General features: G+C 38.1%; 9 protein-coding genes and 1 pseudogene across 18 annotated transcripts; 5 read left to right on the top strand and 5 right to left on the bottom strand.

The window, feature by feature from the left end:
• Positions 1-3,440: 3,440 nt before the first annotated feature.
• On the top strand, positions 3,441-40,160 carry PKD2L2 (polycystin 2 like 2, transient receptor potential cation channel; the record flags this gene model as incomplete). Of its 4 annotated transcripts, none has more annotated exons than XM_081284804.1 (14): positions 3,441-3,471; positions 4,148-4,249; positions 7,388-7,521; positions 10,554-10,810; positions 13,586-13,807; positions 17,442-17,670; positions 20,802-20,972; positions 21,421-21,602; positions 27,897-28,017; positions 29,557-29,658; positions 31,265-31,329; positions 32,624-32,678; positions 36,065-36,177; positions 40,109-40,160. In XM_081284804.1, 14 exons carry the CDS (start codon positions 3,441-3,443, stop codon positions 40,158-40,160), a joined length of 1,836 nt encoding a protein of 611 aa, XP_081140930.1. The 4 variants fall into 4 exon arrangements, with proteins under 4 accessions (XP_081140930.1, XP_081140931.1, XP_081140929.1 ...); XM_081284805.1 differs by lacking the exon at positions 40,109-40,160 and adding an exon at positions 36,566-36,743 and having other exon boundaries at positions 20,868-20,972; XM_081284803.1 differs by lacking the exon at positions 40,109-40,160 and adding an exon at positions 36,566-36,743.
• FAM13B (family with sequence similarity 13 member B) lies at positions 38,191-118,268 on the bottom strand. Its single transcript, XM_081284845.1, has 24 exons — positions 116,591-118,268; positions 105,513-105,679; positions 104,029-104,220; positions 103,381-103,593; positions 99,871-100,048; positions 99,436-99,577; positions 91,071-91,231; positions 79,396-79,437; positions 78,599-78,754; positions 76,165-76,297; positions 62,693-62,757; positions 60,527-60,575; positions 59,046-59,193; positions 55,775-55,840; positions 53,548-53,758; positions 52,802-52,931; positions 51,668-51,749; positions 48,875-49,104; positions 47,620-47,703; positions 45,948-46,043; positions 43,707-43,790; positions 43,453-43,616; positions 42,185-42,286; positions 38,191-40,367 (listed from the first exon to the last, which is right to left on the bottom strand). Exons 3-24 carry the CDS (start codon positions 104,183-104,185, stop codon positions 40,244-40,246), a joined length of 2,817 nt encoding a protein of 938 aa, XP_081140971.1. The 5' UTR covers positions 104,186-104,220; positions 105,513-105,679; positions 116,591-118,268; the 3' UTR covers positions 38,191-40,243.
• Positions 85,644-87,009, top strand: LOC308644103 (transmembrane protein 39A-like; annotated as a pseudogene). The gene has a single exon. The product of its transcript is annotated as a transmembrane protein 39A-like (transcript).
• A 48,300-nt stretch (positions 118,269-166,568) lies between the features above and the next one.
• Positions 166,569-171,639, top strand: WNT8A (Wnt family member 8A; the record flags this gene model as incomplete). Its single annotated transcript, XM_081293990.1, has 6 exons — positions 166,569-166,651; positions 166,745-166,778; positions 166,993-167,131; positions 168,618-168,743; positions 169,444-169,586; positions 171,094-171,639. Exons 1-6 carry the CDS (start codon positions 166,584-166,586, stop codon positions 171,637-171,639), a joined length of 1,056 nt encoding a protein of 351 aa, XP_081150116.1. The 5' UTR covers positions 166,569-166,583.
• Positions 171,640-190,084: 18,445 nt separating this feature from the next.
• Positions 190,085-212,255, bottom strand: NME5 (NME/NM23 family member 5; the record flags this gene model as incomplete). Its single annotated transcript, XM_081305133.1, has 5 exons — positions 190,085-190,192; positions 196,739-196,857; positions 198,770-198,870; positions 199,617-199,822; positions 212,127-212,255. The coding sequence occupies 5 exons, from the start codon at positions 212,253-212,255 to the stop codon at positions 190,085-190,087; spliced, it is 663 nt and encodes a 220-aa protein (XP_081161259.1).
• On the top strand, positions 209,218-209,515 carry LOC308650323 (non-histone chromosomal protein HMG-17-like; the record flags this gene model as incomplete). Its single annotated transcript, XM_081296392.1, has 1 exon — positions 209,218-209,515. Exon 1 carries the CDS (start codon positions 209,243-209,245, stop codon positions 209,513-209,515), a length of 273 nt encoding a protein of 90 aa, XP_081152518.1. The 5' UTR covers positions 209,218-209,242.
• A 1,201-nt stretch (positions 212,256-213,456) lies between the features above and the next one.
• LOC308653833 (bromodomain-containing protein 8-like) lies at positions 213,457-225,279 on the bottom strand. The gene is made up of 6 exons (XM_081302569.1): positions 224,660-225,279; positions 222,113-222,270; positions 218,406-218,495; positions 217,108-217,176; positions 214,416-214,593; positions 213,457-213,665 (listed from the first exon to the last, which is right to left on the bottom strand). The coding sequence occupies exons 1-6, from the start codon at positions 224,954-224,956 to the stop codon at positions 213,615-213,617; spliced, it is 843 nt and encodes a 280-aa protein (XP_081158695.1). The 5' UTR covers positions 224,957-225,279; the 3' UTR covers positions 213,457-213,614.
• Positions 225,280-228,272: 2,993 nt separating this feature from the next.
• BRD8 (bromodomain containing 8) lies at positions 228,273-257,223 on the bottom strand. Of its 6 annotated transcripts, none has more exons than XR_014024006.1 (23): positions 256,938-257,209; positions 255,378-255,474; positions 243,394-243,463; positions 242,665-242,714; positions 242,229-242,351; positions 241,608-241,688; positions 241,009-241,073; positions 239,077-239,213; positions 238,325-238,543; positions 237,844-237,988; positions 236,655-236,864; positions 235,994-236,274; positions 235,231-235,683; positions 234,836-234,929; positions 234,590-234,636; positions 233,526-233,740; positions 233,212-233,304; positions 232,982-233,050; positions 232,092-232,269; positions 230,804-230,908; positions 230,285-230,329; positions 229,016-229,189; positions 228,273-228,647 (listed from the first exon to the last, which is right to left on the bottom strand). XR_014024006.1 is itself a non-coding variant. In XM_081309418.1 (22 exons), exons 1-22 carry the CDS (start codon positions 256,954-256,956, stop codon positions 228,588-228,590), a joined length of 2,856 nt encoding a protein of 951 aa, XP_081165544.1. In that variant the 5' UTR covers positions 256,957-257,201; the 3' UTR covers positions 228,273-228,587. The 6 variants fall into 6 exon arrangements, 2 of the variants coding, with proteins under 2 accessions (XP_081165544.1, XP_081165545.1); XR_014024007.1 differs by lacking the exon at positions 256,938-257,209 and adding an exon at positions 256,869-256,887; XR_014024004.1 differs by lacking the exon at positions 236,655-236,864 and having other exon boundaries at positions 256,938-257,223.
• A 161-nt stretch (positions 257,224-257,384) lies between these two features.
• KIF20A (kinesin family member 20A) lies at positions 257,385-266,590 on the top strand. The gene is made up of 19 exons (XM_081291458.1): positions 257,385-257,535; positions 258,003-258,188; positions 259,893-259,982; positions 260,084-260,203; positions 260,581-260,719; positions 260,849-261,036; positions 261,123-261,252; positions 261,435-261,629; positions 261,715-261,826; positions 261,933-262,001; positions 262,385-262,528; positions 262,675-262,840; positions 262,953-263,117; positions 263,229-263,368; positions 263,593-263,695; positions 264,015-264,213; positions 264,465-264,556; positions 264,763-264,900; positions 266,140-266,590. Exons 2-19 carry the CDS (start codon positions 258,024-258,026, stop codon positions 266,458-266,460), a joined length of 2,676 nt encoding a protein of 891 aa, XP_081147584.1. The 5' UTR covers positions 257,385-257,535; positions 258,003-258,023; the 3' UTR covers positions 266,461-266,590.
• Positions 266,591-267,163: 573 nt separating this feature from the next.
• Positions 267,164-287,703, bottom strand: CDC23 (cell division cycle 23). Its single transcript, XM_081291468.1, has 16 exons — positions 287,519-287,703; positions 287,359-287,431; positions 282,558-282,695; positions 281,362-281,404; positions 280,796-280,901; positions 280,343-280,475; positions 278,682-278,859; positions 278,499-278,596; positions 278,266-278,347; positions 271,230-271,383; positions 270,996-271,115; positions 270,604-270,679; positions 270,218-270,279; positions 268,519-268,597; positions 268,323-268,442; positions 267,164-268,117 (listed from the first exon to the last, which is right to left on the bottom strand). Exons 1-16 carry the CDS (start codon positions 287,683-287,685, stop codon positions 267,947-267,949), a joined length of 1,800 nt encoding a protein of 599 aa, XP_081147594.1. The 5' UTR covers positions 287,686-287,703; the 3' UTR covers positions 267,164-267,946.
• Positions 287,704-288,358: the final 655 nt, after the last annotated feature.

Below are 288,358 nucleotides of genomic sequence, written 5' to 3'. Positions count from 1 at the left end.
TGTAAGAAGACCTATATACTTAGATTATTTGATATCAAGTTCACAGCTTTTATTTAATATTAATGCCATCAATTGAGCTAAATGCAAATATCCTAAATAAATCACTAAAGACTTAGATATAAATTGAAGTGGTGAATAAGCAGTTGTCTTGATAAAATAAAATAGAAACCAATATGGCTCAATTTCAGAATATCTTTAAAATAAATCATCTGAGTAGTGTTTTTAAAATAAATCATAAGTAAATCATTTTTCAATGTGTATTAATTCAGGAATATTTTTTAAAAGTCACTTTAGACTAAAGACCACCATAAGTTTATATAGTATGATTTAATTTGCCTTAGATTGCATCTATACTGACAGAGAAAAGTGAAGAATTAAACCATTCTTTTAGGAAGTTACTAGTAAAAACATACCAATAATTACCTGGTGTAGACAGTCCAGGATATGACCTTTCAACAGAGGACAACTGAACATGGGTAGATTTTTCAGAGTGCTTAATTTGAGACCAAGGAATAGTCAATGCTCTTTTTGTCAAGTATAAAGCAGATACTAGAATGTACTCCTCCACCCTTGAAGTTCTTTCTTATTAATATTGAACCTAATGGTTTAGATTTACTTGTAAAATATTTTACAATATTTTCAGAAGGCTAATAAGTCACGAGTGTTTAATTTTTATTCATTCATTTAATAGCTATTTACTGAGTAGCTACTATTTGCAAGGCTCTGGAGATGCACCAGGAATCAAGATAGATGAAATCCAAGCTTTACATATCTCACAGTAGATAATAACCATAGCAACATTTGATACATATCATTGAGAGTTTGAAAGGAAATTTAATATCTTAACCTAATGTTTATATTTTTCTTATCACTGAGAAAAACCTATTATCAATTTTATAAACTCAGTTTGACTCTATTTTTATTATCTGATATCATTTTGAACTCCATCAACTTTTTTCCCCCTTTTTCCCAATCCCTTAGTAGTTAGGACAGTAAAGTCTTCCTGGTTGAGTTGTCATTTTGCTATATTACATAATAAGTTCATAAATACTAACAGTGGACGGGCTGGGGATGTGGCTCAAGCGGTAGCGCGCTCACCTGGCATGCGTGCGGCCCGGGTTCGATCCTCAGCACCACATACAAACAAAGATGTTGTGTCCGCCGAGAACTAAAAAATAAATATTAAAAATTCTCTCTCTCTCTCTCTCTCTCTCTCTCTCTCTCTCTCTCTCTCTCTCTCTCTCCCCTCTCTCACTCTCTTTAAAAAAATAAAAATAAAAATAAATAAATAAATAAATAAATACTAACAGTGGAAAAAAACAGTGGAGAAAAAATCCACAGTTCATCTTTCATCTTACAGGACTTCCTTTGTAGTGTTACCTGTGAAATGATCAGACCCATAAGAAGTAGGAAAGAGAGCTTATCATTGCTCTTACCAAACATCTGATGATAATGGTGTCTTTTTATTGCATAGGGAAAAATTTAAAATTATACAAAAAGACACATTGTGTTTTATTTTAGTGCAAAGTATGTTAGTAGTGATTGTTTCTTATACCACAGACATAACATCTGTTAACATTAAGATTCTGGCATACCAGGGCTGGGGATATAGCTCAGTTGGTAGAGTGCTTGCCTCCCATGCACAAGGCCCCAGGTTCAATCCCCAGCACCACCAAAAAAACAAAACAAAACAAAAAAACAATTCTGGCATACCATCTCACATTAGTAATTTTGAGGAAAGGAAGCCATAGTAGTAGAGTACTGATCACCCCAAAATAACCCTAGAACCAAAGCAGGATGTCACAGGCCTATAATCCTAGCTACTCTGTTGAGACAGGAGGTTCAAGGGCTGGGGATGTGGCTCAAGCCCTAGCACTAGGGCTGAAAAGATACTACAGAAAACATGCAAACATACCCCATTTTACATAATACCAAAAGTTGGAAACAGCCTAAAAGCCAGTAAATAGACAATTGATTAAATGCTATAATATAGTTATGCAATAAGATCACATAGAATAACTTTATTTATTTATTTATCTTTATTTTATTTTTATGTGGTGCTGAGGATCGAACCCAGTGCTTCCCGCTTGCCAGGCAAGCGCGCTACTACCTGAACCATATCCTCAGCCCCACATAGAATAATTTTAAATGATCACATATGGACTGGCATGTAGTTCAGCGGTACTGCACTTGCCTGGCATGCAGAAAGCCCCGGGTTTGATCCCCAGTACAAAAAAATAAACAAACAAACAAAATCACATAAATAATACTAATTGGTAGAAAACAGTATCTATTATGTACATCTATTAATTTCTAAAGCAGCACATACATTTTGAAGATAATGCATATATATACAGAATAAAGTAAAAAATTTTAAATTTCCTTTACACATACCTCACCTCCCAACCTACCTTCCATTTCATTCCCTGCTATTAAAATTTTGGTTTGTAATCTACCAGATCATTTTCTGCACAAATAAAATCAGAAATCTGCACCTAGATAAGTATTTATATTTGTATCTGCTTACAAACATATAGGATATTTAAACAAAGCAAATCATCTATATACATGTATATTAATAACTTTCCTTTTCATCCTATAAAGGAAAATATCTATGACATATTAAGTTTTTAAAAGAAGGTTATAAAACATGTATAGAGTGAACCCACTTTTGTAAAATGTGAGAGTATAGGCAAAGAAAAAGTTTGGGCAAGTAGGTTCCTTGGTAAAGAAAGAGACAACAGATGGTTTTAACATTTTTCTATATTCGTTTTCCTATTGTTTAATCTTTTAAAAATAATGAATATGTATTACTTTTTCATATTTTTGTAACCAGAATAAAAATCTATTTTCATTACAAAAAGAAAAAACAATATTACTGGAAAACATGAAAGACAACTTTTGGCTGAGGTCTTACCTGCTCCTATGACCTCCTGACTCCTGCCAGCAAGTTAATATTAATAGTCTATGTCTTTGTACGTCAAAAATATGAGATACATAAACTCTATATATTTAAAGTTAATTGTGAGTACATTTAGAATATCTAGATGGGATGGTTTGTTTTTGTGGTTTTATTGATTTCATTTTCTAATAAATCCAGGAAGAACAAGACAAACTGAAGCTACCACAAGGGAAGAAATCAACCATAATCTTTTTTTGCCATTTTTGTTATTGTTTATGGGGGTAAGATTGATTTCCTTTCTGCGTCCAGAGAAGTGAGCTACAAAATAACCTTCTGCAGCAGAAGACAGAAATAATCCTCAACCCCAGTCGGGAGCTGCCTCAGGTCGTCGTTGCGCATGCGCACTTGCAATTTGTCCAGAAACTTGGTCCCTGGGGGCTCGCGCAGGCGCTTGAACTAGGTAGTGCACGCCGCCGAACTATAGCGCAGGCGCGACAAACCCGGGTCCGACGAACTGGCAATGTAAGCGGAGTCCGCCATGCCTGAGGCGTCCCGGTGGCACCAAGGAGGTGAGGGATGTGTCTAAGGCCTGTGTGGCAACTTTAAATGCCCGGAAAGGCCCTCTTTAGCTCCGATCTGAGATATGACCGCAGCACTTTTAGCCCTCACACCCTCCCTTAGAGAAGCGAAGAGTCACAGAACCATTTCACAGATGGAAAATGAATCCCTGAAAAGACCCGGCACTCGCCCCTTGCGAGGCTCTAACTGGGCCCTTCTGCTGCCGTACGATGACCGTCACTAGGCAGGTCTCGAAGTGCTGGGTTGCTCCAGGGATCCGTGGCCTTACAGAACTCCAGCCCGACGCCCCCTTCCCACTCCCTGCGGAAGCCTTCCTCTGCAAGAGTCAGTATTGATGGGTGGAGAAAGCGACTAGGGTCTGAACAGGGAGTTGTGTGTTTTGATTTGTTTTGTTTTACGGTTTTAAGATAGGACTATGATGAAACAACCGTGATATAAAACCTATAAAAATGACTACCTATAACCTATAAAATGACTACCCATTTACCCCAATAGGAAAATTCCATAATTATCCCTGCCCCATTAAAGTGAGAATTTAAAAATAACCTGAAACCATTGCAGCTTTGCTTCACACAGTGCAACAACTAAAAATAGTTGTGTTTTTCCATCGTTGTTACCTATATATTTTCTATAAATGGCATAATAAATTTGTTTTGTATCTCACAGGGACTTCGAAGCCTAAGCTACATTACAGAAAGGAAGTAGAAATTAGAACGACACTTCAGGAGTTGTTACTCTACTTTATTTTTTTAATAAATCTATGTATATGTAAGTACACAGATGCAGACAAAGATACTGATTGAACTAGAAGTTAAAATGTGGAGATAGGGGCTGGGGTTGTGGCTCAGTAGTAGAGCAGTCGTCTAGTATGTGTGAGGCCCTGGATTCGATCCTCAGCACCACCTAAAAATAAATAAGTTGGGCTGGGAATGTGGCCCAACTGGTAGCGCGCTCGCCTGTCGTGCGTGCGGCCCCGGTTTGATCCTCAGCACCACATACCAACAAAGATGTTGTGTCCGCCGAGAATTAAAAAATAAATATTAAAAATAAATAAATAAATAAGTAAAATAAAGGTATTGTGTCCAACTGCAACTAAAAAATAAATATTAAAAAAAGTGGAGATAAAAAATAAATGACTATAAAATCATAGGCTGTTGCAAAACTTCTCAAAAACAAGTGACCCATTTTAGACATTATTATCCTATTATTTTGTATTTCTAGTTTTTAAGGGGCAAAACTTTGTTACTTTTTTTTTAAGGTCACAAATATCATAATATGTTTCCATAGTCAATATTGGTTGAATATAATTATCCCCTTCATTTGGCAGATCTATTTTGAACATAATGCCTTGGGTTGGCAATTATAATTTGATTTCTTTTATAGCCATATAGGTGCATTAGTTCAGTTTCATGAAGTACAAATAAGACCAAACACAGAACTTTGTCTTGGTGTCTGCCATTAACTTTGTTCTTTTTAGTGACTTGTTGCATAATCAACAGTAAAATATGCTTGTGCTGAATCAATGCAAATCTTTGAGGAGGACTGGGAAGACTTCTCAATCTGCATCCCCCTATTTGTGAGTCAATGGCATTGACTTAATAAGAGCCTAGCATTTTGTCTTTAGGACACCAAACATTAGTAGCTGTAACCTCACAGGATTTATCTCATGTTGTTATGTGCCGCATACTGTGAGTAGTATACTAATTAATTGATTGGTGTTGCAGGGGAAAGTCTGGGTCAGAACTTAATTAAAGACAACTGTAATCAACTTTATAAATGAAGGTAGACAAGTTTATAAAAGCTTAGTCGCAGCCGGGTGCCGTGGCACAGGCCTGTAATCTCAGCAGCTGGGGAGGCTGAGACATGAGGATCCTGAGTTCAAAGCCAGCCTCAGCAAAAAGCGAGGCACTAGACAACTCAGTGAGACTCTGTCTCTAAATAAAAGTACAAAAAATAGGACTGGGAACGTGGCTTAGTGGTCAAGTGCCCCTGAATTCAACCCCTGGTACCCACCCCCCAAAAAAAGCTTAGTTGCAAAAAAAACAATACATGCTTATTACAGAACATTTAGAAAAATGGAAAAAATATAATTCCACTAAGATTTTATATACACACACGCACATATTCCCAGCCTTTTAAATTTTTATTTTGGGACAGGGTCTCACTAAGTTGCCCACGGTGGCCTCAAACTTGCGATCCTCCTGTCTCAGCTTCCTAAATCGGTGAGATTACAAGTGCAGGCAACCATACCTGGCCCACTGTTGTGTTCTTGGCAACATAAACATTTAAGGGTCACTCCAGGGGAACTGAAATAACTGGACCATGCGAAATAACCACACAAGAGACAGAAATACCTTTTTCTTTGGGGTTGTTGTGATGGCTCCTCTAACCTTAAGGGTCCGCAGAAAGAGAGAGAGAGAGAGAAAAAAAACGTGCAGACCCCTTTTATTGAGGAGAACCTATTCAAATGAGGCAATGGGTCAGGTTTAAGGGGGCTGAACCTAGCTTCATGATGTCTGCTGACAGCAGGTTGACTGACATCTAGATAGGCCATACCCAAGGGCAGAGTAAGGGAAGGAAACACACAAAGGGCACTTCCATGGAACATTATATCCCAAACAGGGTAAGGGGTAATATTACAAAGGAACAGGTGAGCATAGCTCCACCCATGGAGATGTGGGAAGACACGCCCATGCACGAAGACACAGTCGCTAGCACCTTAAAGATTGGGCTATTGTCTGGGTTCCCTAGGCAACCCAGAGTGACCTATAATGATGCCACACCAATCCGAAGGGGAGACAGACACGGTCTAGTTTGGCCTCCCACAACCCACTAAATGATATTTTTAGTATTTTTCTTATAATAAATAAAAATTGAAAACAAACTGAATCTCTTCCAACAAGTGGGTTTAACATTGTGAAATAAATGCAACTGTTAGGCTGTTTTAGGTTTATGTGTGCCATGAAATGATGTTGAAGATACATGATTTTTAAAAATTAAGGGTTTCAAAAAAAATAAATAAATAAAAAATAAAAATTAAAAATTAAAAAAAAATAATTAAGGGTTTCTGGGACTAGGAATGTGCTTGCCTGGCATACACAAGGTCCTGGACTCTACCTCTAGCACCACAAAACAAACACCCCAAACAAAATGAAGAGCTTCTGGCAAAAACAAAACAAAACAAACAAACAAACAAAAAAACCACAAAGACATATTTAGTCTATATTCTACTCTAAAACTCACCAACCCCCAAGATAGAAAGAATACTAGGTAATATATTTTAAAACTCATACTATGTGCCAAAGGATGGTTTTTTAAATGTTCTAGCACCATTTAATCTCTCACATCAAAACTAGGAAGTAGGAAATATTATATCTATGATAGGAACCAAATCCTTACCAGACTGGTTCAAAGTCCTTAGCCTTGACTGCTTACCATACTTCCTGCCTATTCTCAACATGGGGAAAAAGCCAACTTGCAGAATAGTGGATATGCTTTGACCTCATTTTTTTTTAAAGATGGAAACAATATTTTATTTAATTTTATGTGGTGCTGAGGATCAAACCCAGTGCCTCACATGTGCAAGGCAAGTGCTCTACCGCTGAGTTATAACCCCAGCCCCTGCTTTGATCTCATTTTTAGAGAGATAAACTTATTTCCTGTTCAAGTGTATATGCATGAAACCCAGTGAATCTAGGTCCAACTTAACTCTAGTAGTGGGATTATAAGAAACTTCTTTCTGCCTTGAATATTTCTATTTTAGATTTTTTTAAATTAATACTTTTATAATTAGACAAAAGTCAATTTTTCAAAAGAAAATTGGGAACAAATTGTTAACATTTTAAATTCTTACATTAAACTAAATTTTTAAGCATGAATTTTTAAATAAAAAATTCTTCTCTTTAGTGACTTTTGGGATGGTAAACCCACACATGTATTACTTAAACAAGGTTATGTCATCTCTATTTTTGGACACTTCTGTATCTGGAGATGAAAGAACCAACTTTAAGTCTATTCGCAGCACAACTGATTTTTGGAAGGTAAGGTGTCATGTGACTGTGGATTAAGTAGTTTTAGGTATTCCATAAATCCTTGGTACACATAGTAAACATTAGGGAAACATTCATTGAATGAATGAATAAAAATGATTACCATTATTATTAAAATCAAATTAATATTTAGTTTTTATTGTATTGAGAACTGATTATTTGCACTGACACTGTTCTCGTAACTTTAAAACTTTGATGTTTTTGCAGACAGTCCCATTTCTTTTTTTTTTAAAGTGATTCTTTTTTTTTTTTAGTTTAGCTGTCCTTTTTTTTTTTTTTTTTTAGAGAGAGTGAGAGAGGAGAGAGAGAGAGAGAGAGAGAATTTTTAATATTTATTTTTTAGTTCTCGGCGGACACAACATCTTTGTTGGTATGTGGTGCTGAGGATCAAACCCGGGCCGCACGCATGCCAGGCGAGCGCGCTACCGCTTGAGCCACATCCCCAGCCCAGACAGTCCCATTTCATTTGGAAAATATGAGACTTTTTTAAAATATTTTTTTAGTTGTAGATGGACACAATACCTTTATTTTATTTATTTATTTTATTTGGTGCTGAGGATCGAACCCATTGCCTCACATGTGGGAGACAAGCACTCTACCCCTGAGCCACAACCACAGCCCAAGATATTTTTTTTTGTAACGGAATTGAACCCAGGGTCACTTAACCACTGTGCCACATGCCTAACCCTTTTTATTTATTATTTTGAGACATTTTGAGACAGTGTCTTAAGTTATTGAGGTTTTGCTGAGGCTGGCCTCAAACTTGAGATCCTCTTGCTTTGGTCTCCAAAATTTCTGGGATTACAGTCGTGTACCACCACACCTAGTTGGAAGGTACAAGACAATTTTTTTATGTGAGGAATAGGATCTAAAGTTAATCTATAATTGTGTATATAATTCACATGAATGACAGTTGCTCTTCTTAAGAATTCTTAAATTGGGGCTGGAGTTGTGGCTCAGTAGTAGAACACTTGCCTAGCATGTGTGAGACACTGCATTCAATTCTCAGCACCACATATAAATAAATCAATAAATAAAATAAAGGTCCATCAACAATTTAAAAAATATTTTTAAAAAATTCTTAAATTGCCCAGAAAGTGCAATATACATGATTTTGATATGCAACTGGTGCATTCCCCTATTTGTGTATCCCCCCATATGTTACAGTAATGTCAATAAATAATTATGTAGATATTTAATTTATATTGTTTTTAATTACAAAAGAGAATCATTCCTTCAGCATTGGAATAGACTTATTTTTCCCACTAAACAAAGCAAGATGCTCATCTTACAAAGAAAAAACAATTAAGGGAACAGCAATTTCAGGTACCCCATGTCACAGACATTTATGCAGACCAAGCAGTTAGGAAAAACTTCCCAGAAGTGATAACAGTGCTATTGAGTTTTAAAGGTTAAATAAAGGGCTGGGTGTGGTGTTGCACACCTGTAATCCCAGCTACTCAGAAGGCTGAGACTGGGGATTGAAAGTCCAAGGCAAGGGCTGGGGATGTGGCTCAAGCGGTAGCGCGCTCGCCTGGCATGCGTGCGGCCCGGGTTCGATCCTCAGCAGCACCACATACCAACAAAGATGTTGTGTCTGCCGAGAACTAAAAAATAAATATTAAAAATTCTCTCTCTCTCTCCTCTCTCACTCTCTCTTTAAAAAAAAAAAAAAAAAAAAAAAGTCCAAGGCAAGCCTAGGTAATAGCAAGACCTTACTTAAAAAAAGTCTAGGGGTGTAGCTCAGAGGTTAAGTACTAGCCTAGTATGTGTGAGGAGACTCAGGTTCAATCTTTTGTATTGAATAAAAAGAAGAGCATTCTAGATGAATAAAAAGAAGAGCATTCTAGGAAAAAGGAACAAATATGTGCTACAAGTAATCCTCCCTGTGCAGCTGTTTGGCATTGTGGGCATATGGAAATGGAAAAACCAATTAAGAATTGGACAGAGTTCATATCATGAATGCCATACTATGAATTTGAAACTTATCAAAAAGCCAAGGTCATTTACTGAGAGTGAGAGTGTGAGATAAAGTCTAAATAATAGATCATTGGTTTTGACCAGATGAAATACGAAGAAAGAACAATAGGAGAATTAGTGGAGCTCATCCTGCCTTGTTTTTACTGTGCTATCTTGAAACCTGTATGTGGTCAATGGCAAAGAAGACAAAGGGAGGAAATTTAAAATGAACCGTGAGCCAGGTGGAGTGGCAGATGCCTATAATCCCAGTGGTTTGGGAGGCTGAGACAGAAGAATCCCAAGTTCAAGGCCAACCTCTGCGATTTAGTGAGGCCCTAAACAACTTAGACCTTGTCTCAAAATTTTTTAAAAGTGGGGGGATGGTGGTGAAGCACCCTTGGGTGCTTTACTCTGGGGCATGTTGTGCACAAGAAAAAAAGAAAAGAAAAAAAGTGAACTCTGGGCTTGGAATCCTTTAGAATGAGGAGACAGGGACAGAGCCAGATTAATCATCATGGCCAGAATTAGGGAGGAAAATGGTGGGAGAACACAGACAACTTTGGGGTAAAGTCATGATGTGTGACTATGACCAGCTCTGATACTCATGTATAGGAAGACAGTTTTTTTTTTTCTTTTAATGGCATTAGGGATTAAACCAAGGGGTGCTTTACTACTGAGCTACATCCTCAGACCTTTTTATTTTTTATTTTGAGACAGGATCTCACTAAATTGCTTAGGAACTTGCTAAATTGCTGAGGCTGGCCTTGAATCCTCCTCCCTCAACCTCCCAAACTGCTGGGATTACAGTTGTGCACCCCTGAGCCAAGCTGATGGGACAGTTTTTAATATGGAAGGAGAGAAGGGTGATGGGATTAAATTATAAGGTGCTTAGAGCAATGCCTAGTACATAGTGAGTACTCAATAAGTGTTAACCAACAGAAGCATCATTATCATTACTATTAATGTTGTTCAATAATTTTCATACTCTTAAGTATAATGTTATGAAGGTAGATTCTGTTGATGTGAAAATATTTTCCCCATGCCATTTATCTTCCTTTGTGAAGTATATGGAAGGACCCCTTTTGGAAGGTTTGTACTGGGACTCATGGTATACTAACCAGAAGCTGTATAATTTGAAGAACAGCAGTCGCATCTACTATGAGAACATAATTCTAGGAGTCCCCAGAGTGCGACAACTAAAAGTCCGCAATAACACATGCAAGGTCTATTCATCCTTTCAGTCTTTGATTACTGAATGTTATGATAAATACACTGCTGAAAATGAAGACCTGTCTGATTTTGGCCTCCAATCTAATACTGAGTAAGTATAAAATTATTTAGTAACTTTTTTTAGCAGATAACCATTGCATCTTTTAAAATTGTAAAAATATGTGTATTTTCCAAATAATATAGGCTGGGGTCTGGCAGGTAAGGTGATAACAATAGTTTCAAAAGTAGACTTTTGGATATAGCAGTGTTTAGAAAAAGGGGAGTGACCTATTTGGGTTTTGGGGTTTGTTGTTTGCTTACCTTAGGATGCAAAACATTTTCATTTTTTTCCTGGCTTTAGTATATGAAATGCTTAATTATAGTGCATGCAGGGTAAAACATCATTTTGTTGCTTTTCCAATAGTCAGTCAGTTTTTCTGGTTCTGACCAGATGCCCTCAAACTTACCCCCCAAACTTTGTGGGATCCTTAGGAAATATCTCTGACACTTTTCTCCTTCCTCACTCTTACTTCAGTGATATCTTTTGTGTCTGCCCACACACTAAAAAAAAGGTAGTTTTGCTCTGTAGATGCTACATCTGATGACACCTGACAAAGATCCTGTGGCCTTATTCTCCAAAGTAGCTGAGGCTAATGCTCCATCTACACTTTATGTTGAAAATGTGAAAGCCCAAAGCCACTGGCACCACCACCTCTCTTTGTCTGTCCTATGAAAATTGTAGAAATTTTTAAAATTACTGGTGATTGAACCCAAGGCCTCAAATATGCTAGGAAGCATTCTTCCTCTGACCTACATACCCAGCCCTACCTTTTTTGTATTTAGTATTTTTCAAAGTGATAACAAACATTTACAAAGGTCTACCCTCCAGAAACAGGTACTCTTTGCTCTTTTAGTTGTTTCTTGTATACGTGTTTCCAAATAGCATCCTTGTACTGCTATTATTTCATTTTACAGTTTATGGATCTGGAAGGCCATCTGGAAGGCAATTTTTCATGTAGCTCTCATATGCTACTCCTCTACACACACATTCTACTCATTTTAGTCTCTCAATATAGTTATACCATGACTATTTTTAGTCATTAGTCAATATTTATGTTATAAATTTTATTTCCTTTCCTGAACAACTTCCCCAGAACCCCTAGGATGAATAGTTGCTTTGTTCTGGGTGTTGTGGCTCACGGCTGTAATTCCAGCAGCTTGGAAGTCTGAGGCAGGAGGATTGCAAGTTCGAGGCCAGCCTCAGCAATTTAGCCAGGCCCTATGCAACTTAGTGAGATCCTGTTTCAAATAAAAAGGACTAAGGATGTAGTTCAGTGGTTAAGCGCCCTGGGTTTAATGATGGTTGAATGTGATGATCATTATTATCCAAAATACATGTATAAAGACATGAATTGGTGTGAATATACTATGTATACAACCAGAGATATGAAAAATTGTGCTCTATATATGTAATAAGAATTGTAATGCATTCCACTGCTATATATAAATAAAAAACAAAAAACTAATAGTAATAATAATAATAATGACAATTGCTTTGTAGTTTTTGTTGAATTATTTATTTCTTCCTTACATGAGTTTTGGACATTCTTAAGGGATTGTATAATTCTTATAAATTTAATAAATTCATGATATAATGATGCATTCTATTAAATATTGTATTATTCACCCCTTTTCAACTCAAAATTACAAATCAATTATTTAATTACACATATTAAATTGGAATCTTAAGACCAATCTTTTAGTTATAAATTATAATTTTTCAGATTTTCATAACTACAAATACTTTAAATACCAAGCATGTTTTGGATAATCCCTGTACTTAACTGAAATTGTGAGTTAATGCCTGTCATTCTTCCACAACCAAAGTAAGAAACAATTTGTGCTTGTTTGTCTATCTAAAGCGTAAAATTCATTAATTTAAAATATTACCTGTTAAAAATTGGATACCAGTAGAAAGTGGGTGTAGCAAAATTTTCTGTTTCAGTTTAACAGTCATGTGCAGAAAGTACTCAAAAAAAAAAAAAAAAAACCAACACAACTGTGAACCTTTTATAAAAGTATAAGCACATTTCCTAATGGTATCAGTGCCACCCTCCCCCACAAAAAAACAGTATTATTACTAGAAAAATATGTTTAAGCAATTTAAGCAATAATCTTTGGATAACCTTTGAAATATGTTTTGAGGGAATAAAATTTGGTTATACACATTGCAGTTTATTTTGTGTTCTTTTTTTTTTTTTTTTTTGGTGTGTATAGTATTGTAGAACCCACGGGGTTCAATTTCTTTCTCCACTACTTAGCTACATCACACCCCCAGTTCTTTTCTTTCTTTCTTAAAAAAAAAAAATTGAGACAAAGTCTTGCTAAATTGCCCAGACAGTCCTTGAACTTGCAATCCTTCCACCTCAGCCTTCTGAGGGGCTGGGACTACAGGTGTACCCCAACCACTGCACTGGGCATGATGTGTATACTTTAATTAAAATAAGGTTTTTACTTATTGGCATTTATAATGGTATATTACTTTAGTGAGACAAACTATGAAGCGCCTTTACCCACATTCTTGTCCCACTCAAAGACTAAACGACTCAAGACAACAGGTATAGCATGTTTAAAAAAAAAACATTCTCATTTGTAGATTTTTAAGTTCCAACAGGCAACAGATGATTTTTGAAATATTTTCTCATATCACCTAGTCCTTTGAACTTAATCCTTAACTCATTGTCTTACTTCAAAATTATTCTAATACTTAATGAATTTTCTACTAGAACTTTTAAAAAACTGCCACATGTGAGTCAAAGATTAGTTTAAATTCTTAGAAGACTTTTCAATTAGGCTTTCTCTTCATTAATTTTTTTATGTCTAACAGATGGACGTATTCTACTTCTAATACCAGTTCTCCTTGGCATTGGGGATTTGTTGGTGTTTACCGAAATGGGGGCTTTATTTTCACTTTATCAAAATCAAAATCTGAAACCAAAAACAAGTTCATTGACCTTCGACTGAACAGCTGGATCACAAGAGGGACCAGAGTTATTTTTATTGATTTTTCACTATACAATGCTAATGTAAATCTGTTTTGCATCATCAGGTGAGTGATTTGAAGTTCTATATTAGCATATTGAATTGAAAAAGCATCCAGAACCCTCACTTGGGTTTCCAGTTCGTACATACTTATGCTGATATTAAAATCAAGAGCTTTAAATATAATGTAGTTCTATGCCAAAAATGAAAAAGAAGCTGAAGCAACATTGCATTTGTTGTTTCATTATTTCAGAATATGTCTAGGAAGATGGAGAATTACATACAATATGTTAGTTTCATATTGCTTAAGAAAATATAGTCTAATTTCTTATAATTCTGTAGTTGCACAAATCTGACATGCAGTGTTGACAGTTTTCTTTTTTATCAGATTATTAAAATCTTTTGGCTTCCCTTCAGAATTAGCTTATTTATTAAATTATTCATCTTTGTCTCAAGAATGAACTATTTGGGCTAGGGTTGTGCCTCAGTGGTAGAGCACTCCCCCCCCCCCCGCCATGCATGGGGCACTGAGTTTGATCCTCAGCACCACATAAATAAATAAAATAAAGGTATATGTCCATCTACAACTAAAAACAATTTTAAAAAAGAATGAGCAATTTAAATTTCAAACTATATGTAATATAGTTGTCAGTATCCCAGCAATTACTAGAACCTGTGGCATATTGCAAAAAGGGCCTCAATTTTACATATATTTGTCTGCCACCCTGGGCAGCGGGCACTGCTCCAGCTCTTAATGCAGGGTTTAACCATGTGACTTGCATTGGCCAATGAAAGATTAGCATATATAAGTAGAAGCTTGAAATGAGTTTGTACATTAGAACTTGCTCTCTTGCACTTCTGTAGTATCCATGGAAGGATATGTTTAGGCTGACTTGTTGGATCCAGAAGGAGGATGAGAGACATATATAATGGAGCCAACTCAGATTATGAATGGGTCCAGGGGCAAATGGCAGATATAGTACCAAACTAGCTGAGATGGATCAAGTTCAGCTGGATCAACTGAACTTTGCAAATACTTATGAATATTTATTGTAAGCCACAACATTTTGCTAGATTGTTATCTAGTAAAAGCTAATTGACTTGGGTTTTAGCTCTTCACCACTAAGTCATTTAAGAGGCTTTTGGTTTTAACAGAAAACACCAACTTAATTTAGCTTAAACAATAACAAAATTTATTCCTGCCATATAGCAGCAATTTCACTGTCAGGAAAATACCTTTTGCAGTAAGTTCAAGGGTCTCGCTTCATTTCTTTGAGGTGGCTGCAATTTAAAAAAAAAAATCCTGTTTTACTTGTAGTTGGACATAATACCTTTATTTTTATGTGGTGCTGGGGATCAAACCCAGCGCCCTACATGTGCTAGGTGAGCACTCTACCACTGAGCCACAACCCCAGCCCCAAGGTGGCTGCAGTTTTGTGCTCTTTTGTATTAAGCTTCCCCAAGATGGTTGTGTACAGGCAGCAACAGTGGTTATATGTTGTTCATATCTTTAAAGGAAAATACCAACCAAAGAGAAAAAAATTCTCTCTGCTTGTCTGATTTGGTTACCTTAGGTCACCTCCCAACCTGGACCATGCTAATTGATGGAACTCATGAGACTCTAGCATGAAATACTGGCAAAAGAAATAGGATTATCATGATTAGATCTGTCTGGAGATTTAATCAGCTTCCCTTAAATCATCTGGGATGACTGAATACAATTAGGGTTCTGTTAGAAAGAAGGGGTGGGAAAATAACCACTAGAGAAGCAAAATTTTAGTGATCTACTTTTCTCTAATAGGTCTTACATTTTTGTTGTTGTTGTTTTGAATGGAATATGGAATTAGAGTTTTCTCAGACCAGGGAATTTTGCTCTTGTGCAACAGCAAAAACACCTCATAAAATACATCATCACTGTTAAAATTTGTATAAATGAATAAAACAAATGAACTCTCCACATAGTCCTTCATACTGTAGTTCTTGTTTTTTTCCTCAGAGAATCAGAAGTTTTTACCAGTATCAATCACCCTTCCAATAGTCTTGGTCAGGATAAAGTAAAGCATATAATCACATCTATGTTCCAAATGAGAGTGGAAGCATCATTAGGTTAACTGGCTTAAAGTTAAATGAAGTACTCTAAGTGTTATACTTATTCTGTTACCTTTATTAAAAATTATTTTTTATTTTTATTTTTTTTAAATTATTTTTTAGAAACTTCAGGAGATTTTGAAGCTGTTAACATGATAGTTAATATGATAGTTAATCAATTCTTAAAATTTGTTCTATGGAATTCTAGATCAAGATTGAGAGAAATGGCTTTATATTTAAGGAAGTTTGGGAAATTTTGCGCCAACAGTTTGGATATTTGCAGTGTGTATTTACTTTTGGCTCTAAGAAATACTGCAATAGGTTTGTTTGCTTTAATTAATTAATTAATTGTCCATGATCTTTCACTAAATTTTTGAGAAAATAAAGAAATGTTTGAGGTTGCCTTCTTTTTTCAAGTCACATGTAAACAGCTGTTAACTATAAAAGCATATTGTCTACACTAAGACAATATCTGTTTTTCCTTTTGTATCAAATGAAACAATTATTCATTATTATTCTGCACTTCAGATCATAATATTGAATTTCTTTGATTTCACTCACCAATCCAACATGAAACTACCATGTACAAGATGTTAACAGTTCTGTTTGTTACTGGGTTGTGTCTGGTTTTTGTTGTTTGTTTTAGAAGCATTTTATTCCATTACCAATAAATTTTGCTAGTATCTTTAGGTAGTAATAACTGCACTGTAACATTGAGATAGAAATGCTTGTTCTTTAAATTATTGCAAATTCCTAATTACTTAAGGTTTTGGACTACATTAGTAATACAGTGAACAACCTCAAAATATATTTAATATTGGAATTAATTTGACAGGGGAAGTCCTGGGAATTGAATATGGTAGGCAAGGGCCTCACACATGGTAGGCAAGCATCTACCACTGAGCCATGACCCCAGCCATAAATTAGTTTTTGTGCTTCTGTTTACATAAATCTTTATATTTCAACATCAAATGCCTAAAGTAAACAGAAAATATTTGTTTTAGTAGAATATATGACCTTGACATTTAGAAGATAGTTTTCTCTGATAAACTGAAGGGGGGAAAATTTATTTCCCTCTTTTGAAATATTCAAGTATTATGAAGAGAGTCCTACCTAACAATAACTACAGTACAGCATTTTCTTGAACAACATCTCATCCTCCTATGGAGATAAATTAGTATTTCCAGTTATGAACAAGCAATCTGAATAAAAAGTAGACTAAAAGTCTGGCTAAAATAAAATCTTTTTCTTTTAGATTACTTTTTATTGTTAGTACCAGGGATTGAATTCTGGGGCACTTAACCACTGAGCCACATCCCCAGCCCTTTTTTAGAGACTGGGTCTCACTGAATCGCTTAGGGCCTCACTAAATTGCTGAGGCTGGCTTTGAACTCAGTCCTCTTGCCTCAGCCTTCCAGGCTGCTGGGATTACAGGCATGTGCCATAATGTCCAGCTAGAAAAATTTTAAATTGAACTTACGACCCTACGGAAATGTATAAAATATATGATTATCATTAAAGAATGCATCAATATAGATTAGAAATTTCACATTGAGTTAAGTACTAAAATACAACTACTTGAAATGCATACTTTCACAAACCTGATTTTACAGATTGGTGGCAGAATTCCCTGCAACTGGAGGAATACTTACTTCATGGCAGTTTTACTCCGTGAAGCTCCTCAGATATGTTAGCTACTATGATTATTTTATTGCTTCCTGTGAAGTCACATTTTGCATTTTTCTTGTTGTTTTCACAACACAAGAAATCAAGAAAATAAAAGAATTTAAGTCTGCTTATTTAAAAAGTATTTGGAACTGGCTAGAATTACTACTTTTGGTGGTGAGTATATATTCATATGTATCATCTAAGGGGATCACATATGAACCTACCAATGAGGGAGATGTAAAAAACAGAATTTCTATTCACCTGGGACTTATTTTGAAAGCTAGAAGTATCAAACATAAAATGAATTGTCACAGCACTTACTAATGACATGCCCCTAAAAGGCAGAATTTTTTTTTTTAATTGGTATTTGGGAGGGCCAGCATAAACCTAGAACAGGTGCTAAGCACAGTGGTGCATGCCTCTAATCTTAAGGTTGCAGGAGGATCACAAATATAGAGGTCAGTCTCAGCAACTTAGTGAGACCCTATCTTTTTTTTTTTTTTTTTTTTTAGTTGTGGATGACCTTTATTTATTTATATGTGATGCTGAGAATCAAACCCAGTGCCTCACACATGCCAGGCAAGTGCTTTACCGCCGAACCACAGCCCCAGCCCCAAAACCCTATCTTAAAATGAAAAATAAAAAGGACTGGACGTAGCTCAGTAGTGATTGTTTTTTATACCGTGGACTTGACATCTGTTAACAATTAAGATTCTGGCATACCATCCCACACTAGTAATTTTGAGGAAAGGAAACCAGAACAACCCTGGGGCCAGGCATGATATCACAAGCATGTAATCCCAGTTACTTGGGAAGCTGAAGCAGGAGGGCCACAAATTCAAGGTCAGCCTGGGCAATTTAGCAAGACCTGGTCTCAAAACAAAACAAAACAAACAAATGGGCTGGGGATGTAGATCAGTGGAAGAGAGCACCTGGGTTCAATCCCGAGTCCAAAAAATAATAATAAAAAACATGAAAAGAGGGCTGGGTTTGTGGCTCAGTGGTAGAGCATTTTCCTCATATGTGTGAGGCACTGGGTTCAATTCTCAGCACCACATATAAATAAATAAATAAATAAAATGTCCAGCAACAACTTAAAAAATAAAAAAAAAAAAAAATGAAAAGAAGAAAACAAAACAAAGGTCCCTAGAACAGAGCTGGGATTGTGGCTCAGTGGTAGAGCACTTGCCTTGTATGTGTGAGGCACTGGGCTCAATTCTCAGCAGTGTGCTTAAATTTAGGAATAAAATAAAGATCCATTAACAACTAAAAAAAATTTTTTTTAAATCCCTAGAACAGGTGATTGAGTCCATAAATATGAATTAAAGCACATAGTGGGTTTCTCTACCCACACTCAAAAAAAAAAACAAAAACAAAAACAAAAACAAAAAACGTATTTTTGTTGACTTGATGGTAAGTGCCTAGAGGTCCCAGCTGCTTGAAAGCATGAAGTCAAGAGAGTCACTTGAGTCCAAGATGAAGCAGATGTGGGTAACAGAGTAAGACTTCTTTAAAAAAAAAAAAAAGAAAGAAAGAAAGAAAATTATCCCTTACAAGGCCTCATGTTTCATTTAACATGAATCTTTTTGAGCAATTTTTTATTCCAGGTTTCTTTAAAATGTACTCTTTGACATTGTCTAAATTTGCTTTTCTCCTCACACTAAATTGAGAAAGTAAGATGAAGACAAAACTAGGAAAAACTGAAGGTGAGGAGGGGGCTTGAGCAACCAGAGGATACCTTGTGGGCACAAACGCACCAGGACTGGGAAATAGTCCCTTAAGAACTGCCAAAGACTGGGCCGGGTTGTAGCTCAGTGGTAGAGCGCTTGTCTAGCATGTGTGAGGCACTGGTGTTTGATCCTCAGTACCACATAAAAATACATTAAGATAAAGGAATTATGTCCCTCTGCAACTAAAAATATTTTTTAAAAACCCACTAAAGACTGCCAGGTCTAGTGATGGGAATGTTCTAAAATAAACAGATTTAAGCAGGACAAAACAAAATGTTATGAGCTTGAAATTAGGAATAGTCAATGAACAAACATGTCTGGCTTTTACAATCTGATCTTTTCCCTTTTGGGCCTGTAGTTATAGCTAATCTAGTACCTAAGGCTTGTTTCCCAAAACCAGATTGAAAATTTCTCAGATAGTGTAACATCTATCTCTCCAGTATCCTCAGTAATATCTAACAAAGGGCACAGAATTAAATGTTTAATCATATGGGTATTTCTTTTTCTTTCTTTCTTTTTTTTTTTTAAAGAGAGAGTGAGAGAGGAGAGAGAGAGAGAGAGAGAGAGAGAATTTTTAATATTTATTCATTTTTTTTAGTTCTCGGGGGACACAACATCTTTGTTGGTATGTGGTGCTGAGGATCGAACCGGGCCGCACGCATGCCAGGCGAGCGCGCTACCGCTTGAGCCACATCCCCAGCCCCCATATGGGTATTTCAAACAAGAAAAGCAAATGAATTGTTTCATGGCAGTTATGAAGCTCTGTTGCCTAAAATAATCTGGACCTGAAACCTGCTTTTAAAATGGTTGTTAAGGCATTCTAGAAGGGTTTATTTTTTGTAATTGCAGTTTTTTTTCCCTTGTAATATTACATGGTAGAAAATATTCAACTTTTAGGTATTATATTAGATCAGAAACCCTTATGGCCTATGCAGAGTAACATCATTTTTATACACTTGTGATTTATGACTAAAAAAAGCAGGTAGGTAAATTAGGATGGTCCAGGGAATGAATGTCTTCATGTTTATGAGAATTATACTACTTTCAATTTCTGTACATTGAAGATTGTAAAAATGTATGTGCTCTGTCCCTCACTTTTTATTAAACTCTTTTCTTTTCTTTCTTTTTTTTTTTTTTCAGTACTGGAGATTGAATTCAGGGGCATTCTACCACTAAACTACATCTCCAGCCCTTTTTATTTTTAATTTTGAGACAGGGTCTAGGTTGCCTGGGCTGGCCTCAAATGCCCTTCTCCTGTTTCAGCCTCCCAAATTGCTCAAAATTTACTAACATTTTTTTGTTCTGGGAATTGAACCCGGGGGCCCTCTGCCACTGAGTTACATCCCCAGCCCTTTTTATTTTTTATTATTTTTTTAAAATTTTGAGACAGGGTCTTACTAAATTGCTGAGGATGGACTCAAGCTTGTGATCCTCCTGCCTCAGCCTCCAAAGTCATTGGGATTACAGGCATACACCACTGAGTCTGAACTTTTTCAAGAGTTTCTTCATAAGCTGGCAATATTTAGAAGTAGAAATAATTTCTAATTTAACCTTTCTTATTTTTCCATTTTTTAGTTGTGTTTTACAGCTGTTTCCTTCAACATATACTGTAATATACAACTTTTTCTCTTACTTGGACAGCTATTGGAAAATACTGAAAAATATTCAGATTTCTATTTTCTTGCATACTGGCACGTTTATTATAATAATATAATTGCTGTTACCATCTTCTTTGCATGGATAAAGGTATTTGTATTTTATTAGATTACGTAAGACAATACTATAGTAGTATAATAGCAACTTAAAGTGATAAAGGGAAAAAAAGTATTTTTTGAACAAGTGATTGTTTTTTTTTTTTTTTTTGAAAAAGTGATTTTAAAAGTAGTTTGGCCTGGGCTGAGATTGTGGCTTAGTGGTAGAGCGCTTGCCTACCATGTGTGAGACACTGGGTTTGATTCTCAGAACCACATACAAATAAATAAAATAAAAACTTTATCAACAATTAATAAAAAATATTTAAAAAAAAAAAACTATTAAAAAAAAGTAGTGTGGACTTCCATGTTGGCTGGAAATCCTCAAACACCTTTGATTATCATTAAGTTTCCCATTTAATTTGAAGCACAGTTCTCAAATTAATTTAAGTAATTAATAAATTTGATATTCTACAATTTCAATTAAATTTGTTCTTTTTCAGATATTCAAATTCATAAGCTTTAATAAGACAATGTCTCAGCTGTCATCAACTTTGTCTCGCTGTATCAAAGACATAGTAGGATTTGCCATCATGTTTTTTATAATATTCTTTGCTTACGCCCAGTTAGGATTTCTTGTTTTTGGATCACAGGTTGACGACTTTTCCACTTTTCAAAATTCCATGTAAGCTCTTAGTGTAATTATATTTTCTGTATATGTAACCCCAAATCATGGCAAGGCCCATGATTATTGGTAATATAAGACTTAATTATTAATTTAAACTTGGTTCAATAGTTTCATTGAAGACTAACTGCCATATTCAAAGTAAGGTTTGGGATTGAAGGATCCCATTGGATGGTGATATCCATTTTTAAGTATTATGAAGTCAAGTTAGAAAAAATAATTCTTAATTCTTCACTGGAAATGAAAATTTTACCTAAGATAATGGAAAATGGCTTCCAGGTCTCTAGTATTTATTCTTTGGGCAAAAGAAATCTTAAGTGGTTTTTCATTAAAGGGCTCCATCTTAATCTTTAAATTGATATTAACTTGAGGGGTTTGGGTTGTGGCTCAGCGGTAGAGCGCTCACCTAGCTTGTGCAGGGCACTGAGTTCGATCTCCAGCAGCACATTTAAAAAAAAAAAATGAAAGTATTGTGTCCAACTACAACTAAAAAACAAAAAATATTAAAAAAATTGATATTGACTTGATTGTCCTATGTTGATCTGCCAAATATGTATTTTAAAAATAGCTTTATGTGCATAAAGCAGTAAAAAATAGGCAACAAGTTTATAAAAGTGACTAGATACAATCTCTAGCAAAGCATTCAGCCTTTTCATTAAGAACAAAATATTTTCATAGGTTTACTTTGAGTAAACAAAGCAACTACAATCTGTATGAAAAAAAAATATGTTAATCAATTCTTAAAATTTGTTCTGTTGGAATTCTAGATCAAAATTGGGAGAAATGGCTTTATATTTAAGGAAGTTTGGGAAATTTTGCGTCAACAGTTTGGATATTTGCAGTGTATATTTACTTTTGGCTCTAAGAAATACTGCAATAAGTTTGTTTGCTTTAATTAATTAATTGTCCATGACCTTTCACTAAATTTTTGAGAAACTAAAGAAATGTCTGAGGTTGCCTTTTTTTTCAAGCCACATGTAAATAACTGAAGTAAAAATGTATAAATTTTATAACATTTTTCTGAATTAACCTTTTACCAAATTAGCAATGAAAATAATTTACTACAAACCAAGAGAATATAATTCTAGTTTCCAGTTCTGCCATTAGGTACTTATATTTTCTAGACTTCAATTTCCTTATCTGTAAAATGAAGGAACTGGAATAACTACTCCCCAAAGCCCTTTCAACTTTAAATGACCTATAATTTGAAAAGTTTAAATTATGTAGAAAACTGAAAAATGTAATTAAAAACTGTTGCTACAACTTTTTTTTTTTTTTTTTTTTTTTTTTTTGGTACCGGGGATTTAACTTAGGGGCACTCGGCCACTAGCCACATCCCCAGCCCTATTTTGTATTTTATTTAGAGACAGGGTCTCACTGAGTTGCTTAGTGCCTCATTTTTGCTGAGGCTGGCTTTGAACCCATGATCCTCCTGCCTCAGCCTCCCAAGCTGCTGGTATTACAGGGGTGTGCTACCGCTCCTGGCCAACAATAACTTTTATAATTACCCACGTATTTATCCTCTACTGAGATCTATACTCCTTCATATGCCTTTAAGTTACTGTTTAGTGTGCTTTCATTTCAACCTGTAGGACTCCCTTTCAGATTTGTAAGACAGGTCTAGTGGTAATGTGCTCCCTAAGCTTTTACTTATCTAGAAATTACCTAATTTCTTTCTCACTTTTGAAGGACAGTTTTGCCAGATTCAGGATTCTTGTTCAGTTTATTTTGTTTTTCCTTTTAGAACTTTGAACATACCAGTCCACTGTGTTTCTGATGAGAAATATGCTGATATTTTTACTGAGAATTCCCAGTATTTGATGTTGCTTTTGTCACTGCTATCCAGATTGTCTTTGCCTTTTGATAGTTTGACAGTATGTTTTGTTGTGGGTATCTTTTTTGAATTTATCTCTTTTTTTCCTTTTCTTCTTTTTTGAGCATTGGGGATTGAACTCAGGGGTGCTTTACTACTGAGCTATTTCTCTAGCCCTTTTTATTTTGCCTAGAGCCTAAGTTGCTGAGGCTGGCATTGAACCTGTGATCTTCCCACCTCAGCTTCCTGCTGTGATTACAGGTTTGTGCCACTGTGCTCAGCTCTTTGAGTTCCCTGAGATAAGAAGATATTCTTATCTTTCACCAAACTCTTCCATTATTTATTCAAATAATTTTTCTGTTCCTTTCTATTCTCCTTCTGGAATTCACACAATGTATATGACAAGCTTGCTTGATGATGTCCCATTGGTCCCCAAGGATCTGTTTTTCATCTTTCTCCAATCTTTTTCCTATTTCTCAGACTCAATAACCTCAATCATCCTACCTTCAAGTTCACTGATTCTTTGTTCTGCAGCACAAATCTGCCTTTGAATGCCTCTAGTGAAATTTTCATTTTAGTTTTTGTATTTTTCAGGTCTAGAATTTTTTTTCTTTTTGGTATTTTTATTGTGTGTGTTTTTTTTAAGCTGCTATTATCTATTTCCATGCTGGGGATCAGCTTGAGTTATAAACATAAGATCTTCTTAGTTTTCTCTGAGCCTGTGTCTTTCTCTGTATTGCACATTGACTTTATAACTTTTGTATTTGCAATTGCTTTTGGGTGTTCTAATCTTTAATGCCTGTTCCCCAAAGGGAAAAAAGAAAAATACAGTGTGGGAGGGAGAAGATGTCAGCCCTTTAAAATTCCAAGGACGTTTCAGTCAGAAAAGATACTAGAAGCAATGCGGAGTAGGTGGCAACAATGGTTCCCCACCTCTGTATCTGCATCTTTTCGATTAGCACCAAACAATTGGAACATAAGCCCTAATATTTGGAGGACATGGTCTTTACTCCCCATCCTGTCCTTTGCAAGCTGCATACAAAGCTGCTCCAGAAACATGTGCATGGATACCAGCTTGAGACTGGGTTGGGGGATGCATAGCTACTGCTGAGCTGAACTGAAACAAACCAAATATTAACCACAATTTACTGTTCAAGTCTTATTATGAAAGTTGCAGGACTTCTTTAATAGACTCCAGATTTTCAAAATAGTTACATTAGACAGATTATTCCAGTACAGTTTTTATTTAGGTGTGTGTGGAGTGGGGGACAGATTCTGAGCGCTTCCATCTCCACAATCTTCCCAGAATCCTTCCCTGAAGGCATTTTTTGCTGATCTAGAAGAAATAGCTGACGAAATAAATGTGTTTCTGGCCAATTCTCAGGAAAAGACAGAAAGCAAAGCCCAGAGTCTGAACAACATGTGTGTGTTTAGGGAAGGTCTGTCTGATCATCTTTCCACACATCAACTAGGAAGCTTGAGTCACTGTAATTTCAAATTAAAGGTAAATCCATGATAGAGACTTGAAGCTTGGGTTCATTCACCTAGGTATCATGGTCCTGAACTTAAGATGGTCCCAAGCTAGAATGTTTCCATCTACTTGGCTGACACAGAAAGCCTCTCTGGAGAAAGTTACCTTCCTCTTAGGTCACAAATTATTTCTTTTCTTTTTTAAATATATATTTTAGTTGTAGGTGGACACAATACCTTTATTTTATTTTTATGTGCTGCATGAACCCCATGCCTCATGCATGCTAGGCAAGCGTTCTACCACTGAGCCATAACCCCAACCCACAAATTACTTCTACAAGTAATTTTTTTCATATATAATGTGCTTCTCACAATTAAAGATAACTTGGTACATAAGGGAGAAGAAAAATCATCATCAAGACAAGCAGATATAACAGACAACACAAACTTCAAAGACTTTAGAAATTGAAATACTTATTAAACAATACTTATATTTTGAAAGAACACAAGTCAAAAAATGTCTTCAGAAAAGGAGACAATATAAAAAGTGACATATTTGGAAAAATACCAAAAGTAAAATTTTAGAACTGAAAACCACAGTAGCTGAGATTAAAAGCTCCATTGATAAGGTGACAGCAAATAAAACACAGAGGGATGAGAAAAGCAGAACACAGATCAGAACAAATGACCAAAAGTATATTATTGAAAGACAAAATATTGAAAGAGGGTATGCAATATAAGGAATAGAATGAGAAAGTCATTTACATTGAATCTGAGTCACTAAAGAGCGCAGAGAGTGGAATAAAGAGAATATTTGGAAAATGCTTAGAAATAGCTACTACCAAATCAATGCTTCTAAGTGAGACTGAAAGGTCACATTAATGACAAATGGCACACTACTACTGAACAATCTGGTACTTATTTTAATTCAATAAGGAAGAACTCTGGAAAGTTAGGAAGGGTGTCAAGAAGTTACAAAGTAGTATTTTCACTCAATTAACCCTCTCTGCTGAGGCAACATTTGTTTCTTTTAGCTTGGAAGGAGAGGGAACAGAAAAAATGTATAAGCTCCAAATTAATAGGAGAAAAGGGGAAAATACTCCTTTTGTGTCTGGAGACTCCAGTTCCTATGTGATTATAACCATTGGGTAGATTGCTTTGTTTTTTTTTGTTTGTTTGTTTTGTTTTGTTTTGTTTTGTTTTTTTAAGGGAGAGCGAGAGAGAATTTTAATATTTTTAGTTTTCAGCGGACACAACATCTTTGTATGTGGTGCTGAGGATCGAACCCAGGCCGCACGCAGGCCAGGTGAGCGCGCTACTGCTTGAGCCACATCCCCAGCCTTGCTTGGGTTTTTATTCTCATCATTTTCTACAGAACAGAGGTATCTAAACACTTTCCTGGTAGAAAAGGGCTGAATGGAGCTTTAGTTATTGAGCTAGTTTCTGGAAAGGAGAAAAGAATGAGAAATGATGCCTTTAACTAGAAGATTTTTAAAAATGACATTAGAAACACTAAAACAATTTTCTTATTCTCCTATGCCAGAAAGGAAAAACTATTTAGTCTTCTTTCATTCCAGCATTTTCTCTACCTTATGTAGAATATTACAAACCAGTATTAAGGGGAGGATGAATACTGTATGGTTTGGTCAGGTCTTACCTAGGTACTAGGGAGGAAATTCAGATGTTTGAGTCCTAGGACTCCAGTTAGCCCATTTATTTCAATGTGTTTTATTTCTTTATTGTAGATAGCCTTGTTTCCTTTTATGTGATTGGCAAAAGCAAAAAGAGAAACTGCCTCCCTTTTGACCAACTGAATAATCATGAAGAGTGTTAACATACTATTAAAAATTGCTTCCTGGCTGGGCATGGTGATGCCTGCCAGTAATCCCAGTGGCTGGGGAGGCTGAGGCAGGAGGATCACAATTTCAATGCCAGCCTCAGCAACTCTTAGTGAAGCCCTAAGCAATTCAGTGAGACCCTGTCTCTAAATAAAATACAAAAAAGGGCTGGGGATGTGGGGCTCAGTGGTTAAGTGCCCCTGGCTTTAAAATCCCCAGTACCAAACCAAACCAAACCCTTGCTTTCAGGATTAACCCTTAAAGAAACACACAATTTATAAATTATATTCCTGATGTATAGGCGAGTATATATCCCTGATGCTAGGTAAGTGCTCTACCACTGACCCATTTTCTCAGCCCTTCAATTTCTTAATTTTCATCTTTAAAATGAGAAAAATGAAGGTCTGTAATATTTTAAATGGTATTTGTTTTTTAAGAGAGGGGGGGGAGAGAGAGAGAGAGAGAGAGAGAGAGAGAGAGAGAGAGAGAGAGAGAGAGAGAAATTTTTTTTTTTAATATTTATTTTTTAGTTCTCGGCGGACACAACATCTTTGTTGGTATGTGGTGCTGAGGATCGAACCCGGGCCGCACACATGCCAGGCGAGCGCGCTACCGCTTGAGCCACATCCCCAGCCCCTTTAAATGGTATTAACATTGAAATTGAGTTCTTAGAGTAAGGATAAAATAAACCCCAGGACCATGTTGAGGCCCATTACCAGCACTTTGAAACTACCAAGAGACAAATTGTTGGAAAAGTCGAGTTAGGACAAAAATTAAACACACCGTTGACATTAGGGCTCTTGGGTTGAAAATCATTGGTAAACTAAAAGTATTCACTTCTAGAAGGGCACAGAAATGGTCAAGGAAGTCACTGCCAAAACCATTTGTAAATAGTTATCTCAAGATTCAAATGTTGTAAGTGAACACTGAATTCACATTGGTTAAACAAATTGAAACCTATCATTTCCTAAACTACCTGTTCAGCAATTGAGGTAGGTGACTCAAGTCTTGCCTTAAGGGGACTTTTCCACATCATTTTATAGAACTCTGCAGTAATAATTAAAACCAGAGGGTATATGCAGCTACTTTCCTAAAGGCAACTCCCAACAGTTGTCATGTATGTACAGAAAAGGAGGTAATATTTTCTAATGTTCTTCTTTCTTCTTACCAAAGATTTACACAATTTCGAATTGTTCTTGGAGATTTTAATTTTGCTGGTATTCAGCAAGCCAATTGGATCTTGGGACCCATTTACTTCATCACTTTTATCTTTTTTGTGTTCTTTGTCCTGCTGGTAAGAATAACTATATATTTTCTCCTCTGCCTTTTTCCCTACATTTTTTAAAAAATGGAATTACTCATTTAAAAGAAATTGTAGTATTACTGCCTACCTGTTAAGAACACTGACATTTATTAATGGCATGGATAATATAATAATATTATTATTATTATTCCTAATAATCCATTTTTGTAGACTAGTGACTACTAATATTTTCAAGTTGTTAATGGGAAATGGGATCATAATAGGTGCTTATTTTAGCAAGGAATGTGCTTTAAACAAACATGTGAAATCCTTTAACAAAATGTGAAAGTCCTGTGTCTTTTCAGGCAGGGAATTCAGCCATTCCCATATTTCAATGGCTTACAGCCCTTATGGCTAAAAACTCACCCCTTTGTGATTTTCTAGGAGTCACTAAGATGGGCCTCTCAGACATACTCAGAACAAGTCTCTTTGAGTTTCCTATTAAAGGAAACTTGCCTCCCAGTCAAGGCACTGTTAATGTCTTCCATGAAAATACTTTTTGTCATGCATAGAAGTTATTCCCCAGTGATATTCAAGAGTCCTCAGGGTGACAGAGTTAAAGGTGGAAAGCTGGACTAGGGGCGACAATATTATTGTGTTATCTGGTCATTAGTAGTTGCAGTCAGATGGGAAATTTAAGCAACTTCATAGTACTTAAAAAACAACAAATCCCTTATGAACATATAATTATTCTAAATTTTTTTTCTGATATGTAATATTGATAAATTATAACATTAGTAACCAGGTCAGACACTATTTTTACGCTATCTTTCTCATAATCATATTTGCCTGTATCCACAGGCTATATGTGTTCCATTGTACTCTGCATAGCCACTTATTATTGAGTATATGGGTTACTTTTTGGTTTGGCAGTGCTGGTGATTGAACCCAGGATCTTATGCATGAGAGGCAAGTATTCTACCACTAGGCCACATTCCCAGCCCCAAATGGGTTAATTTTAAACTTGAATCTAATTTTACAAATTCCAGTATTTTTTTAAAAAATATTTTTTAGTTGTAAAATACCTTTATTTTATCTATTTTTTATGTGGTGCTGAGGATCGAACTCAGGGCCTCAGACTACTAACCGAGCACTCTACCCTTGAGCCATAACCCCACCCCCAAATTCCATTACATGTCACTTTTTTTTTTTTTTTTTTGAGACAAAATCTCACTGTTTTGCTCAGGCTGGTCTTGAACTTCTGGGCTTAAGCAATTCTTCTACATCAGCCTCCCAGATAGCCGGGACTGCAGGCACGTGCTACTACATCTGCTTTAAAATCACTAACATTTAAACTAAGTTTTAGCCTAGCAAGGTGGCATATGCCTGTAATCCCAGTAACTTGAGAAGCTGAGGTAGGGGAGTGCAAGTTCAAGGCCAACCTCAGCAACCTAGAGAAACTGTGTATTTTAAAAAATAAAAACGGCTGGGGATGTAGCTCAGAGATAGAGTGCCCCTGGGTTCAATACCCAGTACAGCAACAACAGCAAAAGTATCTATTGAAATAATTGTGTGAATATTTCTCCCTAGAACATGTTCTTGGCAATAATTAATGACACCTATTCTGAAGTGAAAGCTGATTATTCAATAGGCAGAAGACCAGATTTTGAACTTGGTAACATGATTAAAAAGGTATGTCAAATTCTTTTCTAACTATAATTCTAAAGCAAACAGTATTCCTAGCTCTTGGGTCAAAAAACACTTAAACCCCCAACTGGTGGTGGTCTTTCTTCCTGGGGTTTTGTTTTTTGACCCAGTGTTGCTCATATTTGCACTACTTTAGTAGGGGCGTGAAGTATTCTCTCTGGCTTAAAATACATGTATGAAGATGTGAGGAAAAAAAAAAAAGAACAGTGTTACCTTAGATTAGGTAGAGAGAAGTGATGGGAGGGGAGGAGAGGAGATGGGAGGTTAGGAAGGACAGTAGAATGAAATAGACATTATTATTACTGTGTGTATATATGTGACTGCATGACTAATATGATTTTGCAACCTGTACACTCAGAAAAATGAGAAATTATATCCCATCTGATTCAAATGTATGATATGTTAAGGTCATTGTACTGTCATGTGTAACTAATTAAAACAAAAAATTAAAAAAATGTAGCTGAAATTATTTCAGAGCTCCATATATCAAATAGTAAATAGGATTACTTAATATTATTTTATTTCTTCCCTCTCAAAAGTTTTCAATTTAGATACTGGCAAATTTCTACACAATATAAACTGAGAATTCCATGTACCCTGTCTTCTTCACTTTCCTGTTTCCATTAATTGCAATATTATTCTCAGTCACTCCTGGCTCAAGACTTATTTCCTTCCCTTTCATATAGTCTCTTGATATGGCCCATGTGTATTTTCTCCCTGCAGATCTTACTAGTCTTTGTGGAATTCAAGAATCTTTTGGAATTCTCACTGCCACCACTAGATTATGGCTATCTGTAGGTTTCACCAACCTTCCCTATGGCAGCTCCTCATAACTGTTCTAGCTTTCTTCCCATGCAATTCCTACTCTGATCCTATCAGTTTCCCTGGACCTTTCAAAATAGATCCAAAGTCTTTACTCAATACTCCAAGCCCTTGTCAAGCCTCACAGTCACAATCCATCTTCATTAGCTACAGTTATTTAAGCCCTTTTTACATCACCTATTTCCCAGGTAATTTGAGCACTGTGCTTTCATGTCCTCTGCTCATGTTGAAATATTCTCATAGCTCCTGGCTTTCTTGCCAACATTCTATTCTTGATGAAGTGGAATCTGCCTTTTCTTTAGACATCTCTACATACCCCTGGGTCTAAGCATAGCACTTCACAGAGAAAAAGTCCTAGTAGTTATGGGGTTAGTGGGGCTTAAGAACTTCTTCCAAGAACTTATCTGTAAAAGAAAACTATTAAGATGACCGAAGCCCTTGCAAAGAGCTTAACTGTGGATTACTTTTCATTCTTTATCTGGAGTATGATGTTGGTGCAAATATTAAAAGTGTTAACATCCTTAATGCATATTAATACATATAAAAGATTTTTTTCCCAAGTGTGATGCCCTCATGAGAATTAACCCCTTTAGCTTTTTCACAAAAGTAAAAACCAAAGATGATAGCAATGTGAAAGGATAATCATGACATTTCTTTAGGACAGCAGTCCCTAGAGATAAATATTTCATATTTAATTTACTTTGGTTAAACATTACTAATACAGGCTATATTTTTGGTGAAGTTTTAAACTATTTTTAATTATGTACAGGGTTGTTTTAATGCACTTGAGAAACTCAAACTGAAGAAAGCTCAAAAAGATGAAGACGTAAATATGTAAGATGACTTTTCTTAAATTTCATTTATTTATTTTGTACCAGGGATTGAATCTAGGAGCCTACAATTGGGCAAAATCATCTAACACAAAGCTGTTTTTATAGTTAAGTGTTTATTGTACACCTGGATCCAAAAAACCACTGGCAACATAGCATACTTTAGACTCAGTTGTCTCCCTTTGTGACTGGGAGATACAGCTTACTGCCACTACCCAACACAGTAAGAGTACTTAGCATTTCAGCTGAAGAAATGATCAAAATTTAAAGTTTCTATTGAATGTATATCACTTTTACATCATCATAAAGTCGAAAAATAATAAATTGACCCATGGTTAAGTCAGAAACCATCTGTATTATAGGAGAAACTTAAAAAATGAGAGTTAAGGTTTTGATTTCAGAATTACCACCATCCAATGTAGTGATTCTAAATATATTGTCATTACATTCAGTAGTGCCTCCTAATTTCTGAGAATGTCATGAAACTCTTAAGCTAATTTAAAATTAACATAACGAGGTGCTGTGGCACATACTATAATCCAGTGACTCGGAAGGCTGAGGCTGGGGGAATGCAAGCCTCAGCAATTTACTGAGACCCTGTCTCAAAAAAAACAAAACAAAACAAAAACAAGGGATGTTAACTCAGTGGTAAAATGCCCTGGGTTCAATTCTCAGTACCACAAAAAATAAAATATAATTAATGTAGTAGTCCTGGCATGTTGCTCAGTGGCAGAGTACTTGTCTAGCATGCATGAGGCCCTGGGTTCGATGCCTGGTATCACTAAACAAATTTAATATAATGCACTACTCAGATAAAGGTTTCTTGCTTTTTTGGGGGGGTGGTGGTACTGGGGATTGAACCACAGCCTTGTGTACCATAGGCAACTGCTCTACTACTGAACTCCCCAGCCTGAGAAAAAACTTTAAAGGAAGTTGGGAGAGTCCTATAATGATAGAAAACATATTTAACTATCTAAAATGAAAATATTTTACACACAACACTTGCAGATAATACTCATACTTAATTTATTTTTTAATTTTACACACATTTATTCCATGATGTGTGTCAAAATGCTTCACAAACCCAGACCTCTGGCAAAAAAAAGTAAACTTTCTTTAAAAAAAACAGCAAAAGATGTGAACCTCTTTATGATCACATTTTCCAAATAATTAGGATTTATTATCATAAAAAACAAAAATACAATTCATATCCTTACTATCAATCAGAATGTATTTCATGGTATCACTTCCCTTTTTACTTTTGTATGCCTCTGATTTTTATTTTATATTTCTCATAGCAAAAGCAGTGGAGAATTGGCTGAAGAAGCCAGAAGACAAGGCTTTGATGAAAATGTAAGGTTTAAATTTTTTCATAAATAAGTTGTAGCTTTATTAGAAATCTGCTTACAAAAAAGTTCTGGTTAGGAACTGTAATGATTTTCTTTATTAAGAAAAGTAGTAGTTACCTCTAAATATATCTCCCAAAATTGAGATCCTTTCTTATTTAAGACATACCATTTGGATCCCAGGTGCTTCCTCTCTCCTAGTACTCTCAGCCAGATCCCCTGGTCCCCAGGTGTACACTCACTGTAGCATTATTTATTTAGAGTACATAAAATGATTATATTTCTCTCCTATTAATGTGATGACTTATTCCAATGATTCTAACATTTCAAAAATTATAGCATATATATATATATATATATATATATATATATATATACACACACAATAAATATGAAATTTAAGGAATATATATGTGGAGTTTAAGGAATGGATATCTCCCTGCTACTATCTGTCCACTGAGAAGCCGAGAAGAAATAATACCCTTGCAGAAACAAGTACAACTGAGTACCCAAATCTTAGTTTCCAAATACCATTCTCTGCTAAAAGGAGGCAGGACTCCTTGGAGACCCTACTTATTGTAGCCTGGAAAGTACAAATGAGCCTGGAATATTTTGTTGAGCCAGAAAGTAAAACTGTTCAAAGAAGAACAGAGACCTGTTAAAAGCACACAAGACAAGCAGTAATATTAGGATGAAGTCTAACCAATACCATCTTTTTTGGTGGTGCTGAGGATTGAACCCTCGGCCTTGTGTATGTGAGGCAAGCACTCCACTTAGCTATATCCCCAGCCCCAGAGCATCTTCAACAATCACAAAGCAACATCATCAGTACTGAAACAAATTTACATCATGCCACCTGATAGGATGCCATTAAATCAACATCCCAGTATCTAATCATAATGAAATGTCACACAATCCTAAACTGAAGGACAGTCCACAAAATAAATGACCTGTATTCTTTAAAAGTATCAGGGTCACATTGTAAACATGTGGAACTATTCCACAGTAAATAAGATTAAAATGACAAGTAAAAATACAATGCATAATTCTGAACTGGATCCTTTTCCCATAAGAACATCATTGGGACCATTGACTGGTAAACTTGAATGGGACAGTGAGGATTATAATAATTTATCAATATTAATTTTCTGATTCTGATTGTTGTATTAGGATACATACTGAAGTATTCAGGAATAAAACATTCATGCCTTACCCCTAAAGACTTCAGGGGAAAAAAAAATGTATTTGAATTGTTCTTGTAGCTTTTAAGTTAAAAAAAATTGTGAGGAATTGTGGGGGAGTACCAGGGATTGAACTCAGGGGTACACAACCACTGAGCCACATCCCCAGCCCTATTTTGTATTTTATGTAGAGACAGGGTCTTGCTGAGTTGCTTAGGGCCTCGATGAGTTGCTGAGGCTGGCTTCAAATCCTTGATCCTCCTGACTCAGCCGCCTCAGCCACTGGGATTACAGGCATGTGCCCGCCACTGCACCCTGCTTAAGAAACAATTTTGAGCTATTTAAGCCCCTCAGAGCAAAAGGGGAAAGTTCTACATTATTCTTTTACAATAATTATATATTGTACCAAAAAGACAAAAAAGCTAATCTCACAATTCTTGAAGCAAAAGTCTTAAGTAAAATATAAGCAAATAGAATCTAATAGCACACAATATAGCTCAAGGGTAGAACATTTGCTTAAAATGCACAAGGCCCTGAGTTCAATCCCCAGTGAACCAAAAACAAAACAAAAAAAGCACACAAATATCGTAATTCATATAAGGCTTATTCTATGAAAGAATGGTTCAAAATTGGGTAATCAACATAATTATATTAAAAGGAAAATTACATGATCATTTTCCATATTTGCTGGGTATTTAATAAGTTTCAACCTCAATCTTGAAGAGAAATTAACAAAATGAAAGTACTGGGGATTGAACCGGAGGAACACTTTACTACTGAGCTACATCCCCAGCCCCTCATTTTATTTTTTAAGACAGGGTCTAAGTTACCAGGCTGGCCTTAAATTTGAGATCCTCCTGCCTCAGGTTCCTAACTAAGTTGCTGGAATTCCTTAATAGGCCTTGTGCATGTGAGGCAAGCACATTAAGGAATAGATATCTCCCTGCTACTATCTCTGTCCAATGAGAAGCCGAGAAGAAATAATACCCTAGCAGAAACAAGTACAACTGAGTACCCAAATGTTGAGGACAAGATATTGATGTATTGAAAGGGGTCAATCAAAACAATTAGGTAAGAGAAATGCATTAGAGGTTTAAAAATCTAAAAGAGGTAAAACTGCCTCTATTTGAGATATGATTTCTAGATATATGATGATCTGAAAATTAAAATGAAAAGAACATTCAATAAAATAGTTGAAGAAATAATTTATATAAATACTATCATGTCATGTATGCAGACATCAGTTTATTAAAAATTACAATGGTAACAAGATTAAATAATGCCCAGAAATTAATGTACATGTTCAAAATCAAGATAAGGGAAAATGTGAACATTCTTTTTAAAGATGCTGTTGCTGATTACTTCTGAAGGAATGTGATGAGGCGAATTCTAGGTATGCCAAAAGATGCTAGATGCTGAAGCCTTGAGCTAACATTGCTGCTGGAAATTGCATAAGAAGTACTACTAAAAACAAAAAATCCCAGAAAGACCCTTCTCCTCTACATTCCCTAAATAATGGCAGAATTTTAACAGAAATCCAGTTAGCAAGAGTTTGGAGAATGAGGGGTGCAAAGCCTAAGACCCAAGCAACAGAGAGCAGAGTTTAAGAGGGTAAAATTCTGAGTTCCTAGACATTAGCTTTATAGCCCAATCTACTCTTCTGGCTATTTAATGTGTACATTTGCAATTCCATAAAATAACTATTTCAAGCCATCATTTATTAGGATGGAACTATTCTTTATACAGATGAAAATACTTTTGCTCCAGCAGCACAAATTTTCTGGCATGAGGTACTTGTTTGGGAATACATGGATAGATTGTATGCAGATTGAGTAACACAGTAATTACTTAGAGGTACATGGGCTGGGCATGTAGCTCAGTGGTAGAGCACTTGCCTACCATGCACAAGGGCCTGGGTTCAATCCCTACCTAGCACTGCAAAAAACTGGAATAAAGAACAAACATACAGAATGAGAACATCTCAGGTTTGACACCAAGGATAAAACAGGAAGCAACTCAGATGAAGATGCAAAAGGGAAAGGCAATGTAATGAGGAAAAGTTGTAAACAAAACCAAAAACCCCCAAACTTCCCTAAAAATGCTAAATAGTTCTTATACCAAGTCCTCTTAAGTGCCTTTGCTGATACACAGACCTAAACATCATGCAGGGCAAAAAGCCAATCAGGCTTATACTTGTCCTCTAAATTGACAGGAGATTCAAAGAGCAGAGAAAATGAAAAAATGGAAAGAGCGGCTTGAGAAGAAGTATTATTCTACAGAAATTGAAGATGACTACCAGCCTGTCACTCAACAAGAATTTCAAGAGTAAGCATTTGTTTTAACCAGGGTACTATCAGGCATCATGACATGGGGATTCAGGACATATGTCACATTGTTTTTCTGAAGCTTGAACTTATCTCTTTAAAATTTTTCTACCCAATTTTAAAATCAAAGAATGTGACTCCATTTACTTAAAACTATTTTTATCCCTACATCTCTAAAATGATAGAAACTGCCATTTATATTTGACAAGTATGACAGATACTATTTTCCATGCAGGTTTAGAATGTCAGAGCCACAATTAGCTACATAAGGCATGTTTTAGCTCACCATACTATCTTCCTTGTCAGAGCAATTCACTCTAATAACCTGTGGTCTTTAAACACAAGTGTATTACTGACTCGTTCTCCACTAACTTCTAATTATCTTTTAGACTCTTTTTATATGCTGTGGAGCTGGAGAAGGAATTACACTATATCAGTTTAAAGCTAAACCAAGTGATGAGAAAGCTTTCAGCTCTACAAAAATAAGACAAGAGGTGAGAATCTGTGATGCAATCATAAGGTTATTTCTGACAAGACTTACTCTGCTAGACGTGTGAATGCCCCCGGGCCCCTTTTGCAGGTTTTGTGCAAGTTTATTTCCTAAACTTGCCCTAATTTCAGACACATTTTGAAAGCACTAAACTTTCAAATCACTGAATTATCCTCAGGGTTGTTTATAATAATCAAATGATTTCCAGGAATTAAGTGCTACCAAATATGACACAATCCATATATTACAACTTGCCTGGCTCATGCATAAAATTTTTATGATGAGGTTTATTACTCAATTCTACAAATGTGAAGAGAAAGTGCAAAATAATGCTTGTACTTCATGGGTCAATATAAGTAGAGGGAGAAAGACAGTTTTTCCCTTTCAAGCATATCACTATGTTCTGACTTTGTTGGGCCACAGATATATTAATAAAGGTTCAGACATTATATTACTCCTAAGTGAAAAAAATTCTCCATTCTTCAGAATTTAAAGTATCCAGGAATAAGCCTAAGTACAGAAGAACAAACTTCCCAGACAAGAACAGAAATTTCACTGGTATCTATCTTCAAACTGGAAATTCACCTATATCAGGGTCATAAGAAGTCGTGCTTGGGAAATGTAAATGATGCTGCAAGTGCCATGTTTCTATGGTTGGAAAACTGTGTATGACTGGTATTACATGAAATAGAGGGAAACTCTTATGTCATTTAGCCATAGCACCCATCTTACACATCAGTGCTCAAAAGACTTCAACTGAATAAAGGGATTTTAATTTTTTTTTCCTTGTTTTTGAGATAGGGTTGCTCTATGTTGTCTAGGCTCAAAGTAGCTAGTACTACAGGCACATGCCATCATGCCCAGGGAATAAAGGAATTTTATTTATTTTGCAGTACTGGGGAATGAACCCAGGGGTGCTGAGCCACATCCCCAGACATTTTTGTATTTGTTTTGAGACAGGGTCTTGCTAAATTGCTGAGGATGGCCTCAAAACTGCAATCCTCCTGTCCAGACTCCTAAATAGCTGGGATAGGTATGTCCTACTCTGGAGACTGAGGCAGGAGGATTTCAAGTTCAAGAAAGCTTGGGCAACTTATAGAGACCCTGTCTCAAAAAAACGATGTGGATGTAACTTAAAGAGAGTCACTATGCATGAGGCTATGGGTTTATCCCCTACATTGCCAAAAAAAAAAAAAAAAAAAAAGTAAAATTATTACATACCTTCCTTAGGTCAAGCTATGCATTGAGTTTTCTTATTAGGATAATTCATTGCAATACACTATTCTGCAGCTTCTCCATAGATTTCCCAAGGAAAGCAATCAGTGGCCTTTCCCTGCCTTACACTCCCCATAATTAGTGTTCCCTGATGTGGTCCCTGGGTAAGGTAATTGTAACAAGACTGAGAACATTAAGGAAACATTTAAGATCTCAGCTTTTTTCTTTTTTAACACCTACTGGAAAAACACATTTACAATGACTTAGAACATTAAAGTTCTTTTATTACAAAAGTTTATACAATGAAGCGCCAGACACAGCAATGCAATTATACTGATTATACTTATACAGTGTTTATTTGTACCAAAGTAAAACTATCACGAATTGCCTAATTGTACCACCTACTGCTGCTCAACCATGACACACAATACTATCACATAGAGTAAGTGCTGCCATGCCACTTTTACCTATTTCTACTCAATAACCAACATCATGAAGCAGCTGTTAATTCTAAAATGAAACCAGTCAGGGCACTGACTTATAAAAATAATATGGTACTCACATAGATTTAGCATTATAAAGAAGGAATATATTATTTAAAACATTTATATAGTGCATATGGACATTTTTGCATGTGGTATATAAAATAAAACATTCATAAAAACAATATACAGTGCACATAAATTAGATGTTAGACCCCTGTCTGGAACCTAAAGAAATTAACTGAAATGTACACTGCATAATGGATTCAAATAAAAGTGATACATCTTTTGGCATTTCAATTTTACCAGGAATACATTATGAATAATCTAGTTTCATCAAAAGGAAACACACAAAAAGGGCTGGATTTAGTGCTTTATTCCTCAACTACATGTTTACTACCACTGGATTTTTCCTCCCTCCCAAAAAAGGCATTGCACACACAAGTGAAATGTGAAATACTAGAAACACTATTATCAAGCTACTTCATGTGCTTACTATGTGATAGTGCTAGAAGTTTGAGGTTCATGCTTCCCTCACCTTATTAAAGGATGTTGTAAAATTCCAATTTTGTATAAAACAAATTTTTAATATAAGCTAGTTAAGAAAACCATGCGTGAGTCAAGGCATGCAAAACATGGGCACAAAATGAGATACTCATCAATCCAAATAAGCACCAGGAAAAAAAATTAGTCTGACACAAATCTGCTATTGTATATTTTTTAACAAAAATGATATCACCATTCCATGAAAATGATTAGCCATGCAAAGCAAGAGAAATAAGACATGCTAAGAGCATATGACAAGGGGCATACCACCACATATCTTGTAAACGGCTGCTTTAAACAGCATGTAATTGAGGAAAAGGTGGTTTCTATTTTTAGAGAATGTTTTTCCTATGGATTTTGCTGATTAAAAAAAAAAAAAGAAAAAAATGTAGCCCCTTGAAGGTAAATGCAGTGGTATAGCCCTTGTTAAGAACAGATTTACTTAGGCATAATGATTATTTTGCCAATTTAGGCCCATTTGATTAAACATACAAATCTGAGCACCATCAGAGTTCCTACATACTGACATGGCTACTTTCTCACATTATCTGGAGGTGGGTGGGGAGGGTAAGAGTACAGAATCCCATTCAAACAAATCACATCATCACCAGCTGATAAACACTAATTTAGGAACCAACAGTAACTTAAGTCCCATAGGCAGCATGTGATGTGTGGTATGTGTTCTCTAAGCAAGGTCAATTTTTGGTCTACCCACTGTTATCTTCATCCAAGAGCTGTGTGACCACTGAATTATAAAATTTTCTAACATACTACCTGTGAGGTGTCACTTTGGGAATTAAACAGAAACGTGTTCCACTGTAGGACTTAAAATTTCAGTTTGATTTTGGTTTTCTAGGAGAACAACACAGTTGCATATGTGCACTTGTATAGGCCTTTCTTTCAAATTTTCAGTCATTCTGTGAGAAAAAGGCAACCGAAGAATTCAGTGTGAAGATTTTCCTCTCAATTTTCTTCAGTAATGAAAAAAAAAAAATTAGTAATAACAAAACACTCTGTATTTCCAAAGTTCTTGAAGTTGAAAGGATAAAATTCTAGTCTTTTGCTAACAGGATGTATCTGTAGTACAAAACAATGAAAGAAGCTGCGTGTTTGCAAAAGGTGGAGAGGACAGTCTGTGGTTAGTATGGAATATCATACTCCCTAGAGAGGGCCTACTTACCCTTGCATTATTTGTTTAGTGGCATCACAATCAAGTACAAAATGAGATTCTCTGAGTGCCTGACAAAATGAACTCAAGTACCAGCCAAGTACACATGATGACAGCTTCAAGGAATACAAGTGACTTTATGATGTGAATTTTCAAGGAGCATATTTTATATGGATTTTGAAGAATCTTGTTTGCTGATAAGAACTTCAAGAAGCCTAAGTTTTGCTTTGATTTTCTTGTATTCCCTATATTCCTCAAGCACTGGAACACGATCCTCCTTCTGGGCATTCCTAAGGAAGAAAATCACTAATTATATATTCAAATAAAAAGTTGCTCTGCAAGAAAAAGGGTTATTGGACTAATTCGCTCATTCCCAAAGAACATTCCTAAAACACTTCTATTTTTTATGGATTGTTCTAACAGATTAAATAATGCTATACTTCTTTTATCAATGATAAATATTTCACAAAACATTGACAACTAAACTCTGCCAGGTAGGTCTGTGTCTAGTGTTAGAAAACCACCCAGAGTCATTTCATATATTTAGTTAAAACAAAACAAAAATTTAGTTAACTGTGCCTGCACAGTTTACTAACTTTATATTATGAGCCAATGCAATTCGGTTTGTTCATCAGCTAAAATGTGGTATCATCCCAACCATAATTATAAGCAAAATTTTCTTCTGATGATAATATAGAGAAGTAGAAGGTACCTGGAAAACGCATTCCTGCACTTCAGATTTTCTTAGTCTTTTGTATAGGTTGGTATAATGATTATCCTAATTCCCAGAATTAAACACATTTTGGAATTTGTAATGGAGCTACTATTGGGAAAAGCATTTCTGAATTGAATATATTTTTCTCATTTTAAAAGACTCCTCTAGGAGCCAGCCATGGTGGTGATCTCCTGTAACTGAGGCTGAGGCAGGTGAATCAAAAAAGTTTGAGGCCAGTTTGGGCAAATTAGTAAGATCCTGTCTCAAAAATTTAAAAAAGGGCTGGAGATGTACTCAGTGGTAGAGCACTTGCCTAGCGGATGCGAGACCCTGAGTTTCAGCCCCAATCCTGTCCCCACCCCTGGAAAAACTAAACACAAAAAACACAAAACAAAAAAACCCTTGATCAACTATACATATTAGATAAAGGCACATGCCTGCCACATCTTAGAAACTAGCAGCCTGGAATGACCCAACATGTAGCCTGAAAACAATGTTATCAGTATAAAAATTTTGAGAATCCAAACTAGTTAAGAATACCATTCCTATTAGGGGACCCTTATTAAAAAGAAAAACATCTCATTTCACAACCATTTCCTAAAGGGTAAGAATATAGAAAAAAGACAAAAATCACTATAGCTCTGTGGTATAGTGTTTCCCAAGCAAGTGCAAAGGTTTGATCTCCAGCACTACACACACACCACTGCAATTCAACCTAGACTCCAAACTCCTGAGGATAACCCTAATATTTTTCTTTTTCTTTCTTCTTCTTTTTTTTTTTTTTTTTGGTATTGGGGATGGAACTCAGGGACATTTAACCACTAAGCCACATCCCGAGCCTTTTTTTTTCGCCCCTTTCTAATTCTTTTTTTTTTTTTTTTTTTTTTTAAAGAGAGAGTGAGAGGGGAGAGAGAGAGAATTTTTTTTTTAATATTTATTTTTTAGTTCTCGGCGGACACAACATCTTTGTTTGTATGTGGTGCTGAGGATCGAACCCGGGCCGCACGTATGCCAGGCGAGCGTGCTACCGCTTGAGCCACATCCCCAGCCCCTCTAATTCTTATTTTGACACAAGGTCTTGCTAAATTGCTGAAGCTGGCCTTGAATTTTACCCTCCTGCTTCAGCCTCCTTAGTTGCTGGGATTATTGGCACATGCCACTGTGCACAGTGAAATATTTTATCTAATGTTGTTTCTTCCAGCTCTGAATTTCCTTGCAATTAATAATAGCAGGGCTTCAGAGCATTGAAAAATGTTATACAACTTAATTTTCAATAATGCTAACATCTCATAAGCAAAATTTATCTATAATTCTATATATTCCACTATTTTAACATATGGACATTTTGTGAGTTAACAGAGAAAGATAACAGTATTATGACACTTGACAAACCTTCCATTTTTTTGATAAAATGCCTCTTCAAATTCCCGTAATGTTTTACGGAGTTTCTTTTTTTCAGCTCTGGCTTTCCAAAGTTGTTCCAGTAATTCAGGCCTAAAATTGAAATGAAAAGAAAACATTAAAAGGGCACAGAGGTGATTCATTATGTTCCTTAACAGTAGTTCTAGCCCTGGCTAAAAATTAAAATCAGCTAGAAGGTTTTTAGAGCATACTAATGCCTTACTCCATCTCCAAACCAATTAAATTAGAATAGCTGAAAGGCCTTATTAGTATTAGTACTTAAAACAAAAACAAAATTTAATAATTGATTGTGATGTGAACTCAGGGTTAAGAACATCTTCACTTTGCTGTGCTCATTTCTTGGGGTAATAAAGAAGAAACTAAAGGAAAACTTCAGATGGTTTGCATGCTTTGTTATATATCAAATATAAGATTTTACTATAAATTTTTTTTGAAACACACTATTTTGGGCAGTGGGGGGTCACTTTACCATTGGTTATAACCCCAGCCCTCATGATTTTAAGAGAGTCTTCTTTCTAATTTGCCCAGGCTGGCCTCAAACCTGTGCTCCTCTTGCCTCAGCCTTTTTTTTTTTTTTAAAGAGAGAGTGAGAGAGAGGGGGACAGAGAGAGAGAGAATTTTTAATGTTTATTTATTTTTTCTTAGTTCTCGGTGGACACAACATCCTTGTTGGCATGTGGTGCTGAGGATCGAACCTGGGCGGCTCGCATGCCAGGCGAGCGCGCTATGCGAGCGCACTACCGCTTGAGCCACATCCCCAGCCCCTTAAGTCACTGAGATTACAGGAGTGTGCCATCATGCCCCACTAAAACACACCATATTTAATAAAAGAAAATGGAAATGACAACATGTACTTGTAAATCACTTTTTAAAGGGTGTATCTAGCTTGTGGTTAATTCTTTTTTTTTTTTTTAAAGATTGCTTAACTTTTTTTTTTTAAAGAGAGAGTGAGAGAGGGGAGAGAGAGAGAGAGAGAGAGAGAGAGAGAGAGAGAGAGAGAGAGAATTTTTAATATTTATTTTTTAGTTCTCGGCGGACACAACATCTTTGTTGGTATGTGGTGCTGAGGATCGAACCCGGGCCGCATGCATGCCAGGCGAGTGCGCTACCGCTTGAGCCACATCCCCAGCCCATGGTTAATTCTTAATCACTTGTATTAATCCCTTCTAAGTGCTCAAATTATTTTACAAAAAATTCAATATTATACACATAGTCTAAAATCAAACTAGACTACATACATAGAAGCTGCACGAGTACTTGACAAACGGAGATCCAGAGCCAGTTTTTCTTGATTTTCTTCAACATCAGATTCTGAATTTTCCAATGAAGTCTGTGCATGTACAGCTGTTTTCAAGATATCACTTAACTCAGAGGATAGACTAATGCCATCTTCTTCTTCTTCCTAAAAAGATATCCAAACAGAGAAACAGGCTATGGCTTTCAACTTTCCCTTTAGGAAATCAATTAAAGAATGAGTTCTTTAAAGGATTACCTTGATTTCTTCAAAAAAATGTGCAGTTTCTCCTTCTATGATTGGCTGTAACATCTGACTCCTTCGCTTGGTGGAGGGAGATCCCTATAACAATCAGTAATACAGATTTTTTTTTTTTAGTTGTATATGGACACAATATCTTTATTTATTTTTTTTATTTTTATGTGGTGCTGAGATCGAACCCAGTGCATTGCACGTGCCAGGCAGGCGCTCTACCACTAAGCCATAACCCCAGTCTCAATAATACAGTTTTAAAGTACTTAGTGAAGCTTCACTTCATTATGGTACAAATATTAATCTTTCAAATATTAATCTTTATTTTCAAAATCTTAAGCGTATACTTTTAATATTTTTAGAGGTTCTTAATTTTTGCTTACATTTTCCTTTTTATTTATGCATAAGGGTGATAATTATATTTAGAAAAGTCTAAAAGAGTTCATTCAATAGTGTTTTACTATTCTAAACAAGTGTCACATATACTTTAACTGGTTGCAATTTTATTTTTAAAAATAGCTCTCAAGCATACTATAATGAAGTAGCCACATCAATGTTTATAGCAATTCACAGTAGCTAACTATGGAACCAACCTATGTGCCCTTCAACAGATGAATGGATAAAGAAACTATGGTATATATACACAATGGAAGATTACTCACCTTAAAGAATGAAATTATGGCATTTGCTGGTAAATTGATGGAACTGGAGAATATCATGCTAAGTGAAATAAACCAATTTCAAAGAACCAAAGGCCAAAGGTTTTCTCTGATATGTGGGTGCTAATTCACAATGGGGGAGAATAGAGGTATTTGGAACTAGACAGGGGAGTGAAGGGAGGGAATGGGGTATGGGGATAGGAATGATAGTAGAATGAATCAGATATTATTACCGTATGTGCATGTATGATTATAATACTAATCTACACTAATCTTTGTAAATACTAATCTACACTTTGTCTTTATGGGCTTGCCTATTCTTAAAATTTCATATAAATAGGATTATATAATATGGCCTTTTGTGTCTGGTTAATTTCACTCATCATATTTTTATGGTTTTCGCCCATGTATTTATATTTGTGTATGTATATATATATATATATATATATATATATAAAATATATGTATATATGTATGTATGTATTTTATTCCTTTTTTGCTGCATAATATTCTAGTGAATACTGGATATACCATATTTTATTTATCAGCTGACAAACATTTAGGCTATTATGAATAATACTGCGTGAACACTTGTGTACAAGTTTTTTTGTGGACATTTTCACATCTTTTTGAGTATTTACCAAATAGTAGCTATACCATTTTACATTCCCACCCAGCAGTGTATGAAGGATTCGATTTATCCAGATTCTCACCACAATACTGTTATCATCTTTTTCATTAATAGTCATACGAATGGGTGTGAAATGACATCTCAAGGTAGTTTTATCTGCATTCCCTAATGACGTTCAATATCTTTTGTTTGCTCACAGGCCATTTATAAATGCTCTCTGGAGAAATGTCTATTCAAATCTTTTTATTCTTGAATTTTTAAATATATTCTGGATATAAGTCCCTTATAGGATTTCTGAATATTTCTTGCATCCTATGGGCTTGTCTTTTCACAAGTGTTTGCACATAGTTTTTAACTTCGTTGTTGTTTGGCAGTACTGGGGGATGAAACCCAGGGCCTTGTGCATTCAAAGAAGGAATTCTACCACTGAACTATACCTCCAGCCCAGGGTTTTACTTTTGATGAAGTCAAATTCATTTTTTTGTTTTGTTGCTTACGTTTTTGGTATTGTATCTTAAAAACAAATAAAACCCTAACCCAAGGTCCAAAGATTCACTCATGTTTTCTAAGAGTTCTTTAGTTTCAGCTTTTACATTTAGATCTATAATCCACTTATAAGATAAGGTCCCAATACCCTCCACCTCACCCACAGTGCTAAGGATGGAACTCAGGGGTACTTTACCTCTGAGCTACATCTTCAGTCCTTTATTTTGAGACAGAGTCTCACTTAGTTACTGACATAATCATATACACAAAATGCTAACAAATGTGCCTGCCAAATAATCCTAGGCTCTTCTTATTAGTTTCCTATCCTTTTAAAATCAGTAATCTCAACTTAAAATTACTATTCTTTCTACCTTGGTTATAAATTTCTTCAATATACCACCAAAATAAATTTTTTTAGACAAGTACATCTTGAGAAAATGAACTAGAGAAATATTTGTTTGTTTTACTTACAAGAATGGGAGTGATGCTGGCTCTTGTCAGCATCTGTTTAACAAGCCGGTATCTATCATAGAGAGGTTTAACAATATGCCTTTCTTCCCTGGTCACCTGAAGCCAAAAATAAAAAAGAAGTCCCCTAGTTATCAGAAATAATTTTGTCCAAAACATTAAGCAATTTTATCTTCCTACCCCACATCGAAAATTTTATATTAAATAAGTTAGTTATCTCCCAATTATAAGAAATAAGGCTCTATGAAACAGCTCTGTAGAATGGAAGCCTCAAAAGTGATTCATGCTCTATAGATGCAGGTACTGATTTCTTCAACAGAAGTTCAAAAACAAACAAACAAACAAATAAATAAAGTTTGAAAAATTAATCAAGAGCCAGGCTGTAGAATGGAAGAAAATCTTTGCCAGCTGCTTCTCTGTCAGGGGATTAATATCCAGAACTGAGGGCTGGGGTTGTGGCTCAGTGGTAGAACACTTGTCTAGTATGTGTGAGGCACTGGGTTCAATTTTCAGCACCACATAAAACTAAATAAATAAAATAAAGGTCCATCAACAAATAAAATTTTTTTTTTAAAAAATCCAGAACTGAAAAAATTTAATGCAACCAGGGAAATGCAAATAAAACTACACAAAGATACCATCTGAATGTCAATTATCCAAGAACATAAATAATAATAAATGCTTGTGAGGATGTGGGGGGAAAAATATACATTGTTAATGGGACTGCAAATCAGGAATGGAACGTCCATATGACCCAGCTATCACACTTCTTGGTATTTATCCAAAAGAACTAAAATCAGCATACTATAGTAATACAGCTACTTGAATGTTTATAGCAGCACAATTCACCACAGCCAAATTATGAAATTAGTCCAGATGCCTGTCAACAGATGAATGGATCAAGAAAAGGCAGTATATGTATACAAATGGAGTTTTACTCAGCCACAAAGAAGAATGAAATTATGGCATTTGCCAGCAAATGGATATTTCTATCCATTTCTGGAGAATATCATGATAAATAAGCCAGACTCAGAAAATCAAGGGTTGAATGTTTTTTTTTTTTTCTTCCCACATGCGGAAGCTAGAGAAAAATAAGGGAAAGGAGGTGGAAGTGGTGATAGACATCATAAATATATAGGGAAGATCATGCAGTAGGAGGAAATCAAAAGAGAGGGAGGGAGGAGGGAAAATGGAAAGAAAAATAACAAAACCGTGTTATATATGTATATATAAATGTGCCACAGGGAATTTCACCTTTATGTGTCTGTAGAAAAGTATCAATCAAAAATAAATAAATGGGGCTGGGGATGTGGCTCAAGCGGTAGCGCGCTTGCCTGGCATGCGTGCGGCCCCGGTTCGATCCTCAGCACCACATACCAACAAAGATGTTGTGTCCGCCGAGAACTAAAAAATAAATATTAAAAATTCTCTCTCTCTCCTCTCTCTCTCTAAAAATAAATAAATAAATAAATAAATGAGAGAAAGGAAGATCGGTAGAGGATGGAGAATAGGAGGGAGGAGAGGAGGGGAAACAGGGACTGAAATCAAATTCTATGCATTTTATCAAAACAAACCCAACTACTATATAATGTCATTATGCTCTAATAAAAACATAAAAAATAAAAGTGATCTAAGCTCTTCTATAAATCAAGTTTTTTATCAAGAGAAACATTACCGGCCTTCCATGTTGACTTTCATAGTAAAGAAGACTTTTCTGGAGAGAAGTTTTTTCTTCTATCAAATGATCTTTTGTCATTTTCTAGAATTAGGAGGGAAAAAATCCACTGGCATCATTATTATTCTCCTTACTTCTAACAATGTAAGTTAATTAAGCTGAAAGGGCAGGCTATCACCAGTCTAACACAGGCTAATGCAATCTTTGCTTATTCATTTGCAAGCAACATTTTTTGTCCTGAAGAATCTGGTATTCTAATACATAGGTGGCAACTCCTTTGATAACTTGATTTATATTTTATTTGAATAAATTACGAATACTGGCTTGGGCACATTACTTAACCTCTTCAGGTTTAATATACCAATATGTATAAAATGAGGACACCTCATTCTACCTCAAAGAATTCAAATAAGGACATTAATATATGTAAAACATTTATAACATTCCTACCCAACAAACAACAGGCATATATAAATGCTTCTTATTTTACTTAACCTTACAGTCTTTTATTAGCAGTAAGACTAGTGGATGCAGACACACTCTTACATACATACACAGGTTTTACCATCCAATCTGTCTATATATCCCCTAAGCTTTTAAAGAAAATCTTGCAGCAGTATAGTGGAAAGATCCTAAAAGAAATTCAACAATGTTAATTTGTAACCTTAGACTTTACCCTGACCTCAGTTTCTCTTCCAATTGAGATGGTGCATTCTTTACACTGCAATACATTCATCATACCTTTCAGTATGGTATAAGGTGGAATAAGCAGAACTCCACAGAACGTTTCCCTTTGTTTCATAGGATCACATATTATCACTTTTTTTAAAATTTTTTATTTGTTTTAATTAGTTATACATGACAATAGAATGCATTTATATACTTTGATATACATAGATGGGATATACACATATTATCATTTCAATGAACCAATGTTCCAGAATACTCTCCAACTATACCAAATAAAACCTACTTATTTCCATAATTAGTCAATACTACCCGTCTTTCACTACTGTGAAATCAGAGATAGAAAAAAAATCACTGGGATGGGGTAGAATGCTTGCGTGCTTGCCTAATGTGCAAGTACCTGAGTTCAATCCAGTACTTTTTAAAAACAACAACAAACATGTTTATGAATCTGTAAGTATCAAGTAGGCCAGTTGGACTACTCAGATATCTTAATCATGTTATGGTAATTGCTTTGTTTCAGGGATTCTAAAGGCCAGCCTGAACAAAAAATCATGGTTAACATTACCTTGATATCTTCTGGAAGACACCTCTCAACACGTTTTTCTTTCAGTCTCTTCAGAATAAGTTCAAGGGTTGCTTCCTTAGATGATTTCTTCTCCTTCTGAATAACTCTGGATTCATCATCATTCTCTTCATCTTCATGGTCTAAAGAAGAGCCAAAACTTTTTGGAAGAGTGTTACTACGTGGGCGTGTCTGAGGTACAAATTCTCCATCACAGCTTTTGTGTTTTGCATCTGTATTTCAGAAACAAGAGGAAAGATTAACAATTGATTTTAGCAAGTATACATTAATAGCACAGATGCACAGATATTTCAAAGTAACAAAGTAATCAAATTATATGTAAAGCAAGAAAGCTTTCTATTCTATCAAAATTCATAGAAAGTCTACTAAACAGAAGACACTAATACACAGTAGTAAACAAAAGAGATTCGTCCTTGTTCTCATGGAGCATATATAAATATGCAGGGAAGGAAAAACAATAATCAAATAATCAGATTAATAAGTGAAATAACTTCAAAAAAATGCTAAGTGCTATAAAGAAGATATAACAGGACAGAATCACAGTTCTAAAAGAAGTGTGCTTTGTGGAGGAGCAGTTACACTAGATAAGATCAACAAAGAAGGCCTTTTTGAATGGTCTCATTCCGGTTAAATATGGAATGATAAGGAAATAATGTAGCATAGAAGGTTTAGAGGAAAAACATTCACCCCCAATTGAGGAAATAGCCCATGCAGCTTTACATGTCAGAGGCCCTTCAGTTTTACATGTCTGAGGAACAGAAAATGAGAGTTGTCTTGTCTGCCAGAGTGTGCAAGCCATTGAAAGTCATGGTAAAGATTTGGACTCAGAAAAATTCTAAGTGGAAAGGGAAACCCACTGAAATTTTAAGTCTTCTTGAGTCATAAACTAGGCCTTACATTTATGGATATCAGCCCAGTGTTAACAAGGGAGTAACATGATTTATTTTTTAGATATTTGTTTTCATTATTGATGGACCTTAATTTTATTTGTATGCAGTGCTGAGAATTGAACCCAGTGCCTCACGCATGCTAGGCAATCACTCTACACTGAGCTACAACCCCAGTATATATACAGGTTCTATTGAATGGCTATCATTTTTGCATGATTTTTTAATAGATAATTTTGGCTGCTATGAAGAGGATGTACTATAGAACAGTTAAGAGAAGAAAAAAACTGGGAAACTAGGAAGCTAATGCCTATTAATTTAATAATGATTACTGGTGGTTGGAAACCAGAATTTAAACAAGGCAATGCTCTGCAGAACTGTAGGTAGCGAGGAAGTAATCTTCTAAAAAAAAAAAAAAAGTTTGGTTTTGTTTTTAAATTAGAGCTTTATTATTACACACAGTAGCTGGATTCATCCCAACAAACTCATACATGCATGAAAATTGATTTTAGTTCATGAAATCCTCTTTTTTAAATGAAATAATAAAATGAGGTTATTTTTTATTCATGGGTGTATAAAATGAGGAGAATGTAGAACAGTTTATGAATGAAGCTATACATTTTCAGATGACAATAATTGGGTATTCTTGGTACTTCACTTAACATGGAGGCAATCCAATGTAAATGCCTAATACACATTTTTTTTCATTTTTTAAATTTATATATAACAGCAGAATACATTATGCATGAAATCCTCTTTTAAGAGAAAGTATCTTAAACCAAAGAATAAAAAATTCCATGATAGTAGGGATGATGTTTGAGTACTTGATACTTATGAGCTATTAAGAATTTCACCAAAAAAGTTCAAATGGATAAATCAAAACGGTGATCCAAATTATAAGCTATACTTGGCACAGGTAATGGTTAAAAATCATTAAAAAGCATATTCACTAAACACAGAATAAATATACCTTAACAACAGCTTATGCTAGGCAGACAACCAGAAATACAAGGCCTAGTTTATGAGTCAAGAAGACTTACAATTTAGTCTTTACAGTGTCAACAATTCACTAAGACTATATCCCCTACCCATTACTGGGAATCAAACCTAAGGCCTCCCACATGCTAGGCAAGTGCTCCATCACTGTAACTATATACCCCAGTCCCTGACTAGCTGGTCTTGTGGTCTTTAGATAAAATATATACCAAAAAAGTTTACTACCTTCAAAAACCCAAACTGCTAATTTTCTACAATATATTTCAGATAAATTGTATTGCACCAGTTCACCTGTGTGTGTGTGTGTGTGTGTGTGTGTGTGTATGCAGGGTACCTTTCAAAAGAATACTAATAAAAAAACACTCTACCACTGAGTTGTGGTGTTTATCTAGCACATGTGAGGCACTGGGTTTGATTCTCAGCACCACATATAAATGAATAAATAAAGGTTCATTGACAACTAAAAAAAATACTAATAAAAACAACAACAAAAACTTTTTTGTTGGTACTGAAGATGGATCCCAGGAATGCTTTACTACTAAGCCATATATATATCCAACCCTTCTTATTTTGTATTTTTGAGACAGGGTCTTGCTAAGTTGCTCAGGCAGGCCTCCAACTTGCCTGCCTCAGCCCCTTGCTGGGATTATAGGCATGTGCCACTTCACCTAAAAAGAAAGGATATTTGACAGAATATGATAAAGTACTCCAGAATTCCCATCTCTTAGTATGCAATTTTGACCTTAACTAAAAAAAAAAAGAAAAAAAGGACATCTATTTTTGCCAAAAGTCCCAAGATTTAAAAGTATCAAAAATCACAACTATAATTCTCACGCAAATTACACAGAACATTTTAAAACTGCAAATATATTATAAAACAGCATACTTATACCTTTAATTTGCTTCCGCAGTTTGGTAAGCTCTGTCATCCATTTTAATACCTTTGGATTGGCTGCAATATCACTGTAAGAAGGCTGAAAATTAAGAAGCAGAATAATTGACATTTTTGTAGTAAGCAATAGTTTCATTAATTTGTGCCCACATAATATCTTATAGTTCTCACTGCAGATTTCACTCAATCCTCAATCCATATTTAATTAATTATACCTTAATTATACAGGGCAGAATATTAAGTAAAAATTCTCCCAGAACAGGGTTAGATAACTGGCTGAAGGCAGATTTGAGCATGGGTCTCCATCTTTAAATATAAGACTCTTTCTACTTCACATGTTCTAATTATTAAAATATGTTCTTTTTCCTTTTCTTCCTTCACTTCTTCAGCAACTCTTATCTTAGAACTTGTAACTTTTACACAGAGCAGAAATAACAGCAGCATTTTTAAAAGTAAAGAATTTGCTTTAAAAATTTTAAAGCTGTTTCACAAAGGGAAATAGAGACAAAGTTGCAATGGCAAGAATACTGACCTAGAAATCAAAAGGCCAAGGATCTATTTGCTTTCAGATCTATATAATTATTTTTTGGTGTGTGTGGCAGCACCAGGTAGTGGACCCAAGGCCTTGCACATGCTAGACAAACATTGAGCTATATCCCCAGTTCTTTTTTAAAAAAAAGAATTTAAGACAGGGTTTCACTCAGTTGCCCAGGCTGGCCTTAAACTTGCAATCCTCCTGATTAAGCCTCCCAAGTACTTGGGATTATAGGCATGTGCCACCATACCCAGTTTATATGGTCTCTATTTCTCTGGGCATCAGCAAAGAGCTGGACTGATGCTCTACAAGCCCTTTCTCCCAGTTCTAATATTAGAAAAAAAATGTGTGTGTGTGTGTGTGTGTGTGTGTGTGTGTGTGTGTGTTACTGAAGATTAAACCCAGGGGTGCTTTCACTGAGCTACATGCACATTTTTATTCTTTTGTTTTCCTTTTGAGACAGGATCTCGCTAAATTGCTGATGCTGGCCTTACAACTTACAATCCTCCTGCCTCAGCTTCCTAAGTCACTGGGATTACAGGCATGTGCCACAGCACCCAATTAGATACAGCTTGGTCTGGGCAATGGTACAAACTTACCTTGCTATTTCTGTCTCTTTCAAACTGCTCCTCAAATTGTCTGATTTTTTTCTGAAGTTTCTTAACCAACTGGTAAGGTGTTCTGTCTTCTCTTTTTTCATCCTTTGAACTAAAGGATGATCTTCTAATCCTGAATTTAAATGACAGGCCAATAGTCTGTGTTAAATTTTCAACTGTCAACACAACTACTAGTAAGTATATCTTGAAAGTGAAGTTAAGTCCCTAATAGTAAAGAACAGCTTGTTAAAAAAAACAAAACAAAAAAAAAAAACAAAAAACCTACAGTGTTATACACCACAAAATTAGTGAACACAGTGGTAGAATCATTTAAAACTTATTTGGACAAAGGCAGAAAATAAATAAAGAAACCTAGCAGCTCAGAGCTCTTGTAAGTGTTCAACTTGGGGGAAAAACAAGTTTTTGGTATTCACAATCAACTTTAAGTTTTAACAAAAATATTAGGGGAATCAGTTTCACTGGCTGCTTCCCTTTCAACTCTGTATCATAGTCATGAATGAATAAACAAACAAATACACCATGGAAATGTCCATTTGAAAGCAAACTTCAAGCACCACATATACCTCAATGAATTTAGAATTCAACAGCAGGGCAAAACCTGCTTCAGGAAATGGGGATTATAGGGGAGAAGGGTCTGACCTATAGGTATAGAAAACTAAATCTTTCAGAGGATCTGGGAACCTAATAGAAATCACCTCTTACAAATACATTTAAAAAAAATCATATACCTAGTAAAAGAAAGTGCTTTAGATGAGGAATCCAGCATTTCTGGATCATGTAGGAAACGCTGGCTTTGTCCAAAATCTAAACTGCGGTGTGATAATACTGGAGGACCATCCTCTTCCATGGGATGGTGATTCATTCTTCCAGCTTGTGGAGATAGCTGAGCTTCTCCAGACTCAGAATCCTCCTGCCAAGACTTAAAAGCAGGAAATGGTTCTGTAAAACATAAAGAACAGTAGGATGGGTCTCTTGAGTCCATATGGGGGGAAAAGTCACAAAATGTAGTCTATAGGTTCTTTAAATTGTATCATTGTGTAATATTTCAAATATCTATTACACATGTTTTTTAATGAAACAAAAGATATGAGGATCTTCATGATGCCAACTAAAGTTTAAAATTATCCAAGATTTAGCTCAGAGTTTTCTCTCTTCACAAAAGGAGCTAAAGCTTAAATTACTGAACCCAGTGGCAAAACAAGAAAGGACACTGTCAAGCTCTCTAAAATTTAATTCTAATTTGGTGTGATCCCAGCTACTTGAGGCAAGAAGGATTCCAAATTCAAAGGAGATCTAGGAAAGTAAGCAATACTCTGTCTCAAAAGGGGCTGGGGATGTAGCTCAGTGGTGGAAAGCTTGCATAGGGGAAGTCCTGGGTTTGATTCCCATGAAGGGAGGGAGGGAAGGAGGGAGGGAGGGAAGGAGAGAAAGGAAAGGAAAAGAATGGAAGAGACATTATTTAATATAATTCTAAATATTCTAAACATAAGGAAAAATATTATTTTTCAAGTAAAGAAAAAAGTCTTATTTTGAAACAGTGACCACTCAACAGTCCTTAGTTAGGAACATAAAGTAAAAGCCAAATGCTGTCAGGTGTAAGATTTGTCCATTATTATCAAGAGGCTATGTTAAGATGTGGAAGCTCTTCCCTATGCTACTCAGAAATGGAGTTCTCTGACTCCATAAGAATTCTTTTTTTTTTTTAGTTGTGGATGGATAATTACTTCATTCAATTATTTATATATGGTGCTAGAATTGAACCCACTGTCTCACACATGTGAGACAAGAAACTTCTACCACTGAGCCCCAAACCCAGCCCAAATTCTAACATTTCTAAAAGAGGAGCTAAGTCACCTGTCAGCATCTGGTCTCTTAACATGAAACTGGTTATCGTTTAGTATGGGATTCCCATGTATAATATGTACTTTATTAAATACCCACAAGAGCATCATAAAGAAAAAACTTAACAGTGCTAGTCCTTTATAAGCACATATATCTTATTGTAGTTACCCTGAATGCATTCAAAAGAAACCATGTTAATATAACTGGTATCTTTGCACACATAGAACATATAAAAATCATACACATAATCTACAAACATAACCCAAATAAAAAAAATGAATTTTAATATCAATGAACACAGGGGCAAAAAAAATAAAAAAAATACTTTGCCACTACACATTTGCATTACTTGTAACTAATAATTCTTTTAATTGGGGAAAGAGGTCACTGGGGATTGACACAGGGGCACTTTACCACTGAGCTACATCCCCGTTTGTTTTTTTGTTGTTGTTTTTTTTCAGACAGGGTCTTGCTAGGTTGCTTAGGGCCTCACTAAGTTGCTGAGGCTAGCCTTGAACTTGTGATCCTCCTACCTCAGCCTCCTGAGTTGCTGGGATTATAGGCGTGTGCCACCATGCCTGGACTGTAACTAAAATTTAAAACCTTGATGCTATGGCTATTAATAATGGCAAAAAAAAAAAAAAAAAAGGAAAGATGGCTCAACAGTGTCAAACTTCAAAAGTCATTTTTTCTTTGTTCTTCACAATAGTTAATATCACTACTATAATAATTTTGTTTAATTTTATGCATTAGCTATGTAAAGCACTGCCTGTTTTACAGGGTAGTAAGAACAAAACTTAAGTCTTTTTTGAAACCCAAATCAATCTCATAAGTAAAAATTGGGTACAGAGCGTGCAATCCCACAATAAACCCAGCAATAAAGTGATTTCAAAGCAACCCTTGTACCTGTGTCCCAGAAATTACTTATAATAAATGTTTTATGAGAAATCTGTTTCAAGGAAAGAAAGAAATAACAAAAACAATTCTTTGGTATCAGTTTTAATCCAAACAATTATTCCTAAGATTTGGGGACAGCAGGAGAAGGGCTAAAAAAGACAAACAGAGTGAACCATAAAAAGGCAAGAAAACTAAACTATGGTGAACCATACTTACCCTCCCCATCTCTCTGCAGATGCATTGTTTTGAAATCAATGAGGGGAAAAGTGATAGGGCATGACGCTAATAAAATGGAAAAAATGGCAAAAAATACTAAAGTGAACACACGGCACAGTCAGAACAAACCATACACATAACACAAAGCCAAAGATACCAAAAACATTTCCCTAAAACTAGTTAGGCATTTTGCTCAAAAACTATTCAAAAAAATTACTATTAACCAAACTTTAACAAATGCAAACATACATTTCCATTTCAGCAAGCAAGGCAAAAATAAAAGAAAAAAAAAAGAGTAGTGTTTTTTTTTTTAAACTCTTAACTGATACTGTTTGAAGCTTTTCAGTGTCACTGATTTAACAGAAAATAAAATCCCACTATTATGTTTCATTCCAGAATTAGGAGAAAATGGTTCACCTCCATTGAAAGATAAGTCTTTTTAAATAGCTGTTACAAATTCATACTGTTAGTAATAATGTGCTGCTACCTGTTTGCTGTGTTCTGCTGGTAATCCTTTGAGAAAAACAAAAAACACATACTAGAGAATGAGGTGGGGGCCTCTATTTGGAGTCATTCCCACTTCTCTCCTAGGAGCCACATCAAACAAAATGTCTTTAATTCCGAAGTCTGAAGTAATCTGTTCTCTTAAGGAAGACACTTTATTTTAGAATATCATGACACCTAACTGTGAAAAGTCAATGTTCTTATTAGTGGCAAAGCTTGAAGGAACAATACAGTCTCCCAAGCACATGTGTGGCCATCAAGTACACTCAGCTGTCTACTACCATTGACTTTCTAAAGATCATTGGCCCCTCTTTTTGTAATAGTCAGTGGGAGACTGATATAAACTTATCATGACCATTGAATCATATGGATAAGAGAATATCTCACACACTGAAAATCAGGGATCAGTAGTCCATAGGTAACCTCCTTTCCCTACAATAAGATATAGGGGTTGGCTAGTGGCTTGGGAGGCTGAGGCAAGAGGCTCTTGAGTTCAAAGATAGCCTCAGCAACTTAAGTGGTTGGATTCAGACATTGTGGGCTGGGGGACAGTCCAGCATCAGATTCTCTTTGGAGGAGCTTCCAGAAAGCTGAAGAGACAAAGAATGCCCAATCTCTCAGACAATGGAAAACAATTACTCATCTATTCTTATAATTTAGAATTAGGACTTCCCCCGCCAGGTCAAACATCATAAATGGCTATTTATCTGCATCTTCTAAGGGGAAGAAGCAAAAATACTTTTTTAGAATCCAGATGCTCTGTTAATTACTGCTCCTTTTCAATGATTATGCCTCAATAAATAACTAAAAAGGACATTTAATCTTCACTGTCATCAGTATGCTAACATATCCTCTAACTCTGGGGAATATCTTCATAAATTCCAGAAATCCTGAATAACCCAGAACAACCTGACAATCAAATGACAACTTCTTGATTAGTCAGTTAAGACTTATGTCATTGGGCAGGCCAAAAACCTAGATCTAAAAAGGAGGGAAGGAGAATAGAAATAAAGGTTGGTACAGACAATGTTTTGGTTAGAGCTTTAAAAAAACACCTAGACCTTAGCCAGGTGTGGAGGTGCACACCTATAACCCTGGTGACTCAGGAGGCTGAGGGAGGAGAATCCCAAGTTTAAGACTAGCCTCAGCAACTTAGCAAGGAGGCCCCCAAGTAACTTAGTGAGACACTGCCTCAAAAGAAAAGGCTGGGGATGTAGCTCAGTGGTAGAGTGCTCCTGGGTTCAATCTCCAGTACCCCTCCCCACAAAAAAAAAAAATACACCCAGACTTCATACATGCATGTGCATGTGCACGTGTACACATTCCTAAGATCAGGGGAACAGATTTACAGTGGCAAGAGGAGCCGAAAGCATTGGCACTGTAATTCCTCTTGTTGTTACCACTGTATATCATCAGATAACTTGTCAAAGGTGAGATAACTCAGGAATCTTCAATCCGACTGAACAATATGTAACTAGGCTTAAGATTCCTGAATTGGGGACTGGGGTTGTAGCTCAGTGGTAGAGCACTCGCCTAGCACATGTGAGGCCCTGGGTTCTATCCTCAGCACCACATACATACATACATACATACATACATAAATAAATGGTGCCCGACTACAACAAATAAATAAATAAATATTCCTGAATTGTCTCATTCTTTTTACCTAGGAAAGCATACAGAAAGGCTCCTAGATACAAATTTGTTGCTCATTTCCTACCTCCTCCAACATTTTACTTCAAAGTGCACAAAAATACAACAAAGTTAAATTTTACAATAGCCACTCATACACTAATCACCTAGATTCTATCATTAACATTTTACTACATTTGCTTTACAACATTTACCCATCTCATTTAGTTGTAGTTGTTGTTGGACACAACACCTTTATTCCACTTATTTATTTATTTTTCTTTATTTGGTGCTGAGGATCGAACCCAGGGTCTCGCACATGCTAGGCGAGCGCTCTACCACTGAGCCACAACCCCACCCCAATCATCTTTTTTTTAATGGATTTCAAAGTAAACTGGAGATATTGGTATACATCCCCATAAAAAGTTCAGTAGGCAAATCATTCACCGAAGTCAGTATTTGTTTAGTTTCTTATTCTTAATGTAAAAATAAAACTTTACATACAATGAAATGCAAAAATCTTAAGTGTACATTTGCTAAGTTTTGAGAAATGCATACACCCATGTTGCTTGCTTGTTAAACTTCTTTTCTTTGTGCAAATTGTTAGCCTCCACCCCCATCATACTTTCATTACCTGATAGAGACAGGGATATGATACAATATTTGGTTATACATGCCCTTGAAGATCATTTTAAAGTATTCCTGATAATCATTAAAAAAGGAAGCTAAATGCTCTGTGTCAAACTGAGAAAGTCCTCAAGTGCTAACACCAGATTTTCAAAGACTAAAGATAGCATCTGGTTTAACAATTTTAGAAAGCCTATTCTGGGTGATTTTATTTTAAAAATAAATTCTAACATCCATTTTCAAAGCTAATGGATCAGACAAATTCTAATTCATGTAAGTCAGTTGCCCCATAATCTCATTAGTATATCTAAGTAAAATGTACTCAACTCATCTTATATGAAACAGAAAACGAAAGATTAAAATGAATAAAACTGTCCAGAAAAGGGCAGTGATCTCATTACTTCCTTGGGTTATCTGAGTTACAAATAATAGTATCGATGATAATAATAATAATAATAATAATAATAATAATAATAATAATAATAATAATAGATGTGGGTAAAGTTACCTTCCCATTTGTCACCATCAGAAACATTCTTCAGATCTAAATGTGGAATTTGAACACTTGTTGCTTCCCCTTGAACACCAATACTTTGACCTCCTGGCACTTCTGATTCAGTGTTGGCATTTAAATCACATATCTTGCTACTACAATCCTGTATTTTAAAATAAAGAATATATTTCACAACCATGAAGTTTTCCATTCCCAGCTTAAAGATAAAGACATTAGTCTACTATGCTTAAACAGTTAATTGTTCTACACCTACTATCCAAACTATTTTCAAACATAAACTTGCAATTACAATGTCTCATTGGGAAACAAAGTTTGGAACTCAAATTCAAGAAAGAATTTTCATATAAACAATCCCAAAAAACCAATGGCTGAATGTGCAGATGCTGACTCACAATAGGCAGGGTGGAGGGTGTGGTAGGAGTGGAGGTTCACCAGATTGGACAGAGGAGTATGGGGGGAAGGGAGGAGAGATGGGAATGGGAAAGACAGTAGAATGAATTGGACATAACTTTTCTGTATTCGTATATGAATACATGACCAGTGAAAATCCACATCATATACAACCATACGAATGGGAAGTTATATTCCATGTATGCATGATATGTTAAAATACACTCTATTGTCGTGTATACTAAAAAAAATTAAAAATTGAATTTAACACACACACACACAAAAAGTATTTTCAAGGGTGTAGTAGTACACACCTATAATCCTAGCTACTTGGGAAGGTAAGGTAGGAGGATCCTAAGTTCAAGGCCAGCCTCAACAACATAGCGAGGCCCTATTTCAAAATGAAAAATAAAAAGGAGGGGATGCCAGGCATGATGGCACACAGCTGTAATCCCAGGAGCTCGGGAGGCTGAGGCAGGAGGATCATGAGTTTGAAGCCAACCTCAGCAACTTAGTGAGGCCTTAACTTAGCAAAACTCTGTCTCTAAATAAAATACAAAATAGGGCTGGAGTGGTTAAGTGCCCCTGAGTTCAACCCCTGGTACCAAAAAAAAAAAAAAAAAAAAAAAAAAAGGAGGGGGATGCAGTTCAGTGGTAAAGCACCTTGGTTAACCTCTGCACCCCCCTCCCCCCCAAAAAAAAAACTGTTTTCATAACCAAGAATCTTATAACTAAAACTCACAAATAAGTTACCACTTAACTACAAACATTTGATAAAAGTATTTATATTTACATCTCTTTTAAACCTATCCAATACAAGAATTAAAGGCCAGATATAACTGGCATATAAAATCCTAGCAATTTGGGAAGCTGAGAGATTGTAGGATCACATGTTCAAGGCCAGCCTCAGCAGCTTTTTTAGACCTTGTCTCAAAAAAAGGAAAGGAATGGGGATAGAGCTAATTGGTACAGTACCCCTGGGTTCAACCCTCAGAAATATAAAGCAAAAGAATAACAATAATGAGAATATTTGGTACATTAAACCTTGGCAATTATAAGAACCATAAGATAAAAATATTTCTTACCAGAATCAAGTGTGACAATTTATCACTGTCAAATAACAAATATTCTTTCCTAAAAATATAAGTAAAGTTATTAGTATATTAAGAATAAAAAGGTTATTATTATTACATATTTCTTACCTAGATTCCTCTCTTCCCCAATTTAATTAGCATTTAAAATGTGAGAGGAGAAAATGACCATTGGGCAAATGCCCATTCTTTGGAGCCCTATATCTGAAAATCACACAATACTGAAAAGATCCACAGAATCACTTCAGATTTAGAAAAATTAAGTAAGGCTCCCCACTTCCCTGTCAACACATGAAACCATTCCCCCAAAAAACTTTTTACAGAAGGGAAATTAAAATCCACAATAAATAGAAACAAACAAACAAACAAAAAAGCATAATGGGATTTTGTAAAATAAATATTAGTTTTAACCAAATAAATAGCTTTATTCTACTTTGAGACTTCTAAATTTTTTTTAAAAGGTATAACTATAACTATGTTCTTTACCTTAAATCTGTTTCTATCACAGGGTTATATTGTAATCAAAGGTTACTAGTTCTAAAATGCTCCCTCCTCTAAATATAAGAGTAGAATAAAAAAAAGGAAAATTTTAAAATTTTCAGATCACATTTTATTACCCCAGAAAAACTCACCCCTATTAAGAACAGGTGTTAACAACAAGCTGTCACAAATGATTTCTACCTATTCAACCAGTCAACAGAGCATTTGCTATTATCCAGTAGGTTATCAATATGCCTACTTTGGGAAACTTCTTTTCCCAAAAAACACTTGTAAAAATTTACAATACAAGTAAGTGCCAGTTCTAACTTGATCTAAATATGGCAAGTCATCTCCTCAGATACATAATCATCTCATTCTTGCTGAGTGTAAGAAATGAATTAAATTCCCTGAAAAGCTCAAGGCCTTGCTTTGCTTAGGTAGGATGAGTAGATTCTACGACTAGCTGACCAAAGCACCTAGTCCCTTAAATTTGAGAAACAAGAGTGTTAAACATGCAAAATGTAATCCACCTAAGCAAGGTACTCTTTGGATCTAAAAACAAGTTTGCTAACCTATACAAGTTGAAGAGGAAAGAACTTTTCCAAAAAGATTGAGTCCTCACTAAATGGATCCTTATTGTTCTATCAAATCCAGATGTCATCATTCTGGGGATGCCTGTAAATGCTGTTAATCTTAAATCTTCAGCCCATAACTCCAAAACTCCCTGGGCTGGAAGAGGATCATTCCTGCCTCCTGAAAGGAAGCACAAGGAACTGCTGTAAGCAGAAAATCTGTGGACCTTCAGAGTATGGGGACGCTCCAGAGACATGGCTCCAAAGAATTTACTTACCTTCAGAGAATAGGTTTCCTATTCATAATTACGAGACAATGGTATTAACACAAGTTACCCTGGCCAACAGGCTATCAGCAAATTAGTAATGCTGTTTTGGATTTCCAATTATTTAGAATCTAGTTTGCAACTTCATTACTGATGTGTTTTCTGTATATCAAATCATCTTTCCTAAGAAAGTTATTATGCACTTCTTGGCATATCTGAAAGAATGATGCAAAGAGACCCAAATCCTTTTCAGTGCCTTTAAACACTCTAGAAAGCTTTAACTCAAAGGGATTCTATCTACCGAAACTCTACATCTGGTTGACATCTCATTGCCTCAGGCATTGCTTGCTCTATTATAGCTGGTCAAGGAGATGAACATTTGCTTAAGTACCATTCTTGGAACACACCAAGAATGAGTTCAAAGAGGAAGTGAAATATTCTGTACATTATCTGTAGAAGCCAACATGTTATAATCTTTTGGTTAGTTAGACCCAGCTGCAAGATCATGAATTAACTCACTGACAGGTATACTATAAGTATCAATAAATTCCCAATTGTTCTATAAATCACTTACAAGTTTTAGATGTCTCCAAGAAGGCTGTGTTCTTCCCACTGAATGTTTTCCAAGTTATAACTAATGTTTGTCTGAAGTTGTTGGAACTCCTGAATATCTGGACATTTAACGTTTTATCCCTACTACTAAAACAAGAAGCTTGAATTTCTTTTACATTGCCTAAACTGTATGTCATAAAGTATAGATTAATCTAAATACTGCACCCAAATATCTGCGAAGAGTTATAAATATAAAAATGATTTATTAGTTAAAAACGAGAAATATTTACCTCTCAAGATGGCCTTCCTCACTATCACCATGGTCACTGCATGGCTCTAATAGTATACCTACAGACTGGAAAAAAGAATACCACCACTGTATTAATGGAGCTCCCATCACTCATATATGAAAGAAAGTGGCCAATGAAATTAAGATACTAGATTATGGGTTAGTCATAAGAACAACCCTCTTTAGCTATCATTTAAAATAACAACCTGTGGAACTGGCATTTCTTTGTACAGACAGTAACTTATCATCCCTCAAAATCTGAATCATATTAAGCATAGTAGGGATCCTGCATTTCTTAGGTACTACCAATATTATTATTCTCCTGCAAAAATGGTGGCCTTCTGAGTTTACTTGTCTACTACTGTTTGCTTTGTTTTTCCTTAGTCACAAACCAAAATTGGTGAATTCCTACAGGAAAAAGAAGAGTCCTGGAGAACTTCACCAGATTCCTTTATCATGTGCATTTGAAATAAAAACTGCTTTCCACTCAGGGTGCTCCTCAGTCACAGGAAACACATCCCCCCAACACACACACACACACACACACACACCATTTTCCAATGAGCTTAGTTATACCACCATCATCATAATTCCCCCACAAATTTAAAAACCTCCCAAGTCTAATGCAAATACCCTGAGCATTACTATAAGGTATATTAAATTTTTGGTGTTTTTGATGATCATCTCTAAAATCAACAAAATTTTAATTTTCTTCTCAGATTCTTTAAAAACTACTACTTGTCCAGTTTTGTTTAGTATGCAATAAAGTGCACAATTATCTGAAAAAAGCTAATCAATTACTTTTTCCCTTTTCTAACTACTTATCTCCACAAAGCGGAACTGTCTCAAATAATCTATAGCAGCAGATTGAAAATAGAAGCAAAAGTGGTGTCTTCTAAGTCAGACAGGCATTAATATTTGCAAACATAAAACAATGCAACTCTTTAAACTAATTTAAAATTTTTATGAATAGTTGTTTATTAAGAAAAAAGTGGCTGGGCCTGGTGGTATGTGTCTGTAGTTCCAGCTACAAAGGAGGCTAAGGCAGCAGGAGAGCTTGAGACCAAATTTCAAGGCCAGCCTGAGCAATAGAGTAGGAAAAAAAGGTAGGAAGAAGGAAAGAAAAAGCAACCTTATTTATATTTTATTATAATGCTTAAGTAAATTAATATTTTAAATTTTTTTGTTTTTATTTCTAATATGGTAAATACTGATAGATATACCTATGTAAATAAAAGCTCTTTGGGATCCCCATAATTTTTAGTAGTAAAGGGGCCCCAAGACCCAAAGTGTGAGTACTGATATAAAAATTGTACTTCAAGCAACCTTTAAGCTCTAGAACACAGCCTTACATTCTGAAGGTTTCTAGCATATTAAAAAAAGAATTACCCAATATTTAAAATATTACCCTGAATAAATGCTTAAAGTGAGCCTTAGTATCTATTTTTTTAAAAGTTTCTTTTTTTTTTTGTAGTTGTAGATGGACAGAATGCCTTTATTTTATTTGTTTATTTTTATGTGGTGCTGAGGATTGAACCCAGTGTCTCACGCATGCTAGGAAAGAGCTCTGCCACTGAGCTACAACCTTAGCCCCAGAGCCTTGATATCTTACTCAAAGAACCAAACTCAAATTCCAGTTCTAACTCCCTCATCACAAATATGAGAATAATAATTAATGTCTACCTTAGAGTTATTATGAGAGAAGCAAAAGAAAAAACTTATACTAAAATCAATAAATTATATTAAAAAGTCATACTATTCCATTGCCAATCCTATAATTTTTTATAATGAAATAATTGAAACAAAATACAAAGATCAATATTAATATCTACATATGCTGCAGTCAGCTTTAGACTAATATTAATTAATATCCACATATGCTGCAGTTAGCTTTAGGCAACATAATTCTTAAATTTGCTTTTCAAATAGTGAAAATCAGTAAACAAAAAGGCAACTGGAGGCAATGTAAAAGATAAAGTAATAATGACCAAAAAAAAAAAAAAGATAAAGTGACAGAAGTAAAAGCTGACTGCCCAGCAGTGACGGAAGTAGAATGAAATGAAAAACCAGGTGCCAAACTGCACTGTACATTATGCCTCAGGGTAAAGAAATTAAAGTCAGATCATAATATAGTCAGAGTTCAATTACAGACAACGAAATATACACTTTCTTTAAATACTAGTAAAAATGTATGTTTCATCACATTTATTTCCTCAGAATTCATTAAAGATTAAATATTCGTTCATATGTGGGTAGAGAAGAGCTTGGTCATTTGCTAAAATATTAGCTGGCAAAATAACTCATATCTCTCTCCCCACTGTGCCTTTCCACACACATCAGAGTCCTCAAATGGAAGGAAGCCACTCTGGTCTCAAAGTAAGCTAGAGAGCTTTTGTGGTAGGCAGTGATAATAGTAGGAGCAGTTGCCCCACAGACATAATACCAACATCTTAGGGGCTGTCAGTGTTTACTGCCAGGAACTAATTAAGGCGTAGTTAGCATTTCCAGAAACTGTTCTCTACCTATTCCTTAGCCATCAAATAACTGGTGCTTCCACATTGCTTAGTTTTGCTTTCTCCCATCTCCACTTACCTAGCTCTGCTCAAGCATGCTAGTTACTTCTTTTTAAATAGGTTAAAAATTTCTCAATCCATTCTGTGCATTTAATATGTTTTAATATATAATAAACTGCATACTAAGATAGTTCAATCTAGTCCACTTTCTTTCTTCCTTTTTAAGTTGTTGATAGATCTTTATTTACACGTGGTGCTGAGATTCGAACCCAGTGCCTCACACATGCCAGGCAAGTATACTATGGCTGAGCCACAGCCTCAGCCCTAGTCCACTTTCTTTTACTGAGTTAATATAATCAAAACTGATGCAGTCCCATTATAGTAAAGTCAAATGACAGCCATTTCTTCCTCTTGGCTCTGCTAGTTTCCCCAAATACTTATGGCCTCCACTTCAGAAACGAGGTAACTCCATTTTAGCAGTTTCTGTTTGCAATACATGAATAATTTCAATATTTAGGGAGTACCACAAATGAATGTACTCTGAAATAGATGAGTTTTATGGACGTTTACTGATAAATCCAGATATTCTAAAGTGCCCTTTGATCAAACTACTGATCTTCACACAGTTGCAAATCCCTAAAACAGCCCAAATGACTGTACAACTTGCTGCATCTACTAAAAATCTATAGAGACAAATTTCACAAGAAAATCTGAAAAAAATACTGATTTGTAAAAACATCTTTTGAGGGGAGGGGAAGTGGGACTTGAACCCAGGGGTGCTGTACTTCTAAGCTAAATCCCAGCCCTTTTAAAAAATGTTTCTTTTGAAACAGGTCTAAGTTGCATGGGCAAACTTGGAATTTCTCTTCTTCCTGCCTCAGCCTCCTGAGTGGCTATACCAGCGTACCTAACTTATAACTTATTATGGGCTGGCATTATGGCTCAGCGGTAAAGCCCTCGCCTAGCATGTGCGAGGCCCTGGGTTGGATCCTCAGCACCACATAAAAATAAGGATATTTTGTTCAACTACAACTAAAAAATAAATATTTAAAACTAAAATAAAATAAAAGACATATCTAACATGTTACCCAAAATATATAAGGAACTCAAACTCAACAATAAGAAAATAGCCTAATTTAAAAATGAGCAAAACACACCAAAGAAAATATACACATGGTAAATAAACACATGAAACACATCATTAGGGAATTCAAAATTCAAACAATAATGTACCACTATACACCTACCAGAATAGCCAAAATCCAAAACACTAACAACATCCAGTGTGGCAAGGATGTATAGTTCTCATTTGTGCTGGAAAATGAATGAGAAACTCATTCAAATTTATGTAGGCATTTAGATTATACTATGGGTGGCATTCAAATCGGTGGGGAAAAGATAGGTAATTCAAAAAATTTATTTGTTAACTAAGTAAACATCTAGAAAAAAGAATTCACTCTTGGGGCTGGGGATGTGGCTCAAGCGGTAGTGCGCTCGCCTGGCATGCATGCGGCCTGGGTTCGATCCTCAGCACCACATACAAAGATGTTGTGTCCGCCAAAAAAACAAAAAATAAATAAATAAATAAATATTAAAAAAAAAAAAGAATTCACTCTATATCTTACACCATAATAAATTTCAAAGGAGTTAAATATTTCAATGCAGAAAATAAAGCCACAGAAGTATTTTTTAAAAAAGAACTTTTCAACTATGACATAAACCTAAAGGGGAAACAAACAAACAAACAAACAAACAAAAAACAGATAAAATTGACACTGCCAAAAATGCACTTCAGCACTCAAAAGACAACAAATTTAAAATGTTTAGATTACCACAAAAAAGGGAATATTTCCTTAATAAATAAAAGTGCCTGTAAATCAAAAAGGGAAAATCCAACCATCCAACAGAAGAATGTCAAAAGTATACAGGCAACTAAAAGTGAAAAAAAAAAAAAAAAAAAAGACGCTGAAGCTGTGTGCAGTGGCGTACACCTGTAAATCCCAGCAGCTTGGGAAGCTGAAACAGGAGGATCAAGAGTTCAAAGCCAGCCTCAGGAAAAGTGAGGCACTAAGCAACTCAGTGAGACCCTGTCTCTAAATAAAATACAAAATAGAGCTGGGGATGTGGCTCAGTGGTCTAGTGCCCCTGAGTTCAATCCCCATTACCCACCCACTCCCTCAAAAAAATAGTCATTGAACATTTTTACAAAAATATCAATGGAGGGCCAGGGATTTAGCTCAATGGTAGAGCCACTTGCTTGGCAGGAACGAGGCCCAGAGTTTGATCAGCAACACTGCCCAAAAAAAACATACAAAAATGTCAATGGAAACGAAAATCACAATTTACAATTTTCACTAACCAGACTGTAATAAAAAAAATCTGCCAAGGGCATAGTGAAATAGATACTAGTACACATTGCTAGTGACTGACAGTATAAACTTGGTTCAATGGAGGGCAATTTGGAAATACATAACAAAATTACAAATATATACAAATAAACTTAATTTTCCTATCTAAACAATATCTTTTTTTAATATTTATTTTTTTAGTTGTAGTTGGATACAATATCTTTTAATGAATTAATTTATTTTTATGTGGTGCTGAGGATTGAACCCAGGGCCTCGCCCATGCTAGGCGAGCATTTTACCACTGAGCCAAAACCCCAGCCCCTAAACAATATCTTTTCAAGAAGTAAATATTTTAGAACTCTATAAAACAAAAACCAGTTATCCATACATAAAGCTTTCTTAAAAAATTGGTGCTAAGGACTGAACCCAGGGCACTGCACATGTTAAGCACACTCTACAGCCCCATACAACATTTAATCACTAGAGGTCCCAAGATTAATTTCATATTGGCTAATCAACAACTACTGTGGTACTATGGTCTGAGTAGCACCTAGTATTCTTCAGTTTATTTTAATGGCGTTGGTTACAATGCTAAAAATAATCTGATTTCCTTATATTGCAAGTCAATTTCTGAGAAACAATCTTCTTACTAGGGATGTAGTTCAGTGGTAGAGTGCTTTCCCAGCATGCACAAGTTCCTGGGTTCAATCCCCAGTACCCAAGATTGTAGAAAAAATTCCTCAGGCAATCTTCAAAATTATTTTTTGTAGCTAAAACCTTGGTCTCTTTACAATATTCTAATCCAGGACTGGCAAACTATAGGCTACTAGCCAAATTCAGTTCAGTCTCACTTTTTTATGGTTAGTAATGTAAGAATGGTTTTTACACTTTTTCCATCTCCAGTACTAGGGATTAACCCAGCCTTACTTTACCACTCAGCTATATCCATAGTTTTTTTCATTTGAGACAGGGTTTCACTAAGTTTCTGAGACTGGCCTTAGTACTTACAATTCTCTTGCCTCGGCTTCCTGAGTTACTGGGATTATTAGGCTGCACCACTGCAATGGAGCACAAGGTGTTTACATTTTTAAATGGTTGTGTGTGCATGGGGAAGGGGATCAAAAGAATATATTATAACATAAAAAATATAAGAAATCAAATTTAGGGACCATAAATAAACTTTTTGGATTTTTTTGGCAGTGCTGGAGATCAAACCCAGGATGGTATGCACACTTAGCAAGTACTCTACCAATGAGCTACAACCCCCACCAGACCTAAAATAAAGTTTTTTTGGAATACAGCCATGCTTATTTGTTTATATATTTTCTCTAGTTGCTACCACAACAGAATTAAGTAGTTGTGACAGACCATATGCCCACAAAACCTAAAACATTGACTGACCCTTTACAAGAAGTTGGTTGACCTCTACTTTAATTAGCCTTACATGTTCCTGGACTTTGGTTAATTTTTACCTAAGCCACTTGAATCATACCATGTCATAAGACACTTGAAACTGATACATCCTCTTCAACTCACATTTCCCTCTTGTGGCAACTTCTTCACCTTGCTGCCATACTAAAGGCCCCATTTCAAGTTTCCAACCCACTTTAACATGTACTCTACACTCTGGTCAACTATTTTAAAGATATTTTATCAAAATCCTTCCCAATGGTGTCTAGTTTATTATCAGCTTTCTTTCCTCCAGTGGAAAAAAGTTACAAGAAGATGTCACACAATGTACCTTGCTAGTTTAGTTCACTACAAACTCATGCCATCAAACTTCAGCTAGTCCTCCAATGGTTCTTGAGTATCTGCTGACTTCTGTTTTTCTATTTGATTTTTTTTTCCCATGCAGGATCTTGAAAAACTACCTCTTTCTTCAAACTACAAACCCTATTCCTATCTCTTCACCCTCTGCAAATGAGGCATTTCATTAAAAAAAAAAAAAATCTTAAATAAGATGCCCAAATCACCTCCTGGTTCAAAAGCATTATGTATCTTCCCTTCAACTGCAGATTAAAAACAACTTTTCCTATTTAGAAATAATCACTGAACCTGTGATTGAGGAAAGAATCATCTTTCCTCCCTTTCTCACTGCCACCACCATGTAGTATTCCACAAATTATCCTACTTCTTTACAATTTTTAATCTTATCCCTATCTAGAGATTGATTCTCAACATACTGTTGATATACACAAATCACCATTTGATAGAAAAGGGGGTCGGAGAGCTATACCACAATCACGCTATGCAATTAGAATTCTCTTTCCTTCATTTTCAATACAAAACTTGTACTTGTCTAAAAAGCATTCCAGCCAGGTGCACTGGCACAGGCCTGCAATACCAGCAACTTGGGAAGCTGAGGCAAGAGGATCACAAGTTACAGTTAACCTCAGCGACTTAGCAAGGCCCTAGCAACTTAGCAAGGCCCTAGCAACTTAGTGAGATGGTCTCAAAATAAAAAGAGCTGGGGATGTGGCTGACTGCATTGGTTAAGCACCCCTGGATTCAATCCCTGTTACAAAAAAAAAAAAAAAAATATCCACACTTCACTGCTTCTATCTTTCTATCTGCTTGTCGGATACTCATCCTCAATCACTAACATCTGTTTTCTTCCATGAAATTCACTACCTACAAAGCACCTTTCTTTAACAATAATCTATATCACTAAATCCAATGAATTTCTTTAATTGGAATTAAATTTTTATGTTTAGATTGACTATAAATCAATAGAAACTATCAGAGTCTAAATATAAAAGAATCTAAGAAAAGTAAAATCACCTGTAACCCTATCAGCCAGATGGCCACTGGAAATATTTTACCATATTTCTTATATACACAAAAATTGGTAATTCATTAAGCCAAGTATTCTACACTTGGATTTTTAAAAAATAACTTTCACGACTATTACTCATATCTTTAAAACAATATCAAATGATTCAGTAATGCTCCATTATATGGATATACCATGATTTGACTATTTCCCAGTTATTGAAGTTTTTAATGTCTCTCAATTTTTTCTCCTGCAAATAAAACTACAATGAGAATTCTAGTAGGCAAATCTTTGTATGCATCTCAGATTTGTGTATATTTCCTTAGGATATACTCCAAGATTTTGAGATTTCTAGATATAAGGTTTAACATCTTTTGTTCTTATTATAAATGTGTTTCCAGGAAAATCTGTAGCAATTTATACTTCCATTGTCTGTGTATGAGACTGCTAATCTCAACTTGCCCTCACCAGCATTAAGTATATTGTTCCCAGGTTACTTTATTCTTTTTTTCAACAGTGAGGCAAAGAAAACCACCACTTTAGACTTATACATAGCCTCACTAGTAAGCAAATAAAATTAAACATACTTTTCCTATTTTATTTGTGCACATTTGCCTCCCACTTTTTTTTTTTTTAACTTTTTAGTTTCACAAAATTCTTAAGGGTAAAAACAATCTGTTTTGACATTCCCAACTTTTATGGCCATCACTGCTTCTTCCTTTAAGAATACAGAGATGGGCTGGGGCTGTAGCTCTGTGGTAGAGCGCTTGCCTCGCATGTGTGAGGCACTGGGTTCAATCCTCAGCACTACATAAAAATAAATAAATAAAAATATTGTGTCCATCTACAACTAAAAAAAAAGAATACAGAGATTACTGAGGTTTCCTCAACCTACTTTTCCTCTCTTAAGTCATTGCTTTGGCAATTCCATTCACTCATAACCAAAGAAGTCCCATCACCAACCAAAGTTTAAGACTCAACTTTTTTATTCATGTTGGTATTGTATCCCAGTTACATAAAAATGACCACTTTTACAATCTCTTATTGGGTTCCTTACCCAAGTTTATAGCTAAAAATTCCCCCCCACTTTTGGTACTGGGAATTAAACCTAGGGGGCACTTGACCACTTAGGTACATCCCCAGCTCTTTATATTTTTTGAAACAGGGTCTCACTAAATTGCTGAGGGTGGCCTTTAACTTGTGATCTTCCTGTCTCAGCCTCCCAAGTTGCTGGGATTACAGCATGTGCCAACATGTCCAGTTTATAGCTAAATCTTTATTGTTTTCACCTTTGTAATTGCTTTTATTCTCCTTCCTTCTCTTGTGCTGGTATTTCAAACCATTATACGTTCTCACCAAATCTAGTGCAAAAAACCTACTAGCTGTCCCCCCCACCCCAGCCCCCGATCTTCCTTACATCTATATTCTATAAGTTTACTACAACAGCCGCCTTCTTAAAAATAGAGATCTGGGTACACCATTCCCTTTGCTTCAAAGTTTTCTATAGAAAACTTTTTTTTCCTTCAGTGGAGAAAATCCAGTTCTTAAGATAGTATTCTAGGCTCCATACAAACCTACCAATATTTCCTTATTTTTTACAATATATCCTCCCACAATGCTCTGAACCCTGCAATTACCAATGCTTCACTAATATCCAACATTTTCCTGTAATCTTTACTCATGCTATCCATTAAGTCTCCCCTATAAACTTTTAACAAAATCCAACCTCAAAAAGACTGTGTCTGAAATCCCCCTCCTCCAAAAAGTCTTCTATAATTATCCTGGCCAGAAATTCTTTCCTCTTCTATAAGATAACATTGGTTATATTCAGTATTATAAACTGCATGCATGTCCAATATAAATTATCAAGTCATTAAAAATTTAATTATGTGTTCGAATTTTTCAAGTAACCAAGTATTGCATATTACATTAAGCAAAAATATGCCAAATTAAAATGACTATTCAACTAAGAAAATTATTATGTATTTTAGATAGAAAAAGTAGGAGGAAAATGGGGAAATGCTGGGGTTTTTTTAAAAAAATTTTTTTTAGTTATCAATGAACTTTATTTTTATTTATTTATATGTAATGCTGAGAAGTGAACCCAGTGCCTCTCACATGCTAGGCAAGCACTCTATCACTGAGCCACAACCCCGGCCCAATGCTGGTTTTTTTTCTCAAGGTCAAGAACCCATCATTCATAAACATATCCTAAAATCAATTTTTAAAAGAATTCTTGCTTTCTTTGGTGTGTCTCTGTGTTGTTTTTTGTCTGTCCATTTAGTTTTTAGCACTGGGGATTGAATCCAGGGACACTCTAAAACTAAACTACATCCTCAGGCCTTATCATTTTTCATTTTGAGACAGGGTCTCTTGAAGTTGCCCAGGATGGGGTAGAACACATGATCTTGCCTCCTGATCCACTGGGATTACAGGTGTGCACCACTGTATCCACTGTATATAACAAAGTAATATACAAATTTAATTCAATAAATTATTATTAATTTTTAGTTATAGATGAACACAATACTTTTTAAAATTTTTTTTTAGTTATACATGGACACAATACCTTTATTTTGTTAATTTAATTTGTTTATATGGTGCTGGGGATCGAACCCAGTGCCTCACACATGCCAGGCAAGCGCTCTACCACTGAGCCACAACCCCAGCCCAGGACACAATACTTTTATTTATTAATTTTTATATGGTGCTAAGAATCAAACCCAGTGCCTCACACATGCTACACAAGGTGGGTGTGGGTGGGTTGGGGGGGGGGGGTCAATCAGCAAAGGGATTTGTTATAGCCAGTGAAATAGGAAAAACAAAAAAAGTAAGATATCCTGAAAACCAAATGTAGAAGGATTATCAAATGAGCAGAATTACATAATTTCATCAAATTTTGATATTCGGTCAAGTAAAATTTTATATGAACATCACTGGTGATTTCAAGAGAAGTTTCAGCAGAATTATGGCTAAAAAGAATGAGAGGAGCCAGACACAGTAGTGCACACCTGTAATCCTAGCAATATGGGAGATTGAGGCAAGAGGATCACAAGTTCAAGGCCAGTCTCAACAATTTAGCAAGGTCCTAAGAAATTAGTGAAACCCTCTCTCAAAATAAATAATAGAGTTAAGTACCCCTGGGTTTAATCCTTGGTACCAAAAATAAATAAATAAATAATAGTAGTATGCTATTTATCTATGATGTATTCTAGACAAAACTGCACTGTGCCTTAGGGCACAGATATAGACAAGCCCTTCCAGAATTTTATTATAAACAGAAACAGTTATCTTGATATAGGCTATATCGGTATGAAAGGCCAAGAGACAGTTTTTTTGTTTTTTTTTTTCCCCCTGAATAGGGGAGAGATTTCAGTATTAAAAACATTGTTTTATACGGATGGATGATTCAGTAAACAGGCAGATACTGATAATCTAGAAAAGGGCAAGGGAACAACTACAAAAAGCACTAACTGAATAGATAAAAAGGGATTAATCTAATAAATACAAATCAGTGGAAGTAACAACAGCAGCTGAACTTCGGGGACAGTTTTCTTTCTTTCTTTCTTTTTGGTACTGGGGATTGAACTTGGGCACTCAACCACTGAGCCACATCTCTAGTCCTATTTTGTATTTTATTTAAAGACAGGGTTCTCGCTGAGTTTCTTAGAGCCTTGCTTTTTGCTGAGGCTGGCTTTGAACTCACGATCCTCTGCCTTAGCCTCCCCCCCAGACTGCTGGGATTACAGGCATGCGTCACTGCACACAGCTCTGGGATAGTTTTCTAGTTAATAATCTAATAGAACATACACATCTCTCTCTCTCTCACATACACACACACACACACACACACACACACACACTCACACACGTTTTTCCTTCTCATTCTTACTGGGAATTGAACCCAGGACATTCTACCAATGAGCTATATCCCAACCCTTGATATTCTTTTTAAGATAGGGTCTTACCAGGGTCTTACCAAGTTACCCAGGCTGGCCTCAAATGTACAATCCTCCTGTGTAATGGGATTACAGGTTTGCATCACCACACTCAGATACTTTTACTTCCTTTTATCTACAAAATAATTCTCTAATGTAGGTATTACCCCAACTTGTTCATAGGAAAGCACAAAGTAGCTCAGAAGCCACGTAACTTGGCCAAAGTAACAAGTTATTAGGCTATTAATTTGTAAAGATCAGGCTGGAATATAGCTCAGTGATAGAGCACTTGCCTTGCATGTGTGAAGCCTTGGGTTCAATTTCTACCACTACCCAAAAGAGGAAAAAAAAAAAAAAAAAGCCTGCATTCTCCCTTGAATGTGTATACCTTATTGTCCTAAATTAATCTGTCTCAATTAAAAATAAAAATTCAAATGTGTTGATTCTAAATTCCTTATTATACTTACTTTCTTGTATGGATTAGACTGGAAACGTGAAGAAAACTTCCTTATCTATTCATTTAGTATCTTATGTTAAACTTACCAAAACTACACTTGGAAATACATCTTAAAAGTCCTGCCTTTGTACATTTTTTTAAATTAATTTTTTTAACATATGACAGCGGAATGTATTACAATTCATATCATACATATAGAGCACAATTTTTCATATCTCTGGCTGTATACAAAGTATATTCACACCAATTCATGTCTTCATACATGTACTTTGGATAAAGATGTCCACCACATTCCACCATCATTTCTAACCCCATGCTTCCTCCATTCCCCTCCCTCTGCTTTTGTACAATAATTAATTTTGTAATAATTAATTGCAATTAATTATTTTACAAAACAACGCTACCACCAACAAATGTGACAGTGACAATATTTTAGTTATTTTAAAAATATGACGCTTGCCTTGCATGCAAAAGGCCCTGGGTTCAATCCTCAGCAACCACACATACACATAAACACACAAAAATAAATTAAATTAAAAAAAAATAAAAACATGTTCATGGGTTTTTTTCTAATTTCTGTGTAAAGATCCCAGAAGTGGGGTTCAGACTGTGCCATCCTAAAATATGCCTCTTTTGTGTAACGATTATATTGAGTGGATTAGTTTGTGAAATTGCAAACACAAAAGTGCTGAAGTTTGAATCCAGAGCCTTACACATGCAAGACCAGCACACTACCATACAGCTACAACACCCACCATACAGTACCCTTTTTTAAGAGAAATTTTCTATACAATGTAAATATCCATTCGTAAGGCTATCTCCTCTGTACCAGGAAGAGAAGGATGAATAAATGACTAGAAATTCTTATCAGTCTGCTTATTGAACGTTACTTTTGTTTAGGGTGCTTTTCCTAGTCATCTCATTATAACTAGGTCTTTCCCATACCCTTCTTTCTTTATCTTAAGGATGCTGGTATTTAAGCTTTCCCTTAGAGATTTACTGTTTCCCCATCTCCCATGTTTATATAAGGTATACATGTTATTAAACATACTCATTTTTCTCATTCATCTGTCTTTTGTTATAGGGGTTCCCCTAACTATTACAAAGAGAAAATTATTTTCCTTTTCTATACCATGTTCCTCAAGAAAACTGAAAACTACAGAAAAACTTTGAAAAATAACAAAATTCAACCACAATACCTCATACTTTATTTCTTTTCAATAAATACATTAAAATACAGGTTTTGTACCTACTTCTTTACTCAATGATGGTTCCCAAACTCTCCTGGAAGAATGTATATTCTGGGAGATTTAAAATCATGACAAATAAGTTTGTCAGCAAACACACTGAACTATAATTTCTGGTATCAAAAGAATATGCAATATAAGCAGAGCTATACATCTAAAATGCCTAACTTTTTTTTTTTTTTTTTTACATTTCTTACCTGGTTATTTTCTTCATCCTCAAATATAAAATCTTGCTGCATAACTTCATTGTCTAAATTAGTGCCAGCCACAGGTTCTGAACAGTCTCTGTTACTACTACTGGCATTAATAATATCATCGGCAATCTCAACCCTATTAATGAAGATTAAAAAAAATCAGATTAGGTTAATGATAAACATAACTGTCTTTAAAAAATAAATAGATATTAATAATGTCCTTTGCATAAAAATCCACATTTTGTCCTATTAACTCAAATCATAAAATCTGCTAATTTATGTATTTTTTCCTTCTTATTGGGATGTTGTCAGAGACTTTGAAAATTTTCAGTCAAATGCCTTCTAAATATGTGTGTGTGTGTGTGTGTGTGTGTGAGAGAGAGAGAGAGAGAGAGAGAGAGAGAGAGAGAGAGAGAAATTTCCCTTCCAATACACACTCCTACATGATACTGACCTATTTGTCCTGATTTAATATATATTTACTATTAGAGACCATAGTGTTCAACACCTTATCCAAGTACAACAGGAATAGCTTCTACTGCAGATTTTCCAACTTATACAATTTAGAATATGCAAAATATTGCAGTTTGGGTTTACAAAGATGATACTGCCACCAATGATGAAACATGAGTCATTTCCCCAGTAGTGAAAATATGAATACTGTCTAAGTAAAGGGCAAGTTCCAAGGATCCCAAGCTAAGCTAAAAACAAATTCCAAGGGATGTGCTATTACATCCTTTAAAACATTTCCTATTTCCAGCTTTTAGATACCACCTTTCCTTTCCTATTCAGCCCAAGTACTCCTTATAGATCCTGGTGTATAAGTTCTAATTATGTCCTCAAAGCACACAAATCAGGGCTATCATCACACAGAACTGCAGTGCGTCCCATGGCACACATGCACTTGTACAATACAGTATTCCTAAAATTCCAACCATGGTTTTCATATTCAATAGCTATTCTAGTTAGCGCTTTTAAAATCAAGTTACCCTACCTGGTATGGTGGCACACATCTGCAGTCCGGCTACTCAGGAGGCTGAGGTAGGAGGATTGCAAGTTTGAGGCTAGTCTGGGCAATTTAGCAAGAGTCTATCTCAAAATTAAGAATGAAAAAGGGGGGGTTGGGGTTGTGGCTCAACGGTAGATCGTTCGCCCAGCATGGGCGGGGGGCTCTGGGTTCAATCTTCAGCACCACATAAAAAATAAAAATAAAATAAAGGTATTATGTCCAACTACAAGTTAAAAAAAAAAAATTTTTAAATATAATAAAAAAGGGGGGCTAAGGTTGTGGCTCAATGGTATAGTGCCTGCCTGGCACGTGTGAGGTACTAGGCTCAATCCTCAATACCATATAAATAAGTAAATAAAATAAAAGTGTTGTGTCCATCTACTACTAAAAAAAATTTTTTTTAAATGAAAAAGGGTTTGGCAGGGGATTAGTAAGGATGGTGTAATGTGATAGATATCATTATCCAAAGTACATGTATTAAGACATGAATTGACGTGAACATACTTTATATACAAACAGAGGTATGAAAAAATTGTTCTATATGTGTAATAAGAATTGTGATGCATTCTGCTGTCATGTATTTAAAAAATAAAACCAATTAAAAAAAAAGAAAAAAAGAAAAAGGGTTTGGAATGTAGCTCCATGGTTCAATCTCTAGTACCACAAAAACAAAGAAGTCACTCCACCCAATTAACAAATTTTACTTTCCTACAATACTCCAAATTTGGGAAAATCTCACACATCTGTCTCCAAAATACAAACAATACATAAAAATATGAAATCATTTCATTGTGGTCTCCGAGCGAAGTACACATATATCCTAAGTGTAGGAATGAGGTGACAGAAAAATAGGTTAAGTCTGTCCTTCATTAAAACGTTAACAATAGGTAAAATGTCAGATAAACAATGAATTTGATATCATATATAATGGGTACTTTTATACAAATTCACCTATTATCAGTTAATCTAAAAAATCATGTGGGGCGGGGAAAGGCTAGTGGCAGAGGATAACAATTTAAACAGCAAAGGATGTTTCTGTCCACCATTACAAAATGACCATATGCATTAGACTAATATTAATCTGCTGTCCCTGTAACTATCTATCTAGATCACAGCATGACCATCTCCTACACAGAGTAGGAGTCCAATTTATTTAAGTTATTCTACATACAACATATACTTAACTTTAAAAAAGTTTATTGCTTCACCCAGTGTTCAAGGAAGAAACAATGGCTATGATGAACTTAGTATGGAAGAGTTACAAGATTTTCAATGTTAGCTAAGTATATACATAATTTACACAAAAGTATTTACAAAGTCACTATTATACTGATTTTCAGAAATACTCAAGCAAAAACTCCATTATTTAAGAAATAAAAGAGTAGTAAGAAAAAAAATTTTATAACTCTCAATTAAAATGTTCCTTACTGGTTATTAGGTCTTTCCTCAACACAATTAATACTTCCTGCTTCATTATTACATATCAGACTTTGCTGCTGTAAATTCTTAAGATCATGATCTATGCTGCTCTGCAGATCAAAAAGGTGCTGTTCCACAGCTGCTCTAATTGTTCTTTCTAAAACACTAAAAAAGAGAATGCATGTTAGTGAGAAGCAGGCATCCTAACTGGGTATATGGCCATATAAACTTAAATATTAAGACCTATCACAAATAAAACAAATTATTATGGCATTTAATAGCTAAAAGTATAAAAAGAATTACGCAAAAGAAAACAATAATAACTTAAATTTTAAAATGAAAAAGATGATGCAATACAATCAAGCATAATGTCACAATTATTCCTAGATTATTGGAACAATAACCCAATAATTCATTCCTCACTATATAGAAAACCATTTTATATAGACCTTCCAAACCTAAGCTGATAAGGCAAAATAATTTACCAACACCCAGCTATAAAAAATGTAGGGTATTACTCATATTTTCTACATAAATTCTACTTTTTAAAGAAAACTTAATGAAAGCTCTATCAACATTTTTCAATTATTCAAAAGGAACAAAAAATCATCTGAAGAAAGCTCATCTTTTATTTTGAATATCAGTGTAAGAATTTCTTCATTTGTTCCTATTACAGTATATAAAATTGTAATTAGTTTACTGCCTACATGTAATTTCTACAGTGAGCACAATAAACTACATGATTCTTATCTCTACAGCTTAGTAATATTTTAAATTCTTAAAAATTTGTCTTCTGTGTTACTTACTCTGCAGAGGCTGGTAAGATGCTGGTGGGAGATATATGGGCACTGAAATCAAAGAAAGAAATAAGCTACAGAAATTTTCAATACTATAAATTTTATTTTTTAATTTGTTGTAATTAGATATACATGAAAAATACTATATTTTTTTCACTACTAAATGACTATACAACGTGCTAAAAACTGTCACATTTGCATTACCTTGATATAGCCAGAACAGCATGCTCACACAGTTTCATGCTTTCAATTACATATCAGGTTGGAAGCATTTTCTGAATCTTGTTGGTAAATGTTTTAAATATTAAAGATAAATCTGAGGGCTGGGTTTGTGACTCAATAGTAAAGCACTTGCCTAGCACCTGTGAGTGTGAGGCCTTGGATTTAGTCCCCAGTACCACCAAAAACAACAAGAAAAAAGAAAAAAAAAAGAATAGAAATTTGAGATAACATATCACTAATAAGACAAATTTTTTTTTTAAGAGAGAGTGAGAGAGGAGAGAGAGTGAGAGAGAATCTTTAATATTTATTTTTTTTTTTTAGTTCTCGGCGGACACAACATCTTTGTTGGTATGTGGCGCTGAGGATCGAACCCGGGCCGCACGCATGCCAGGCGCTACTGCTTGAGCCACATCCCCAGCCCCAAGACAGAAATTTTTAAAGTATTTATTGAATATTTAATTTGAATATTTATTTAATTTGAGCCAGAGCTTGACATGCATTTATCTCATTTAATAGCTCTCAATAGCTAGAAGTTATAATTATTTCTCCCTTTCCATAAAACTGAAGCTCAAAGATGTTAATTACCTGGCCCAAATTCACACAGTACCAGATTGGGGGCCCCAAAATACCTGCTATTAACAAAAATGCTCTTTTGCCCTCAAAAACTAAATCAGTGATTAAAAACAACAAAAGTAGAAAACAGCACAGCATGAATAAATATTTCTAGCAGAGTAATTTTCTAAAGAAACTATTTTTCAGGGGCTGAAGTTGTGGCTCAGTGGTAAAGTGCCTGCCTCATACATGTGAGGCACTAGGTTTGATCCTCAGCACCACATAAATTAACAAAATAAAGGTATTGTGTCCACCTACAATTAAAAAAATATTTTTTAAAAACTATTTTCCACACAAAAAGACCTTTAATATTTAGTGGAAGGAGGATAGGATATGCAACTACCTCATCTGGTACTCACTCAAAGAAACATTGATCTATTCCAAGGCTGAAGGAAAAATCAGTTGTATTGGATTCAAGGAAATAGGAGTAACATTAGCAGTTCATAAATACAGGTGACTTTTTTTTTTTAAATCATGTGAGGTAAGGTCTATTTAAATGACACTGTATATCTAAGCACATCGGACATCTGAGCCACCACTTAGTCATTTCGAGGACTGATCCTTGCACCACACACCCTATTGACCTATATACCACATCTATAGCTACCTTGTCATTGTTTTATGCAAGTTTAAATTGGTTCTACGAAGATCCTCTAAAAAATAATAATAATAATAATACAATCTATTAACCATTATAAAAGAACAGTCAATCATCAAGCTAATATTCCCATGATTCACTGAGATTCACATTTATCATTCACCCCAAAATCTCCAGGTCTCCCTTGGAAAAGTATATCATTAGCAAACTGCAAAAGTGCTTCAACAGACAACATAGTTAAGCTATCTTCGTTTGATACACATAACATCCTACTTTGCTTAATAACATATTTTAAAGAAGTCCTTTAGAACTTCATTTCTGAAATCAGAAAAGGCTGGGGAGAAAAACCATATACATGTGCATTAAAAAAAAGTATAGCCAACAGTCTATTTCTAGTAGCAAGCTAAAAGTTTAAATAGTGACTTCTGTAGAAAATAAAAGATAAATGAGGCTTTTATAAAAGAGTATTAATGCCAACTAGGATATTTTTTTGATATTTTGCGCAATTATCTAAGGCTTATATTTTAAATTTTAGTTATGAGTTGCTATTTTGATTAATACAAGTTAAATCACTGATTTTCCTCATTAATATCTGCAGTCTCTATTAAATTTAGAGAGATACTCATTTTAGCTTTAAAAATTACCTGACAATGTAGTATATATTGAATGGTGTGAGAAAAGTTTATAAGAGAGTCATTCACCAGAAATCACACTATGAGAAGGAAATGGTACACCAGAGAGTGGGAAAAAGATGTCTGACATACATAATTAAAAAAAAACAGGGCTGGGGATGTGGCTCAAGCGGTAACGCTCTCGCCTGCCATGCGCAGGGCGCTGGGTTCGATCCTCAGCACCACATAAAAATAAAGATGTTGTGTCCACCAAAAACTGAAAAAAATAAATATTAAAAAATTCTCTCTCTCTCTCTCTAAAAAAAAAAAATCCAAATCAATAAGAAAAAGACAACCCAATAGAAAATTAGGCAACAAATCTGAACAGGCATTTCATAAAAGGAGAAATAAATCAATACATGTATAAAATGCGGGAGACACCCTTCATAAAATGACAATGAAATACTACTACATATATACCACATTAGTTCAAACAAAGTGTTGCAAAGACATGGAGCAATGGAAATTCTTACACTGCTAGTACTGAAATGAGCACTTTGAAAAATAATCTAGCAATATATACTGAAACCAAACACTGGTATTTATCTTTACATGGATACCAAAAGATATATACAAAATATCACAGCAATATCATTCATAATGGTCAAAGTAAAAACACATTATACAAAATTGTATTATAATATTAGTCAATAATTAAAAAGTGAAAACAATCCAATTGCTCACTAATGGTAAAATGGGTAATTGTGATGTATAACAGAATGACTTAGGATGAAAATGACTTCCTCACCTAACTGGGAAGGAAGGAAGGTCAGAATTTTGAGCTACTGTGCTACTATTAGTGTTTATTTCTAAATGTGGGTGGTGGTTACATGAATATTTGCTTTTTTGCTAACTTATTTGCTATATGTTTTATAGCAATTTTTATATGTAGGATTTATTTTCCAATTTAAAAGGGAAAAGAAAAATAAAGTAGACACCAGTGTCTTCCCCTCACACTTCAAAGGTACGGACCCAAAACCTACATATTTAACAAGTATCAATGATGATTTTATTCATACAGTAAGTTTGAACACTGGCCTAGATCTATATCCGGTCTTCAGTTATTCAAATAAACTACAGAAGTTCTGATGACTTTAAATAGGATGCACATGCAGGGTATTTCATCTTTTCGCTTCCTACCCCTTTTGTTACTGAAAAAAGACAAGTATATATAAAAGCAGTAATGAGAGAGCTAGATTATTGGCAGAAGAGTAACAATTCATTAGCCCTGAAGAGTATGCTGGGACAACCAAATAAACAGCTCCCTTCTAATAAGGGCCACTTCGTTTAAAAAAAAAAAAAAAAGGAAAAAATTATTTGAGTGTCAATAAGGACCCCTCCCCAAATCCACAGTACAATGAAACAATCCTTTAAGAATCAGATTGCCACCTGCAAGACTACACACAAAACTGATTGTACAAGTTTGTTCTCTGAATTTCTGAAAGGCAAAGGACTGATTTAGTTTTCAGATTTTATAAAATTTTGCCAGGCATAGTGGCACATGCCAGTAATACCAGTGACACAAAAGGCTGAGGCAGGAGGACTGCAACTTAGGGCCTCAGCAACTTCTGCGGTACTATTAGTGGCTTTTTTTTTCCCCTAGATGTGGGTGGTGGTTACATGAATATTTGTTTTTTACTAACTTATTTGCTATATGTTTTATATCAACTTCTGCTGAGGCCCTAAGCAACTTTGCAAGACCCTGTCTCAAAAAAAAGTGGGCTAGGGATATAGCTCAGTTGGTAGCATACACAAGGCCCTGGGTTCAATCCCCAGCACCACAAAAAATAAGTCTGAGGATGTGGTTCAGTGGTTAAGCGCTCCTAGGTTCAATTCCCAGTACCAAAATAAACAACAACAACAACAACAAAACAGATTTCACAGAATTTAACTGTTCTTTATTTTCAAATTTTAGCCATATTCTGTGAATAAAAGCCCTCATGCACAACCAGGGCTCAACAAATATATGAATGTAAAAGCACTTATGATATAGCTATGTATCTGCAGCTAAACAACATAGTTGTAACAAGGACGTGAATTCTAATTAATAAAGATACACACACACACACAAAAATCCAAGACCATGCTGACTAGTACCTATGCCATAAAAAGTACCTTAAAATGTTGTGTTTATAAACCCACACACAAGGAAGACCAATCTGAAAAATCAAACATTAAATGACAAAGAACATAAAGTCTTCAGTCAAGTATCATGTTAAGGACTACAGTCATTCCTTGACCTTTTCTCTCTTTGCTGTTAATTCTAATTTTAAATTTGCCTATAATCACATCATTTCTTTTTTTTTAATGTCAATTTTTTTTTAAGGATTATAAAATACAAACCAGGACGGTATTGCAAGTAAAAGCAGAGCAAATTAGAAACCTAGTGCTAAACTTTTAAGGATATGAAGTCAAATGATGCTGTCATATACATCACATCATATTCTTTAAAGCAGAAAATCTATTGTACAATAATTTAATTCTAATTATTAATTTTATAATTCAAATGCAAAGATCATAATTTTAGTTTCCCAATTCCAAATATTTAATGCTACAAACAATATTTGAATAAATTCTAGCTCAACCTCAATCAACTTTGAAAAGGATCACTATACCTGTACATAGAGCCTTACAAGCAAGTCATTCTGAATATCCTGTAACTCCCAACAAAAATATCAGCAAAAACATTCACTTTAAATATAATTAAGGATGGTAATGGGCTTTCAAAAACTTCTGAGCAATAATCATTGCTGAGTTCTCCAAAAGAGAGGAACATTATATTCTGCAGTCTACGCAGTAAGGAGATGGCAACATGAGGTCACCACTGACAAGGAGGTACCCAGTTGACTGTACACAAATTTTATCCTAATTAGTTTGCAATTTTTCAGGAGGCAGGAAAAATTCTGAATCTGGCTAGGACTCCTACAAAAATATTTATGCCTGCTTATGTCACTGGGGGCATGCCTTTCATAGGGATTGTGGGGACTTGGTCTGTTCCCTCTTTTTTGCTTCCTGACTCATGAGATGAGCAATTTGTTTAGCATGTGCTCCCACCATTATGTGCTACCTTGTCAGAAGGCCAAATTGATGGGGCCAGTCTGGAACCTCCCAAACCATGAACTGAAATAAATCTTTTATTTTTATAAGTTATTTATCATGAGTTTTTCATTATAATGATGAAAAGCTGGTTAATACACAGCCTAAAATAATACAGACAGAAATCAATCTGTTTTCATTAATCACACAATTATCACAAATACAAAATTGCTAAAATAGATGCAAAATACATTATCTAATTTCTGAAAAGCATTAATGGTTAATTTTTTAAGTCTAAAAATTGGATGACTTCAGATAAATCAAGTAAAATGACACTAAAATTATCATTTAAAAAACCGTGGATTCAAAAAATAAACACATAAAACAAAATCATATATCCTTTTAAAACCACAAGTAAAAATCCTTTTCTCCCTCTGCCTACCAATATGAGTCCTCCGTGACAGGAGATAGAGAATACCGGAAGATTTCTCATTACTACAATTGGTCAATAAGTCATATATAACAAATCTTTGAAATATCAAATGCATCATTTATAGGGCACAAAAGGGAAGGAGAGAAGCTGTCGATCATGATCTGGTACTTAAAAACAGTGAATTAGTAAAATCCATCAACTGAAATATTTTACAAGCTATCTGATTCAATGAATGAAAGAAAAGCAAAATAATTCTTCTACAATTCACATGCCTATCCAGTCAGCTAACAGCACATTTTCTCAATAATGAGGCAGATCAAGAAAAGTTGAGAGCTCCACAGTAATGGAGGCTGAGGATGAGTGCTGATGGGGCTGGGTTCTGGTTCTAGCTTTAGCTTTGCCACTGACTCGGGGTCTAGGTCTGGGTCCGGGTCTAGCAGCCTGAAACCTGGACGCCCTGCTTCAACCCTCCAGGCACGGACAGCCTGCATACAGGCAGCTGGTTTGGAGAGCTTTAACACCTGGAGCTAGTTATCTTGCCTGGGGTGGAGTCTTTAAAGCCACCTCCTCCTCCCAGGGATCCCGCCGCACTGGCCAGGCCTCCTCCATACAGTTGAAACAGGTTGACAACCATTAACATGGGTTGCAACTACAGGTAGCACTGGAAGCAGACTGGCTCCCGGACATGCCCGGTGGAAGGAGGGGCCCTAGTCGGCAGCAGCTAAACCGTTCAGCTTTACCTTCTTTACAGACTTTGGTTGGTGGGGGCTGTGGCAATGGAACAGACTTGAGAAACAGGAATAGTAGCACCATTGGCCTTCCAGGTCCACCTATCACAGCCTTAATCACCCCAGGTCCTGTGCATCATTGCCAAATTCCTGACTTGCTTATGGATGGGAGCCTGCTTTTTGAATTTCTTTTCTTCATCTACCTTTTGGTTGCTCTGTTCATTCAGTACATCAACATCTATAAAACCGTGTGGTGGTATCCTTACAATCATCCTGCCTTTTGTACTTCACTGAATTTTCATCTCATTATCACCTGGCATCGTTCATCATGGTGATGCTCGCAAGGAGGCTTGTGTGGGCCCTCATCTCTGAAGCCACCAAGGCGGGTGCAGCATCTATGATTCACTACATGGTTCTGATATTAGTTCGCTTGGTGATTCTCACTTTGTGTGGATGGGTACTTTGTTGGACCCTAGTCAATCTCTTTCGAAGCCATTCAGTACTTAATCTCCTCTTCCTTGGCTATCCATTTGGTGTTTATGTTCCTCTCTGTTGTTTCCACCAAGATAGTAGAGCTCATCTTCTTCTCACAGACTATAACTATGTGGTACAGCATCAGCGGGTAGAGGAAAGCGCCTCAACTCTGCCCCCTATCTCCAGACCTCATTCGAAATGAGGTAGAATGTCTGAAAGCCGATTTCAACCACAGAATCAAAGAAGTTCTCTTCAACTCCCTCTTCAGTGCCTACTATGCTGCATTTCTCCCTCTGTTTTGTAAAGAGTACCCAGTACTATGACATGCGCTGGTCATGTGAACACCTCATTATGGTGTGGATCAATGCTTTTGTCATGCTTACCACACAGCTGCTGCCATCAAAATACTGTGATTTGCTACATAAATCAGCTGCTCACCTCGGCATATGGCAGAAGCTAGAACATGGGTCCTACAGCAATGCTCCACAGCACATTTGGTCAGAAAATACAATATGGCCTCAAGGGGTGCTGGTGCAGCATAGCAGATGTTTATACAGAGCCATGGGGCCTTACAACGTGGCAGTGGCTTCAGATGTATCCCATGCCCGCTTTTATTTCCTGTTTCATTGTCCATTAAGGCTGTTAAATCTACTAATCCCTATTGAGGGCAGTGTTGTCTTCTACCAGCCCTATTCCTTGCTGCGGTTAGAGAAGTGGAATCACACACTTTCCATGGCTCTCATCCTCTTCTGCAACTACTATGTTTTATTTAAGCTCCTTCGGGACAGAATAGTATTAGGCAGGGCGTACTCTTACCCACTCAGCAGTTATGAACTTAAGGCAAACTAAGCTGTCTCTCAACAGCGAGGGAGAACTCAGATAAAAATATTTTCATACGTTCTATTTTTTTCTAGCGATTTTTATAAATATTTAAGATATTTTATATTTTGTATACTATTATGTTTTGAAAGTCGGGAAGGGTAAGGGATATTAAATGTATCTATAAACAAGGTGATGTGATCTTTCATGTGTTAGTACATTTGAATAATACACGTGTGAGAGGTATGCCTCTCTAGTAAAAAGATTGATTTGTTTGTAAAAAAAAAAAAAAAGAAAGAAAGAAAAAGAAAAAGAAAAAAGAAAAGTTGAACCATCAGGAACAAATGAACTCAGAAGAACAAAGTCCTAGCTTCAACCATCCACAAGAAAATTATCAATTTCTTGTTCTTTCTAATTTCTGGGTTTTAACAAGGCATTAAAAGCACTTTAAATGAACTTTATAATACCAAGAAATTGGGGTTTTTTTCTCTCTCTTTGTCTTAGACAATAGGCCCTCACTTTTGTTTAGCTAGCTAATCCCCTTATCAGATTGTAGTATGGCCACAAGCTTGGTGTTCTCTCCCTAACATGCATTCTCTTCTTTATAGTATGGATAGGCTGAAAATTTTTCAAATCTCAGTTGTTTCCCTTTTAATAATTCCATCTTCATTTCTCTCTTCTCATATTATAACTATAAAGAGTCAAGAGGAAATATGCAGCTTCTTAAAAATTTGCTTAGATATTCCTCAGCCAAAAATCCAAAATTGTGGCTCTAAAGTCCCATCTTCCACAAAATACCAACATGAACACAATTCAGTCAAGTTCTTTGCCACTTTATATAACCAAAATTGTGATTCAGTATCTGGTGAGGGCCCAATCATGCTGTCCTTTTACTGCACATAGCAGGAGTGCAGGGTCTCTTTCAGGACACTTTTATAAGGTCACTGTTCCCATCCATGAGGGTTACCTCACCCCAAACAAATCTAATCACTTCCCCAAAGCCTCACCTCCTACTAATACAAAGGCCTTGACAATTAGGATCTCAACAAAAAAATTTTGAGAAGTCAGGCTGAAGTTGTGGCTCAGTGGTAGAGCACTCGCTTAAGACGTGCAAGGCCATGGGTTCAAACCTCAGCACCACATAAAAATAAACAAGTAAAATAAAAGTATTGTGTCCAACTACAACTAAAAAATAAATATTAAAAAAAAAGAATTTTGAGAAGTCAACATTCAGATCATAATAGCAACAGATTAAATGCAGAACAAATTATGAGAATCCATTAAGCCAGACACTGAAGATATTAATACACATGTAACAAGTTGGGGGAGGGGTCACAATCACGTCATTAAAAATATTTTACTAGACACAGTGACACATGCCTGTAATCCCGGTAATTCAAGAGGCTGAGACAGGAGGATTGCCAAATTTGAAGCCAGCCTCAGCAACTAAGCAAGTCCCATCTCAAAACAAAAAGGGTGCCAGGTGTGGTGATGTATACCTAATCTCAGCAACTTGGGAGGCTGAGGCACCAGGATTCAAAATTCAAGACCAACCTCAGCAACTTAGTGAGATTCTGTCTCAGAATAAAAAAAGGGCTAGGGATGGGACTCCGTGTTAGCATCCCTGGGTCTAATCCTCAATACCCAAACTAAAAATAAACAAATAAGGCCTGGGGCTGCAGTTCAGTGGCAAAGCGATTGCCAAGCATGTGTGAGGCACTGGGTTCGATCCTCAGCAACACAAAAATATAAACAAATAAAATAAAGGTATTCTGTCCATACACAACTACAAAAAATAATAATAAAATAAACAAAATAAAGGCATTCTATCTACAACTACAAATATATATATACAAATAAATAAATAAATATATATACATATATATATATATATATATGTAGTTGTAGATATATAAAATAAATAAAATAATAAAATAGAAAAAAGGGCTGGGGAGTTAGCTCAGTGGTAAATCACTCCTGGGTTCAATCACTGGTACCAAAAAAAATTTTTTTTAATTTAAATTGTGTTTAATTCTAATTAGTTTAAGTACATAGACTTGTTATTAGTTTAAGTACATACCTTATTGAAGAACATAGCTCTAACTTAACTAAATTTAAAACACTCATTTAAATCTACTGTTGTCATTTCCTCAAGAAAGTACTGCTAGCCTGGCTAGGTATTCAAGGCCAGCCTCCACAACTTAGGAAAACCCTGTCTCAAACCAAAAAATAAAAAGGCAGAGCACACCTGGGTTCAATCTCCAGCACGATGGTTGGTGCAGGGGTAGAACATATGTATTTGTATTTGTCTGTATATGTATTGCTAAGGGCAATTTAAATTGGATCAAGTCTTTCTGAAGTGGTTTGGAAATACCAAAACCCATAAAGGTACACTCCTTGAGGCCAAAGAATCCATTCAAACAATTCAAAACGAGAAAAGGGCCAATGAACAAAGGTTTATTTTGTAGCAGTACAATATTGACAAGCTAGCTAACTCAAAATGTCAAAAAAATAAAAAGACCATTAAGTTAATATATACACACATACTGAATAACTACCTCAATATATAATTATAATATAAGAGGGGCCAGGTTGTAACTCAGTGGTAGAGCACTCGTCTAGCACATGTGAGGCACTGGGTTCAATCCTCAGCACCACATAATTAATTAATTAAAGGTATTATGTTAAAAATTAATAATAATAATAATAAAGAGACCATCATAAACAAATTTCCAGTCACTTTTGTTAGCAGACTGGTTCTTCTAGCCGATTTCATTTTCCAAATTCTTACTAACAGCGTTTTTTTTGTTTATTTGTTTTACAGTACTGAGGACTGACCTCAGAGCCTCAAGCGTGCTAGACAAGGACTCCACCACTGAGCTACATTCCCAGCCCTTTATTTTATTTTAAGATAGGATCCCTCTAATATGCCCAAGCTAGCCTTAAACTTGCAATTCTCCTGTCTTGTCCTCCTAAGTAGCTGCGATTACAGGCATGAGCCACTGTGCTTGGCATTACCAGTTATTTTTTTTTTTTTTAAAGAGAGAGAGAGAGAGAGAGAGAGAGGGAGGGAGGGAGGGAGGGAGAGAGAGAGAGAGAGAGAGAGAGAATTTTAATATTTATTTTTTAGTTATCAGCGGACACAACATCTTTGTTTTGTATGTGGTGCTGAGAATCGAACCCGGGCCACACGCATGCCAGGCGAGCGCGCTACCGCTTGAGCCACATCCCCAGCCCCATTACCAGTTATTTTTAAATGACATTTTTTTTCCAGACTCAAAATTATCATTTCCTCTGCTTTTTAACCGGGCATTGAATCAAAAAAAACATAAAAAAAAATCTAACAGACTAAAGAGATAGATTTGCCCTTTAAATTAAAAGGGATCAGTAAACCATGGAGCCATATAGAAAACTAGCAGAGAATTTAGCAAATCCAAAACTATGTTTCAGAAGTTCTTGAATTCTCTGAAGTTTCCTAAGCAGTGCACAAAATGGTCCTGGATATCTGATGGGATGGTGCCTACCCCATTTTCCAAACTTATTCAGCCTGTCATGTAAATACTTTCGTTTTATCATGAAAAGGATTAGAAAGCTCTATTTTAATAAAATCAGACTTCAACCCAGTTGTAGCCTACAAGCTGGAAATACAAGTAATTCAATTACTATATGCTTCTCTAGCAATTCTACCTGTAGAATTATCAAAATATCACCAAGCTAATATAAAATTATAATTTTATATATTTAAACAAGGTAATATAAAAAACATATTTTATGAAAAAAATGTAAGACTGATTATTTATTTATGTATTTAATTCTTACTTTGCCAGGGATTAAACACAGGGCCTCAAACATGTTAGGCAAGTGCTCTACCACTGAGCTACACCCTCAGCCAAAGAGGTTTGATTTTTGAAGGAAGGTATAACTTTAATAACTGAAAACTCCTTAGTAAGGGTGCTGCCTTAAATTTTCTTCTTGTTTCTCATTCAAAAATGTCAATCTTTTACATGTAGATATAATTTGTATATCATGTTGGAGTCTACGTGTAGAAAGAAATGCTCAAAAGGTAAAGTCCAATCAATTGAAATATTTACCTTGTTGATGCTGTAACATTACTTGATTCCAGGATGTTTTCAGTTATTCTTAATTGTACCACCTCTGGCACGTCATTTGATTTTTCTGTACCCTCTTCTGGAAGTTCTTCTATATGTTCCAGCTTTTCATCTTCCTCTTCTTCCTCAGAAAGTTCATTAACCTATATGAATAAAAATAAACTCATATGACATATCTGAGACATAACACTTCAAGAAAATTATAAACACAAACTTTTTAAATTTCTTCATTTCTTAAAACCAATCTCTCTTATGGAGTGACCGCCAACTTTTTTACATTAAAAAATTGTAGGTATGTGAATGCATGACCAATGTGATTCTGCAACCTGTATACTCAGAAAAATGAGATATTGTATTCCATGTGATTCAAATGTATGATATGTCAAGGTCATTGTACTCTCATGTATATAACTAATAAAAAAAATTGTAGGAACAGGGTGCAATCCCAGCTACTCAGAAAGCTGAGGCAGGGGAACCCCAGTTCCATGCCAGCCTGGACAATGTTTCTAGACCCTGTCTCAAAATAAAGGCTGGCAGTGGTAGGGAGAGGTACAGTGACTCAAGGAAGAGTGCCTTCCTAGCATGCAAGAGGCCCAAGGTTCGATCCCACAAAACAAATAAAATTATAAACCATAAAAATATATTTTGAAGCAGAAAGTAATAACTGAATAACTACATCACTAGAAACATGAATCAGACTACAAACTAATTAAAATCCTGCACATTGTAGTTAACATTAAGAAAGCTTCATATTCTAACTGGTTTTGTAAATATAATAGTTACAAAAAGAGGGCTGGGTTGTGGCTCAGTGGCAGAGTGCTTGCCTAGCACATGTGAGGCACTAGGTTTGATTCTCAGCACCACATAGAGATAAATAAACAAAATAAAGATTAATGACAACTAAAAATATTTTTTTAAAAAATTAGTTACAAAAGACTTCTATTTTATCAGGTTTCCAGGTATAGTAAACAAGTCATTTTAATACACAGTAAGTGTGAAAATAGAAAGGCACAAAAATTTTGCATTAAGGTATTAGCTATGCTTTAGAAATTGTCAGCAAACTTCTAAATGAGTCAGATTAAATTTTTCATAAATAAATTGGAATTGCAACAAGGAAGAACTTGGATTTTGACCATTAAGCACAAGTTATAAAATGTTTTCCATCATCAAACTGGCTCTATTAGGAAATCATTCTAATAAAAAGACACTAAAATACTCAAGAAGGAAAATCAGTTAAATATTTTTGAATGAGAAATATTTTGAAGTTATCCCAAAGAAGAAATTACCTATACATGGTCATAATATCCATTTGTGGAGAGGGTAACTGGGATTGAACTTGTGGTCACTCAACTACTGAGCCACATCCCCAGCCCTATTTTGTATTTTATTTAGAGTTTATAAGCAAATACTTGTCATTAAAAAACATAAGCAAGAAAGTATACTTTTGGAGGCTATAGGTATAGCTCAGAGGTAGATCATGTGCAAGGCCCTACATTCAATCCCCAGGACCAATATATTTTTTTTTTTAAGTACACTTCCAGTCCATGCTAGCCAAACACAATGGACATATCTAGAATAAATTTAGTTACTACATATATTAGTGGTATTTTACTTGGTGGACATACAAATACAGTTGGTAGAATACTGTCAGAAAGTAAAACTACAACCAAAGAGTTAATTATGCTGATATTCCTAATCAAAAACACATTGACTATCTAAAGTATAACATGATAGTTAAAAAGGCTTCAGAAGCAGAAAAAACTGTAGTATAATATTTCCATTTCATACCTAAGACTTGGAGAAGTTATAGTGGCTAAAAGGAATGTGTGAATATAGATATTATACTACTTACCTCACAGAACTGGATTGAAAGGATTAAACAATACACATAAACACTTCAGCAGGAAGAGAACGACCATCTAAACCATAAGCAAAAGCTCTAAACCATTGGTGTATCAAAGTCATTAGTCAGTAATTAATTTTTAGTGACCCTTCTAACAATTTATGGCCTCATTTTGTAAACTGTTTACTTCATATATAAAGTATATGCAACAGATTGCTAAGTTTGTTATGCTTGTAAATGTCACCCCTCATCTATCACATGTCATGTACAACTGTGATGGGAAAAACTGATAATCACTGGCCTAAGTGGTTATTAACCAAGAAGTTAAGATTTATACACAAAGGAAGCTGGGGATATAGCTCAGTGGTAGAACACTTGCCTAGCATGTTGCCTATGTTCAATCCCTGGTATCACCAAGAGAAAAAGAAAAAGTAATTTATACACAAAGATGAAAATTCAAAATGACAGATCAATTTTTAAAGAATTTGGGCTGGGGTTGTGGCTCAGTGGTTGCGTGCTTACCTAGCACACATGAGGTACCAGGTTCGATCATCAGCACCACATAAAAATGAAATAAAGATTGTGTGTCCACCTACAACTAAAAAATAAATATTTAAAAAAAATTTTTTAAAGAATTAAAATTATCCTTCTTTCTCATCTATGTATTTAATTAATTAGTGAAAGTCAAGAGAATGTACTTAAGACACATTAACCTGGTAACCTAAGCAAGAAAAATACTGAAGGGGAAAATACTGTTTTCACAACTATAAAATGGGAATGACTGAAGCTGAATAATAAGTTTGAATACAACTGCAGAGTATCAAAAAAAAAATAAAGATGGCTTTTTAAACTGAGAATAAATACTTATTCAGTCCACACATTTTTTATATAGATACTACTATTGTAATATGTTACATCACACTTTTTTAAAATCATTTTGTTCCTATAGCCAATAGCTCTTAGGAACTTCAAAGACTACTCCACTATACTGATTACATTATATTCGATAAGTTTTATATAAATTGACATTCTCCAGTATTTTTTACCAATAGTATACTAAGATACAACGTGAACAATATCTAGCGTTTTTTCCTTCTCCCCACATCCAACTCCCAGGCCTTCTAATGTAATTTCTTCTGTAAGAATTCAACTCAATTATTTCGAACAGGACTAAGCATTAGGGCTGGGGCTGTAGCTCAGTGGTAGAACACTTGCCTCACATGTGTGAGGACTGGGTTCAATCCTCAGCACTACACAAAAATAAAGATATTGTGCCCATCTATAACTAAAAAAATATTTTTAAAGAAGAGTAAGCATTAGAATCCTCAAAGTTTTTCTTGATCTTTGCCTGGTCAACTTGACCTTCTTACCAACACCCTATTCTGTTAAGTTACTTTGAATTTGCCCTCTGTATGCAGCAGCCTCAACTTCACTTACGGAAAACCCTCATCCATACTTACATCTCTTCTTTCTTTGACTGCTGTAATTCCCTTCTCTAGGGCCTCGTGAAATGCCTGCTCTCCAGACTCCAGTTTGTGGAGAACGCTGCTACCTGCCTTCTCAAATGTACAAAGAAACATTATTATCACCTCCATCTTCAAATCACTATACTGGATTTGTATTCATTTAAGGATTCCATATAAAGTCCACCTAGACTCTGTGTCATTTTTTAACACTACCTATTAATCATCTCCAACCATCTCTCTCATGTATTTAATAAAAATATCTACCACTCTGACAGGATTTTAACAGCCAAATACTTGTATTAGTGGAATGAAATGCCAAAAGAAGTGCTACATAAATTTTTGCTTCCTTCAAATACAAAATCAGGAGAAAAAGCAAAGCACTGCCAGATGGGCCATGTTTCCCTACATCTTTAAATATGTGAATAAGACATTAGGAATATTTAAGTTAGACCAACTCAAAACACATAAGCAAATTATGCTAAGTGTGAGGATATTTTATTTCACTCATCTACTTTCAGAGAATTACATTATCAGATCATTCTGCTACACAAATCTACTTTATCAAATCTGCTTTAAAAAGACCAAACTTTACAATCTCTACTTTTGTTACTTGCAACCCATTTTAACTCAGAAATTAATAAAAATAGTTAAGAAAATGAATTCTGGTAATTAGCAACATGAGTCAAAGATTAGATTAAATAAATATGTATACACACACACACACACACACACACACACACACATATCACAATCACTTAGGACCCCTGGCACAATCCCATTTACTTGGGCACATTCTACTCAAAAAGCTAAAAATGTTCTTTTATATCCATGGCTAAATCTGCAGAATTCACTCTAACATAAAACAATACATGTTAAGTCAATTTTACTACTGCTTAAAAAATACAAAATCACTGATGCAATACAAATAAGCTACAGATATATTTCAGCAACATCAGGAAACCACATGATAATTACACCACAATATAAAACGTAAGGCATATCTTGTAGATTTTAGGAGTCAAGACATTGGGTCAAATTGGCATCACCAATTTCTCACAAGTCAAATCATCTTCGAAATGTAGAAAATTAGTGACACAAATATGTATATTATTTCACTTTGAACAGCCATTAATTTACTAAAAAAAATGCTGACTTAAGACATAATTTAAGAACAGAAAGGTGACATGCAAATTTTCTCAACAGATGAGATTACTTACAGGCATGGAAATATATTAAGGTTTAAAGCACATCTATCTACTTGTCATCTTCTTGTCATTTTCTTTTAAGCAAGAATAATTTGGATAGTAGTTCTAATCTTTTAGGGGTTTTTTGGTGGTACTAGGAATTAAACCCAGGCAAGTACTAGGCAAGTGAGCTACATCCCCAGTCCTAAGCAAGAATAATTTAGAAGAGAAACATTAGTTCTTTAATTTTTAAGTCAGGAACTATATATATAACTGGAAACTTTCAAAAAAATATATCAAGGAATCCAGCACAATGGTACATGCCTATAATCCCAGTTACTTGGGAGTTGAGGCAGGAGGATCAAGACCAGCCTGGGCAATTTAATGAGGCTGTGTTGCAAAATAAAAAATTTTTAAAAGGGATGGGGATGTAGCCCAGTGTTTGATACCCAGTACCAAAAAAAAAAAAAAAAAGTATCAAGTGGTTGGAAATAATACCTCAGTAGCAAAGTGCTTGCCTAGCACAAAAAAGGCCCTAGGTTCAATCCTCAGATACTTCCAGGAACTGTGGCACATGCCTGTAATCCTAGTGACTTGGGAGGCTGAGGAATGAGGACCACAAGTCCAAGACCAACCTCAGCAACTTATCAAGACCCTGTCTCACAGAAAAACATAAAAAAAAGGGCTGGGGTTGTAGTTCAGTGGTAAAGTGCCCTAGGTTTAATAACCACTACCAAAAAAAAAAAAAAGAAATGTCTAAATATCACTGATTCAGGTCATAAATTCTACCCATTTTTTCACACATAAATACACGTGTATACATACACACACAGAGATTTCATCCTCAGCTTACAGACTGCTATCTGGCGTCTGTTACTATTTCTTTAAAGTCACTGAGACTTGAAAGATGGAGATGGAAAGGCAGAAACAGAAAAAGGAAAAAAAAAAGGAAGGAATTCAGAAGAGAATAAGGGGAAAAGAGAGAAAGGGAAGGAAAACGAAAGATTAAAATGCTCACCTTAAAAATTAAGGAAGGTATGAACCCCAAATGTTAAAAAGTAAAAGTTTACAAAAGAATAGAAAATCTTTTAAACAAAAGCTGTAAGTAAATCCCAGTGGCTCGGGAGGCTGAGGAAGAAAGATAGCGAGTCCGAAGCCAGCCTCAACAAAAGTAAGATGCTAAGCAACTCAGTAAGACCCTGTCTCTAAATAAAAAACAAAGTAGGGCCTGGGATGTGGCTGAGTGGACGAATGCCCCTGAGTTCAATCCCCAGTACCCCACATCCCACACACACAAAAAAGCTATAAGTACTCAGAAATAAAACTTCTAATTCACATAATCATATACAAGAACTATCAGAACGAATGAAAATCTGTATGATGGGGCTGGACATAGACCTCAGAGGCAGAGTGCTTTGCAGGCATGTACAAGGCCTTAGGTTCTATCCCAAGCACTACCTCCCACAAAAAAAAAAAAAAAAAAAAAAGACAATCTGTATAATAAACTATCTTTCAAGAGCTGCTACTTTAATATTGCAGCCAAAGAAAAGGAACCAACCCAAATGTCCATCACCTAATAGTGTGTATCTAAGAGTGATGATGCACATCTATATTTCCAGTTACTGGACAGACTAAAGCAGGAGGATTTTAAGTTTGAGGCCACCATGGACAACTTAGACTCTGTCTCAAAATTACTAAAAAAGAGCTAAGAATATTATTCAGAGACAGAATGCTCCTGGTTCATTCCCCAGTACTGCAAAAATAAATAAATAAAATGTAATTCATTCATTTAAACAAATAGTATAGGCATACAATTTATCATTAAAACCTGGACACATGTGACAGTGACAGCTGGAGTTACTAAATATTATACTAGAAATAGATATAAACCAGAACTGTTCTGAGAAAACCTTTTCAAGTGGAAATAGAACTATAAAATCAAATGCTAAAATTCTATCTATACAATAGAAATTACACAGAGGTAAAAATAAAAGAACACACTCTCTATATACTGATAAGAAAAATCTACAAGACATACTATTAAGTGATATAAAACAAGGTGCAGATCAGTGTAGTGCTATGCTACTTTTCTATTAAAAAACTGAGAGGGGGCTGGGGGTTGTGGCTCAGTGGTAGAACACTCGCCTAGCGCATAAGGCATTGGGTTTTATTCTCAGCACCACATGTAAATAAATTAATAAAGGTCCATTGACAACTCAAAAAAAAAAAAAAAAAAAAAAAAAACCTGAGACAAGGGCTAGGTTGTAGCTCAGTGGTAACACACTTGCCTAGCACATGAGAGGCACTTGGTTCAATTCTCAGAACCACATATAAATAAATAAAATTAAGATCTCATTGACAACTAAAAAAATTAAAAAAAAAAATTTTTAACTGAAAAGATATGTACCCGTATTTACATTAAAATACTCTGGGAAAACATCAGAAATCAGTAGTAGAGCAGGGAAAAGTATATTTTACTTTTTTTTTTAACCAGGTACATTATTATCCATAAAAGAATAAAGTATCAACCCCACCCCAAATATAAATAACTTCATAGTTTTTACTTAACAGAAGTTTGGTGGCAAACCACCTAAGTGCAAATACTCAGCTTCAATACTCCCATTTCAGAAAGGAAAAAAGCAAACAGGATCCTTGAACAGTCTCAACCTAGTCATCAGAGCATAGGAATAACAACAAAGAACAAAAAATAGCTTTAGAAATATATTTTTCTCCCTTTTATTTTCAGGGGAGGGGGTTACTAGGGATTGAACCCAGAGGTCCTTTATCACTGAGTCACATCCCCAGCCCATTCTTCTTTTTCTTTTTAATTTTGAGACCAGGTCCTGCCAAATTGCTCAGGGCCTTGCTAACTTGCTGAGGCTGGCTTTGAACTTGCAATCCTCCTGCCTCAGCCCTGTGAGCCGCTGGGCTTACAGGAGTGCTCCACCATGTCCAGCTTTTTTTATTTTTTTAAATATTTCTTAGTTGTAGTTGGACACAATACCTTTATTTTATTTATTTTTATGTGGTGCTGAGGATTGAACCCAGTGCCTCATACATGCCAGGAAGAGCGCTCTACTGCTGAACCACAACCCAGGCCCACGTCCAGCTTTTTATTCAAATATAAAAAGGTGAGACAGGGTCTTACTAAATTGCTAAAGTTGGCCTCAAACTTGTGATCCATCTGCCTCAGCCTCCCATATCGCTGGGATTATAGGCACGCAGTACCACACCATTTGGAAATGGATTTTGATATTCTAGAGTCAACAGAATTAAAAAATTATCTAACTTAACCTATGAATTTCCAGATGCTTTCCATTAATGAGAACGATTACAATACTATCTTGACCTGTTATTTTTTTTTTTTAATATTTATTTATTTTTTTTTTTAGCGGTCACAACATCTTTGTTTGTATGTGGTGCTGAGGATCGAACCTGGGCCGCACGCATGCCAGGCGAGCACACTACTGCTTGAGCCACATCCCCAGCCCCTTGACCTGTTATTTTAATCCAGAAAAATTTCAAATTTCTGAGAGTCTGTGAAGGGTTGGGATGCAGTTCACTGATAGAGATCTTGCCTGCATGCCTGAGGCCTTGGGTTCAATCCCTAGCACTGCAAAAACTAAAATAGAAAATAAATGACTTTTCCCTATTGCCCAAATGGAGGACAGAAAGTTGTTCAGAAGCAACCAAAAAAAAAAAAAAAAAAAAAAAACCTACTGACTATATTTTAATCAAGAGAACCATCTCCAGTTCAGTACTTAAATTCTGTGTAAGCTTATGTCAACTCATAAAGAGCATATTCTTAAAAACAAAAAATCTCATTTTCAAATAGAATTTTAAAATTTTCTCACCTGTTCTGTAATTGAGCTCAAATCATTTGATGAAAAATCTTCCTCTTCATTTTCAAAAAATTCATAGTAATTTTCCAGAAGTCCTGCCATTATCCTGCTCACAATTTCTTGCTCTTTCATATCTTCCACATCTGTGTAAATGCTGAGAAGAAAAGTTCACATTGAGAGTTATTAAATTAATCATAAAGTTAGAAAAGAACCAATGAGTCACCTTATAAGCCTGAGCTACTTACGGCATTATTCTGTGCCTCAGTTTTCCCATCTGTAAAACCTACCTAATTTGTACTGTTTATAGAAATGATGCAAGGATTAATCAGATCTACTATAAAAGATAATGGTTCCTCAAGTATCCTATGATCTTTGAGAGAAAATATAATGCTTCTCTTCCACAAACCCATTTTTAAAAACTAAACAAAAATTTGTGAAAGAACTTACTGGAAGACATCTGGACCAAAGACAGCAGCCAAAGAATTTGCAGACCAAATTTCTTCATGATGTGATGCTACATTGGCTAAAAATCTACACAGAAACTTTAACAAACTGTAATTAACAGGTGGAAGCTGTTGCAAGAGGAATCTCAACTTTCTTCCAAATTCATCTTCATTATTATAATCTATAAAAACATAATGACAGATTTTCTTAATGAAGTAAAAAGTAAAGCTCAGATACTTTGCCAGAATCACATTACTCCACCCACATCACCTTTTTACTATAATAACTCAAAAACATCTTCACTTCCTCTACTAGAGGCCAAATGCCTTAGGGCTTTGCATTTCACTTATTAAGTAGGAGACGTATTGGAAAGGAGGAGGTGGAGAAAGGAACTCAAGCTTTCAATTGCTAGGGATGTTTTCCTCACCTATTACTCATTGGCCTTAATTTTCTAATTTTTAAAAAGTGCTCATCATACTGTCTCTTGCATGACTATACCTGTTTTTCCAAACTAGTACCAAATATAAGAAGTCAAAAAACACTGGCCATGCCAGTTAATGCAAACTAATAATGAGGAAAGTAGAGATGCAATTCAACAAACTAATAGTACCAGTGATATTTTTCCACTTGAATGAAAAAGAAAACAAGGAATGAACACAAGAAGACAATGTGTCTTTCTTCTTCCCCTGACATTCTAAAAGAACAATTAACTTCAATATTATCAATAGAACTAAATTAAAAGGTCTTCTGTGTCTCATCTAGTTTTCTCCCCTAAATAGATGCTGGGTTAGGGTGGCATTGAGCCCAGAGTGTCACACAAGCTATACAAGTACTCTACTACTGAAATGGGGCTCCTCAGCCCTTTTTATCTTGGGATAGGAACTTGGCTAAATTGCCCAGACTGGCCTTGAACTTGCAATCCTCCTGCCTCAGTCTCCCAGTCTCTTGAGTTGCTGGGATATAAGCATAAGCCACTGTGCCCCTATATGCCAGTTTCTTTCTTAACAAGGGAACTTAATAAGGCACGGTGGCACAGGCCTGTATTTCCAGCAATTCAGAAGGTTGAAGTAGAAGAATAGCAAGATGGAAGCCACCTTCCACAACTTAGCAAGACTCAGTCTCAAAATATAATAAAAAGGGACTGGGGATGTAGTTAAGGGGTAGAACACTCCTGGTTCCATCACCAATATCGCAAAAGAATAAATAAAATAAAAAATAAAGTGAGAAGGGTGCAGTGGCGCGCACCTGTAATCCCAGCAGCTCAGGAGGCTGAGGGCAGGAGGATCAAGAGAGAGTTCAAAACCAGCCTCAAAAACAGTAAGGCACTAAGCAACTCAGTGAGACCCTGTCTCTAAATAAAATAAAATAAAATAAAATAAGGCTGGGGATGGGGCTCAGTGGTTAGTGCCCTTGAGTTCAATCCCCGGTACCACCCCCCCCCCCAGAAAAAGTAAATTTTATCACCGAAGCAAGTCCTTGTGTTTATCATGTCAATAAGTTTTCACTAACATAAAACAGGCTACTAAACCCCAGGGATTTATCTCAAGTCCCATTAAGAACGGGTAATTTCTCAAAGATGCTCTCAAAATAAAGAATTTCTCCAGTAGCAAATATCAATCCAATATATTTCATCTTGTATATTTCTGCAGGTCCTGAAAATTAACTCACAGAAAAACTCCCCACACACACATATTTTATGAGTGCATTCTAGTTGTATGTAATGATGGAATTTGTTGTTACACGTTTGTACATACACACAATATAACAACATAATTTGGTCAATATCATTGCCTGCCCAGCACAGAAAAACTTGGTAAAAGGCTATGGTCACAGACTGAGGTTGTAGCTCAGTGGTAGAGTGCTTGCCTAGCATATGTGAGGCACTGGGCTCAATTCTCAGCACCACATATAAATAAATTAAATACAGGTCTATCACAAACTACAAAAAAAAAAAAAGTGATGGTCATGAAAACGTCCATCTCTGCAAAATTATACTGGCTTCAATTCTTAGCACCGCATATAATAAGTTAAATACAGGTCCATCAACACCATATATATATATATATACATATATATATATATACACACACATACATACACACACACACACACACACACACACACACACATACATATACACACACATACATATACACATAAAAGGCCACAGTCATGATACTGTCTATCTCTGCAAATCTAAAAAGTTTATCAGGGAAAGACAATAGTCATGTGAACTTTACTTAAAATTTAAAATGTGGGCTGGGTTGTGGCTCAGTGGTAGAGTGCTTACCTAGCATGTGTGAAGCACTGGGTTTGATCCTCAGCACCACATAAATAAAATAAAGGTCTATGGGGGGCGTTAAAAATGAAATCAATAACAACTTTATGCTTTGTAATATTACCAAGTGTCCATTCAAATGGGCCAGTACTTTGATCTTGTAATTGAATAGAACTGTCCCTGGGTTAATGTGTTTTAAATCCCTGTACATATAAGTGGTAGAAAATTAAATTTAACAACCTAAGCATTTAGCAGAAAGGGGTTATTTAAGAAAATAATCAAAGAGGGATAAGTTGTGTTTATTAAAATAAAAAAACAAGAAAATTATAAGCCAGAAGAAATATAAGCAATTAATATTATATAATGATTATACCAACACAAATTCTACCTAACATCTTCTCCAGTTGTATAGCCATTTATCATCTTGTATCATAATCACATAATTTTGTTTATCATCTATTTTTCCTCTACCTCCCCTTTAAAATTTTAGCTCCACTGAGGGCAGAGATTTATAACTAGTTTTGTTTAGTGATGCATTCCCAGCATCTAGAATAGTGTCTAGCATAGAGAAAGTATTCAATGTGGGGCTGGGGCTGTGGCTCAGTGGTAGCACACTTGCCTGGCATGTGTGAGGCACTGGGTTCAATTCTCAGCACCACATACAAATAAATAAAGGTCTATCAACAACTAAAAAAAAAACATTTAAAAAAAAAGTATTCAATGAATAGCTGAGTTAGCTGAATGAATACACAATAACAATGTTTACCTATGATAAATGGAGAGATATATCACCTTCCCAAAAGATTAAACAGGTAATACCGTCCTTTTCCTCCTTCTCTTTTGCCTCTAACTTTGGTTTAACAAAATCATAAAATAGTAAAAAATATTAGGGATCCAAGAAGTTGCCATCTCCTTGTCTAGACCATGGAGCCCAAAAGAGCAAATGAGAAAACAAGAAATTAACCTCTGAAATACTATATATGTATTCCTAGCAACTTGGGAGGCTAAGGCAGGAGGATCACAAGTTCTTTGAGGCCAGTCTCAATAATTTAGCAAGGCCTTTAAGCAAACTGGCAAGACCCTGTCTCAAAATAAAAAGGGCTGGGATGTAGCTCAGAAGTAAGGCACTCCTTGGTTCAGTCCTCAGCAAACCTCCCTCCCCCGCAAAAAAAAAAAAAAACTTCTAAAAGGCCAGGATTCTGAAATTAATAACTGATTAACAAGAATTATTTTACCTTGAGAAAGTTGCATAAGGTGAATATGCAAATTGCCAGGAATAACAGGTTCAGGAAGTTCTTGAAGGAAAAACCTAAGAAGACTAATAGCTGAGGGAACATCTGCTTCCTTAACCAAATCCACCTCTTCTCCACTGTCGTATCTCTGCCGAAGCCACTCCACTGTCTCAGCATTTCCATTGACTTGAAAAAGTCCTTGTTGCTCCAGACCGCCTACATTAGTTCAAAGCAAAAATTAAATATGCTGCAACTTCAACTACTTGACCATATATATTCATTCTACAATCAACCTGAAATACTTAATACTTTTGGAAAGCCTTTCTTGGCTCCCTAGATTTTCATTAAAAATGTCAAATCAATCACCTAGAAACACACTATCTCTGAGGGATATTCTATTTCATCCCACCCCTTATATTCATTAAAAATATTTCTATCACCCCCACTAAAAAATGTTCCAAGCTGAGCAACTATCATTTCTAGGTATATGAATTTAAGTAAGAAACATATATTAAAACCTTAAAAAGAATTTCTATTGTTTATCCAGTTTTGCACTTTTCATACCAAAAAATATTTTTAAGCCAAGATCAAAGAGGGATAAGTTGTGTTTATTAAAATAAAAGCTAGCCCTCAAAGTAAGAAAATGTATACCATGTTCCTCAATATAGTCCACAACGTGGCGGACTATGAACGGAACCTCATTGTCTGGATGTCCTCCCTGCTGCAGCTCATCAAGTGGAATTCCAAATATTTTGTTAGCAAGAACGGAGTTGCAGTTACTCAAGGAAGGGGAGGAGCTCTTCCTCATATCTTTTTTGCAGCCAGAAATCAAAGCTGTCTTTTCTGCCAAATGAAAGACAAGGGGAAAAAAAAAAGACTATAATGATTAACAGGTGGCAATATGACTGTATACATTAAAGAAAAATGCTTTACACCTGAATGTGTTTTCGTCTATTTAAATATATTCCAGTTACCGACCAATGATAAATTCTACAAATAAATTTAACTCAATACAATTATGAAAGCATTTTCTCTACTCCGAAGTTAGTTCTGAATGCTTTTAGTGTTTGCATATTTAATAACAAATGGCAAAACTGATCATCCAAAATTCAGCAACAAGCATTAATGTTCCAAAGACAAATTAAGGGACAAATCTTGCTCTAAAAGACCTTTACTAACCAACCTTATTAATGAAACAGGTAAAAAGTCAAACCTAATCCACCTCTGGAATCTGCTATATGAAGCTCATCTAAGCCCTCAATTTGTAAACACCAAAACAGGTGAGAATCACTTTTTAGAAATGATGGGCTAATAAGAACAAGATTAATTGGCTCTTATTTCAACAAGACAAAGCAGCTATAACACATTTAAAGAAAAAATTCCAGAATCAGTCTCATTCAGAAGAAATACTTATTTGCCTTAACTTTCTAGGAACTAGGATCAGTAACGAAGCAATAGGAGGAAGCCTCACCAATGCCTCAGGTGACTGGCTTCAATCATTTGTGGCATTAAAAAAATAGTAGTCAAGCTGGGCACAATGGTGCACAGCTGTAATCCCAGCGGCGCAGGAGGCTGAGGCAAGAGGATCACAAGTTCAAAGCCAGTCTCAGCAACAGCAAGGTGCTAAGCAACTCAGTGAGACCCTGCCTCTAAATAAAATACAAAACAGGGCTGGGGATGTGGCTCAGAGCTCCAGTGCCCTGGTACCAAACAAAGTAGTAGTCCATAAAGATTCAGTCAATAAACATTTATTATTTTATGTAGGAAAGGAGAATTTTAAAAGAAAGACCTTTTTATAATAAAAAAAGACACTATAGATAACAAATATGTATCTTCTCAAGATTCTAAAGTTCACCAATATAAGGCCCACTGGATCAACTGTATACGCCTACATCAAGAGAAGATTACAACATGATTAGGAAACAACCCAGCCAATTCATAGTAACAGTAGAAATTAATTTAGGAACAAGACTTAAATTTACATAGTTTTGGACAAGCAGCATCCATTCTTCAACACTCCTTATAGCAGCTACAAGAAAAACTGATACTATTAAAAAAATGGCAGCTATAGAGGGCAAACTTCTAAAATCTCTGTGGATTTATAGAGCATGAGATGGTACCATTTTAAAACTTACCTTTGAGTACTTAAACACCTAAGTTTAAAAAATTGCTTCTGCACCAGCTACCCTCACTGAGCAAGCATTCTTTTGTCATTTATGGTTGTTTAAGATTATGGCAGAAGATCAGCCTGTAGTTCCTCATTGAAGAAACGCAGAACTCAATCAGTACTTCAGCAGTTAATCTAGAAAGAAAAACAATTATTTCAATTTCCCACATTTTTAGCTGTAAAGAGAGACTACAATAAGCAGTAAAGTCTACCATTTAGGAGGGTACTAATTCTGAAAGGCCTGAAAAAAATGTGTAATCTACTTAAAAGGCAAAATTCTGCAAAGGTTTCAAATTATGATAGCTAAACTGGATAAGTATCTTTCTGATAAAGATGAATAAATAAAGGAATTGCAAGAGAGAATCTTTGACAGAGATTGCACCAACTGATCCATTTTTTTCAATGGACGCTTCATTTATACACAAACACCCTAACCCATTCCTTAATTCCTCATCTACTCTGAACTATTTCCAGAAGATTGAAGAATCAACACAATAGTGGCTATCTGAGCTTTCTGATTTGGAGACCCAAGAGTACATATGGGAAAATAGCAGGAAGAACAGAGGGCTGGGGTATAGCTCAGTGAAAGACTGCTTTGTCTAGTATGCATCAAGACCCTAGGTTCTATAGCGTTCACAAATGAAAGAATGAATCAGAAAGAGGAAGGGAGGACCAGAAAAATTCTGTTATGATATTTGACTACCAAACCCACCATTTTATAGACATAGCACACCACAAACAACTTCCATGTCTTTATGCCTAGGGTTCCTTGTATAAAATAAAATACCTTCATGGCTATTAAATTAAACTAAGATAATACATGCATGTAGTAGAGAGCTAGGCATGCACCTATAATCCCAGCAACTCAGGAGCCTGAGGTAGGAGAATTGCAGATTCAAAGACAGCCTCAGCAATTTAGCGAGGCCCTCAGCGAGTTAGTGAGACCCCATCTTAAAATTTTAAAAATAAAAAGGGCTGGGACCATAACTCAGTGGTAAAGTGTCAAGTTCAATCCTCAGTACCAAAACCCAAAAATTTTATATATATATATATATATATATATATATATATATATATATATTTATTTATATATATATATATTTATGTAAATTATATATGTGTGTACTACAGAATCAGTCTTCTTTGCATAATGCTAAATCCTCATAAATAGGCTTAAGGAGGAAAAACTTGTTTAGCAATGTGTTTAATGTTTAGTCTGATCAACCTCTGTGAATTCTATAGACAAATCTTTTAATAAGCTTTGTAAACTACACTGCAACACTCTGCCTAAGATTCAGGTAAGTAGAAGAGTAGTATCATTCAATGTAGTTTTCAAAGTCTTATTAGTGGTATATCCCTTGGTGAGGAACACCAAAACTTGAGGGGAAGGAAACCACACTCCCCCAACCAATCTCTTTAGTAGATGATTACTTTCAAAACATCCTGAAATTCCTGCTAAAACATATAGTTAGTTCATCTACGTAACTATTCATCAAAAAAACAACTTCAAAGTTAAGTTATATTAAAGATCCTTTAGAAAAGTTTTCCTTAAGAACTTATTTAACAAACTTACATTAAAAGTCAGGTTGATACCTATATAACATAAAGAAAAGGAGGATTTTGCAATGAGAAATGAAATAAAGACTCATTAGAAGATCCTGTTAGCTGGGGGTATAGGCTCAGTGGTAGACAGCACACTTACCACGTGAAGGCAAGGCCCTGGGTTCAATGCTCAGCAAAAAAAATATATATGTGTGTGTGTGTGTGTGTGTGTGTATACATATATATATACACACACATATATAAATATATAAATATGTGAGTATATATATATATATATATATAAATTTTTAAAAAATATTCTGTCAAACAAAATAAATTGTAGGGCTGGGGTTGTGTGTGATTCAGTGGTAGAGCACTTGCCTAGCATGTGCGAGGCACTGGGTTAGATTCTCAGCACTACATATAAATAAATGAATAAAACAAAGGTCTAACAATAACTAAAAAAAAAATTTTTTTAAATAAGAAGTTGTATATATTACTAAAACGGCTACTCACTGGTACACAAAGATAGAAAAACTAGGAGGTGGGTCTCAATAAAAATCATAAATATTGAGAATAGAGATTTAAGTTTGTAGAACATTGCTATGTCTAACTCTACATAATTTAATCAAAACTATGAAAAAATAAAATTTATCCCTGCTCTATTCATTCAGCTTTTCACTAGCGTAGCTCTAAAATTAAAAAAAAAAATCATTGTAGATAAGGAACAAATACCTCTTTCATTCAAACTGAACAAGGATGGTATTACAAATGTAACCAATATGTTAAATCATGTTAAAAATCAGTCATTTTATTTTATTTTATTTTTTTATTGGTTGTTCACAACATTACAAAGCTCTTGACATATCATATTTCATACATTAGATTGAAGTGGGTTATGAACTCCCAATTTTACCCCAAATGCAGATTGCAGAATCACGTCGGTTACACATCCACAATTTTACATAATGCCCTATTAGTAATTGTTGTATTCTGCTACATTTCCTATCCCCTACTATCCACCCTCCCCTCCCCTCCCATCTTCTCTCTCTACCCCATCTACTGTAATTCATTTGTCTCCTTGTTTATTTTCCCATTCCCCTCACAACCTCTTATATGTAATTTTGTATAGCAATGAGGGTCTCCCTTCATTTCCATGCAATTTCCCTTTTCTCTCCCTTTCCCTCCCATCTCATGTCTCTGTTTAATGTTTATCTTTTCTTCCTGCTCTTCCTCCCTGCTCTGTTAAAAATCAGTCATTTTAGAGGCATCTAGTTGTAGTGATTTGTCAAGAAAACCCTGAAAACTAATGCAACATCTAAATCACATTATTAAATTCTCAAAAGACAGAGAACAGCCAGTTTCTCCTGGCCTGAGAAACTAATAAAAGCCTAAGTTGTCTTGAGATATTTTATACAAAGGCTAAGCAAATGTCAACTGCATGTACATTTTTTTTTTTTTGGCAGTGCTGGGGATCTAATAAATGCTAGGGGGGCTGGGGATGTGGCTCAAGCGGTAGCGCGCTCGCCTGGCATGCGTGCGGCCCGGGTTCGATCCTCAGCACCACATACAAACAACGATGTTGTGTCCGCCAATAACTAAAAAATAAATATTAAAAAAAAATTCTCTCTCTCTCTCTCTCTCTCTCTCTCTCTCTCTCTCTCTCTCTTTAAAAAGAAAAAAAAAGTTATCTTGTGTGTGTTGGGAGGGGTTAGATTGCAATGTGCTAGAGCAAGATGGCTCCCAATGGGTTCCCTTCCTTTACATGCCTTATGGTGTCACTAATCCACTAATTCAGCATGATTTTCTATTTAAGTCAAAAAAAATTATATGCTAAATTAGCTCTTCTCACATGTATCAACACAACACAATTACTGACCCTTTAAAAAATAAAAAAAGGGCTGGGGATGTGGCTCAAGCGGTAGCGCGCTCGCCTGGCATGCGGTGTGGCCCGGTTCGATCCTCAGCACCACACACCAACAAAGATGTTGTGTCTGCTGAGAACTAAAAAATAAATATTAAAAATTCTCTCTCTCTCTCTCACTCTCCTCTCTCACTCTCTCTTAAAAATAAATAAATAAATAAAAAACTCCATGATTGCCAGGCCGATACTCAAGCCTATAATTCTAGCTACTCAGGAGGCTGAGGCAGGAGAATCCCAAATTCAAGGCCAGTCCCTGAAATTTAGCAAGACCCTGTTCTCAAAATAAGAAATACAAAGTGGGGTTGGGGTTGTGGCTCAGTGTTAAAGTGCTTGCCCAGCATGTGTGAGGCACTGGGTTTAGTTCTCAGTAGCACATATAAAAGAATGAATAAAATAAAGCCCATCAACAACTAAAAATATATATAAAAATTTTAAAAGAAAAAAAAAAGAAATACAAAGGGTTGTGGATGTAGTTCAGTGGTACAGTACCCCTGAACTCAATCCCTACCCCCTCAAGATTTATATCCATTTTCAGAAATGTTAGGCTTTTGAATAAAATATTTAACTCATATAAAATATAACTTTAAAGGCTTGCCAGAATCATGAAATTCATCTGGAAAAATAAGAGATCCAGAATAGCCAAAGTAACCTTTAAGCAAGAAAAGTAAATCAGGAGACATCACAATATCAGACCTCAAACTATATTACATAGCCATAGTAACAAAAACTGCATGGCATTGGCATCAAAATAGACACATAGACCAATGGTACAGAATAGAAAACACGGAGACAAACCCACATAAATATAGTTATCTCATACTAGACAAAAGCAAAAACATTCATAGGAGAAAAGGTAGCCTCTTCAAAAAATGGTGCTGGGAAAACTGGAAATCCATAAGCAGCAAAATGAAATTAAACCCCTCTCACCCTGCTCAAAACTCAAAGTGGATTAAAGACTTAGGCACTAGAACAGAGACCTTGTGCCTAATAGAAGAAAAAGGAGGCCCAAATCTCCACCATGTTGGTTTAGGAACTGCCTTCCTTAACAAGACTCCCAAAGCACAAGTAGTAAAAACAGGAATAAATGGGATGTAATCAAACTAAAAAGCTTCTTCTCAGCAAAGGAAACAATAATGTGGAGACAGAACCTACAGAATGGGAGAAAATCTTTAACACACATACCTCAGACCATTAATCGCCAAGACATATAAAGAATTCAAAAAACTTAACACCAAAAAAACAAATAACCTAGTCAATAAATGGGCTAAGGAACTGAACAGACACTTAAAAGAAGAAATACAATTGATCACATAGCACATATAAATGAATGAATAAAATAAAATATGAAAAAGTGTTCAATTTTTCAATTGAACAATTAGCAATCAGAGAAATGCAAATCAAAACCACACTAAGATTTCATCTCACTCCAGTCAGAAGAATGGCAATTACCAAGAATACAATATAAGCAATAAATGTTGGTTAGGATGTGGGGAAAAAAGTACACTCAATACATTGCTGGTGGGACTGCAAATTGGTGCAACCATCGTGGAAAGCAGTATGGAGATTCCTCACAAAACTTGGAATGGAACCACCATTTAACCCAGCTATCCCACTCCTCAGTTTACACCCAAAGGACTCAAAATCAGCATACTACAGTGACTCAGCCACATCAATGTTTACAGCAGCTCAACTCACAATAGCTATGAAACTATGGAACCAACCTAGGTGCCCTTCAACAGATGAATGGATAAAAAAAGTGTAGTATTTATACACAATAGAATATTACTCAGTCTTAAAGAAGAATGAAATTGTGCCATTTGCCAGTAAATGGATGGAGCTGAGAAATATCATGCTAAGTGAAATAAGCCAAACCCAAAGAACTAAGGGTCAGGGGCTGGGGTGTAGTTCAGTGGTAGAGTACTTGGCTAGCATGTGTGAGGCACTGGGTATGATCCTTAGCACCACATAAAAATAAATTAAATAAGTAAATAAATAAATAAATAAATAAATAAAGGTATTGAGTCCATCTACAACTAAAAATATAATAATAATTTTAAAAAACTAAGGGCCAAATGTTTTCTCTGATATGCAGATGCTAATTCATAATGGGGAGGCAGCTAGGGAAGAACAGAGGTACTTTGGTTTAGACAGAGGGGAGTGAGGGGAGGGAAGGGAGCATGTGGATAGGAAGGATAATAGAATGAATTGGATATTACCACCCTATGTGCATATATGATTATACAACCTGTGCAACTCTACATCATGTACAACCAGAAGAATGAGAAGTTATACTCCATTTATGTGTGATGTGTCAAAATGCATTCTACTGTCATGTATAACTAATTAGAACAACAACAACAACAACAAAAAAAACTTGCTAGGCAGGGTGGCATATGCCTGCAATCCCAGCAACTTGGGAGCTGAGACAGGAGGATCACAATTTCAAGGCCAGCCTCAGCAAGAGAAGCCCTTAGTGACTTGGTGAGGCACTAAGCAACTCAGCAAGACCCTATCTCAAAAAAATAAAAGATCTGGAGATGTAGCTCAGGGTTAAATCCCCAGTACCATAATAATAACAACACTAATAGTAAAAATAATTTTTGAAAAGGGTTGGGGATGTAGCTCAGAGTGGAGTACCTCTGGATTCAATCCCCAGGAATGCACAAAAAAAAAAAAAAAAAAAAGACTAGCTACACCTACAACTCAACAACTATGAAATGAACCAATTCAAAATTGAACAAAAATACCTGAATTGACACTTCTCCAAAGAGGATATATATGTAATTGATATGCACATGAAAAAATAATATGCACATAAAAAGATGCCCACCACTAGCCTTTAGGGAAATGCAAATCAAAACTACCAGAGCCAAACACTGGTGAGGACAACTAAGAAGGCCGGAAGAACAAGGATCACAAGTTCAAGGCCATGTGGGCAACTTAGCAAGACTCTGTCTCAAAGTAAAAGATACTGGGGATATAGCACACTAATACAAGTGTCTGGGTTCAATCTCCAGTACTCAAGTGAGGGCGGGATGGGGGTGGGAGATTCAAGTTTACAACCAATAGGATTATAAATAAACCAATTAACAAAGTAGCAGCTGTCAAGCTGGTGGAACTCTTAAACTTTTGCAGGTGGGAATAAAAAATAGTCCAGTCACTTTGAAAAATGGTACCGTAGTTGAAGGATATGGAAATGACAACCCCCAAAACAGTGTGGCCTGGGAAGAGGGAGGGAGGGAGGAAGAAAGCAACACACTGATAACATAGGTCCTTTCCCAGTGACAAGACAATCCCTGGAAAAGAGATATCCATTAAGCCTAAAAAGGAGAGTCTCTGAAAAGGAGCTAAAACATTGATCCTTCCCCAAATAAATCCTTTCCCAGTGACAATACAATAGATCCTGGAGGGAAAGAGATAAACACTGAATGCTGAACTCTGGACCCTCTATTCTTGCCCATAAAAACAAATTTCAAATTCTCACAACCTGTTTCCTGAGTGCCTATACTGATATGTTCTGTTAAAAGTCTTCAATGGTAACCTTCAATGTGTAACCTATATAACCTCAGACCTCTCCTGTAATCTAAGGCTATTTTTCTACCTAGAAAGTGAGCCTCTCCAGTGCCTGATTGACTGACTCCGCTGCAGAATAAAGGAAAGCTTGCTGATCTGTTTGAGGTTTGCTTCTGTCCCAGTTATTTGTGCCTTCATAATGGTATCAAAACCGTTTTGGTTATTTTTGCTTAGAGTAGTCCCTCAAAATAAATTTAAAAATATTTAATATAAAAATTTTCACATGATCCAGTAATTCCAATTCTGGGTATATAAGAACTGACAACGGAAACTTGAAAAGTTATCCGTATACCCATTCTGACAGTAACATTATCACAATTACCAATTTCCACCCAAATATCCACCAATAGATGAATGGATAAACAAAATGTGATACATACACACAATGATTATTCAGCCTTACGATAAAAGGAAACTCTGACACACACTTAAACACGGATGAACCTGTCTGCCTGTCTGGGAATATACCTCTGTAGCTCAGTGATATAGCATTTTGTAGTTGCTGAGGCTGGCATATGTGAGGCCCTGGGTTCAATTTTCAGTGGAGGCAGGCCTATACCTCAGTGGTAGACTGTATGCTTATCATGCCCAAAGGGGAGAAAAAAAAGTGAATAAACCTTTAAAACATGCTTAGAGCAGTGGTGCATACTTCTAATTCCCCAGGGACTTGGGGAGGCTAAGGAAGGAGGATCACAAGTTCAAGGACAGCCCTGGCAATTCAGTGAGACCTTGTCTCACTGAATAAGTATTTAAAAAGGGCTGGACCCAGGCATGGTTGCCTAAACCTGTAATCCCAGCAACTCAGGAGGCTGAGGAAAGAGGATCCCAAATTTGAGGCCAGCCTCAGCAACTACTTTGCAAGATCTAAGCAACTTAGCAAGACCCTGTTTCAACAAAAGAGAGCTGGGGACGCAGCCCAGTGATTACCCCACCCTAAACTCAATTCCCACTCAAAAAAAAAAAAAGGAAAAGAGAGAAATAAGCCAGACACGAAGGGATAAATATCATATGATTTTAAATCATACAGAACCTAGACAAATTCACAAAGAAAGAAAATAGAACAGAGGTTACCAGGGGTAACTTTTGAGGGAATGAGAAAGTACTATCTAGTGGGTACAGAGTTTCTACATAAAAAACTATGGAGCTGGGTAAAATGGCACATGCCTATAATCTCAGTGACTTGGGAGACTGAGGCAGGCTCTAAGCAACTTAGTCAGACCCTGTCTCAAAAAAAAAAAATTTTTTTTTTAAGGGATAGGAATGTAGCTCAGTGGTAAAGTGCCTCTGGGTTCAAACCACAGTACTGAAAAACAAGAAAAGGTTCTAGAAACAAAATGGTGATATGATACCACATTGTTTTGTACTTAATGCCACTGAATTATACATTGAAAAATAGTTAAGCCAAGTGCAATATAACACACCTATAATCCCACATACTTGTAAGACTGAAGCAGGAGGGTCACAAGTTTCAGGAAAGCCAAAACAACTTCACTGTCTCAAAATAAACATGGCTGCAGTTGTAATTCAGTGATAGTGTGCCTGCCTTGCATGTGTGAGGCCCTGAGTTCAATCCCAGGTACTGGGGAGGGGAAGAATTAAAACGGTAAATTCTATGCTATGGTGTGTTTTATCACAATAAATGATTCACAATAATGATAAATGGTAAAGTTTTAGGTTATATTTTACCACAATTCTTTCAAAAATTATTTTGGATGGGGTATAATTCAGTGGTAGAGGGCTTGCCTAAGTATGCAAAGCCCTGGGGTTCCATCCCCAGCAACACATTAAAAAAAAATTAAAACAGGGCGCAGTGGCACAGGCCTGTAATCCCAGAGGCTGGGGAGGCTGAGTTCAAAGTCAGCCACATCAATGGCAAGGCACTTAGCAACTCAATGAGACCCTGTCTCTAAATAAAATACAAAATAGGGTTGGAAATGCGGCTCAGTGGTTGAGTGCCACTGAGTTCAATCCTGGTACAAAAAAAGAAAAAAAATTTATTTTTTTTAGTACTGGGGATTGAAACCAGAAGCCCTCTACCACTGAGCCACATCCCCAGTCCTAAAAGTTAGCCTGGCATAGTTAACACAGGCCAGGAATCCCAACAATTTAGGAGGCTGAGGCAGGAAGATCCCAAGGTGAAGGCCAGCCTGACTCAAATTTTTTAAAAAGTGTTGAGGATATGGCTCAGTGGTAAAGTACCGCTAAGTTCAATACCCAATACTGGAAAGAAAAAAAAACAAAAACACTTTGGCAATTTATAAGGCAATTTACACAAAACAGCCCCAACTTTAAAATTAGTATACATTGGGGGAGCCAGGCACAGACAGGTCAAGGTTATTTGCACATGATAATAAAAGTAGTTGTCGGGGCTGGGGATGTGGCTCAAGCCTTAGCGTGCTCGCCTGGCATGCATGTAGCCCGGGTTCGATCCTCAGCACCACATACAAAGATGTTGTGTCCGCTGAAAACTAAAAAATAAAAAAATAAAAAGTAGTTGTCACCAGGCATAGTGGTGCATGCCTCTAAACCCAGTGGCTCAGGCTGAGGCAAGAGGATCACAAGTTCAAAGCCAGCCTCAGCAATTTAGCCAGGCCCTGAGCAACTTAGCAAGACCCCGTCTTAAAAGAAAAAATAAAAAAAAGAGCTGGGGAAGGTGCTCAGTGGTTAACCCCTGGGTTCAATCCCTGATACCAAAAAAAAAAAAAGTAGTTGTCATTTTATTGGTGGAGAAACACAAGTCACTATATTCATTTCAGCCACTCTGTCTTTAAAAGACATTCTAATAAAACCACAATGCAATAGTCTCTGCACTCTATGAAAAATTTTATGCCATTGTGATATGCCCTTCTACATCATTCAAGGACTTAAGCTGTGTCACACAAATGCCTAACTGGGAAGACATTAAACTGGAGAGAATATTACCCTAACATTAAAAAATGCACAGATTAAGAAAGTAAGAAGGGCACCTAACGGATATACAAAAAATGACTATTCAATTCCATTCAACAAGTATTTACCATGTACAGAGTACCTGTGAGAAACCCAGGCAAACAAGTATTTCAAGATTAAGACACGAAAACATAAACCCACATGAATCCCGCTGGAGAAAGTCAAATAATTCGAAATTCAAAAAAAAGTCTACTTCTATAAACAAACGCACCCCAGCATTACAATGGTTTTGGATGCCATTTTTAGCTTAGATCCTTGAAAGTATGGTAAATGTCCAACTTTTTTTCACGGATTAAACGATGTAATGGAGAACCGAATAAAATTATGCGACGGTTTTTTGTAAAAATTAATTTGGTTTTAACTGATTACAAAAAAAATGTTTAACAATTTCTCACTGGACAAGTGTGCCAACTGATTCAATTCGTATAAACCTTATCTAGAAAATCAGGCGCCCAATCTGAAACGTAATGCCCTACTACAAAGGGACCCCTCTGGCCTGGTTTCTGCAGACTGCGTTCTTCGTGAGGCCCCAGTGCACCAACAGCCCAATTTTGGATATATTCTCTAGGCGATTTAAGGAAGTCAACAACCACTGGTCTCACGTGACCTCTAAAAGGGGCGCAGCTGAGCCCGGAATAAACCACACTTTTTTTTTTTTTCCTGCATCAACTTCACTGCCCAGCATGAAGGAAGTGGGCACCACGGTGGCGCAGGGCCTAGGGGCAGGGGAGGGTAGCAAGCAAACATGGGGCGTTGTGTCTTCTACTTTGGGGAACCTAGGAGGTGAGGGGCACAGACGTTCACGCGCACTGCCACGGCTGAAAATCGAAGACTGCCACACCCCCCGGCAGCCCCACCTTCTTCTTTCTCCACCAGAAACCGGGTCCTCTCTACTGAATGCCCACCTGCAGGGCGCTGCCCCAGTTCTGTACACCAAAACGCAACACAGTGGAGCCAGCAGGGGTGGGACTCGGCGCAGGGGGGCGGCAAAGAGAGGAGGGCCGCAGCGAGGGGCGACCCGCGCATGCGCAGATCCGAATACCCGCCCTTTTACCTACCGTTGGAACCGCGAAGCCCCGTTTCCCGGCCGCGGCCGCTTCTCCAGGACCTGCAGCGACAGCAAGAGAGCGAGAACTGAGGCCCCAAGTGACTCCGCGGCCGACAAGCCTCTTCCTGAGGTGGCCGCTGGAGGAAAGCTGAAGCAACGGCAATGGCACGGGGCCAGCCCGGTAGCGACCCCCGGATTTCCCCGGCGGTGGCAGCGGCGGAGACGCGAAAGGAGGGGCAGGAGCGGCGACGGAGGCAGCGGCTGAGGCGCAGAGCCTCCCTAACGGCGAGCGAGAGGAGAACGCAGGGCGGGGGCCTGGCCGGACGTGACGTGCGTGGGAGGGGCGGGGCGAGGGCGCCGGCAGGACGGCTAAGTGTCCCACACTCCCTGGCCTCAGTGCCGCACTCAGCCGGCTTGTGGATTGAGTTACTTCCCCAGTCAACATTTGAACTTTTGAGTTAGGGTGTGAGAAGCTAGGCGCGTGCCTGACCAAGGGAAGGAGAAAGGAAACTGGGAAGGGGACGTAGGGGGATAAAGGGAAAATCCGGAAGTCTGAGAGTAAGGCTGGTCTCTGCCGAGGGTGCCTTGCCCCCCTCAGGATGCCAGAAAAGTACGAGGCGCCCTCATCTTGATGAGGAGTACGGAAGCTGCCTAGCAGGCCAGAGTGGTGACTCACGTTCCCATTCCCAGCTGTGTGGGTTAGACGGAGACTATCGGGCTGCACCTGCGCCTTGCTCGCCCTCCCCTACCCTGTTCACCCAAAGACCTGACCTAGACCCCACAGAGATCATAGAGCTCTGTTAACATGAGGGTTCGGGAATGTGGAAGTTGCAAAGCTGCATGCTCGCAGGGAGCTTCGTATACTAAGCTGGAGCTTCAGAGGCAGGGCCGAAAAGAGGCAGAGAATCTCAAATTCAAATTAGCAAAGCAACTTAGTGAGACTCTGTCTCACAAAAAAAATAAATAAAAAGAGTTATTTGAGCCTAGGAGTCTGTCCTTGCTTACGTAGCCACCCAGACCAACCCTGCAACTCCCTCAGGCTCACAACCATATGAATAGTCAGCCAATCTCTTCTTTGCTTTAGTCTGTTAAGGGCTTTGAAATCTTCCATTGAGAAAAACGCAGTGTTCCGCCTTTTGGACTCCTTGAGGGCGGGTAGATCCACACCTGCACAAAGAACTCTGGGGGTCTGTAAAAATATGAACTATCACAATTCGGTTGTCCCCTACCTGCCTGAGCTGCAAGTCGGTAAGCTGGAAAATATAAAACAAGAACCCTCACAGAACTCGGGACAAGATTTATAGAAATAAAAAGTCACCCTATGAGATGATCTGTAAATGTGTTACAGAGACCAAGGTGGTTCCCAAATTTCGTCAGAGAGACTAAAATAAATCATCTGTAACCTAATTGTCACATGCCAAATTGATGCTGTCATAACTGAAGGGTGGGGTCCACAAAGAGTCTAGAACCAGCAGAATCTGAATAAGAATGTGTTGCAAGCCTCCCACTCTGTCCAAGAGAGAGGTAACTGATTCTTATGACCAGGTCCAAATACCTTTTTCCAGGGCAATTAACAGTCTTAATTCGGGGATGGGGATATACCTCAGTGGTAGGGCACTTGACTACCATGTGAAAGGCCCTGGGTTTGATCCTCAGCAACAGGGAGATGGGAAGGAAAAATAAAAGTGTGTGTGTGTGTGTATATATATATAATATATATATTATATATATATAAAGATATGTATGTATATGCATATATAACTCGTGTATATATTTGTATATGCGTACATATAAATGTAAATTCTGATTTACGGTTTCAACAGATTCTGAGTTCTTTCTGTGTTCTGGCCTCTTAAGATAATGTCAGCGGGCTGGGGATGTGGCTCAAGCGGTAGCGCGCTCGCCTGGCATGCGTGCTGCCCGGGTTCGATCCTCAGCACCACATACAAACAAAGATGTTGTGTCCGCCGATAACTAAAAAATAAATATTAAAAATTCTCTCTCTCTCTCTCCTCTCTCACTCTCTCTTAAAAAAAAAAAAGATAATGTCAGCAAATAAAATCTCTGCCTTCATGAAATTTATATCCTAGCAAATTTAAATTTTGTATGTCCTTTATGAACATAGAAAGGCCCACACTCTGATCCCAAACTTCAACAAGTAGCCTTTTCATCACTTAGAGGCTCTCTTAAGTAAATCAAGACATCTGATGAGAAGTGATTGTCTAAGGCACATTAGTAGGACTAATTGTGCTAGCTCTACAATCTTCATCAATTAATAAATTCACAGCATGATTTCTAAATCGGCTTTTGTTCACTGGGTTGAATTATGAAGTTGTTTTATCCAAATGAATTTCTTGGAGCATGATTAAACTTGAGTGAAGTGAAATGTAAGTTTTTAAATCTGCTCCACTAAGGACTGGTTTCGTGGTAGCTCAGTCAAGATGCAATCTGTACATTTGGCTTGTATCTCTCTCTAAACATCTCAAATAGAAGGTTTACTCTGTGCTTGGAGAATGAGGGCAATATGATAGCTTCAAAATCTTAATTAAGGGCTTGGGTTTGGCTTAGCAGTAGAGTGCTTGCTCACCTAGCACGTGTGAAGCACTGGGTTCAATTCTCAGCACCACATAAAAATAAATAAATGAAATCAAGGTATTGTGTCCAACTACAACTAAAAATTTAAAAAAATAATAATTATAAGGGCTAGGGATGTGGCTTAGTGGTAGAGTGCTTGCCTAGCATGCCCAAGGCCCTGGGTTCAATTCCCAGCACCAAAAAAAAAAGTAAAAATTGTGAGTGAATCCTTAGAATCAAAACCCTCCTAACTCTTCTCCACTTAAGCAACATAGGTCCCTTGTTGACATAACTGTTAAAGTTCATAACATACTTTGCATGAAACCCAAGATGTAAGCTCCCAGAGGGCAAGGATTTCCTTGCATTTAAGTGCCTTAAGCCCAAAGTATGTATTCTCAGAAAACAAATGAATTGAATCAATGACCATTTTCCCCCTCCAAAATGCAAGTATATGTTCTTGGAAGATAGATTTTGTAGATCTACTTGATGATACAGAACCAAAATGTTCAATTTTATAGGGCTTATGGAGTATAATTTTTTAAAAAGAACTTTATTTTTTGTCATCCCTTTAAACTCATTCCAGTGGGAATAGATCTTTCATACACCCAGTTGAAAACTCAAGTAGATTCTATGTGTTCTATGGTCTCTCCTAAAAATAGAAAGTCCTGTGGTCACCAGGCAATTCGAAGCAAGCTCCCAACAGCTCCGGAGGCTGAGGCAGGAGGATGGTGACTTCGAAGCCAGTCTCAGCAACTTGTCAATGCCTAAACAACTCAGTGAGACCCTGTCTCTAAAATATATTTTTTATTTTTATTTTTTTTTTAAAGAGAGTGAGAGAGGAGAGAGAGAGAGAAAATTTTTAATATTTATTTTTTAGTTCTCGGCAGACACAACATCTTTGTTGGTATGTGGTGCTGAGGATCGAACCCGGGCCGCACGCATGCGAGGCGAGCGCGCTACTGCTTGAGCCACATCCCCAGCCCTAAAATATATTTTTTAAAACCAATTTTTTTTAAAAAAGGGCTTGGGATGTGGCTCAGTGACTAAGTGCCCCTGGGTTTAAACCCTGCTTAAAAAAAAAAAAAAAAAAAAAAAAAAAGTTCTATGGTCATGGAGTCACAAAGAGTGAAACCTTTCCTTCTTCTCCAGGTGAGGACAACTGGCTCACTGCTTGTTCTGGAGACGGGAGCATAGTCTTCTCTAACCTTACCTAGTCTTTCTCCTCCTCTCCCAGCTTACTAACACAAGCCAAAGGGAAGGGGAGAGAGGAAAGGAAAGAAAAGCAAGAATGTTCTTAACTTTTACCTCCAGGTGATGGTTTAATACTCCCGGATTTAAAAGATGTTTAACACTGGCTTTTTTCTTTTGATACTGAGGATTGAACCCAGTGGTGCTTCACCACTAAGCTTAGTCCCCAGCTGTCTTTATTTTTTATGGGGGGGGGGGGTCTTGATAAGTTGATTAGGGCCTCATTAAGTTGCTGAGGCTAACCTGGAACTTGCTATCCTCTTGCCTCAGCCTCCTTGGTCACTGGGATTACATGCATGCATCACCTCATACAACTAAAACTGACTTTTTCTCATGGATAGTTTAATAGTTACTGTAGATGTCACCATCAACCCCCTTCTCTGGTGGTTTCTCACCCATAATTCCCTTGATCTGGAAAACTATTCCAGCAGTTTATACTTCTCCTTTCAGCCTCAACGAATCTGGTAGCCCACCTCCAACCACTTGTGTGTTAAAGGCTATCATTTCTGTAATGGCTCTGTCACATAGAATCTGGGTAACTCTCATTCTGGTCCATTTGTAAGAGATCCTGGGGCCACCCCTTTTTGTTGTATAAACTGTGCTCTCCATACCCTAGGGAGTGCCTTTCATATTCCTCTTTATAGATTTGTGTAAGTATTTATTTTGACAGTTTCCCTGCTGATGTCAGTAAATTGTTTCATTCAAATTAATATGACTTTTTCAATAGATGGAAGTAAAAAAAATAGTGTCTGGAAGAAGAGCTTTTTTTCTGATAGTGCTATATTAGGTTAGTGGCAACTCTTTCTTTTTTTTTTTTAACTCAGGGGTGCTTACCTCTGAGTCACATTCCCAGCCCCCACACACACACACTCTTAAAATATGTTTTTAGTTATAGATAGACACAATAGCTTTACTTTATTTTTATGTGGTGCTGAGGGTCAAACATAATAGACAAGTCACACATAATAGACAGCGCCTACCACTGAACTACAACTCCAGCCCTTCCTAGCCCTTTTTTATATTTTACTTAGTGACAGAGTCTCGATGAGTTGCTTAGGGCCACACTAAATTGCTGAGGCTGGCTTTTAACTCACAAACCTCCTGCCTCAGCTTCCCAAGCCACTACATGTTGGCAACTCTTTATGGCCCACACCTGGTACACAGGAAACTCGAAAGCCTCCACCACCAACAACCATGCTGGGGATCCAACCAGGGGCACTCTACCACCTAGCTACATCCCCAGCCCTTTTTTATCTTATTTTATTTATTTTGAGAAAGGTCTCACTAAGATGTCCAGGCTGGCTTTGAATTTGCGGTCTTCCTTCCTAAGCCTCCTGAGTAGCTGGGCTTATATGTGTGTGCACCACCACACCCAGCTCCTCAATATTTCATATTTGACCTTTTATAACTGTATTTATCTTCCTGCTTTTGTCAAAATCCTCTAAAGTTTCAAGAGAGGATCCATCTCAGAAATCAGTTTAGTGAGTTATCTTAGGGGAAGGAGGTTGTGGTTTTTTGTTTATAATATCTCGGTGCTTCAGTTAAAACAGTAGTTCTCAACCACATGATTTTGGGAACAATGTCTGAAGATAACATTGAAGGAAATGGAGACTTACAAAAACCTCAGGGAAAAAGGGAGCTCAGGAATCTCCCTTATCTGCCAAAATCCCTCTGCCCTCCAAAAGTAAGCCCATCAAAAGTAACTGACCAACTCCTCCAATGACCTGGCCCTGCTTAACCCTATAAAACTCAGACCCTTGTTGTAGCCCATGGCCATTTTCTCTCTTGAAAATATGCCTCTCCTCTGCTTAATAAAGCATTACTGATCTGTTGAGGTCTGTCTCCCTTTTTATTTTTGTATCCTCTTTCATTTGCTTTCATTTGGTGCCAAAAAACGGGACAGGGTTTGAGGCTCTCTACCCCTTCCCATCCTAAGGAACCTCTGCTGTCTTTTCTCCTTTCATGTTCCTTCCATTTCTTTCCTTCAGTAGATAGAAGGAGGCCCTTCACACTCTCTGGACAGACCAAGGACCTATACTGGATCCTTTATTGGTTTTGGAGGCATCCTCCTCTAACCCTATCCTCTCCAATTTCTTCCTTTTCTTATATATGTAGACTTCCATATCAGGGGCCACTTTCTGCCATTTTGTTCCCACATGCAACACTAGGGGTCCTCCACCCTTGTAATTGCAGGAGGGGACATCCTCTCATTCTTTGGTGAAACTGTCTGGTGACAGGAAAGATCAAGGGACACTTTGATCTTGACTGCCACCCCAGTCAAACCTCTCCAACATGGGGGTATTCCCCCTTAGGTAGTCTCATTAAAAATTTCAAAATCCTCCACCTCCAATCTGACCTCAAAAGCAAATGCCTTATCAGGCTAAGTACCCAGATCTGACTGCAATCTAAATTAGACAACCTAATCAATAGCCTGAATTTGGAATTTAGGACCTTTGACCCCCCAAATCCTCAAGACAGACAATTTCCTCCAATGAAATGGCAAATGGCCTAAAATTCCTTATCTTCAAGTCTTCTTTTACCTTCACTCAAGGCCATCATTATACCACCCTTGCTCTGTTCTACAATTAATTCTTGCTGACTCCACACTCCATAAATTCCCTAGATCTGGTCCTGACCCCCAGCCCTCTTCTTCATTTATCGCTCCTGAAATACAGGATGAGCCCCCACCCAAAGTAAGTAAAGCTGGAGGCTACAAAGGAAAGTTTCATAGACAGGAATGCCTGATAACTATCAAAAGAGCCTGTCAGAGTCACAAGCTCTTTTCTGAGTCAATTTGAGACCTACAACTCTTTCTAACCTCCTACATAGGCAGGCTTGATCTGTTTCTGCTTTTGCTAGTATGATTATCTAGGCCCAACAAGTATCCCTTATATTGGTCTAAAAGACGTAATGTGGCACATGAAAGTCTTAACTAACTTTTACAAGAAAACCCTAACTGATATAGATTAAGGAATCTTGGTTATTACAGTTAAAAATGAGTAAATTAGATGTACTCATCTAATGAGTAAATTAGATGAGTAAATTAAATGTGTTTATTAGAGAAGATCTGACTAATTTTCAAAGTTAACATCAAGTGCTAAATATAAAATCAAGTACTCTTGACTTCTTAAATTCAAATATATTTAAACATTAAATTTATTTTTAAAAATTGGTAAATGAAAAAATTGTTTAAGACTGCTTCATTTCTGGGTCTTCACTAAAGCAAGGTCATTAAGAGTTAAAGTTCTGGTGGGGCACACCAGCGGCTTGGGAGGCTGAGACAGGAAGATTGGGAGTTCAGAGCCAGCCTCAGCAACGGCAAGGCTCTAAGCAACACAGTGAAACACTGTCTCTAAATAAAAAAAAAAAAAAATAGGGCTGGGGATGTGGTTCATCGGCCAAGTGCCCCTAAATTCAATCCCTGGTACCATAAAAAAAAAAAAAAAAGAGTTAAAAGTTCTAACAGGTATAATTCTATATGCAAAGAGTACAAAAAGTTTCACCTGTGTTTCAAAGTACTGTAAATAGCATAAGGTATTTCATCTTCTTAAGAGGAGTAATTAGAAAAAGTCAGAAATTTCACAAGGATTGTTTCAGATTGTGAATTTTAAAAGGGATCAACAGCTAGAAAGGAGATATAAGAAGGTTCTAGATATGGAACTATGTTTTAATATAAAAGAAGAAGGAAAAGTTATGGAATGTGTAAGCAAGTTGCAGAAGGTTTTGTGGAGAGTAAATTTCAAAAAGTTTGAACTAAAGTGTAACCAAATTAGTTATATATATAACTGATTTAACAATCAGTTAAAGTTATTTAAGACTTTTTCCTAAGGTCAAATATTAATGTACTGACATAAACCAAAGTTTAATCCTCTATAGGTTGAAGTAACAAGGATTTCTTAAAACATTATTCTGCTCTTATCTATCAAGATAATTTCTTGTGTCTGTTAAGTTTCATTAATTAAAGAAACTAGTCTTAAAGAAATTAGAGTTTCTACAACTCTGCTTAAACAAAAACTGTTATTTTAGACTATTACTCTATACTACAGATTCTGAATTTTCCTTTATGTTTTCATGTCTTCTAAGAGCATTTTACCAAGCTAGTATTCTTCAAACTAAAGTTTGAAGTAAAGATTTGGGATTATAAAAATTATGTTTCTTGATTCATAGCTACTATATAAACTTAATATGCTTTTACTTTTGTTAATTTCAGTTTGTATTTTCTTTCAAAAATTTATAACTATTATCTATTAGTGCCTTACAAAAGTACAACTTCGAATATAACAACCTGAGTTAATTTGAGATAATAGGCCATCATTTATAGAACAGACAAGATGTAAGGCTGACTTCCAGTACTAATACTGACCTCAATTAAATAGAAGAGGGAAAATAACTATGAAGTTATAGACATTAAAGGTAAAAACCCAGTACTATTTCTTTAAACTGGTGAAGCTGGCTTGCTGGATAGTAAAAACTAAAGCTTAGAGACTAAAGTTAAGAAAATAAAGGGCCAAGGGGGGGGTGGGGGGAGCCAGTATTTGGCTCTTACCCTCTGAGGCCAGGTCAGACCCAAGGAATTATGGAACTTCTCTAAGGGCTTTTTGACTCTTGGCCATATAACCTCCCACTCAGGGGGACCAATCAGAACCTGGAAAACAGAAAGCTGACCAGTGCACATGCTACAAAGAGGAGAGTCACTGGAGAGGGAGATGTCCTTGATGTTTCAAAGAGAATTCATATGGTCAAGGAGACTCTGACCCATCCTGGCAGATGGCATTAGAGGCTTCTCTCAAGTTCCCAAGAGTAACCCCCTGAGAGAACTCAGCTAACACTTAACAAAGATAGGAACAAGGTCAATTTGACCAGCTTTATCTTAAACAACTAGCAAAAAAAAAAATATATATATATATATATATATAACCAAAGTGCAACCATACTTGGGCATTTAAAAGAAAAACCAAAAGATCTTTAATGGAACTTAAGATGTACACTTGTGTCAGCCCCACAGCCCTGGTTCCCCCTTTCCCCAAATTTTGAGGCTTTTTTTCCTTTTCACGGCTCATATTTACCACTGCCTGCCAAAAAATTGGACTGGCTTCTGTACCTGAGTCTTTCTTACTCCTCAAATTGATGTTTTACCTAACAACCAAAGTTTGCCTCTCCCAATAAAAGTGCACACCAGATACAAGAGAGCCCTTCAGTTTATTCCCTTACTCACAGGGCAAGACATATCCACTGGGATTGGCACAGGAGCAGTGGGATTAGAAACCTCTATTCACCACTATAAAAATCATCAGTACAGTTTATTAAGATGTCCAGCAGGTTGCCAATTCAGCACTGACTTTACAAAATCAAATGGATTCTCTGGCGTCTGTCATCCTGCAAAATCATCGGGTCCTAGATTTCCTTACGGCAGAACTAGGTGGCTTCTGCCTCTTCCTCAGAGAAGAATGTTGCTTCTATGTTAATAAGTCAATAATAGTAAGAGATAAGATGAGAAAGTAAAGGAACAAGGAACTAAAGCAATAAGCTGCTAACCTAGCAACCATCTCCTCCTCCCCTGGATTGTGGGGAGGACTCCTGACCTGGATATGGCCCATGATGACCTCCATTCTCCTGATTATCTTATTTTTTCTCCCTTCTTCCATGTTTCATTAATCCTTTCTAGAGGTTTCTAACAGAACATGTCTCCACCAGAGCCACCACCCAAGAACATGTGAAAGCTGTGCTTCTCCTTCAGATTCTAGAAAGATTTCCCAGGATGCCCCTTCACAGCAGGTAGTAGCCAGATATGATGATGTTGCCCCAACTTATTATACCCCTTTAAGAGTCTGGAATGAAGGAAATGGAGTTTTACAAATGTAAATTTCCCTGAACCCTCAGGAAAAAGGGGAGCTCAGAAATCTGACCTGTCACAATCTCCCTTATCTGCCAAAATCCCCTGCCCAGCTGGAAGTAAGCCTATCAAAACAACTTCTCCCATGATCTGGCCCTGATAAACCCTATAAAACTCAGACCCTGTTGTAGCCTGTTGCCATTTTCCCTCTCAAAAATGTGCCCCTCCATTGCTTAATAAAGCATTGCTGATCCACTAAGATCTGTCTCCCTTTCTTTTTGTATTCTCTTTCATTTGTTTTAATTGTTGCTCGTCAAAACTGGAGAAGTGGCTGTGGTAACTAGTAAGGACGATATTAAACATTCTAGATTACACAGAACTTCCTCCAAAACAACAAAAAAAATATTATCTAGTAAAAATATAACTTCTGATTTATTTATTTTTTTACCTTTATTTTATTTATTTTTCTTCTCTGGTGCAGAGCCTTGAACATGCTAGGCGAGCACTCTACACTGGGCCCCAACCCCAGCCCCTTAACATTTTTTTCCCAGTACTGGGGATTGAACCCAAGTCCCTCACACGTGGTATTTAAGTGCTCTACCGACTAAGCAACATCTCTAGCCCTTTTTACTTTTTATTTTAAGATAGGTCTTGCGGGGCTGGGGATGTGGCTCAAGCGGTAGCGCGCCCGCCTGGAATGCATGCGGCCCGGGTTCGATCCTCCAGCACCACATACAAACAAAGATGTTGTGTCCGCCAATAACTAATAAATAAATATTTAAAAAAAAAAAAAAAGATAGGTCTTGCAAAGTTGCCCAGATTGACCTTAAATCTGAGATGTTCCTGCCTCAGCCTCTCAAGTAGCTAGATGTGGGGAGCCATTCTGACACGTGATTGGGTGACTCCCGTTAAGGGCCTGAGGCACTCTGGCTGTGTCGGAGTTATCCCGACCCTTTCCTGATGAGAGAGCCCATCCGTGTGGGGGTGTGCGTAACCACTGACCCCGGAGACCCAATCACTGACCCTGACCTTGGAGTACAGCCCCCCCTCAACCTTCATTGGATGGAATTCTCCCCTGAATCTCTTGTCCCCCCAAATAAAAGGCTGATCCCCGGCGTGTTCGCTCTCTCTCTCTCCTGCTAGCCCAGAGTAATCCTCGCTGCCCTGCTGAGCGGCTGGAGGCAGGGAAACAGGGAGACCGAGCCGTCTCGGACCTAGCATTAAAATAAGGTACTGTCTGTGTGTTTTATTTTGATCTCTTCTAACTAACTGAATGCCAGAACCTCATTAATGAAACCACTGCGCAGGCCGCGTGGTAGAATTGGCGCCCAAGAGGGGGGCATTCTGAATTAGTTAGATTGAGTGGGAGCGCGCGCTAAAAAGATTAAGGGAAAGAAATAAAGAGAAAGGAAGATAAGGAAATAGAAATAAAGAAATAAAGAGGAAAATAAAGGAAAGTAAGGAATAAAGAATAAAGAAAAGAAAGAGGTGACATTTGGGTCACAAAAGTAATAAAGAGGATAAAGAAAATAAGAAATAAGATAAGAGAAAGAAAAAAGTGACATTTGAGTCACAAAAGTACCAGGAAATATTGAAGGAAAGAGACGTTAATTTACTTAAAATGGGAAATTCTACTTCTTCGGATAAGGAAATGTATCTAACTATTTTAGACAGTATAATTAATCAGAAAGGAAAACAGATAAAGAAAACTCAGTTATTGCAATTCTTAAAGATTGTAGGTGAATATTGTCCTTGGTTTTGTGACCAAGAGTCTCCAAATTTACTTACTTGGGAGAAATTAGGAAGAAAGTTACAGAGAGTTTGTCTTTCTACTGAAATACCTGGAGGCATAGAGAATATACAGAAAACTTGGACGGCCCTAGAAATTTGTCTCTTTGAATACATGGACCAGAGTCCGTGGCCACCAGAAGAGCTTCTGAGAGGTATTCAAAGAGCCATTAGGTCTATTCAAATGGAAAATCAGCCTGAGGCTAAGTTAATTTCCTTTCCTTTGAGCCGTTTTAAAACAAAAGCGCTAGGAGCTAAAACAAAGGTTAGAAATGTGCAAGCTAGCCCGCAGACAGATTATACAGAACAGCATGATAAAGAAGAAGCATCTCTAATCTTGGAGAGCCCTCCAGAAGTGGTAACCAATCTTCCTGGAGAGGAAAATACAAAGGAAACTCCTAGCGGGGCTCAGGTTTCTTCTCAGCCACGTGAGTTAGAAACCCAAATTCCAAATGGCGATAGTACAGAGTCTGATAGCAGCTCGCAGTCTGAGGAAGAAGAATTAGACATAGAAACTCAGGACTTAGAGAGAAATTTTAATAGATTGCATTTAGCACCACCTGCCCAAGCTTTTAAAATTCAGCCGATACCTGCTAGAAGAACCAAATTTAACAGGTGTGCTGAATTAAAGATGACTTTTCTTACCCCAGTTCAGCAAGGTATTAAGAAGGCTCAAGAAATGGGGGAGGATACTACTGGTTTTCACCTCTTTCCAGTTTTTGAGCAAACTGATGAGCAAAATCAGAGAGTTAGAATTCATGCTGTAATTCCATTTAAAACTATCAAGGAATTAAAAAATGCATGTGAAACGTACGGCCCAAATTCGCCTTTTGTTCAGAGTCTGATAGAAAATATCTGCTCACAACCCCTTCCTCCTAGTGACTGGGTTTTTTTAGCCAGATCTTGTCTGAGCGGGGGAGATTACTTACTTTGGAAAACTTACTGGACTGATTTTTGTAATGAACAGGCAGAAAGAAACAGAAGACAGGGCATAGAAACGCCAGTAACGATGTTTTTAGGGACTGAAGATTTTGCTGATTTAGAAAGACAGTTAAATTATGATTTTGTAGTGTACAATCAAATAACTGATTGTGCAAAACGTGCCTGGAGGCAAATTGTCCCCAAGGACCAGTCCAATTTAGTTCTTACCAAAATCAGACAAGGTGCCAATGAGACTTATTCAGATTTCGTAGCCCGACTATATCAGGCTGCGAACAGGTCCATCAGAGACCCAGGAGCTAGCGAATTTATTGTTAGACAATTGGCTTTTGAGAACGCAAACAAAATTTGCCAAGATGTTCTCCGCCCCCATCGTAAGAAAGGAACAATTTCTGAGTATATTCGCTTGTGTTCTGACTTAGATTCCACTCAGTTGCAAACGGTAGCCTTAGCAACAGTATTAAAGGAAACTTTGGGGCCACAAAATTCAGTTCAGAAGTCCCGCAGCAAGTGTTACGTTTGCGGAAAACCCGGTCATTTCGCCTACGAATGTCGCCAACGCAAATTTAGGTTTAGGGCTCCATCTACTGGCGATAATAGATATTGCAGGACTCGGCGCCACGTGGTTGATTCGGGTGGCGCGGATGAGCCCGCCTTCTCACCACAAGTATTTCCTCCTAGCGAGGGGACAAAAAACTTCCGTTCGGCCCCTCCCCGGGCCCAGAAACAATATGGGGAGACGTCGCACAGTGTGACGTCACTAGCGGCGCCGACCAGGACAGTCCGCGATTTTTACCGGAGCAGAGACATGGATCACAGACAGTTTTCTTAGGACCTTCAGAGACAGTGGAATTAGATCCTGAAACGGGACCAACACAAATCCCTACTGGGATTTTCGGGCCGCTTCCTGAAAATACTGTAGGTTTAATTTTGGGGCGTAATAATTTAAAGGGAGCTATTGAAGTAATACCTGGTGTGATAGATTCAGAATTTAAAGGGCAATTATATGTTACTGTAAGATCCAATTATGCCCTAAGACTCACCCCAAAGGATATTTTTGCTCAATTAATATTATTGCCTTGTGTCTCAGAAAGGCACCTGCCGGCAGATTCAGTTTCTAAACCGCCGGACAGAGTATATTGGTCCCAGTTAGTGCGACAAGAACGCCCTTTATTAAAACTTAGAATTAATAATAAAAATTTCCTAGGAATAATTGACACAGGGGCTGATAGTTCAATATTGTCCAGCCGATTTTGGCCCAGGACATGGCCTCTACATACAGCCTCAGCTAATCTAGAAGGAATAGGAAAAATTTCACAGCCTGCTCAAAGTGCCAACTATCTCCGTTGGGAAGATTCTGATGGAAACAGTGGAGTATTTAAGCCTTATGTGTTAGAGTCTTTACCAGCTAATCTATGGGGAAGAGATATACTAGCCAAAATGGGACTGCTACTAGTCACCCCAAATTCTATAAGGTCAGTTGAAGAAATTAATCAGAGGTATTTTCCTGGAGATGATAGGGAAAACTTTCAGGAGAAATATCTGTTTACAAGCCAGTCTCCACGGCAAGGATTAGTAAATACTTCAGGACAAAATTTTTATTAGGGGCACTGAGTACTTCCCCGATCCTTAAAACAGCTGAAAAAATTACATGGCTCACAGAAGAGCCTATTTGGATTTCTCAGTGGCCCATCTCAGGGGAAAAGCTTAAAATAATTCATAGATTAGTTGAGGAACAACTTCAAGCTGGTCATATTGAACCAACACTTAGCCCTTGGAATACACCTATTTTTGTTATTAAGAAAAAGTCAGGAAATTGGAGATTATTACAGGATTTAAGGGCAATAAACCAGGCAATTCGGCCTATGGGATCATTACAGCCAGGACTTCCCTCCCCCACAGCCATTCCTTTAGATTATAGCTTGATGGTAATAGATTTAAAAGACTGTTTTTTCTCTATAAGGTTACATCCTGAAGATTGTGAAAAATTTGCTTTCACTGTCCCAGCAGTTAATTTTAAGGAACCTGTTAAAAGATACTGCTGGAAAGTCCTCCCTCAGGGAATGCGTAATAGCCCTACCCTGTGTCAAAAATATGTTGATCAGGCAATAGATCCCATTAGAAATAGCTTCCCTGATGCATACATTATTCATTTTATGGATGATATATTATTGGCCCATGCTAATTCAGAAGTACTTTCAGAAATTTTTACTCAGTTAGAGACCTCACTTACAACTATGGGTTTAAGTATAGCTCCTCAAAAAATTCAAAAGGTATCTCCTTTTCAATATCTAGGTCAGATAATTCAAGGGAGTACAATCCGTCCTCAAAATCTTCAGATAAGAGTCAAGGAGTTACGTACCCTTAATGATTTTCAAAAACTATTAGGAGATATTAACTGGCTAAGACCATCCTTAAAGTTAACTACTTCTGAGTTAAGTCCTTTATTTCAGATATTACAAGGAAATCCTTCTCCAACCTCTCCACGTCAACTAACTTTGGAGGCCAAAGCAGCCTTAAGGAAAGTGGAAATTGCAATTAAAAATGCACAGCTTACTAGAATAGATCCTAAAGAAATAATATATTTATTAATATTTCCAACTGAACATACCCCAACAGGAGCCATATGGCAAAAATTAGGAGTTATTGAATGGATTTACTTATCTCATTCCCCTCAAAAGACATTAATTCCCTTTCATGATTCTACAGCTCAATTAGTGATTAAGGGTAGAACTAGGATTTTACAATTAATTGGATCTGAGCCTGATATCATAATTATTCCATTTTCTGTTCAACAGACTAATTGGCTTTTTCAAACTTCTAGTTCATGGCAGATAGCTTTTGCAGATTTCCCTGGCCAGATAGATAGCCATTATCCTCGTGATAAGATTGTACAATTTGCATCATTAACATCACTTATTTTTCCAAAGATTGTACTTTCCCATCCAATAGAGGGAGCTTTATCGGTGTTCACAGATGGTTCCAGCTCTGGTAAGGCAGGTTTCTTCAGCCGTGTTCACACAGAGGTAATACAAACTTCTTATACTTCAGCTCAAAGGGCAGAACTTCAAGCCCTGATTTTGGCCTTAGATTATTTTTCAAATGAGCCTATTAATATCTATTCTGACAGCTTATATGCAGTCAGAGTTACCAAAAATATTGAAACCTCAGTTATTGGGTTTACTTCATCACAGGAGTTATTTGAATTATTTCATAATTTACAAAAGACAGTGCTAATGAGGAAGTACCCATATTTTATTGGACATATCCGAGCACATTCTAGCCTCCCTGGACCTTTGGTTGCAGGTAATGATAATATTGATAAATTAGTAGCTTTTTGTCAACAGATGTCTTCATATGACTGTGCCCTAGCTTCCCATTCCTTGCATCATCAAAATGCTTCTAGCTTACGTAAAAAATTTAGTATTACCAGAGAACAAGCTCGTCAGATTGTAAGCCAATGCCCTAAGTGTGTTATTTACACTCCATCTCTGCCATCAGGGGTAAATCCCCGTGGTTTAAAACCAAATCAAATATGGCAAATGGATGTAACTCATATTCCTCAATTTGGTAAGCAATGTTATGTGCATGTCATAGTGGACACTTATTCTAGATTTATTTTTGCCACAGCACGTACTAAGGAAAATACTCAACATGTAATTTCTCATTGCTTAGCAGCTTTTTCTGTTTTAGGGTGTCCTATGCAGATTAAAACAGATAATGCTCCAGCTTATGTAAGCTCTGCTTTTCAACAATTTTGCCAAGAGTTTCAAATTAATCATAAAACAGGAATTCCTTATAACCCCCAAGGTCAAGCCATTGTAGAACGAGCTCATTTATCTATTAAACTTCAATTACAAAAATTAAAAAGGGGGAATAAGATAATGACTCCCCAAAATAGCCTTAATCATGCCTTATTTGTTTTAAATTTTTTAAACTGTGACACAGAAGGTCACACTGCTGCTGAGAGGCAAATGTCTCCCTCGGTGACAGGCCCTTTAGGCAGAGTTCTGTGGAAAGATTTACAGACTGGTCAGTGGAAGGGCCCAGATCCGGTAATATCATGGGGCCGAGGGCATGCTTGTATTTTTCCAGAAGGTGCTTTTCGTCCTATCTGGGTGCCTGAACGTGCTATCAGACATGGAGGAGATAGAACCCAGACTCAAGCGACTGAGGATAGACACGGAGGAGCCACAACCCAGAAGGAGGAGATATCGGAAAAAGATGAAGAAAGACCAGATTGAACCAGCCGAGAAGCTGATTTCGTGGAAAGATGTGAAGAAATTGACAACCCAGGCTTCCCAAATACTTCGACGCCTAGGAAAGAACAGGACACCAGTCTTGATGGTAGCGACAGTAATTACCCTACTGGGCTGTCAGGTAAAAGGGAATCAAGTAGACACTTATTGGACATATTTCCCAGATCCACCCCTGGTACACCCAGCTGTGTGGACTGGAGAATCTATTCCAGTATTTACTAATGACTCATTCATGATGGGAGGATTTACAGATGCTCATATTACTCCCAATCATGTGACTAGATTTAATTATTCTGGCTACAGTGCCCAATTACCTTTATGTTGGTCACATGATAAACATGCTGGCTGTCTAAAAGTATCATTTGAAGAAAAGACAGCGATTGGTAAACCTAGACTGACAAATAATTCTATTTATGGAGACTTAAAACCTAATACTAGATCAGTAATTAAGATGGGACTTTCCCATAACAAGCCAGTCATTTCTGCAAAACCTCCACCGGTACCCCACTGTCCAAATAGTTCTACAATTGAAATTGGCACCTTTCCTAAATGGATGGATTGTGTAAATACCTTTCCTGTACAACATAAGGTGTCTAAAGCTGGTGGGTATATTTTAGACTGGTCTCCAAAAATTGATAAGAGACAATTACGAAGAAATTCTGCTATGACACCTGCAGGATTTGTTAGTAATATTTTGACTTATAGTGAAGGAGGCATTCAAAGAGATATTTGGCGTTTAATTGCTGCCTCAGAATATTTACATTTTACAGACAAACCTTTACCAAAATTTGTCGGCAAGAACTGTAAAGAGGGATCTTGCTATGGCCTAAGAGCCTGTGTCCAATCTCCTTATGTTTTAATTATTGGAAATGTAAAAGTTAGATGGATAGGTGATAAATATTTTGTTACTTGTAATAAGTGCAACCTAACCAATTGTATTTCTAGGTATAATGGAGGAAAAGGAGTGCTGATACTTCATCAGCCCTCTTTTGTTTTATTACCTGCTAATATTTCAGAGCCATGGTATGCTGATGCTGGTTTACAAGTCCTGCAGCAAATTCATGCCCAGCTAACAAGACCTAAACGTGCTATTGGAGTCATAATTGTTGGTGTCTTAGCACTGGTCTCATTTATTGCCTCAACCGTCTCTGCATCTCTGACATTGTCTCAGAATATTCAGCATGCAAAATTTCTTAATAATTTAGCTCAAAATACTTCCAAGGCTCTGCGTAATCAAGTAAATATTGATGAAAGGATTGAGACTAAGTTAAACGCCTTAGAGGCGACTGTTATTAACATTGGTAATGAACTTTCAGCCTTAAAATTTAAGGAAAGGCTTAAATGCCATGCTAATTATAAGTATGTATGTGTTACAGCTGCCAAGTACAATGCTTCTCTCTGGGATTGGGAGAAGGTTAAAACCCATTTATTAGGTATTTGGCAAAATAGTAATAATAGCTTGGATATTCTGGAACTTCATCACCATATCCAAGACATTCAAAATAATAGAGCTGATTTTTCAGATCCTTCTTCTTTGGCTAACCAAATATTGAAGGAGTTAAATGGATTCAACCCTGGAAATATTCTTAAACACTCCGCTTGGTACATTATTGGATTATTCTCTTTGCTGTTAATTCTCTTTTGTATTGTAACTATAGGATGGCGAGTCCTCCAATCAAGAATCCGGGGACTCCAGAGAGTGAACCGCCGCCTCATTGTTAAGAATAAAAAGGGGGAATATGTGGGGAGCCATTCTGACACGTGATTGGGTGACTCCCGTTAAGGGCCTGAGGCACTCTGGCTGTGTCGGAGTTATCCCGACCCTTTCCTGATGAGAGAGCCCATCCGTGTGGGGGTGTGCGTAACCACTGACCCCGGAGACCCAATCACTGACCCTGACCTTGGAGTACAGCCCCCCCTCAACCTTCATTGGATGGAATTCTCCCCTGAATCTCTTGTCCCCCCAAATAAAAGGCTGATCCCCGGCGTGTTCGCTCTCTCTCTCTCCTGCTAGCCCAGAGTAATCCTCGCTGCCCTGCTGAGCGGCTGGAGGCAGGGAAACAGGGAGACCGAGCCGTCTCGGACCTAGCATTAAAATAAGGTACTGTCTGTGTGTTTTATTTTGATCTCTTCTAACTAACTGAATGCCAGAACCTCATTAATGAAACCACTGCGCAGGCCGCGTGGTAGAGCTAGAATTACAGGTGTGCATCACCACACCCAGCTCAATTCACACCTTGTAATAAATAGAATTTATAAACTTTGCAGTTGCTAAGACTATATCAATTTTTTGGGGAGGTCCTGGGGATTAAATTCAGGGACACTTAACCACTGAGCCACATCCTAGCCCTTTTTTGTATTTAATTTAGAGACAGGGTCTCACTGAGTTGCTTAGTGCCTTGCTAAATTTCGAGGCTGACCTTAAACTTGTGATCCTCCTGCCTCAGCCTTCCAAGCCACTGTGCCCTCCTATCTCAAAATCTTTTCCTGCAAATGTTTTACCTGTAGGTATAGAGATCCACATTTTAATATGTTATTAGGGTCAAACACAGTATTTCAGATACCTGTATGCTAGGATAAGAAGTGACTGGTATACAGCATCTGTGTTCATTTATTTATTTACTTGATTTTTTTTTTTTGTATCCAGGATTGAAGAATGAATTCAGGGGCATTTAGCCACTGAGTCACATCCTCAGCCCCTTTTTACTCTTTTATTTCTAGACCCTAAGTTGCTCAGGGTCTAGAAAAATTGATGAGGCTGGCATTGAACTTGTGATTCTTCCTATCTCAGCCTCCCAAACCACTGGGATTACAGGTGTGCGCCACCATGCCTGGCACCAGTCTATTTCTAACGATTCCTCTGTGTTAGACCAGGTCAGGGAAATTGCTTAAGATGGGGTTTTTTTAGTTGTTTATTTACAAGATGACTTGAAGTCTGAGAATGTGAGCATTCTACCCAATTCCTCTGAACAGACTTTGTCTCTCAAAAGAAAGGTCATGAGTCAAATCACTGTAGAAGGAATCCAGACCATCTCCTGGATGCCAGGGAGGAGCTCAGCATATCTGCCTCCCCAGGATTGCCAGTGTCACTGAAATGAGACTTGAAGTCAAGGAGTAATACTCTGTTTCTTTAGTTATTTTATAACTTAGTCCCTCATTTCCAGGCACAGTGGTGCAGACCTGTTATCCCAGTGACTCAAGAGCCTCAGGCAGGAAGATCACAATGATCTTCAATGCCAACCTCAGAATCTTAGTAAGACCCTGTCTCAAAATAAAAAATAAAAAAGTGGAAGGCTTGGGCAGGAAGATTGCAAGTTTGAGGCCAGCCTCAGCAACTTTTGTGAGGCCCTAAGCAACTTAGTTGAGACCCTGTTTAAATAAATAAATAAAAGGATTGGGGATGTGGCTCAGTGGTAAAGTTCCCCTGAATTTAACCCCCCAGTACAAAAAAAAAAAAAAAAAGTGTGCACTCATTATTCGCAGAGAATACAAATGGACTTTTCCCCCTCCTTTACATCCTTTCTTTCTCTCTCCCTCCTCCCCCCAATCTTTTTTTATTTTGTACTGGGAATTAAAGCTTAAACCTAGGGGTGCTTTGCCACCGAGCTATATCTGCTTTTTTTTTGAGAGGTTTTGTTAAATTGCCTAGGGAGCTGGACTCAGCCTCCAGAATCACTAGGATTATAGGAATGTATAATGTATAAACCACTCCCCACTTCCTTTACATTCTTTTTATTGAATTCAATTCTTCCCAGATGTAGCAGGATGTAGAGCCCATCTCTTGTACTTTCAATAAGGAAACTTTCCTTACCTTTACTGAGCTTGATTCCAAGGATATGGATTAACCTTTGTTCAGTCAAGACTGCTGTTATATTTTTTTTAATATAATGTTAACAAGAAATAATAGATACAGCATCCAGCAAGAGTCAAAAACATATTTTCTATTCCCCAACAATTTTATCACTTAAAAAGTAAAATAGGGGTTGGGATTGTGGCTCAATGGTAGAGTGCTTGCCTAGCATGTGTGAGGCACTGGGTTTGATTATCAGCACCACCGAATATAAATAAATGAATAAAATAAAGGTTCATCAACAGCTAAAAAAAAATGTAAAATAAGACATGGGCACACATCTACAACATCAGCACTTGGGAGGATGAGGCAGGAGCATTGCAATTTCCAGGAACTAAGCAACTTAGCAAGACCCTGCCAAAATAAAAATAAAAAGGTCTGGGAATGTAACTCAGTGGTAAAGTACCCCTGGTTTCAATCCCCAGTACCAATAAATAAATAAATAAATAAAATAGAAATAATTTAGTACTTACGAATTTGAACTTGGAATAAGAAAAATTGCACTTGAGTTCTCGACCTGTTTTGAACCTTGTGACTCTGCTCAGGTAACAACCTAATTGTACCTTAGGGTCCCCAATGGTAAAATATGAAAAACTAATAATCGCATGGAAAAAAGTGTTTCATAAACTTTATGTTATAATTCTTTCACTCTCCACTGCTAAGCTTTCAGAAGCCTAAAGATAAGTCTCTGGAAATGTTTTGCTTCTGTATCTAAAATTTTATTGCTAGGGATGAGGCAGAGATTGTCAAATATTTGTTAATTTGTTTGGTGCTAGGTTAGAACTCAGGGCCTTGTTCATCCTAAACATGATTCTACCACGAAGTTATACTCCCAGCCCCTTGGAAATTTATTTTTAAGTGAACTTCAAGAACCACTAAGGACCTCCTAAACTCTTAATGCCGTTTTTAAGGTCTTCTGAACCTTGTAAGTTACAATAAATACAAACACACTTCTCTAATTTCAAGCAAGTTTACACTGCCTATTTATAAAATAAGACTTGGATGTCAATAACAATGGGGAAATACATGCTGTTTTGTGTGCAGGAATGGGGACAGGGGAGATTACTGCATAGGGAGAGGAGGTTGGAATTACCCTGATTCTCGCTAAGCAGTAGAATGCTATAAAATTCAATTAAGTAACTAGTCAATTTTCTCTTTCTTAAAGTACTCATCTCTACTGTAACAACAACAAAAAAAAAGACCTAATACATCAAAACTAAAATCTTCTAATAAAGAAAAAGCAACTCACCATTAGTAGTATCGCTGGCTCTTCTGAGGAATGCACTGGAAATCTGACTGTGCCACTTTGCCCAGGACCATTGTACCAATGTGCAAGAATGTGTGTTCTTCATACACAGAAAAAATATTACTAGCTGCAAAGAGAAGAAACTGTTCCAGAGTGTACAAATCCCACGCCAACATCCAAATAATGGCAAATACTGTTCTGCTCTTAGCAACTCAAAGTAACGTTTGTGTCATTTATTTATTCAACACATATTTCTTGAGCAACTATTATGGGCCAGGCATTGTGCTAGGGAATATAATCATGATCTCTGCCCTGAAAAAAAAATTAATCTTATGTATCTTTAGAATAGAATGCTTTTGGAATTGGACCAAAGTTAACATAATGTGAATTTCAGCTTCTGTATTCACTCCCATATCCCCTGGTGCCAGTTATATCCAGTTTGGGGAACTGGAATAATTGACAATAACTCCCATCTTTGCCAAGTCCACATTTTTGGCCTGACAACTTGGAATTCAGTATATGACAATAATGTAAGGCAATGTGATCCTTATCTATAAGAGTAATTTGGTTTTCTTGATAAATCAGCTAGATACTTTTTCCACTATCAGAACTTTTATTGTTAGAAATAAATAAATACACAAAAAAGAACAGATATTTCTTTCTTAGCTTCCCTTTCCCTGTGTTCATGTAGATAAAAGAAAAAAATGCCTAGAGTTTCAGTGAGATTATGAACTTCACAAAACCATGTACCTTCTGCTGCCCTCTTAATCAGAAATCCAGCCAGGATGGTTTGCCATTCTGCATTTTCCACCAATGACAAGAGTATAATTATTTGCAGAAGCATCTAATATTTTCCCAATCCCCAAACTCATTAGCAGAGAAGCTGTGAAGCATCAAGGCTTACACTGTAAAACCACTCATTGGAGAAATAAATGGTGCCGAGCATGATGGCTCATATGTGTAATCCCAGCAGTTTGGGAGGCTGAGGCAGAAGGATTGCAGGTTCAAAGCCAGACTCCGTGAGTCTGTAAGCAACCTAGTGAGACCTTGTCTCAAAATAAAAAATAAAAAGGGTTGTTGCTCAGTGGTACCCCCCGCCCTCCAACACACACACACACACACACACACACACACACTGCCTTCAATCCCTGGTACCAAAAAAAAAAAAAAAAAAAAGCAAATAATTAAACCAAATGTGTTACTTTTTAGTAAGGTTATGCTACTTGTTTCTTCTTACTCACTTTTTTTTTCTTTTTTTGCATATGGTATTGGAAATTGAACCCAGCGGCACTCTACCACTGAGCTGCATTTCTAGCCCTTTAAAAAATTTTTGAGACAGTGTCTTACTAAGTTTCTCAGGCCGACCTTGAACTTGTAATGTTTCTACCTCAGCATCCCAAGTAAACTGGATTATAGGCATAAGCTCCCTTGCCCAGCTTTGGTTTCCTTTACCTGGAAACACTTTCATATTTTTATTCATATACTAAAATTATTGATTGAGCACCTCATTTGTGCCAGGTACTGCTGGAGACACAGCAATGAACATTGCGTTTGACTCGTAGCCCTCATGACATTCTTTCTACCTTGTGGCGAATGCAGTGTTGTTATGCTATGGCATGACAGACTATCACTTATTGTTCACTAACCTAAATTCATCTGGGTGCAGTGGCACACACCTGTAATCTCAGTAACTCAGGAGGCTGAGACAGGAGGCCAACCTCAGCAACTTAGTGAGGCCCTAAAGCAACTTAGAGAGACCCTGTCTCAATAAAAAATAAAAAGGGCTGGGGATATGGCTCAGTGGTAAAGTACTCCTAGGATCAGTCCCCCAGTATCAAATAAATAAGTAAACTAAATTCAGCTTACATGTCACTTTATCTGGAAAGCTTTCTGTGACCTCTTCTAAGTAGAATAAGGGATCTCTATTCTGTGGGTCCTTGGCATTTTGGCCATATTTCAAGTTGGGAACTTTCCCAACACTGGGAACCCTGAAGGTTTATATCCTCAGTAGAAGAACAAAAGGGGAAAAGAAAACTGACCTGTATTGGGAAAAGGTAAGGATACCTGAGTGTCTTCACCTCAATAGGATGAAATTGATAAAAAGGAAAAACAAACAACAAAAATATCTGAGAATTCCTACAAAAGTGTATAAGAAGTATAATGTAAGGGGTTAGAATTTCACACTACCTGTGTGACCCAGATACCCCTGAACTAAAAATCAGTTCCCCCAGGCATCTTGTATAAACAAATATAAATTCTCTCTGGAATTCCTACAGGTAAGGTTCTAAGGAATATAACCTAAAATAAATTTTAGTGATAAAGTATCATAAAAAAACACAGGGAAATAACTTCAGAATAATACCTATAATGACTTCAAGTATTCAACAAGCATATAGTTAAGAGTTCAAAGAGGAGATAATGGAATAGAGGAAAGGTGATATTTTAAGAAATAGTGGCTGAACATTTTCCAGAATTAATGACAAGTATCCTCAATATTGGAAGGTGAAAATTGTCATGCTGAAAAATATAAAGGGATATGTGCGCATAGTGAAAGTACAGGACACCAGAGAAAAAGGAGATTTAAAATTAGGCAGCAAGAAAACACAGATTAACCTTGAAAGAAATGATAACTAGGCTAACAGCAGACTTTTCAACAGTAACAGTGGAAGCCAAAAGAGATTGGAATTTATCTTCAAAATGTTAAGAAAAAAATTACCATCAACCCTGAATTTTATCCTCAGTGAAACCACCTTTTAGGAGGAGAGTAAAATAAAAACACTGTAAGATAAACAATGTAAGATTTGAAAAATCAGATAAAATTCAAATTTTTTATTATTTATTTTTTGGTACTGGAGGTTGAACCCAGGGGCACTTAACCACTGAGCCACATCCCCAGCCCTTTTTATTTTTTCTTTTGAGATAGGGTTTTGCTAAGGCTGGCCTCAAAATGCAGTCCTCTTGCTAAGACTCCTGAATAGCTGGGATTATAGGTATGCACCACTGTACCTGGCAAAATTCCGATTTTTTAAAAAGAGAATTTACTACCAATATATGTTCATTAAAGAAAACATCAAGGATTGGGGTTGTACCTCAGCGATAGAGTACTTGCCAAGCACATGTGAGGACCTGGGTTTGATCCTCAGCACCACATAAAAATAAATAAAATAAAGGTATTGTATCCAACCAACTACAACTAAAAAATAAATATTAAAAATAGAAAGAAAACATCAAAAGATATACATCTGGAAAAAAAATGAAATAATTCCAGGGGAGGATCCAAAATGCAAGGAGTAAAAAGAAAAAAAAATGGTAAACATGTTAGAAATCTTAAACATAGAATATCCAAAATAGGGCTGGGGATGTGGCTCAAGCGGTAGCGCGCTTGCCTGGCGTGCGTGTGGCCCGGGTTCGATCCCCAGCACCACATACCAACGGGGATGTTGTGTCCGCCGAGAACTAAAAAATAAATATTAAAAATTCTCTCTCTCTCTCTCTCTCTCCTCTCTCACTCTCTCTTAAAAAAAAAAAAAAGGAAATTAGAATATCCAAAATAATGACAATAATGTCTAAAATGTATTCGACACTTATTGTGAGAAGGTGAATGAAGTAAAAGAATTATAAGACCTTGTATTATTTAAGAGGAAGCTAAATAAATTAAACTTATAATTTGTTGAGTGTTATATGTAAATGTTAAAATATCCAGGTAATCACTAAAATAAATGAAGCAGCCAAGGAAGGTGGCACTTCAGCTTGGGAGGCAGAGGCAGGAGGAACACAAGTTCAAGGCCAATCTCAGCAATTTAGCAAGACTCTGTCTCAAAATTAAAATTAAAAAGGGCTAGAACTGGTTTGGGGATGTGGCTCAAGTGGTAGCACGCTTGCCTGGCATGCGTGTGACCCGGGTTCGATCCTCAGCACCACATACAAAGATGTTGTGTCCGCCAAGAACTGAAAAATAAATATTAAAAAATTCTCTCTCTCTCTCTCTCTCTCTCTCTCTCTCCCTCTCTCTCTTAAAAAAAAAAAAAAAAAAGGCTGGAACTGTATCTCAGTGGTATAGTGTCCTTGGATTCAATCCTCAGTCCTATAAAAAAAATAAATAACAAATTTTTAAAATCAATGAAATACTATGTATAACTTCTAATTTATTAGAGGGGATAAATTGAATGGGGGAATCTTAATAAAAAAATAAAATTCAAAAGCAGGACAAATAATAAAACATTAGATAGCAGAAATAAATGCAAATGTATGAGTAATTGCAATCAAGGTAAATATACTTATGAAGCTGGGTGCAAGGTACAGGCCTATAATCCATGACTCAGGAAGCTGAAGCAGGAAGATCACAAATTCTAGGCCAGCCTCGGCAACTTAATGAGGCCCTAACCAAGTTAGTGCAACATTCTCAAATAAAAAGGGTTAAGGATATCTCAGTGGTAACATAAAACATCCCTGGGTTCAGTCCCCACTACTAAAAATAAAAGAAAGAGAAGAGGAAAGAAGAGAAGAGAAAAAAGGAAAGAAAAGAGGCAAGCAACTGATTGATTACTATAAGAGAACAGCAGTTTCCCTGTAAGAGAAAGGAAATATGTGTTGGACAAGGGCCACAGGGGAACTTTGGGGAAGAGGTGTTGTCAATGTTCTTCCTCTCTAATTGGTTAGTGGTTACACAGATATTTGCTAATAGAATTCTTTTTATATTACACATTTTAATTTACTGGTCCTTCATATATGTATTCATTTTGCAATTTTATTTATTTTTTATTTTTTGAAGTACTGGGGATTGCACTTAGGGCACTCTACCACTAAGCTACAGTCCTTTTTACTTTTTATGCTGAAACACCATTTTGCTTAATTGCTGAGTAAATGCCAAGAGTTTAATGTACAGAGAATACATACATATAATGATGATATTGATACACAGTTACTGTATCAAAATAAGGGTATTTCTTTTTTTTTTTAATTTATTTTAAGTGTATATTTCATGGGTTAATCTTTTTTTTTTTTTTTTTTAAGAGAGAGTGAGGGGAGAGAGAGAGAATTTTAATATTTATTTTTTAGTTCTCGGCAGACACAACATCTTTGTTGGTATGTGGTGCTGAGGATTGAACCCGGGCCGCGCTGCATGCCAGACGGGCGCGCTACCGCTTGAGCCACATCCCCAGCCCAAGGGGTATTTCTTTTAATTATTTTTTTTAGTTGTAGATTGACACAATACTTTTATTTTATTTATTTATTTTTATGTGGTACTGAGGATCAAGCCCAGTGCCTCACACATGTTAGGCAACTGCTCTACCACTGAGCCACAACCCAGCCTCTGAGTATTATTTCTTCTTCTCCCCCTCCTCCTTCCCTCCCCCTCCTCCTCCTCCTCCTCCTCCTCCTTCTCTCTTTGTGCATTGCAGGCAAGCACTCTACTAACTGAGCTTATCCCCAGCCTCTGGGTCATTTTTCTTTACTTGCTCAGAAAACATTCTAGACTTGACAAAGAGGAAGTGAGTAATTTGTAGGAAAGAAATGAAAGTGCAATATTTTTTAGGAAGTAGGCAAAACAAGCATGTGGCAAAGGAGTACACAGTGATGGCTATGGTAAGCAGCATGATGATGTCTAGAGAATGTGATGTCCACATTCTATTCTGAACCTGTGAATATGTTGGGTAACATAATAAAAAGGAGTTAAAGTTACAGACAGGATTAAGGGTGCTAATCAACGGACCCAAAGATGGGGAGATTATCTTGGATTATCCTGGTAGGCCCATTGTAATCACAAGGATCTTTATAAATGAAAGAGGAAGGTAAAAGAAAGGGATTGGATGTGATACTAACTCAATTCATTATTACTGATTTTCAGAATGGGAGGAAGCAATGAGCCAAGTAATGGGGAGAGGCTCTAGAGGTTAGGGAGGTAAGGAACGAGATTCTCCCCAAGAGGGCCCCTGCATTTCACCCTAAAGACTGGATTTCAGCCCAGTGAGATTCAGGTCAGACCTCTGACCTATAGAAATTTAAGATAATAAATTTGCTTTTTTGTGGGGCTGGGGATGTGGCTCAAGCGGTAGCCCGCTCGCCTGGCATGCGTGCGGCCCCGGTTCCATCCTCAGCACCACATACCAACAAAGATGTTGTGTCTGCCGAGAACTAAAAAATAAATATTAAAAAATTCTCTCTCTCTCTCTCTCTCTCTCTCTCTCTCTCTCTCTCTCTCTCTCTCTCTCTCCCTCTCTCACTCTCTCTTTTAAAAAAAATTTTGCTTTTTTTAAAAATTGTTTTGGAATAATTTTAGGTTTATAGGAAAATTACAAAAATAGTACAGAGTTCCCAGGTTCCTCTAATGCTAGCACCTAATGCCTTTTTTCTTTCTTTCTTTTTCTTTTTGACATGCTCTTGCTAAGTTGCTTAAGGCCTTGTTAAATTGCTGAGACTGGCCACTAACTTGCCATCCTCCCCCTCAGCCTCTTGAATTGCTCTGATCAAAGGTGCCTCCATGCCTGGCCTCCCTAGTAATTTGTAGGAAAGTCTATTTTTTTTAATAGACTTGAGGCCTGATGCAGTGGTTCACTCCTATAATCCCAGCTACTAAGGAGGTTGATGCAGAAGGATTGAAAGTTCAAAGGCAGCCTGGGCAACTTGATGAGATCCTGTTTTAAAATAAAAAATAAAAATAATTAAAAGTGGCTGGGTTTGTAGCTCAGTGGCAGAGCACTTGCCTCGTCATATGCTCAAGAGCCTGGTTTCAATCCCCAATACTACTAAATTGATCAATCAATCAACCAATCAATCAATAGACTTTAGAGCAGTTTTAGGTTCACAGCAAAACTGAGCAGAAGGTGTAAAGATTCCCCATAGACTCCCTGCTCCCACATGTAAGTTGTGTTATTTTAAGCTACTAAGTTTGTGATAATTTCTTACAGCAGTAATGAATACAAAGCCAAATGGCAAGGGGCAAAAGAAGGCAGGTAATCAAGAAAAAAAATAGTTAATCCAAAATTGTTACTTTTAATAGAAGATATAGAACACATAGGTGTGACCCCACCACACAGGGCTCTCCTCTAGCCAATAATTGGCCTGTTGGTGAACCAAGAAAAGAATTATTCTCTGGACAGATAAATTAGATATGTGGGCACAGGATTAGGGACCTACAGCCTAGCAGCAGACGGTGACTTTGTACCCAAGGGAAGCCCCCATTCTCCAGAAGCTATATTCCCCTCCACTCAATAAGGCCCCTTTGTACATTGTCCAGACTGCACCACAGGCACCAACCCACATGAGACCCTCAGAGAGTTTGTAATATTCTATTTCTCAAGCAGATGGTATGTGGGGATTTTTTTCATATCAGTCCCCCAATCTAAAAATCAAGGAATTCTGAAGTGTATTAGAGCGAACCTAAAACTCCATGAAATTTCTTTTCATAGTCTGAGCAAGTTTCTCATGAGCAGGAAAACAGAATTTCCCTTCTTTGATCCCCTATTCCTATTTTCAATAAGAGGTTTTGTCTCTTTTCTCAGCCAGATATTGTCCACAGAGGTGGGAGCTAAATGTGCAAACCGTAGAAGAGTTTGTGGACATCTATAACCCAAGAAAGCTTCCTAAGACCTAAAGAAAAATTTCATTAATAGGAACCTGGAATGTCTGATAAAATCTGATACACTGACCTGCAAAGAAACAAAGAGGCAGACAGAAGAATCTGGAAGGTTTTGAGGCTGCCTGAAGATCTCAGATTCTGAGACACTGCAATTCTGATATTGTTTTGCCTCTTCCAAAGAGGCCCAGAAACTTTGTATGGGACAGAAGACTACTGAAATCCATTTTCTCCCACTACCAAGCAGTCCTGCATCTTTAAAAGGGGCTACTTGGAGGGCTGGGGTTATAACTCAGTGGTAGATTGCTTGCCAAGCATGTGCAGGGCCCTGGGTTCAATTCCTCATATGTGAGGGGGGGAGGGGAAGCATTTCCCAGTTAGTGGCCCAACAATCAAAGCCCCACACCATGAAATACAAGTTTTCCTTCTTAAGTGCAAGTTCTTCCTAGCCTTCTTGACCCCAGAACTACTGTGCCTTATGTATTTATGAAGTCTAGGAAAGTAATTACAGAGGGCCTTAGAGATAGTCTAATCCACACCACCACCAATTTTTCAAATACAAAATACATATTAATTATTAATACATATTAATTCCCAGATGTAGACATCAAAAATAACAATAATAATAGTCACTGAGAAAATCCAAAGAATTGGGGATAATAAAAAATGACAGGGGGCTGGGGTTGTAGCTCAGTGGTAGAATGTCTGCCTCACACACATGAGGCACTGGGTTCGATCCTCAGCACCACATAAAAAATAAATAAATAAATATATATAAAAAGATTGTATCCATCTACAACTTAAAAAAATTAAAAATAAAATGACAGGGCTGGGGATATAGCTTAGTTGGTAGAGTGCTTGCCCCCCATGCACAGGGCCTTGGGTTCAATCCCCAGCACCACAAAAACACAAACAAACAAACAAAAATTACAAAAATAAAAAATAGGCTGGGAGGGCTGGGAATATAATAGTGCTCAATGGTAGAGCACTTGCTTAGCACATATGAGGCCCTGGGTTCAATCCCTAGCATCACAAAAATGAACAAAATAAAAAGTAAAAATTTCTTTTCAGCCCTTAATCTTACTCCTTCTCTTCAGAAGTAAACCTTGTAGCTGAGTGCAGTGGTGCATTCCTGTAATCCCAGAAACTTGGGAGGCTAAGGCAGGTAGGATCATGAGTTCAAGGCCAGCCTCAGCAATTTAGGAATGCCCTGAGCAAAAGAGAGAGACCCTGTCTCAAAAGAAAAAATAAAAAGGGTTGGGGATATAGCTCAGTGGTAAAGTGTCTCTGGGTTCAGTCCCCAGGATCAAAAATAAATAAATTTAAAAAAATAAAATTTGCTTAAACTTTTACCAACAATGTATATTATGTGTGTGTATGCAGATGTACATATATAATATACTTTTTTTAACCAATATGATTAAAACAATAGTACACATTATTTAACTTGCTATTCCCTAATTACAAATGAGATCAAGTCATGTGTTAGGGCTGGGGTTGTAGCTCAGTGGTAGAGCACTTGCCTACCACATGGAAGGCACTGGGTTCAATTCTCAGCACCACATATAATTAATTTTTTAAATTTGTTTATTTTATGTGGTGCTGAAAATCAAACCCAGTGCCTCCCATATGCTAGGCAAGCACTCTACCACTGAGCTACAGCCCCAGCCACATAAATTAATTAATTAGTTAATTAAAGGTCTATTGACAACTAGAAAAACAAAAAAAGTATCTGTGTCCCCGTCACTTGTACCACTATTCAGTGAATTATTTGTCCATCTTTGTTTCCTATTTTTCTGCTTTCAATTTCCTCATTTTGCTATTACATATTAATCAGTTGGCTATGTGCCATGTACCATTGGGCATTTTAAAATAAATTACTTTTTTTTTTTTTTTTGGTAGTGGGGGATTAAACTCAAGGGCACTTAACAATTGAGCTACATCCCCAGTCCTTTTCATATTTTATTTTGAGAAAGGGTTTTACTTGAGATTATCTTGATTCCTGAGTTGCTAGATTAGAGGTGTGCACACACTTGGCTTAAAATAAATCACTTCTTTTTTTGGGGGGAGTGGTACTGGGGATTGAACCCAGGGGTACTGGACCACTGAGCCACATTCCCAGCCCTTTTATGTATTTTATTTAGAGACAGTGTCTCACTGAGTTGCTTAGCAAACTCGCCATTACTGAGGTTGGCTTTGAACAGTGAACCTCCAGACTCAGCCTCCAGAGCTGCTGGGATTTCAGGCGTGCACCACCGCGCCTGGCTAAAATAAATCACTTCTTACAATAATCTATTTTGCAGATGAGAAATCTGAGAAACATAGAGATATGAAATTCAAACTCTAGTCAATTTTACTCTAAAAGCTGCACTTTCTCTACCATACCAAAAAAACCTCATTTTACCCAAGTGAGAAATCCCACAGGGAAGTGACTTACCCCAACACTCAGTCCTGTTAGGTGCCCATGCAATCCACACCACTGGTGGCCTTTGTGCCACCCTGTTCTTCCTGAGCAACAAGGTTGAAAGCTGCGCAAAAGGCTGTTCAGGCAAACTTGGCTGCCTATTATCTGTGTCCTTAGAGATAAAGAACCAGCCTTCAGGACAAGGGTCGAAGATAAATAAAATGGAAACACTAAGAAACATGGAGACCTTGGCCCCATTCCATCCCTATCATAGTCAAAGCAGAGGGCATGTAGCCTGATGAGTAAGCCCTAGGTTTCCATTTGTCTCCCAACACCCACTTGCCATGTGATTATTATTAAGAACCAAGATTTTTTTTTTTTAAAGAGAGAGCGAGGAGACAGAGAGAGAGAGAGAGAGAATTTTTAATATTTATTTTTTAGTTCTCGGCGGACACAACATCTTTGTTGGTATGTGGTGCTGAGGATCGAACCCGGGCCACACGCATGCCAGTTGAGCGCGCTACCACTTGAGCCACATCCCCAGCCCCAAGAACCAAGATTTTTAATCACAGGCATGAATAACAAATTTATAGTTAAGCCTGAGCTTCTGCTTTCTATGAAATCAAAAAAGATTATTTTATAATTCTTTTATTAAATAGCCTATAATGAAAAGGTGTTCCTAAGAATATCATCTTTTGTGTTTTTCCCCCCAAACCTCAGTAATCTAAAGTGAAATACAGGAAATGTGACTCTCTGGTCTTATTGTTCATATTCATTATGATATTCCAAAGAAAAGGAAGATGGGAAATTTATGTCTAAAAAAACTGCCAAACTCCCTTCTGGAAACATTCAACACCTATGTAATTAACTGATAATAGTTTGAAACTGAGTGATGAATACAGGGAGGTTCATTAAACTATTCTTTCAAAATTTCAGTATAATTAAAAGTTTTCAGCCGGTTGCGGTGACGCACACCTCTAATCCCAGTGGATCTGGAGGCTGAGACAGGAGGACAGCCTCAGCAATTTAGTGAGGCCCTATCTCAAAATAAAATATAAAAAAAGGTCTGGGGGGCTGGGGCTGTGGCTTAGTGGTAGAGTGCTTGCCTAGCATGCTTGAGGCACTGGGTTTCATCCTCAGCACCACATAAAAATAAACAAATAAAATAAAGGCATTCTGTCCATCTACAAGTACAAAAAAAAAAATAAAAAAAAAAAAAAAAGGTCTGGGATGTGTCTCAGTGGTTAAGCACCCTTAGGTTCAATCTCATATGGGGGAGAAGGGAGTAAGGCATTGGGCTGGGCACTGGATGTCCTACAATGAGTATGGCTCCTGTTCTTTGGAGGAGTGATTCATTACCATTCATTCATTACCATGCTAACAGCTTTCAAAGCACTTTTACAAATGTATTATCTGATTCATCCTGTAAATGCATATTAAGATTGCAAATTCAACCTGGAGCCTCCTATTTTATTTTTTCATTATTCCTTTTTTTCCTGGTCTGTCATTGTTTCTCTAAGATAAATCTAATCTAGGGAGGGCCAGATCTCTGTGAATGGGGGTGAGAGGGGAGGAGCAAGACCAGGATGCAGAAAAGACCTTTATCCCTTGGGAGGAGGACTGGGTGGGGTTAGTTTCAGAATGCTTCAACAATTTAACAGAATCTTAAAACTTTCAAACATTCCAATCTTTTAAACAGTGTGAGACTTTCCTTATAAAATCACCTATGAATTCAGGGAGATTCTCCTATTTCAAAACAGTTAAACTGGGTCACAGAAAAGAGCCACTTTCCCAAGATTACACAGCAAAATGGAATAAAATTCCATTCTCTTCATCTCCCAGAATCTCCTTCTGTGAAGCTCAGCTGTGAAAGGCAGGACTGATGCACAAGTCAGTTTGACCACCTGCTCCAGAGAGCTACCCAAGTAGCCCATGCACCTTGGGAATGCTGTCACTTTCAACTCTCAGGGCTAACAGATTCTATCTTGCTTCAATTATTTTAGAAGTTTTTACCTACCCATTTCCCCCCAGGTGGTTGTAGAGTTTGTGTGTATTGCTTCTTTACAAATTAGCCCAGAAAAAATAACTTCATAGTACCCATACTCTGCAGTAAGTATGCTCACTCTCTCGACCGCTTGCTCTCCTTGCTGTTTATCTCTCCTGTAAGAGTTCTTTGAGAAGATGCCATCAGCCTTGGCCAATTGGAAAACGGATTATCTGACTCACCCATACTGTGAATGGCTCCACAGATAACAAAGGCTTCTAATTTTACTGTTATTTTATTTATTTATTTATTTTGGTATTGGGGATTGAACCCAGGAACACTTTACCATTGAGCTACATTTCCAGCACCACCACCTTTTTTTTTTTTTTTTTCTTCAATTTTTGACATGGGATCTCACTAAGCTGCCTCACTAAATTGCTGAGGCTAGTCCTGAACTTTTGATCTTCCGGTCTCAGCCAACTGAGCCGCTGGGATTATAGTCATGCACCACTAGCTAGCAAAGGTTTTTAAATGGCTGTTAAACTTGCCCATGACCTGTTAAACATCAGCCCATTTGGTCCTTTGCACCAATGATGGGGTTGCTGGCAGAGCATTTCTGTGGCTCTTAAGGGTCCACAAACTAACCAGTGTCGTTTTCTTGCCTCCACCACAAGCAAAAAGAAAATGAGCATGCTCTCTTGCTTCTTTGCTGTCTGCCAATAAGCATGAGTTACAGGCAAAAATTAGCCTGGGAGCCAGGCAGGGTGGTGCATGCCCGAAATCTCAGCAGCTCAAGAGGCTAAAACAGGAGGATCACAAGTTCAAAGCTAGCCTCAGCAATGGTGAGGCACTAAGCAACTCAGTGATACCCTGTCTCTAAATAAAATACAAAAAAAAAAGAAAAAAGAAAAGAAAAAGAAAAATAGGGCTGGGGATGTGACTCAATGGTTGAGTGCCCCTGTGTTCAATCCCTGGTACCAAAAGAAAAAAAAAAAAAATTAGCCTGGGATGGGAGTGTAGCTCAATTGTAGAACACAAGCTTAGCATGTGCAAGGCCGTGGGTTTGATCCCCAGAACCAAAAAAATAAATAAAGAAAAAATGTACATATGCCTGATTGTCAGAGACAAGCACTTGCTGACTATCCCCCATCCAGCCTCACCCACAATGACTTTATCCTTCCAGTCTCAAGTTTCTCTGTTTGCACACAGCCTAGAAGCTGATGTTCCTTCCCTCTTTCCCTGGAAGTTTTGTACAGATCTTTGTGTAAAAGCCGGGCAGAGAACCCTCCAAGCTTTTTTGTTTATTTTTGTGTGGTGTGTGTTTTGTTTTGAGGTACTAGGGATTGAACTCAGGAGTGTTCTACTACTGAGCTACATCTCTGCCTTTTTTTTTTTTTCCCTTTTGAGATAAATTCTCACTAAGTTGCTGAGAGTCTTGCTAAATTGCTGAGGCTGGCCTGGAATTCGTCATTCTTCTGCCTCAGCCTTTTTAAAAAAATTAATTTATTTATTTGTTCTAATCAGTTATACATGACAGTAGAATGCTCTTTGATTCGTTGTACACAAATACAGAACAATTTTTCACTTCTCTGGTTGCACATGAAGTAGGGTTACACCATTCGTGCAATCATACATGTACTTAAGGTAATGATGTCCATCTTATTCCACCATCTTTCCTATCCCCTTTCCTCCTCCCCTCCCCTCTCTCCTCTTTGCCCATTCCAAAGTTCCTCCACTCATCCCATGCCCCTGTCATTATAGATCAGCATCTACTTATCAGAGAAAACATTTGGCCTTTGGTTTCTTTGGGATTCTGCCTCAGCCTTTTGGAGTTGCTGAGATTACAGGCGTAGGCCACTGCAAGCTGGCTTCCCAAGTGTTTTCAGAGACATGGGCAAACAGTTGTTTTCCTTATCAAAAGACCTTACCTGGGTTGGGGTGTAACTCAGTGGCAAGCACTTACCTGGCATTCTTGAGGTCCTGGATTTGGTCCCCCATGCCACAAAAGGGGGCTTCACCTGCCACTAGAGTGCAGACCATGCAATTTTCCAGAATGGAGGTAGGCAAAGTGAAAAGTAATAGAGAGAAAAGACAGATGGATAGAAGACCTAGATCCTTTAGTCATCACCCTTCAAGCTTTGTGAGGAAGATGTTGAGGCAATCAGCCTGAATTACAGTCAGTGCTACTGCTCCAGGGCCAAGGTTAAAACTTAATGACAAGCATTATGGGATGTATTCATACAAGGACTGGCAGGCTTTTCTCTGGGAGCTTCAGGGTTTAGGGTTGACTTCATCTCAATCATGTTCTTATTGCTGAGAACCCAGAAAGCTGAAATGCCAGAACAGACACCCTCCCAGCCCAATTAAACAGCTAGCTCAAGTTGTAGGACTTCTAAGAAGAGGAAACCTGAAAATTTTTCCATGTGGCTTCAATCACTTCTGCCAGCACCAACTGTGTTCAGCAGCTCCCTCTACAGCCCTGCTACCAGAAAATTCAGTGGAGGGAAAAGAGGAAAAAGTTCCCATTATCCTTAAAACTAGTCCACATCACTTCCCAGCCTCTGCAGAACACCAAGCCATGAGAAAAGCAACCAATGAAGCATTGGCTGAAAGCATTACCTCATCAGGATGAGTCTCCATTGACTGAACTACTCCAGGCAAGACTTACAGACTTATAAATTAACTCTGCCAAGAACAGAGACCTAGCCAGGCATTGTGGTGCACACCTGTAATTCCACAGGAGAATTTCAAGTTCAAAGTCAGCCTCAGCAATTTAGCGAGGCCCTAAGCAGTTTAGCAAGACCCTGTCTCAAAATAAAAACTAAAAAGGGCTGAAGATGTGTCTCAATAGTTAAGAGCCCTTGGGTTCAAACCCCAGTACCAATAAATAAATAACTAATTTAAAAATAAAATTAAGAGGGCAGTGGAAATAACTCAGTGGTAAAGTGCCCCTTGGTTCAATCCCCCATATAAAAACCAAACACACCGTGCAGGGGCTGAATTGAGCTCCCCTTCTCCCTTCTGGGACACCTCCTTGAACCCTTTTCCAATGACATGAGGACAGTCAAATAATTTTTAAAATTCATGTAACTAGTTATTGGTTTGGATCCAGAATGTACCCCAAAGACTCTTACATTGAAGGCTTGGTCTCCATTGCAGTAGTATTCAGAGGTGGGGCTCTTGGGAAGTGATTGGATCACAAGAGCTCTGGCCTCATCACTGGATTATCAATTTATTCATGGGTTAATAATTTGGGCATTATTGAAGGGTGGTATACACTGTAAGAAGTGGGGCTTATGGGGAGGCATGTCTTGGAAAGGTATTTTTTCCTTTCCTTTTTTTTTGTGGATTTGCCACTGAACTATATGTTCAGCTCTTTAATTTTTATTCTTATTAAATTGCTAAGACTAGATTTGAACTTGCAATCTTCCTGCCTCAACCTCCCAAGTCACTGGGCTTACACGTGTGCACCCTATGCCCAGTTGGAAAGGTATTTCTTGTCCCTGGCTCCTTCCCCAACCTCTCTGTCATGTCCTTTCACCATGATGCTTCTGCCTTGGAATCAGTTGACAATGGACTGAAACCTCAGAAACTATGAGCCAAAATAAATCTTTCCTCTTAACTAAGGTTGTTTTCTCAGATATTTTGTCCCAGTGACAGAAAACTGTTAGCGAGTGGTAGCACTGGAATCCAAACCCAGGTATGCCTGACTCAACACTCACATGACCCAATACCCTTACTACTTTCTCTCACCACTTTTGCAGGATATTATAATCACAGACTGTCAGAGCTGGAAGGGATCTCAGGAATGATCTAGTCCCAGCACACTGTTTTCTTTGTTTGTTTTTGTTGTTGTCATTGTTATTTGGTACTATGGATTGAGATACACCCCCAACCCTTTTTTATTTTTAATTTTGAGATAAGGTCTCACTAAGTTGCTTAGGACCTTGCTAAACTTCTAAGACTGGCCTCAAACTTGTGATCCTCCTGCCTCAGCCTCTCAAGTCTCTGGGATTACGGGCATGCACCATCACACCCTGCACACCTGTTTTTCAGTCGAGAAAAATAGATGCCTGACAAGGGGAATTATTTGACCAAGACATACCAGTAGTCAAAGTCAGAGCTGGAGCTGGAGCCAAGCATTAACTCTCCTCCTTTTTGAACACATTTCACACTGTTCAAGGCCTGTGTAGAAATCAAGAGTAGACAGCAATTGTTCAGGAATAAATGGTAGTGGATGGGTCAAGGTCAGGCAGGGGAGGGAGAGAAGAAGGAAAAGAAGAAAGATTGTATTCAACTAATACTTTTTTTTTTTTTTTTTTTTTTGGTACCAGGGATTGAACCCAGGGGTTCTTAACCACTGAGCCACATCCCCCTACCTTTTTTTTTTTAAGACAGGTTCTCACTAGATTGCTTACAATCTCGCTAGATTGCTGAATCTGGCTTTAAAATTTCAATCCTCCTGCCTCAGCCTCCTAAGACACTGAGATTATAGGCATGAACTACCATAACTGGCTTCAAATAACACTTATTGAACATGTTCTATGGACCAAGTCAGGCACTATGTTAAGGACTTTCCATTCTATCTATCTATCTAACTATTTATTTATTTATTTATTTATTTATTTATTTATATTTTTAAGTTGTAGATGAACACACAGAATCTTTATTTTTATGTGGTGCTGAGGATCGAACCCAGTGCCTCACACATATGAGGCAAGTGCTTTACCACTGAGCTACAGCTCCAGCCCTCCATTTATTATTTATTTTCATATATGTATGTGTGTGTATATTTAAAATTATTTATTTATTTATTTTTGCAGCACTAGGGATTAAACTCAGGGCCTCACACATATTAGGCAAGCACTTTACCACTGAGTTACATCCCAGCCTCTATTTTAATATTTCTGAAATAATATATTTTAAAATATAACAGACATAGAAAATATGTATACACATATATTTAGAGAGAGAAGAATTACAAATTGTTATAAGACAAACACACCCTTCTGCTTTTTTAAATTTCTTTCTTTAAATCTTTCAGTACTGGGAATTGAACCCAAGACCTCACACATGCTAGATAAGAGCTCTACTACTGAGTCACAATCCCCAACCCTTTAATTTTATTGAAGACAGGGTCTTGCTAAATTGTCCAGGCTGGCCTCAAACTGTAATCCTCCTAACTCAAACTCCAAGTAGCTGGGATTACAGGTATGTGCCACCATATTTAGAAAACAAAAAACCTCAGGTCACAAAACAAAACCTTGCCAGCATCTCAGAAGCTCCTCCTCCTGTTATAGCCCCTACCTCTTTTTTTAGATGTAACCTAAAACTTTTATAATCACCATTTCTTATTTTTCTTTGTAATTTTACTAACTATTGACATACCCGTAAACACTATGTGATTTAAACAAGAAACACCTTCTTCCCCTGGCCCTAAAGCCTCCCATTGCAGACTGCTCAGCTGCTTCTCAGAGTTCAGTCTTTCTGATCTCCTGTCTAGTTGCTTCTTAAGAAATAGTGCAGAGGGACTGGGGATGTGGCTCAAGCGGTAGCGCGCTCGCCTTGCATGCGTGCGGCCCGGGTTCGATCCTCAGCACCACATACCAACAAAGATGTTGTGTCCACCGAGAACTAAAAAAAAATAAATATTAAAAATTCTCTCTCTCTCTGTCTCTCTCTCTCTCCCTCTCCATCTCACTTTCTCTTTAAAAAAAAAAAAAGAAAGAAATAGTGCAGAATAAGCAACAAGAAAAATAAATAAATAATAAAAAATAAATAATAAAATAAATAAATAAATAAAAATAAATAATCTGCCAGGTGTGATGGCGCACGCCTGTAATCCCTGCAGTTTAGGAAACTGAGGCAGGAGGATCATGAGTTCAAAGCCAGCCTCAGCAAAAGCGAGGAGCTAAGCAACTCAGTGAGACCCTGTCTCTAAATAAAATACAAAATAGGGCTGGGAATGTGGCTCAGGGGTTGAGAGTCCTTGAGTTCAATCCCTGGTAGAAGAAAAAAAAAAAAAAACAAGAACAACAGAAAGCTGCATATCTAGCTAGGTACTATGGCACACACCTGTGATCCCGCTATTTGAGAGGCTGAGGTAGGAGGATCACAAGTTTAAATCCAGCATTAGCAATTTAGTGAGGCCCTGAACAACTTAGTGAGACCCTGTCACCCTGCCTCAAAAAATAAATAGGGCTAGGGATGTAGCTCAGTGGTAAAGCACTCCTGGGTTCAATCCCCAATAACTCCCCGCTGAGGATGAAACAAAATAAAATTACATATCTGAAATATTCATATTGTATCCTCACATCTTATTGGTGGTTTGACTCAGAATAAAATTCTAGGTGAGAAATCAATTTCCATGAAACTTCGACAGTATTAGGCTTTTGCACATGCTAGATAAGTGCTCTGCCACTGAGCTACATTCCTAGCCCTTTTTAAAAATATTATTTTAAGACAGGGTCTCACTGAATTGCCCAGGCTGGCCTTAAACTTGTGATCTTCCTGTCTCAACATCCCCATTTGCTGGGATTACAGGCATGAGTCAATATGCCTGGCTTCCATGGGCCTTTTAAAGGTACTTCTCCATCACAGTTTAGCTTCTAATGGTGCCCTTGAGAATTCTTTTCCCATCCCTTTGAGCATGCCATTTTTTGCCTCTGGAAGCTTTAGGGTTTGTTCTTTTTGCCTGGTTATGGAGTTTAGATGTGATGGCTACTGGGTTCACTACCCAGATCCTCCTTCAGAAGGCAGAACCCCAAGCTGCTGGGAATATGGCCATGCCACTCAGCTGGCAGCCCTCTTTGGAGAACCTGTGGACCAAAGGCATTCAGAGCCAGCCTGCATCCAATTGACGACATCACTGGTGTGAAGGCCCAGCTCCCTCACCTCAGCTGGCAACAAGTCTGCAGGGCTCTGCCAGCTGTAGCACCCCCTGTGGAAAGCCAGCTAAGGTCTTCACAGGGCCTGCACAGCAGCCCAACTTCTTCTGCTCAATCTTGTTTCCTTCAACTTTCTCCCACTGATGTTGGTTCCAAGAGCTCTTTCTTGTAAATGTTCTGCCTGCTACTCTCTAGGTCATAGTTAGCCTCCAAGAGACCTCAATCTGCAACTACAACATGCCCTGTTGGTGGTCTTGTTTACATTCATCCTGTGGACAATCAGTAGGAACCATTTTACTGCTAATATCTACTACCACTTTGAGTGTGATGGCATTACATCCATTTTATTAGATGCAGAAACTCAGATTATGGAAGATTTTCATGACTGAGTTAGGTATGGTGGCACATGCCTGTAAAACCAGTGACTCAGGAGGCTGATACAGGAGGATCACAAGTTCAAGGCCAATCTCAGCAACTCAGCAAGACCCTGTCTCAAACAAATAAATAAATAACATACTAGAGATGTAGCTCAGTGGTAGAGTGCTTGCCTAGCATGTGTGAGGTCATGGTTTAAACCCCACTATAGGGGGAGGAAAAAAACCTTACATAGGGAAGTCACACAATAAGTAGCTGAAATAGTATTTGAAAGCAGATCTGTCTTACTGCAAAACCAGCAGTTTTCATATCTGGAGTAGTTGTGGAGGATTCTGCTACACACTCTGAGTCCTAGGCTTCCTGAAGAGGGGAAGAAGAGCACTCATCAAAGTGAGTAGACCACATGTGCTGAGGACCAGTGTGAACACAGTTCTCCTCATTCTCTTCATACAAGCCACTTTGCTCCAGATGGAGAAAACTAATTCTGTCTTCTGCAATGGACACTGAGCCTTCAGATAGCATAGTATTGACTCAAATGAAAGTCAAAATAACTCTAAGGAGAAGTGCTGAAAAAAATCAGGATGTGAGCAACTGGTAAAAAAGAAAAAAAATGAAGAAACAGGTTCTGTCTAGTGTTTTTCTCTTCTAACAAAGATTTGGTATTTAATTTTTTTTTTGCCAGCAAAGTCCATGGGACACTAGAAAGATTTCTTCTCTCTGGGTCTCCATTCCCAACACCCACTTCCTTACTGGGAATTGAACCCAGGGATGCTCTGTCATTGAGCTATATCCTCAACCCTTCTTATTTCCATTTTTTACAAAACCTGATTTTAAAATGGTATTTTATTTTTTAAAATATTTTTTAGTTGTTGAGGGATCTTTAATTTATTTATTAATATGGAGTGCTGAGAACTGAACCCAGTGCCTTACACGTGCTAGGCAAGCACTCTACCATGGAACTACAACCCCAGTCCCTTAAAAATGATATTTTAAACTGTACAGTCACCAGAAGCACACGGTTATCAAAAATGCACACACCTCCCTTTGCATCTGCAGCACCTTCAGCTTTTTGTGCCTGGTCTATTTGGCATCTCCATTTTCTGCAGGACTATTCCCATCCTTGCCAGCATAAGTTTTTCCCTTTTTCTCTTTGGCTAGCTTCTCTCCCTTCTTTGCAGGGGGCTTCTTTAGGCTTGAGCTCTGGCTTTGGAGGAACAGATTTAGCAGACAACCTTGCAAATCTACTCTGTGGTTCATCCTTCACCTTGGCTTCATCTATTTTAGCATCCCCTGCAGCTTTTCTCTTGGGCATGGTGGCGACAGTGACAGGACACAGGTGCTGAACTCAAGGATGCAGCGGCACATGGCTTTGGTTGGTCTAGGGATGGTTCTTGCCTCTTCTTCACCTCCTCATCCGTATTTATTTATTTATTTATTTATTTATTTATTGGTAACAGGGATTGAACTCAGGGGCACTCAACCACTGAGCCACATCCCCAGCCCTATTTTGTATTTTATTTAGAGACAAGGCCTCACTGAGTTGTTTAGTACCTCGCCATTGATGAGGCTGGCTTTGAACCTGTGATCCTCCTGCCTCAGCTTCCCAAGCCGGGATTTCAGGCATTTGCCACCAAGCCAGGCTTAATTTTTATTTTATTTTATTTTTTTTTTTATTTTGAGACAGCATCTCACTAAGTTGCTTAGGGCCTTGCTAAGTTGCTGAGACTGGCTTTGAACTTTCAATCTTCCTGCCTCAGCCTCCCAAACCTCTGGATTACAGGCATGCACCACTATGGCTAGGAAGAATCCCCCCCTTTTTAAATATTTTTTTTAGTTGTAGATGAACACAATAACTTTATTTTGTTTATTTATTTTTATGTGGTACTGAGGATCGAACCCAGTACCTCACATGTGCGAGGCAAGCGCTCTACCACTGAGCCACAACCTCAGCCCAGAAGAATTCCTTTTTTAAACTAGGTTTTTCTATTCCATGCTTGAATAATTATATCAAAATAGATTCTGCTATCATGTATAACTAAAAAGAACAAATAAATAAAAACAGATTTTGCGTACACATTCTAATATGTATTGCTTAAATTATAACTTTTAAAGTCATGCCTTATATACATAAGTACATTACAAGTTTTTCAAGGACAAAGATCACTTTATAAGCTTTACTGTTATGGCTGCCTCAGTGCCAGGCACTCACTAAAGGCTAAATTTCCAGTAATAAATCCCACAACCTGGCAATAAGGAGCCTGCTGTACCACTCACTGCCACCAGGTGGCGGGTCTCACTCAGAAGTCCTCTTGTATAGAATTTCATCATCTCCACTTCCTTTCTAACTAGTCCAGAGTAATTTATTTCTCTGTACTGCTATAGATTGTTTTTTTTTTTTATTGTTGGTTGTTGAAAACATTACATAGTTCTTAATATACCATATTTCACAGATTGATTCAAGTGGGTTATGAACTCCCATTTTTACCCCGTATACAGATTGCTGTGTCACATCAGTTACATTTCCATTGATTTACAAATTGCCTTTCTAGTGACTGATGTATTCTGCTGTCTATCCCATTCTCCACTACTATAGATTGTTTAATAGCTTAAACTTCTCTCAGACCTGAGTTAGAGCCACTCCAAGTAAAAATATCTCCTAACTCAACTTGGACCCATAACTGTAAATGAACATTTTTGGAATAAATAAATGAATGCATACATGCATATTTCTATGAAGATTAATAAAATCCCACAACTAGCTCCATACTTTCTTCCTTGACAATCAATCAAGGAATATTAATTGAGAACTTCTGCATCCTATCCAGTATCCAGAAATGGGGGCTTAGAACGGTGAGGGAATAAAAACTATAATAGAGGGCTGGGATTGTGGCTCAGCAGTAGAGTGCTCACCTAGCATGTGCAAGGCCCTGGGTTTGATCCTCAGCACCACATAAAAATAAAATAAAGATTATTGTGTCCGGGCTGGGGATGTGGCTCAAGCGGTAGCGCGCTCGCCTGGTGTGCGTGCGACCCCGGTTCGATCCTCAGCACCACATACCAACAAAGATGTTGTGTCCGCCGAGAACTAAGAAATAAATATTAAAAATTCTCTCTCTCTCTCTCTCTCTCACTCTCTCTTAAAAAAAAAAGATTATTGTGTCCAACTACAACTAAAAAAACAAATATTAAAAAAAAACTATAGTAGAAGTTTTAGTAAACTGAAACCTCTCCTTGGATGAGTCCTTTCAACTCCAATTCTCACTAGGCTAATAGGGAGTAACCTCTTTCATCTAGGCTCCTCAGTCAATGGGAGAAGTATATCCTTATTCTTGGGGAGATCCCTGTGTGGTTGAGACTGACAAAGCCTAGCCCTAAGCAACTTCAGGACTGATGAAGGAAACACACTCCCCAACATGAAACAGATCTAGTCATGGCTTGCAGATTGATTCCCTAGTGTACCCCAACCTTCAGTAGTCCACATGTTCCACAGATAACCCACTGCCTCCTATTTTCCTCCTTACACCTGGAATCTTGGACCTGAAAAGAAAACTTGAAGATTTCCCCTCTTTCTTCTCTGGGCACACTGTTGGGCAACTTGGTAAGTCACTGAGGCTAAATTGAGGAGACCAAAGGGAGGATCAGGAGCTCAAGCAGCTGTGGCATTTGGACTGGAAGTCAAGTATCCCCAGGGGGTGGGAAATTTCCAGAGAGGAGGGTGAAGACCAGAGATTGAAAATCCCTAAACTCTGTTCATTGTCACAGCTCAAAAGAATATGCATGGAGGTTCATTCTCCCCCTTCCCCACCTCCTTATCTAATTAGCAGAGAAGTGTAAAAAGTCAGAAATCCTATCTCTCTTCTGGCATTCTCCAGTCACCTCCACCCCCTCTCCATTCCCTCCCAATTCTTCCCCCACTTGCTCCACAGACTAAGCAGCCCTAAAGGCTCAGAGCCCTGCAAGGAACCTAAAAAAGAAATGTGGCAGAACCAAAGATTTGGGAAGTTTTGTGAGAGTGCACATTTGGAAAGAAGCGTTGGCCTGGGATTGCACACTGTTGTAGGGTCACCAACCATCCCAGTTTGCTCAAGACTTTCCTGATTTCAGCACCCAAGATCCCACATGTCATACATAGGAAACCTCTCAATCCCAGGCAAACCGGAATGGTGGGATCCAGGCTGTCTTGGTTTAAACTCACTGTGTGACCCTGATCACTCCCCCACTCCAGTTTCCTCCTTGTACAATGGGACTCTCTAGCTCAGAGACACCTTGGTTCCATGAATGGCCTCTGTTTCCTGAAGCTGGGCACGCCAAAGGTGACTTTATTCTTCACTGATTACAACCCCAGTGCTTCCCTAGGACTCTGAGAATCTCATTTTCCTGGAACATTAGAGAAGAAGAGGGCCTTCAGTCTTACCTGGGCATGCCCCCTTTCTAGATCTGTGAAAGACACGCATGCGCTTATGCATTTTATTCCACTTAATGCTTGTTGACCTACATTATGAACACACACCTCATCTCCTGTTTACTAGACATGAAACTTCTTGAAGGCAGACAGAAAGATCCATGGAACTGGGTCTTTCTGGAACAGCTGGAACAAACAATTGTTTGGTGTTAAATTCCACAGGGAAATCTGCACTTCATGGGTGCTGGCCTAGAGGAAAGACACTGGGATCCAGTGATGTGCTTGTGAGAGGCTGTTTGTATCGGCTCCTGAGAGCTAAGTGTTATATTTTCAAGAATTTTTCCAGGGGCTGGGGATGTGGCTCAAGCGGTAACGTGCCCGTCTGGCATGCGTGCGGCCCGGGTTCGATCCTCAGCACCACATACAAACAATGATGTTGTGTCTGCCGATAACTAAAAAATAAATATTAAAAAATTCTCTCTCTCTCTCTCTCTCTCTCCATCACTCTCTCTTTAAAAAAAAAAAAAGAAGCACTCTCCTGGGTTTAAAAAAAAAAAAAAAAAGAATTTTTCCAAACTGGTTATTAAATACATACTTTATTAAAATTCAAATTATACAAACTTACAATTAAGTGAATTATTATAAAAACAAAGCTAATACTCAAAATTCATTATTTCTTAATTATTTTGCTACCTTTTTCTATTACTCAAACAATTGTGATTATTTATAGCTACATGAGAGAAATATTATATGATATGCTACTGTGCATCTTGACCCAAGTCCACATTGGTAGTTTGAAATCGGCCATAGGGGAAGTATTTGCACCATGACGATAAGGAAATGCAACCAGTCTGGTCCCTGCCACACCAAAGCTGGTAGTTAAACATTTCCTAGCATACCACTACTTCAGAAACTCTATTTGGCCTGTTCTATCTACAAAGTCATCTTCTGCTCTGGTTTTCAGCTTCAGATTTCCATTTGTTCATGGCTTAAAAGTTAATGAAGCAAGGCCCGATGGCACATGCCTGTAATCCCAGCAGCTCTGGAGGCTGAGGCAGGAGAATCACAAGTTCAAAGCCAGCACCAGCAAAAACAAGCCACTAAGCAACTCAGTGAGTCCCTGTCTCTAAATAAAATACAAAATAGGGCTGGGGATGTGGCTCAGTGTTCGAATGCCCCTGAGTTCAATCCCCAGTACCAAAAAAAAAAAAAAAAAAAGCTAATGAAGGGCTGGGGTTGTGGCTCAAGTAGCAGAACGCTCGCCTAGCATGCGTGAGGCACTGGGTTCAATCCTCAGCACCACATAAAAAATAAAATAAAGGTATTGTGTCTACCTACAACTGAAAAATATATATTTAATTTAAAAAAAAGCTAATGAAGAAGGGTTGGGAGTATAGCTCAGTGGTAAAGCACTTGCCTAGAATGCATTAAGGCCCTGAGTTCAATCCCCAACACCACACACACACACACACACACACACACACACACACACACAGAGGACTCTAAAGAAGGCATTAATTATCCTTCAGGTACCCCTTTTAAAGGTGGCCAACTGCAGGATTCAAAAATGAATTAGATTCCTATGCTCACAGCTTAAAAGGATGATTTCTTCATTTCCAGTCTACAATCACCTCTGAGATTATAAATTCTGTAAATCTTAAAATTAGGATTATAACATGTAAGAGAGCTAGGGAAGGCTTTAGGGATCATTCAGTGTTCACCATTTCTTCTACTCCCTCATTTTACAGATGAAGAAACTGAGTCTACATGGTGGTCAGTAGCTTGCTTAAGGTCACACAACAGATTATTGACCAAAGTCCAGGGTTCTTACCTGGAGTAGAGGCCTTTCCTTGACATCCTCAATTCCACTTGAGAAACTATATGATCTCTAGAGAATCTGAGCAGGAGAAAGTACAAAGTTTGCACAAACACAAAACCTCCACTTCCTTCCTCTCTGCTGCCTAGAAAATGGAAGAATATTTCTCTATGCCAGGTGTTATGGGGACACAGAAGAACAAGACCCAATTACTCATACATAGGCAGTGAATGCACAGTCATACCTAAAACTCTGTCAAGAGGGGAAAGAGGGGATCATATTAGGGCTAAGCCTGTTCTGACCCCACTGAGTGGCATAGAAACCAACCCTACTGTTTTAAGAAGTGAAAGTTATACATGAGATTGTTTCCCCGCTACCCTCCTGCCCCATATCCCACTGTTCCACAGTGCTGGGGGTCAAACCAAAGGCCTCATACATGCTAAGTATTCCATCACTGAGCCATAAACTCAGCCCAACATTAGATTCTTGACTGGGTAAAATAGTGTCTCAGTGGGCTTTTCCCAAGTGACTCAAGTGTGGGATGTCTTTTTTACCAAGCAGAGAAGTTGACAAGCAAGTAGAGGCCAAGAACTCGCAGGGTCTGAGAGACAGAGTCCAGTGAGGTCTTTTCACATTCACCCTTCAAGAAAAATGAAACAGAATAAAAGCATACATCATAGGGAGCCCAGCCAGACATAATGGCACACCTGTAATCCCAGCAACCTGGGAGGGTAAGGCAGGAGGATTACAAGTATAAGGCCAGCCTCAGCAACCTAGCAAGACTATAAGCAACTTAGTGAGACCTTGTATCAAAATAAAAAAATAAAAAGTGATGGAGGGTTGGGGCTGTAGCTCAGTGGTAGAGAGCTTGCCTAGCACATGAGAGGTCCTGAATTTGATCCTTAGTACCACACAAAAATAAATAAGTAAATAAATAAAAGTTATTAAAAAGTGCTGGAGATATGACTCAGAGCTAAAGCACCCCTGGGTTCAATCCCTAGTACCAAAATTTAAAAATACTTAAAAAAAAAAACCATAGGTAGCCCAAATTTCTCTCCTCTACCCTTGCCCCCACCCCTGTACTAGGGATTGAACCCAGAGTGAGCTACATCCACTGAGCTACATCCCCAGAACTTTTTATTTTTTGAGACAGGTTCTCACTAAATTGCCTAGGCTGGCCTCCAATTTGTAATCCTCCTGCCTCAGCCTTCTGAGTCACTGAGATTATGGATATGTGATGCCACACACAGGTTGAAATCCAAATATCTTATTATTAGGTCCAACATATTTAAAACTATTCCATCAAATTACTATAAATTTTATGCTCAATTCTATTTCGGTGCTTATCTTGTCACAGAAAGACAACAGTTTGCAGACTGACACCATTTCTGGCCCATACTTTAAGTGAACTACCCTAAAAAGGCCTGGGGACTCCATGGCCCCTGGAACTCCTTTGGTGGGGGGATTGTTGTACCAGTTCTAGGGTGCTGGGAAGTAATCTGGATACTATGATAGTCACAGGACCATGAGTCAGAACATGACTTCCCGTTCTGTGTTTTCCTCTGAAGTACTCTAGCTTCCTTCCCCAATCCTGAGAAAGAGCCTCACCAACTAAGAATGACCTCTAGCCCTTCACATAGTCCCCAATCCTGCCTAGTGGTGCCCCATGTCTCTGTTACAGGCCACGAGTTCTTCCATTCCTTCCTTCCTTCCTTCATAGAGGTTTGTTCTGAGAACACAAAGTCAATCTAAAGGACAGATTCCTGCTTAAGTAGCTGAAACCTAGCAACAAAGAAGGGGCTACAGGTGTAGCTCAGTGGTAAAGCATGCACAGGTCCTGATCCCATCCCCAGAAAACCTGGCCCATTTCCTCCTCTCCCTGCAAAAAGAAAGTGGTATCAGTATCACAAAGAAAGTCATCTGTCTTTTCAAATATAGCCCTGGGTAGCCCAAAGGTTGAACTCACATATATACACAATTAACAAACTAGAGGGCTGGAGATGTGGCTCAAGCGGTAGCGCGCTCGCCTGGCACGCGTGCAGCCCGGGTTCGATCCTCAGCACCACATACCAACAAAGATGTTGTGTCTGCCGAAAACTAAAAATAAATAAATATTTTTAAAAAAACAAACAAACTAGAGACCTAACCCTAAGATACAAAAGGATAGACCTGCTAGAATTAAGGAAATTTATCAGAACTTACTTTGGTAGAATGTAGTAAAAGGAACTATTGCCAAGACAGGCTCTGAAATATTTCTGCTCCATGGTCCCACAATTTCATCACCTCATAGTCATCAGGGAAGTAGGTAGGGTTGACTGCACTCAATTGTTTGGCCCCCCCAAAGAGAGTTCCTCTATGATTATTAATACCTTGGGGAAGAAAGCAGGGCACAGAGTGATGTCTCCCTGACAGATGAAGACACGGTAGCTCCAAAGGATAGGTGACTTGCCTAGGTTGTTCCAGTCTACAAGACTCTGAGAAATGGTCCCTAATCAGGAAGAAACAAACTGACTTACAGAGGAAATGAACCTCAAGGATGGGAGAACAGCTTCAGCCTTCTGCCTGTCAGGGAGGGAAGAAGGGCTGGGCAGGGGCGGGGCTTCATGGAAGGTTTTGGATTGAGTTCCTCCTCCCTAATCCCCTATTGGGTCAGTGACTCCTGCAGCCCTGCCAGTGAGGAACAAATGAGAAGGGCTGTTGATTTTTTCCCCCTTGGCCATTCAGAATTTGCCCACATAAATACTGAGCAAGACTCTGCTCACTCCTCACTTCTCTGCACTTGGCCCTGAGCTGGACCTGGTCCCCTGAGGGTAGGCAGGGCCATGAGGGACCTGTTCATGCTGTGGGTAACCATGGGAATATGCTGTGCTACCTTTGGTGCCTCTGCCTGGTAAGTCCCTTCCCTTACTCCTTGCTCCCCTCCAAGAAAGTCCCCCGTTATCTCATCCCATTCACCTCTGCCTCCCTTTTTCTTTTTTGATAGGTCAGTGAATAATTTCCTGATAACAGGCCCCAAGGTAGGACTCCTGTTTTTTTGCCCTTGGGGTTCCTAAGGGAAATCTTCTGGGGGAAAAAAAAAAGAGGGATGGGGGAGACACTGCCAGACCCCTTCACCCAGAGACCCAGGATTGTTTTCTTAGTGGAGAACTCGCCCATTGGAGTCGTCCCTGCTCCCCCAACCCCAGATGACCTATACTGGGCAGAAGCTCACAGCCCTTTTCCTCTGCCCAGGCCTATCTGACCTATACTACCAGTGTGGCCTTGGGTGCCCAGAGTGGCATCGAGGAGTGTAAGTTCCAGTTTGCTTGGGAACGCTGGAACTGCCCTGAAAATGCTCTGCAACTCTCCACCCACAACAGGCTGAGAAGCGGTAAGTCTATGTGAGAGCACACCTGTACAGAGGGTGCCTGTGCATGGAGGTCGGCTTGCAGCATTATGTAATGTGTGTGCTCAGAGAAATGAGAAAGTGACTGGTAATCTGTTGACCTGCCATTTCCTTGCTGTGTGACCTTGAGTGAGTTACTTTCCCTCTCTCAACCCCAGTTTTGTCATTTGAGTCAGTAAGACCAGCTCTATTTAGCCAATCTAAGGGTTGAATGAGGTAGGCAGAGGTGTCTCACAACATACGTTAAGAAATTATGTTTTCAGTGCATACCTGTATTTGTGTGTTTGTACATAATTCACCAATTTACATGAAATAAAAACGGGGAAAGGGCTCTTTGTTTGCAGCTCCTGGGGGAGTTTTACATCTGCCTAATTCTCTTAAAATCCTAGCAACAGTGAAGCTGAGAGATCACATTGAGTTTTGCCTCAGGTGGGCTGCGTGTACGTGTGTGTGTGTGTGTGTGTTTATAACTGTGTGCAATAGTTTGCATAAAAGTAATTTTTGTAGAAACAATAGAGTTGCCTGAGAAGGGTGGAGGGGAAAGGTAATAAAGAAAATGGGAGTGGAAGAACTAACTTCTCATGGGGTAAACAGATAGAATATAGATAAGTGGAAACGAAATGTGATGGTGTTTGTGAAGAGTTTAGCAAGATAAGAGCTCAGTAATAGCAGCCACAATGATTATGATTATTATAGAAACATAGCTTTGAGGTCAGAAAGAATAGATCCTCTCTGTCTCTGTCTCTGTCTCTCTCTCTTGTTTTTGTTGTTGTTGTTTGTTTGTCTGTTTTGGTGGGGATTGAACCCAGGGGCACTTCCACTGAACTATATCTCCAACCCTTTTTATTTTTTTATTCTGAGACAGAGTCTTGTTAAGTTGCTTAGGGTCTAGCTAAGTTGCTGAGGCTGACCTCAAACTTGCAATCCTCCTAACTCAGCCTCCCAAGTCTCTGGTCTGAAAGCCATGCTCCACTACACCCAGACCTTCTCTCTTTCCTAAGCTAGCCTTGTGGACATGAGCCTCACTGCCCACAGATCAGCAACTGTGGCTAGAAGACAGAGGTCCAGACTGGACTTGTTGCTTAGGGTCTCACTAAGTTGCTGAGGATGGCTTTGGACATGCAATCCCCCTGCCTCAGCCTCCTGAGTCTGGATTACAGGCATGTGCCATGATACCCGGCTCTAGGCTGGACGTCAGGAGAGCAGTGTCCTGATCCCAACACCACAACTGGAGAGTGGTCTTGGTCTCATCATTCTATCTCTTGGTTTCATCTTCCCCATCTGTAGCATGGGGATGACTGGATGAAATGAAGAGGTTAGAAAGACTTGCATCATTTTCCTTAGGAGAAGAGCATCTTCTCAACCCAAATGGGGAGGGGGACAGGGAGAGCAAAAGAGCGTTGTGTTTTCAAAGCCTCTGCTTTGGGTTATCAGCCCAAGCTTCTAGTCATTTCCCTTTTTCTCTCCAAAGCCACCAGAGAGACTTCCTTCATTCATGCCATCAGCTCTGCCGGAGTCATGTACACCATCACCAAGAACTGTAGCATGGGTGACTTTGAAAACTGTGGCTGTGATGAGTCAAAAAATGGAAAAACAGGTAAAAGTTAGGCTTCTCAACAGGGGTGAGGAGAGGTGAGGAGCTGCAGAGCAGAGCTCAGGCTAAAGTCTTCCAGGGAAAGGCTGAGGGACACAGGTCATCAAACCCCTAGACTTTAGCACCCCCACCCCAAGTCATGGGAGCTCCTGGACCTAGACTCTCCTGAAAGATGAGTCTTGGTCCATGAGTCCACAGATTGGCAAGTATCTCTAAAACCAACAAAGACTGGAATGAGAAGACCAAAGAGAGTTTAAAGGTAGCCCTGGTATTGGAATGATTGGTCCATAACCCAGAGCTACAAAACTATTTTCAGACCACATAAGAAACTTACCTAAATTTGTCACTTATTAGGGAGAAAAATGACTCGTAAGACCACTGTAGAATAATGGTGTGGAATTCCAGAATGTTTGAGCTTCTGTTAACCTTTGAGATCATCTGGACTGGCCCCATGCACCTACGTTTACTGTGGGCGCTGAAGACTTAGTTCTTAGAGCAGGGAAATGCCACAAGTTGGCTTTGGGAACAGGACTCCCCTCATTTTCCCCAAGCACCTTCATTTCCCGCTCTCACCTTTAGTTGAAGCACTACCCTCTCCTAGGGTTCGTGGGGATGATTTGGCTGTGTCAGTCAAAAAGACTGACTCTTCTCCCTGCATACAGCAGGGAGCTGTATGCAGAATTTATTCTTTCCTTATGTGTAGGAGGCCATGGCTGGATCTGGGGAGGCTGCAGCGACAATGTGGAATTTGGGGAAAGGATCTCCAAACTCTTTGTGGACAGTTTGGAGAAAGGGAAGGATGCCAGAGCCCTGATGAATCTTCACAACAACAGGGCCGGCAGGCTGGTGGGTATAGGAGTCAGCCAGTGTTGGCAACAGCTTCACATCTGCACGGCACTTCACAGTTTACCCAGAGCTGACATACCCTTGTTTCATCCTCATAACCATCCAGCACAACTGAGACAGCTATCCCCATTCTCTGGATGACAAAGCCAGTTTTAAGTCCATACTGAATGACTTGTCTGCACCAACACAGTTAATAAGCATAAGAGCCAGGCAATGAACTCAGATCTATAAGGCTAGTTCTCTCGTCACTAAACCTTGTACTAGGCCCTGTCCACAGGCAGATTTCTGGGAACACAGAACAATACAGAATCAAGGCCTTGCTTCCATGACTTAAAATTTTAATCACTTTAACTGTATGTTCTAGGACATTAATAGCAGTTTATTGTGTCCTAAAGTCTGGGCTGTGAAGGATTGGGACTATCTAGGCTTCAGAAGTTGGGGAGGGAGGGCATCTATTGTCCCGATTTCTGGTAGAGTAGCAATCTCTGGAATACTCTAAACTCAAATCTGCAAGGAACTTGGACTTATAGCCAAAATCATAGAAATTTCCTTGTGGACCTGTACCTAGATGTTCTGGTTGCTCAGGGCAGAAGGAAAAGGTTTTCAAGACAAGTAGAACCGTGGGTAATTACTTGCCTTAGAATGTAAAGATTCAGATTCTAGGAGCTGCCTTCCTTCTGAGAGAGGGTCAGGATGGAAAATCCAAACTACTACAAATATCTAGTTCCCCACTTCCAGATGATTACAGTGTCAAAGCTCATATTTTCTCTATATTTTATAAAGTATTCTTTGACCATGATTTTATTTTTTATTCGTTTATTTATTTTGGTACTGGAGATTGAACCCAGGGCACTTACCACTGAGTAACTTATTCAGCCCCTTTTAATTTTCTGTTTTGAGATAGGGTCTTGCTAAGTGGCTAAGGGCCTTGTTAAGTTGCTGAGGCTAATCTTGAACTTCTCATCCTCCTGCCTCAGCCTCCCGAGCTGTTGGCATTACAAGCTTGCACCACCACACCTAGCTCCAGACCCTATTTTATTCCATTTTTATCCCAGTTGGGCAGGTAGAGAAATATGATCTACAAATGATGGAGTTGGGCCTGGGGCCTAGGTTTCCTGACTCCAGTAACCTTCTCAACATTTGCCTGACTCTTCACCAGAATCACCCAAGATGATTTAAAGTACCAGGTCCTTAAATCTCAAAACATCCTCATTGGAAAAATCTAAAGTAGGGCCTAAGAACAAATATTTTTATGATGCTCCCTAATAATCCTCTAAAGCCAAGAAGCACAGCTCTAAAATATATATATTTGTAGATGGACACAACACCTTTTGTTTTATTTGTTTGTCTTTATGGGTGCTAAGGATTGAACCCAGGGCCTCACACATGCCAGGCAAGCACTCTACCACTGATCCACCACCCCAGCCCCTAAAATATTCCATTTAATTGCTAACCATTGGTCTTCCCTTGCCAGAGCCATTCTCTCTTTTGTTTTCTCTCGGTGAAGGCAGTAAGAGCTACCATGAAACGGATCTGCAAATGCCACGGCATCTCAGGGAGCTGCAGCATCCAGACATGCTGGCTGCAGCTGGCTGACTTCCGGGAGATGGGAAACTACCTAAAGGCCAAGTATGACCAGGCACTAAAAATTGAGATGGATAAGCGGCAGCTAAGGGCTGGGAACAGCGCTGAAGGTTGCTGGGCTCCCACTGAGGCCTTCCTTCCTAGCATTGAAGCTGAGCTGATCTTTTTAGAGGAATCTCCAGACTACTGTACTCGCAATTCCAGCCTGGGCATCTATGGCACAGAGGGTCGTGAGTGCCTGCAGAACAGCCACAACACATCTAAGCAGGAGCAACGCAGCTGTGGGCACCTGTGCACTGAGTGTGGGCTGCAAGTGGAAGAAAGGAGAACTGAGGCTGTGAGCAGCTGTAACTGCAAATTCCAATGGTGCTGCACCGTCAAGTGTGACCAGTGTAGGCATGTGGTCAACAAGTACTACTGCATGCGCTCCCCGGGCAGTGCTCGGGCCTGGGGAAAGAGGAGATCCTGATAACACCCCACATGAACTGATTTGCTCAGTTGCATGACAGTGGAGGGTGACACCTCTTCTCTCTTGGAGAGAGTAGACTGGAAAACACTTGGACAATCACAGGGATATCTGTGGTCCTCGTGATATCTGCTACAGATGGGGAAATGGAGGTCCAAGATTATACAGCATATTGACAGAGTTGATATTAAAACCTGGGCCTCCTCCTAACTTGGGCAGACCCAATCTTTCCTGCAAGTTACTTCCTGGTATTTGTCCCTGTACTTATTATGCAGCTTGCTAAAATGGGAATTTGGGGGAGTCCATATCCAGAGGAACCTTCAAAGTATTTATTCCTACAAGTTTTAGGCCATATCCAGCCCAACTGTGCTGCTGGGAATCAGAGAAAATAGAAGCAAAAACTTAAAAGAGTTCAGTTCAGATCCCAGAAGGAGCAACCTTCTGCCACTGTGGCTAGGTCGAGAAAGACCAACTGCAAATTCCTGCAGATATATGAGGCAGAGGCTGCCTATTTCCTACTGGAAGGTTTTCAGAATGTTGATTTTTTTTTCACCTGAGTATGCACTTTTTAAGTTCTCCTCACCCGAGCCTAGGGAAATCAGGAGGGCTTTTTCAGCTCATAAACCATTCTGGTATCAAGGAGAGGGAATGGTCACAGTAAGTAGACAGGTGACTCTCATTTATCAGACAAAGATCTATAAGAGAGACTTTCCCCAGAGAGCTATAAAACATCCATTTTGCCATTTTTCCAGATTGGGAACTCAACTGCATTTTGTAAAAAATGTTTCTAGGATACATCCAACTGGGACCTTTTACTACTCCCCTTGATAACCTTGGGACCAGGAAGGGAATTGGAACCCTGCTTCTGTTTCCCAATTATCCAGCAGGCTAATGGAGGAAGCTAGAAATATCCAACTCCCTTGATTCCAATTTTGACAGATAATAAAATTGAGATCCAGGCACTGGCCAATAGAAAAACAATACAGACTCACAGATTTACAAGGTGTTATTTTAATACCACCTAAGTAATTTGGGCACTAAAGTAGCCCTTTGAACTTGGACTGTATTCAAAGCCTGTTTGCTCCCTTAACTTGAGCTTCCTAGGTTGTCTATGCACCAAGCAGGGGCCCCAGGGCAACTGACTAGGAGACTTGTGGATTCTACTTTCCTCATTTGCATTTCTACATCTTTCTCCACTGGTAATTTTTGGAGGAGGGGTAGTTTCCCATGAAGAGCCCTAGGGGCTCAGCCACCGGTTTCCTAAATCTGAATATCTCAGCCTTGGGAATCACTCCTGTCTGCGAGGGCCTGCTAGCCTGCAGGGAGGTTGAATAAACAAGTAAAAGGATGATCAAAAAGAGTAGAGAAACACTCCCAGCTTCTTGTTTTAAATTAGAAAATCATTTAAATGTTTTACAGTAAGATAAACCATTTAAATCATGGCCCTATAGTGGAATTTTAACCCTAAAATAATTTTCTTGAAAAATCTTTAGTAACATGGAAAACATACATGATATTAACAAAGATGATTACTAAATAGCATGTATATGGTGAATCCAATTTGTTTTTAAAAATATAAAAATATTTGCCATAATGTAATAGTAAATTTGAGTGGTTTATTCATTTTTCTGCTTTTAAAAATTTATACATGTGCCTACAATAAACAAATATTTTTGTCATCAGAAAGAATTAGTTTCATTTTTTATTTTTATTTATTTTTTTAAGAGAGAGAGAGAGAATTTTTAATATTTATTTTTTAGTTCTCGGCGGACACAACATCTTTGTTGGTATGTGGTGCTGAGGATCGAACCCGGGCCGCACGCATGCCAGGCGAGCGCGCTACCGCTTGAGCCACATCCCCAGCCCCATAGTTTCATTTTTTAAATACCTAAAAATAAAGGTCTTCATTTATTTTTAAGTGATAAGGAAAGTGACATTTTCATTCAGGGAATGGGCATCTCAACAGAAAACATAGCCCTAAAATTCCATTCTGGTCTCTATTGCATCTAGTGCATTTAAAACTACTACAGATGTCAGAGACCAGAGACAATGAGAAATCCATAAAATTGCAGCCTGTGTCAAGGACATGGAAGACTTCCTCTATGTCCCCCCTTCCAAGGAAGGTTAAAAAACACAGCAGCAATGACAAAGTAAGAAAGTGTGTATAGGGGTGGGGGTGAGCTATGGTAGAAGAAGGGGGAACTGGAGAAAAACTAAGAGCAATATTTTTGAAGAAATTGGCAGACAAAAGTAAAGATCATTTCCCTGGGGCTTAGAGAAAAATTAAAAAACAAAAACATAAAATTATCTGGCCCTCAAGGACCTGAACAGACACTTCTCAGAGGAGGATATACAATCAATCAACAAGTACATGAAAAAATGCTCACCATCTCTAGCAGTCAGAGAAATGCAAATCAAAACCACCCTAAGATACCATTTCACTCCAGTAAGATTGGCAGCCACTATGAAGTCAAACAACAACAAGTGCTGGCGAGGATGTGGAGAAAAGGGTACACTTGTACATTGCTGGTGGGACTGCAAATTGGTGCGGCCAATTTGGAAAGCAGTTTGGAGATTCCTGGGAAAGCTGGGAATGGAACCACCATTTGACCCTGCTATCGCCCTTCTCGGACTATTCCCTGAAGACCTTAAAAGAGCATGCTACAGGGATACTGCCACATCGATGTTCATAGCAGCACAATTCACAATTGCTAGACTGTGGAACCAACCCAGATGCCCCTCAATAGATGAATAGATAAAAAAAATGTGGCATCTATACACAATGGAGTACTATGCAGCAATAAAAAATGACAAAATCATAGAATTTGCAGGGAAATGGACGGCACTAGAGCAGATTATGCTTAGTGAAGCTAGCCAATCCCTAAAAAACAAATACCAAATGTCTTCTTTGATATAATGAGAGCAAATATGAACAGAGCAGGGAGGAAGAGTAGGAAGAAAAGAGTAACATTAATCAGTGACATGAGATGGGAGGGAAAGGGAGAGAAGAGGAAAATTGCATGGAAATAAAGGGGGACCCTCATTGCTATACAAAATTACATATAAGAGGTTGTGAGGGGAATGGGAAAATAAACAAGGAGAGAAATGAATTACAGTAGATGGGGTAGAGAGAGAAGATGGGAGGGGAGGGGAGGGGGATAGTAGGGGATAGGAAAGGTAGCAGAATACAACAATTACTAATAGGGCATTATGTAAAATTGTGGATGTGTAACCGACGTGATTCTGCAATCTGCATTTGGGGTAAAATTGGGGGTTCATAACCCACTTCAATCTAATGTATGAAGTATGATATGTCAAGAGCTTTGTAATGTTGTGAACAACCAATTAAAAAAAAATTATCTGGCCCTGAGGTTAAACCCTCAATAAACATGGATGCCAAAGTAGCTACCCTGAAACTTAAGTCATGACACTGTGCAGGAGAAATGAGCAAACTAGATTTTCTCCCATATTCCTAACAGAATCTCTATCCAAAGAACTCAGGCACCTGGTGCTTGGACACTTTCCCCAGGACTTTACTGACATAGTCAAATAATTTTAAGGGGGATTTTCAGAAACAAAACCATCCCCCCACTGTCCTGTTGAAATGCTCATTGCAGGAGACACAAACCTTGTTTATACTGTGGAATTATATCAGTAATTTTCACCAAGAAAACCCCGAGAAGCCAGGCATAATGGTGCACACCTGTAATCCCAGCTACTTGGGTGGCTGAGGCAAGAGGATCATTACTTTGAAGCCTACCTGGGCAACTTAGCAAGACCTTGTCTCAAAATAAAAAATAAAAAGGGCTGAAGATATTGCTCAGTGGTACAGCACCCCTGGGTTCAATCTAGTAACACAAAACAATTAAAAAAGAAAAGAAGGGGCTGGGGATGTGGCTCAAGAGGTAGCGCGCTCGCCTGGCATGCGTGCGGCCCGGGTTCGATCCTCAGCACCACATACAAAGATGTTGTGTCTGCCAAAAACTAAAAAATAAATATTTTAAAAAAAGAAAAGAAAAAAAAATCCAGAGCAATGGGAATTCCTTGAAAATTTTGCCTGATGTTCCCCAAAGCTTATAGTTTCCTAGTCTCTTCTTTCAAGCATCTCTCATCCTCATCCATCTTACCTTCAGAGCAATCAATCACACCAACCAACCTTCTCACTTGAATCTTGGGCCACAACCTAAAGGAATTTAGATTTCTCTACATCCATCATGTTCCTGTCAGGGATTCATTCCAAGGCAATACAGCATCATTCAGATTCATTAGTTACAACCCTACGCCCCTTCCCTTTTGGCTCATCCTTAACAAGCTGCTATCATTAAGGTGACAGAACAATAAAACCCCCCATTTTCAATAGGTTCAGGGCCCAAGACAGGCTGATTTGCCACAGTTTGATGGTAGATCTTGAAAAAGGGATCAACTTAATGAGGGAAACTTGTCCAGAAGTCTATCATATTTCAGTAAACCCAGGAACTGCCTCACTTCACCTGGAGAATGGACAGACTCCTGTAGTTTCTCAATCTAAACTAGAAAATAAGCTTATGCTTGCCAGGTCCCCCAAGCTTCTTCTTTCTTGACTTGTGTTCTTCCTCCTTCCCATCTGAACGTTGATGCAGGCAGAGTTGGGGACTCCCAGGAAAACCTTGAAAACTGTTCCCAGAGTCTCCTATGGTCTGCTACTGATCTCCTCACAGCTTGCCAAGTTGGTAATCATAAGGCAGAAAGGGAACCACAGTGGAAAGGGAGTGATTGAGTGCCAGGCATGACCAAAGTGCCAGGTGCTTAATAGATACATATTATCTCCTTCAATCCTCAGAACAATCCAATTACTCCATTAAATCCCAAATCTTCAATTCTGTTAATATTTTAACAAAATTGACATAAGTGCATTAAAATAGGTTGGAAATTATTTAAAGTTTATATATTATTGTATTAGTATTATTATGTAATGTAATTCGATTATATAATTGTATTATCATATGATTATATTTTATACTATATTTAAGTTTTTGTAGGTGTTTCACATTTGCGGCCATGGGAAATAATGAGTTAAAGTTATGAAAATCAACAAATTAAAGAATAAAAGTAAATAATTAAATTTTTAAAAATAAAAATAAAAGAATTACAAAAAAAAAGAGTTATAAGTATCAGGGACTAGGATGTATAGATGAGAGATCTCCTATTAGCATATGAGAAACCCTAAATTCAATTCCTGGCACACACACACAAAATAAAGTTTAAAAGTTACAATTATTCCCCTCTTGTTATTGAGGAAAATGTCTCAGAGAGGGTAAAGCACTTCAATGTAAAATTAACACAAGGCAGTGGATTTGAATTCAGATCTGTCACCTCATAAATTCAAATTCTTTCTTTTACAACCATTTACACTCTAGGAGCCCAGAGTCTCTGGCATCCTGACAGTTTTGTGGAAGGACTACCATTCATATGCAGTGAAAGGTGTCAGTTTCCTCCCTCTTCTGCAAGTAATAGAGTCTTATTTCTCAGCTCTTCACCAGAATGAAGAACCCAACTTTTGATTTGCAAAGGCATTCATTAGAATGATAAAGCAGATAGCCTGGCTCCTGCTGACTTGGGAGAACAGAATCATGGTTCTCCAGGGGGTACTCAAAGTAAAAAGCTAACCATTATGGTCTACATTAAAGGTCAAAGTTTCAAGAGGAGGTGTCAAGACAGGGGTGTTTATTTTAGAGGACACATAGAAAAAAAAACAGGATCCAGAGGAAAATACATAAGTTTCTAACCCAAAATGAATTCACAAACTATTCATATTTCCCACTGATGACGAAAGACCTGGGTTGAGAGAAAATGAAATGAAAGCAAGGACCAGGGCAAAGGCTTTTAAGAAAGGTTGAAGATCTTCAGGTAGAAAGAGAGTTCTTAACCATTTAATTTCACTGCTGTCCCTACACAGGAGGAAAGCTAGGCCTGGAAGAGAAAAGCATCCTGCCCAGTATCCCTAAGGGAGATGGCAGAGATTAGTCTAGACTCCAGGGCTCTGGGCAATCTACCTGATTGTTGGTTTGCCTTTCTCAAGGTTACAAGAAAGGGATGTGTAATACCCCAAGGAAAGCACTGAGGGAGTTAGGGCAAGGATCTTCCAGGCCTCAAACTGAATTTGGTCAGCGAGGGAGTAGGTAGAGGAAGTGGTGATGTGGGTAGGAAGTGGGTGGGATATGATGTGGAAAGGACTTGTGTCACCCCAGATGTCAGACACTATCTGAGGATAAAAATGGTGATGAAGAAACAGCAACCAAAGGAAAAGTTTAGCTGAGTGTGGTGGCACCGGCCTGGAAGACCAGTGACACAGGTGGATGGCAAGTTTAAGGCCAGCCTCAGCGATATGCAAGACCCTTTTTTTTTTTTTTTTTTTTTAAGAGAGAGTGAGAGGGACAGAGAGAATTTTTTAATATTTATTTATTTTTTCTTAGTTCTAGGCGGACACATCTTTGTTGGTATGTGGTGCTGAGGATCGAACCCGGGCCGCACGCATGCCAGGCGAGCGCGCTACCGCTTGAGCCACATCCCCAGCCCCCCCTTTTTCTTAATATTTATTTTTTCTTAGTTTTTGGCGGACACAACATCTTTTTTTGTATGTGGTGCTGAGGATCGAACCCAGGGCCGCACGCATGCCAGGCGAGCGTGCTACCGCTTGAGCCACATCCCCAGCCCCTGCAAGACTCTTTCTCAAAAAAATAAATATCAAAGGAACTGGGGACGAACTGGAGTTGTGGCTCAGTGGCACAGTGCTTGCCTGGCATACGTGAGACCCTGGGTTCGAGCCTCATCGCTGCATATAAATAAATAAATAAAATAAAAGATCTATTGATAACTAAAAAGAAAAAAAGCTCAGTGTTAAAGGACACTTGGGTTTGATCCCTTCTACCAAAAAAAAAAAAAAAAAAAAAAAAAGCAGGGGGAGAGATTATTTCACTAGAACTCAGAGAAAATAACAAAAACATAATCATCTGACCCTGAGTTTAATTCCTCAGTAAATATAGATGCCAAAGTACCCATTTCCATGTTCCTTTCAGAGTCTCAGGTACCTATACAGACCTGTGGAGGGATTTGTTGATCTAGAGAAAGTCATTTGCCATTTCTTTTCCAGGAACTTCTTGCAGTCCAGAAGAAATCATTTGATTCAGCTACCTGCTTAAGAGAAGTGTTCCTCAACTAAGGCCAAAGGAAGAAAAGCATACCTTGCTCCCTGTTTGAAAGAAAATGAAACCATCACAGAGGGGAAAGGGAGACCGTCCCTTCCTTGGACAAGTACTTATATCTCTTTGCTCATGTCTACTCTGAAATACTCTCACCGCTATCTGTTGAGCCTGCCGTCTTTTTTTTTTTTTTAATTTTTTTTAGTTGTAGATGGGCACAATATCTTTATTTTATTTCTTTATTTTTATGTAGTGCTGAGGATCGAACCCAGTGCCTCACACATGATAGGCAAGCGCTCTACCACTGAGCTACAATCCCAGCCCCAAGCCTGCCATCTTCTAGGAGCTCACATTATGGTTCAAGGCCTTCAAACACTCCTATTCTCCAAGTAAAATATCCTCAATTACTCTAGTTTTTCACTATTTTTCTCTTTTCTCTACACTGTCCTCAGATGCACTGACATCAGATTTCTGCAAGGAGTTAGATGGGGCATGAGCCAGATAACCTTCCAAATCCTTGACTACTATAATTTTCTTGTATGTTTCTGAAGAATCTACTTATTCTTAGCTACCATAGAGTTTTTCTTGTTTTTTTTTTTTTTTTTTTTAAACCTAGGGGCACTTACCACTGAGCCACATCCCCAGTGCTTTTTATTTTTTTGAGACAGGGTCTCACTAAGTTGCTTAGGACCTTGCTAAATTGCTGAGTATGGCTTTGAACTTGCAATCCTCCTGCCTTGGCCTCCCGGGCCCCTGGGATTACAGGCTACCATGCCTGGGCATCATAGAGCATTAATTTTCCCACTTGTACTTTTTCATAGCTAAAGTCCATTTCTAACCCCTTCCATTCCAACCAAGCAACCTTGATTCTCAGCTCCCTCAGCTCTGATTGACCCATCAGAGCGACCTCAATCATTAAGGTCCTCCTGTGCTGGAGGCCTGTAGTGGTACTGGGACAAGAACATGAAACTGATAATCAGGGCACTCAATCCCATGATTCACAAGTGGGTATACTTGTGCATGGTCTAGCGCTCCTTTATCAGATAGCTCTTGGCCTGGACTAAGGTCTTTTCCCCTCCTTTGGAACCTGGATAGGCCCCAACTCCAAGCTCCTCTCGACTTCCACTTTCTTTGCTTCACTCCAGGCTTAGCCTACTTCAAAACCTCTCTCCTATCTCTTCTTCTCAACTTCAGCTGCTCCTAGTTATTCCAATGGTGGCTCCTTGCTGTGTTCATGAAAAGTTGTCATGTCCTCATATCCTCAACATTGACCATAATTTATCAGCTAATTTGTTATTCTTCTTCTGATTTTGCCCACTTTTCCACTCAAGTTGAACTATTTTCAATAACTTTACTATTGGACACTTCCTCACCCCTCTCAGCACCCAACTAGGCTACCTGGGGTGGCTTGCACTTATTTATTTATTTATTTATTTTCAGTACTATGGATCAAATCTAGGGCTTTGTGCATACTAAGCAAGCACTCTGCCACTGAGCTACTAGGGATGTAGACCATGCACAAGTCCACTTCATGTTTTTCTTCTCTGTATATGTATTTACCCTTCTGCATTTTTGCCATGTTATGACAGTATGAGGTACTTGCCAGATGTAGTGCCCAATCTTGGATTTATAGCCTCCAGAACCATAAACTAAATAACTCTTTTAAGTAAATTACTCAGTCTTAGGTATTCTGTTATAGCAACAACAACAACAACAACAAAACAGACTAAGATGCTTTCTAAATATTCATTTGGTCTGCTCTTCTTTTTGGGGGATGGGGGCAAGGGACTTTTTTTTTCCTTTTTTTGGTACTGGAGAATAAATCCAGGATCCAGGGGCACTTTGCCATTGATCTACATTCCCAGCCCTTTTTATTTTTTATTTTGAAACAGGGCCTCACTAAGTTGCTTAGGGCCTGGCTAAATTGCAGAGACTAGCTTTGAACTTGGGATCCTCCTGCCTCAGCCTCCCTGGGATTACAGGCTTGCACCTCTGCGTCTCTTAATGAACTTTCCCAGTTTTATTGCTTTCTTCCTCAACTCCAGATTCACAAAGTTATGACAGTTCCTTTGCATATAACATTTCCACCTGACTTCTTTTTTTTTTTTTAAAAATATTTATTTATTTATGTATCTTTAATTTTAGGTGGAAACATTAGTTTGTTTTTATGTGGTGCTGAGGTTCGAACCCAGTGTCTCGCGTATGCTAGGCGTGCACTCTACCACTGAGCCACCACTCCAGCCCTCCACCTGACTTCTGTGTCCCAGTCGTGGCCATTTCCCTCCCTGAAATGCCTTCATCCCATCTACTGCTTCTCCAACTCCAAATGCTCTCTTAAAGTCTATCTGCTTCTTGAAATTGACTTCCATTTATCTGACAGACTCTATATTTCATTCTTTATGTTAGCTAGGAATTATGTATTTTTTATGTCTCAACAATAGGGATGACAAGTCCCTTCCTTGGAGATAAGACTGTGTTATCCCTTATGGAGTTTCTATAGCCTCCAGAATACTTTGCCAGTGGTGGGTGATTAGAGCTTGCCCAATACAAAACTGATTTTGCCCAATGGTGGTATGAGTATACATGTCAAAGAACTCAGAGCTAAAGAAGGAAAGCAATTTGTCCAAGGCCACTGGACTAATTAAAGGTCAAATTGAGGCTATACTTCAGGCTTCCTGATTCCAAATTTAAGTAATCCTTAGGGGTGTTCAAGTAACACCTCTCTGTTTCAGGTGATTTCATAGTAACTTCAGGACCAAACTGTTGGACAGTAACTATGAGAGGTAAATGCTATAGGAGAAGTGAGATACCCTATGGTGAGTTAAGGGAAGGGGGAAGGAATGAGAAGAACATACAATTCTTAAACACACCATTACCATCTAAGCCCCCCACTCAAAGGAAAAGGTCAGCCCATTATCCCTTCTATACTACTTCTTGCCACTTGTATTCCTTCTCCTCTTCCTTGTTATCCAGTCCACCGAGATAGTTTCTGAAGTCATAAGAATAAATAAAGTTTCCAAAGAAGAAGAGTAGGAAGTGAAGGGAAAAGGACATAGGTCCAAATCCTGGGGAGCCCCATTGATGTCCACAACTGTCTAATGAGAAAGCTGAGCAAATGAACTTCTTTCTGATTCTGGGACTAGGTAAGTATAGACTTGCTGGCAGATGAAGGAATAGAGAGCTAACCTGGGGGATATGTGCCTCCCCATCAATTTATTCACTCACTAGATGCTTTCTATGGGCTGGGGACTATTCTGGGTGCCTCCAAAGTACATAAAGATGAAGGAACATAGTTCTCCCCAATCAAGAAGGAAAGCACACATTGCAGTGTGCTCAACATTCTAACAGCCATGTACACAAGGGCAGTGGGAACTCAGGGATGAAAGCTACCAACATCTGTCTGCCTGGCCCAGAATCAAAGCAAAGTTCACCCAAGTGGTGAGGATGCTCTGAAGCCAGAATAGCTTTTCCTTCTCTGCTTGCTTGCTTGCTTATTTATTTATTTATTTATTTATTTAAAACAACCCTTGTACTTCCTAGGGTTAAGGTAGAATCATGACAGGTTGATGGGAATAAAAAGAAGGCTTTTGGTTCTCTATTGACAACAGAGAACAGCCCTTTCCAATGAGCCTTAATCAATCAGGTGTGAGGTGGGGGTGGGCACTAGAGGAAAAAGTGGAAGAAGAGAGTGGTTTATTGCTGTTCACAATGAAAGCAATAAAATGGTTTGCACTGAGCTGCATAAGGGTCATAATCAGTATGATAAGCTATCATTTAACATGAGGAGGAAATTGAAGTTTCATTTCCTTGCTTTTGTGGCACCCCTTGAATTGGGTTGATGACACCATTCAGTCAGCCAGCATGAGGCCTGCCTTACCAATTTTGTTTTGCAAAACAAAGCCAGTCACGGTCAAACTCAGTTGGTCAACTCCATAGATTAACATGAGAGGCCCCTAGAAAGCAAGGCAGCTGGGATAGCTCTGGCTGGGAAATGATGGGTTAATCCCAGGCCAGCTTGGCAGGGAGCTTCGTAAGAGTACCCTCCCTCTCTCACCAGTATCCTGGGGTTGACTCTAATCTCCACAGTTTGAAGGACAGGCCTGGATTGAGGATTTGGATGCATTTCCCCATTGTGTCATAAAATTCTACTCAACTTGATTGTTTTCAAACCTGGCCAGTATTTGTAGGAGCATACGTTGTGGGGGGTGGGGGGATGGACAAACAAAAACAAAAAACCAAAATGACAGTAACACAAAATTTCTTTCAAATCTTGTCCTACTAATTAGGAATACCTACACAAGCAACACAATTTAAGAAAACACTGGAAAAAAAAACTGTTTAAAAGCTGGGCTTGGTGATGCACAACTATAATTCTACCAACTTGGGAGGCTGAGGCAGGAGGAGTTTACATGTTGAAGGACAGACTGGACAATTTTGTAAGACTTTGTCTCAAAATAAAAAATGAAGGGCTAGGATTGTGGCTCAGCGGTAGAGTGCTCGCCTAGCACGGGCGGGACCCAGGTTCGATCCTCAGCACCACATAAAAATAAACGTATTGTGTTGTGTCCATCTACACCTAAAAAAATAATAAATAAATAAAAGGCACTCCATCCAGGCAGGCCCTAAAGGCACCCCATCCTGCTTTAAAAAAAAAATGAAAAGGGCTGAGGATATAGCTCAGTAGTAGAGTACTTGCCTAGCATGTGTGAGAGCCTGGGTTCAATCCCCAATAGCACACAAAAAAAAAAAAAAAAAAAAAAAGAAGAGCTGGGCGCTGTGGGTGGCACATACCTGTAATCACAGCAACTCGGGAGGCTAAGGCAGGAGGATCACAAATTCAAAAAGCCAGCCTCATCAACTTAGTGAGGCCCTAAGCAACTCAGTGAGACCCTGTCTCAAAAAAAGAAAAAAGAAAAGGGCTGGATATGAGGCTCAGTGAGTAAGCACCCCTGAGTTCAAACCCCAGTACCAAAAGAAAAGAGAGCAAGAAAGACAAAAAAAAAAAAAAAATCTGTGATCATCAGCTATGAAAACCAGTAGGATAAACTGAATAAAAAACCCAGGTTCAGGGGCCGGGGTTGTGGCTCAGTGGTTGAGCACTTGCCTAGCATGTATGAGGCACTGGGTTCAATTCTTAGCACCACATAGAAATAAAAATAAAGGTCCATTGACAACAACAACAAAAACCCCAGGTTCTACTCTACTATTGATTATACATAGTAAGTAAATAAATTCATTACATGAGTGAACTTGGTTTATATTCAACATTAGTTAGCTTGGTGAGAAAGACAAGAAGTATCTTATGTCTGTGATAAAGCACCATGAAGTAGTATAAAGACTTTTGAACCAAATATAATTGAATTTTGTAGGGAGGAAAAATATCTTTCCCTCACCCAAATTATGTGTTCATAGGTGAGGCCCCTATAAGAAAAGAGAGTTCAAAATCCTGATTCCACTAATTCCTAGATAAGGCCTCTAGATCAAATCACTCAATCTCTGAGTTATTGTGAGAATTACATAATATAAATGAAAGTGCTTAACAGAGTGGTTGGCATATAATAGGTAGTAACAGCTAGTAATCCTTCCTTTAAAGATGGGAATGTAATTCATATATTAAAACATTAAATAAAAATACTAGAGGTAAATAATTTTAAAAAGACAAAAGGAAGTTGGGTGTTGTGGTGAACATCTTTAATCCCAGTAGTTTGGGAGGCTGAGGCAAGAGGATCACAAGTTTAGTCAGTCTCAGCAATTTAGTGAGGCCCTAAGCAACTTAGGGAGACCCGTCCCAAAAGAAAATATACAAAGGGCTAGAGATGTGGCTCAGTGGTTGTGACCCTAGGTTTAATCCCTAGTATAAAAGAAAAAAGAAAAGAAGAAAGAAAATTATTAGAGGTAAAATATAAAAAAACTAGTGTTGATTGTTTACTCTGTGCTAGCAAGCACTGTTAACTACTTTTACATATATTATTATGTTCAACCCTCTCAACAACCGAATACATAGATGAGGAAACTGAGACACTGAGATTAAGCAATTTTTCACACTATCACACAGCTAGGAAGTCACAGGTTTATGATAAAAACTATTTTGCTGCCACCAAAGGCCAAATGCTAATCCATCTCTTAATGTACCACCCAGTACATTATATCAAGGGAGTATATTATTAACTGCCAGACAAGTTAGAATTTAAGGATGAGTAGTTCACAAGCAAGAGACAAGCGTGTATTAGGGAGAAAAATTATAGCAAATTATCTCTTAGGCTAAGAATTGTATTAACAGAAAAGAGTAGGAGGGCCTTCCCATGTTTTTGGTGTGGGGGCGTGGGAACAAAAGAAGAGAATAGCTTTTGCACAAGTAGACAGGAATGAGCAAGGTGAGCAAATAGATCATTCTAGCTAGAGCAGAGTTCATAAAGGCAGGTTCTGGAGAAATGCACTTAGAAAGATAAACACTGGGGTGGGGGTTGTGGCTCAAGCGGTAGTGCGTTCACCTGGCATGCGCAGGGCACTGGATTCGATCCTCAGCACCACATAAAATAAAATACAGATGTTGTGTCCACCAAAAACTGAAAAATAAATATTAAAAAATTCTCTCTTTCTCTCTCTTCTCTCTCTTTAAAAAAATTCATCTTATATATTTCACTACATAATCAATAAGTAATTATATATATATATGTACATATACGTATGTACATATGTATGTGTGTATACACACATATACACACTTTATTTTTAAAATATTTATTATTTATTATTTATGATCAATATTGGGGATTGAACTCAGGGGAACTCTGTCACTGAAGTACATCTTACCCCTTTTTATTGGCTAAGTTTTCCAGGCTGGCCTCTGGAGTCTCCTGCATCACTGAGATTAAAGGTGACATGCTTCATAACTTCTTTTTTTTTCTTTCTTTAGTGCTGGGGATCAAATCCAGAGCCACGTGCATGCTAGGCAAACACTCTACCACCAAGTCACATCCCCAGCTCATGCTTCATAATAGCAAAATGGGTACACCAGCTATGTGGAAATCAGGTATATTCCAAACCCACTAATAAGGTGAAGAAAATGATCAAATGATAGCAGGAAAAAAGATGAGGAGATTAAAAAAAAAAAGAACAAAGCTAAAGAGGAAGAAAAGTATTATAAGAAAATGCAAGGGCATGGAATCCAGCAAAATAGGCTAGTTTAGATGGCTCAGGAGATCTGAGAGCCAGGTCTTAGAGCTAGGTAACTATTGAAGGGCCCCAAAGATCATGTGGGGCACATAGAACCTGTAGCAAGCTAGGCAAGAGTCAGGTTTCTTATATACAATATTGTATGCAGTAGGGACCTTCTATTTTAGCGACAGAAAGACGGATCATAATGTGATTTCACCAGTGGAATAATACCCTAATAATTTTACATTTTTACTTAATTTAGAATTTTGTTTCTCACTACAAAGATCACAGTGGTTTTACATATTATATTTTCTCAAATCATTCCAGAGACACATGAAGAAATTAATAATAGTTTTCCTTTTGTTTTAAAATTGTATCTCTAAAAGACACAAACAAGCCAAGTTAAATTAGATCAGAATTTGGGGTTTCTCTTATAAATAGCACTTTAATTGATCTTTAAAATAAAAAAAGTTTAAAAAAATCTAAAAATTTTCATCTGGTCTGTTAGTTGTATCCATTGGATGGTTAGGAGTTTGGCATGACTAATTTCTTTATAGTTCATTTACTAAATGACACCATATAAAAGCAAGCACTACTGAAAAGGATGTGCTTGTTTCCAAATTTCAACTCATTGTAGACTGACTGCATTATATTGGTCCTTGTCTAACCATTTTATGGTGCAAGAAGGCATTAACCACATATATATGTTAAAGACTTCTTGGATTATTCTCACATTGGCAAGAGCCAGAAAGACTAGAGGAAGCCCAGAGAGGTTATTATTCTGGCCACCCAGAAGGATCAGGATTTTATAATCCTGATTAAGATAAGATTTATTAACCATCCTACCCCAAGATGGAGATGCTTATTCTTATAAAATAACTTAACCTTTCCTATCCAACCATTAGATAATGTTTGCTGAAAACTAACCAGCTCCCAGAGTTTAGAATGCTAATTAACTAAGCTCAGTAGGGTTGCTTCAGAATGAAAACAACTGAATATTGAGATTCAAACCTTGAAAATTCAAAGAAGACCCAGAAATTGTGGTTTAGGTTGACATGTTGTTGATAGTTTTTCAGGAGTTTTCTCTATTTCATCTAATTTGTCCAATTTAAAGACATAAAGATGTTTGTAATATCCCCTCACTGTCCTTTTAATATGTGTAAGGTCTGCACTCCTTTGACAACTATTGGGCTGAATGAGTACAACTTGTATGAGAGAGAAAAGGGGATTGGGGTCTTTGAGCCTGCTCTGATAAACTATTTGAAGGCATAATTTTTCAAGAAACATTTCTCCCACTTCAGCCAAGAAATGCAGATGAGGCAAGGGGTGGGGTGGGGGAGAGAAAAAGAAATGGAATTTTTTATGGTCCTAGTGGTGGGGCTGTTGGTCCTATTAGCTGCCCATTTGTCTGCAAGCTGCTTTCTCCTCCCATTCTGTGCTCCCTGCCATCACAGTGCAGCTGCTGCCCAGGAAGCATGAGGAAGAGACTCCCTCTGGAGCTGATGGCAGTGGCACTTGGAAAGTGCTGGCAGGGGGTGGGCTATAAAAAACAATTTGGTCTGGGAACAAAAGGCATCAATCACAGCAGCGTCATCAACCTTTGGTTTGGACAGGGGAAGAGAACTTTCTTGAGTCAGAAGCAGAAAAGGAACACTTTATTTAGTCATCTCCTTCTTTTAGTGGACTAAATGGTCTAATTAAATTAATAGGAAAGTTAATGCATTAATTCTGGAGCACCACAAAGATATCTCTCTCTCTCTCTCTCTCTCTCTCTCTCTCTCTCTCTCTCTCTCTCTCTCTTTTAGTCATATCCTTTGGTGAAGTAAGATAAAGCTATCTGAAGTTGCCAGAGTCACTGAATTCTACATTTAGGAGTTAACTTCTCTGTTAAAGGCCCTCATAAGCCTGGAAGTTTCTAACATAATTAACTTTTTGGAAAGTAATTATGGATCTTAAATGAAAGGTACAAAGTTAGTAAATATTCTCAGAGAGGAGACTAACATAATTAAGAACCCAAGGAAAACAATTGAAGTTATAGAAGTAGCAAACTGAGAAGAAATGGCCATCTCTTAATCAAAAGTCAAAGCTTAATCTAAATAGTTCTTATAGTTAACTGCTTAAGAAAAGTGATAGTATTTCAGAGTTGGGAAAGTATGTCTCAAGTATCTGTGACACTTTCAAATCATGCTTGTCTATGACATCCTTAACCCAAGACAAACTATTCCCTTGGGCTGTCTTCTGATGTAGGCAGTATCTCATTCTTTAAAACTTCCCTAACTAGAAAATGAGGTAGAAATGCCCAGCTAGACATGTATCATATTTCTTGGCCAAGTATATGAAGAAGCCTGGAAAGAAGGGGCCTCTAGATGTTACCTTAGATCTAAGCTTCTAAAGAAGTAGAGAAAAATGTAAATTTTCATTTAGTTCTAAATTGCAAAAAAGCTGCATGTTTGCTTGCTTGTTTCTTTGGATCTTTTAAATTTGAATTCTGGAGAAAGAAACTAAATTAAGTGATGTATCTAGCTTAATAAGAATACCACACTATAATTCAGTGTGAGAAAAATGCATTAATGCATCCGTACTTAATGAGAACAAATGTGTGTATAGTACTTTATAAATAATAACATTTACCTGGATATCCTTCTAAATCTGGTACACATATATACTTTTTTTCCTCTCAGAGCAAATGTTCAAACATAGGGCCTCGAGCATGTTAGGCAAATACTCTACCATTAAGCCACATCCCCAACTTTTTAAATTTAACTTTTAGTTGTAAATGGATACAATACCTGTAATTAATTAATGTATTTATTTTTTATGTGATGCTGAGGATCGAACCCAGTGTCTCACACATTCGAGATAAACACTCTACCACTGAACTACGACCCCCAGCCTCTGTTCTTACTTTTTGAGAAAGAGTGTCACTAAATTGTTGAGGCTGGCGAAGCATTTGCCATCTTCTTGCCTCAGCTTCTTGAGTTGCTGGGATTATGGTTGTATACCACCGTGCCTGGTATTTACCCCTAAATATTTTAGAGTTCATTACCTAAAAATAATAACATTCTCCTTTTAATAATTTGCAATTATTTCTTAATGTTATCTACTATTTAAATATCTAAATCTCTTTGTCCTCTAAATGTTGTTTATAGTTTTTAATTTTGTTTTTTTGTTTTCTGGGAGTAGGTTGTGTGGCATTCTACCACTGTGTATATCCCCAGTCCATATAGAATTTTTTTAAAAATCATAATCCTGTCAAGATTTACTCATTATATTTAATCATCTTTTTAGTATCTTTTAAACTATAACAGTTTTTCCTATCTCCCCTTTTTTTTCCTTTCTTATTTTTTTCTTAACTGGGGATTGAACCCAGGAGCCTTCTACCATTGAGCCACATCTGCAGTCCTTTTTTTTAAAATTTATTTATTTTTATTTTTAGTTGTAGACAGACACAATACCTTTGTTTATTTTTATGTGGTGCTAAGGATCGAACCCAGTGATGCACATATGTGAGGCAAGCACTCTACCGCTGAGCCACAACCCTAGCCCCATATCTTCAGTCCTTTTTATTTTTTTAGACTGAGACTCACTAAGTTGCTGAAGCTGGTCTCAAACTCGCAATCCTCCCATCAGCCTCCTGAGTTGCAGAGATTATGGGCATGTACCATAGTGTGCAGCTTGGTTAAGATAATTGCTTTAGTGTCTTTTAATCTAGAATAGTTCTTCCTATTTCCATTTTCTTTTTCTTTCCCCCCTTGGACCTTACTCATGCTTGGCTACCAGAGATATATCCCCAGTCCTTTATAAATTTTGAGATAGGAAGCTCATTAAATTGCTAAGGCTGGCCTTAAACTTGAAATCTTCCCACCTTAGCCTTCCAAGTCACTGGGATTACAGGTGCATGCCACCCTGCTTATTTTAAAGAAATAAAGCCTTAGGAATAAGGTTTCTTTTTAATTTCTTTTCTTTATTTATTTCCTTTTTGTGTGATGCTAGGGATTGAACCCAGGAAGGTCACATGAGATAAGCAATGAATAAGGTGGTAGTTTTTTTTGATTGTTTGTTTTTATTTTTGTTTTTTAAAGCAGAAGCATAAGCTTTTGCAATAAGATAGTTCATGATTTGTTCTTTGGAGGATTTTGAGGCTCTTCTGCAATTATATGATGATAATCAAATTTGGGTTTGTTGGGATTATTCTGCAGCAACCAATCAGCTAGCCAAATCTATGGAAGAAAAGAAAAAAAAATCTTAAGTTAAATACTTAAATATTTCTTTCTAATACAAACTATATTAATTAGAAACTTAGTTTTCAATATCACTTTAAGGAAATGACCATTAAAAATCAAAAATGGAAATGACCATTAAAAATAAAAAATGATTTATATTATGCAAAATTATAAAGTATATGTCAAAATTGGAAAAGAAGAAGTAAAATTGTTCATAGATAGCATAATCCTACTTAAAAAAAAAAACTCAAAGAATTCATGAAAGTGAACAGAAGGTTGCATAGCTCAGTGGTAGAGAAAGCATGCTTACCATATGCATGCCTAGGGTTTGATCTTCAGTACCATTTAAAAAGAAAAGGAAACAAAGCAAAATAATAGACCCCCATATCTCTCTCTCTCTCTCTTTCTTTCTCTCTCTCTCTCTCTCTCTCTCTCTCTCTCTCTTTTTTTTTTTTTTTTTTCCTTTTTGGTACCAGGGATTGAACTCCAGGGCACTCAATCACTGAGCTGCCACATCTCCAGCCCTATTTTGTATTTTATTTAGAGACAGGGTCTCACGGAACTGCTTAGCACCTACTTTTTGCTGAGGCTTTGAACTCCTCCTACTTCAGCCTCCCAAACCGCTGGGATTACAGGTTTACACCATGGCGCCCAGCAAGACCCTATCTCTTAAAAAAAAAAAAAAAAAAAAAAAAAGAGAGAGAGAGAGAGAGCTGGGTACTGCGGTCTGCTTGTAATCCCAGGATTTGGGAGGCTGAGTCAAGAAGATTATAAATTTGAAGCTGGCCCCAGCAAATTAGTGAGGTTCCAAGCTACTAAGTGAGGGCCTGGTTCAAAATAAAAAAGGGCTGGGGGTGTAGCTCAGTGGTAAATCACCACTGGGTTCAAGCTCCAGTACCAAAATAAATAAATAAGTAAATAAATAAATGAACAAAACAACAAAGACAGACATAGAAGTTTAGTTGTAAATTTCCCCAAGCACATTCACATATCCAAAAGCATAATTAATGACCACAGTTCAGATAGTGTAGTTTAAAAAGTTACAAAGAGGGGCCTGGGGATGTGGCTCAAGCATAACATCCTCGCCTGGCATGTGTGGGGCACTGGGTTCGATCCTCAGCACCACATAAAAATAAAATAAAGACTTTGTGTCCACTGAAATTTTTTTTAAAAAGTTACAAAGATATAATTATATTAATAATTATTTGCTTTAATACAAATGTTCAGAACAAGGGATTTTTTTCAATGATGGCGCTCAAACCCAGGGGCCCCGTGCTATGCATAAGAGATGATTTTTTTTTTTTCTTTTGGTACCAGGGATTGAACCCAGGAGCGCTTAACCCCTGAGCCACATCCCCAACCCCTTTTTTATTGTTTTATTTTGACATAGGATCTCACTAACTTGCTGAGGCTGGCATTGAACTTGTGATCCTCCTGCATCAACCCCCTGAGTTGCTGGGATTACAGGTGTGCACCTCTGTACCTGGCACAAGAGGTGATTTTAACTATTTCCAGAAATAAATCCATACATCTGTGGCCAATTTACTTTTTAAAAATATTTTTAGTTGTCTCTTGACCTTTATTTTATTTATATGTGGTGCTGAGACTCAAAACCAATGTCTCACACTACATCCCCAGCCCCAATTTTGACAAAGGTACCAATTCCACTCATACAGAAAGAATAATTGCTTTAAACAAATGGTACTGTGACAACTAGGTTTCTATATGTAGAAGAATGAAATTGGACCCTTACCTCACAATACATATAAAAGTTAACTCCAAATGGATCAATGACTGACCTAATTATAAGAACTAAAAACTAATAAAATCCTGAAAACAAATGGGCAAAATTTCACAGCCTTGGATTTGGCAATAGAATCTTATATATAATAGTAAAAGCCCAAAACACAAAGAAAAACTTGGACTTTATCAAATTTGAAAAACTTTCATACTTCAAAGGATATAATTAATTAAGAAAGGGGAAAGACAATTTACAGAGTGGGAAAAAATATTTGCAAATCATGCATCTTATAAATATTTAATATCTGGAAATATTTTTTTAAAACCCTATAATTCATCAAAATAACCCAATTGAAAAATAGGCAAAGAACTCCAATTTTTTTTGATGGGTGGGTACTAGGGATTGAACTCAGGGGCACTCAACCACTGAGCCACATCCCCAGCCCTATTTTGTATTTTATTTAGAGACAGGGTCTCACTTAGTTGCTTAGTGCCTAGCTTTTGTTGAGCCTGGCTTTGAACTGCAATCTTACTGTCTCAGCCTCCCTTGCAGATGGGATTACAGGCATGGGCCACTGCACCCAGCAAGTACTCAAATTTGAATAGGCATTTCTTCGAATAAGGTATACAAATGGCCAATTAGTTCATGAAAAGATATTCAACATCATTAATCATTAGGAAAATGCAAATCAAAATCAAATGAAGGTCTGGGTTTGTGGCTCAGTGGTAGAGTGCTTGTCTCTCGTGCATGAGGCACTGGGGTAGATCCTCAACACCACATAAATAAATAAAATAAAACAAAAGTATTGTGCCCATCTACAACAACAACAACAACAACAACAAAGTCTTAAAAAAAAATGAAAACCACGCCTGGTGGTGGACATCTGTAATTCCAGCTACTCTGTAGGCCGAGATGGGACAATTGCAAGTTTGAGGCTAGCTGGGCAATCTAGCCAGATCCTGTCTCAAAAAAAAAAAAAAAAAAAAAAAAAAAAAAGGACTGAGAATGTAGCTCCAGTACTGCAATCACCAATACTATAAAACAAAATAAAAAAGAACATAAAAAATTGTGTTAAGTGGGGGCTGGGGTTGTAGCTCAGTGGTAGAGCGCTTGCCTCTCACATGCATGAGACACTGGGTTTGATCCTCAGCACCACATTAAAAAATCTTATAAATAAATAAGAAAACCAATGCACTAATTCTTTTTTTTTTTTGAGAGAGAGAGAATTTTTTAATATTTATTTTTTTTAGTTTTCAGTGGACACAACATCTTTATTTTATTTTTATGTGGTGCTGAGGATGGAACCCAGTGCCCCGTGCATACCAGGCGAGTTTGCTACCACTTGAGCCACATCCCCACCCTAATACACTAATTCTTAAAAAAAAAAATGTTATAAGTGAACTAAGCCACCACAAAAGAACACATATTGTATGATTCCATTTATATGAAATAAATACAACAATTTGATAGAGACAGGAAAAAAAATAGAAGATACCAGTTGAGAAAAAGAAGAGAATGGAGAGTAATTGCTTGATGGTTATAGAATTTCTGTTTGGAATAATGAGAACATTTTGGAAATAGGTAGTGGTAAAGGTTGTACAACATTGTAAGTATAATTAATGCCACTGAATTGTTCACTTTAAAAAGTTAAAATGGACGGGCTGGGATTGTGGCTCAGTGGTAGAGCACTCCCCTAGCACTGGTGGGACCCGGCTGATTCTCAGCACCACATTAAAAAATAATAATAATAAATAAAATAAAGGCATTGTGTTGTGTCCATCTACACCTAAAAAAAAAAAAGTTAAAATGGGGGCTGGGGTTGTCGCTCAATGGTAGAGTGCCTGCCTAGCACATGTGAGACACTGGGTTCAGTCCTCAGCACCACATAAAGATATGTCCATCTACAACTAAAACAAATATTTAAAAAAAATTTTAAATGGCAAATTTTATGCATATATAAATTATATATATTACACCACAGTAAAAATTAAAAATCAGGTATATACAAAAGTAGTGAAAATAGTGTTAAAGGTTATTTTGGCGGGTACTTGTTAAAACTATTGATCAAGCTGGGTGCTGAGGCATATGCCTATAATCCTAGCAGTTTGGGAGGCTGAGGCAGGAAGGATTGTGAGTTCAAAGCCAGCATCAGAAAATTTAGTGAGGCCTTAAGTAACTTAGTGAGACTCTGTCTCTAAATAAAATATTTTTAAAAAGGGTTGGGGATGTGGCTCAGTGGTTAAGCACCCCTGGGTTCAATAACCAGTACCAAAAAATCCAAAAACAGCAACAACAAAAACTACAGGTCAATGGAGCAGAGTACAGAATTTATTATGTGATTAAATCAAGCTTTACAAATCAATGTACAAGGACAATTGGTCAGGAAAATAATCAATATGCATCTTCATTTTGTGTTATATGCAAAAATAAATCCAATGCAGGATTAAGTCAAACATAAAAACTCTAGGACTGGGGATGTATGTAGCTTAGTGGTAAAGCACTTGCCTAGTATGTGTGAGGCCCTGGGTTCCATCCCTGAGAAAACAAAACAAAAATTCTAGAAGAGGGCTTGGAGATGTAGTTCAGTTGGTAGAGTGCTTGCCTAGCATGCACAAGGTGCTGGGTTTGATTCTCAGAATTGTAAAAAGTAAAATAAAGAAATAAAGTTATGGCGCACACCTGTAATCCCAGCGGCTCAGGAGGTGGAGGAGGCAGGAGGATCATGAGTTCAAAGCCAGCCTCAGCAAAAGTGAGACACTAAGTAACTAACTCAGTGAGACCCTGTCTCTAATAAAATACAAAATAGGGCTGGGGATGTGGCTTAGTGGTCAAGTGCCCCTGAGTTCAATCCCTGGTACCAAAAAAAAAAAAAAAAAAAAAAAAGAATTAAAACTGGGGCCTGGGGTTGTGGCTCAGTGGCAGAGAGCTTGCCTAGCACATGTGAGGCACTAGGTTTGATCCTCAGCATCACATAAAAATAGATAAAATGAATGTATTGTGTCCATCTACAACTAAAAAAAAATATTTTTAAAGAATTAAAATTTTAAATTTTCTTTTTTTCCCCCCTCAGTATTGGGACTCTCTACCACTGAGCTATATCCCCAGCCCTTTTTATTTATTTATTTTATTAATTTGTTGTTGTTGTTGTTAACAGGAATTAAACACAGAAGCTCTTAACCACTGAGCCACATTCCCAGACCTTTTTATTTTTTGTTTTGACACAGGACCTCACTAATTTGTTGAGGCTGCTTTTGAACTTGCAATTCTCCTGCCTCAGGCTATCAAACTGCTGGAATTACAGGCATGCACCTCTACACCCAGCAGTCACAGGCTTCTTATTAAATAAACATATTATTTTCACAATATGCCTATTTTATTTTCTGGTGAAAGCAGAAAATTAGTAGAAGGGATTAGATCTTTTCCATCTGGCAAGGTAGTACATATTTGTAATCCAAGATCCTCAAGAAGTTTTTTGGTAAGAGGATGGAAAATTCAAGGCCAGCCTAAGCACTGTATTAAAACCCTGTCTCAAAATTAAAAGGCTGGGATGTAGCTCAGGGGTAAAGCATTTGTGTGGCATGTAGGAGAGCCTTGGGTTCAATTCCCTGTACTGCAAAGAAAAGAAAAGCTGGCATTAAAGTAATCTTCCCTGCTGGGGCAGTGGTACATGCCTGCCATCTCAGTTACTTGGGAGGCTGAAGCAGAAGTGTCTCAAGTTTGAGGCCAGCCTCAGCAATTTATCAAGATTCTGTCTCAAAAGGTGGGTGAGGGGCAGTGCTGGGGTTTTATACCTCAGTGGTAGGGTACTCGTGGATTCTGTCCCTAGGATTGCATTAAATAAGATAACCTTCCCTGATGATCTTTGAGAGTCTTCAAATGGGTAGGAGTAACTGTAAAGACGACACTGGATGACAGTTGACCCTGAATAACTATCCTAATTCCTTCTACCAAACTATTCTTACATTTTACTGAGCATTGTGGAGGCATTTGGGAATGTGAATAAATATAAGTTGCTCTAGTTAAAAAAAAATAGATATTATGATGCCAGGCACCATGGCACATAACTGTAATACCAATGACTGGGGAAACTGGAGGATCACAAGTTCAAGGCCAGCCTCAGCAATTTATTTAATATTTATTTTTTAGTTCTCAGCGGACACAACATCTTTGTTGGTATGTGGTGCTGAGGATCGAACCCGGGCCGCACGCATGCCAGGCGAGCGCGATACCACTTGAGCCACATCCCCAGCCCCTCAGCAATTTATTGATACCCTATCTAAAAATTTAAAAAAAATAAAAAGGTCTGGGATGTGGTTTAGTGGTAGAGTGTTCCTGGGTTCAAACTCAAGTACTACAAATAGATAAAAAAAAATGTTTAATTTTTAAAAAATATTAGATAACATGAGAATTAAAATGCTGAACAAAATTTAGCAAGTAAATAAGTAATCAATAGTTATGCTAAATATCTGAAATGTATATAAAATAGTTTTTTTTTAGATTTTTTTTTAAGAGAGAGTGAGAGAGGAGAGAGAGAGAGAGAATTTTTAATATTTTATTTTATTTTTTTTAGTTCTCCGCGGACACAACATCTTTGTTGGTATGTGGTGCTGAGGATCCAACCCGGGCCGCACGCATGCCAGGTGAGCGCGCTACCACTTGAGCCACATCCCCAGCCCCTATAAAATAGTTTTTAAAATGCTCATTTTAAGAAAGCTTTCAATACTTTCACTATTTCAAAAAATACAATGTTTTAAAATGACAACTACAGACAACACTTTTTTAATGTACAAAAGATTTCTTACAAAAGGATCTCTTGGTTTTTGTTTACAAAGCTCTGTGAGTCCTTTAAGCAGAGTTGGTGTGACATATAAATTTAAATAGTCCTTAGCAGCTTGTCCAATTGGAATGGGCTCAACAATCACTGCAAATACAAATATATTCTTGTTAAAACAAACATAAGTGATGAAATATAAGAAAGTTATTTGAAAGGATACCAGAGGGCTGGGATTGTGGCTCAGTGGTAGAGGGCTTGCTTTCTGTGTGAGGCATTGGGTTTGATTCTCAGCACTGCATATCAATAAATGAATAAAATAAAACTCCATCAACAACTAAAAACTATTAAAAACCTAGCGCGGTGTCTGAAACCTAGCGCGGTGGCAGACACCTATAATCCCAGCTTACTCATGAGGCTTAAAGAGGAATATCACAAGTTTGAGGCCAGACTAAGCAATTTGGGAAGACCCTATCTTTAAATATAAATGGGGGGGGGTTGGGATTGTGGCTCAGAGGTGGAGCACTCACCTAGCATGTGTGAGGTATTGGGTTTGATCCTCAGCACCGAATTAAAAAAATAAAATAAAGATATTGTGTCCACCTATAACTAGGATCACATATGTGCAATACCACGCCCAGTTTTTATAAAATAAATACTGTTTTATAAATATAAAGTATTTTATAGTAGACAATATTATGAAAAATGTGAATAAATGTTCAAAACTAGGAGATAATTCATTCAACAAATAATAAGTACTTTACACAGTGTTACAGAAACAAAAGTAAATAATACATAGTTCTTGCTCTTACAGAGTACTGAGTATACATATAAAATGTTTCCATCTATACAATTTTATTAATATTTCTACTCTTTTCAAATTTTTAAATATGTCAGATTCAGAAATTTTTAGACTTTTCAGTTTTATTTTCTTGTCACACTACAAGTGACAAGTCTTACAATAAATAGAATTTATAAAGAATATATTTAGGGTTGGGGATGTGGCTCAAGCGGTAGCGCGCTCGCCTGGCATGCGTGCGGCCCGGGTTCGATCCTCAGCACCACATACCAACAAAGATGTTGTGTCCGCCGAGAACTAAAAAATAATTATTAAAAATTCTCTCTCTCTCTCTCCTCTCTCACTCTCTCTTTAAAAAAAAAAAGAATATATTTATATTCAGGAAACTGATAGAACATTGTAAGTTCAAGGCCAGCTTCAGCAATTTAGTGAGAAACTGTCTTAAAATAAAAAGGGCTGGGGAAGTAGTTCTATGGTAAAGTACCTCTGATTCAATCCCCAGGATCTGCACCTCCCCACCCTGCCATATATATATATAATAAGTAATAGTAGGTCCATTATTTTTCTTTTTCCTATCTGCAATGCTGGGGATCAAATCCAGGATATGGTGCATTCTTAAGCAAGTGCTTTCCTCCAGATACACTGAGATATACCCCCAGCCCAATGTGTTACTTTTAATAAAGATGAGAAAGTAAAGCTACTGGTCACCAGATTTTCTTTTTGTTAAAAATATGATTGAAAACCATCCCAAAATATCAGTGCTGTTCCTTACTATGTCCTCTTCCAAGAAGCTTACAACGTCCACAGTAGAATGGAAACAAAAAAAAGATCCTAGAATTGTTAATTTCATAACTGCATGAGACTTTGTTAGGCAAACAGTTAACTGTTAGAGAAGATGGTAAATCAATTGTAATTTCTAAGAGAGTTCCTTTTCTTCCTTCCTTCCCCTACTTCTCGTATAAAAAGTTTTATTGAAGCACTAAAGATTAGGAGAAGAGCAACCCTAAATATGTCTAGTCCAAGAGAAAGAAAGAAAAAAAAAAAAAAAACTTTCAAAAGATTCCCTAAAGGGCACAGTTTAGTTCTGTGGAAAATGTTTAGTTTTCGATTTGTGGCTTCAAGTTATTGAGTAACTCCAACTTGAAAATATGACAAAATATATTGGAGAAAACTCCTGTTATCTTCCTTCCCAGCCATATCTTCAAAAGAAAAGAAAAATCAAATAAGGTGATAGAGTTGACAGATCAGTCACATGTAACTCACCTTTAGGAAACATGAAACGAATTTCTCTTTCTGCTGCAGTAAAGTCATTACTCCCATGAAGTGCATTCCTCAGGTCATCTGTGCCATAAATTGCCCTTAGACTAAAAGTAAATTAGAGTTGATGCCCATCCAATCCACATCTTTTCCTTATTTCATATGAATGCATTCTACTTAGAAATCTTACAGAAGCATTGCCACTTCTTACATTTGATATATTTTGAACTTTAGCTTATATCTATCTAGATAAGGGCCAAATACATTTAAATCTGCAGGAAGGATATACTGGGAAAATAGGAGTTCTCTATGTAAGAAAGAGGTGTTATTTTGTGAGAACTGAAAAAGCAATGCATACACAGAAGTGCCAGAACTCAGGGTAAGGATGTGGCTTAGTGGTAGATGGTTGCCTGGCATGTGTGAGGCCCTAGGTTCAATCCCCAACAATGGGTGTGGGTTGATGGCGTTCAAGAACTCAGTGTCCTCTTGTTTTCAGACATTAGTGATAATGCTGAAAATTTGGGTTTCTTCTGAATTACCAATATTCTTTTAAAATACCATACCAATTTTCCCATGAAAAATCCTACTTCAGTGGCAGTTTAATTCAAGGATAAGAAAAGAATAAGGCTAATTAATCATAAATTATAATTTTCTGAGGCCTTTTGTAGTATTTGGTATTAAGATAGACACTGAAATAGTTAAAATAGAAAATCAAAACCCCACAGACTCCTCAAAGAAAAGCTAATTGAGGAAAACTTCTAAATAAAAGAAAATTCCCATTACAATAAAATCAGACTTTCTTTTTAAAAAATTTTTACAGATGGATTCAATTCTCCCATCCCAGGAAGATTACCTGTCTGGGTGTGTCTCCTTAGCTACTAAAGAATTACTTGGTCCCAAAAGTTCTTTCCAGTAAGCGATGGCTTTATGTCTAGCTAATATCATGGCAACAAGTGGTCCAGAACTCATGTAGGCTGTTAAATTTGGGAAAAACATTTTCCCATACTGTTCCACATAAAAGTTACTACAGTGCTCAGGGCTAAGATGTAGTTTTCTTCTCTATAAGAAAAACAAAGTTAACAAAAGCATTTAAAGTGACAGTTCAATAGTACCTTATTAAGTCATTAATAACTTGAAATTAGTACCAATCTAATTACAAACTTGGCTTATCTTTATATTATGAAGAAAGAACATGATAATTAAATGTATACTGAAATAAGATAATAAGAGGTATTATGTAACCTACTGAAGAAAAATGATTCCAGTTTGGCAACTTCCTTACTAATGACAAATTCATCATATTTCCTTTTTTTTTTTTTTTTTTTTTAGTGATACTGGGGATTTAACCCAGGGGCCTTCTACACCCCCAGCCATTTTTATTTTATTTTAATTTTATTTTGAAACAGACTGGACTTGAATTTGTAGTAATCTTTCCTCAACCTCCAACTTGCTAAAATTACAGGCATACACAATTGCACACTGCTCCTTCCCACTTTTTTTGGTTCTTGGGATTAACTCAGGGATATTCTACCATGAAGCTACATTCCCAGCCCTTTTTATTTATTTATACTGAGAATTTATTTATTTGGAATTAATTAATTAAAATTGGGGGTTGAACACAGGGGCACTTTACCACTGAGCTACAAACACAGCCTTTTTAAAATTTTTTAAATTTTTTTTATTGGTTGTTCACAACATTACAAAGCTCTTGACATATCATATTTCATACATTAGATTGAAGTGGGTTATGAACTCCCAATTTTACCCCAAATGCAGATTGCAGAATCACGTTGGTTACACATCCACATTTTTACATAATGCCCTATTAGTAACTGTTGTATTCTGCTACCTTTCCTATCCCCTACTATCCCCCCTCCCCTTCCCTCACATCTTCTCTCTCTACCCCATCTACTGTAATTCATTTCTCTCCTTGTTTATTTTCCCATTCCCCTCACAACCTCTTATATGTAATTTTGTATAGCAATGAGGGTCTCCCTCCATTTCCATGCAATTTTCCTCTTCTCTCCCTTTCCCTCCCATCTCATGTCTCTGTTTAAAGTTAATCTTTTCTTCCTGCTCTTCCTCCCTACTCTGTTCATAGTTGCTCTCATTATATCAAAGAAGACATTTGGTATTTGTTTTTTAGGGATTGGCTAGCTTCACTAAGCATAATCTGCTCTAGTGCCATCCAGTTCCCTGCAAATTCCATGATTTGTCATTTTTTAGTGCTGCGTAATATTCCATGGTGTATAAATGCCGCATTTTTTTTATCCATTCATCTATTGAAGGGCATCTGGGTTGGTTCCACAGTCTAGCTATTGTGAATTGTGCTGCTATGAACATCGATGTGGCAGTATCCCTGTAGCATGCTCTTTTAAGGTCTTCAGGGAATAGTCCGAGAAGGGCAATAGCAGGGTCAAATGGTGGTTCCATTCCCAGCTTTCCCAGGAATCTCCAAACTGCTTTCCAAATTGGCTGCACCAATTTGTAGTCCCACCAGCAATGTACAAGAAACACAGCCTTTTTTAATTTTTATTTTTAGACAGGGTCTCAAATTAAGTTGCTAAGGTTAGCCTCAAACTTGTGATCCTCCTCCCTCAGCCTTCTGAGTAACTGAGATAATACATGTAAGCCCCCATCACATCTCCTTCCTAAAGTAATATTCCAATTATCAAGATGTTGTTAATGTGTACTTCATACATATTAAAGAAATAAAATTGGACTTCTGAATATTTCAAATTCATCTTTTACTATATATGTGTGATTTTTTCCATTCTTTGTTAAATTTTTCTACATTACTTGGGAAACTGGTTTCGTTATGGTCATTAGAAATATCATGCAGAGGGCTGGGGATGTGGCTCAAGCGGTAGCGCGCTCGCCTGGCATGCGTGCGGCCGGGTTCAATCCTCAGCACCACATACCAACAAAGATGTTGCGTCCGCCGAGAACTAAAAAATAAATATTAAAACAAAAAGAAATATCATGCAGAAAAATGATGCAGTAAGGAACATTTTCACTTGAATGTTATATATTCTTTATTCTGGTTCCGACATATCTGTTGATTTCACTGTAATCCTAAGAAAAATTAGTTGGGTTTCATTTCTCCATTTGACATAACATGAAACATTTTGGACAAATAAATGCCCCCCCCCTCCACAAATGTGAAGCTTTATAAGAAGGAACAATTAGGACTGGGGATATAGCACAGTTGGTAGAGCGCTAGCCTGGCATGTATCAGGCCCTGGGTTCAATCCCCAGCACCACAAAAAAAAAAAAAAAAAAAAAAAGAAGGGGCAATTAAATTTTAAAAATCATGGTAGCTGGGTCAATCATTTTCCCCAATTTGAATATCACTTATTCCATAAAAGCAGTTATTTTGAGTGCTGGAAAAAAAAAACTAAATAAATCACCAACCTTGTGGAAACTCATGCCTGTAATCCCAGCAATTGGGGAGGCTGAGGCAGGAGGATCACAAGTTCAAAGCCAACTTCAGCAATTTAGTGAGGCTCTGAGCAACTTAGAGAGAATCTGTCTCAAAATTAAAAAAAAAAAAAAATTTTAAAAGGGCTGGGGATGTTGCTCAGTGGTTAAGTGCTCCTGGGTTCAAATCACCAGTTGAACCTGGTGTTACACACCTGTAATTCCAGCTATTCAGAAGGTTGAGGCAGGGTTTGGCAAATTTGAAATCAGCCTAGTGAATTTCCTGGGACCTTGTCTGTCTCTCTGTTTCTCTCTCTCTCTCTCTCTCTCTCTCTCTCTCTCTCTCTCTCTCTCTCTCTTTTTTCTTTTCGTATTAGAGATTGAACCCAGGGGTGCATTTTACTACTGAGTTACATCCCCTTTTTATTTATTATCTTGAGACAGGGTCTCACTAAGTAGTTTAGGGCCTCGATAATTCACTGAGGCCGGCCTTGAGCTTGCAATGCTCCCAAATCAGCCTCCCAAATCTCTGGGATTACAGATGTGCACCATGTGCCTGGCTGAGACTCTGTCTTAAAATTAAAAATGGGTTGGGAATGTGGCTCAGTGGTAGTGTCCCTAGGTTAATCTCTAGAACAGAAGGATAAAAATAGACACCAATATCTGGGGACAGTGGTCCACACATGTAGTCCCAACTACTTGGGAGCCTGAGACAGGAGGAATTAGTTGGGCCCATGAGTTAAAAGGCCAGCTGGGCAACATTCTCTAAAGAAAAAAAAAGACATCAAAGAATTTCTGACTAGAGTATGGAGTAAAGATAGTAAGACATGGAGAGAAGTCCCTAGGCAAAGGATAAAAATCTCCATCATTTTTTTTTTTTAATTTAAATTTACTTTGTGTGTATGTGTGTGTGTGTAGTGCTGGGGACTGAAACTTGGACTCGCACATGATAAGCAAGCACTCTACCACTAAGCTACATTTTTAATTTCTATTTTTATTTTTGTAGTGCTGGGGATTGAATCCAGGCTTCACATAGGCTCTGCTACATCTCTAGTCCTGCTTCACCATTTTTGTTATTTTGTTTTTGAATTTTGAGATAGGCTTTCACTAAGTGGTCCAGGATGGCCTAGAACTTGCAATCTTCCTGCCTCAGCTTCCCAAATTGCTGGGATTATAGGTATGCGCCATCAAGCCCTGGCCTAACTTTATTTTTTTGTGGTGCCAGGGATCTGAACCTAGGGCCTAACACACGATAGGCAAGCACTCTATCACTGAGCTACACCCCAAGACTAACTTTATTTTTTCACTTACAAAGAATAAACATTATACTTATTGATGGGGTACCATGTGAGATACACACACACACACACACACACACACACACACACACACACACACACAATGTGTAATTGGGAGGGATAGGAGGGATACTGGGGACTGAACCCTGGGGCTCCTTTACCACTGAGCTATATCCCAGTCCTGTATTTTTTTTTTTTTTAAGTTTGAGACAGGATCTCCCTAAGTTGCTAAGGCTAACTTTGAATTTGCAATCCTCCTACTTCAGTCTCCCAAATTGCTGGAATTACAGGTGTGCTACAGGTGTGAACCCTATGCCCACCATTGTTTTTTTTTTTTTTTTTGTTTTGTTTTTTTTTGTTTGTTTTTTTAGGTACTGGGGATCAAACCCAGTGGGGCTGTACCACTGAGTTACATCCTAGTCCTTTTTGTTTTGAAACAGGGTCTCACTAAATTGTCCAGGCTGGCCTCAAAACTCTAGATTCTCCTGTTTTAGCCTTCTGAGTAACTGGAATTACAGGCTTATACTACCACACTTGGCACATTGTATAATGTTTAGATCAGGTTAAACATATCCATCTCCCCAAACATTATCATTTCTTTATGGAGAAAACATTAAAACTCCTTTCTTCTAGCTTTTTGAAATATATAATCCATTATCATACTGTGCAATAGCATGCCAGAACATCTTATCCAATCTAATTAAAGTTCAGTACCTACAGATCAACTTCTCTTCATTACTCCAACCCTCCCCCATTCTCTTGTGTGTGGTAAAAAGTTTTATTTTAAATATTAAAAGAGTCCAATCTGATGAATTTCTAAACCTAAACTACTGTAAAAATTCTTGGCCTACCTGGGCATGGCGGTATGCCTGTAATCCCAGCAACTCAGGAGGCTGGAGCTGGAGGATTGGAAGATAGAGGCCAGCCTCGGCAAACTAGCAAGACCCTATTTCAAAATCAAGGGGGAAAAAAAGCAGGGAGGTGCTACGGATGTAGCTCAGTGATAAAGCATCCCTGGGTTCAATCCCCAGTACCAAAAAAAAAAAAAAAAAAAAAAAAAAAGCTAGGGGATGTGGCTCAATGGTTAAGCACCCCAGATCCAAGTCTTGGTTCCTAAATAAATAAATAAATGGCCAGTTATGGTGGCCGGCACCTGTAACTCCAGTGGCTCAGAAGGCTGAGGCAGGACAATCACAAGTTCAAAGCCAGCCTCCCCAATTTAGTGAGGCCCTGTCTCAAAATAAAATAGGAGCCAGGCACAGTGGTGCATGCCTGATATCCCAGTGACTAGGAAGGCTGAGACAGGATGTTTGTGAATTCAAAGCCAGCCTTAGCAATTTAGTGAGGCCCTAAGCAACTCAATGAGACCCTGTCTTTAAATAAAATATAAAACGGGGCTAGGGATGTGGTTCAGTGGTCAAGCACCCCTGGATTCAATTCCTGGTACTTAAATAAATAAATAAGGCTGGCATTTTGGCTCAATAGTTGAGCACCTCTATGTTCAATCATCATCATCATCATCATTATAAAGTTAAATTAAATTCAGCTGGTAATGGTGGCATACCTGCAATCTTAGAGGCTCAAGAGTCTGAGTTCAAGCCTAGCCTGCTCAATTTAGCAAGACTCTCAGCAACTTAGAGAGATACTGTCTCAAAACAGAAAATAAAGAATTGGATGTAGCTCAATGACAAAGTGCTCTGGGTTCAATCCCTAGTACCAATAGATAAAAAATAAAGGGCTGAGTGTGGTGGGGCACCCTGTAATCCCAGCAGCTCAGGAGGCTGAGGCAGGAGGATTGAAAATTTAAGTCAGCAATTTAGCAAGACCCAGTCTCAAAATAAAACATAAAAAGGGCTGAGGATGTGATTCAGTGGTTAAGGGACCCTGGGTTCAATCTCTGGTAACACACACACACACACACACAGTTACACTCATTCATGCCCAACAAAGACCACTAATTTGCATAAGAACCATACACAGTATCTGTCTCAATTTTAAATAATAGTATCAAGGATTAGCTAAATCAAGTGCTTTTGAAACTTCTCACTTCCTTATTAACAACTGTAAATAAGACATTCTTTGATCTATATATTTTGACTAATTTTAGCCTTCAAAGAAGGTTTTGACAAGTTTGTCAAACCTGTAATACCAGAGACTTGGGAGGCTGAGGCAGGATGATAGTGAGTTCAAAGCCAACTCAACAATTTAGCAAGCCCCTGAGCAACACAGCAAAATCCTTTCTCAAAATAAAACATAAGGGGTTGGGTTTGTAGCTCAGTGGTAAAACGTTTGCCTAGCACATATGAGGCACTGGGTTTGATCCCAGCACCACATAAAAATAAATGAATAAAATAGTTATATGTCCATCTACAACTAAAAATATTAATAAAAAAATAAATAAAACATATAAAGGGCTGGGGATATTGCTCAGTGGTTAAGTGCCCCTGGGTTTAATTCCTGCTACCAAAATAATAATAATAATAATAATAATAATAATAATAATAATAATAATAATAATAATAAAATTAAAAAAAGAAAGAAAGAAAAAAAGACCTTCTTTATTGTGAATGATACAGAATGATACATCATCAATTTTCCTTTTTCTTCATTTAATCCTTGTTTAAAGCTAGGTGTGATAGTGCATGCCTGTAATCCCAGAAATTTGGGAGCAGAGGGTGAGGCAGGAAGATTGCAAGTTTGAGTCTAGCCTTGAAAACGTAGTGAAACCCTATCTTAAAATAAAAAATAAAGGGCTGGGGATATGGCTCAGTTGGTAAAGTGCTTGCCTCATATGCATAAGCCCCTGGGTTCAATCCTTAGCACCACAAAAAAATAAATAATATAAAAAATAAAAAGGTCTAGGGATATAGCTCAGTGGTAGATGCCTCTGTGTTCCATACCCAGTACCAAAGAAAAGAACAGAAAAATAAGTCCTTGTTTAGGATTCTCATTCACAAAATCATTTTGAGAACACTGTATGTATGACCCAGTATCAAGTAATTTAGATTCAGATGCACTGACATTCTGAAATTGCAATTTCCTTATGTTGAAGATGCTGGTTTCTTTGAAAAGGTCTGATTGTTTACTTACTACTTAAAGAAGTTTTACCACACTGTATTAGGAATTCAGTGAAGATCTTGTTTTCCTTACTCTTTCTCATTCTCAAAAGTGTTGTGCTCATATTTTTTTTTTTTTTTTTTTTTTGGTACTGGGGAAGGAACCATTACATTACCAAGGGTGCTTAACCACTGATCCACATCCCTAGACCTTTCTTTTTTTTTTTAATGTTTATTTTTTAGTTGTAAGTAGACACAATACCTTTATTTTATTTATATGTGGAACTGAGGATCAAACCCAGGGCCTCACACATACTAGGAAAGTGCCTTACCATTGAGCCACAACTCCAGCCCCACTCCTTTTTCTTTTTTTGAGACAGGCTCTTGCTAAGCTGCTGAGGCTGGTTTTGAACTCAAATCCTTCTGCCTCAGCCTTCCCATCCATTGAGATTACAGGTGTGTGCCACTGTGCCTGGCTCATCGGTTCTTTTTGTGAACCATTTATAAGGTAAGATGGTGGATTTACACAGGCCTATGGAGTGCTGGGTAAAATCATGGCTAAGCCTGATATACTTTGCATTTTGAAAACAAAATCTTGGTTTATTTCCCAGGGCTAATGTGGAATTGGGTCCCGCCCCAAAACTTTTTTTTAAATTTTTATTTATTTATTTTTTTAGTACTGGGGATTGAACCCAGAGGTGCTTAACCACTAAGCCACATCCCCTAGCCCTATTTTGTATTTTATTTAGAGACAGAGTCTCGCTGAGTTGCTTAGGTCCTCACTAAATTGCTGAGGCTGGCTTTGAACTCAAGATCTGCAGGATTACAGGAGTGGGCCACTGCACCAGGCCCTCCCCTAAACCTTTTAAAGGGAGCTCTACTTGACTCTATAGCAGACTCCCAAAGAGGTCTGTCAGTTGTCCCCTTCCTCCCCAGCACTCTACCATTCCCAATGTACCACATGCCTCTTAAGCAGGGAAAGCTACCTTCTGCAGTATGCTAGCTAATGCAGCATCTTTTTTTTTGGCAGTTATAAAGAAGTAAATTACTTAGATCCAAGTTATTTATCACTTCTGTTCAAGTCAAAATGAGTTAACATTATTCAACTGAAAAAGTAAATATAAATGACATGCTTCTTAAAACATAAATATTTCAGTGACTCAATTTTAAACTCACATTTCTAGTTATTTTCTGGATAAATAAACTCAAACTCATGGTGGTACATGGACCTGAAATGTGACAATACAACCCTTTGACCTGGGTAATCCTGTATAAAACATAAAATCATGCTACCACAAAAAAAGTATCAGACTGATACAGGGATATAATTTTTAAACTTAGATTCCTAAGTGAATACAACATTTTTGTTTCTGCAGTAGTTTCTTATGCATTTGAATAAGCTTTGAATGTAAGAGCTAAGTGAATACTAAGTGTAAGGAAGCTCTAAGGAAATTTCCCCCTTGGTTTCCTGCTAGAAAATATTGTGTCCATAAGTAGAAGTGAATAAGCAATACAGCATCATTTAAAAAAATAAGGTCCATCTTTAAAGTTAATACTGATCAGTATGCCATTGTTTGCTTTAAAATTAAATCAGGTGAAATTTTTTGAAATTAGGTTGACAAAAAGAGAAGCAGTAATATCAATTACAACCAGTACAGAACTCTTAATTCGAAACAAAGGAAAGACTGCCACCTACTGAGAAGAAGATATATAATTTTTCAGAAATCTTTCCCAAATAGAACAGGAAAGCCTCAAATTCAATGGACTCCTAACTCCAAGAAAGCCTATTTTTAAAAGCATACAGTAGTACAAAAGGACAAATATTGTATGATTTCACTTACATGAAATAGCTAGAATAGTCAAATTCCTAGAGATAGAAACTAGAATAGCAGTTACCAGGGGATGGGGGAGAGGGAACAAGGAGTTATTTTTTAAATGAGTAGTTTTAGTTCCAGAGATGGGTGATGGTGATATTTACACAATGTGAATGTATTTAATGGCACTTAAATGAACCCTTGCCAGGTGTGCTGGCTCATGACTGTGGCCCTAGTGATTCAGAAAGACTGAAATCTTGAGATCAGCCTCAGCAATTCAGCAAAACTTTACACAATTTAGCAAGACACCGCCTCAAAATAAAAAAGACTAGGATTTATTGGTAAAGTGCCCCTGAGTTCACTCCCCAGGACCAAAAAAAAAAAAAAAAAAAGTTGTACCTTTAAAAATGAGCTGGACACGGCGGCTCATGTCTGTAATTCCAGTAAATCAGGAGGTTGAGGCAGGAGGATCACAAATTTGAGGCAATTTAGTGAAATCCTGTATCAAAAGAAAAAAAACCTAAAAAGAGGCTGAGGATGTGGCTCAGTGGTAGAGCACCTCTGGGTTCAATCCCCAGTGTAAGAAAGAAAAATGTTAAAATGGTACATTTTATTATGTGTATTTTACCACAATTAAAGAAGAAAAACAAAGCAGCAGCAGTAACAGCAACATACAATACACCATGGCTTATTGGGTAAGATTGGCATGCCTATAATCCTAGCCCAGGGGAAGCTGAGGCAGAAGGATCAAGTTCAAGGCCAGCCTCAGCAACTTATTAAGAACCTCAAAATAGGAAGAAGAAAAGGCGAGAACGACCCAGACTGACCAAAGCCGCGTGCTGCCGCTGCAACCCCAAGTCCAGCGCCTGCGTCCTGCCGCCCCATCCCACTATGCCCAAGAGAAAGGCTGAAAGGGATGCTAAAGGAGATAAAGCCAAGGTGAAAGACGAACCACCGAGAAGATCTGCAAAGTTGTCTGCCAAACCTGCTCCTCCAAAGCCAGAGCCCAAGCCTAAAAAGGCCCCTGCAAAGAAGGGAGAGAAGGTACCCAAAGGGAAAAAGAGAAAAGCTGACACTGGCAAGGATGGGAATAACCCTGCAGAAAATGGAGATGCCAAAACAGACCAGGGACAGAAAGCTGAAGGTGCTGGAGATGCCAAGTGAAGTGTGTGCGTTTTTGATAACTGTGTACTTCTGGTGACTGTATAGTTTGAAATACTATTTTTTATCAAGTTTTATAAAAATGCAGAATTCTGTTTTACTTTTTTTTTTAAGTTATGCTGTTAGCACACAGAACACTTCATTGTTGTTTTGGGGGGGAAGGAGCATATGTCACTAGTAGAATGTCTCCAAAGCTGGATTGTTGTGGGGGAAAACACCTTTCCCTTCTAGTTTTGAGAGACTTCCTCTTTGTTCCCAAGAGGAAGGGATTCCCTGATGTTGGCACACATAGCCACCTTGGCACACATAGACACTTTGGCACAAATGACTTGTGGTATGGAAAAACTCAGACTCATCTGTATGTCCTCCTGTCCCTGTCTGTCATCGGCATAGACTTAACTTCCCTAAACTCAGACCTATTGGGACCTGATTCCAGTGTGATTACCAGTGTGTGGGGCAATCTGGACTTTCCAGTGACATCATTGAGAATAGTGTCCCTCAGAAGAACAGCAGTTCCTTTTCTAGATTGCGGATCTTCAGATTAATAATTTTTGCCATTTTCCTTTCATTTCCTGAAAGTCAGGGTTGGCTTGTGAAAAGTTGTTAAACAACATGCTAAATGTGAAATGTCAACCCTCACTCTAAACTTTCCCTATTCAGAGCATCAAATGAAGACTTCATTGGGTTTTATAGTGGCTTTCTGATTTTGGTAGTCCATTCAAGAAGGGAGTTTGAAAGTTTTTGTATACTGTTAACGATTGTCTGCCCATGTCCTGCCTGAAATACTATGATTGTTTATGAAAAGTATCTTTGGATACAGTTAAAAAAAAGAACCTCAAAATAAAAATAAAGGGCTGGAAATGTAGCTCAATATACAATGGCTGCTTTTGTCTGAAACTTACTGCTAACTAAACCAAGTGATACACAAACACACAAACTGATTATTAGGAGGGTTTTTTTTTTTTTTTTTTTTTTTTTGTGTGTGTGTGTGTAGACTATTGGGAACTGAATCCAAGAGCTCTCTAACACTGAGCCCCAGACTGGCCTTGAACTGGTGATCTTCTGCTTCAGCCTCCCAATTCACTGGGATTACAGGCATATGCCACCGTGCCAACTGAATCTTTTAATTATATTAAATATGTCCCTACACTTTCTTGTACCATCCCTATGCTCAGCCCTCACCTATCCATGAAAGCTCAACTGAAATCACATGTCTGAACAGACAACTGAAGTTTTTTTATTCTTAAAATACTAACTAAATAAGCACTATGGTACCATATACATACATGTAAGAGAATAAAATACTAGGGGCTGGGTTTGTGGCTCAGTGGTGGAGTGCTTGCCTAACATGTGTGAGGCACTGGATTCGATCCTCAGCACCACATAAAAATAAATAGATAAATAAAGGTATTGTGTCCATCTATAACTAAAAAAATATTTTTTAAAAAGAATAAAATACTAGAAATTCAAATAAGATAGTAAAAAGAGGACAAGTTAAAATTATTCAATTCTGGGCTGGGGATACAGCTCAGTTGGTAGAGTGCTTACCTCACATGCAAAAGGCCCTGGATTCAATCCCCAGCACCATACATACAAGCGCGTACACACACACACACACACACATATTCAATTCTGCTGGGCAAGCAACTCAGTGAGACCCTGTCTTAAATAAAATACTAAAAAAGGCTGGAGATGTGGCTAAGTGGTTGAGTGCCCTTGAGTTCAATCCCTGGTACTCCCCCTCCCCCCCAAATTCAATTCTATTTGATAATTTTTACATTTTTAAAAAATGTTTATTTTTTAGTTTTAGGTGACCACAATATCTTCATTTTATATTTATGTGGTGCTGAGGATCAGCATGCTAGAGGAGCACTCTACCACTGAGCCACAATCCCAGCCCCTACATTTTATATTCATTTTCAAACCTTTAGAATACTATAAAACAAATGTAAGGTGTAAAATACTAAATGCTTATAATAATTGAAAAAATAGCAACAATTTAAAAATCCATCCATAGAGAATCAAGTAAATTAACTGTATGGGCAAATATTACACCTAAATTAGAAAGGATAAGATAGATTTGGATGTAATCTGAATGCTATCTAAGGGATTTTGTAAAGGGGCACAGGGGATAGAACAGCTCTATTTTAAGTGGGAAAAATGTTTGTGGGGCTGGGGTTGTAGTTCAGTGGTACAGCACTTGCCTAGCACATGGGAAGCACTGGGTTTGATCCTTAGCACCATGTTAAAAAAAATAAATAAAATAAGGGTATTGTGTTCATCTACAACTAAAAATAATTCTTAAAAAAAGTTTTTAAACACATAGATAACTCCTGGAAGACCAGAAAGTGTTAAGTGGTTGTCTCTCTCTAGAGATTGGGATGTGGGGTGGGAGATGGGAAGGTGAAGGAAAAAGCGATTTATTTCTCATTTTATTTCCACTTGAACTGTGACAAAAACTTAACTGTCACATATCATTTTTATATTTAGAAAAATAAAGCTAAATTTAATGCTTAACACTAAGGTTCTAAATGGGTAGGCACATTTACATAAACATTTAAAGGGAGGGGGTGTCAAAGATTTTTTAAAAAGCATGATCATGCCCAGAAGTTACCTGAACAATTGTGAATCCAGATCTTAGAATAATATCTTGTATCTCTTCCTCTTTGTCAACAATATCTGGTTTGATAATAGCCAGAGTTTTTTCTACATATATCTGAGGTGGGGGCATTGATATCTCCATTCTGGCTTTTCTGGGTACAATTTAGAAGTTTCTTGACAGATATCAACTGCAATGACACACATCCCCCCACCCCAAATACAACATAACTTTAATTAAGAATAGTAGTATTAGGTGATAGATTTTATTAATTTATAAAGGGAGAACTGCCATGTTTTCCTACAAACAGTCTGGACAATACGAATTTCTACTGTGCCCAAGTCAAGCCTTGGGTTTTCCTACATGCTTTCATCAAGGAAGGGAGGACCAAGAGCTCTCAGATCAGAGGCCAAGGGATGACCTAAAGGCCTGATACTAGACCAGACACCTGGAGGCCGCTGTAGCTGGGGAGGAGGACTGGTCAGCTCACCACTCATTGAGGGGAATGGTTCCAGCCAACTGCCTTAAAAGACCCCGCCCTACCAAGACCACTCTACATACAGGGTTAAGCGTGAGTGAAAAGTTGGATCCCCAAGTCCTCTGGTACTGTCCAGGATAGACTTTCTGAGCACTCGCCTTGGTGAACACCCCTCTGCCGCCAAACAAACTTGTTGCTAGGAGACCTGAAGTCCCGGCTTGCCAACGGTGGCTGCTGAGGGCCAATCCAAGCAGGCACTTCACAAGCCTCTGATCGGTTCTTTTTCTTTGAGGGTTGGGGAGTGGTTGGGGCTAGGGATTAAACCCAAGGCCCCCTGCATGCTAAGCACAGGCCCTACCACTGAGCTACACATATGCTCCAGCCCCCTGAAGGATTCTGAACCAAGGGAGTCAGTAACAGTGTTGTTGTTTTATAGTTTTTCCCTTGTGAATCTTAAAGCACTAGACATTTTCTTCATAATTTCTCACCCACCCCGACCCATTTGAAGGATCCTTTGATATCCCCTCTTTATACATCAGACAAATCATAAATGCTCCCCTCAGCCAGTCCCATTCCCTTCTGGACAGCCGATGTAAAAAGACCAGATATCTTACTTGTTTCACTACATGAAGTACCTCCCTCTATTCCCAGCTTCTGAAATCATTAAAAAGCAACCTTTGGTTTGAGAAATATTTATTTATAGAGAAGTAGTTAAGGTTTAATCTAATTGCCCCTAAATGAATCCTTTGGAACAAAAATATGGGCAACATTTATGGCATAAATCCAAATCTCAACACCCCCCCCCCCGGCCCCCTTTTAAAAATATTAGACCCAAAGACAGTGTGGACTCCATGGTTGTTGGATAAAAGCATTACTCTTATTAGAAAAGACAACAGAGAAGTGGTAAACAAGCCCTGAGATCTCTGGTCAGAGTCTCAAAGAGAGGTCCAAACTCCAGAAAGGGTCAGGGTAGCAGCTCCAGGTTAACAAAACAGATTTCCATCATCCACTGGGTTGGCTGGCACTCATTCCAGATTACTTAAATCTCTTCTCTTGTCTAACCAAATACTCAGCACCTACAGAGTCAAGGCATAGATAGTAAGCTATGAATCTTAGAAGCTACAAAGAATTGAATGCAATTTTCTTTTTTGGCAAATAGATCCAACTACACTTTTTTTCTTTAAAGTATGCTGCTGCCCAGAAAAGAAACAGGCAAAAAAATTTTTTTTTCCCTTTTGTGGTACTGGTGATTTAACCTAGGTCTCATGCATGCTAGGCAAGTGCTCTATTGCTTAGTTACATCTCCAGCCCTTTAAAATTTTTATTTTGAGACAGGGTCTCTTCTCACTAAGTTGACCAGGCTGGCGACAAACTTGTGATCCTCCTGCCTCAGTCTCCTGAGTAGCTGGGATTACAAGCATGCAACCCTTTGCATAGCTCAAATGTTCCTTTGAAGCTACTATGTCTAATCCTCTAAAGATGAGAAAGTGTGAATGTACAATAATATCAACAGATTAAGCAACCAAAAAATGGACAGCGACTGTAGTTTACATTTTTAGCCCTCTGATTTGAAGCTTCTCTGGAAGTAAGAGTCCTATTACTTGTCTATCTCCAGCTTTCTTGCTACCTACCTTTATAGACTACTTCATTTCACTATGTATTAAAGATGGACCTATTGAGTCTCAGAGTTTTCCAAATCATCAGGCACAATCATCAATCCTTAAGGTCCTTGAATCACCTCAACATCACCCTCATTCTTATAAACTTTTCAAAATCAGATTCCAGAGGCTGTGCACCTTTTCCTTGCAGCTCACTCCATGTAGTACCTGAATTTGTTCCAAGACTTCACGCTGCATCTCCACAGCCATATGATATACATGATGATCAGAGTCATTGTACATTACAGCATTTTGGAACATCAGCATCAGATCCCGCTGGAATTGGGCCATGGTACGAATCCGCCCCTTAGACAGATTCCTCTTCAGGCTAGTTAAGTCCATGGGTCTGCAGATGGCCAAGAGAAACCAGAGAAAATCAAGCTGTAATGTGGAAAAAGTGGTGACCTAACATGCTCTCTTAGATAACTGTTGTTTTATTTTGTTTTTATTTTTCATATTGGGTATTGAACCCAGATTTCTTTACCACTGATCTACATTCTTAGCTTTTTTTATTATTTTTATTATGAGGTAGGCTTGGAAACTGCACCCAGAAAACTGGCTATAATGAAAAATGGTAGCAAAGATAATAAAGCCCATCAGATAATAAAATAGCAGCAGCAGCTAACATCTGACTATTTACAACAGGCCAAGCACTATGATAGATACATTCTATCACAAATTAATCCCCTCAATAAACAGATAATGTAGGTATTATTACTGTTGTTATGATGCTGATGAGGAAGAGAAAGAGGAACAGGAGATGGAATCTTACTGTTTCCAAGGCTGGTCTTGAACCGTAGATCTTCCTGCAACAGCCTCCCAAATGACAAGAGAACCAAGCATGATTGTGTGTGCCAATAATATCAGCTATTCAGGAGACTGAGGCAAGAGGATTATGGGGACAGCCTGGAAAACTGCAAGACTCCATCTTAAAACAAAAACAGGGCTGAGTGTGGTTATACACACTTGTAATCCTGGCAACTCAGCAAGACTGCAAGTTCAAGGACAGCCTCAGCAAGTTGGCAAGGCCCTAAGTAACTTAGCAAGACCCTGTCTTATGATAAAAAAAAATTAAAAAGGAAAAAAAGAAAGACTGTGGATGTATTTTGGTGGTAAGATATCCCTTGGTTTAATTCTCAGTACCAAAAATAAAAATAAAAAATAAAAAAAGATTGATTATTATTAAACTTTGTTGGGCAAATTGGGAAACTTAAAAAGGTTAAGTACTTGCCCAAAGTAACACATTCTGGACTCCAATTCAGAGGCAGCCTGACTCCAAAGTCCACAGGCCAAGACACTCTTCAATTATTATAGGAACAGAGTCAGCCTCAGGTATCAAGGCTGTAAGGAGCTCCAGTGTTCAGTTTGTCTTCAATAATCACTGTCCTTCCCCACATGAGGACAAACCATTTGTCCTCTCAGGAGTGTATAGAAACAAGGCACCATCTTTTTTAAAAAATATATTTTTAATTATAGATGGACACAATACCTTTAATTAATTAATTAATTTTTATGTGATGCTGAGGATTAAACCCAGTGTCTCACATGTGTGAGGCAAGAAAGTACCATCTTGGAAGCAGACAGGAGATCTTACTAGACACCAGTTCTGCCAGCATCTTCATCTAGGACTTCCCAGTCTCTAGAACCATGAGAAATAAACTTCTATTACCCCAAATGAGGTATTTTGTTTTAGCACTACAAATGAACTAAAGGTTCAGCCATGATCTTTTATATTCTATTACCACACTGTTTTATAACAGCATTTTAGGGAAAGGGAGGGGGAAGGGGAATAGCAAGGATTGTCGAAGGTGATGGTCATCATTATACAAAATACATGTATGAAGATGTGAATTTGGTGTCAACATACCTTATACACAGAGATATGATAAACTGTGGTATAAAGGTGTATTAAGAATTGTAATGCAAAAAAAAGAGAGTTCACATATAATGGCATAATTTGGCGTGAACATACTTTATATACAGTTACAGAAAAATCGTGCTGTGAATGGATAATTATGAATGTAATGCATTCCACTATTGTCATGTATGTAAGAAAAAATAAAAATTCAAAATACTGTACTCAACCAATGTTTGTAACTTTGTATGCAACTTCTTTTTGGGTTAATATTTTTGCCTCAGAATACCTATAACTAATTAATTGCCTTAAAGTTTTGGAGGCTGAGACAGGAGGATTAATTGAAAATTCAAGGTCAGGCTTGGTAACTTAGACCCTGTCTCAAAATTTTAAAAATAAATAAAAAGGGGCTGGGAATGTGGCTCAGTGCTAGAGTACCCTTGGGTTCAATCTCCAGTACCATACACATTCACCAAAAAAAAGAGTCAAAGACTAATTTAAGACTATAATGAATGGATCATATTACTTGAAAAGTCAATACTGCAAAAAAAAAAGTAAATAAAAAGAAAGTAAAAATTACTTGCATTACTTCTCAAGTGAAGACACTGAACTCATAACTTTATAAACTTGTTTGGCTGTAAAATATATGTTGAATCTGCTGGGTCCAGTAGTGCAAGCCTAAAATTCCTGTGGCTCGGGAGGTTGAAGCAGGAGGATTGAAAATTTAAAGCCAGCCTCAGCAACTTAGCAAGGCTCTAAGCTACTTTAGAGAGACCTTGCCTTAAAATAAAAAAATTAAAAAGGGTGGGGGATGTGGCTTGGTGATTAAGCGCCTCTGGGTTTAATTCCTGGTACAAAAATTGTGTGTGTGTGTGTGTGTATGTGTGTGTGTGTGTATTGAATTTATAAGTAATATAAATAAAGAAATAATCTAACAGATGGGAAAAGAATGAAAAGACAGATATAAAAAAGCAGCCAACCTTTCTTGACACCTTTTCCACTGACCTTTTCACCACATCCTTGTAGCCTGGGGCCTGCCTTTCTGACACAGGCTTCAAAAATGGACTGCTGAACCTGTTAAGGGACAAACCCAGAAAAAGTAAAGAAACCCTGGCAATTACTCTAAATAAGAAGAGTGGCTATGAACAATACTACTTAAAAATACAGAGTTAAGGCTCAGTTCTTGTTAGATTTCCCTTAGTGGAATGCAAACTGAGCACTATTAAAAGGAAATCTATTGTGAATGCCTGTAAATCTCAGTGAGGATGGCAAGTTGGAGGCCAGCCTGGGTAACTTAGTGAGACCCTATCTCAAAATAAAACAAAAAGAACTGGGGGCACCTGGTTTGAATCCCCATTACTGCCAAAAAAAAAAAAAAGGAGAAAAAAGAAAAAAGAAATCTAAATCTACACATTTCCTCTTGCCAGTTTTAAAAAAAACAGTGAAATATTTAACTATTATTATAGTATACTAATTTAGAGCTCAGAAATTTGTTCAAAGCTCCTGAGGGCCTTTATCTGTTAAAAAAAAAAGAATCTACCATATGTCATATTGTAAGGAGGCATACATATTTTAAGTACGAAATAGCATGTAATATAAATCAATTTCAGGAGACAATTCAAATGGCACAGCAACATTTTTATTATTTATTTTTAGATATACATGATCGTAGAGCATATTTTGACATATCATACATATATGGAGTATAACTTATTCTAATTAGGATCAGATCCCATTCTTGTGGTTGTACATGATGTGGAATTATACTGGTCATGTATTCATATATAACACAGGAAAGTTATGTCTGATTAATTCTACAGTCTTTCCTATTCTCCTCCCCTCTCCCCTTCCCTTCATTTCCCTTTGTCTAATACAATGAACTTCTATTCTTCCTCTCCTCATCCTTCCTTGTTGTGGGTTAGTATCCACATATCAGAGAGAACATTCAGCCTTTGGTTTTATGGGACTGGTTTATTTCACTTAGCATGACATTCTCTAGTTCCATCCATTTACCGGCAAATGCCGTAATTTCATTCTTCTTTATAGTTGAGTAATATTCCACTGTGTATATATACCGCATTTTCTTTATCCATTCATCTGTTGAGGGGCACCTAGGTTGGTTCCACAACTTGGCTACTGAATTTAGCTGCAAGTAACTATTTCTTGTACAGACCAGTAAAAGCAGCTGAGTCTTAGGTATTATGACCTGTTTGAGGGATAAACATATCTCCTTTTATACTTAAGACCTAACGTGCTAATGCCTCAGTTCTGAACATAATCCTATTACCACTGTGGAGACCCACCTGTGACTGGCAATCATCTTCCAGACTGGCAAAAGAGTTTTTTTAAATAGCAAATGGTCCTGAACAGGGTCACCTTGACTTAGATCAGTCCTAGAAGATACAACATGACAGAAAAGAGATAGTTAACTTTACAAATGGTATTCTGTCTCTCCAGTGATGAGGTTTTCTCAATGCATAGTGCTCCTAATTTTAATACCTGAAGGAATATAATACCACAGGAATAAAAATATATGTAATGCCTTTTTTTTTTTTTTCCAGGGGAGAGTACTGGGGATTGACCCCAGGGGCACTCAACCACTAAGCCGCATCCCTAGCCCTTGTTTGTATTTTATTTAGAAACAGAGTCTCAGTGGGTTGCTCAGGTCTTCACTAAGTTGTTGAGGATGGCTTTGAACTCTCAATCCTCCTGCCTCAACCTCCTGAGCCACTGGAATTACAGGTGTGCACTACCATGCCTGGCACCTTTTCTACTCTTTCTACTTTTTAAAAATATATAATTTTAGTTATACATGGACACAATATTTTTATTTATTTTTATATGGTGCTGAGGATCAAACCCAGTGCCTCACATGTGAAAGGCAAGTACTCTGCCACCGAGCCACAACCCCAGCCCCACCTTTTCTACTACTCTTGAAGATTTGTTTTGTAGCAGCCATGACTTTAAAGAACTGGTCTAGGATAACGCTCTTTTTTTTTTTTTTTTTTTTTTTGGTACTGGAGATTGGACCCAGGGTGCTCCATCACTGAGCTGCATCCCCAGCCCTTTTTAATTTTTGAGACTAGATCTCCTTAAATTGCTGAGGGTGGCTTTGAACTTGCAATCATCCTGACTCAGCATCTCAAATCTCTGGGTTTACAGGCATGCACCACCATGCCAGGCTGAAAGTAGTCTTTGTTCAATGTTTCCCAAGTGCCTGTGACAGAACATGGCACATAATAGGTGCTCAGTAGGTATTTGATAAGTTAGTCTGGTCCTGTTTTTATGCAGAAATATGTCCCACTAATACAACCTCTCCCATATTTCCAAAGAAAGAAACATTTACTTCACATACCAAATAACAATTTAAGTAATTTTCTTTTTCACTTTCCCCTGTACAGTGATCTTTAAAATACGTAAGACAAAACCATCTTTCCTTCCTTCTCTGAGCTAAACTGTCTCTATCTATCTATCTATCTATCTATCTATCTATCTATCTATCTATTTATTTATTGTGCTGGGGATGTGCACCCAGAGTCTTGTGCATCTGAGGCAAGCACTCTACCAACTGAGCTATATTCCCAGCCCTATTTAGCTTTTCTTTAGAAGAGTACTGGTTCAATTTTTCTTTTTCTTTTTCTTTTTGGTGGTACTCAGGATTGAACTAGGGCTAATCGCTATACTACTGAGCTACATCCCAATCTTTTATATATATAAATATATATATATATAAATATATATATATTTTAGAAGTAGTTGGACACAATACCTTTATTTTGTTTATTTATTTTTTTAATGTGGTACTGAGGATTGAACCCAGGGCCTTGTACGTGCCAGACCAGCACTCCACTGCTGAGCCACAATCCCAGCCCTCTTTTATTTTTTAATTAAAAAAAAATTTAAATGTTGATGCAGGGTCTTGCTAAATTGTCCACACTGACCTTGGTTAATCTTGTGATCCTCTTGCCTCAGTCTTCAAGAGTAGCTGAGATTACAGAACACATCATGCCAAGAAAATGCTATTATTATTATTATTATTATTATTATTATTTTTAATACTGAGGATTGAACCTAAAGGCACTTAAACACTGAGCCATAATCCCAGCACTTTTTATATTTTATTTAGAGACACAGGTCTTGCTAAATTGCTGAGTCTGGCCTCAAATTTGCAATCCTTCTCCTGCAGCCTCCTGATTCATTGGGATTACAGACATGTGCCACCATACCCAGTATAAATGCTATTATTTGTAGAAATCTATCAGAACAGGGAGCCCAAAACAAACTTCTTTGTTTCTGGTCACTCAACAGAATGAACAATTTCTCCTTGCTACTGGTGGTACAACTTCATTCACATATCCATATAACAGACCTTTAATGTACCTACCATACGAAAAGCACTACGCTAGGATTATAACTTCATAATCACAATTTTGTTGTAGAAATTCCTTGCCTACCTTTATGGGAATGAATGCCAAGCAATGATAGTAAAATAAAAGTGAGACTGGAAAGATCCTTCGGACTGGGAATGGTGCTCCAAAGACTCTTCTTTTCTTCTTGACAGATCAGTACAGACCAAGGGAAGTACCTAAGAAGAAGGCTCTAGAGATTTATTCATTTATTTTTTACAGTGATGGGGATTGAACTCAAGGCCTTGGATATGCTAGGTAAGCAGCACTCTACTGGATAACTATATTCCACTCCCCACCTCTGAATGTCTTCTTTTAAAGTAGTTTTACACTTCCCTACCAATAACAAAAAAAAAAAATCACCTTTTTAATCTCCCCTTAAGGTATCATGCCAAGTAAATATGGAAACTAGTATCTATTGCTTTCTAATAAAGATTATATGATTAGTGTAGTGACTCACACCTGTAATCCCAGCTACTGAGGAGGCTAGAGTAAGAGGATCACTAATTTGAACCTAGCCTAGGCAATTTAGTGAGAACCACCCCCCAATCTCAAAATTTAAAAATTGAAATTAAAAAAAGGCTGGGAATGTAGCTCAGTGGTAGAGTACTCCTGGGTTTAGTCTCTAGTACTGCACCCTGCAATAGATTTAAGAAACATTCTGACTTAGCAATCTTTCCTGAACAAATGAAGCCTAGTGATTAAGAAAGAAGAATTAAAGGACACTCAGTGTTGATGAATCAGACTTGTTTTATAATAGGAGAGCCTACAGATCTGTATTTATATGATGTTAAAATTTACATTTGGTGCCATGCATGGTAACACACGCCTGTAATTCCAGCAGCTCAGAAAGCTAAGGCAGAAGGATAATGAGTTCAAAACCATTCTCAGCAACTTAGCAAGACCTAAGTAAATTAATGAGATCCTATCCCTAAATAAAAATTCAAAAAAGGACTGGGGATTTGGCTCAGTGGTTAAGCACCCCTGAGTTCAATCCCAGGTATCCCCCAAAATTATATTTGAGTCATTGGGATTACAGGCATGTGCCACCATGCCCAGTACAAATGCTATTATTTGTAGAACTCTATCAGAACAGGGAGCCCAACTCAGTGAGACCCTCTCTCTAAATAAAAAATAAAAATGGCTGGAGAATGAGGCTCAGTGGTTGAGTGCCTCTGCGTTCAATCCCCAGTACGTACCAACCAACCAACCAACCAATAAATGTATATAGAACCTAAGTGCAGTGGCACATGCCTGAATTTCTGAGTCCAGGAATTCCAGGCCAGACTAGGCAATATAAGAAGACCTTTCCTCAAACCGAACAAAAACAAAACAAAACAAAACAAAAATCCAACAAACATATTTAATTCACAGTGTTTTTCTTTTTTTCTTTTTTAACTTATAAAAGTAACTCATTTCATTGTAACACATTTAAATAGGAATAATAAACAGAAGTTAAAGTATGAATCTTAATCTTGGATAAAAATCTCTACTTATAGGGTTTTTTTTAATTTGTTTGTATGATATTGGGCATCATACCAAGAGCTTCAAACATGTTAAGCAAATTCTCTACCACTGAACTATTTCCTCAGATCTATACTTACAGTTTGGAGGAGTTTGAATGACTGAGGAGGATATCCACAAGGGGAGTTTCCTGAATGCTGAAGCCATCATCACAGTCTCCTGAACGGGGCTGGTCTTCCATCTCTGAAGCATACCCTTCACCTTGATCCTCCTCTTTGGATTCTAGCTGAACCTCACCCTGAGAATTTAAGGAAACTTTTACTATTTGTGTGGTAATTTTATTTGCACAGAATAAAATAAGGCTAAACTTAAGGTGAGAAGAGGCAAATTATTATAAAGCTATAAAAGAAATTAGAGAAAGCCGACTTAACTAGACCTAAATCAATAAATTCTTAGTAAGTATCTTGCTAGAGAATTTTAACTCTGCCTCCTCAACCCCCAAATGAAAAAACAATATTTACTAAATTTTAGTCAGATGCTATACTCTTTGAAATTATCAGTAGAATCTGTGGGCCCTGGAGTAACAACTATAGCTGGCCAGAATTTTTTTATATATTTTTATATGTATAAAATTTTGTTTTGTTTTTATTTTGGTACTTGGGATTGAACTCAGGGATGCTTTACTACTGAGCTACATTCCTAATCCTTTTTTTTTAAAAGACAGATTCTAAATTGCCCAGGTTGACCTTGAATTTGCAATCCCCTTGCCTGGGATTACAGGCATGCACCACCACAACCACTGGCAAGATAATGTCCCCCAGGCTGATCTCAAACTCCTGAACTCAGCTAGGACACTGGGTGAACTGTTTCATTTAAATCTCACAGCAAACCTACAAAATAGAACACATTATCCTATTTGGAGCAGAGACAACTGAGGTTCTAAAATATTTGGTAATATGCTGAAGAACACACAGCTAAAACTAGTACTAAAACCAGGATTTGGACCAGGTAGTTATAAACCTCTGCTGTTAACCTATGAGCTCTAACCACTCTGCTCTACCTCCCCTCGAAGACCAACCAGACAGCTGATTTAAATTATTTACTTACCTCTTCACTCTCTGCGGGTAGTCCCTGAACCGCACTAATATTTGAGGGAACAGGAACCACCTCAGGCTTTCCATTTTCTCCCTGCAGCCTTTTTTCAGCTATTAAGGGTTCTACCTTGGCTAAAGGCTCTTTAGTTTCTCTGCAGGGATTCCCTTCTCCTTCAGTGGCTTCAATTTCCCTTCCCTCTTGTTGTTTGGTACCAGATGGAGGGTAGCAGCCTTCACTTGAGTCTTTGCTGCTAATGCACAATGGCTCCATTAAATAAGCAACCTGTAATCAAAGTGTACAGAAACTCCATGCAAATTATCCACACATCAGTAACGGCATATGCTTACACTGACACTGTGATTATGCTTGAGATGGCAGATAGGTTTGAAATCAAACCTATCAAATGTATACATAGGCACTGGGTTAGTTGCTAGGGATGCTATAGTAAACAAGAAAGATATAGTTCATGCATCTTCAAGGAGCTTATGTTCTCAATTTTCAGTTTTGATCAATTGGGACGTGCTGTCTAGAAAACTTGAAAAATGTGTTTGCTACAGACTCTACAGAGACAAGTGGCAACATCTGAACTAGATCCTTGCTCATCCTGTGTTCAGTTGTAGCATAAATAAATTCTTTTGTCCAAATAATTATATTTCTTTTTTAAAATATTTATTTATTTATTTATTTTTTTAGTTTTCGGTGGACACAATATCTCTATTTTATTTGTATGTGGTGCTGAGGATCGAACCCTGCACCCCGCACATGCCAGGCGAGCGCATTACTGTTTGAGCCACATTCCCAGCCCTATGTTTCTTATCAATATATTTCTTGTCCTTATCTCTATACTAAGTTAATAAAACCCTTTAAAATTCTGACTTGCAGCCAGGCACAATGGTACACACTTGTAATCTCAGTGACTCAGGAAGCTAAGGCAAGAGGATTGCAAATTCAAGTTTGTCAGCCTCAACAACTTAGTGAGATGCAGTCTTGGGAATGAGGGTTAGGGGAAGGGCTGTAGAGTAACTCAGCGGTAGAGTGCCCGTGGGTTCAATTTCTAGTATGGGGCTGGGGGGACTGCCTTAAATTATAATATTTTAAGTTTCAAGGAGAGTTTTGTCAAGTATAACTTCTCATGACTCCCCAGTGGCTGGGGAGGCTGAGGCAAGAGGACCACGAGTTCAAAGCCAGCCTCAGCAATGGCAAGGCAGGTGCTCAACAACTCTGTGGGACCCTGTCTCTAAATAAAATACAAAATAGGGCTGGGGATGTGGCTCAGTGGTTGAATGCCCGAGTTCAGTCCCGGGTTCACCCCCCCTCAAAAAAAATTAAAAAAAAGAATGAATTGCAAGGATTCTCATAAGGCAGTCCTATATATAGAAATTCCACTCCTTTGATTTTAGCTCCCTAAAGACTATATTTGGTGCATATTCTGTATCAGCACCAAGTGCAGGGGACACAACAATTAACTTAGTCACTGCCACTATGGGCCTCATATTTTAGTAAATATAGAAAAAGGTAACTACATGTAAGGGTGAGCATTCTCTTAAAAAGTTGGATGTTCTTTTGGCTTTGGAATTAATACCCACTATTACCTCAGAAAGAAAGTGGAGGAGGTTCTGGCGGCTGACTTGCTCTGCCTCTTCCTGAGATTCCTCACTGCCCACAAGCAGCTCACTAGTTTCTCTCCCTGGGCTGCTTTCCTCTAGTTCCTCAGCCTCTGGATCTTCAGTTTCCCTCCAGCTGCCCACATCAAGATCCAGACTGGAGTCCCATGAACTGAAGAGGGACCTGCAGTCGTTGCTCAACTCAGAGTCATTGGGATAGTCTTGTTCAGAATCCAACCAAACCCACTCACGCCCCATCTGTAAAGACACAGAACAAAAATGCATTAAATTTATTCAAATAATATCCCTAAGGCATCTCCATCTTCCAAGTTCAGTAGAAATTCAAGGGGCCAGAATTTTTTCTCTATTCATTATTAGGAAGGACAAAAACTAGCAGAAAGGAAACATTAAGAAATGGAATAATCTTTTAAAATAAGAAAAAGCTTCATGTCAATATAATACACATTACCCAATAATGTTTTTTACTTGGATTTCCTCATACTCCATAAGAAGGGAAAGAACTAGACACAGTTAGCTTAACAGACTTCCTTTATCCCAAATAACCCATAAAATTCAGCTAAAAGGCATCAAATTTGAGGGAACAAGAGGTATATTCCTCAGCAAATACATAACCTATTAACCATCACATCCTTGAAATTCACTTTTGAGATCACTTTTGGTCATATCCAACTATCATTTTTCATAGTAAAAACAGAAACATCAAGTTTTAATGCTATCTTCCCTTGTTCATTGTACTACACTATCCTGGCTTAAAAAATTTTTTTAGATTTGTCTTCTCCCTTTTACAACTTTAAATACAGGCTTTTCTTTTATGTTTTTGCTTGGTTCTCTGCTTCTTTAATACTTCCATTAAAAAATGTATATAGAGCCAGGTGCAGTGGTGCAAACCTATAATCCCAGCAGCTCAGGAGGTTGAGGCAGGAGGATTGGGAGTTCAAAGTGAGCCTCAGGAACCTAGTGAGGACTAAGCAACTCAGTGAGATCCTCTCTCTAAATAAAAAATAAAAATGGCTGGGGAATGTGGCTCAGTAGTTGAGTGCCCCTGGGTTCACTCCCCAGTACTAACCAACCAACCAACCAACCAACAAATGTATACAGAAGCTGAGTGCAGTGGTACATGCCTGTAATCCCAGCATCTTGAGGTGGAAGAGGGAGAACTACAAGTTCAAGGCCAACCTCAGCAATTTAGTAAGGCTCTAAAAATAAATGGGCTGTGGTAAAGAGCTCCTGGGTTTGAACCTCCATATCACACCTCAAAAAAAAAAAAAAAAAATGACACACACACACACTTAATTTCCAATTTTGTCCTCTATTCAGGTAATTTCCAAATCTCTCCATCTTTAATTATATGCACTTTTATCTCATTTCTCTATGCATCTAAGTCAATACCCTACCATCTGCTTTAACTCCACATTTCTAAAATTATAATGACCTCTTCCTAAATCCAAAATAATTTGTTCTTTCCAACTTCCTTATTTCCATCACCAACACTATTACTCTATAAGAACCTGTTAATTGTGTTTTAACACTTCTCTTGTATTCAGTAAGCAAATTCTATTCCCAATTTGCCCCCACTATGATTCTTCTGTGCCTTTGTTGCTGTACAAATGCATCTCTTTCATTTTCTGTATTCGATCTGCTCTCAACAAGTCTCCTTATTAAAGGCTTTAGAAATCTCAAATATAAATTTCTCAATTGGCCATTCAAAGTCCTAAGATAGCCCTATTTTTTCCCCTCTGGTGTATTTTCTTACTATGATCTGTTCTAATTAATCACTTTATTGCCCCCACCACCTATGCCTAAACTTCAACTTGGCTTCTTAATCTCATCCATCACTTTCTCTACCAACCCTAAATCTATGTTCTTTATTTAATAGACCTTTTTCACCTTTTAGTGCTTCAGTAACATCACATGTCTGTTTGGATGGCTTTATTTCACATTTTTCTAACTCCTGGACTGAATTCTTTTCCATTGTCTCATAAAGACTATCTTCTACTTGCTTATCTTTCTAACAGGCTTTATAAACAGTTCTATTTAAGGCGAAAAGAACTGTGACTTCTAAACATTACTTTTTTTTTTTTTTTGGCAGTACTGGGGATGGAACACAGGGCTTTTTGCATGCCAAACATTCTACCACAGAGCCATATCCCCAGTCCTAATTGTATCTTTCTTAAACTCATCTTTCTCAAGATGATATAAAGTGCTACAAAACATCCTATTCAGCTTTACTCCCCCCATCTTTTGTTTTCTGCAGTGCTGGGACTGAATCCTTGCACTTGTTAGGCAAAGAGTTCTACCACTGAACTATTTGAGATCCTCTTGCTTCATTACATATATAAATAGTATTTATATATATAAAATTATATATACATATTATGTGTATCTAATAAATTAAACACACACACACTACAGTGCTATGCTGGGGCTCAAACCCAGGGCCTTGCATACACTAGGCAAGTAATTTACCCGAGTTACAACCCCAGCTCAACATTGGTAATTCTTAAACTGAGGTTAGCCTTCCAAGAACAATGTAAAGAACTCTGCAGGTGCAGTGGTGCACTACTTGGGAGGCTAAGGAGGATTGTGAATTCACACCCACATGGGCAACAAAGTGAGATCCTTTTTTTTTTTAAAAAAAAAAAAAAGAGAGAGTGAGAGAGGAGAGAGGGAGAGAGAGAGAGAGAGAGAGAGAGAGAGAGAGAGAGAGAGAGAGAGAATTTTTAATATTTATTTTTTAGTTCTCGGCAGACACAATATCTTTGTTGGTATGTGGTGCTGAGGATCGAACCCGGGCCGCCTGCATGCGAGGCGAGCGCGCTACCGCTTGAGCCACATCCCCAGCCCCAGAGATCCTTTCTCAATAAAAATAAAGCAAGGGTTGGGGTGGTAGCTCAGTGGTGGAGTGCTTGCCTCACATGTGTGAGCCAGGGGTTCAATCCTCAGCACCAAATAAGATAAACAAAAAATATTGTGTTCCTCTGCAACTAAAAATAATAATAATAAAAAGAACAAAGCAAAACAAAAACTCTGTACATAAAAGTTCTACACACAGAAATAAAGAGGAGGGCTGAGACTGTGATCAGTGGTGGAGTGTTGCCTGGCATGTGTGAGGCACTGGGTTCAATCCTCAGCACCACGTACAATATAAAAATAAATTAATTAAAAAAAGGTCCATTGACAAATAAAAAAAAAAAAAAGAGGAGAAAATGATAATACCCTAGAAACATCAGTGAAGAGTGTTAAATGACACAATGTCATTGAGATAAAGGTCAATGCTACCTCTGTCTACAATCTTATTAATCTTCAAGGGATGCCATGAACAGATCTCTGATAACCCTTAATTTCCCTAACATTTAAGAAAAGCCGAGTAAGACAGTCCTTATTGCACAATACTTTAAAACATTAGTTTGATCTTGGTTACTTACCTTTTCTTGGCTGCAGCAGGCAGCTCATAAGACCAGTTTCCCCTGACAATCTCATTTTCACAAATGAGTAAACAGTGATAATGTAGAAGAAACCACAAGCTTCAAACACAAATACAAACACACACACGCACAAAAGACACCCTAAAGGCCAGAGATTTTTTTTCATTTTATTGTATACACACACACTTCACAGATTTATTTTTAAAAAGTCTGTACACTTCACAAGACAGTACAAACTAGCTACAATCTGCTAGCTACACATGAGGGCATTAACACAGCCCATGATTTTTGCCCTAAAACAGGCAAATGTGTTACTTCCAACTCTCTGAGAGAGATTTTTCCAGCTCATGTCATGCGGCCCGGCGCCTCCTCTTCTGTAATTCCCAGTTCTGGAACAGGGCCCACAAGCCCAAGCTCTATCTTGTTTACTTCTATTTCAGGTTTAGCTCAAAGAGAACACTCTTGAGGCTTCACTTTTTCATCTTCATGTCTGCTTCAATGGCACAGCGGCGTCCTCTAGTGCCTCCATCCTAGATGACAGCAGAGAAAGAAAGAGGGTATGAATAAGCTGGTTAAGAGTTAAGAGACAAGGTGCAACAGGAATGCAGGGATTTGGTTTAGTGGGGGAGAGGGGGAAAAAATCAGCACAAAACTTCAGAGGGATGAGGGGGCATATTTCTTTCTTCCCACAGCACCTCGTAGTTTGTGAGAGGAAATGTAGGACAGATTATCTGGATCATGACCATCACAGAGGTCCTTGGAATTCACCTGGGGTCCCACACAATGACTGTTAGTCATACCACCCAGGCCCAAATCATGTGCAAAGGAACAGGAAGAGTAAACTAAAGGTGGGAAAGTTAGAAAGGGAATTGGATAGTGAGGTTCTTGGCTAACATACCTGTCCAGCTGTTGGTCCCTATAAGAAAGGCCTTTCCTGCAGTCTGACCCTGGCACTAGTTCCCTAGCACCTCCTGACAGTTGTTTTCCATGAGATCAGGACAATCAGGCTTCTTTCCATCTGCTGCTCTCTCCCTGCAGCCCAGCTCCTTCCTCTTGTGCAATACTTTGCTGTCTTCAATAGATAAAAGATCCTATTAACCAGCCTTGCAATAGCCAGCCAACTGCTTGGTGATCCAGAGTCACTGTTGCAGGCCAATAAGAAAGAACAGAGACCATAGTGTTCTGTCTGTGGTACAGGCTGAAAGGCCTGTAGGCAAGTTGAACTAGTGAACACTTTTGCTGGGCCAGACCACTTTTACATTTCTAATATGCAAGGATTCTAAAATATTTTGAGCTCATGAACCTAAGTTACCTATGAGGTAACTTTTGTAAGAACAAAAATACCACCTTGCATTTATATACACACTTTAATTTTTTTAAAGCCAGTTTCATAATTATCATTCTCATTTTATCCTCACAACAACCCTGTGAGGTAGGCTGGACAGGTACCTCATTATATATTAGTTCTATCACACAGAGGAGGAAACAAGGCCCCAAGAAATTACCCAATGACCTTAAGACCATATAATTTTTTAGCCTGATGCCTTTCCAGTATAGTATGCCTCATGTTCTATAATGAACCACACAGAATAAGAGAATCATTTAATTCATGGAGGAAAAGAATGCAAGTTTTTAGGCTAGTTCTACTAAGCTTACCTCTAATTCCACCAGCCACTACTGTTTATAGTGGGCATTATTACTGAGATCTTTAGCTTAAGTTTTACTGAGTGTTTGTGTATCAGGGATTATTTTTGAAACTTTATTTTAAGAGAAAGGAGAAAAGTACTTGCTAAATATCTGCCAGTATAAAGAATACCAATAAAAAGTCGGGTAGTATCTGCTGCTCTAAGTAATTTTCTATTTGTAAGTAAAGAATTAGTAAGTGGTGGAGTCAAGAAATGAAGAGCATCCTAGAAGTGCATCCTAGATCGTTACCCCAAGAATACCTCAGTGATGCCATCAACATTCCCTACCCAGCCCACACACACACACATGCAAGAAGACAGAAACGCAGAAGAAAAGACAGTTTCTTATTCAATGACCTAAGTAAACAGAAGTTTGAGACATTGCCACAGTCTATGTGTTGGACTTCCCTCTGCCACCCACCCCCAGCAGGAGCTGAGAACCTTTCTGGCAACACCACCCTTTGCAGCCATTCAATACTTACAAAGAGAGAGAGAAGGAAGGCAGGAGAGCCCATGGGGACACTGTCCTGTTAGAGGACAAACAAACACTGATCAGGTTCCACGGAAACTCTCAGCCGTAAGCACCCTAAACCTCAGGACAGAGACACAAGCACCATACACACAAAGACAAAATTTAAAAACCCAAGAATAAGAGGAAAGAGATACAAAAGCAATCTAGTCATCATGTTTGTGGGACAGGAATTGATGGTCCCTAACTGCTGCAAGCTAGGTCAATTCCCTCCACCCCCCTGAGAGTACTCTCCCAAAAGGAATCAATATTTCATTCACTCAGTTCAAAATTTCTGCCATGTTACTGGGCCTCTCAGTTAACAGCATATTTCTTTGTTTGGATGGGAGCAAACAACTATTATTCTATGATCTGTTTCTGTGCACCATTAGAATGCAGAAGCTTGGCAATACCAAGTACTAACATAAAGTTCTTTGAATACTTCAGCACTTGAACACTGGTGAATAGTCTCTTTTCTGATCTATCACCTCACCTTCTCTGAAGCATCTTGTTTTCGAGTAGAATCTCTTCCTCGAAGACTTTTAGCACTGATTCCAGACTCAGATGTTTGCATAATCAACTGTGTGGCCAAGAATTGCTATAGGGAAAAGAAACAGGGTTGGCCAGAGACCTGACATAGTAGGAAAAAATTAAGACACTTTTAAGTTTTGTTTGTTTGCTTTTGTTTGAATTTAGGGGTGCTTTACCAGTGAGTCACACCTCCAGTCCTTTTTATCTTTATTCTTTGAGGCAGAGTCTCACTATGTTGCCAAGGCTAACCTCAAATTTGCAACCCCCCTGCCTCAGCTTCCCAAGTACCTGGTATATATATTATAGGTATTTAGCACTGCATCCAGCATCAAAAGTTTTTTGCCTTATTGGAAGTTTAGCACATTACGTTTTTTATTATTATTATTATTTTTTAAGGCTTTTGTTGTTTTTTCCCCCTTTAAAAAATCTTTTTTTAGTTGTAGATGGACACAATACCTTTATTTATTTCTATGTGGTGCTGGGGATCAAACCAATGCCTCACGTGTGCTAGACAAGTACTCTACCACTGAGCCACACAACCCTAGCCCAGCATATTACGTTTTTTTTAATATTTATTTTTTGAAGTCGGACACAATATCTTTATTTTATTTTTGTGGTGCTGAGAATCAAACCCAGGGCCTTGCATGTGCTAGGTGAGCGCTCTACCACTTAGCCACAACCCAGCCCCACATTAGGTTTTAATTCTAGTTATAATAGGTATTCTAAAGAAATTGAAAATGTCAAAATGTCTTTTTTTGCTTTAATATAGGTTTATAATAATAGGACCAAAATCTCTACCCTCAAAAAAAGAACAAAAGAGCTCTAACCTCTAAGAATGAGAAAAAGAATAAATATAGGATGAACCAAGACCATTTGGCAATTCAAGTAATTTGACATACATTCAAAGAAACAACATTCCTTCAAGGTCAACTTCCCAAAGGATGCCTGGTTATGCAACTATAGGATAGAAGCAAGTTACCTGTGATAAAAAGGAACAGAAGAAACTCTTTTTGTTATGCACACATGCCAAGTAGTGATAGAAAGGAAGAATCTTCTAACTCCTTCCCCAAAAAGAGAAAATCAACACGAATTGCACAAGAACAAAAATGTTATATTCCTAATGTCGTTCCTTATGGCTATTTCAGCTATTTCAAGTAAAAGCTATGGCACCCTTCCCTGTCATCAATATGAGTCCTTCCCTTCATCCTTTTCACTTCATATTGCTGAAACACAAAGGAGCCTCAAAGTACCTGGATTTGTTCCAAGACATCTCTTTGCATCTCTACTGCCATGTGATAGACATCATGATCTGAGCTGTTATACATTACAGCATTCTGAAACATGAGCATAATGTCACGCTGAAATTCAGCTGTGCTTCGGATCAGTCCATTTTCAATGTTTTTCTTAATAGTTGACAAATCCATAGGCCTAAGGAAAAAAAAAAAGAGGTAAAATGGTAGTGGAGGTAGGAAGAAGAGGACTTACCTGGATTTCTGAAAACATTATTAAGATATACAACTTCTTATATATCTCAATTTCAGCCTCCAGGACTCTAATGCCAACCCCTCATCCCAAAACATAAATTTAGCTCCAAAAAGGTCAGTCTGTATAATAAGCAGTGAGAAAGGTAATTAAAGGGGTTAATTTTTTAAAAAATATTTTTCAGCTATCAATGGACCTTTATTTTATTTTATTTATTTATTTTTTTTAATATTTATTTTTTAGTTTTCGGCGGACACAACATCTTTGTTGGTATGTGGTGCTGAGGATCGAACCCGGGCCGCACGCATGCCAGGCGAGCGCGCTACCGCTTGAGCCACATCCCCAGCCCTTGAGCCACATCCCCAGCCCCCTTTATTTTAGTTATCTATATTGGTGCTGAGAATAAAACCTGGTGTTCATACATACTAGGCAAGTGCTCTATCACTGAGCTACAACCTCAGCCTGTGAAGTGTGTATGTGGGTGTTAATTTTTTTAGACAATCAGTGGTGATCCAGTCACTAGAATGGTTTTAGCATGTGGATACCCTTACATCAAAAATGCTAACTTTGAACTTATTATTATCTAAAACAAATACTCACTAAGTCTGGATGACTTTCAATTTAAGCAAGTCAGTATACTGGATGAACCATGGCTTACCTCTGTACAATGCTGTGGTAGCCAGGTGCTATGTCATCTGTAACAGGCTGCAGGAAGACATTGGCATACCTGTCCAAAAAGAATGAGGTGCAATACTGATTTATTTTCCGGAAGCATAGGAGAGGAAGCTTACTCTAAGTAACTGAAAGTAGTAAGGAGCAGACACCAGCAGTCCCACAGAAAACCACTCCAACAATGAGGAGCAAGAGAAACTAATAAGGCTCACTTACCTATGGTTAGCTGCAGCTCTCCATACAAGCATGATGGCTTTCTTCCAGATTTTCTGGGCCTGAATAGCTTCTTGATCTTCACTACAGACAGAGCTGAAACAGAGATATAGGAGTTCTAGCAGGCACAAGTTTAAAAAAAAAAAGAAAGTCCTAATTATTTTTTTGTCAACTATTTGTTCCAGGCCCAGAAAGGGAAGATGAGAAAGTAAGAATAAAGATCCTCTCTTCTCCTCCTTCTCATCTTTACTGTGTTGCCTCAAAAAAAAAAAAAAAAAAAAAAAAAAAGAAAGAAAGAATGAATTTCAGATACTTACAACTGTGAAGAAGCAGGGCTGCTGGGGATGGAGTCTGCCAGTGTATGTGACTGCAGGGTAGCATTGTGTATGCTAAAGCCATCATCACTCTCGCTTACAGGGGGTTCATTATCCATTTCTGACAAATAGCCTTCTCCTTGATCTTCTTCCTTAGGTTCCTCTAGACTGGCTGCTTCACTGACTCCATCCTCCTCCTCCTCCTCACCTGCGGCATCCTTAGACACAGTGTGCTCCAGTCAACATATGCAAACAAAGCTATCCAGCAAAGCATCATTAAACATGATCTGCCTTTTGAGTTAGATCAGTTCTAGAAATGGCCTGACACTGATTCTTGACTGAGCCCTCTATCACTTATACTACTATCTACTTATAGCCACTGGCTAAGTAATCTCAAACCTTGACTAAGAATAAAACCCAGGATCTAAAAAAAGCTACTTTCTTAAGACTAAGCTAAGAGGCATTCCTTCTTTCCCCTTGCTCTTAAGAGGAATTCTGACCCTGGGTACAAAGTTATCAAAAATAGTTTTATTTGGGGGCTGGGGAGATAGCTCAGTGGTAAAGCACTTGCCTAGCATGCATGTGAGTCTGGGTTAGATCCCCATCACCACATTTAAAAATAAACAAAAATTAAAAAAAAAAAGTTTTATTTCATGTCTCATCTGATGGAATAAACTCACATCACATTAAGTCTCTGTTAACTACTGCTCTAAAAAAGAAAAATTTTCTATATATCTCACTGGATAATTAATAATCTGATTTCTTCTATGTTCTCCCTGGCTCTGATATCCCTATTCACTCTAAATCACTCTAGGTATATCAAAGTTTATATGTGCACTAAATGTAAAGAAAGGACTGTGTGATATTTACAAACTCTTTCAGATGGGAAGCGCATGTTGCTATAGTACTCCCACTATGCCACACTGTCCACTGCAGCTTTTCCCCATGCAACTCCTTACCAGTCTCAGAGAATAAAGATGTGAGAGTACACCAAAATTTATTAAAAAGGTAGTGCTATAGGGAAATCTAATCACATGGCAAGAGGAATAAAGAAAAGTCTGAAATACCTTTATCTGGCCTCCAAAAATAGTCCCTGATTCTTCTTTCAATGAGTCTGCAGAGGAGAGAAAGACTACCTGAAGATTTTTCCACCTTAGCCTTCCCCTTCCTATGGACCATAATCCCCTGCAGCTTTCCTTTCCATTCCTACCTGTTCTATCTCCTCTACTTACCCACAACCCACAATCCCTCAGAAGACAGAGCAAATTATTTCAAGTTAGTTACAGAGTATAGATTTCCAGTCTTTTATTTACCTGACATTTCAAACTTGTGCTGAGTCTCTGCCTCTAAAGGATCTTCAATGGGATTTGAGCCATGTGATGGAGACAACATACTTTCGGGGGATGCCTGAAGATCAAAAAAAGAACAAGTGTCTTAAGAACTGGTAAACTGCTACAGCTCACACAATCTTATTCTTCAATGATAATGAGACTATAGAAGAAATTTTAAGTCCTACTAATGTGATATGATTCTAATGGTCACCTTAAAAGGAATAGGACAAGCATACTTAACACTGATCACAACTTATGGGCTATGGATACATGAAGCACACCAAGACTCAGGAATTCAACAGGAAACCCATCACTTCTTACCTACAGTATTATAATTATAAACTTACATACTCCCAGCTCCTGATCTTACTATTTACCTCTGTCTTCACAGTTGCAAGTGGCATCTCATCGCCTTTCCCATTGGAACCATCTGCTTCAGGAATCTCTCCAGTTGCAGTACTTCTGGGTTCCTCATCTAAGTCTTGACTCCTGAGTTCTGGTGGCTCCATACTTGTGGCTGAAACAACCCCAGCTACAATTTCAGCCCCTGAAATGCCTGGCTCTGGTTCTGCAGGTTCCATTTTAATGTCAACACCAGACTCCCTGAGGTCCACGAGTTCATGAATTCCCTTGTTTTCTGTTTCCTCAAAGTCCAATCTCTCTTGCTTGACTGTCATTTCTGGTGCAGGGAGAGGTACTGGCTTATCCCGTTCCTGCTGGATTGGGTGTTCCCAGGGGCCAGGAAGAGACTGGGGATCATCATTTTCTTCACAGAAGGACAGTGCTGCTTCCACAGCTGCCACATCCAGCACTTCAGGGTGATCATCTACCTGTTCCGTAATACATATAGATTGTTGAGGTCACAGAAAGAAGCCCATCCAAGTCTCTCAAATTTGCTAGCACTGAATGAAAATAAACCTGCCATTTCTCTCTCTTCCCCCATGTAGGGACAGATACCTGCCCTCTGCAAATCAATAATATGGGAATGGCTGGGGAGATGACTAATGCCAAATACCAAAGGCTTTCAGATTACAGAGATGGAGCTGTTTTACTATGAGAAACAGCTGTTTTACTATGAGAAAAAAAGAAAGGCAGAGGAGAGAAGCTATGAGATTCTTTGGGACTTTGCTGAATGGTTACCTTGTCCTCAATTATGGCAATGATGTCTCCAACAGTCTCAAAGTCTAGCTCTTCACCTGTGTAAGACACAGCAATATCCATCTTCTCAGCCAGATCTAAATCTTCCTTTCCGTCTATGCTGGGAGCCTTTGATCCTCCAGGGGCCTCTGCTACCCCTGATCGGAAACACTCTTCTTTGATAGAATTAATGATCATGGAGATTTCATTGCTATCCATGGAAACAGTCACAGTGTGTGGATCCCCCACAGCTTCCATGGGAACACAGGTGTCAGACTGACTCACTAAACAAAAAGGGAAAAGTTATCTCAGCTTATTGGATACCAAGTGACCACCTGAAAAATCACACTAGAGCTATAGACAGATGTCAAGTACATTTAAGGTCAGAAACATATATGCCTATTTTTTTTCTCCCCCATTTACTTAAAAAATAAGGTGAGAACACATTCTCAAGCCTGCTTTTATTTGTACACTTAACCATTTTCCCCCAACAAATACCCACCCTTTTCACATCTTTGTTTTTCTAAGGATAAAGATGGCACATGTCTATGGAAAACAGAAGCATCTAAATTAGAGTTAATGTTCTTGGTTATCTTTCCTTAACTGAAGCTCAAAATGAAATTTTGGTCCTAGTGGCTGCTCAGGGCGTGGGTCAAGGACGCACCTGGAGCTACACTTTCAGGAGTGGAGACAGCCGGAGCAGAGGATGGTGCTGGCAGCGCAGGCATCATGACAATGGTAGCCTGGGACACAGACTCTACAGGGGGTGGCACAAGTTTAACTGGAGGTTCACTGGCAACAGTAGTGAAGGAAGCAAGAGGTGTGGTGAACTGTGTAGGACCAGCTTCTAAAAGCCGGGAAAGAGTGGGAGCACCTAACAAAGAGGTATACAAAATGAGGTAAGAAGAAAGCACACCAACAAGATGCAATAGCCACTCTAAGATTCAACCAAGAAAAAATTTATGGTCTCAAAGAATGAAAGCAACTCCTATGTTGAGCTATAGTTTTATTTTCTCTAACCTTACTTTTTCCAAGTTAAGAATGAACCAAAATTCTAAATTAGGAATAAACCAAAGTACTAGAATACACAACATAAGAAAAATGGGTGGTGCCTTTCCTCAGAGGAAAATTAAATAATCATCAAGAATAAAAAAACTGGTCTGAATAAATATCATTTCTGTTGAGATTCAACATGCTATACACTACCCAACTTCAACATGATTCAAATACCAACATCTAATGTTTATAAGGTATTTTGTAAAGCATTTTTTGCTTTATTTTGTTTATCTCATTTAATTCTCACTATATCAATGAATAGCATATATATCACAATTAATAAAACAGAAAATTGAGCCTCAATATTTAAGTCACCTATCAGATTACAAACCCAATGCATAGCAGGCCTGAGATTCAAGCCAAATCTCTTTCCCATATTCTATTATCTCAGGTATCTCCAGCACCTTTACACAATTTTACAAGCCACAGAGAAGCAGCTTCACTATTAACTTCATGTTCCTCTCATCAATAGCTATGCTGTAGTTAATCAGGGATGTCAACAATTTGAAGATGGAATGGATTAATAATTTCAAGCCACTGTTTTGTTTTTTTAAGTTGTCAATGGACCTTTATTTTTTTGTTTGTTTATATGCAGTGCTGAATCAAACCCAGTGCCTCACACATGCTAGGCAAGCACTCTACCACTGAGCTAAAACCCCAGCCCTTCAAGCACTATGTGTTTTAACAGCTAAAGCAGCTCCAAAACAAAGTTAGAAAAAAAAGTAGTTATGGATTAACAATTCCTTAATAATAATGAAACCATCTCTGAAGTAGATAAAGGAAGAGTGATGACTTACCTGAGGCAGCAGGGGAAGCTGCAACAGTATTGGGTGTTTGCTGTATCTCCCCACCATGTATCATGGGAAGGACCCCGCCTACCTCCAGGAGGACACCTGTACTGTTCAGATGGCCAGAAGTAACAGCCATTTCACTCTCACTGACCTACCAGGGAAGAATAGAGGTGAAGGCTACACTCAAGCTTTCCTTAACTACCACTTCCCCCCAAAACTCTGTCAACCAAACTTCTTGAAAACTAAAACTTACTATCCACAGAGAGTAATTCAAACCCAAGGGAAACTCTAATGTTCAGAACTTATTTGTTCTTTGGGAAGAAAACCAAAATAATTGTGGCTCAGATACCTCAGGACCCAAGGATACTATCAACTTATTGTTTTCCTCCTTTGAATTTTTTGTCCATGTCACATTTTAGGTCCCAGGCACTCCCTTCCAAGTACTAAAATCACCACAGCTCTCAAACACCCACAGAAGTCTCCATACCAGTCTGGGGCTAGTAGGCAGGAGGCTGCCCTTCTTCAAGAGCTCTGACAGCAGAGGGGAGGGGGGTGGAGTTGCTTTCTGTCCAAGCATCTTTTTCTGGGGTGAATCATCTGTTACTGGGGTCATGGGGGCTTCTAAGGGTGCAGAGCCTGGAGGAAGGGTGTCAGGAATCCCAGGAAACGAGGTGACTGGGGTACTCGGCAAAGTCCCAGGGGTTACCTAAGAGACAACAGAGAACCTTTATCTGACTTCTCAAACTATGGAAGGCTCCCTACTAATCTGGATGGGTTAGTGTGTCTATTGTTTTATTAGTTCTGAGTGGAAATGCCCAGAACCCTCTACCCCCTAATCTTAGCTATACTTTTCTTCCCCATGTTATTTTCTCTTCTACTGACTCAAACCCATAATGACCCAACCATTCCATCCAATCTGCCATTTACAAACTCCTCACCCCCTACCAGTATTATATTTACAAGGAATTGTCTCTTATTTCAGCAGGAATTTCATAGGACTAACATACACAGCAAAGAATTCCTGAATGCAGTCTTTTCCCTATCTCTCAAAAAGGTCAAAAGCCTCAGTGCTTTTAGGTCCGTCCTTATCTTAGAGCACAGAACATGGTAAATTATAGTCTTTAGTGTTCAGACCAAGAAGTTGCTCCTAGGTCAAAAGTGGTTTCCTCATCACTCAGCTCTCTGCTGGCTTATTGCACCCTTCACTGATCAATTCCAATGGATGGAAATAACACTCACCCCAGAGGTGGCCTCTTCCATAGTGGTTGAAGTCAAGTCCCCAAGTGGATAATCACCTCCTGGGGAGGCTGAATCTATAGGAGAGCGGACCATCACAGTGGGTAACCTCCGAGGGGGTGTTTTCACTGCTTGACGAGCTAGAACATTAAAACAAAGTCCAAATCTTCAGTACTAAATAAGTGAAGCTAGACACTACTCCACTGATGTACAACAAAGGTCAAATAGGAATGCTGCATTATTAAATTATGAATGTGGATTAAAAACTTACTTTAACACTAGAGAGGAGTAATTTTTTAGCCTAATTTTTCCTAACCACAATTCTCACACTAAGTAAACTCTTAACTATTTAAGTTTCCAAGGAGTGGGAAAACAGTTTACATACTCCTCAACATCTTCTTTAGTAATTTATAAAGACTCTGCTTTTATTTTTTGATGCCAGGGATCAAACCCAGGGCATGGTACATGCAAGGCACTCTGTCACAGAGCTACGTCACCAGCTCAAGATTCTGCTTTAAAAAAAAGGGAAAGGCCAGACACAGTGGTACTCAACTATAATCTCAGTGATTTAAGAGGCTGAGGCAGGAGGATCACAAGTTTGAGGTCAGCCTAGGTAACTTAGTGAGGCCCTGTCTCAAAATGAAAAAAGAGCTGGGGATGTAGTTCAGTAGTGAAGTGACCCTTTGTTCAAATCCCTAGTGCTGGGCTGGGGATGTGGCTCAAGCGGTAGCGCGCTCGCCTGGCAAGCGTGCGGCCCGGGTTTGATCCTCAGCACCACATACCAACAAAGATGTTGTGTCCACCGAGAACTAAAAAGTAAATATTAAAAATTCTCTCTCTCCTCTCTCTCTCTCTCTTAAAAAAAAAAAAAACAAAAAACAAAAAACAAATCCCTAGTGCTGCATTAAAAAACACATAAATAACTAGAGGGAAAGACATCACTGGTTCACAGCATGTATTCCCAGAATTGCAAATGCTTAAATTGTTTTTCTCATTATCTAATAACTAAATTATTCTCAATCTTTTCACGGGCCTTGTATTTCTAAAACCTCAATTATGTTCAATGTATTATTAAAAAGACTTTATGTCCTAAAAGTAAATTTGAGAGAAAAGTAAATTTGAGACATGGGGACATCTGAGCAGAGCTCATTTTCTTGTTTCTTCCTGGACATGAAGAATTATTTTTATTCTGGTAACATGAATCTTTTGTTATGGTAGTGCTAAGGACTGAACCCAGGACTTCATATGCTAAGCAAGCACTGTACCACTGAGGTACATCCTCAGACCAGGAGTCATGTTTTGTGAGTCTCTTGTGCATATGAATGTAATAAATTGGTATGGTTTTCCTCTTATTAATCTATGTATGTCAGTTTGACCCACAGACTCAAATTATTGAAACTTCAGAGAGGAGAGGGAAAATTTTGGCAAGCCAGCAAGGATACCAAAACATTCTGCTTCCTCCAGAGGTTACACCTAAGATTTTATGGAACATGACGAAATTATAATAATAAGATATATAGAAAGGATGGGAAAAATTCAGAAAAGTACATGTTTCTGATTTTCCAGTGTAATGGAAATGCAGCTTATTAAAAGTCTATTAGTTTGCACCATATGGATGCCTAACCTTGATGGGAGCACACCTGTAACACTAAATCCTGAAATGACACAGAACTAAACTGACCTACTCCCAGGACTTAAGAGATTGACTCAATAAAATATGGAACATGCACAGGACAAGACCCTGGGTTCAGTCCCTAGCACTAGCACCAACCCCACCCCAATCCCCAAAAGGGTACAATGTAAAAAAGAGAGAGAAAGAAGATGACAAGAGAGAAATATGCATGTAAATTTGAACTACTAAATTTACAAAGTAGTCTATCATAGCATGCAGTAAGTATAATTAACCGTTAAGCAGAAGCACTAAGTTCAGCTTACCCTGGTATGCAGCATCTGTAGCCTTTCTCTTCACCTCAGCCTCCTCTTCCTCTAATTTTTTTTTCCTAAAGAGGGAATTAAGGGTTAGTTAGATGGTAGCCAGATATCTAGTTCCTTCCCATAGTTCGTTGAGCCCTCATGGAGAATTTATTTATTTATTTATTTTTATACCTTTATCTTATTTGTTTTTATTTTTATGTGGTGCCAGGGATCGAACCCACTGCCTTGCACATGCTAGGCAAGCACTCTACCACTGAGCCACAATCGCAGCCCTTTTTATTTTTTTTCCCCCTCACATCTGCCCTTTCTGAAAGCAGGGAGTCTAATCATCAAAACAGGGAATTGGGGTATACTAACTCTCAGTTCTTCACCCAGGCAAAACTAGAGACCTTTTAAGTTAGAATTAATATGTTCTCATATTGAAATATTCTATAACCCTCTAAGGCCTCATTCCCACTCCCACACACCAAACCAGTGCTATTCCTTTCCTAGAATCTGTCTCAAGTCAAAAGGTATGGCAGGAGGAGGAAAGAAGATAGATTACTTGGAAAGGAAAGAGGTGAGACAGAAAGGAGCACAGATGGAAGATTATAACCCACATGGCAATGTCATTGCAAAGCTCATCCAGTCTGCTGTCCATGTGCCCTGCTTGAATTAGTTCTGCATCTCTTTTCAGCCGTCTATAGGAAGGAAGAAAAAGCAGACAGAATGATAATCTTTTTGAAACAGGGTTTTGCTATGTTGCCCAGGTTGGTCCCAAACTTGTGGGCTTAAGTGATTGTTCCACCTCAACCTTCAAATTGACAACTGGTTTTTTATTTATTTTATTTTAGTTTTAGTTTTGGTACTAGGGATTGAACCCAGAGGTGTTTTACCAATGAGCCAATTCTCCAGCCCTTTTTTAAATTTTCAGACAGAGTCTCACTAAATTGCTTAGATTGGCTTTGAACGAGCAATTCTCCTGCCTGCCTCCTAAACTGCTGGGATTATAGGAATGCACCACCACACCTAGCTCAACTGTTTTTTATGGTGCTAGTGATTTAACCCAGGACCTAGGAAAGCACTCTACAACTGAGCTATATTCCCAGTCCATTCTGGTAGCTTTTAAAAAATATAATGGTTTTTAAAAATAATCTATTTTAAAAATTCTGACCAGTACAAGAAATTAGTCCCCTTTGTCTTTCCAAACCATTTGATATGTGCTCTGATGAGTTGAGTACCTATATCTCTCCTGGGTTTCCTTTATCACTTTCTTCAGTTCCTCCACTCTTTCAGCAGTCAGTTTCCGAACAATCACATCTTCCACAGTTTCTACTACTTCTCCCTTTTCACCTCTTTTGCGTCTGTGAGGGGAAAAATTCATATCTTATTAAGAGGACATTTGTTTCCACTCCCACTTGCTTTCTTCAAGACTTCTCTACTACTTAGTCATAAATTTATTTTTTAGTTTTAGGTGAACACAGTATCTTTTATTTTTATGTGGTACTGAGGATCAAATCCAGTGCCTCACTCATGCTAGGCAAGCACTCTACCACTGAGCCATAACCCCATCCCTCTGCAATACTTTTATGACCCCAAAATAGGTATAAACTAGATTTCCACAGTAAACACTTGCCACTAAAGGGATCTGCCTGAAATATCTGGCTTTATACTCACTTTGGGGTCTCAGTGGTTTCTAGGAGCTCTGAGTACTGAGAAGCACAATGCTATGGAAAAAAGTAAAAACGTGATGAGCAATCCTGGAAACGAATAAGCTTTTCAAGTTTCAACAAATTTAAGCAAAGTTTAGAAAAGAGAGCTATGTTTAAGATGTATGTGGTTTCTTTTGCTTTTCTTTTATACAACACAGGACCCAGCAGTGTGTACAGTGTATAGGACAAATTACTTTGCAATCCAATCAGTTCAAAATAATTAATACCAGGAAAGAAAAAGAAGTCTTCTGTCCTCAGGTATCTTTGGGGAAAGCCAACCCACTAGCCAATATTTATAATAACACCTACAGAGTAATTACCATATGCAAAATATCCTACTAAAGTGTTTTACATGTATCAGCTCAATTACTTTACAACATTACCGAAGCAATTTTTATGTCTATTTCATAAACAAGAGAACTGAGGATCATGGTCTAAAGTTTTTAGATGGAATCATACAGAACCCAAATCTGTCTAACACCCAAAATTGGGCTCTTAACTGTTATACAACACTGACAAGAAGATTTTATAAGAATGAGCATACACAGATTAGAAAAGTGGGAGGAAAAAAAAGCATTTTCAACTATTTTCTCATTTCACGGTATAAAAGCTTTGTAATTACAAGGCAGAACTTGGTAGAGAGCCCTACTGTAAATCCCAATTACTATAATAAAGCATCTATTTAGTAACTTACTTTTTGAGAGAACCAGTCTGGAGGGCGGCCAGGTTCTGCAAAGGGCTTGATGGCTCTGCTAACTGATACCCTACGAAGTAAGAGAAGTCTCATTACACACCAAACAGAAAAAAAAAAAAAAAAAACCGGGAGAGGTAGTTGGTTGAGTTCAAGGTTTGCAGTTTCAAAATTTAGAATAAAAACTGCCAAATGGGAAATATTCTGGAATATCTTTTTTTTAAATTACTATTATTGAAAACAGGATTCTACTACAGAGCTATATACCCCCAGATATCTGACTATGAAAAATGACACAATTACCTAAAAATAATTTAGAGAGGGGCTGGGGATGTGCCTCAAGCGGTAGTGCGCTCGCCTGGCATGCGAGTGGCCCGGGTTAGATCCTCAGCACCACATACAAAGATATTGTGTCCGCCGAAAACTAAAAAAAAATAAATATTAAAATTCTCTCTCTAAAAAAAAAAAAGAGACTATAAATTCTGCTCAAGTCTGAAGCTCAGCAGAATCTCAAATAGAATCAAATTGTGACCTTTAAAAAAAAAAATTTTAGAGAAATGGACCTGGTGGCATATGCTTATAATTCCAGTCACTCAAGAGATCAAGGCAGGAGAATCACAAATTCAAAGCTGGTCTGGACAACTCCACAGGACCCTGTCTCAAAGTAAAAATAAAAGGGGTGTAGCTCAGCAAAAGACAGCTTGCCTAGCATGTTCAAGGTCCTGGGTTTAATCCTCATTATCTCCCAACCCCTTGAAAAAAATAAAACCATTTAAAGACAGTCATTGCTTCTGAGCATGGCAGCGCATGCCTGTAATCATAGTGACTTGGGAGGCTGAGGCAGGAGGACTGCAAGTTCAAAGCTAGCCTTAGCAGCTCAGCAAGGCCCTAAGCAACTTAGTGTGACCCTGTCTCAAAATAAAAAATAAAAAAAGGGCTGGGGTGTGACCCAGTGGTATAACCCTGGGTTCAATCCCTGGTACCAAAAAAAAAAAAAAGTCATTGCTGAACCATTTTCCTGGGTGATATACTATTTACTAGATGAAGTAAAGATAGTAAAAAATTTTTTCAGTTGGAAAAACATTTTTATGTTGATTTGGTTGTTGGGTTCTTTTAAAAGAGAACTGCCTTGGATTGGGGATACAGTTCAAGTGGTAACACACTTCCCTAGAACACAAGAGTCCAATCCCTAGGACCATAAATAAAGACTCTCCACCACCGCCTCCTCAACAAAACAAAGCCAACCAAGTTTCCAAAATGATGGAAGTATAAACACAAAAAAAGAAAACAAGCAAAAATGAAAATAGAGTGAAATAGGATCAACAAAGGATATAAAAGGACTGTACTATATATTATTCTCTACCCTTCTCTATGGGTTTAAAATACTTCACAATCTTAAAAAAAGTCTTTATTTACTTAGTTTTAAAATATATATATATATATGGGCTGGGGATGTAACTCAAGCGGTAGGGTAGCGTGCTCGCCTGGCATGTGTGCGGCCCGGGTTCGATCCTCAGCACCACATACAAACAAAGATGCTGTGTCTGCCAAAAACTAAAAAATAAATATTAAAAAATTCTCTCTCTCTCTCTCCCCCCTCCTCTCTTTAAAAAAAAAAAAAATATATATATATATATATATATATATATATATATATTTTTTTTTTTTGTAGATGGACACACTACCTTTTCTTGTTTATTTTTATGTGGTGCTGGGAATCAAACCCAGTGCCTCACACAGGCTAGGCAAGAGTTCTACCACTAAGCCACAACTCCAGCCCACTATTTATTTTATTTTTGGTGCTTATTTTGTGGTACTGGAGATTGAATTAAAGTCCAAAAGCATACTAAGCACATACTCTGCCTGTGAGCTACATTCCCAGCTGCAGAAAAAAGTTTTTAAATTTTGTGTTGGCATAATGGTTATATGATGACCTATCAGGAAAAAGTTTAAGCCAAGCACAGTGGCACACTTTTGTAACCCTAGCTACTCTTGCTGGTTAAGGCAGGAGGGATCACAAGTGTGAGACTAGCCTGAGTAACTTAATGAGACCCTATCTCAAAATAAAAAATAAAAAGGGCTGGGAAATTTAGCTCAGTGGTAAAGTACCCACGGGTTCAATACCCAGTACCAAAAGCAAAAAAAAAAAAAAAAAAAAGTTTGATTCAGACCTCATATCTCATAAGCAGAAAAACTCCCAAGTAGATCCAAGATTAAAATATTTTTAAATATTTTAATCATGCAAGAACTAGAAGAACACAATTTCTTTATAATCTCACAAAGAAGAGCTTTCTAATCATGATGCAAAAGCTGAGAACCATAAAAGAAAAATCTTAATACACTTATAAAGTCTTAGCTGAGTAAGGTAGTGTATGCTACTCAGGAGGCTGAGGCAGGTGGATTGCAAGATGGAGGCCAGCCTGGGAAACTTAACAAGACTGTCTCAAAAAAGAAAACACCAAAAGTGGGGGGGGGGGAACAAGGTAAAAATACTAAAATAAGTTAATTGGCATCTGATAGCAAAAATAGAAAAAAATGTATCTCATTGAACAGGATTTCTGATTGGTGGTGTTCCTGGAAGGGCCTTGTGGGTGGCCTGGGTGCCCCCCCCACCCAGGGAGTTTGGGTAATAAAGGAGTTCCTGTTTTGAACCTACAAGTGCCTCCTGTCGGCTCAGTTATTTTGTGCCCCAGCCATGAGGCGGACACCTCTCAACCACTCCCTTCTGGCAAAAATGCCATGCATCATTCCGACTAGGCTGTGGCTCTCAGCAGCTTATCTCCCTAATTTAGATGGAACCCTCCCCGTTCCCCAATTAAAGGCAGTACTAATAATAAAAAAAGACAACTGGGAAAATGATTTGCAGTAAAGGAAATACAAGTGACTTTTTAACATATAAAGGCACTTAATTTCACACCTAAGATAAATGCAAATCAAAAATATGACATTCTCACCTTTTATAATACTGTCAAGGATCAGAAGCATGCGAAAACACATTCTATGAGATGGGGCAGAGAATAACAAACAGGCACTGGGAGTGTAAACTGAAAAATCTTTGAGCAAGGCAATTTGAACTTTTTACCAAATATTATAAATTCATATACTCTCTGACCTAGCAATTCTACTTTCAGCTTATCTTATAGGTGGTATAAGGTATAATCTACATATAACCAAAGTTATATATTAGCAAATATTCACCCACATAGTATGCAGCAAATGTACATGTAAGGTTTTGCTAAACAATGTTTTATATTATTTCATGCCACTATTTCACATTGTAGTCACAAAACATACCATGTGGCTGTTAAGAAATAAATAAATGGGCTGGGTGTGGTGGCACACACCTATAATTCCAGCACACTGGGAGGATGAGGCAGGAAGATACAAAGTTCAAAGCCAGCCTCAGCAAAAGTGAGGCACTAAGCAACTCAGTGAGACCCTGTCTCTAAATAAAATACAAAATAAGGCTGAAGATGTGCCTCAGTGGTCTAGTGCCCTGAATTTAATCCCCAGTATTGCCCCCACCCTCAAAATAGGGGCCAGGTATGATAGCACATGCCTGTAATCCCGGTGAGTAAGGAGGCCAAGAAAGGAGGTTTGGAAGTTCAAGGCCAACCTTAGCAACCTTAGCAAGACCCCTGGCAATGTATTGAGACCCTGTCTGAAAATAAAAAAATCAAAAGGGCTGGGGATGTGGCTCAAGCGGTATTGTGCTCGCCTGGCATGTGCGGGGCGCTGGGTTCAATCCTCAATATCACATAAAAATAAAGATGTTGTATCCACCAGATAAAAAAAAAGGGCTGGGGATGTAGCTCAGTGGTAAAGCACCCCTGGGTTCAATCACCTGTACTAGCCAACCCTCATAAAAAGACAGGCAGGAATGAGGGAGCTGGGGTTATAGCTCAGTTGGTAGGGTGTTTGCCTAAGCATGCACAAGGCCCTGGGTTCAATCCCCAGTACCACCAAAAAAAAAAAAAAAAAAAAAAAAAGGCAGGAATGAGACAGATCTTCAAATGAAGATATACTATATCCTCCAAGATCAAGTACTAAGAGGAGAAGTAGTAGAAGGTCAAGAACAGTATGTTTAGGGATGGGAATGCAGCTCAGTGATATAGCACTTTTCTAGCATATACAGGCCCTATATATACACCGCCACCCCACCAAAGGAGTATGTGTGTGATCTAGTCAGGTGTAGTGTTATATGCCTGTAATCTCAACAACTTGGGAAGCTGAGGCAGAAAGATCACAAGTTCCAGGTCAGCCTCAGCAACTTAACAAAACACAGTCTCAAAAAAACTAAAAATGGTGGGGTTGGGGATGTGGCTCAGTGGTAGAGTGCTCACCTAGCATGTGTGAGACACTGGGTTCAATTCTCAGCACCACATAAAAACAAACAAATAAATAAAGGTGTTGTGTCCATCTATAACTAAATTTTTTTAAAAAAAAAACTAAAAATGGGGCTGGGAATATAGCTCAGCAGCAAAACAACCATGGGTTCAGCTCCCACTAACACACATACACTCAGAGGAAGAAAGAGGTCTAAAGAAAATATGGTATACAAAATTAAAATTAATACTGAGACAAGAAACTGACACTGATAGATGAAAGACAATAATGCAAAGACACTGAAAACGTGCACTACTTTGATTTTTAAAAAGTCATAAACACAGTGTTCCTGTACTATTTTTCTTTTTAAAGTACTTTTTAGCTGTCAATGGACCTTTATTTTATTTATTTATATGTGGTGCTGAAGATCAAACCCAGTGCCTCATACATTCTAAGCAAGTGCTTTATCACTGAGATACAACCCCAGCCTCTATACTATTTTTCTTATGAAAATATGAGGAAATGTACAAATTGGATTTTATTTCAAAACCAGTTTGTTTCTGTGGCGATTGGGAGTGAACTGAGGGCCTTGTACGTGCTAGGTAAGTGCTCTTCTACAGAACTACATTCCTAGCCCTCTGTTTTATTTATTTATTTGGTACTAGGGATTGAATCCAGGGGCGCTCAATCACTGAGCTACATCCCCAACCCTTTTTCAAATTCTTTTAAGACAAGGTCTTGCTAAGTTGTTTAGGACCTTGCTAAATTGTTGAGGTTGGCTTTGGATTTGCAATCCTCCTGCCTCAATCTCCCAGGCTGCTGGGATTACAGGCTGCCTGGTTCACGTAGTTATTTTTGAAGTGAGAACATATGTACTCTTAGCATTTCTTGAGAATACAATATTGTTAATAAATATAAGCAGCACGTGACTGCTTCTCTGAGATGTGGCCCACATTCTCCCTTGAATGTATATTCCTTGCTTTACCCAAAGGTTCTCTAGAGATTGGCCCTCATCAACCCTTAAGGGGTCCCAAGTTTAGACGGTAGAAGTGGAGAATCATATGGAAACTTGGGGATACACAAAAAGAAAGATAAACTTTGAGCCTTAAAAGAGTAGCCCATGAGCCACCGGCATACAATAAATGCCCACAAATCTTTGAAATGTAAAACATATTCCAGAGCAGCCCAACCCATACTCTTGACCCCTTCCCGCAAAAAAGTAATATAAGGTTAATGTGCAAGCGCTGGAAAAACTGACACCAAACTGTGCAATTCTACCCCAACTCTAACTCTAGTCCAGACCCTAGCAACTGCAACTGTCCCTCTATAAATATTAATACCCATCAACTGGCTACTATTTCTTCCTGAGGAGATGGCCCACACTGTTTCTTGAATATGCCTCTACTTTCCAAAATAAACCTCTGTCTATGCCTCTAGTAGTGGTGGTGGTGGTGGTGGAGGTGGAGGACTATAGTCACTATACTCTACAACAGATCAGAACTTATTCCTTGTATATAACTCAAAATTTGTATCCTTTGACCGACTCTAAACTCACTCCACCTAACCATACCCTCAACCACTCCAGCCACCAGTAACCACCATCTCTAATTCTGAGACTACCCTTCTTAGATTCCACATGAGTAAGATCATGCAGTATTTGTCTCTGGGCCTGACTTTTTTGACTTAACATGATGTCTTCCTGGTTTATCCATGTTGTCACAAATGTCAGGGATCCCTTCTTTCTTTTTTTTATAACAATGATATTCCTTTGTAATACACCATAATTTTCTTCACCTGTTCACCACTAATGAACACTGTCAAAATTATCTTGATTGTGAAGAGTTTCACAGATGTATCCATGTTATAAATACCATGGGCTTATACTTCAAGTAAATTTGCTCAGTAGGCATGGTGGCACATACCTGTAAACACAGCTACTCCGCGGCTGAGGTAGGAATCAAATTATAAGTTTGAAGCTTGTCTGGGCAACTTAGGAAGACCCTGTCTCAAAACAAACAAACCCACAAACAAACAAAACCTTATAATGTAGTTTAGTGTAAAGTGTTTGCTTTGCACATGACACACCCTGGATTCTATTCCCAGTAATGCAAAACGAAAACACCACACCAAGAAGAAAAGTTAAAAGATGGGGGAAGCTGTGCATGTGCATCAGTGGTAAAACACCTGTTTACTATGTGCAGAGGCTCTAGGTTCAATACCTATCACTGCCCCCCCCACAAAAATATTAATCCAAATGAACATTAATTCTTTCCTCTTGGGTGCTAGGAACTGAACTCAAGGTCTGTCTCTATTGTATTCTACCACAGAGCTACATGCCCTGCCCCCCAACCTTCCACTGAGCTATACCCCTAACATCAATTCAAATGAAATCCTGGCAAGAACGAGGAAGAAAAAAAAAAGACACAATCCCCGCATCACACACAAAAGATATAAATCATCATCAAAACAAGGCATGATCATACTAATTTAACCTTAAGTCAATCTGAACTGTGGTCAGTAAAGGTGGTCTTCAACAAGATGAAGGAAGAGAAGTACCATTCTAGCAACTCTGAGTAAGAATAGTCAGTACAAAAAGGAAACTGTTTTAGAAAGAGAAGAATTCTGGGAATAAAGAAGTGAAGGGAAACCTGAATAACACACAAAACTGGAGAGGCAACTCAGAGAAAAGCAGAAAGCAATTTCCAACTTCAACCCAGGACCCTAACTGGGGAAATGAACCCAACTCTGCAAGCTAAGGTAAGCCAAAGAGTGCAGATAACTCTGAAGAAAACAGTGGGAGAAACCCATCCTTTTTGTTTGTTTGGTACCAGGGACTGAACCCAGGGGCACTTAACTTAGCCACATTCCCAGTCCTTTTTTTTTTTTTTTTTTAAATTTTGAGATGGGGTCTAAGTTGTTTAGGGCCTCACTAAGCTGAGAATGGCTTTGAACTTGCAATCCTCTTGCCTCCACCACCTGAATCACCAGGATTATAGACATGCGCTACCATACCCAGCAAAGCCCAGTTTTTGCAAGCTTTAAATCCAGTTTGAGATTTGGTCTGAAAGTGATTACTCCCGCACAACACAATAACTTTACAAGGATTCTACTGTTAAGAACTAACCTGCTCTGGGGATCAGAAAACATGCATCACTATTTGGGCCCAACACAACTGGGTGGGAAATAGCCAGGAGACATTCATGGAAAGAGAGTGTCTGTCACAAACCCCGCTGAACAATAGGAATCATGGTGAGGGGACCAAAGGGCTAATCATCTCATGGTCCTGCTCTCTAGGACAAGGAGAGAGACCAATCCCATGTGGTTTTGCACAGCATCCAGGTTTGAAAGCTCTAAGACTGAGAATAAAATTGCTTGGTACTCACAACTAGTACCCCCATCTCCAGCACACAATTCAGAGGTTTGATTGCTTCCTCCAACTCTCTGAGGCATTGGGGAATACAACAAGGTGTGGATGTCTGCCCTGCCCCGTGGTGCACAGACTGAGGGACTCAGGAGTGAGTATATATCCACCCTGCTAGTTCACAAAATGTCAAAGCTTGGTTGGTGAGGATGGCTCTTTCTCCACAACCCTGGGTGCAAATAGAAAAAGCCTTTGGAGTGAATACAAAGAATATAGTGCTGTTTTGGTCAACAATCCCTTAACCTGTCTACAAGGAAACACCAAACAGGATGCAGCCTGCATTATGTCCCAACCCATAAGGTAGGAACATGAAAGAGAACCAATTTCTGCAGCTAGCCCCCACACCTCCCTGATACCTGGTAGATCCCAACATTATAAAGCCTGGAAAGAAGTATCTTAGCTAGGAAGGATTTTTCACTCTCCCCCTCTTTTATTGCTCATTTTTTTTCCTTTAATTGGTCAATTAAGTCCAGTTAATTGGGACAGAATTATGGTCTATATACTGTTCCTCCAATTTTCTAAATTGAGACATTTAAGGCAGATAGTTACACCTCATTTATTCCTTTTTCAAATTAAACTTGCCTGCCTGCCTGCCTCCCTCCCTTTCTTTCCTTGGTGCTTGAGATAGAGCCCAAGGGGATTTTACCACTGAGCTACCATCTTTAGCCTTTTTTATTTTTGACACATGGCTGGGGATGAAGCTCAGTGGTAGACTGCTTACTTAGCATGCACGAGGCCCTGAGTTCAATCCCCAGAAATGCAATTAAACAAACAAGAAAAAAAAATTGATACAGAGAAAGACAAGACAATGACAGTTCTGAACTATGGCCAAGATTACAGAGCAACTACATGCAATTGGACTATCTGGCAAAAAGCAGACCTAGCCCAGGATTCCTTTCTTAGAGACTAGGTGCCAAAAAGAATAAACATTTTTTCTTGGGAAGATGCCATTCTGCTGAGGCACTTGGGAAACTTCCAAGAACTATATATCTGGTTTCAAACAATTTTTGTTGGAATTAGAAAAAAGAAAGTCACAATTGAAAGTCCAAATTGAAAAAAAAATAAATGAAGTCTGTTTTGACTTAAATCTGTCAATCAGGAGGCATAAAGGGGAGTACATACACCATAGATATCCCATATAATTGGATTTTATTGACCACAGAGTTCAGCTTTTGGTTAAAATTAGCACAATCATGTTTTGCTTTCTTTTTTCTTATCTCAGGGGCACTCTACCATTCAACTACATCCTCAGGCCTTTCTTTTTTTTTTTTTTTTTTTTAACTTTGAGCCAAGGTATCATTAAGTTGCCAATGCTGGTCTTGAACTTGCAATCCTCCTGTTTATCAAGTTGCTGGGATCATAGGTATGTAGACCATGCCCAGCTTTCATGCTTAGTTTTGATAAAAATTCTACTTGTTCAGTTTGTGTCATTTTTTTTTTCTAGCCAGGAACTTTATTAGAATTCGTATTCAGTTCAGCATGGTGGCATACACTGTATGTATGCACTGTAGGTGGCTACCTACAGTTCTAGTTACTCTGGAGGCTAAAGCAAGATCACAAGTTCCAGGCCAGCCTGAGCAACTTAGTCAGACTCTGTCTTAAAATAAAAATTTTCATGGGGCTGGGGATGTGGCTCAAGCGGTAGCGCGCTCGCCTGGCATGCGTGCGGCCCGGGTTCGAGCCTCAGCACCACATACCAACAAAGATGTTGTGTCCGCCGAGAACTAAAAAATAAATATTGAAAATTCTCTCTCTCTCTCTCTCTCTCACTCTCCTCTCTCACTCTCTCTTTAAAAAAAAAAAATAAATAAATAAAAAAAAAAATTTTCAAAGGGCTGGGGATGTAGCTCAGTGGTAGAGCACTCACCTAGCATGATTGAAGCCCTGGGTTCAATCCTTCATATTGGAGAAAAACACTGAACAGGAGAAAAGAACAAGTTTGGCAGCTCTTCAAAAAGTTAAACATATAATTACCATATAATGCAGAGATTCCGCTACTGAGGTAGAAAACTTGAGAATTGAAATACTGTTCACATAAAACTTTGTACACAAATGTTTATAACAGTATTACTCATATTAGCCCTAAATTGGAGGAACCATCCAAATGATCCTAAAGTGTTGAATAAGAAGCCAACTCTCTATATCCAGGGTCTGCATTCTTGGATTCAATCAACCATGGGTTGAAAATTATATACTTGGGGAGGAAAAGGAAAAAAAAACAAAAGACTGCATCTGTACTGAACATGTACAGACTATTTTTCTTGTCATCATTCCCGGAACAATACAACAACTGTTTATATCATATTTGGTAACAAGTAATTTAGAGATAAATTCTCTCTGAAAAAAAAGAGAGAGAGAATGAAGCATTAATACATAGTACATGTTGGTGAACCCTGAAAAAGTACTGTTGACTGATTAAGTAGCCAGTGCCAAGAATCACAGCCTCTGGGACAGGAGTCCTGTGTATCTCCTTAGCTAGAAAAGCAATAAACCTCCTTTTCCCTTTTTCTCAAAACCATGTCCTTATTGGATTGGCACTGGAGACAAGGACCAAGCTTTCAGTAACAAATTTGGCATCCCAGGAACCCCAAAGAAGCCCCTGATCCAGCTTTCTTGGGCAGGCTTGGTTCTCCAAGGAATCTCATTTCCATGCTGAGTCGGCAAGGTGACTGGCAAACTTGTTTTTTTTTTTTTTTTTTTTTTTTAAAGAGAGAGTGAGAGAGGGGAGAGAGAGAGAGAGAGAGAGAGAGAGAGAGAGAGAGAGAGAGAGAGAGAATGAGAGAATTTTTTTAATATTTATTTTTTTTTTAGTTCTCGGCAGACACAACATCTTTGTTGGTATGTGGTGCTAAGGATCGAACCCGGGCCGCACGCATGCCAGGTGAGCGCGCTACCGCTTGAGCCACATCCCCAGCCCTGGCAAACTTGTTGAGAGCCAACTGCAGGAGAGTTAGGAGATGGGTGAGTTTGCCTAGGGTTGAACAAGGGGAGATACTCCTGTGAGTAAAGGGTCAGAAGGAAGGAGCTTCCCAACAGCTGCCTAAACTCCTTTTGCTTCATGGAACTCCCGCCTTCTCTCCCCAAACAATAAAGGTTGCTCCATCCTGGTCCACTCTGAGAAAAAGGAAATTGAACTCACGAAAGTCGGACAACTTTGACCATTTTCATGATCCCTGCCTGTGTACACCTTGTCCAATCACCTGCCACCTGCCAACTGTGGACCTCTGGACTACTATGATACTGAAACCCCTTAACTGTCCACACCCCACCTAATAGAGAACAAGGGCTTTGGGTTACTTCCCCCAATTTCACCCCCTTGCAGCAGGAAACAGTTTTGGAGATGTCATCACCCATCTTTCCATAGAAATGGAATGTAGAAATTGACAGTGGGGAAATGTAACAGTGTCTACTTTATGCTTTGAATATAGCTCTTGTTGCTCTGCCACTGTAACTTATTTTTTAAATGGACATGTTTCTTTCTTTCTCTCCCTGCTCCTCCCTAATTTCTGGGGAAACAGGATTACCTTTCTACCCCTTCCTAGGCAGAGTTATCTGTCCTTGAGTACAAACTCACCATAGGAACAAAGTAATGAGACTTTGGGGATGATACCAAAAGACCTCAGAAATAAATATCTCCCAAATTATCAAGTGAATTACAACTGAAACAGAGAACATGAGGAATGTAGCCTTTGAATCACCTCTTTAAAAGCCTATTCCTGCTGACGGGCAGAATCCAGCTTCTGGGACAAGAGTCCCAGTTTTTTTCCTTTGCTAGCAAAGCAATAAACCTTTTTTCTAAGTAATAAACCTTTTTTAATCTCCAAAAAAAAAAAAAAGAAAGAAAAGAAAAAGAAATCAGTGCCAGAAGACCACATGTTATATGATTCCTTCTATATGAAATGAAGTCTGTAGAAAAAGTAAGTAGATAAGTAGTTGCTTGGGAGAGGAGAAGAGAGAATGCAGTGACAGCTAAGGAGTAATGGATTTATTGTAGGGATAAGGAAAATGTTCAAAATTAGACTGTGGTGATGGATGCACAACTCTGTGAATATACTAAAAAACTATTGAGTTCTACATTTTAAGTGGGTTAATTTTATGATATATAAATATTTCAGTAAAACTGTTTGGAAAAAAATACTATTTAAAGCTTGATATTACTGTAAGAATCCACCAAAGTGTGTGTGTGTGAGGGGGGACAAGTTTCTAAGACCCAAGAACAGAGACATCCTAGATATCTTACCAATTTTGATCTCCACTCCTCATGACTGAAGATGCTAAACACAGCTTCTCCCGGATGGACCATGGCTCTGTGGGGCCAGTACTCAGCAGCTTGTGTTCTGAAAAGTAACAAGGCTTAGAGACAACCTCTGAGAAGTTTTAAGCACCAAATCAACAACTAAAAGCCTAATACAAAATATACCAATTGTTGGAACAAAACAAGCTACTATCACCAACTTTCTTTTAAACTAGGATTGATTCTTGAACCCAGATCTTTACCACTAAGCTACACAAACACACACCCTTTTTGAGACAGGGTCTAAGTTGCTTAGGGCTTGGCTAATTTGCTGAGGCTGGCCTCAAATTTGCAATCCTCTTGCCTCAGACTCCTGAGCTGCAAAGGTAACAGGTTTGCACCACCGCAACTTTTTTTTTTGGTGCCAAGGATTGAATCCATGGGTGCCTAACCACTAAACCACATTCCCAGCCCCTTTTATTTTTTATTTTGAAACAGGGTCTCGCTAAATTGCTTAGGTTGGTTTTGAACTTGTGATTCTCCTGCCTCAGCCTCCGGAACCGCTAGGATTACAGGCATGAGCCACCAAGCCCAGCACTCTTAAGCAATCACCAACACTTGATTTTCACCACTACAATTAACTACATTGACCTTATCTATTGTTTGCATGTGAATTATAGTAGAACATTTTATTTCCTCAGATGCCACGACTTTAAGCTCGGCTTTATTTTTTAAAAATTGGGAAAGTCAGATTAATATGAAGTAATTCTTTAGAAAGTTCAGTTTGAAGAATACTTTATTCCAGCTGGGTGCAGGGGTGTTTTCCTGTAATGCCAGCTACTAGGTAGGCTGAGCCAGGAGGATTGCAATTTCGAGGCCAGCCCGAAAAAAAAAGTTGGGGGCGGAATGTAGGGGGGATAGGGATGTACCTCAGTGGTAAGATGCCACTGAGGGGTTCAATCCCAAAGCGACGCGGAGGGGCTAATAATTTTTTTTTTTTAAACTTTATTCCAATTTGAACGCGAGCTTATTTCCCAAGATTCCTAGCGCCCGCCCTTCCTACTGCCCCGCCTCCCTCTTAGCATAAACTTGTTTACTTCTTTCAGCCCTTCCCCCAACCGACGGACCTAAAAACATTCTGTATGAAACGGATAAAAATGATTGAAATTCACGATACGCAATTTCCCAGTGACAGAAAGAGGTCGTGATTTAAAGTGATCACACTTCGAATGCTTCACATTGTTCAGAAAATGAATGACTCTGAGCCGCCGGCCACACCTTATGCCTCACATCTCTTCGTTTTAACGCTCAAGTTTCTAGAGCGCCTTTCTCTCCCACCCCGCAGAACTCTTGATACAAAGACTCGCTGAGCTGCTTCTCTCAAACCTCCCTCCTTCCCTGAGACGCAACAGCTTATATTTATGTCTCAAACCCCAAACGCCGGCCCTCACGAAGCCGTTGAACACTTTAGGATCTCAGTTATCCCACTCCTCTCACTTCCTTAGCGTGTGCCAAAAATACTGTGCCTTGCTTCGCTCCACAAAAGCCTTCCACGCAGATACTCACTGCCCGATCCTGTCGCCATCTTGGCCCCGAAGTCTCCAACGCCTGCGAGCTAGAGTCAGGTAGGACCCAAAACCGGGAACTCTGGGAAACAGAGTACGGGCGTTGGTTTGCAGTGCCTCCTGGGAAATGTAGGTTTTTCATCCAAGTCGAAGCAAGAGCCTTAAACCAGTTATCTTGAGCTTTCCTGGAAAGCACTGTTGCCAAAGTAGGGCAGAGATGGCAACCGAAGCCTCAGGATTTCCTTTAGGCTTTTTATAAAAGAAATGTCTGAGTTAAAGGAAAAAAATTAAAGGGAAGTAATCCCAGGAGAAACAATTCCAAACGCACGACAGTTGGTAACCCGGATCCACATTACAGGTGAGAGGTCAAGCTGAATCAAACGGTCTCCCGGGTCTTCCCCGCCCCTTTCCTTACGCTGATTGGTAACTGCAGGCTTCGTTTCTGATTGGCCGAACGAACTCAGTGCATAATTTAAAACATTGTATTAGGAACAAAGCTGCACCTCATGGGCGGAGTTGAGCTCTCCGGTAGCGAAAGTCCAGGTTCTGCTGCTGGGATTCAGCTGGTACCTGAGAAGCAGCGAGGGCCGCGTCTTCCAGTAAGTGTGCCGCCGGGCTGGAACTGAGGTTCCCAACTCTTGCCCATGCAGAGTAGGCTTTCACAAAGAGGAACTGCAGCCATCTCCTTCTCCGCATTACCCGCTCTCTTTCTTCCCTTAATACCTATATTCTTTCAGTGGGCTTTGGGGTGAGGTTGCAAATGGACTCTTGGATCCTGACATCACTTCCACAGCATTGGCAGGCCAGGCACTCTACTTGGAGCGTGGCCTTCCACTTTTGGAGCCAGATATCCATTAGTTGCTGTTCACGTTTAGAAAAGAAGCCTTAGACTTGATTTAAATTATTCAATATCCCCTCCCCTTCCTCTTTGGTAGTAATTAGAGAAAATACAGAGTTGCAATTCAGGCTGTGAACCGAGTGCCCTGGGGCAAGGGCATTGTTTCTTACCTATGATTTGTTGCTCCTTCCATTTGTTATGCTTCCTACATACTCTGTCTCTTTTTAGACCTAGGCTGCCTCTGCTGCCATGTCTCAAGGAATCCTTTCTCCACCTGTGGGCCTGCTGTCTGATGAGAATGTGGTAGTCTCCCCAATGTTTGAATCCACAGCTGCAGATTTGGGATCTGTGATCCGGACAGACCTACTATCAGACTGCTCTGTCATCTCCACCTCCCTGGAGGACAAGCAGCAGGTAAAAGAATTGAATAGTGGCCTGTGGTGGTGGAGGTGGTGGTGGTGGCACACGCCATAATCCCAACATCTCAGGAGGCTGAGTCAGGAGGATCACCAGTTCAAAGGAATCCTCAGCAACTTAGCAAAGCCCTAAGCAACTCATTGAGACCCTGTATCTAAATAATATACAAAAAAGGGTTGGGGATATGGCTCAGTGGTTAAGTGCCCCTGGATTCAATCCCCAGTACCAAAAAATAAACACACATAAAGAATTGGATAGTGGCTTGGGGGCAGAAAATTATATTCTCAGCCTATAATCCTCCATACAGGATAGTTTAATGTCAACGACCAGTAATCCCTAAGGTCTGAGACATCAATTTAAACTAAGGGCAAGACAAGTAAAAAATGTAGAGTTGTATGCCCATAAGAATAACTCGCCTGGCATGCATGCGGCCCGGGTTCAATCCTCAGCACCACATACAAACAAAGATGTTGTGTCCGCCAAAAACTAAAAAATAAATATTAAAATTCTCTCTCTCTCTCTCTCTCAAAAAAAAAAAAAAAAGAATAACTACTATTTGCATTGCATTAATGAAATAAAGTGCATAACTCTTAGGTAATCTCTGAGACAAGTATAAATGCATCTGTCCATTTTGAGACCCAATTATGTTAAATGATTTGTACAGGCTGGAGAGAGTAGCTCAGTAAGTGGAACCCATGCTTAACATGTAAGACCCTGGATTCAAACCCCACCCCCCCACTCCCCCACCCACCCCCCACGATTATTTGCACATGGTGACATTACATAAGTAGAATGTACATTCAGGTTTTAACAGTATCAACAATTGCTTCCATTTTTTTAGCTTTCTTGCTGCAAAGCTGGGGTTTTTCAGCTACAGCATTTCTGACATTTGGAGGCTGGATTCTTTATTGTAAGGAGCTGTCCTGTGCATTGTAAATGTTGAGCATCATTCCTGGCCTCTGCCCACTAGATGTCAGTAATGCCTTCCCACTTTAACAACCTAGTGTTCTTTGAGGGGAAATAGTGGCCCTGGTTAAAAACTGTTGTGCTAGGCCTTATGCTAAATGTTAATATATGTCATCACATTGTTTTTTTCCCTCCCTCTTAGGAACTAACAAAGTTTTTATGAAAGCAAAATCCTTGATAACATCCCTCATTAGGAACTACTGGAGCCTTTAACATCCCTCATTAGGAGCTATTGGAGCCTTTTAGAGTTCCTGGGCCATAGTAGGCATTCTCTATTTGTTGAATGAATGATGTTGGTGCTATTATTAACCTCACTATATAGATGAGGAAACTGAGGCAAAGAGAATTTAAAGAACTTGTTCAAGAGCTCATAATTATTAAATAATGGAATTGGTACTCAAATTTAGGTGTGTCTATGTCCAAGGTTCTCTAACTACTATACTCTGCTATTGTATCACATGCTGATTTTCATACCACTCAACCAATTCTAACTCAGATAATTGGTGTGGCAAGCCTGGTTTGCAGGGTACTGATGAGAGAGAGAGAGGGTGACAAAGGAGTAAAAAAGGTCATGTGGGTTAGAATGATTGTAGAACCAAAGAGTAGTTGCACAGAGACGTTTGAGATGGAATGGGCTTGTGTTAACCTGATTCCTAGGAACTGTGCTATTTGCCCATTTGTTCAGAGGTAACTTCTGAGATTAATATGTGATTCTGGGCTGGAATTCTACCACAGGTTCCATGTGAAGACAGTACAGAGAAGGTGAAAGTATACCTGAGGGTCAGGCCCTTGTTACCTTCCGAGTTGGAACGACAGGAGGATCAGGTGAGTGTTTGAGGAGGAGGCTTTAAAGTGGAATGATACAGTAAAGAAGAGATTCTCCAGCAACATTTCCTTCTATAAAAACTGTATTTCCCCCTTCTCAGGGCTGTGTTCGAATTGAGAATATGGAGACCCTTGTTCTGCAAGCACCCAAGGACTCCTTTGCCTTGAAAAGCAACGAGCGGGGAATTGGCCAAGCTACCCACAAGTTCACCTTTTCCCAGGTATGGATATACTAGTCTTTAACCAAGGAATCAGCATGCAGGGATTTTAATCAGTGGGAGAAACAGGACTAGGATTTAGGTCTATCCATCTCCAAAGCCCTTGCTTGTGACCATTATATTACTCCATAGTGTGTGCAAATCAGGCTTGGTGCATAGCATTCTTTAAGTATTTCTTGATTTGGATGAAAGATGGACTAATAGAGAGTAGTTGAGTCCTCAGTGATTAGGAATAGTTGACAGCAAGGCAGAAAGAACCTTCTGTAATGGGTTCCAGAGCCAACCACCCAGGAAGGGTGGCTTGCATAGAATGTTGGCTCTGCATAGAATGCAAGTGGGAGATGAAGAATGGACCTCTGAGTTACTGGGTCTGTCTCCAGATCTTTGGGCCAGAAGTGGGACAGTCATCCTTCTTCAACCTGACCGTGAAGGAGATGGTAAAGGATGTACTCAAAGGGCAGAACTGGCTTATCTATACATATGGAGTCACCAACTCAGGGAAAACTCACACAATTCAAGGTGAGTAGTAAGGCTTCACAGTATTGCTGATTGGCCTTTGATGGTGGATTGACCTGTAATTACTTTTTGGTGCTCTGAATCAGAGGGAGAAAGACTTGCCTCAGCTGTCCATCATTCATATGCCTCTAGGTACCATCAAAGATGGAGGGATCCTGCCTCGGTCATTGGCTCTGATATTCAATAGCCTCCAAGGCCAACTTCATTTAACACCTGACCTGAAGCCCTCGCTCTCCAATGAGGTAATCTGGCTAGATAGTAGGCAGATTCGACAGGAAGAAATGAAGAAGATGTCCCTGCTCAGTGGAGGCTTTCAAGAGGTGAAGTGTTGGTATACATGAGGCAGGGGTAGGGGTTACAAATCTCAGGAAAGCTTTGTGTTTACCTCCTCCCTATGTCCCTTCAGGAGGAGCTATCTACCTCTTTGAAGAGGAGTGTCTACATTGAAAGTCGGATGGGCACCACTACCAGCTTTGACAGTGGCATTGCTGGGCTCTCTTCTACCAGTCAATTTATCAGCAGTAGCCAGCTGGATGGTACGTATCATGAATGTGCTCTTTGCCAAGTAATAAGAGGAACCTACTCCCTCCTCCTAGCAGCTACCAGGGGAGCAGACCCAAGGTTACAACTTGAGCTCCACCTTCCAATGGCCCCTGCAGTCCAGAGGTTAGATGAATTGCCCAAGGATTGATAGTCTATACATTGGCTTTCTCCTCAGAAATAAGTCACCAATGGGCACAGCCAGACACTGCCCCAGTAAGCATACCAGCAGACATTCGCTTCTCCATCTGGATCTCCTTCTTTGAGATCTACAATGAGCTGCTTTATGACCTGTTAGAACCACCTAGCCAGCAGCGGAAGAGGCAGACTCTGCGGCTATGCGAGGATCAAAATGGCAATCCCTATGTGAAAGGTATGTGAATGTGGAGAAAAGCCAGGCAGAACCCTGGAGGGGGTTGGATATTACCATCTTACACCTTTCTCTCCTCTGGCCCCAGATCTTAACTGGATTCATGTTCAAGATGCTGAGGAAGCCTGGAGACTCCTAAAAGTGGGTCGTAAGAACCAGAGCTTTGCCAGTACACACCTGAACCAGAACTCTAGCCGTAGGTGAGTGAAATTTGAGAATAAACCCTTGACTGTATCTAGGAAACATTAGTCTTCTACCTGGTCAGGAAATATATTCAATGATTTTCCTCTTTTTCTTAACTTTCAGTCATAGCATCTTCTCAATCCGGATCTTGCACCTTCAGGGAGAAGGGGATATAATTCCCAAGATCAGCGAGTAAGTTTTTCCACTTAGAAATTTGATCTTGCCAGATGTGGGTGCACATCTCTTATCACAGCTACTCGGGAAGCTGAGGCAGGAGCATCACAAGTTGAAAGGCAGTCTAGGCCACTTGGAAAGGGGATGTAGCTCAGTGATGGAGCACTTGCCTAGCATGCATGAGGCTCTGGGTTCAATCCCATTATTAAGAAAAGAAGAAAAGAAAGTTTGATTTTCTTGATCACTTAGTCATTGTGGGAGCAGAGGGAGGTCCTCAGAATTATTTGTTCTTACTTGGGTACAGAGATTCTTGGTGGGCCCTCTCCTCTCCAAAACAATATGATGGGCTGTAAGCTTACATTATATGAGGTCCTTATGCCTGATCCTGTGCATCATTTTAGGCTTTCACTCTGTGATCTGGCTGGTTCAGAGCGCTGCAAAGATCAAAAGAGTGGTGAACGGCTAAAGGAAGCAGGAAACATTAACACTTCTCTGCACACCCTGGGCCGCTGTATTGCTGCTCTGCGCCAAAACCAACAGAACCGGTGAGCTTTTGACTGTAAATTTGGGCTGGGATGGCCTAGGACTCTGCTATTTACCAAGACTTCCTGGTCACGACTAGGGATAGCCTTAGGATACGTAAGGATTAGAATTCTTATTCACAGATTTATTGCCTCTGGTTCTTTGCTAGGTCAAAGCAGAACCTGGTTCCTTTCCGTGATAGCAAATTGACCCGAGTGTTCCAAGGCTTCTTCACAGGCCGAGGCCGATCTTGCATGATTGTCAATGTGAATCCTTGTGCTTCTACCTATGATGAGACTCTTCACGTGGCCAAGTTTTCAGCCATTGCCAGCCAGGTGAGAAGCTGTAGGTGTACTGATTGTGCCTACCTTGGGCTGCTAACTTTATAGAAATTTACCAGTGAACAGTTAAGGAGTTTATAATCAAGGTTTTTTTCCCCACCTTTAGCTTGTGCATGCCCCACCTGTGCAACTAGGACTCCCATCACTGCATTCGTTCATCAAGGAACAGAGTCTTCAGGCATCCCCTGGTTTAGAGAAAGGGAGTAAGGCAGACCCAGGCCTTGACAACCATGCTGAAAATGAAGTTGACATCTCCATGTACAGCAAGGAGGTGAGAATACAAAAAAGCTTTGGTGCAGCAGCTTAATAGCTATACATTTTCCACGTAGTCTTGGGCCTTTTGGGGTTATGGGCATACATCTGACAAGTATGTTCCTTTTAGGAGCTCCTACAGGTGGTGGAAGCCTTGAAAACTCTGCTTTTGAAAGAACGACAGGAAAAGTTGCACCTGGAGATGCAACTCCGTGATGAAATTTGCAATGAGATGGTAGAACAAATGCAACAACGGGAACAGTGGTGCAGGTACTGGCATAGTGACCCCTCTTACTGTCAAGTGGGACAGGGAATGGATCATCCTCCAAGTGTACTCCTCAAAATCTTCACTCACGGGCTGGGGTTGTGGCTCAGTAGTAGAGTGCTTACCTTGCACATGTGAGGCACTGGGTTCAATCCTCAGCACCACATGAAAATAAAGATATTTAAAAAAAAAAAAAAAATCTTCGCACTTCTTTTTTCTCCTCTGACAGTGAGCATTTGGACACCCAAAAGGAACTAATGGAGGAAATGTATGAAGAGAAACTAAAGATTCTCAAGGAGTCACTCACAAGTTTTTACCACGAAGAGATTCAGGTAGGTTACCCTGAACCAGCCCCAATTAGCTACTCAGATTTCTGTCACTAATTTGCCTGAGGTTAACAGACTTTATAAACTCTGGTAAGAGCAAGCATTTATAATATATAGAACTCCTTTTCTGTATTCCCTTTAGGTGCTTTGTACATGTTTAATGTATGTTTAGTGAATTAAGGGGTTTAGTTGGGCAAGAATTAATAGAAGTGCTAGCAAATAGGTTTTCGAAGTATTGGGAAAGGTTTTGTTCATTGTTTGTCATCTGTTTCTGCAAGTATTTGTCTGACCCTTAACAGAATTGTGCTCTCTACTTCACTCTTAGGAACGGGATGAAAAAATTGAAGAACTAGAAGCTCTCTTGCAGGAAACCAGACAGCAATCTGAGGCCCATCAACAGTCAGGGTCTAAATTATCCATGCGGCGGTCAAATAGGTTGGCAGCTTCTGCCTCCACTCAGCAGCTCCAGGAGGTTAATGCTGAACTACAACAGTGCAAAGCAGAGCTAAACTCTACCAGTAAAGGTGAGGAAGGAGAGAAGGCAGGAAGCATTAGTGATTCAGGGAAAATGTGGTATTCAAAACTGGGCTTTCTGATTCTAATTTCAACATAATTTCCTCAACTCCAAGCTGTAGAAAAGGTCCCCCTGACCTTTCACTCTAGGCTCTATGTGGCCTCACCTTTTATATTTACTGTAAGCTACTGTTAACTTCGTTAAAAAGAGGTAGGTCTAAAACTAGAAAATGTGTTCAAGTTTCCTTGTTCTTTCCCTCAGAGCTGCAGAAGTATCAGAGAATGTTAGAACCACCACCCTCAGCAAAGCCCTTTACCAGTGACGTGGACAAGAAGTTAGAGGAGGGCCAGAAGGTAACCTTTCTGTTACAAAAGCTGTTACCTAAGGCAGTTTCTGATTCATGAGGACAAGGGGTTCTTTTGTGCAGGGTTCTGGGGAATGGCTTTTTCATTCAGCTGACCAGACTTTCTAATTTTACTTCTCTTCAAATGGTGACCCAACCCCTCCACATCATTACCTGGTTGATCTTGGTACAATCTGATCCTACTCCTTTTTTTAGAATATAAGACTACTGCGGTCAGAGCTTCAGAAACTTGGTGAGTCTCTCCAGTCAGCAGAAAGGGCCTGTTGCCACAGCACTGGGGCAGGAAAACTTCGTCAAGCTTTGACCACTTGTGATGACATCTTAATCAAACAGGTTAGAGCAGCCTAAATACCCCCTCTTCTCTTACTAACCCATTCCAGTATATATGTGAAAAAGGGTATCAGGAACATAAGAGAAAAAGATTTTTAGGATAAACTTAGAGTAAGGAGGAATTTCTCTTCCTTGCTAAATAAGAAATGATTCTTTGTGAAGCATTTACTAAGTACTAATAGGTACTGTGGTAATGTATGTGCACCTTGTCATAACAACCATAGGGAGGCATATACGGTCATATTTCATCTAAGATGCCACTGGTATCATGTTATCTATTATCTTTTTAATATTTTTTTTTTTTAGTTTTAGGTGGACACAATATCTTTATTTTTATGTGGTGTTGTGGATCGAACCCAGCGCCCCGTGCATGCCAGGCGAGTGCTCTACCGCTTGAGCCACATCCCCAGCCCATCATGTTATATATTATTAAGAAAAAAACTAACAATAACAAACTGATTTTTTTTTTTTAAATTATGAGGCTGGGGATGGAACCAGGGCTTATCATTTGATAAGCATTCTACCACTGACATAACCCCAGCCCAAGCTATGACATTTCTCATCCATAAAATACATTCTAATCCCAGAGATCTTAAAATGTTTAAGAAAAATGTACATCTTAGACTAAGCATACCTTTTTCTTTTTTCAATGGTAGTAAGGGATTGAATATGGGGCATCACACTTGCTAGGCAAATTTATTTTTGTTACCGGGGATTGAACCCAAGGACACTCAATCTAAAACTTAGAGACAGGGTCTCACTGAGTTTCTTAGGACCTTGCTAAGTTGCCGAACCTGGCTTTGAACTGGTGATTCTCCTATGTCAGCCTCCCAGCTGCTGGGATTATAGGCGTGTGCTCTTTTTATTATTTTTGAGACAGGGACCTACAAGTTGCCCAGGCTACCTTTGAACTTTTGATCCTCTTCAGTTTCCTGAATAGTGGAATTACAGGTGTTATGCACAAAATTTTGTGTCTAGGGACTGAGGCTCTTGGAAGTTAAATAAACTTGTTTAAGCTCATGCCAATTTGTGTTAAAAAATGTCCTGTTCAGAACTGCTTGTGCTTGGGTCTTAAAATTATATACCCTCTATTCAGTTATGAGCTCTAACCTTAAAGAGTTTATCTTTGAAGAAATAGTTACTAGTTACTAATAATGGATAGCATGTATTACTTTGCCACCTTGTTTTTCTAAATATACCATACAAAGATGCATTTTTTCTAACTTTACTGATATTCCCTAGGACCAGACACTAGCTGAACTGCAGAACAACATGATGCTAGTGAAACTGGACCTTCAGAAGAAGGCAACATGCATTGCTGAGCAGTATCATACTGTGCAAAAGCTTCAAGGCCAGGCTGCTTCTGCCAAAAAGCGCCTTGGTACCAACCAGGAAAACCAGCAACCAAACCAGCAACCTCCAGGGAAGAAACCATTCCTTCGAAACTTACTTCCCCGGACACCTACCTGCCAAAGCTCAACAGACTGTAGCCCTTATGCCCGGATCTTGCGCTCAAGGCGCTCTCCTTTACTCAAATCTGGGCCTTTTGGCAAAAAATACTAAGACTGGGGAGGAAGAACACAGTCATCTCCCTATGTGGATCAGCTGCTCAGCTTAATAAACAGACCTGTTTTCAGCTTCACCATATACCTGGAACTGTATGCAGCATACAATACTCATATACTAGTTCCCCACACCTTTTGTATTATAATCACTTTTGTAATCTCGTGTTTTTTTCACTCATATGGTTTCTATGCACACAAAAAGTTATATTAAATAAAGATTATTGTTCACATTTTTTATTCAAATATCAAATTTAGCAAAATCATTAAACAAATTATTAAAAGGGCAGAAAACCTGTTACTCAATGTCATTCTGGGCCCTAAGAACTTTACATAGAAATGGCAATGAAGACCAGGAACTAGCATATACCAAGTCTAAGGTTTTAGTAATAATGAATTCAAGTGATAGTAGATAGTCTACATGTTTAAATATAAAATGAAGTATTATACATGAGAAGGTGAAGAGGTAATAAAAATGTTCTGGGAACAAGAGAAGGAAAACTAGATCCTGAGCCCAGAATGGTTCATAGCATCTACAAGTTCATTATAGCTGACATCACAGTCAAAGCATATTATCTGCTAGTGAACATGTGCACAGACCTGAAATCCTCCAAGAGCACCACAAAAATGATTCCCTTTACCCAGTCTAGACAGATAAGGCTGATAAAATGTATTCTTTTGGAGATAGGAAGGAAAAAAACAATTATATCAAAAATTTATTAAAACCAGCATGAATTAAGTTTATTCTCAATATAGTCAAAAATGTTATTTTCAAAAGTCCATGAATTATCTGTAATTCTTGTTTTGCTTTGGTAGAGGTATAGCTAGTGCTATAGCCATCTTTGCCCTTAGGAAGGGTCATCAATAGTTCAGGTGGAGATTTTTTGCCCTTCAATCCTAGTAAGTTATTTCCAGATTCCTTTTCAAAATTGTCTTGAAGAATGTCTCCTAGGTTAAGAACAAATGTATAGCTCCACTTTGTTTAAACCTAATCTCTAATATCGAAATAGGGATCATAACTCAGCAAATTCAAGGAGTCATTTCTGTCTAGTGTCCTGACTCCTTCCTAGGGTAGTTTAGTGCCCTTACTGCCAGAAAAGGGTAGAGTGGCAGACTTCTCCCTTTCTTGCCTGTCCCACTCCCAGCAGCATTAAAACCTTGTTCCTGTAGCATTGCCTGTGCTAAAGTGCTGTAAAAGGTATGTTTTAATGGGGGTGGAGAGAAAGGGCACTGAGAAGAAGGCCAAGATTGACAGCCACTCTGAATAGAAGGGAGATAGAAGTGCTTCTAACTGGCAAAAGAATCTGTTTCTGCCAGTATTCTTCTATCTGCCTCTGAAGGTAATTATATAAACTGTCCCCAAGGAGCTATTTCCATCTGTAGAAACAAAAAGAGCTGCAGTCCTTGGAAGGACAGACATGGCCATTCTTTACATGAAGGTAAGGCTTAATATGGGTCTAGCAAAGTGCTAACTTGAAAGTAGCCAACTATGGTGTGACAGAAGACAAGTTGAGTGGAGAAACTCTGCGTGTGGGGGTGTTATTAGCAGACAATGAAGCAGGGAGAAAAAAGGGAGCAGGCATCTCGCCGGTGGGAGTTTCCCCTTGGTTCCGCAGCTGCAAGATTTGCCGGAGCAAGGCTTTACCTTCTTCCCGGGTCTGAAAGAAAGTCAGGAAACTGTTTCAAAATATATTCAAGGCTATTCTCAAAAACAGGTTATTAAGACAACGATGATATACAAGTTCCACAGATCAAAGAAGGCTTTCCACTGATATTCATACCCACTTTTCACCTATACATCATGGTAATGATCATACATTCTAGCCTCAAATCCAAACCCTTTACGAAAGAACTGATACGTACATCATTGAATGCACAACACTTTTGGGCACAAGTTGAAGCTTCATCCCACAGCTTGCACTTAAAATAGTATTGGGCCAGATAGCGGAAAGCAGTGCTTTCCTCCAAGTGTTCCACTATTTCCTAGACAAGGAAAGCAGAAATGTCTGAGATGGTAAGAATAAGATTGGCAACACAACTCTCATGTTATGACACATACCCCACAGGAATAGATATCTTGGATATATTTGATATAACACTGGGCAGCCTGTTCGGACTCAGTCAACTGTTCATGAAGCCTACAAAAGAAAATTGGCTTTAAATACAAATCAGACCTCTAAGCAAATGAGTGACAAAAATATAATTAGGTTCTAAAAAATGACAATACACACACAAGATGTTACAGTTACTGTAATAAAGTTTAGATTCAGGGGCTGGGAGTATAGCTCAGTGGTAGAACACTTGCCTAGCATGCATTAAGCCCTGAGTTTGATCCCTAGCACAAGGGAAAGAAAGAAAAAAAAAAAGGCTGAGGATTGGGGGTGGGCAGTGGGACGTCTATTATCCCAGCTACCTGGAAAGCTGAGACAGATGGATCTCAAGTTCAAGGCCAGCCTAGATAACACTGTCTTAAAATTAAAAAAGGTGTGTACATAGCTCAGTGGTAGGATGCTTACCTAGCAAGTGTGATGCCCTGAGTTTGATACTCAACATGGCAAAAACCATTACTTTACCACTACCAACGGAGGGAGAGTTACGAATAAATATTTAAACTGGGTATACAACCTCATAAAAATTCCCTGGTAATACTGAAAATGAGACTGAAAAATAAACCAAGCAATTCAGATTTAAGAATCTATAAATAAACTGGGAGAAACTAAATTGCATTTAAATACCTCTTTTCCAACTATTTTGAGCTATTACTAATTTTTTCTTTGAGGGAGATCGATCCTTAACGTAGTTTTCCTAGACTGTTCTAACACAAAAATGTCATTTCTCTCTCTTTTCTTTGCAATTAAAAAAAAAAAAACCTTTATATTAATTTTTTTATGTGATGCTGAGGATTGAACCAGTGCCTCACACGTGAGGTAAGTAAGTGCTCTACCACTAAGCTACAACCCCAGCCCTCTCTCTTTTTTAAAAAAAATATTTATTTATTTTTTTAGTTTTAGGTGGACATGATATCTTTATTTTATTTTATGTGCTAAGAAATGAACCCAGTGCATCACGCATGCTAGGCGAGCGAGCTACCACTTGAGCCACATCTCCAGCCCTCTCTCTCTTTTTTAAATGCAGTGCTAGGGATCATATGTGCCATTTAAGCACTCTACTACTGAGCTATATACCCCACCCATTCATTTACTTTTTTCAATTCATCTTGATCCCTTGCTTAATAGGGAAAACTATTTCCCCTTCAAAGAGGAATGACAGGGGCTGGGGATGTGGCTCAAGCGGTAGCGCGCCCGCCTGGAATGCGTGCGGCCCGGGTTCGATCCTCCAGCACCACATACAAACAAAGATGTTGTGTCCGCCAATAACTAATAAATAAATAAATATTAAAAAAAAAAAAAAAAAAAAAAAGAGGAATGACATTGCTGGGATTGTTGCTTAGCGGTAGAGTGCTGTGCAAGGCCCTGGGTTCGACTATCAGCACCACATAAAAATAAACAAACAAAATAAAGGTATTATGTCCAACTACAATTAAAAAATAAATATTAAAAAAAGGACAACAGATGGGCTGGGGATGTGGCTCAAGCGGTAGCGCGCTCGCCTGGCGTGCGTGCGGCCCGGGTTCGATCCTCAGCACCACATACCAACAAAGATGTTGTGTCCGCCAAGAACTAAAAAAAAATAAATAAATATTAAAAAAAAAAAAAGGACAACAGAAATATCAATAGTATTTCTCTCCTTTCACTCACTTTGCCAGTTTCACCAGAGCCATTTTCTCCACATCTCCCACAGCATAAGCTCTCCAATAACACTGTCAAAAAAAATTAAACCAGTTACTTTGACCATCGTCCCATGTGCCATCATTAATCACATAAAGGGAAAGGTCCTACAAGCTTCCTAGGAGTTCAGATTTGTAAAATACAAGACATTTTTGCCATTTCTAATAGGTTCAGGCTATAAACAGCATTCCCACTAATGATCTCAGCACACTTTTTTTTTAGCCTATGCACCTGTAAATATTCAGACTTTTCCTTACACATAGATCAATATAAAGGAACATTAGAGCACATATAGCCCAATCTGTATCTAAACAGCAGATTTCCACTCAAATTCTCCAGACCTCAATTTCAGGTACCTTTTTGGCTTCCACTAGTTGATTGAGTTTCTCATAACATTCTCCTAATGCAACCAGCATACGAGAATCATTGGGCCTAAGAAAGAAGAGGAATAGGTAGTTTGTGCAAAGACTTTATTGATAACTGAAGTCTTCCATTGAGGAACTAGCACCACTATTTCAAATCTATGCAAGGTTTGACCTTTATTCTAATACTTCATATAATTAGGTTACTTTGTGTTCATAATTGTACTATTAACCCATTAGTGGAAGACATTAAATAAAAATGACCAAACAGCTTTAGCAAGCTTAAATTCAGGTCTCCAAAAGCCAAAACCATTCTCTGTGATTCATGAATAGCTACTGAAACAGCCCTTCCCACACCAGATACATTGTAAAGTGACCAGACTTACCGAAGCTGGTGGGCCCGTCTGTAGTAATATAGGCAGTAAAATGGCATCTTAAGGATTTCATAGGTCTGCCCAAGGCCATACCAAGCTCTGTAGTCCCTCTTGTTGACCTCAATGGCATGTCTAAGAAATGAAAATGAAAGAATGTTAAGAAAGCATAATCAAGACTAGAAACTTGCAGGTTCAACTGAGGCTCCTAACAACACAGCAATCCTCAACCCCCAACTAGATGCTCACCGATAAGCCTGGATAGCAGCAGATGTATTTTTCATTTCCATGTACTCATGCCCCATCAGTGTCCAGGCCCCAAGATACCGAGGATTCAACTTTAGGGCTCTCTGGAAATATAAGGCCGCTTTCTCATGCTGAGAACGTAAACTATAATAATTGCCTGATTTAAAAAAATAAAATAAAAAATATTTTATATATATATGAAGGTAGAAGGGTAAAAATAAGTCTTCTAAAATAACATTCTACCAGGTAAGCATGAAACTTTGCAGAAAAGCCAAATTTTAAACAAGGGGAATATTATCATTCCCTTAGCAAATATAGTTAATCTATCACAAATTCTGGTTAACACACACACACACACACACACACACACACACACACACAAACAAATGTGTTCCCAGCTGGGTATGATGGCATGCACCTATAATCCCAACACCTCAGAAGGGTAAGACAGGAGGATCTCAAGTTCAAGCCCAGCCTAGGCAATTTAACAAGACCCTGTCTCAAAATAAAAATTAAAGGGCTGAAGATATAGCTCATAGGTAGAGCACCACTAGGCTGAATTCCCTGTAGTATAAAAAATAAAATTGTTCCCAAACACTGCAAGTTTTTCTTCATTAATCTCATCTGGAAATAGCATTTATATACTCATTTTCTTAATATAGTATATGAAATTTCAATAGTATACTTTAGCTTGGTGGTTTTCAAACTATATCCCTTCAAGCCTAAGTTTATAAGGAAGTATCCCTAAGGGTTAAAAAAAAATAGAGCTCAGAGAGTTTTCCCTCCTCAAGAATCAAGGCAATTCTAATCACTTGTTCCAAAAAAAGCAAGCAAAAGACTTTAGTATTCTGGGAAAGATTTTATTTTAAGAACCTAAAAGCCATTCATCTTATATCAGTGGCAAATAGATAAACAACAGTGGTATATCCAAACAATGGAATATTACTCAGGAATAAAAAGAACTACTGATATCTGCAACAACATCGATAAACTTCAAAAACATGCTAATTGAGAGAAGTCAGACAATAAGACTACTGCAAAATTTCATTTATATCAAATTCCTAGAATAGGCAAAACTACAAACCTGGAAAATAGAAATGGTTGCCAGGAGATGGGAATGGGACCAACTACAGACAAGATAACTTTTGGAGATGATGGAATATTATAAACTGGACTATGATGATGATGATTCCAAACTGTAAATTTATAACTCATTTAACTATAAACTTAAAATAGGTAAATTTTATGCTATGTAAATTATACCTCAATAAAGCTATTTTTTTTAATATCTTTTAGTTGTAGTTGGACACAATATCTTTATTTTATTTATTTATTTTTATGTGGTGCTGAGGATCAAACCCAGGGCCCCACACATGCTAGGCGAGTGCCCTACCACTGAGCCACAATCCCAGCCCAAAAAGCTATTTTTTTTAAGAGAGAGAGAGAGAGAGAGAGAGAGAGAGAGAGAATTTTTAAATATTTTTTAGTTTTTGGTGGACACAACATCTTTTATTTTTTATTTTTATGTGGTGCTGAGGATCAAACCCAGCGCCCTGCACATGTCACACGAGCGCGCTACCACTTGAGCCACATCCCCAGCCCCAATAAAGCTATTTTTTTAAAGGAATAAATTAGAGCTATACCAAGACTTGGAGGAATTTTCATGAGGTATCTAATGAGAAAAGTAAAATGCAGAACATTAGTATAAAATTTGATCCTACTTTTGTTAAGCAAGTAGCCCATTATACCCTGCATATATGTATATATTCTAATGTGGTATGAGAACATGTTAATACAATAACTTAAAGGGTAAAGAATGCAACAAGCAAAAAAAAAAAAAAAAAACCTGTACTTAAAAGAATGTCCTTTATGGGCTGGAGTTGTGGCTTAGCTGCAGAATGTTCGTTTAGCACATGTGAGGCGCCGTGGGTTCGATCCTCAGCACCACATAAAAATAAATAAATAAAATGAAAGTACTGAGTCCAACTACAACTTAAAAATTTTTTTTAAAAAGTCCTTTATATATTGTATTAATTGCATGTGCATAAATTAGATTAAAAAATAGATTTAGATACACAAACACACACACATTTACACATACATACACTTACAAGAAACATTAAATAAACTATCAAGTAAAAAACAGAAATTATAGAGTAATTACACAATGTGATTCCATTTTGATAAGCTAACCAAAAACCCCCAAGTCTTCCATATATGTCTTTTAAATCTGTCCACCCTCAAGCCTTTTAGTTTGATTAAGGAGAAATCAATTATATAATTTATCTGTACTCTGTACCTGGTTATTTAAGTTTAAACTCAATTTCATGTTCATCTAGAAAAAAGCGGGATGGAGGACTTTATGTCCTACACAAGGATATCTTTGCTTCTGCCACTGACTCAGATTCAGAAATGGAAGCGTAAGCAGATCTAGGCAGAGTGCCCAAAGGTGAACTTTTGTAATAAAGAAGAGGTAGGTTAGTGATAGCAAGGGTATGAGACTCAGTAGTTAAAGAAGTCAGGATAACAAAGGAGATATTAGGGAAGACAGAACTAGCAAGTTCTGCATAAGGATTAAGTAGATGTAAGAGCTAAAATGTAATGAATGATTATAATTTTTCTGGCAATTTCCAGTATTGTAAGTTTTGGATATGTATTTATTTTTTAAATCTTTACAACTACATGAAAGAAGGTTTTATTTATTATTCTCCCCTTATAGATGAAAATACTAAAGCACAGAACTCTGTCCAAAATCAGCTACTTAGTATCAGAACCTAGTGAGGTACAGTGGCCCCTGCCTGTATCCCAGTCACTCAGGAGGCTGAGGTAGGAGGATCACAAATTCAAAGCCAGCCTGGGCAACTTAGTGAGATCATCTCTCAAAATAAAAACTCAAAAAGGGATGAGGAGGGCTGGGGTTGGCTCAGACGAAAAGCGCTCGTCTAGCATGCATGAGGCACTGGGTTCGATCCTCAGCACCACATAAAAACTAAATAAAGGTATTGTGTCCACCTAAAACTAAAGAATAAATGATAAAAAAAAAAAAGGCAGGGGAGCGGGGAGGCTGGGGATGTGGCTTAGTGGCAGAGTCCCCATGAGTTCAATCCCTAGTACAGGGGGGAAAAAAGAATCTGAATTCAGATTTAAACTTGCACAGTCTGGGCTGGGATGTAGCTCAATAATACATTGCTTACCTAGCATGTGCAAGGCCCTGCATTCAATTTTCAGCACCACAAAAAATAAAATAAATAAACTTGAGCAGTCTGGGTCTAGAGTTCAAATCTTAATTATGCCAAGATATACATATAATGCTGGCTCTTAGAGAAAGTGACTGGGACTCCTAAACAAGTGCAGAAGGAAACAATTCATGTCAAGACGTAAAAGCAGAAGCAAGGACTAAACCAGTAGGAAATTCTTGCCATCAATCTCCTCTCAAGTTGTTTCATTCTCTCAGGTCCTCAGTTTCCTTTTTTCCTCTCCATCCTTCTTTCTCCTTTCCACTTTCTCTGCACTGGCTATAATATGAAAAATGAAGTTCATTTTTTGTCATACCTAATGTTCCCTATTCTTAAATTTTTAAGGTAGGTGGGCTGAATTCCACAAACATTTATTGACTATATATCAGTAATTTTGCTGGGCATTACGGATATACTGAGGGAAAAAAGAACATTTCATTGAATGATTAAAAATAAAACAAAAGCATGGGCTGGGGTTGGGGCTCAGCGGTGAAGCGCTTGCCTAATGTGTGAGGCACTGCATTTGATCCTCAGCACCACATAAAAATAAAAACAAATAAAATAAAGGCATCTACAACTACAAAAAAAAAAAAAAGAAAAATAAATAAATAAAACAAAAGCAAAAAAAACCCCAAGAAACTCCTTAATCATTATTCTTCTTAGGCATATCTCCCCCAACCCCCTTTTTTTTTCTTAAAAAGTCTTTATAGGGGCTGGGGTTGTGGTTCAGTGGTAGAGCGCTTACCTAGCACGTGCGAGGCCCTGGGTTCAATCCTCAGTACCACATATAAATAAATTAATTAAGTAAAGATATTGTGTCCAACTATAACTAAAAAATAAATATTTAAAAAAGGTCTTTTAATATGGCAAAATATTAATATTTGATAAACCTAGGGTGATTAAATCTCATACAAAATCACACATACATTCATATATACATGTAAAAAGTCTGGAAGGACATACTGAAAATACCAATTGCAATTATCTCTAGAACTATATTAGGGTTCTCCTTTGATTTCAAATGGCTTCAAGTCAACAGGTTAAAAAAAAAAGGAATCATTCATTATCTCCTCTACCTCTATTTCCTTTCATCATGTAAAAGTCACTATTATCAATCTGGTTAACCAATCACCAATTCCTGTTCATTCTACTTCCTAAATATCTTCTAAGTCCAATAGCCTCTCCACTCCTCCTGCCAATGTGTCAGCTTAGGCTCTCATCATCTCTACACAAGATTACAGCAAGAGTCTCCTAGCTGGTCTCTCTACCTCTACTCTTGCCCTTTTTCTAATCCTCCCAGCACAATTGTTTCTGGTTGTTATTCCAAAATAAAAATCTGACCACTTTCATCACTCTCTAGTTAAATCCTCCAGAAGATACCTATTGGGTACAAAAGGCTACCTGAAATTTGTTCATTCCTACCTCTCACAAAATGCCCAGGCATAATGAACTATTTTCAGATACAATGTCTGTAACCTCTGGTCAAATGATACTCTTTCTGAGTCAACCCTTCTCCTCTCTTTTTGAATTCTTTTGTTCCTGCCCATCATTCAAATATCACCTCTAATGAGCCTTCCCTAATCTCAGACTGTATTAGATACCTTTCATAATGTACTCCCTTAGCATTCTGCGTTCACTTCAATTATAACATTCAACCTGCTGATAGTTGTTTTCTTATTAGTCTTCTTCAGTAGGCAATTAGGGTAGGTACTGCAATACAAAGCATAGTGACTTGGCACACAGAAGATATCAAGAGACATTTCTAAATAAACTGGAGTTCCACCCTTACCTAATGTACATTATAGTTCATTCAAAGTACTCTGATATTGAAAAGACCATTTGTTCTTTGCCTATTTGTGTTCCCAAAGGACTTACTATATTTTTGTTAATATTTACTTTGCTTTATAGACCATAACTTCAAGAGCTAAAAGTATTTAATCAAATGACTGATGAACTGAAATTCCATTAGTTTATTAATAACATCCTGACCTAGAAAGGTACAAATGTATGATCTTGATATAATGTGACCAAAGATCCAGGAACAGGTATTCCTTTCATCTTCAGAAAACAGAGTCTTTCAATCAAAACCCACCATGCTTACTTTCTCCAGGAGTAGTCATTCACTTGTCTATATCCACTGATTATCAGGCCACATAGGATGGCCTATACAGGGTTATGGTTCTCAACCCTCAAGAGGGTGTTTGGCAACATCTAGAAATGTTTTTACTTATAACTACTGGGGAAAGGAAGTTACCAATACCTAGTGGGTATAAGACAAGGCTATGCTAATACCGATGATGCACAGGACAGCCTCCAAAAAAAAAAAGCTATCTAGCCCAAATCATCAATACCGTAGAGAAGAGATGGTCAGGTACAGGAAAACAGACACGCTCATCTCTTTTCATAGGACTGGAAATTCTAACACACTTTTTAGTCATATTGAAGTATAAAACAAACACATACACCCTTGATCTAGGCTTTTACGATTAGGAACTTATTACACAAAAATAGGTTCAAGCATCCAAAAACAAATGTATATGCATAAAGATGTTTCTTAAAGCAATTTTTATTTATATTAACAAAGACTAGTCACAATTTATATTATAAAAAATTACTAAATAAAGCCTGGTATGGTGGTGCATGCCTGTAATCCCAGCAACTCCAGAGGCTGAGGGCAGGAGATTACAAATTCAAGGCCAGCCTCAGCAACTTAGCAAGATCCTCAACAACTTAGAGAGATCCTATCTCAAAAACAAAAAATACAAAGGACTAGGGATGTAGCTCAGTGGTAAAGTACCTCTAAGCTCAATCCCCAATACCAAAAAAATAAAATAAAAAGATGGGGTTGTGGCTCAGTGGTAGAGCGCTTGCCTAGCATGTGTGAGGCACTGCGTTCGATCCTCAGCACCACATATACATAAATGAATAAAATAAAGGTCCATCAACATCTAAAAAAATATTTTAAAAATAAATAAATAAACAGATTAATAAATAAATAAATAAAAAAGGGCTGGGGATGTAGCTTAGTGGTAGAGTACTCCTGGGTTCGATTCCCAGCACCACCCACAAAAAAATAAATCAATAAACAAAATTATTAAGCAGAAATATTTAATAGAAATAGATAATAAGGAGCTGGGGTTATGGCTCAGCGGTAGAGCGCTCGCCTTGCATGTACAAGGCCCTGGGTTCGATCCTCAGCATCACATAAAAATAAATAAATAAATAAAGGTTATTGTGTTCAACTACAAATAAATAAATATTTAGAAAGAAAGAAAGAAAGAAAGAGATAATAAGATGCTAAGGGCTGATGGCATAGCTTGGTGATAGGGTGCATGCTTAGCTTGTGGAAGGCCCTGGATCCAATCCCCAACACCAAAAACAAGGTACTATCATCAAAAGTAAAACAAATCAAAATGTACTAATATGGAAAGATGACAAACATATATCGTTTAAAAAAAAAAGCTACAAAGCAGTATTTACACAAAAATAGGTTATTACACAAAACTTATTACACAATACCTAGTGGATATAAGACAGGCTAATACCGATACAGTATATAGTATAGTATATATAATGATTAGTTTTTACACACTATAAACAAACACATATTTTTGGTATTCACACAAAAAACATTCTGGAGTCACATTCACCAAACAACCTTAGGGTGGGATAACAGTAAGCTTTCATATTCTCTGATACATAATTTTTTCATCTTTGACACTTTAATACTGCTGTTATTTTTACATTTGTGATATTTATAACAAAAATAAGTCTTAAAAGAAAAAAATGTAGTTAACTCTTACCAATTACACAGCATGTTTCTACACGGTATTTGTCAATTTCACAGAGGTTATGAGCCAGATAACTCAACTCAGATTTCATGCTCTGGGGAGAAAAAAGAAAAAAAAAATCTAAGTCATGGAAAAGGGTTCTCTAAATAATTTCTCTTATAGCTAACACAAACAGGTAACAATCCAATCCAGGAGACTAAAATACAAAAGAGCTTAATCAAACCCAAGCAAGAGAAGCAGCTTACTCTGACATAAAGAAGGTTGGAGAATGTGTCCATATTTTCAATCCTGTAAGGGTCTTGTTTCCTTAGCTCATTGAAAATGGAAAGGGCTTTGTCAATATCTGCAGAAAGAACATAGCAAGTTCAGAAAACAACACAGTGCACCTATCAGGGTCTGAGGGTATTTCATTGTCCTTATTCACTCACCTCTGATATTGTGATAGGCAACTGCAATTTGGGAAACAATATATGAGCTTTTAGAAAAGCCCACATCAATGAGATTCTGATACTTTTGCAGGGCCTCCTCTATCAACTGCAACTCTGTGTATATATGAGCCAGAAAAAACTCTTTCATCCAGGTGTCTGGCAAAGACAGGAACTTCAGCTGGCAGCAGGAGAGAGAGGGACACACTTAATAAAATTTGACCTCTCTCCCAAATGAAAATCAAGGAACGATCTTTATTGTCTAAAGGGATTTACCACTAAAATTTTATTAAAGCACCTAATAATGAGTACAGGGTAATCCAACTAAGTGAATATGGCTTATAAGCACAATTAGGGAAGAATGATCTACCGAGAATAGGCTTTAAAGAAAAGGTGAGTCTTAGAGAATGGGTAGGGTTTAAATAGAGAAAAGGGGAAGGAAAATTAAGAACATTCGAGGCAAGGGCAACAACCTAAGTAGGGCCAAAACAGATATGATGTGTGTGAATAGGATGAGGAAACCAGCTTGGTTTGAGGAAGCTATATCCAGAAAAAGAGGAAAAATAAGATTAGGCTGGTAGGGTAGATCCTACCATGTAACAGATAATGGGGTACAACAGGAAACTACTATACATTTCTGCCAAGAGAATGACATGATGATGTGTCATTCATGCCAAGAATAAATTTTGAAACAATATGTAGGATGACTTTGAAATGTTAAGTGTAAAATGGGAAAGCTAGAGAGAAAGTATCTATTACTTATAAGTAATTCAAATTTGAGATAACAGAGATGACAAAGAGAACCAAGACAAAGAGATGTACACAAGAAAGCAATCATGGCACTGTCTCATGATTGACTAGATTAAGGAAAATAAGAGAAAGGGAAAGACAAATAAATATGACTCTGAGGTGTCAAGATGTGAGTGTCTTGAGAAACAGCAAACGTAGTGAGATATCAAGATAGCAAGAAGAATTTGGTAAGCAAGATGAGAAATTTGGTTTTGCATATTTTGAGTTCAGAGGTAAAACTTTCAGTGGAAATCTAGGAGTTAGTTAGATTTAGGTGAACATAAGTAAACAAAGGTCAGATCTCAGAACAGATTTTTAGCATAAATCATTACTTTGGCTCTTTAAAGCCAACAAAAGGAATTGTGTTGTTGCTTCCATTAGCCACTGAAGAATAGCAGAATGAACATCATAGACAAAGTCTTCTAACAGTGACTAATAAAGCAATTGCAGTTAATAAAGCAGTTTCATATACATTATTTCACTAATAAATCTCTAAATATTTACAGAATCCATGATATCTCAAAAGAGGCCTGAAAATATGTTTTAGTATAATCCTTGATATCAGAGAAATCTTTCCTATGGTATCACTAGAATTAGAGGAGAAACTATAACACTTATTCCATAAAACAAGTTATAGGAAAACCTGAATGTCAAAACATGAATACAAAAAACATTCCAATATCAATGGATTCGAATCCAACAGCAGCTACTGAGCAAGATCTAGTTATCATCCAATGAAGATCTAAATTCTGAAATTGTGACAGGGACTAAAGACACAGCAAAGAGCTAGCTAAAGAGGTCATATGGGCAAAACTTCACCACCCCCCAATTACATTGGAAGCAGAGGGATCTTCACAAGGATCATCTCAATTTACCATCTCTTTGTCTGTGATCAGGTTACAGAGTTCTAACCAGGCTCCCCAGTGCAAAGGCAAAACATGAGTAGCCTCCACAAACACATCAATGGCCTCTTTTACCAAGTCCAGTTTTCGAAGCACCACACCATACCTGGGAAAGAAAGAAGGAGAAGTTAATGCTTTATAATATCTCCCCTCTACTCAAGAATATATTATAGAAACTGGGTGCACTGGCATAAGTCTATAATTCCAGCTACTGAGGAGGCTAAAGCAGAAGGATCACAAGTTGGAGGATAGCCTTGGGAACCTAGTTAGACCTTGTCCCAAAATAAAAAAGATAGCCAAGGATGTAACTCAGTGGTAGAGCACTTGCCTAGCATGTGCGAGGCCCTGTGTTTAATTCCCTGTACCACACTCACCCACACACAAAAAAGATATAGAAAGTTCCAAATTACTATAAATACCACTTACAGATAAAGGCCAAATCCATCAAGTTCCCGAGCTTGATGCTTTTTGCTGAGCTCTACCCTCAATTCTCTAAGAGCCTCATTTTTCACTTGTCCTTTCTCCAGAGGGCCTAGGAAAGAAACAGTCTCTGATCTAAGAGAAGGATACTGGCTTTCATTTTCATAGATGTATATATTCCCTTTAGTTTCAACTGAAGGTTATACTTGAAACCTCCAGCAAATACTCATAATGGGTCTGCAGTCCTACACCCAAATAATTGTTGGGTTTTTAAATTTGAATTAGTTATCATTGTCTAAAAATCAGAAGCCTCAATTAAAAATCTGAGTTTTTAGCTTCAGGAAACAAAGAAGGACCAAAGGAAGAAGGCCTTAATAACATCAGGCCCAGAGTGCCACAAGGCAGCCCTCAGCTGAAGCTGGGTGCCAACAGGGTACATGAGATAAGCCATGTGCTCTGCAATTTGCACCAATGCATCTCAGTCCAGTTATATTACCTGACTGGCTCCAACAGGCACTTAAATTTGCAATGCTACTTTTTAATCCAAGAGATAAGAGAAAAAAAATTCATACCTAGGCTATCAACAGTTTCATCATCCTTCTTTTTCTCTCCAGACTGTAAAAGAAATTCAACAAGTAGGTAGGTCTTTTTTCAATTTATTCTGAAACATGTTTTAAAGCTACCCAAGAGTTCAAGTCCAACAAAAATGGCATCTGCTTTTGGTCATTAATTTCAAACAATCATTTGGGGGCTCCCACTGCCTAAATGTGGGATAATTTGAGTACCAAAGTAGTTAAGTACAGTAAATAATTATAAATAATTAAAAATATAGGAATCCAGCCAGGCTTGGTGTTACAAGCTTATAAACCCAGCTACTTGGGAGGCTAAGGCAGGAGGATTGCAATTGGAGGCCAGCCTGGACAACTTATCAAGATCCTGTAGAGTGCTTGCCTCACACATGTGAGACCCTGGGTTCAATTATCAGCACCACATAAAAACAAATAAGTGAAATAAAGGTATTGTGTCTAACTACAACTAAAAAATAAATACTTAAAAAAAAATTTTTTTTTTTAAAGAGCAGGGGATGTAGCTCAGTGGTTAAGCATCCCTAAATCCTTACACCTGTAATGTAAGGATTACATTACATTATAAATGCTTACACTTGTGTATATAATATATAAAGCATATATATATAATTTTTTTTTGCAATATTGGGGATCAAACCCAATCCTCAGCACCACATAAAAATAAATAAATAAATGAATAAATACATTATAGGCAAGCACTCTTCCACTGAGCCACCCCCAGCCTTATAAAATATTTTAAAAGATCTGTTCACACATAAAATAACTAAAAAAAAAAAAGTAGCAAAATACATTCATAATATTCCAGAATTAAATAGTTGTATTGCCCTTTACATTTACAATTTAACAGCCATGCAACAAAACAACAAATGTACTACAAATAAAGTGAAAACTGAATAGTTTATTTATTGGTACTGGGAATTAAACCCAGAGGCACTTTACATAAGCACTGAGCTACATCTCCAGCCCTTTAATTTTGAGACAGGGTCTCACAGAGTTGCCAAAGCTGGCCTCAAACTTGTAATCTTCCTGACTAAGCCTGTCAAGTCACTAAGATTATAGGCATGCACCACCATTCCCCACTGTTATAAATTTAAAAATCAACTCAGGTTGGGATTTTTCTATTTAATTCTAAATATGAATGCTTCACTGAAAGCAAAGTAACACCTTAAAATTGCCCTCACCAAATATCTGGAGTACATATATAGGAAATAGGCTTTCTTGCTATTACAGCCATGTAGGAAATGTGCTGCCCGGTCATATTCTTTAACATCAAAGTAGGCCTTGGCCAGGGTATAAGCATCCATATCCTGGGCATCCTCCTAGAAAAGAGACAAGTCCATGTAAATAACTGAAAATAGGACAACAAAAGTTCAAACATAAGAAACATATTCAGTAATTTCAAGATATAAGAAAAGTGATTTTTTTTTCTATTTTCAGAAAGCTAACACATATGTAGATGTATACATGCTGCATTTTTATATATGTACTACCAGGCAAGTTCTTTCTTTGGAAAGAACTACTTCTTTCCAAAATACTTTTCAAATAAAAAGGTGGTGAAAAAGACAAAGACACACACACACACAAACATTTTTTTTTTTATTTAAATAACTAGGTATTGAATGTAGGGGTACTCTACCACAGAGCTACATCCCCAGCCCTTTTTATTCTTTTTTCTTTTTGTTTTTGTTTTCTGGGCAGTGAACCTTAGGACTACATACCAAGTCTTTCATTTTATTTTAAATTTAATATTATGTTGTTGTTGTTGTTGATAAACCTTCATTTTATTTATTTATTTATTTATTTATTTATTTATTTATTTTTATATGTGGTGCTGAGAATCAAACCCAGGGCCTCACACATGCTAGACAAGCACTCTACCACTGAGCTATAACCCCATTCCTTTTATTTTACTTTGAGACAGGGTCTCACTAACTTTTCCCAGGCTGGTCTTGAATCTGCAATCCTACTGCCTTAGCCCCATGTAGCTAGGATTACAGGTATGCAACACAAAACCTGGCAAAAGACAAAAATTTTAAAAATTAAACCAACACACATAGCTGGGTGCAGTGCCAATGCCTATAATCCCAGCAAGGTGGGTAGCTGAGATAAGAATACTTCAAATTCAAGGTCAGCCTCAGCAATTTAGAGACACTCTGACCCAAAATAAAAAAATAAAAAGGACTGGGGGTATATCTCAGTAGTAAAGTGTCCCTGAGATCAATCCTCAGTACCAAAAAACAAAACAAAACAAAACAAAACAAAACAAACCACTAAATCAACATACTCAGAAACTTATATTGTTTCTTCAAATGTCATTAGGAAGTTGCAAATGGTTTTGTGTTCAGGACCTGAATTCATTTTCTGATTCTTGGTCTCTGTTTCATGAGCATGCATTTTCCTTTTCCTTTTTCTTTTCTTTCTTTCTTTTTTTTTTTTTTTTGGCAAGTTTTGGGGGAGGTTGGAGGGGAACTGAACCCAAGGGCACTTCAGCATTGAGCTATAAATTTAAAAATCAACTCAGAGTCTCAACAGTCAATTTTATTTTTTATTTTTAGATAGGGTCTCACTAAGTGGCCCAGTCTGCTTTCAAACCTGAATTTTCCTGCCCTAGCCTCCTAATCACTGGGATTATAGGAGTGTGCCACCACACCTAGTTGAACATCTGTTTCTTCTGTAAAGTAGAATAAGTAATATTGACCTTACAGATTTGATATGAGGAAAATGTGAAAAAGTCACTTAAAATGTCCAGCATTCATATGTGGCATTCTCTTCCTTCTCGTCTTTTTAAAATTCCTACATAAGTACAATACAAGTGTGTGATCACTTATATTTTCTGTATTTCAACAAAGTCTTATCATATGTTAGCATTGTTGACAACATAAAATACAGTTATAGGGGCTGGGGTTGTAGCTCAGGGGTTGAGTGTTTACCTCGAATGTGTGAGGCGCTGGGTTCGATCCTTAGCACCACATAAAAATAAATAAATAGGGCTGGGGATGTGGCTCAAGCGGTAGCGCGCTCGCCTGGCATGTGTGCAGCCTGGGTTCGATCCTCAGCACCACATACCAACAAAGATGTTGTATCCGCCGAAAAAATCTAAAGTAAATAATTCTCTCTCTCTCTCTCTCTCTCTCTCTCTCTCTCTCTCTCTCTCTCAAAAAATAAAATAAATAAATAAATGAATGAATAAATAAAGATATCGTGTCCACCCACAACTAAAAAAATTACTTAAAAAAATAAAATACAATTATAATTCATAACACATTTAAGTTAAAAACATAGTTACAAACATACTAGGCACAGAGGTGCACACCTGTAATCCCAGTGGTTCAGGAGACTGAGGCAGGAGAATGACAAGCTCAAAGCCAGCATCAATAACTTAGCAAGGCCCTAAGCAATTTAGTGAGACCCTGTCTCAAAATAAAAAAATTTTAAAGGGCTGGGGTGCTCAGTGCTTAAATGCCCCTGGGTTTAATCCCAGGTAACAAAAAAAGAAAAATGTATGATCACCCAAATTCTAGGGATGAGTTAACTAAAACATGAAAAACTTCATTTCTTCTTATCCATCTTGACCCAAATATCACCAGTACGGAAGTAGAATCACAACATATTTAGCATTTTCTTCACTGGATCAACATGTCCTAAATATTGCCATTCAGCTTAGGATTCTGAAGGTCCCTTTCACATTCTACTCACCAGCTGCTTATTTCTTTTCCACTGAACCCCTCCCTTCATTATGCACCTGTCTCTCTCTGTTTTTGCAGTACTGGTGCATTACACCTTGCCAAATAAGAAATAGTCACTGTTTTATAGTTGTGGGGAAAAAATCAACTGGCATATTCAGGGAAAAATGGATTATGATAAAAATCATTCCAATTACACAACACTGTGCAAACATACATATTATAGATCATACACAAAACATTTATAACTCTTCATACACATTTGAAAGTTTTACTATTTTGCCAGGGCTGGTGGCACACACCTGTAATCCCAGCAACTCAGGAGGCAGAAGCAGTTTAAGGCCAGTCTCAGCAACTTACCTAGACCCTCAGGAACTTAGCAAGACCCTGTTTCAAATTTTTAAAAAATTTAAAAAGGAATGGGAATATAGCTCTATGGTAAAGTGCCCCTGGATTCATTCCCTAGAACCCCCCCCCCAAAAAAATAAATAAACAAAAAACAAACAAACAACAACAAAAATCCACAAAGTCCACAAAGTTTTACTATTTGAACTATATAGCTTTATATTTTCATTCTTGCTTATGAGAACCTAGAATGTTCTAATGAAGGTTACACACTACATGATTCAGACGTATTTAGCATTAAAGCTAAGTTTTTAAGTAGCCACAGTTAGTACCAATCACATCATTTTGTTTTGTTTTTAGTACCAGGGATTGAACCCAAGGGCACATCCCAGCCCTCTTCATTTTTTAATTCAGACAGGGTCTCAAAGGCTGGCCTCAAATTTTCGATCCTCCTGCCTTAGCCTCCTGAGCTGCTGCAATTACAGGGTGCACCATCACACCTGGCAAGAATGTTTATATAACAAATGGCTACTACACAGATTTGAACACAGCAAAAGAATCTTCAATTTCAGTAATTCTTTAAAGACCAATGTTTTAAGGTTTACTCTAGTTTAAATTTTGGATCAAGGCTAAATGAGATTAATATGTTTCTCTGGCATTTTTTAGGGCCACTCCCCAGAGAACACTAAATGCCCAACAATTTAAAAAAGAAGCTGCTAAATCAATATACTCAAAGTAAGCTGAAACTAACCAATAGCTAATATCACCCCCCACACCCTCACTCCTGCTTAAGTCACAGCTCCAACCCTTTTATTTTGAGAAGGGTCTCACTAAAATGCAGAAGCTGGCCTGGAACTTGTGATCCTCCTGCCTCAGCCTCCCCAGTCTCTGGGATTACAGGCATGCAATACCCAGCACCAATAGCTATTACTTTCTAATAATTCAATAATGGTTAGGTTTCTGAAATGTCTATAAAATTCCTGTGTTATATGAACTGTTAGGAGCAAGGACTATTTTCTGAGGCTCTATGTCTCACCTGGCATTGTGCTTTATTACTCATTCAGCAATTTTTATTCTATTCAGGACCAACAATGTGCCTGGGCACTGTGACAATAGTCACAGGGAAGTAAAAGCTAATAAGAGATATAAATCACACTGACTCAAAACAATCATACAAGAGTGAGTTTTACCTTTAATTCTAAAAAATAAAAATAAAAATTTTACCTCTATTGTCTTAATTAATCTTGAAAACCCAACTATTGTTAATATTATCTATAGATGGAAGGCTGTCACTTAGCATTCACTTGACAACAATGATGACAGGAGCAAAGAACATGAATGGAATATAGATGCAAAATATTCACCCTACCAAGCCACCTCTCTCTTATGAATGGGAATGTTGAGAATACCTGATTTTACTGAGTCCGGTATTTACTCAGTGCCTGATATTATCTAATTCCCTAAGTTGCCCCCCCCCCAAAGTAGTCATTATTATTCTCATTTTCAGATAAAAGAACTGGGCTCAGGAGGTTAAGTAAATTGCCAAAAGTCATTAGTTTTAGATTTGAACCCAGAGCCCACACACATTTTGCAATGCGGATCAAACAATAGAGTAAGAACAGTCCCAAGCTGTTGCGAAAACTTTTGCTTTTTCTCATCTCTGAGTATTTTCTAGGTTGGGCCACAAAATCCCAAAAGCTGAAATCTTAAGCAATGATTGTATACGTGGTCTCTCTGGCTTAAAGTAAGAGCACCACCAAAACCAAAACCAAAACGAAACAAGAAAACACCACGGATAAAAACCACTTATGCCACCCAGCTCTTTAAACGCTTGTATTCCCTCTAGCAAACACTGCTGCTAAACGGTTAGCTCCTCTCCAGGGACAGGGCATTCAATGTGCCTCTTCAAGCACATTGCTTTGGCGAGGATCGCTCACTGTGAAGATGCTCTTACCTCTGTAATAGGCGGCGGCGGCTGCAGCTCGGCCAAAGGCAACGCGGGGAGGGAGAAGGCCAACTCCGCGGACCTGGAACACGCACACAAACTGGATCAGCTTGAGAAGCCCCCAAGGCCAAGGATCCAACCTTGGTCCCCTCCGACCCCGACATCTCACCATTTGCTACTGTGCAGAAGGCCCCGCTCTCGAGTAAGGCCCGCAATGAGCAGCAGCTGCTTTTTAATTTCCCGCAAATCTGAGAAATCTGCGTTCGTGGATAGGCCGGGCATCACCGTCGCCGTCACAGTCACCGCCACTGGGACTACAGAGGTACTCGCAGCCATTTTCCTGACTCGGGCCACTTCGACCAATCATCAGCAATAATACTTGCTTCCCTTGCTCCGAAAAAGAGTGACTGTCATTGGCTAGTTCTTACTCCAGAACAACCAATCAGAAATCTTTCTCTTACCATCACAGTGAACAGGGAGGGGGGAAAAAAGAAACAATTACGTTCTCTTTTAGCCAAAAGCTACTGAGGCCAGAAAATTAGAGCAAGAAGTGCAGGGAGAGAGCCCTCACCTGAGTAGACTGGAAAGCTGGGGATGAAAGTAAGGGCATGAAAAGATTGAGAAGGGACAATACTATATTCCTTCGGGGTGATGTGATTGGCTGGCAAATAGTGTGTAGTTTCTGGGCAGATTCTGTGCCATGAGATAAAAGTGATGTTTGTGGTCTAAGAAGGATGGATGGTTTCCTCGAAGCACTGTAAGAGGATGTATCTCTCGCTTTACGGAGAATTCTTCCTCTTTATCTCCCTTCATTGCACCCCAGCCGGGAGAAAGGTAACATTCGATTACTTGGTGACAGGTTCTGTACTTTTACAAGCATAATCTGGTTTAACTCAAAAAACAGCTGTAAGAACCAGGAACGGTGGCACAAGCCTGTACTAGTAGCTACTCCAGAGACTGAGGCAGAAAGATAGCAAATTTGAGGCCAGCCTCAGCAACTTAATCTCGC

This window comes from Spermophilus citellus (genome assembly GCF_964194105.1).
Source record: "Spermophilus citellus genome assembly, chromosome: 1".
Lineage (NCBI taxonomy): Eukaryota > Metazoa > Chordata > Mammalia > Rodentia > Sciuridae > Spermophilus > Spermophilus citellus.
The sequence above is the reverse complement of the archived record's forward strand: the minus strand, read 5'-3'. Positions and strand labels throughout refer to the sequence as shown.

What these genes read in the sequence shown, in the direction of transcription:
- FAM13B (XM_081284845.1), bottom strand. Translation starts at nt 104,185, where the DNA reads ATGAGGAAGAGCTCCTCCCCTTCCTTGAGTAACTGCAACTCCGTTCTT. An exon ending in GGACTATATTGAGGAACATG is followed by an intron (nt 103,594 to 104,028) that starts GTATACATTTTC and finishes GAACTAATGTAG; the next exon opens with GCGGTCTGGAGCAACAAGGA. An exon ending in TGATGGTGACAAATGGGAAG is followed by an intron (nt 55,841 to 59,045) that starts GTAACTTTACCC and finishes CCATTTTATTAG; the next exon opens with CGTCATGCCCTATCACTTTT.
- LOC308653833 (XM_081302569.1), bottom strand. Translation starts at nt 224,956, where the DNA reads ATGCATTTTTGTTCTGTGTCTTTACAGATGGGGCGTGAGTGGGTTTGG. An exon ending in CATTCAAACTCCTCCAAACT is followed by an intron (nt 218,496 to 222,112) that starts GTAAGTATAGAT and finishes TGTATCTTCTAG; the next exon opens with GACTGATCTAAGTCAAGGTG. An exon ending in AAGTCTTGGAACAAATTCAG is followed by an intron (nt 213,666 to 214,415) that starts GTACTACATGGA and finishes TTGACTCTGTAG; the next exon opens with GTGCTGAGTATTTGGTTAGA.
- BRD8 (XM_081309418.1), bottom strand. An exon ending in TTTTTGGAGGCCAGATAAAG is followed by an intron (nt 233,741 to 234,589) that starts GTATTTCAGACT and finishes ACTGTGTCTAAG; the next exon opens with GATGCCGCAGGTGAGGAGGA. An exon ending in CCTTCCTTCTCTCTCTCTTT is followed by an intron (nt 228,648 to 230,284) that starts GTAAGTATTGAA and finishes GCTGTCATCTAG; the next exon opens with GATGGAGGCACTAGAGGACG.
- KIF20A (XM_081291458.1), top strand. Translation starts at nt 258,024, where the DNA reads ATGTCTCAAGGAATCCTTTCTCCACCTGTGGGCCTGCTGTCTGATGAG. An exon ending in ATAATTCCCAAGATCAGCGA is followed by an intron (nt 262,002 to 262,384) that starts GTAAGTTTTTCC and finishes GCATCATTTTAG; the next exon opens with GCTTTCACTCTGTGATCTGG. An exon ending in CGCCAAAACCAACAGAACCG is followed by an intron (nt 262,529 to 262,674) that starts GTGAGCTTTTGA and finishes GTTCTTTGCTAG; the next exon opens with GTCAAAGCAGAACCTGGTTC.
- CDC23 (XM_081291468.1), bottom strand. Translation starts at nt 287,685, where the DNA reads ATGGCTGCGAGTACCTCTGTAGTCCCAGTGGCGGTGACTGTGACGGCG. An exon ending in AAGATATCTATTCCTGTGGG is followed by an intron (nt 268,443 to 268,518) that starts GTATGTGTCATA and finishes TTCCTTGTCTAG; the next exon opens with GAAATAGTGGAACACTTGGA. An exon ending in AGTGTTGTGCATTCAATGAT is followed by an intron (nt 268,118 to 268,322) that starts GTACGTATCAGT and finishes ACTTTCTTTCAG; the next exon opens with ACCCGGGAAGAAGGTAAAGC.